This window comes from Dermacentor andersoni, chromosome 1 (genome assembly GCF_023375885.2).
Source record: "Dermacentor andersoni chromosome 1, qqDerAnde1_hic_scaffold, whole genome shotgun sequence".
NCBI lineage: Eukaryota > Metazoa > Arthropoda > Arachnida > Ixodida > Ixodidae > Dermacentor > Dermacentor andersoni.
In genome coordinates this window covers 257,511,421-257,755,213 of record NC_092814.1, presented here as the reverse complement: position 1 = coordinate 257,755,213, position 243,793 = coordinate 257,511,421, and the positions used below count along the sequence as shown (strand labels likewise).

Sequence of the window (243,793 nt, the reverse complement as noted above, 5' to 3'; positions counted from 1 at the left end):
GATGTGTTTGATGCAGATATGTTCTTGTTTAGATCAATGGGCGAACATGGCATGATATCAGCATACAATACAGATCTTGTTTTATTTGCAAAATGATTCTGACAGGCGGCATTCAATTCATTGGTCTAAGTAAAAAGCACTAATTGACCAATGAGGCTGTACTACACTATTCCCATGGTCCACATCTGAAAAAACTACTTGTGCATCACTCTATCCGACAATATAAACTTTTTTTATGTCCGTGCCTTATTTAATATAAATTGTAACTGTGGGCAAACCTCGTGTTACTGTAACAGCTGCCGCAAAAATTTGAAAGTATGTCTAAAAGAAGTCCTCAGTTCTTGTAAAGCTGTCCATTAGCCAACTTTCAGCGCAACGTTAGCAGGGCTTACTGAAGTACTTCTAGACGTCCATGGCTACAAAATGTCTTGATCAAGACAGCTACTATACATTTGAATTAGCCGTTCAAGACATCTTTTTTGACATAATTAGCTGCTTGTGTTTCGTGGGACGCGATCGTCGCAACCAACAGAATCACCACGATAACCGCTACGGTTAATGCCTCGGTATGCACAGCAGAGGCAGCAGCAATAGCGCTGGCAATACGAGACGCCGACTTCAAGGGTCAGTCGGCTCATGTGCTTGTAGACTCGCAGGCAGTGTGTCCACTCTTCATGCGGGAAATGCTACCGCGCAGTGCCCAAATACTCGGATTACGCCTGGTCCTGGACGACGGCATTGTGTGGTGCCCCGCGCACAACGGACGAGAGGAATGCAAGGGCAGTCCGTATAGCTCGACGAAGCAACGACCGAGTGGTGGAGAACCCTAGAGGAAGCTCCATCTGCAGTGCGCGACATATTAAAGAATCAGAGGAGAAAGAGACAGACCTACGGCCCTCCGCACTCCAGACTAAACAGAAGACAAGCACAGGACTGGCGTCGCATACAAACCAATTCATACGCACACCTAAACCTCTTACATAAGAAGCACCCAACATACTGCACAAACACCTGCCCGTGGTGCGGCGCAAAACCCATGCTGGCCCACATAATGTGCGAATGTATGGCTAGGCCAAGCAACGTCAACTCACTTTTTCTAAAGGTCACGGACTTCGTACGGTAGTGGGAGGGACTGCTCGCAAGCGAGGACCGGGGCAGCCAATTGGCCCTCCTGGACCAAGCTCAGCGAGCCGCAAGAGCCAGTGGAGCCCTGGACTGAGGGCCCCACCCAGACCTGCCATAACTCCAATTAACTGCTGAATAAAGCTTTTTTCCTCCACCTCCTCCCATTTCTGCCTAACTCATTGGTTCCTTTCAGCTGGTGCATTGCCGATTGCAGTGCCCCAGGAAGCAAAACAGCAAAAGTCGCCTACAAGCCTTCCAGACTCGAATTGGCCCGGCCTAAAGTTAAGCTCCATATTAGACGTCTTGTGTACAGCTTATATTAAATGTCTTCAAGACTTTTGCTGTAAGATCTGATGGAGATGTAAAGGCTCTATTACGTTTTTAAAATCGATCTCCAAGTCATGCAAGCAAAAATTGAGCGCATCTTTCTTTTACCTCCGGCTTGCAACGATTCGTTCGGCAACACCATCAATAGAATGACTACATCATCATCATATGTCATCGTCATATAATAGCGCTCCGCAAAATACAAAAATCAACCAGTGTGCTACAAGGATTATGCACGAAACGATCTCGCAAAGACCGCTGTCGATTACAGCTCGCGTATCAATATCTTCCAATTCAAATTTACCGCGGCATCGGAAACTAAAGGCCGGTGAAAGTTTCGCGTGTCCTTGATCACAATACAGCAACAGCTTTTAATATGTGTGAAGTTATTACTTAATTTGTACAAGTTTTATCCAAAATATTTGGATAAAGTTTCACAAGCTAATACAGCATGACGTGGCACAACGGTTGGTGCGCTATTGTGGCTTGACTGTTTCCAACTTGGCACTCCCGTGCATTACATCCACTTGGCTATCGTACTCCAGGCGGATTTCTGCCGTCGCCGTGAGGTTCGGTATGAGTGAAAGCGTGTGAGGGTGAGCCGGTGAACGCAGTTCAATCTCGCGTGTGCGAGCGAGGAAAGCGGCCCGGATGCGTGCCCTCTCCTGTGGCACGCAACGTAGTGGGGTGAGGGAGGAGGCGCGTTCTCCGGTGGCAGCTACGGTGCCTCGATGTCCTCCTCGCCTGCCGCTAGGTACAATGTGGACACAACCGCGGCGTCTACTACGACGTTAGCCACGCGAATCCCGCACGCCGTAGTAGACGTCTTTGGCAGACGCCGCAAGGACGCGTTACCGGCGCTCGTGTGTCTTGAAAGCGTACTGCGACGTGGCTTAAGTGCGCGCCCGCGCAGGCCTCATCTTCAAAGCGAATTGCGATGTTCGCAGAGTGCGCGTAGCGCCGGTAGCTTCGTATGCGCTGTGCTTTCAACGTTTCGTACGCGTTGAAGCGACATATGCACGGAGGTCGCTTGGCTCGCGGCTGCTGCCGCGACTCCTAACTCCAGCGTTTTCATAGACAATTTCCACTGTTAGCGAGCAATGTGTGTTCATGTTTACCTGTGTGCGCGTGATACCGTGCTGGTTAATTCAGTTAAAACACGTTGACGGGCTAGTTGGTTTGAATCCATCATAGAATGTGTAAGCGTGACTGAACAAGGACATAGAAATTTAGAAGCAGATACACAAAGACAGCGCTGTCTCCGTGTGTCTGTTTCTTTCTACGTCCTCGTTAAGTCACGCATTATATCATTGTTGATTTAGTTAGTAAGCGAATGGTTAAAAGTTTATACAGACGATAAAACTACCATCCTTACTTCGCACAGCTATCTAGTAATATGCTATCGCAATTGGCGCTTCGTCTTTCCGGCGGAACTGCGAATTTTTTAACGGGTTTGTTCTGTGCAGGCATCTCCTGCTCTGTCTTTCTACGTTGAAGGCACAGCGTTATTTGGGTAAGTGATCAAACTTAAAAAAAAAAATTATGGGGTTTTACGTGCCAAAACCACTTACTGATTATGAGGCACGCCGTAGTGGAGGACTCCGGAAATTTAGACTACCTGGGGTTCTTTTAACGAGCACCTAAATCTAAGCACACGGGTGTTTTCGCATTTCGCCCCCATCGAAATGCGGCCGCCGTGGCCGGGATTCGATACCTGGGGTTCTTTAACGAGCACCTAAATCTAAGCACACGGGTGTTTTCGCATTTCGCCCCCATCGAAATGCGGCCGCCGTGGCCGGGATTCGATCCCGCGACCTCGTGCTCAGCAGCCCAACACCATAGCCACTGAGCAACCACGGCGGGTATCAAACTTTTTACCTCTTTTGAAAGCTCTGTTGCATGATTTTAGCTGCATATGACCAACTTAATTGGTTAATTGTTTCGCATCAATTAGTTCATGTCAGTTATTGTTTCGAATTTCCTTGTGGCTTATCCAGTGTCGCGGACACAACTTTATAAACTCGTCTGGTTCAGATTACATTTTGGTTGGTGTAGGATCACTCAATTCCGTTAGTATGGATTCTCCGTGTTAAAATTGTTACATGGGGAACCGATTATAACCGAGTACTCGCGTAGTTTCCTCCTCACGTCGAAAATTGCCTACTTCTTAAGCTCTTGCTGTGATTATGTAAACGTGAGCTATACCATTTATTGACATATGGTACTTCAGTGACAGTCTAAAAATTGTATCACGATGCGTATATTTGCGTACCTCTCGACTAATTGCATCGAGATGTAAGCATGTATGTTCACAGTGTCAACTGCGTTCATCTTGTGTAGAACAAAAAGCAACGTGGTGCACGCCAACAAAATGAGACTTCGTGCGAACGCCGTTGTTGCCCGTTGCATAAAATACGCATTGATGCATTTTTTAAGTAGTACGCATGACCATGAGACAGGAAGAGTATGCCACCCTGCCCAATACAAGCGCACCTCCGGATCAATGCTGCCTGGTGGAGGCAATTAAGCGTTTCAGTGAATACGAACCACAGTGGCATAGCCTCGAGCCAGGTTGCACCAACGATGACATTAATTCTGAAGAGCTTGGCTCACTAGGATCGAACCTGCGCAGCTATATAGGAGCATAGTTAGCATGCTGAAGGTGTGTCGTGTGGCATGGAGCTGCCGTCCAAGTTGTGAAAATGTTCATGACTCCTGTCTGTCTTTTGTAAGTGCTTTCATACATTTGCGTACTAATGAAAGACATGGGAAGCTGTAAGACATCGAGATAAAAGGCTGCTAGCAGCTCTCCGTGTTCCCAAAACGAAACTGGCAGAATGGCAATGGCCGATTACAAGATGCCCTTGGAGAATTACCAAATTGTGACCATATTAAAATCCAGGTTGAGCTCCGATTCTGCTTTCTGATGTCACTTTGTAAGCAAAAGCATTATGAATTAACAATATGAGCATGTTTTTTATAACTTGTGCCAGGTGTAACTAAAAGAATTACACCTGGCACGAGTTATAAAAATGTGATATGCGGGCTAAAGTGACTTCATTGTTTTATTAAGGAGAAGAAAGGGAACCGAAAGGCCCCAATTTATATTAATAATATCATAAAAAGCCCACAAACAAAGACACCAAGAACAACATATAGGAAATTATATGCACTTACTAAATGAAGTAAAGAATTGATAAATTAATGGAAATGAAAATGTATGGAAAAACAGCTGGCCACAGGTGGGGAACGATCGCACGTCTTCAAATTACGAATGCAATACTCTTACCAAGTGAGTTACCGCGGCGCTGTTTTCCCATCCATTTCTGGGCTGTTTATGTTTTATTACTAGAAATAACCCTGAGAGTGTTATTGGCCAGTGCCACCACTCACAAACCTTGGCGGCAGATGTGGAACATCCTTTCTGCCTCAAGCGTCACAAGTACGTGATCTTTTTGGGTGAATCAAACTGGTCAGTAAACCCACAGACGCTAGCTGAAGGCATTTGAGCATAACCCTGGCTCCAGGAGACCGGTGTCTAAAACTAGCAAACCTGACGAATCCCAAGAAAGCGTTCTTAACGCCCCCGACACATCGGCCGAGCTGACAATGTCTAGTTGCGATAACCCTTCTCTTGTGAAGGTTCTTTCCAATTTAGTTGCTTGTCAGAAAGGTATGTTGCAAGACATTTCTGAAATAAAAAATGCTGTGAGTACACGTTTCGATGCCTTGGAATTGCGTGTGGCTGTTCTCGAAACCTCTTGTTCGAAGGCACTCGCTGATCAAGACACTGATTAGCTTCGTTCTGAGGCGGCTTGCCTAAAGTGCACTGTTGCCGAACTAACTGCCAAATATGACGATCTTGCAAACCATTCACGAAGAAATAACATAATCCTTCATAGCATACCAGAAGATACTAACGAGGATTGTGACACACTGCACTCCAAGGTTGCGAACGTTTTCAATAGGCTTTCCCTCGACTGTGCGTGTATTGAATGCTTCCGCAGGTTAGGCAGAATGCGCCGTGGGCGTTCTCGCCCTATGATGTTAAAATTGCTCGATTTCAGCGATAAGCTATAGTGATGCTGAAGAATGCTTATAAGCTGAAAATTTTCGGCATGAAACTTTCCAAAGATTTTTCGTCCAGAGTGTGTGCAGTAGGTAAAAATCTATGGGACGCTTCGGTTGAGCAGCGGAATAACGGCTTGGTTATTAAAATGAGGTTCGATCGTTTATTTATAGATAACGTTTGTTACAACTGGGACGGTGCCTCAAATAGTTTAGTAATATCTCCTGGTTTTGATTCTAGCGCAAGCTTTCTGAATGTTTCAGCATCCAGTTGACAATCTCATCACTCTGCCACATATCTTGCGCTTTTCAATGTTAATGCCAGAAGCATAACTAACAAATTTCCACAGTTTCTCGTGCTAGTTTCTTAATGTTCGCCTCATGTTATATGCATCACAGAAACCTGGCTTCATGAAGATATTCACGACACAGAATTCACGCCTCCTGGTTAATATTGCTGTCCACTATGACTGTCAGAATAAGAAAGGCGGTGGTGTTGCTTTGCTTTTACGTTCAGATTTTAACTTGATAGTTCTACCAGGTCCTCCCAATGTAGAATCGGTTTCGTGCAAGTTACTAGTGCATAAGCAGAATTTAACAATTTGTGTTCTTTATCGCCCCCCTGATAGCCAGTGACTTGTTCGATAATATTTCGCATTTTATACATGACCATAGCCTCGACAGTTCTAACTTAATCGTTCTTGGCGACTTTAACACACCCGGCATTCACTGGCCTTCCCTTACATATTTCGCCATTAGGGCCTCTATTTGTAGAGAATCACGTTTTCTTTGTCCCATAACCTGATTCAATTAGTTTATAAGTATACGTGGCAGAACTCCATACTTGACTTAGTGTTTATCAGTGACAGTCTTGCTCATTTAGGTTTTAACTATGATATCCTGGAAGGAATCGCGGATCATAATGCAGTTCTCGTACACATTAACTGTCCTATCCCACATGAACGCTTAGCTATTCCACATTTCACGATTTTAACAAGGCTCACGATACGTCTACCACTGACACTCTGGCAGATAACGTTGACCATTTTTTGTCACTCATTACCGAATGTCATGTTGACAGTCTCGTTGATTGTTTTGAGTTGTTACTGAAATCTTGCATCAATAACTACATTCCATTAAAAACAACAAAAAAAAAAACATAATAAACTTCCTTGGATTAACCGGTATATATTGCACCTGTCACGCCGTGTCGGTAGACTACGTAAATCAAAGCATTCTAATCCTGCGCTTCGCTTTCCTTTTGAAAAATCCAAGGAGGAACTTCGTACTCGTACTGGAAATGCTAATTATTTCTATTTTTTAGTGCAGCTCCATCTACTACTTAAATCAAATCTTCGCAGGTTCTGGACGTCTATCAATTTTACCTAGTGCAATGTGCAGTACCTCTTTCAAGATTACCGACGCTATTACTATATAACGACCCCACTGTAGTTTCGAATAGGTTTAACTCATACTTCCACTCTGTTTTCACCCTCGATCACCATGTAGTTCCAAAGTTTAGTTATGATGCACAAACTAATAAATTAGGCAATATCGTGATAAGTTCTGTTGGTGTCTAAAACCTAATCTTGAATCTCGACACTAAAAAGTGTGCCGGTTCAGATGGTATCCCAAATTCTTTCCTTGTAAGATACTCCCTATGGACAGCTCAGTACCTTATTGTAATCTTCCAGAAATCCTTAGACTCTTGTGAAGTACCAACTAAATGGAAAACAGCCAATGTCCTCCCTTTGTATAAATCGGGTGATAAACTACTTCTAACTACAGGCCGATATCTCTCACACCCCAGTCATGCAAGATGTTAGAGCACATAATTCACAAACACATAATCGAATTACTTAACTCTAATGATGTTCTAACATCTGCCCAGCATGGTTTCCGTCGTGATTATAGCACTGTAATGCAATTAGTTGATTTTGTTCATGATATCGCTTCTAACCTACACATAGGTAATCAAGTGGATGCCATCTTTATTGACTTCTTTAAAGCTTTTGACTCTGTGATTCATTCTAAACTACTGGTAAAATTAAATGCCATATTCAATAATCCCTGTCTCGTCTCTTGGACAGCCAATTTTCTTCGTTATCGCTCACAATTTGTTTCTTTTAACTCAGTGGACTTAACTCCTGTCGATGCTACGTCAGGCGTTCCTCGGGGATCCGTTTTAGGCTCTTTATTATTTCTAATATATATCAATGATTTACCTCGTAGCACTTCAACTAATATCAGACTTTATGCAGATGACTGCATATTATAGAATCTATTAACTCCATTGATGACCACTGCTGTGTTGTCCAATCCCTTATTTCTTTCTGCACTTGGTGCAAAACGTGGCAAATGAACATCAACTGTAGTAAAGCAGTCGTGATGTCATTTTCCAATAGACACAGCCCCCTCTCGTTTGAGTCATTCTAACCGAACATCTTTCATGGTCTAAACATAATGAATATGTAAATGGGAAAGCCCTAAAAGAATTAGGTTATTTGCGCCGCACCTTAGCTAAGACCCCCGCAACACTAAATTGATATAATATAAAACGCTAATTCGCCCTGTTCTAGAATATGCATCCGGCATTTGGTTCCCCTAGAAACAATGCGAAATAAGCTCGCTCAATAACGTTCAACGAAAATCTATCCGTTTCATTTGCCAAAATTATAGCCACACTTCCTCACCAATACAGCTAGGCTCAACAATCTTTGAACATTGAGCCATTACTTTCACGTCATCGCATGTACTGAAGCCTTAAAACTTTTATATGCAATTAATAACTCCACCTCTGATATTTCTGAGTTAACTATATTACATTTACTAACGCAAGTTGTACCCGCAGCTACCACGCCTTGAACATAACACCTATTTATGCCTGCACATTCAAGTGCAGTTTTTTTCCACGTACAAGAGAGTTTTGGAATTCCCTACCCGGTAACATTCGTTCACTGTCACTAAAAGATTTCATAGCTACCACTGGGAAGCACTTCGCTAACATGTAAGCGCTTCTTTTTCATCATTCATCTTTTCCTGTTTACGTGTTTTTGATGTGTAATGTTCCCACTCCTGTTGTAGCCATATATTGGGCTTCAGTATATGTAAATAAATAAATAAATAAATAAATTTGACATTTCGTGGCTTTATGTTTTTGAGTTGTGTACACAGTAGCTTCAGTTATAACTTTTTTCATACTATGGCTGTTTAAATGCAGTTTTTGTGCGTACATGTTGCTGCAATAATATTTTCTCGGGAATGCATAATCACCCAGTGTCATTTACTGTTCTGTCTTACCTTTTCTTGGGCTTCCATTCCTGTCTTAATGCAGCCATTGTAATAGCCACATTGTGTATGTTGTTCTTGTTTACTTTTTTTTTTTCTAGACATGACGGCTCTCTCTTATGGGGGGGATGGGACTTAAGATGCTTCACTGCAGGCATTCTACCCAGCATTTTCAGACAGCTCGGGTGGAAATTTTAGCACTCAGAGCCAGTGGCAGAAAAGGAGCCTCGGACCTGCATGTCTATGTTGCAATTGAAGATCACTTTATAGGGTTGTTGATTGATTAGGCCTAAGTGCAATGATTCTTACTTCCAAAATTCATGGGTTTCAGAATGGAAAAAAAAATTGTTGCAGGACACATCTCAAAGAGAAAATTGTTGTGATCCCAGTGTAGCTGCAGTTGGGTGGATGGCAGTTTTTTATATAAAACTCCCTCCCCCTTGCAGTTCCACATAACTGTTACCACAACTTTGATTTATTAATTGCAGAACTGTTCACATGTGACAATGATTCAGATATCATCCAAAACTGCTGATAGTGTGTGTTATTTGCATTGTCTGACTAGATGGTCTGGTATTCCAGTTCCGCAGAGAAGTGTTTTGGGGCCCCTTCTTGTTGTAATGAATATTCACCTAAACGCGAAATATGTCCTGTATGCTGATGACGCCAGTATATTTGTTGCAGGAACAAACTGTACAGATATAGAGTATGAACCGAACCTCATGCTAAGCTGAGGGACTAGTCAATAATGAACCAATTAGAAATAAATACAAAAAAATCCAAATCTGTGATTTTTAGGCCTAAAAATAAGCCAGTGAATTCAAATGTTATCATTATGTATGGGGACAAAATAGAAATGGTTACTAGTGTGAGAACTCTCGGCGTAAGGTTTTCGAGTAATATGCTTTGGGATGAACATATTGATGCTCTCACAATCCAGTTATCTAGTCATTGGCATGACGTGGAAATGTAAATCGCTGTTGCCGTTTAAACTTCTCATCTATAACTCTATTTTTTATTCATACCTCAATTATTTCTTATTGGTATGGGGTACAACTACTTTTGTTAATTTGCATAAATTACTTGTCTTGCAAAAGAAGTTTGTTTGGCTGCGCTTTAATGTCCCCCACAACCCCCATACTATAAACTTATTTCAGGAAGCCAACATAATTTCTCTAGAATAGCAGCTTGGGCTTGTTGGTTTTTCATCATGCTAGTAACAGCGCAAAATGTAGACAAGAGACGAGACAAGAAGACACCACAAGCGCTGACTTTCAACGTTTATTCCGAAAGAAACACTGCTTCTTATAACCATTGCCCACACGTGTCGCAGTCACGTGATCGCACATCATGTGAAACATGCACTTTTTCTTGAGTGCAAAACCACTAGTACCACTATCTTGAGTGCAAAAAAGAAAAAGTGCATGTTTCACATGATGTGCGATCACGCGACTGTGACACGTGTGGGCAGTGGTTATAAGAAGCCGTGTTTCTTTCGGAATAAACGTTGTTGAAAGTCAGCGCTTGTGGTGTCTTCTTGTCTCGTCTCTTGTCTACATTTTGCGCTGTTACTAGCATAACATAATTTCTGTGTTAAAATTATACCAGTAAAAGTTAACAACTGCATTTAGGCAGGAAGTAAAACTGAACTGCTCCTTTCTACGAGAACTTTGTAGCCTTGAACTCAATGACAAATATTATGTTACCCGTCATAAAGAACTATGGCGGGTAGTCACACCCAGAACAAGTTATTTAAGGGAAAAGCTATCATATACAATGCCAATGCTTCTAAATAAATATAATAATCTAGGCATTGATGTCACGCAAATAACGGCCCAACAACTGAGAGACTTGTATGTGCAGGATATGTAAGTTACTGGTTAAGTGTACTTCCTCTCGGTTAGTATGTTTATAAAGTGTGTATATATGTTTGTGTATATATGTGTGTATATATATGGGTATGCATATGAGTGTGCATGTATATACGAGTATATGCATGTGTATATACATACATATATATGTTCAGCGGCATCTACTTGTTTCATTTGTGTTCATCATGAGAACTACACAAGCTACCTAAGTATTTTTGATCTGGACACCAGTGGCTCTGTATGTACATGCGTATGTATGTGCATGTGTATATGCGCTTATGTGGGTACATGAGGGTATATATATGTATAATGCATATATATATGTATGTACATGTATGAATTGTTGCCGAATATTATGTGAGCTGCAGGCCTCGTCAAGCTGCCTCTACTGAAGCAGCTTTTTCTTGCAGCCTCCTCCATCAAGTAGACGGAAATGGATATATATATATATATATATATATATATATATATATATATATATATATATATATATATATATATATATATATATATATATGTATGTATATATTCGAAGCTATTCCATGTGGGAAAATGCGACGATCCATGCCATTTGCCAAGTAGCAGTCGCCTGGTTAAAGAATTGCAGTTTGCAAGTGGGTAAGAAGTTGGCATGTTACATTAAGCTTGTTGTTCAGTTAGTTTTTATTCAGAAATTTACACTAATGTTACTGAGTCACCATTGTGTAGCATGTTTACATGTCAATAAAACTGACTGTTGGTTCTACATAAGAATTAAGTGCATAGTATATGATTAATATTTTGTCTTAGCTTTCTAAACTCTACTTACACTAACCGTCACACATGACCTTCAAATACCTACTGACAATGTCAAGATAATGTCCGGGGACCACCTAAGGATGCTGTTTCGGCATCATGCTTTACTGCTGTCATACGGAAACTTGCATACAGACAGTCGGCAGAGTAACAGAAGCTTTACTCATTAATCTTGTACTTATTTATTTGTAATAGTATGTTTACCAACTTTATGGCTAACTGACTTTCATATTTATAAAGCATATCAGCCTTGTTAGTTGCGAGGCACACTGTTATTATCAGGTGCCTTTTTCTCTTTTCTATAGCATATTAGATTCCTGTTTATTCTTGGCCTCGCTAAATCAACCTTGTAGCGGTAATATGTAGCACAAAGGTACAGTCCATCACTACAGCACCTTGCCTGCATGGTGCACAAACACCCTTTTTAACTTTTATACTGCTACACCAATAATGTTGGACAAGGTAAGCTGTAAAGACACCTCAGCTTCCATGAGGCAAACATTAAAACATAAGTGGCCAGATGTTTTTTTTTAATTACGAATCTTGGAATTCTAGTAGTACTATATAATCATGCACTGCAAAGCATGTGGATCCATTTTGCTAATTGAAATATTTGTCCTGTATTTCTTAGTGTGCAGTATGATGTGCAAAATTGAAAACTGTCACTGACGGAAGCTTTGAACATTTACACTAACCGAACAAAATAAATGCTTGGAATAGCTTATTAGAACATGGCAAATAATAATTGGCCTGTGTACTTTTACAAATGTGTACCATGGTTAAGCCACAAGTACAGGCAATAGTACATGGATGAAAAGCTTCAGAAGATAGTTAACAAACCAAAATTCATTTTCTTTTCATTTTTGTTTTGGGATGAAAAAAAAAGCTGCAATGTTCCACTATAGTTCACGAAATTTATCATTTTAGTTTGGGGGTGGAGCATCTAACCCCCTTTTAAACATTTTCTAATCTTCAAACGATGGGTTTTACATTGTATGAACACTGGCAACACTTAACAGTGAAGCAACTGTGTAAGAATTATGGTATCTAACCCCATTTTAAACATTTTCTAATCTTCAAACTATGGGTTTTACATTGTATGAACACTAGCAACACTTAAGCAACTGTGTAAGAATTGTGGTGTCAACAAATGCTTGCAGCATCTAACGGGCATCTGCACCGATTTTGTTACGCCATTATGTAAACATTTTTTCTTCTTTTAATTCCTACACATCACCATGAAGGGTGCAACTGAGGCACTTGGTATACTCTAACAGGCTTTTGGATAAAATTTGCAAAGTGAACAAGTGGAGTGGACAAGAAAAAATACCAAGAAAGCTGAAACGGGTGAGAGAAAACATGTCAAGGATGTACAACATGCTGTGCCAGGATGACAATCGCCTCTTACTAATGCCTATTGCAGACATGTTTGCTTTACCACTGCTCCCGCTGAACCCAAGGGCTTCAAGGAGGCCAGTGATACCTAAATCGACTGCTGAATAGATATCTTCACATTCTAATAAAACATGCTCCATCGTTTCCCTAGCATAACCACAGCAAGCGCATGCTTCTTCTTCCTTCTTATAGCTCGCTTTATAGGTGCGTGTTCTAAGGCATGCTGACCTCGCTTCGAAAAGTAATGAGCTTCCCTTTGAGTTATCATAAGTTGTTTCTTTTTGATTTCGTTTTTTCCTCTCAAGTAGTTACTCATGGCAGGTTTCTTTTCCATTGCCGCCACTCATGAGATTATTTCAGCCTCTCTGACTTTCCGCTTGACGTTCTTTGTTGCTGTGTTGCTCACCCTACAGGCCATATACTTGCGGGTAAGCTTCTTAGTTCTTTTCCTCCACTGTGAATCAATGTTTTTCCTGAAACAAATACCTCAACAGTCTCCCAGCCCATTTACTTTCTTCCATATTCCTCAGTCGCTCTTCATAATCAATTTTACTGTGAGCTTCCCTCACTTCAAAACTTGTCCAGCCCATATCACCCTGAACAGCTTCATTGGTAGTCTTCCTGTGAGCGCCCAATGCGAGGCGACCCACTGACCTTTGGTTCCCATCGAGTCTTGATTGTACCCCTGATTTAAAGCAAACAACCGAATTTCCGAAAGTAAGTCCTGGAACCATTACACCTTTCCACATACCTCGGAGGACCTCGTACCTATTGTATCCCCATAGCGCTCTGTGCTTCATTATGGCTGCATTTCTCTTCCCCTTCACTGTTATTGTTTTTTACTGTGTTTCCATATATCAATTGCCCTCGTTTATCCATATACCAAGGTATTTATATTCTTGTACTCGAAGTATTTCCTGGCCCTGTTTTCATTGAATACCATAACACCTGATTTTCTAACGCTAAATTTCAAACCTAAATTCTCGCCTTCCTGTCCAGAGATATTAGCGAGACGTTGCAAATCACTTTGCTTGTTAGCTAGCAACACAATGTCATCCGCATAAGATAAACCTGGGGACTGCTGCTCTACTACTGTACCCTCCTGTTTGTATGAGAGATTAAACCCGATATTACTTCCTTCTAGCGCCCTCTCCATCCTCACCATGTACATCATAAACAGTAGCGGGGATAAAGGGCACACCTGCCTCAATCCCTTGTTGATATGAACTTTCTCCTCGCTCCTCATTCCGAAAATGGTGCTAAAAAGCGCCCTCTGTCCTGAACTGGATAGCAGCAAGCTCGGTCGTCTGCTTCGGAAAGCACGTTTACATTATGGACCCGCCACTTTCGGTTTTGTTGTGCCATTAATCTGGAGTCCCCCACTATGGCTTGCCTCATAATCAAATCATGGTTTTGGCGCGTAAAACCCCAGAATTCAATTCAATTAAAGCTACCCTCCTTGCAGCGGAGGCTGTCACCCTCTATGACATCCATTGCCTGCTTTCTCCCATACTTCACGAGCCTTCTGCCCACATTTTTTCCTGACTCTGTAGCACGCTTCCAGAGGCAGTTTTCCGTGCTCTGCTTTTTGTAAAAATTGTTTTGTTCACACTGCTACTTGCTATTTGTGAACTGCAGGTGCTATGGTGGGGAGTGGCTCCTGTGAGAATGCCACGCAGCTCTTCGGCAGCAGGAAATTCAGCTAGAAGTGCAGCGGCCACACTTCACAAGAAGAGAATTGCTGCCATGTGCTTCCGCTCCTTTTTTTTCCTTTCATCAGCACAAGCTCAAACTCGGACAGCATCTCAATAAGCTATTACATTAGTTGTGACAGCTGTGATGCAGCGACATGTTTCCTGTGCCTAAAACTAGTTTGCTGGATGAGCTTAGTGTTACTGGTTTGTGTGTGCAATTGAAAAAAATACCCTTACATTCAGATATACGTATATAATCAAGAGTCCAAGCTACTACTTTACATGCTCTAAACAGGCACTGTACTCGCAACATGGAGTTTATCGTAGATATCACTGAATGGAACAAGAAATTGTGGTTTTATTGCGATAGAAATTATATGGACACTCCAGGCGCATTTCTGCCATTGCCGTCGCCGTGAGGTTACGTAAAGTCCAAGGGCAACAAAATCGTCGCCATGCGCTGATGCTGTATGTGCGAGCGAAAGCATACAAGGGTGAGCCGGCGAACGCGGCTCAAATTTGCATGTGCGAGCGAGGAAGGCAGGCCAGAAGCACGCCCTTATAAAAACTAGGAACTTTAGTTGTACTGATCTCGGTATGTATTTGATGGCATTTTACGTTCTTTGAAAATTAAAACAATCATCTTGCTTGTTAAATAGGAAAAAAACATTCCTGCGCATAGTACGCTGGCATGCAGCACCTACATATAGAGTCTTGGAAACAATTCTTCACTTCTCTGGCTTTAGAACTGATGCAAGGCTATTCCTCCAGTGCAGAATTAGTGCATGGTCCTCATAATTGGTAAACTCCTGTTCAAAGATTTTACCATCCTGAATACTATTAAGAGTGATAAACGTTTGCTTCTCGAACCTGGAAAGAAGCAGTGGACATGATATAAGTATGTCACCTTCACAAGTGGCACAATTGTGCTGGATTCATAAATTTGTAACTGCCACTGATGTCGCTATAAAGGCAGTTTTTAATTTATATACCACAATGAATGCGCCACAGTTCCACTCTAAAATGGCTGTAGCAGCATACAACGTGCGCTGCTTTCAACAGGCCTGTGATCAAAGTGCAACGTTTGTCATCATGAAGCAGAACACGCCCAGTAGATGGCACATCTAACTTTTCTTAATGCTCCAGGCTCTTTACAGTTGTTTGCTTTATAAAACATTAATAAGCCCAAAATTAGAATATGCTACATCAGCAACAGTATGATACCCATAACATAAGCTTAACACATTAGAACTACAGTCGAACAGCCGGAATTTTTTAACAGCACGACAGAATATGTACCAACCAGCCTAAATGGTCTCACTGCTGATATTACAATTAGTTCAAAATAAGTCTGCTGGTTTTATTAAGGCGAAAGCCTTTCTAGGCTCATGGTGAAGTTGTATTGAACTCAGCATTTTATGTAATACATAAACAAAAAGCAGAATGAATGCACTTTTCACGCATAACAGTTTAATTAACGAGATGTCTGTCATAAAAATGATATAAATTGCCAGAATAAAGTGTGCCTCTTCTACACATAGGAAAGTATAAATTGCTCTGACGTTTACGACAATAACGGCAGATATAGCAATAAAATTTTTCACTGAACATGTATTCTACTTAACAATTTAAGAGCAAGCACTATAGTTTGGTGCGCCGGGCTGCGGCCGCCGATGTTCCAGGCTGGCTTGCGCCGTCGTCGCTCTCAGAGTCAAAGTCTGACGAAAAGACCGCACCCTCAAACTTGCTGCTGCTCGATCCATAGATAAGACCAGCTGCAAACACAGCGGAATAGCTAGATCTGCCATCTTTCGAAGTGGGCGCGCCGCTGCCAGAGGCGGCCATGTTTGCTTTCTGCTCTAACGATCACGAAAATTCAGAGTGCGTTAAGAAATTAACGCCTTGTGGGCAAAAAGCGAACTGCTTAGAAAACAAAAATATAGTTGTCCTCCTTCACGACCTATGGTGCAGTGTGTCCATGAGCAGCGTAGAAGGTCTCGAAAGCGGCGTTTCAAACCACTGATAGCGGGCGGCCATTTTTGCTTTAATCCATAATCTAAAAACTTTAGAGCGCGTTCAAAAATCACTGCCTGGGGCGAAAAAGCGAATTGCTTAGAAAACAAAAGAATAGGACTCCTATTTTACATTCGATAGCGCAGTGTCTCCGTGGGCAGCACGTAGTCTCGAAACTGGTGTTTCAAACCATTGTTAGCAGGCTAATGATGTCCAATGGGCATGGTACGTAGAGCTAAATAGCAATATTATGAACTTGTAACAGATCAGCCATTTTAGTGGTTTATTTTCTTCTTTGTTCTGCATCAACTTTTATTTTTAAAAGATTTTTTTAAACATTTCTCTAAATTTCTCTTATGTGACAATAAACCTCCAAGAAGTAGAGTGGTACTATAGTTTGTGATATATTAATGTACTCAAACACATTTCACTTTTTATTGGAAATAACTTACAGACGAAAGAGCTGACATCGGTCAACTGGTCCAAATTAAAAACACAACACAAGTCGACTTGCTGTTAAGAAAATGCACACCTTTGCAGGCACAACGTTGGAATCCACAGCATACTCTTGGCTGCTACGAAACAGTCAACTGGTCCAAACACAAGTTAAGTCATTGCACATCGAAACCAAAGGTTGTAAAGCCACTTGAGAAATCAAACGTAAATTCCCATTTGAGAGCTTTAGGGTCCAACTTGGTGCTGTTCAAAAAATGCACCCCCTGGCGGGCAAAACGGTCCCAAATGATTTGTTCACCTGGAACAATAGCTTTTGTGGGACCAGATGTGACCGTGTTCGAGTCGTCAAGCATGAATTCTGCCCACAATGCAACTCCATTGCAGTCACCTTGCCTGTACAAAGGTGACAAAAAGAAAAGGCCATCAGAACACACAATACACACCCATACAAACATTCGAAGTACCTTAGAAATAGGGAAGCTCTGATAATTAATGGACTGCATTGAAATTAATTTGAAGTAGTTTGATATGACCAAAATTACAAGTGAAATGGGAAGATAAGGGCCAGAAGCTCACACATGGCAGCACCACCATGCCAAGAAAATGAACTGCTGTTAACGGCAAGTATTAAGAGTTCGAACAGATTGGCTATCTTGCCATGTTCAGAGTGGCACTTTCGGCACCTTAGCCCATGCAGGAGTTGCAGGCACTATTTGTGCTGCTGATGTGCACAAGCTGATGCTGCGAAGTTCGATATATGCATATAAAACCAAGCTTAATGTATAAAGTTTAAAGTACATTTAATTTGTTTTGTGATACGGCACCCCTTTGATATACACAACACCTTGGTTTATCTGCGTTATATATAACAAGGTTCGACTGTATTGAAATCACATTTTAAAGACAATATCTTCCTTAGCAAGTTGCCCCCAGTTTTTCGTATTGGGTATGCATTTCTAGCCTTTTTGGCGGACTGATATTGCTCCTACTCCCCTTACGCGAGGGGCAACACAACAGAATTCCGTGCAGCGACTTTGCCTTCAGAGTTTCATACAATAAATACTAGAGGGAACACTCTGGTCCTAGTGTCTATGGGAGCTGCAAGTGGGGCGGTTTAGCCAGCATGGGAATGATGCGTTGTATATAGACTTGAAGCCAGGACAAAGTTTAGGCAAACATCTTCATTGCTTTGTAATCTCTTAATTTTCAACAATACTGCATAACAAATAATTAAATAAACTTTACTAAAATTGTCAAATGGCAGGATTCTAACACAGTAGCCCGATATTGAAACCATTACACCACGGATGCATAGATAAGCGGCATAAAATACCCTTATGAACTTCTCGTGGGTGAGTTAGTATGTCGAGATGCTTGGCGCATTTCACTTTTGCCACCTCAACAGGCTGAACTGATGCAATTAGTAGCAATTGTGCATCCTCTGCACTTACAAAAATATAAATTATTCTGAAATTTACAACAATAAAGGCAGATATAGCATAATAAACAAAGCCACAAGGACATCTGAATCCACAAGCATGAAGATCAGACAAATCCATGTACTACCATCATTCCAATGATGGCTAAAGATTGCAGCACCAGAGCTGAATGAATGAATTCTGGAGTTTTATTTGCCAAAACCACGATTTGAATATGAGGCACACCATAGTGGGGGACTCCAGATTAATTTTGATCATTAGGGGATCTTTAACGGGCACCTAAATCTAAATACACAGGTGTTTTCACATTTTGACCCCATCGAAATGCGGCCGTGGCGGCCGGGATTTGATCCCGCAACCTCGTGCTTAGCAGCACAACACCATAGCCGCTAAGCACCGTGGCAGGTCAGTGCCAGCATTCCCTCTAGTAATTATTATAGGAAACTCTGTCAACCACAAATCTATCAGGATGACATTGTCTTTGATCGATGTCAACTGTAGGCTGAATCACTTTCCAACTTTTATACAGGTACAAGACATTCGAACCTTAGAAAAAGCATCGAAACACTGCAAATAATTTATTATAATAAATTTTCTATCAACTAGTTTATGTTTTGTTTCCTAGAAGCATTTGTGTCATTTCAAACGAAAAACAATACAATATTCTGGCACTTGGTCCAGCTCGCTTGGTCGTCTGCTATACTGCTACTCACTGAGTGGCCACTTACTGGGAGATGAAACTTAAACTAGTACATAGGAACATTATTGCAGTACATTATTTAAGATTTACCAATATTTAACAAAATTTTTTTTGAGGTCGAAATCTTTAAATTAAAAAGAAATGAAAGGTGAAAATGTCATGTCAGCATACTCCTAATTTATTGCTTGTTAACACAGAGGCACACAATTTAAAATGACTCCCAAGGATTGGACAATAATGAAAATTAATTTTTAATAGAAATATTCTGACAAGTGATCCTATAATGCAAACAATATTTAAGCCTGTCACCCAGGGAGTTGGAAAGATAATTAGTCTAATTACTACCGTGAGTCATTTTACAATGTATGCCTGAGTGATAATGTGGACGCATCCTTTTTAAACGCCCTCTATATACGAGTATGATTCAAAAAAATAGCTGCTCTAGATTTGGTATTAGCGTATTAGAGCAAATGGCACATATGGAACAGCGCCTTTACTAAGGGCCTTTGTTTTGGACATCTGTTAACCCCTCTTGCTTTTCAATGCATCCAGTGCTCACAACTTCAGTATAGATACAGGTATAGCAGTGAAGACATCTACCAAACAATGCAATTTTTGCCTAGCACTATTCACAACTTCAGTATAGATACAGGTATAGCAGTGAAGACATCTACCAAACAATGCAATTTTTGCCTAGCACTATTCATAGCTTCTGTGGACATCAGAATTTGCTATAATTTCCAATACAATAACTAATTTGGACTAATTAGTTGAGGAAGCATGTAGTAATCGCAGAATTCAAGTTAGCCAATATATGAAACTAACTATTCGTTATAAACTCTGTGCCTAGCAGCAGTTTTGAGAAACACAGACTTAATTGTGCCAAATACATCCCACAACCTAAAATCTACTGCGTGTTCTTAGCAGCCACTTTAAGTAGGCTTGTTTTATTTTGTTCAAGTAAAATTTATTACATTTATGCCCAATATGTGAACACTGCATCTGTGAACACAGTTCTAAACACCGAATTTGGTTGTTTGCAGCACAATAGCTTCTGCATTGCATTTCCTTTCCCGTGCATAAACTAAAAGCTGTGTGGAGGCTATTGATTCGCCACATCAGGCAGACCCAAATGGCACCATAATTGGCAAGGCAGCAGCCGCGGCCCTCATCCTCTCTAAAGATGCCATGTCAAAGAAATTCGACATGCTCTATTTAAGAGCAGCACCACTGTGTAGTGCATGCATGAGGCCTTATTGGCAAAAATTTAATGGCTGTTTAAGTGGGGACAGGATGCAAAAAAAAAAAAAAAGCAATTTCCAGTTCAATTATTCAAGAAGACATCAGTAAACATTCAGTTACAGTAATAAAGCAGGAATTTGTTTTGAGACGGGCTGGTCTTGGATAAAAGCAGTGTTTGGAAAATGCATCCACTGTGCAAAGAAAAAGCTTGGCACAATCTGGTGTATCACTGTAAACATTGTTTACCTCTGCTCTTGTAGGTGCTCAAGTAATTGAAGGGTGTGATATAATGCTGATGAAAAAATTCGAAACTGACTGAAAAAATAATAATAAAAAAAATCACCCATTATGATACTCCCTAATGTGAAATTTGAGTTCAGCTTTATACATGTTTTCATTTTGCGATATACTGAGAAAGAATTTGAGAGTGACATGTAGCAGAGTCAGCGATCGTTGAAAATCTGATCCTTGGGTCAAGCGAATCAGCTTTTATGCATGACTCGTCGAAAGTTCCAGTGTAATCGCTAATGTCGGTTGGCTTCCACAAGTACCACACAATTCGCTTCACCCATACAATCAGATTACAAAACAATCGCAAACCATGACAATCTGAACAAGCGTGAATGAGACCAAACCAAGCAAACCAAACAAGCGGGAGCAGATGATAGTATGAAACGAGCAGTCTGGCTGAGACCAGTTACGAGTACGCATCGTGTGGTTGGGCAGGTCCATACGACACCAGTTTCCCGCGCGCACCTCACCGAAGGGGCCGCTTCCATTGGTCTCAGCTGTTCGCGGCTCGTGTATTTCATATCCCGCTCCACATTCGCTCTTTCATCCTTCGCTGTGCTTGTTCGCCCTGCTACGCTACCGCTTGCCGCAGGAACGGGCACATAAGAGCTGCGCTCTAAAAACAAACTGAGGTCACTACTGGCACAGACAGTGTCACTTGACAACAATTTGGCATCACCTCTCTTCCTGGACATGAAGTCTTGCACTTTCAAACCAGTTTTGATGGCCATTTTTACAGTGCAGCTCTTAGGCGGTCGTTCCTATGTTGAGTGTCGGCGTCCCTTGTAACCGAGCAAATGAACAATTCGAAGGATGAAAGAGTGAACACTGAGTACAGCGGGAGATGCAAGACGGCAAGAGTGAAGAGAGCGCGATGAGGAAAGTGAAGGAGAGTATGGTGAAAGGATGAGGAGGAAAGCGGAATGCTGCACAAGACATCCTCAATGGCAGCGACCAGGCATGCGGCTGTGGAAACAAAGCGCTGGTGTCAGCTTCGGACCCGCTACACATCAGCTCCATGCAAGGCACATGTTCCCGTGTTCACGATTTCTTTCTGAACAATGAGCGACGCAACAAGTGGAAATGCTTTGTCTGCTGCTACTGCTAAACAAACTGCCCGAGCAGAGGCTCAGCGCCACCACCTTCTTGACGCTGTCATTCAGAATCAAATTCCTTGTCACAATATATTGTGAATTCAAGACACCTAAATGGCTGCGCTCAAAATTCACATTATGGAGCATCGTAATCATCAGTGAATATTTTATGCATATTGTGCTCTACATAAATAGTAAAGCTTCAAATGTTCAGTAATTTTTCTCATTTTGCATTGTTTTAGCAATGTCGAGCTTACAAAACCTATTCATCATCATCATCATCCTATTATATGTCCACTGCAGGACGAAGGTCTCTTCCTGCGATCTCCAATTACCCTTGTCCTGCCCCAACTGATTCCAACTAGTGCCCGCAAATTTTTTAATTTCATCACTCCACCTACCCTTCTGCGCTACCCTTCTCTTGGCACCCATCCTGTAACCTTAATGATCCACCAGTTATCAAACCTACGCATTACATGACCTGCCCAGCTTCATTTCTTTCTCTTAATGCCAATTAGAATATCGGCTATATAGCCATTTGCTCTCTGATCCAAACCGCTCTCTTTGTGTCTCTTAATGTTAATGTTACGCCTAGCATTATTCGTTCCATCGCTGTTTGCATGGTCCTTAACTTGTTCTCCAGCTTCCTTGTCAGTCGCCAAGTTTCTGCCCCATATGTCAGCACCGGTAAAATGGTCTTCAGAAGACTATAGGCTTGGGCTGGTTGGTAATACATAGAAACACTAGAAGCACAGTGCAGGAATGATGATCGACAAAGACTAGACAGGACAAGCACTTGTCCTGTCTAGTCTTTGTCGATCGTCCTTCCCGCGCTATGCTTCTAGTGTAACCGGTAAGATGCACTGATTGCACACTTCCTTTTCAATGATAATGGTAAGCTTACAGTCAGGAGCTGACAATGTCTGCCGTATGTACTCCAACCAATTTTTAATTTTCTGTGAATTTCCTTCTTATCATCAGGGTTCCCTGTAAGTAATTGACCTAGGTAAATGCACTCCTTCAGAGACTCTAGAGCCTGAGTGGCATTTCTGAACTCTTGTTCCCTTGCCCGGCTACTCATCACTACCTTTGTCTTCTGATACTAATCTTCAAGGCCACTCTTACACTCTCTCTGTTAAAGGGCCCCTCACCAGGCCACATAGCAAATTTTGATTATACGCTGGTAGTTGTTACGAGTCCTACAGGGAGTGCTCTGCCTCAAAAAGTTTTCAAATCAGCTCAGTGTAATAGCAGAGATAAAAATATTTCAGTGTCGCAAACCCATGATTCCTGGAGGTGAGCTTCACCACAAACAGATGCTCTCTCCACTTGCCTCATCTAGCCTCTGCAAGTGAAATTCCTTCCCTGCATTCTCCCATACCGGACCTCGAGGATCGCGTGAACGCATACGTTATGGGCCCCGCCGTTATTATTTTTTTTTTCTCACTTTTTTTGCGGCGTGGCGCACTTTCGCTGACGGCATTGTGTGCAACCTGTTGCGATTGTTTAGTTTCGTGCAGCACACGATTTTGCACGCTGTGCACGAGGAAATCTGACTAGCGGTATAAGTCTGTGCTACACGAATACTGAGGCAGACACAAGTGGATCACAGAGCATGATGCTGCGCTGGAACATGGTAGAAAATGACGTAGTTTCGGTGTCTGCGTGCGCGACTGCATGACGTGGGAACAAGCAGACGGAACGGAAGTACATCTTTCTTGCTGCCGTGCGAAGTAAAACAAGAACATGCACACATCCGGTTTGTGTGTTTTATTATTTCTCTAAGCTTTAATTCGTCTATTCTAGCAACATATTGTTACAGTTAATGTTGAACCGGCTTTATTTAAAGGATGGGGTTGATGGTGAAGTAAAGATGGCGTCCCGAGGCTGCGCCAGCTAACGTCTCCTCCTCTTCTTCTCACCCGGCTCATGCCGTAGCAATATTACACAAATAACAGATGTTGGCTTGAATAATTCTCAGTCATGTGTCACCACGATTGACGTCACAGCGCGAACACATGTACGTAGGCGCACTAGCACGTGTATGTCATGCTCCGACTTGGAGCGTCACGGCCACAAGAAGGGAAAACGACGTTCGGTTTGAAATTTCCTATCTTTCCGCGGCGTGTAACGATGTAATACTTTGCAGACACGATCGTTATTGCGCATTGTGTGCTCAGCACTTGTCAGCTCAAAATGTCCAGACTTGGTAAGTGGTCCTTTAAGGTCCTCAATCATTTGTTGTGATTCGTCTCCAGTGTTGCTGAAGTTGCTGAACAGGACAATGCCATCTGCAAACAGAAGGTTGCCGAGATAGTTGCCATTGATTCTTACTGCTAAGCCTTCCCAGTTTAATAGCTTGAATACTTCTTCCAAGCACGCAGTGAATAACATCAGAGAGATTGTGTCTCCTTATCTGACCTCTTTCTTTATAGGTATCTTCCTACTTTTCTTGTTTAGAATTAAGATAGCTGTGGAATCTCTGTAGATATTTTCTAAGATATTTATGTGCGCCACTTGTACTCCTTGATTACATAATGCCTCTATTACTGCTGGTATCTCTACTGAATCAAATGCCTTTTCGTAATCTATGAAAGTCATAGAGAAGCTGCTTGTACTCTGCAGATTTCTCAGTTACCTGATAAATGAGATGGATATGATCCATTGTGGAGTATCCCTTCCTGCAGCCAGCCTGTTCCTTTGGTTGACTAAAGTCCAGTGTTGCCCTTATTCTATAGGAAATTATCTTGGTAAATATATTATATAATACTGGGAGTAAGCTAATGGGCCTATCATTTTTCAGTTCTTGAACACCTTCCCTTTTTGGGAATTATTGTAATATTTGCATTCTTCCAGTTCTCTGCGACCCTTGGAGTCGACAAACACTTCGCATAGAGAGCTGCCAGTTTTTGAAGCATTATGTCTCCTCCATCTTTGATTAAATCGACTGTTATTCCATCTTTTCCTGCCACTTTTCCTCGTTTCATGTCTTGCAAGGCCCTTCTAACTTCATTGCTGGGTATGGAGGAGTCTCTGCAACCTGTTCTTTTTCCTACAGCACAAAGGACAAGGATGAGACGAGTGCACATACACAGCACTGTGTATGTGCACTCGTCTCGTCCTTGTTAAAAAAAAAAATTAAATTACGGGGTTTGACGTGCCAAAACCAATTTCTGATTATGAGGCACGTCGTAGTGGAGGACTCCGGAAATTTTGACCGCCTGGGGTTCTTTAACGTGCACCTAAATTAAGTACACGGGTGTTTTCGCATTTCGCACCCAGTGAAATGCGGCCGCCGTGGCCGGGATTAGATTCCACGTCCTCGTGCTCAGCAGCCCAACACCATAGCCACTGAGCAACCACGGTGGGTCTCGTCCTTGTTCTTTGCGCTGTAGGAAAAAGAATGTCGCACCAACTTGCCCAAGCTTAAACAGTCTCTGCAACTGTATCGTGGCCCCTCTGGGATTTGTACAGGTCAGCATAGAATTCTTCTGCTACAGTTATTATACCTTCGAGATTGCATATATTACCCTATTTATCTTTAAGTGCATACATCTTGGTTTGTTCTATGCAAAGTTTCCGTCTCACCGATTTCATGCTGCGTCCATTTTTATGGCTTCCTCAGTTTTTCTCACATTTTCGAATATCTCTTATTTTCTCCTTGTTGATCAATTTTGACAGTTCTACGAATTCTATCTTATCTCTTGAGTTGGACACTTTCATTCTTTGTCATTTCTTTATTAGGTTCTTTGTTACTTGGGAGAGCTTGCCTACAGGTTGCCTTGGTGCCTTACCTCCCACTTCAATTGCTGCCTCTGAAGCAAGCCTAGTTATGGTTTCATTTATTACCTCTATGTCATCTTCATCGCTCTGTTCTAAGGCTGCATATTTGTTTGCAAACAGCAGCCTGAATTGGTCTGCTTTTACCCTTACTGTGTCTAAGTTGGCCTGTTTCTTGCCGACCAATTTTACTCTTTCTCTCTTCAAATTAAGGTGAATCTGAGCCCTCACCAACCTATGATCACTGCACTTTACTCTACCTAACACTTTAACATCCTTCACTTTGCTGGGATCGGCACAAAGTATGAAATCAATTTCATTTCTTGTTTCGCCATCAGGGCTTTTTCAGGTCCATTTTCTGTTGCTATGCTTCCTGAAAAAGGTGTTCATTATTCGCAAAACCTATTGTTTCTATACTATTTTAGGCATACTTAGTTTTAGATAAATTTCTTGTTAATTTTTGTGCAGAATATAACACTGATGCCAGATCGCTGAATTTTGCTTTTCTTAATACTGAAAAAAATTGAATTTTTCACTATGAAGTAGTGGTCTTACTTGCAAAAAAAATTTTTTTTTTTAGAAAGAGACAAACACCCTGAAATATAAAAATAGGCTCACAATTATGTATATGTTCTTTCCTTCTAAAACAATAACACAAAGGAAGACGCAATGTCCCTATAATTTTGCAACAATAGGTTTTGTTAGCAACCACAACCATTTAACATTGTATGAGTCATAATTGCTTTAAAAATTAAGCTAGAGCAATGATACTTAGCCCAGAGTACTGTGTGAATGCCACAAAGAATATGTCCAATTTTCACTGAAATAGGAGGCAGTGGCTCAAAAGCTGGGGATCTTGGCCTGTGTCCGCCTTTAAACATGAAAAAATAGTTGCACAAAACCTTGTGTACTGCAAACTGAAGCTGGTGTCTTTAAAAATGTATTACAACTATATATTGTCCGTAAACATATTGTAACGATGTTAATAAAACAACAATATTTATTAAGGGCGAACTTGTGCCCACAAGTAAAAGTCACTGCAGTCGTGAAGAAATCCGCGGCAGTCGCGTTCTCAAACTGGGCTCGAACCGTCTTCCTCTTTCTTCTTGCATGACACCTCGTGTGCGTGGCGCATGCGAGCTGGGTCCAACTGGCTACCTGTGCCACGAAGATCGCTGCCTGTTGCTGAACAACACAGTAGGGCGTGCACAGTGTCCAATACGAAGGGCGCGCAACTTGAATGTGACCAAGTTGTCGCGGCATTATCCCCCTCCTTACCACATAGGCCCGATGTGTGAGAGGAAGTACGGGTTGCTGTGGGCTCTCATGTCTTTTTTTTTTTTTTTTCCATGACTTTTCCTGGTAGGGTTTTATGCGGACAACATGCACGACTTTCGCAGAGTTGCGCCGTCTTGGGCTCTCGTGCCCAGCGGATTTCACTTCGTAAGTGACGTCGCTTATATGACGAAGTATTTCGTAAGGGCCGAAGTATCGGCGCAGAAGCTTTTCAGACAGTCCACGACGTTGCACTGGGGTCCATACCCACACCTTGTCACCGGGCTGATAATGAGCTTCACTACGGCGCTCGTTGTACCGGCTGGAGTCGATGCGTTGTTGGCGGCGTATTCGGTACCTTGCCATCTGTCGTGCCTCCTCGGCTCTTTGCAAGAAATCATCGAGGTCAGATGAGTTATTGTTTTCTTCATCTAACAGCAACATAGCAGCCAAAGTTGTGGTTACTGCTCGGCCAAATACAAGTTCAAAGGGAGCGACTCGTGTTGTTTCTTGAGCGGCCGTATTATATGCGAAGATGATGTACGGCAAAATTTTGTCCCACAGCCTATGTTCAACGTTGACATACATCGAAAGCATGTCAGTCAGCGTTCTGTTGAGGCGTTCAGTTAAACCGTTTGTCTGAGGGTGGTACGCCGTAGTTCTCCTGTGATCAGTATGTGTCATTTGCAACAAGCATTTCATTAGGTCCGCAGTAACGGCTGTTCCACGATTGGTAATAAGAACTGTGGGAGCGCCATGCTTGAGCACGATATTGTTGACAAAGTATTTTGCAACTTCGACAGCTGTTGCACTGTACAGGGAATCAGTTTCTGTGTAACGGGTCAGATAGTCCGTGGCCACAACTATCCACTTCTTGCGTAAAGATGATGTTGGGAAGGGTCCAAGGAGGTCCATACCGACTAGTTGGAATGGGGCTTTTGGTGGCTCTAATGGCTGGAGGAGGCCTGCCAGTTTTACGGATGGAGTCTTGCGCCTTTGACACTCGCAACAAGTCTTGACGTGGTGCTGCACTGATGCTAATAACTTAGGCCAGTAGTATTTCAGACGAATCCTGGCGAATGTACGGATCACGCCCATGTGTCCAGATGTCGGTTCATCATGACACGCATGCAAAATTTCTTCTCGCATAGCTGTGGGTACGACAAGTAAAAACCGTCCAACGTGGTGTAGTGCCAAGGACTACATGACGATGTTCAACGAACTTACACAGTTCCACCGTCTGGCTCGAAGGACATTCCCACCCCCGCACCCGGGGCTGAGCCGAGCGGAGGCGGTGCTGTTCAGACAATTGCAAACTGGCTCCTTACCCACCCGAGTGTTAACGACTCATTTATACCTGAAATTATATGTGAGTGATGTGTGCCGCGTGTGCCAGCGGGGGAGGGCCACCCTGACGCACATCCTATGGGATTGCACCAAGTTCCCCGATGAAGCTTCGACAAGTACGATTCCGCCGCGACTCACGGCTGCAGCGAAATGCTATGACCACGAAAGCCAAACCTGGGCCATCCAGCAGGTCTCGGCGGCTCTTGAAAGACAAAGGCCGAGTGAAATCGACGGAATGTTGCCCCTCAGGGCGACCGACCGCGGGAGTAACACGCGCTGGAGTTGAGTAGAGACCACCCGCTGAGAAGACGTCAGGACCCGCGTCACGGCGCCATTTAGTCATGGTGTCGTTCTGCAGGCGACTAAATGAAGTTGTTTCTCTCTCTCTCTCTCTCACTGTTCTCAAAGTTTCTCTTGTAGAGGACATTTCCTCGCATACAGAAAGAGGCTAGTCCTCTAGAGAAAATACGCGGGAGTTGAACGTCGAGTCCCTCCAGGCGCCGTATAAGTGGAAGCAAGTCTGGGTCATCTCGTTGTTGTTGAGCGATTTGTGACGCGTCAACAATGCCAAGGAAAGGGAAATCCTCTTCTCCTGACACAGCAGTCTCGACTGGTGCGCGTGACAAGCAGTCAGCATCGCTGTGTTTCCTCCCGGATCGGTATACGACAATAATATCATACTCTTGAAGCCTAAGGCTCCATCTTGCTAGTCATCCGGATGGATCCTTGAGATTCGCCAGCCAGCAAAGCGAATCACTGACTGCTCTGAATGGTCTACCATAGAGGTAGGACCGAAATTTACATATTGCCCGAATGACTGCAAGACACTTTCTCTCGGTTGCTGAGTAGTTTGCCTCTGCTTTCGAGAGCTTACGGCTGGCATAAGCTATTACTTTCTCCTCGCCGTTCTTCCACTGTACTAGTATGGCACCGAGGCCGACGTTACTCGCATCGGTATGAACTTCAGTGTTGGCTGTCTCATCAAAATGGGCAAGGATTGGAGAAGATTGCAGGCGTTTCCTTAACTCGTCAAAGGCGTCTTGTTGTTCGTTTTCCCACATGAAAGGTTGATCTTCTCTTGTTAGCATTGTAAGGGGCTCAGCAATCTTTGAAAAGTTTTCCACAAATCTTCTGTAGTATGCGCATAAACCCAAAAAACGTCGCACTGACTTTTTTTCTGTGGGGGTCGGGAACCTCGCAACAGCTGCTGTCTTTTCGGGATCTGGGCGAACGCCTTCAGGACTGATGACGTGTCCGAGAAACCAAAGTTCACCGAAGCTGAATCGACATTTTTCCGGCTTAATTGTCAAGTGTGATGCGCGGATAGCTCCTAGTACTAGTCGCAGGCGCTCTAGATGTTGGTCAAATGTGGTGGAAAATACGACCACATCATCCAAATACACTAAGCATGACTGCCATTTCAATCCTGCGAGAACAGTGTCCATCATTCGCTGGAACGTTGCAGGCGCGGAACAGAGGCCGAATGGAAGCGCTTTAAATTCGTAGAGGCCATCAGGAGTTACGAATGCTGTCTTTTCACGGTTCCACTCATCCACCTCTATTTGCCAATATCCACTCTCGAGATCCAGGGAGGAGAAAACCTTTGCACATCGGAGCCGATCTAACGTATCGTCGATACGCGAAAGGGGATATACATCCCGCTTAGAAGGACGTGCGCCGTACCTTCGAGGAAGTGGAGAAGCAGCCAGAAAAATCCTTTATCAGGGCATATACGTACGTTTCTCTTGGGCTTCCGGGAGTCTCGGGTTGACGGTAATTGATCTGTCGACACTGCAGGTTCCTGGCAGGGCAGTTGACGTTGTACTTAGGCTGCATAATTCGGTCACTACACAGAACTCGTGGAAATAGGCAATAGCTGTTCCTTGTGTGATGTGTTGGAATTCATTTCCGAAATTCGTAAGTGCAACATTTGCACGGCCATCGCTTAACTGAACAAGACCCCGAGCCACACAAATACCTTTGTTGAAAAGGAGCTCTATGTTTCCATCCGCTATGCCTTCGCGGTCAGAAAATCTTTCATTCTCCACAAGAACCATTATACTGCAGCGTGGCGGTACAGTTACGTCAATATCAGCGATGCGCAGTGCAGCAAGACGTCGCTCCTCCGATTCTTCCACAGGTATAGCTTGTTTTGTCGAGAAAGACACACTGGACCTATGTAGGTTAATTATGGCACCGTTAGCTTGCAGAAAATCCATTCTCAATATAAGTTCCCGTGAACATTCTGGCAGTACAATAAAGTCAGAAACGTAAGTAGCCTTTTAAAAAAAAATTAAATTATGGGGTTTTACGTGCCAAAACCACTTTCTGATTATGAGGCACGCCGTAGTGGAGGACTCCGGAAATTTTGGCCACCTGGGGTTCTTTAACGTGCACCTAAATCTAAGCACACAGGTGTTTTCACATTTCGCCCCCACCGAAATGCGGCCACCGTGGCCGGGATTCGATCCCGCGACCTCGTGCTCAGCAGCCCAACACCATAGCCACTGAGCAACCACGGCAGGTAAGTAAAGCCTTTTATCGTAAGTCTTGCGGTGCATCGGCCAAGGGGCGTAATAAGATGACTGCCTGCCGTGCGTATCTGCGGACCAGTCCACTGCGTCACAACTTTTTTCAGGTGCTTCGCCATCTTGAAGCTTACTTTCGAATAATCAGCGCCGGTGTCGACTAAGGCATTCAGCTCGCATCCGTCTATTATCAACCGCAAATCTGACGTAATCATTTCGTTCCTGCACCTGTATACTGGAATTATCTCGTCACCGCACTGGAACCGTGTTGGAGGATCTTCGTAACTCTGGTTATCAATCAGCAGCCTCACCTCCACAGGTTGCTTGCTTCAGTTTTCCTGGTGTGGTCTTGGTGAACGACACCTAGGCAATCTTGGAGACGTGTGTGGGCTAGGCGATCGGTAGCGCATGGGCGACGGTGACCGTTGTTGATGTTCGCGAGAAGTAATGGGGCTTTGGCACGTCGACAAGCATTCTTCAATCTCTGCTGGCCATTCACCGTTTCGGGGGCATGGTGCGCTTAAGGGAAAACCCCTTAATCCAGCTTGACGGTACGGGCAGAACCTATACAGGTGACCCGCTTCTCTGCAGTGGAAACACAGAGGCCTGTGCTCGTGGTCACGCCAGACGTCACTTTTTCGGGGCCTTTGTTCCACAAAACGAGGTGCACTACGTGCTGAAGGCGGATAGGCAGCCGGTGGTTCCAGCAGACGAGGTGCACTGCGTACTGTTGGCGGGTAGGGAACGGTTGTCGCAACTGCTCCACTACTGTGAACCGCGGCTTGCCTGAGTATGTCGGCGTACATTGGGGTGCGCCGCATCGGCTGTGGCTCGCGGTCTGGATCCCGTATGACCTGGCTCAGTTCGTCCCGGACAACGTCGATGATAGATAGTGCAGTTGGAGCCTGAGGTGTCAGCAGCTTGTTGAGCTCTTCCCTGATCACTGACCGGACCAGCTCCCACAGGGCTTCAAGGTCGTTTGGCATGCCTCCAGAGAAGACATGGGCAGGTGCACAGCTTGCCTCATGTTGTATTGCCGAGCCCGCTGTTCGAGCGTCTTTTCGATGGTCGTTGCTTCGTATTTGACTCGGCAACCGTGCGTGGTGGGCTGCGGACGAAAACTGTGAAGAGTTCCTGCTTTACTCCACGCATGAGATGGCGCAGCTTCTTATCTTCACTCATGTTTGGATCAGCACGCTTGAACAGGCGGGACATGTCCTCGATGCACATCGTCACATTCTCGTTTGCGAGTTGGTTCCTAGGTTGAAGTGCAATTTCCGCCTTTTCTTTCCGATCCATGCTGGCGTACGCTTCTAGCAGTTGTCGAAATTCCTCCCAAGAGGACAAGGAGGGTTTGTGGTTTTCATACCACGTTTTTGCGAAGTCCTCCAAAGCGAAATATACGTTATGGAGCTTCTGTCTCTCATTTCGTTCATTAAAGCTCGCCACTCTCTCGAATAGTTCCAACCAGTCTTCCACGTCTTCGAATGAGTCGCCGTGGAATGTTGGCGGCTTGCGAGGTTGGCTTACCACCCGCTGTGCCGGTGTTACCTGGCTAGTCATTGTGGCGGCGTCCGTTGTCCGAGTTTCCCTTGGCATGAAGAGAAGAGGGCCGAATTCGGGCGAGTCACCTCGAAGACGGCGGCTGGTCCGCTGGTGTACAGGTGTCAGTTCCATGGGATGGACTCGCTGGTGGTCGGGACTGTGTTGACTTCCGTTCGTGGGGCTTCGACTAATACCCCGCACCTCCACCAGAAATGTAACGATGTTAATAAAACAACAATATTTATTAAGGGCGTACTTGTGCCCACAAGTAAAAGTCACTGCGATCGTGAAGAAATCCGCGGCAGTCGCATTCTCAAACTGGGCTCGAACCGTCTTCCTCTTTCTTCTCGTGTGACACCTCGTGCATGTGGTGCATGCGAGCTGGGTCCAACCGGCTACCCGTGCCACGAAGATCGCTGCCTGTTGCTGAACAACAACACGGTAGGCGTGCACAGTGTCCAATACGAAGGGCGCGCAACTTAAATGCGACCAAGTTGTCACGGCGATATCATTACATTTTAACCCTTTGTGAGGTGCTACTTTTTCCTTGAAATTTCGTTCATAAAATCTGAAGAATAGCATTCAGCAGGGCAAAAGAAAATGTTTGACACGTTTTTCAAGAAACATGGTGCAGCAGTTCTCGAAAGAAAAGTGGTACATATATGTACCACTGTCCGCAGGCGGTTTAAAATGAAGAGACAATGTGTAACAGGAACGATATTCACAAAGTCAATGCTGCTGTTCGCTTGTGGAATGGCTAAAAACATTCGACACATAGCGGAACTTGGCATTTGCTGCACAGAAAGCTCGTTCGAACTTGCTGCTGTGTCGTGGAGCCCAACCTACACCTCTGTCGACAGGCCGACCGCTACGGGTGACGATCTCGGCTGAGAAGTCTGATGTCGTCAGGATCTCCTACCATATGCTTGCCGTCCCCTTCTTGCTTTTACGGGAGACAATCCTTTGCTATTACCTCCGCTTTCAGAAAGAAAGCAAATGCACGGCCTGTGCGATTTGACCGGTGCGATAGCCGTCCACTTAGGCCTAACAACCCCAGCCAAAAGTGAGCCCAGAACAGACAATTCAAAACGGTGAACAATTAGGGCGCCCTCAATGTATGTATATGGTTGCAGATGAATCAATAGGTTCCATTTAGTAAACGGGTAAAAGGATACACTTAGTAGGCATGTTGAAGCAGCGTTCTGAGTGAGTTTTTCCCTCGCCACAGCAGCACGTACTGAACCGCAATGAAGACATTTGCAAAAACTAAGTTACTCTTCGCACCATATGATGGAATAAAATAAAAACGCCCATAAAGCTTTCTAAATGCCTGGGTAGGTGGCAGCACTAGTAAAATTGGCTCCAATTTGAACAGTTGTTTCATTACGGGCATTTGAAACGTGCCCAAAATGTGGTACATATTTGTACCACTGTACCACAAAGGGTTAACGAGAGATGTGGGGATTGACACAAAGTTTTGTATTTTTACTCCAATTGTAAAAAAAGTTGGCACCTTTAAATGTGGAAGAACAGCTACACAAAAGATAGCATATTGCAAACTGTTCAAAATGTCTTATTTACCTATTTGCAAAACCTAATAGTATTCACACAGTGGCTGTAAATCAAATCATTACACTTTAATTAAGAAAAAAAAAACAACACTAAAAAGCAAATACTGGATGCTTCTTTAGACATCTGCCCAACATTCAGTTGTGTTATCTGTATAGAAAGCCTCACTGCTATTCAAAATGTTGTGCATGCTAAGTGGGACACCATGCATGTGTTTTTAGGTGCATGTAATATGAACATGCACTAGAGTAGTTATGCTTCAAAACTTGACTGGGTTCACCTTTTAATTGAATTCCAACCACAGTCAACCCAACGAAGTCTTCTTGAAAGTGACAACTAAAGGCCCTTCAAAAACTGTGGAGCAACATTACACTTAACCTGTCCCCAGCGGACAATGTTCACAATAGATTCTTACCTTTCAAACAGCACCTCTCCAGTACATGATATCATGCCTGTTGTTTCAGGGTCTTTTGTAATGTCAAGCGTGACAATTGTAAACTCTTGTGTCATAGCCATGCATGGGTACTCCCACAGTGGTTGGGGCTCCACACGGTCATCAGCGACGAACTGGGCGTCCTGAAAACGTTTAACTCAATAAATACTCCACAAGGATAGTGCTTGTGCTGTTAGTTTTGAAACCCAAATATTTTTGTATGAGCTGTTCTAGGCAACTGGAAAACGGTAAATGGTTCCATCTCACAAACTTGCTTTCAAGCAACTTCGCACTTGATTAGTGTCTATTTCGCTTGCAAGTATTGCATATAAGTAAGATTCTTCGTTTGTGGGTAAAGCCTGGTAATTGCCAATTTTTACACCTGACACAAGTTTTGTGAAGATTGGATTAAACCCGATTTCTCCCCAAAATTCTGCCCTTTCGTAAGGGGCAAGAAAAAATGCAGGTATCCGAAGGCTGTGCCTTGTCTCAGTGCCACTACTGCATTGGAAACGCGTGAAATGCCAAAAAGAGTGCAATTGAAATGATGAGAAAATCTCACTCAACCAAAAGAAAGAAATGGTAAGGTGCATTCCTCCCTGTTTCACTGTCTTCCTGTTTTTACTTGCACACACAAAGCGATGAACCCTGCGAACAACACGCCGCATGTTGTCTATGGACAAGCCAAAGCTGTTTGGTTTGTCATGGGTTTTACCACTGAAGCTGCTGCTGACAGACAACGAAAGCATTGGCAATGGTGTGATGAATTTTTTTTAAACTCCGGCAAAGAAGAAATGTTATGTGTTTTTTACAATCTGGGCAGATCTCGAAGATGGTACAATGTCGCACAGTGTCTCGGTAGCGTTACCTGTCATGAGGAAAGGACGGCAGAATTTGGGCCGATCCAGTAGCAATGTTGTCTAACAGATTGTTTCATAGTGCTAGCTCCCACAAGAGAAGAATGGGAGAAAATGCTCCCGCTTGTGCCATGTGTTGAGAAGCATGAGAGAAGTATGCGTGCTAATCAGACTGTTGTGCTAGGGGGCAGAGGTTCAATCCCATCATGGGACACTTGATTTTTTTTTTTATTGAGAGGCTCAAAACAATGTGATAGAGAGGGAGAGAGAGAGAAAAGCTTTGTTTCAATGACTTCTAGTTCGACTCATCAGTAGCATTCTTGTTACCATAGAGCGGCAGAGCCATGCTGGCCTCTCATGTGGTTAATGTGTGCCACAAGAAGAGGCCACACAGTGTCATCATGTTGCAGTGTTGGAGCAGTCCAGCTTTCCCAGGAGTTGGGATAAGATGGGATTGAAGAACAGTTAATGATTTTGGGGGATGAGAGGGCTCGGGGGCAGCTCACTATCGTGCTCGCTACCAAGCACGCTCTGCCCTTGTGACAATAAACTCCAATCATCATCATCATCGCAAGCGTACTAGCTACTGCGCTTGTCTGTGGGATTTTCCCGTGGAAGCTGCATTAAAACCGGCATTTCGTCCCATGCAGCTACAATGTAAGCAGTACATCACCGTATGTGTATACATAGAGTTCTATGGAAGGGTAAACAGCAGTCAGAAAACGCCGCATTATAGCCGGTTGAGCACTAAAAAGGGTTATAAGTCGTTTAAGCTGTTTTGCAACAGTCTGCCGTTGCAGCTTGATAATGCTTGAATTGAGCGATACATACTTGAAGTGACAGTACAGCGAAACTGTGTGTGTGACTTCTTGTTGCACATGCAGGCATTCTGTTTTCTCCGTTTCTAAGTTCCAGTGCTTGACTGAGTTGACAGACCTGAGTTGACTAAGCACAAAACCATAACTTTGGCAGCCGGACGAAACAGCACTGGTTAGGTCTAACAGCCAAGGGCAGTGTGAACGTGATGAAAATTACTCGCTGGCCAGTGTGGTGGGGTGTGGCTGACTGCTGTGAGAAGTTTCCCACTATGCTGATATGTTCGTAAGAGTGGCTCAACGGTGATCGAGCCAGAGGATCACATGCTGATGGCTATAGAAAAGGTGTTTGGGTCTGTGGGTGACCAGCTGAAACTACAGCGAGCAGGCCTACCAACCTTCTCTACGTGTTTGCTTGACAAAATGGGTTAAGCTAGCGTGTATGCAGAAAGCACCAAGCTGACTTTGTGCAATGCAGTCTAAACTGCCACGGTGTCATGCAGTCAAAATTGCATGTAACATCTCCATTTTGCAGCACCACGATGATGTGCGACACACATCAGGCTGTGTGACAGGCAAACACACGTCCATACAGCCTTGACTACTGACACGCTCGCTGTAGACGTACACAGTGGTGTACGTCGAAGCATGTTGGCGAGGGTCTCGTTCAGACGCTCCGTAAGACCATTCGTCTGCAGGTGATAGGCAGTTGTCCTCCTGTATTAAAGTGGAAAGTTGGGTGAGTTGGTATGGATTCATAATGGTAACAGCGTGAAAAAAACGACGCCAGAGTGAAAGGACACAGGATGACACAGGACAGCGCTCGTCCTGTGTCCTTTCGCTCTGTCGTCGTCTTGTTCGCGCTGTTACCATTATGAAAGTTGTCCTCCTGTGGCTTGTCTGGCTGTATTGTGAAATGGCTTGGGTCGACCAACACTGAGTCAAAGTTGGTCAACAAATCTGTTGTACTGCTGGCATAGTACAATTTTAACTTGCGTTTCTGCATGGAAATATTTGAATAGCAGCATTTTGAAAATAAATTGTTTGCCGAGTTGAAACTCTTTACACCTTTGTAATTTTTTAAAAAAAGATTTGTCAGCTTTTGGCTGTTGGATAGGGTCTAAGGTTAACTCAACAACTATTCAAATTATTCAATTCAAACCAAAAAATTGATATTTTTATTTTTCATGTGTACTCCAAATATAGAAGTGGTCCTGTGGAGAGAGAGCCCACTTCCACCACACAAAGAAAACTGAAAGCAGTATGTACTTATCATGCGTTCATTGCTACAGCATAAGTGAGCACCAAATAGCAAATACACTAGCTCAAATGGAAACTGAAGCAGGACTATGGCATATCTATTAAGTGCAACTGCAGCTTAATGGTTACAGTGTAATGAGGTATAAAAGAATATTGCTGACACATTCAACGTACCTGAATCAGCCGGTCAAATGAACCCAGGTTGAAACCTTGTGTGGCTTGAATAGGAGCTTTAATCTTCCAGAGGTCCCGGAAGTGAACTGCCACCCCTTTTAAACAGAAGCCTTGAGGAATGGTTACAACAGAGTCTGGAGGGCCCATTAGGTGTTGCAGTGAACGTTTTTGGTACCAGAATTTTAGGTTATGCCATGGCAGCATGCTGGTGCTGAAGTGTGGCTCACCGAGCAGCACAAATGCCTACAGAGAAAACGGAATTTCATGTACCAAGATTACAAACAAATAATAAATGAAATAGTTTTTCTAGCACTGCTCATAATACATGATGAATTTAATGCTATCTAGACATTTATACTTCTACCTTAATCCAATTTTTCTATGACAATGGATTTAAATGATTTCAAGTTGAAAATTACCTTTTTCTCCTTGTCTTGTTCAGAGAGGCAGAGTGCATCCTTTTTGATTCCAACTATATTGCAAATCTCATTTTGCTTAGTGTATTCCTCTAGCAAAGAATAAACATAGGTATCTTGCACAACAACATAAACCTGAAAAAAAAGAAGCATGGGAAATGTATGAAAATTTTCAATTTGTGCCTGGTGCTAAATCGTAAACTTAAAACCCTTACAGCACCAAAACATACCATATTCGCATATTTAACGCATACATTCTTTGGCTAAAAAGTGAATTCAAATTTGCCTGCGTGTTACAATCGCAACTAATTCTACTCAACATAAAACAAAACCAATTCTTACTTAAAAAAAGCTCAATGCAAGGTAGCTAGCCGCACTGCTATCGAACGGTCTTTTTTTTTTCCTGCCTTAATTTGTGCTCGCCATTTTCCAGTTTGCTGTACGTGTGGCATTTCTATTGCATTAGATAGAACTGAAGAATATTTTCTGTGGTCGGTAGACAGCGAAAAGGAAGTGTAACCGGACTCCGATAGTGACTAGCTGCTAAGATTCAGTCGTGTGCGCGTCTGTGTGACATCAGGCGTCGTACAAACAACTCTGCATGCCAAAATAGTGCATCAAAAGCAAAAGCACTGATGAAAATAATATTTAATATGTGTCACATTTTGAAACACTTCTGATTGGACTTGTGCTGCAAGTTGAAATAATATCTGTAAAGTAGTTTAGTAAAATGAGCGTGAAGATAGATGGCTGGGCATTCACTCTTGGTCTCACAGTATGTCAGTATGTTTGGCATCAAGCATATTCTACAAGTGGCTGAATAGCTGCTATCCAAGTATACTAGACACAAAACAGTTTATGTTCTCATATCTGACGTTCCTGCAGAGAGTTCACGCATGGAGTCCCCGGGGATTCTCTAAACTTGATAAAATTCACTGAATCGAGAATTTTTAATCTGTTCTTTGCTGGTGCGCTACACGTTCCAGGATTGTGAAGATGCAAGTAGTGCGTGAAGAGGATAACTACAACAGTACGAATATTACTGCACATGTTTGAGTTATAATGACTAGCAGAAATCAGGCACAAAGATTGCAATTTTATACAAAGAGGCACAAGAAAATGCGTAGTGACCACTACAGTTTGTCAATAATGTCCTGGAAAATGTTTTTGCCAAGGTATTTATTACCATTTATAGAGAAAGAGGTTGCCCAACTTTTTTAAAATACAAAATAACATGTGGCAGATGGCATAATTCTGCCTTTGTGGCCGGGTTACGGGGTGACACAGATGTTGAATGACAAATGTAACTAACCAATCAGCTAGATAATTAAAGCAATTGAAACTTTTTACTTAGTACTAGCTGGATTCAGATGCCATATGTCATCTTCTAAAATGTGCACAATTTAAAACGATAGTTGTTGTACAGGAAGGGCTATAAGAGTATCTACTCTAAAAAATTTCAAACTCAATATACTATTGCCATTTACCTGTAGACATGGGCACCCTTGACCATGTAGTGTTGCCATGAACAGAAGTACATAAGCTTAATTTAAATACCAATGGTGGGCAGCTGATCTTAAAGCACAGCACTTTCCAATGCAAACACCAGCATGGCTTGAAGTCTGCCGACAACACAGTGAGACAGGCAAGCTTTTGTTACACAATTCAGCAACTAACTACAATTGTTGGGATACAACTGGGTAAAGCACTAGGTGGTGTGTGCCCTCTCTTGAAAATATTTCACTGCAACTCGAGTGAAAAATTCAACCTAGATGTGAATGCATCCTGTACTTGTCATAGACTGTGTTACTATGTGCTCACAGGCCTGTAACTACAAGGAGCCAGCAATGTCATGGCACTCACAATGGGCTGTCAAGGTGTCTACTAAACTACTTAATATATATTCCCTGAACTTTCCAGGTTTACCCTAATAATGTCAATAAAGTTTCCTGAATATATATATATATATATATATATATATATATATAAAAGGTTTGACATTTAATACAGAGGCACGATTCCACACAAAATACAGTTTATTGCGGCACCAAAACTAGATTATGAGCACATTTATTCAGTGCTTTAAAGCATCCATTTCCTCCTAGAGAAGAGAATTCTGTTCTTCATTGATGAGCCTTTGCTTCTTTTGTTAGAGCTCCTTGATGTGGGTGGCCACCCTTTTCCTGTTTTGTTCAGCTTCAGATGCATTCAGTCTATCTTGCTTCTTTTTCTTAAGGTCCTCCTTCCACCGAATGCTTGTGCCAGGCACCATTTTCACTGTACTGTCTGTAATGTTAACATTGGCTACACCACCTGCTGCTGAAACTCTATCATACACTATTCTCTGCGTAATCAGATTCTTTTTTCAGGTTCTCAACAAAGCATTCTTTATTTACACAAAAACCTCCTTCGACAACAGCATTGCCATGGGACTTGGTGAAGATGATCTTGACAGGATAAACAACTCCTTATGGTTTCGTTAGCACAGCTCAAACCACATGGTGTCCAGCCTTTGTGCCGTCCTATCAAAGTTCTTCTCAGAGCTCAGCGAACAGACTTGCATGTAGGATCGGTGCACCCGCTCTGCTTCCAAGCCAGTCAGCCACCGGTGCTCTGAGTACTTCCAGTGCAACTGCTGGTCGTTTTTTTGCCAACCTCCACTGACAAGGTGCAGGCCACATCCAAGAAACTTGCTCCTGTCATTAGCCTGTAGTTTAGAGGTGACCTTTCCATAACTTTCTCTGTGAGCACACTTTCAAAAAGAAATGCATTCCTTCTTGAAAGTAAGTAGTGCAAGTTGAGATGGTTTTGCAGCTTTTTCGAAGTTCATTCTTGGCAGCAAAACCAACATCAGAAGCATTGACAGAAACAATGTTTTCAGGCTTCTCCAAATCTATTTTAAACAATTTGAAGAGCGTGTCAGTAGCGTGCAAAATTTCTTGCTTAATGATCAGTTCCAACAGCAATCGTAGGACAGCTTCCAATGCTGTGGAAAGGAAGGGGTCCATCGTATTGTCCGTTTGAAATTCGGCTTGGAATGGCTTCAATTCCTCAGCCACTGGTAGCGTGAAAGCTAGTTTTGCCAGCAGCATCGTGCCAGTGACTAGCCTTTCAACTGTGGTGTAGCTGGTGCATGTTTGCTTGCTCTTGGCTTTAGATGAACACTCCACATACTTTATCAAGTCTTGAAATCACCATGCCATTTTCAAGCCATTGTACATCACAGAATTTGAGAGGAAACATTGTGCTTGCTATGATGCAAATGTAATCAGCACAGCACGCTGGGACACACTTGAACAGGTTATAAATGCTACACAGAAAGAATACCAAATCCCAGCCAGTTGCTGCATGGCCTGTTTTGAAGGCACCATGGACCACATGCAGGCCAGAGCTTCCAATGTCCAGGATTTCTCGACTGTCTTAACAACTGAATTCTTCCTTAAAGGATCTAAGAAACTAAGAGTTCACATTTGGTCCATTTATTGACACTTGCAATATCTTGTGCTTTATGTTCCCTGTGGCTTTCTTGAACGTAAGTGCCAGGTCTTCAGAACAGGTGTGGCTGAGAAAATATGAAGTCAGGTACTGAGTTCTTACAGTAGCGTCAGTCGAATCCCAGTACCTCGCCAGCACATCCATTTGCTCTATCTGCACAACTTTGTTTAGCGATTCATTGAATGCTACAGCTATGTATGTTACCTGATAGTACCTAGAGCTGATAGTACCTTCTTTTGAAAGAATGGCGCATAGCCATCACAGATGGTATATCCAGCATGGTCTTTTCCCAACTGCACTTCGTGGCAATTTCACAAGGCTGGAACATCAACGAAATGGAGGAATGCACGAATCATTACAGCATTCATGCACCATATGATCTCAGTTTTGTAACATCTTTCTTCAATAGAAAGCCACATACCGAGATGTGTGCAGGAGTTGAAGTAGCAGGAGGCATTAAAGGGAAGCTGAAGGGTTTTCCAGAAATAATGAGAAGAGCTGTACATAATGTTTTTCAACCCTCCGAATTCGAATATCGCATCGAAATTGAGTGAAAGAAAGCACAGATTTTATTTCGACGAAAACTGCAGCAGCAGACTCAGGGCAGCTCGCGCGCCTCGTTTCCGCCTGTGATTGGTCGGGCACCTCGTGACGTCAACAATGGTGTTCGTCCCGACCGACCACTGCCGCTACCCATGAAGCATGGTGCAAGGTGGTTTGGCGCTGTTTTGCTGAGACGGTAATGGTAAATTTCGAGAGTGCGTTTCTCTGAGGAGTTCGGCGTTGCTCCCTGGTAGCAAGCAGTGCTTTTGACGGGAACGAAAGCGAAATGTTAGCGTCCCCTCGTGTTAGAAATGTTCTTTGGCGACTATGTTTCTTGCAAAGCTGCATTCAGTGATCCAGTGAGTTTGTTTACGGGCAAACAACTGTACTGTTATGTTCCTGCATGCCTCATTGTGGAAAGTAAGCGGGGGTGCGATCACCGGCATTTTTGCACTGCCCCAAAGCTGTCGGCAATTTACACAGATGGTTTACACGCGGAAAAAGTTTCCTGGCTCTTGTTGCACGTGACCATCAGCGCGCCATCCGCAATCTACTCGTAACCGGAGCCGTAAAGGCAGCGAATTCCGTCGGCTACATGAGACAGCCAGTTTTTCTCCGTGTGCGAGAAAAGGGGGAGCGCAGCGTCTTGGCCTGCGCCGGCTTTCAAACACGTGCAAACTTTACACTTGCACTGCGTTATGGTAGCTGCATGTAGGCTGTTTCACAACACACGTGCTAATAGAAAATTCACGGCGGTTTGCAACGAAACTGGCGTCAAGGCTGGGAGGATAAACATGCACTTTCCGTTCAGCGTGCTGACACGAAGGAGCTAGCAGTAGATCAAAATCCAGGTTTGGACGAGTTCGTGTATTCATAATGTCTTCCAAGACCAGTTACCACCCATCCGCCCGCACCCGTCCCGTCCTTGTGTGTTCGTTGCCCCGACCTTTTCGCGCTGCGTTTAGAAAGCCTGCTAGCAGCAAGTCGTACTTTCACTCATTCATGCATTATTGATAAACTCTGGTAGTAATTGCCGTCACGGAAGTGGTTAGAGTGTTGTTCTTGAGTGCCTGAAATTCTTTCGATTCACAGCAGCCTCCCACTTAGCTAAAAGCTTCTCGACTTGCGGGAAAATGGAACATCGAACATTGTCGCGGCCGCTGGTGTTCGTGCAACCGTAGGCTGCACAGAACGCCAGCATGATCGGCCCACCACTTCAATTGATGCTACGCACGTGAACTACCACTCTACATACACACAAACAAAGGAATGCAGGGTCGAGCGAGGCACGCACGTAGAAACAAGCACGGTCAGGCACCATCCGTATATGAGCGTCTTATTGAATTCGACAGACTCTTCAGCTTCCCTTCAATGAGGGGACTGCTCTCTTGGCTTGGCTTAAACAACCAGAGTAAACGTGTCTGGGAGCTGTTTTCCAGTGCCTTCATGGCATTCTTATGCTTTGTACTTGCAGCTTGGCTAGATACCGCGGTTTTAAAGCGCAGCTCTTAGGTGGCCCTTCCTGCGTTGAGCGTTGGCCTCAGCATTGGCGTAACTGACAGAATGAATGAGCGGAGGATGAAAGACGACGATAGTGAAAAGAGCACGAGACATGCTCCATGGCAGCGCCCCGCTACGAGATGGCACCATAGTAGCATGCACTGTCACCCAGTCGCCGATGACACCATTACTAAGGCATGCAGCGAGCGCATCCACAGATACCATACATGAAAACAAAGCGCCAACGTAGGCTTCGAACCCAATGCGCATGCGCTACTTCGCCTGCGCCATCACTGCTAGAGAATACACTTCGTGCGAGCCACACATTCCTGTGTTCACGCTTTCTTTCTCAACACTGAGCAACGCAACCAGTGGAATACAAAAGACCTAAAAAGCTGCATTCAGATTTCCCATTAGGGAGTAGCGTAATCGTCGGTAAATTTTTACCCATGTTTCTCAAGTGAAGCGAAACGTCTTGTGGCACACACTGTGCATTGTGCACTATATATATCATTGGACACAGGCTTAATCCAGCTCGCAAAGTCGGATGTGTTTGTTCAGTCAGCATTGAATGAGCACTTTGTTGACTGTGACATTGTCATTTTCAAGTCTCTTCAAAAGCAGCTCAGAGAAGTTTACCGCAAAACTAAATAATAAGAATGCCCCAGTGACGAACAGAGCCAAACATGCACAAGCGCACCCATGGGCCCATGACAGATTACCACAGTACGGAGATATAACATTGCTCATCCGATGATTATGACAGTTGCCTTTTAAACCCTTCGCAGCTGGCTGGTTATTGGCACCACTTCATCATCATCAGCCTGGTTATGCCCACTGCAGGGCAAAGACCTCTCCCTTACTTCTCCAACTACCCCGGTCATGTACTAATTGTGGCCATGTTGTCCCTGCAAACTTCTTAATCTCATCCGCCCACCTAACTTTCTGCCGTCCCCTGCTACGCTTCCCTTCCCTTGGAATCCAGTCCGTGACCCTTAATGACCGTCGGTTATCTTCCCTCCGCATTACACGCCCTGCCCATGCCCATTTCTTTTTCCTTGATTTCAACTAAGATGTCATTAACTCGCGTTTGTTTTCTCACCCAATCTGCTCTTTTCTTATCCCTTAACGTTACACCCATCATTCTTCTTTCCATAGCTCGTTGCGTCGTCCTCAATTTGAGTAGAACCCTTTTCGTAAGCCTCCAGGTTTCTGCCCCGTAGGTGAGTACTGGTAAGACACAGCTATTATACACTTTTCTCTTGAGGGATAATGGCAACCTGCTGTTCATGATGTGAGAATGCCTGCCAAACGCACCCCAGCCCATTCTTATTCTTCTGATTATTTCAGTCTCATGATCCGGATCCGCAGTCACTACCTGTCCTAAGTAGATGTATTCCCTTACCACTTCCAGTGCCTCACTACCTATTGTAAACTGCTGTTCCCTTCCGAGACTGTTAAACATTACTTTAGTTTTCTGTAGATTAATTTTTAGACCCACCCTTCGGCTTTGCCTCTCCAGGTCAGTGAGCATGCATTGCAGTTGGTCCCCTGAGTTACTAAGCAAGGCAATATCATCAGCGAATCGCAAGTTACTAAGGTATTCTCCATTAACTCTTATCCCCAATTCTTCCCAATCCAGGTCTCTGAATACCTCCTGTAAACACACTGTGAATAGCATCGGAGAGATTGTATCTCCCTGCCTGACGCCTTTCTTTATTGGGATTTTGTTGCTTTCTTTATGGAGGACTACGGTGGCTGTGGAGCCGCTATAGATATCTTTCAGTATTTTTACATACGGCTCGTCTCCACCCTGATTACGCAATGCCTCCATGACTGCTGAGGTTTCGGCTGAATCAAACGCTTTCTCGTAATCAATGAAAGCTATATATAAAGGTTGGTTATATTCCGCACATTTTTCTATCACCTGATTGATAGTGTGAATATGGTCTATTGTTGAGTAGCCTTTACGGAATCCTGCCTGGTCCTTTGGTTGACGGAAGTCTAAGGTGTTCCTGATTCTATTTGCAATTACCTTAGTAAATACTTTGTAGGCAACGGACAGTAAACTGATCGGTCTATAATTTTTCAAGTCTTTAAAAAAAAAAAATTATGGGGTTTTACGTGCCAAAACCACTTTCCGATTATGAGGCACGCCGTAGTGGGAGACTCCGGAAATTTCGACTACCTGGGGTTCTTTAACGTGCACCTAAATCTAAGTACACGGGTGTTATCGCATTTCGCCCCCATCGAAATGCGGCCGCCGTGGCCGGGATTCGATCCCGCGACCTCGTGCTCAGCAGCCTAACACCATAGCCACTGAGCAACCACGGCGGGTTTTCAAGTCTTTGGCGTCCCCTTTCTTATGGATTAGGATTATGTTAGCGTTTTTCCAAGATTCTGGTACGCTCGAAGTCATGAGGCATTGCGTATACCACTTAGTGGCAATAAAAAAAACTGCAGAAAGAGCTAGGATGCACGGAGTCGAGGATCTACTGCACAATCTCGGAGGTCACGAGCAGCAGTGCCGTTGCTGCATGTGGCCTCCTAGATTGTGCTGTAAATTGTGTTCATCATTCGAATGATCTTACTGGCCACTTTCCCCAATTTGGTTATGTTTTTTGTAATTTCCCTGGCCACTGCCCAAGTTTTCCAGACATATTGAGAATCTCTGATAATTCCCTGTCTTCCCGGTTGGTAGACACCCTGGCTATATTTTGTAAGAATGGTATCTCCCAGATTCTATTCCTTTATCATTTCTCCTGATAAGCGGCCAATCCCAGCAATGGCAAGCAATCCAGCAATGGGTCCATTGCAATCCAATGACGAAGGGCAAAAATAATGAAATGAAAATAATAATTACAATATACAGCCTGTACACCCAATTCTGTTGTAGCACGAAAGCACGAAGACAGAGATGAGATATGCAGGATGAGCGCCGACTCTCAGTTTGAGATTTTATTGAACAAGATCGTACATAAGCGACTGCAACAGACAGAAACGAAGAACCAAGAGACAGGGATTAATCCCCTCTTCCCCCGTATCACTCCGAAGGAAAACTGCCGGAGCAGTCTTCAATAAAGTTTTTTTCTCTCTCTCTTTTGGAAGGTAATTCTGCATGTCTCATTTTTTTCTGATTGCGAACGTGGGGACATGCTATATTTCTCTTTTATAAATTGGCCACATATTACATTCAGGTGCATTTATTTTCCTTAAGGGTGTGCGAATATTTGGAACGTTCGAGTAACGAATCAAATAGTGTGCTATTTGATTCGGTCTTCAAATCAAATAGTAACTACACTGAAACCTTGTTAAACCATAGTTGGCCGGAGCTGTACGTACTAAATGGTAGCCCTGCTTAATCGAAACAGCATGAGATCGCTCACTTACCTGTCAAAAACGGAACTCAGAGAGAGTAAGATGTAAGGGCAAGCACATGCAGTATTTATTCACTTCATGCGACAAAAGTCTTATTTTCGTTTCATGCTGCGGCAGCCTAGCAGCAACGAAAGTGGCCTCAATCTTACTGAAGGTGCGAGCCAGCTTTTCAGCCAGCCCCCTCTTTTTGGCAAACACTCACATGGCAGATTCCTCGTTTGCATTGATATTCTCCGTGCACGGGCGTGGTAGCACTGCAGAAGTCGCGGGGCACCTTCTTCATTGTGGGGTGTTGTCCTCGTCGCGACGATTGCATTCATGAGGCTGACGTAATGCGCAACTTCTGCCACTGTTGGGCCTGAATCACCCATGCTGTCACTTTCCGTGTTGCCTTCATCACTGTTGTTAGGCGACACTTCGGCAACAACAGAGGCAACGATGACAAAAAGTCTAACCTCGAAGCCAACATCTTTTCGCGGTCATAGCAGTGCTGCTGAGCAACTTCTTCGCATTTCAAATGCCACACACCGTAGTCAACATTAGATTGCTGTCGCGTGCCAGGGCTGATTTCTTCGTGCCACGTTCGATAGCACAAACGATGTAAAATTTTTCTTCTACGCTGAGCACCTGGTGTTCTTATCCGAGCTTCGGCATGACGTGAGCCCTAGCTTGCATGATGCCCCAACCACGGCCACAACGCTCTCTGACACGGTGTTGAAGTGATGTGGCTTCACGCGCAAACGCATAGGACGCTTGGAGGTCATTTTTACGATCTCCGAGGCTTGTTCTGCCAGGACGTCCAATGGGGACGGCGCACTGCCTTGACTGCGCGATGAAAAATGGAAACACTATGTGCTAACTGATACCGTATTTATTCGCGTATAACCCGCACCAAAATGTGAAAAAACGCGTTTAAAAAGTGGGGGTGCGGGTTATCTGCGAATTTTTTCCTTGGGAGGGGGGGGGGGGGGTCGGCTTCACCGCAATGTGCGGCGGCCTCCCCGTGTAGTCCGCCATCCCCATCGTCATCGACGCTTGTCAAGCCGATGAAGGGCCAACGAAAGGCCAGCATTGTTGAGCCTCGCGTTAGGCGCTGTTTAGTGTACTTACCCCAGTTTGCACTGTTTGCCTGCTTTGTTTTGGCATCATGAGTGCGACTCGACGGCAGTGTTTCACAGCGAAAGAGAAGCTAAAGATTATAGCCGCTGCCGAAGAAATCGGCAACAGAGCTGCTGCAAGACAGCATGACGTCGACGAGTCGTGCATTCGCGACTGGAGGAAGAAAAAAGAGAGTCTCGAAGCAACGAACCGGGACAGGCGAGCGTTTCGGGGTCCGAAGACTGGCGCGTACCCCCACCTCGAGACGCAGCTTGCGAAGTTCATTGAGGAGCAGAGAAGTCGTGGCCACGCTGTTTCGACTGAGATGGCGCAAATGGAAGCCCTGAAGTTGGCCCGGGAATTGAACATTCCACGTGAGTTTCGTGCAAGCCGTGGATGGCTTCAGCGCTTCATGCGAAGGCATGGATTTTCTATGCGGCGGCGAACAACCATGTGCCAGCGGCTTCCTGAAGCCTACGAGGAAAATGTTGTTGAACTTTCAACGATATGTGATCGCACTTCGGAAGGAGCACAGCTATTTGCTGTCTCAGGTGGGAAATGCTGACCAAACACCTGTGTACTTTGAGATGCCGATGGACACGACCATGGAAAAAAAGGGCTCCAAATCAGTCAGCGTGCTGACCGGCGGAAATGCCAAGCTGCGCTGCACAGTCATGCTATGCGCTTTGGCTGACGGCACGAAACTGCGCCCGTATGTCATTTTCAAACGCAAGACGCTACCTAGCATTCCACTGCCCCCAGGAATCGTTGTGCGTGCGGAAGAAAATTCGTGGATGAACAGTGGCCTAGTCGGTGACTGGCTTCGAGTAATCTGGGAGCGAAGACCAGGTGCCTTGCTGGCACGCCGGTCGATGCTCGTACTAGATTCCTTCAGAGGCCACTGCACTGATGCGGTGAAGGCTCGCCTTGCCGAGACCAGCACCGACCTCGTCATAATACCTGGCGGCATGACGTCCATGCTACAGCCACTCGACGTGTGCCTGAACAAGCCGTTCAAGGCACACGTGAAGCGGCTGTATGCCCAGTGGATGGCCGACGGCATTTACACCCTCACACCGACGGGACGCGTGCGAAGGCCTGATATTCCATTGCTGTGCCAGTGGATCGTGGATGCGTGGAAAGCGATACCGGCCGATTTGGTGCGCAAAAGCTTTAAAAAATGTGCGATCAGTAATAGTTTGGATGGTTCCGAGGACGACTACGTCTTTGAGAGTGGCGATGAAGCCTCGGATGGCAGTAGTGTGAGCGGCGACGATTAAGAATCGGATAACCAGTGACGTGGTGGCGGTCGTTTGAATAAATGTTCTGAAAACGAAATGATCACTGAGTGTGAGTTGCATCTTTCAGTTGCATCTTTCTAGCGCTCATTTTTTTTTTTCAGGTAAACGTGCGGGTTATACGCGAGTTTTTTTTTTTTTTTTCCGCCGAGTTCAAAGTTAGGGGTGCGGGTTATACGCAGGGGCGGGTTATACGCGGGTAAATACGGTATGTATGCAATAAGTTGGTATGGTTTATGCGGATACAAAACACTTTACGTTCAATGCCCGCTGAGTCGGAGATTTGATTTTACTACTTTTAAAACGAAACTATTGTTTAAGCGGGTACGGTTTAACGAAGTTTTACTATTCGAAATGCTATTATACTATTCGAAGTACTATTCAAAATATTCGAAAATGTGAATACCTTTAGAGTACTTTTATAGTATTTCAACATATCAACTGCGGTGAATTAAACATAAAATTGGAGCAAAAGTATGGTAAATTTTTACCCCCACGGGCATAGTATAGACATAAAACATGAGAACTTGCGTAGTGGAGCAGGCTATGTAGCCATTAAAGGCTCTAAATCGATCATTCGCATTGTCTGAGGACACCTGTACATGCAAAAAACTACTTATTTGCTCCTAATTACAAAACACGTGTCTGATTTAGGTCTATTGCAGATTAAGTCAAAAATCTTTCAATACGCTGACGATGCAGTGCTTGCACTTGAACTCACTGACTATTGTACTGACATTAAAACGTTCCAGGCAGATATAACTGAAGTAATTGACTGGTTCTCGCAAAAGTTAATTTTTTTTATACCTTCCCAATACAAAACTGACATGTTTTAAAAACGCCCACAAAACAGTTGATTTAATTCAACCACTGGACTTACACTCATCCCGTTGTTACCCATGTGATTGCGAAGCCATGCAAATAGAGCGAACAGTTCAATATCCGGGTATCTATTTCGACCAACATCTCACTTGGAACGAGCACATTGTTTACCTCTCTAGAAAGATTAGGGCCATTGTGGTCATGTTGTATCACCTTCGGGGGAAATCTCCGCTTCACCTTAGACGAGTAATCTACACAGCATTAGTGGAACCCATTTTAAAATACGGTGTTACATTATATGGAAACTGCTCGGAATACAAGAAGCAAGCATTAAATGTCATACTAAAACGAATCGTGAACAGTATATCTTACGGTACCAAATTACACTCAGTTGACATGAAAGAGAAATACGATGAGTTAGGCATCCTACAGATTCGTGAGCTGTTTTATTTTGTTGTGTAATAATGTTACATTGAGCAAAACAGAATGTTTTGTTAAACCACGGGCCTATAGTAATTATGGTAAAAATATGCGCAATTACTATGCACCAGTCATGTTTAATGAAATTCCTGATGATCTATGTCTTGCAAGCAACAAGAGAAAATGATGACTGGTTTAACTGACGATGACTGGTGCGTAAATTTATTGCCTTGTGTATAGCTTGTCTTGTATGTGTTATTTTGTGCTGTCAGATTTATCGGAAATGTCGTGTATAAAATGAAATGCATGTATATGAAGTTATTTTTTTTTAGAAGATTCTCCATCTGCTGCCTGACCAGCCAACAAGCACAACATGCTTAGGCAGGTCATGTGTATGCTGTATTGACAAATAAACTTTGAAACTTTTATGCTCCATTTGTGCTTTTAATAAACAATGTTTCATTACATGCTATGTAATGAAAGAAAGTGGGATAGTGGGATGAAAGTGGATAGTGGGACTTTAAGAATAGTTGGATGTGAACACTGATTTAAACACTGATTTATATTAATTGTGATAATGGCTTTTAATATTCTAGAACTAGTTGAGAAGTATTCGGTATTCGACGTGGTCTCAAAAATCACTATTTGCACATCCCTAATTTTCTTACTTTAACACATTCACTGTGGTATAGATCACGGGGTGGTCATGGCGGTTATTTGCCTTGTGTTGTTGTGCAGGGATTTTCTGCAAAGTGCACGCGATATCTTCCCAAGAAATCAACGAAGAGAAACATTTCTTGTTGCTTCTAGCCTGACATGTCATGATACCATCTCTCTATACCTTGAGGTACTTTCAAAGGAGCACAACTCTCTGGCAACTAACCAGTGGGCCACGATGCACTAGAGGAATATGACAAGTGACCCACCGGTGGGTCACCACATACAGGAATAGAAACTACGCAAAGTGCTGCCGCCATGAATGTGTAAATATGGTATTGAGGTTGCATAAATATTTTCACATACCTCTTTTGCTCCAAGCATGGAGGCCATCATGGGAAGCATAATGTCACTGCCGACACAGAGGCACACGCTGTCCTCATTGATGACCTGAAAAAAAAAAAAAAAAAAAAAAAAAAAAAAAAAAAAAGGGGGGGGGGATCCTCATTAATAAATATAACGACAGGGTATAAAAATCAAAAACCACTTCCGTGACAACAGTGTAAAAGCAAATCCTAATATTATAGTATAAGCTTCATATACCTTTTGGAGTACGGCAGCAAACTTTGCATGGCGAGAGTGGTCACCAAATGCACCTATTCTGGTACGGCTCACATTGGCATGAAGAGAGCAGCGGCAGAAAGGCACTTCAGGAGTCTTAGGAGTGGGACTGCAAATATGGCATTTACACCATTTTAACAAATCACTCTAACTGCATCAGGTTATCAAATATGTGCCACTGATAAAACATAGAATTGCTAATGCCTTAGTGCATAGGACAGTAACAGGGGTGTCCCAACCACTCATTTTGAAGACACTTTCTTCGTACAATATAGCAAAATCACTCTATACATTGGAATCGACCATTTATTTTCCTGCTCACACATTTATTTCAGCATCTTCCCTGAGAAAAGCTATCTTATGCTATTGCGTAACATTTTGACAATTAATGAATATAACATTTTCATGCTGCAAATAGAGAACACTAAACTGAAACAAGGTAAATGCAATTTATTGATCAAAGCCATAACAAAAGCAAAACATTACAAAATTGACTCCTGAACACAAAGCACAAAATTTTTTTTTTGTTTGGGATTTTGATTACCTTGTATGATGACTATAATGGAAAAAAAAAAAAAAAAAAAACTCAGTCTCACTTCTGTGCTGTAATTTTAGATCTTTAGTAGCAAAAACTTCAAAAACAGAAAGAAGCAAATCACAGCCACTAATTATTGTTTTCTACAAAAACATGTTCCATTTTGTTTAGCACACAAAAGAAAATGATAAACAGTGAGGTACAATCTGCAGTATTCATGCAATGTTCTGCACAAGTGTCAGGTTTAATAATGGCTGCCACTTGTTGCATAACTGAGAAAACATGCAGCACTACAGAAAGAATTCAGGTGCTCTTTATTATTTTTTTTTTCAAAGCAATGTTGCAACTAGCAGTTAATTACAGTGGCTTACTGGAAAGGCCATTCGGCAGCTGAACATCTCAGGATCCGTAGAGAATATTAGATCAAAATTCAAGGACAATTGAAGGATTTCAAGCATGTCAAAAGTCAAAATACAAGGGGGTGGGGGGAACAAACTTTATTCATACCCACACGCTCAAAAATGGCAAAATCTCCTTCTGGCTGCAATTTCTTGCAGCTAAGCTGATGCTGAGTTAGACAAGCTTCATGCTCCTCAAGTCACTTTTCCAAGTTGACCTGCCCCTTGTAATGATGTCAATCACCTTCTGGCATGATGGCTAGTAGTGTCCTGACTTCAGCCAAAGATACTTATCATATTAGTGCCAAATGGCTGAGACTTACTTTTCACCAGGCATTTCTAGAGTCTACACCCTGAAAATGGAACCATGATGACGGCGGTGTGAACTAGCAAAACAAAATGGTGGCTTGGCTTAGCCGCTTGATCTGGCTTTTTCTAGCTCTACGACAGCAATGGTGACTTAAACAATTAAACAAGCCTCAAGTTGGTGGCTGTGGACACACCAAATTGCAATTGTTTAGCCACATTCTCAGAATAAAATACTAGTACCATTCCTTGATAGATAGGTGTACTACGTATGTGCCACAGGGAATGTGCCACTCTACAATGGCGAAAACGATCCCTTAAATTTCTCTGATGTTGAGCAGAATCGAATCCATGTCACAAGGGTTCCTCAAGAACAGTAACCAGATGCATTAGCAGGCTGCATCCCCAGTTCACTGGCTATGTGCTGCTTTTCAACGAACGCCTTTCAGGCCAATGCTCTAGCGAGCTCCATCACAAATACACTGGGTATGTGCCGCACTTCAATGAACCGCTCACTAACTTGGGTCACTAAGTATGTTCCACCGAGTGTGCAGCAAGCGAGGGAACAATTATCAGGGCTCACAGGCACTGGTGCACCATGCCTCTTGTCTTATAGAGCTCGTGCGGACTTCTTGGCTGTGCCACTAGATGGTGCAGCATGTCCAGACATAAGCAAGAGAGAAGAGCCGGTTGCTGCATAACACGTTCCTCAGCGTTTGCATGCACCATGCATTTCAAAGGCCACGTGCAGGTTTGGTGGCGGTGGCACTAGATGGCACCGACTGTTCTTAGGAAAGTGCAAAAGAGGAGTCCTGCTGTAGTACAAGCCTCATACATAACTTGTTTCGATGGTGGCAATACATTGTGTCGCTACAGTAAAAGCTCATTAATTTAAACTCCGCGGGGATGCTACGAAAATTCGAATTATAAAAAATTCAAACTAATGGAAGTCAGAGAAAAAAAATTCGCTCGGTTAAGGCCTGTATATAGTTCCAAGTAGCATGAGCGCACGCGCGCACACGCTATGTCACGTTGGCAAGAACAACGTCTGTAGTTTGAAGCACTGGCACAGCCAACGTAACTGGACGCGGCCAACGCGGTCCTACGTGCCCGACATTGAGATGACTATTGCTCCATTTGCGCATTTGTCGTGCCGACCCATAATACACTGCGTGATGAAAAAAAAAGAAGGCGCCCACGTCGCTAGCCGACCGTCGCAGACACCCGTTGAAAGCGTTCGAAGCGACGCATGGGTTGGGGATCACACATGATCTAAAGAGAACAGCCGGCGGCGCGCGCGTCGAAGACTAGAGGGGGACGGCGTTTCGGCAAGCATGACTGGCTGCAAGCGAATAGCGCTGAAAACGTCTAACCATAAAAATGCCTTTGCGTCGCCAACGCTCTCCACAGGAACAAGAGCTGCGCTCTAAAATGCATCTGCGAAACGCACCACAACCTGCTGCGACACTGGTCTCCGAATCTCAAAGGCTATGCTGTTTAGTACTGCGAACTTTGATAAACATCACGGCCACCATATTTCAAACATCACCTGGTGCTGCTTCTCTGCAGAACACCTCGTGGAGAAAGAGCATAGCCTCCAAGATGCAACAGAAAGATGTAAAGAAAGAAAAAGAATGAAAAAAAAAAAAAAAAAAAACACAGCGCCGCATTTTTATCTTGAAGGTCTTGAGAGAGGGACAGAACCGACCTGCTACGGAGGCGTTGCCATGCGCGGCCTGCGCGGCAACGCCAGCGTCGCCAACGTGCTCCCGCACACTAGCACATTCCCCATCCACAATGGCACGGAGTTAAAATTATCGGTGGCGGAGCGGATTTCAGTGTGAGTTAGTGGGACGCATTACATATTGCTTTCAATACATTGTTGGATGGACCCCAGCGGCTACTTTGAATTATCCAAAATTTTGAACTAACGAGTTGTGCGCGTCATCATATTGTGTGCTATTCAAAGAACTGCACAATGTGTCTGCTTGCTGATTAAATCTAAAATATAAATTAACTATTATCTGGCAAGTTTTAAAGTATAAGCATGTGGTGCCGGGCGTTCATGCAGTGCTTTAACAGGGTGTCTACCGAGTTGACATTTCCAAATTCCCTGAGTTTTCCAGGTTTTCCCCGAGTGCCTTTGCAAAATTCCTTGAGTGACGCAGAACTACGTTTTATGTCAAGATGGGCTGAAACCACGTCGCCCAATGCTGTCATTCTCTAGCAAGCATATGAAACAAATAAAAAAGAAACGACTTAATCCAGTTTGAATACTATGGAGTAGTCTTTATGTTATTCAAAAAGAGAATAGAAAGGAGGGGTTAGTAATATGCACAGCAAATAAAATGTCTTCAAAAAAAAATTGCAAATCGAGTCGGACATTCTCAAATACGAATAAAAATGAGATGCATACAGAAGCAAATATTTTCTAATATGAGCTATTTCTATCAACTGATAGCAAGCTCTGTGGTATGAGGCCCGAACTTTGTCACAATTGAGATTCTCTCTCAAGAGCTCGTAAGTCAACCTCAGCTGCCCTGGCATACTCTCAGCCCGCGCACGACGCCTCAGTGTTGTGTTTCACTGCTTTAAAGAGTTTATTTTGGTTTGGATGATGGACACCTGCATCCCGGCATCAGCCAAAACTTTTTTTTGAGCTCAAGCTCCTTCAAAACGGCAGCAGCATGCTTCCTTTCCTGTTCATTTTTCAATGCATAGGTTCTTTCTGTTCTTGTCCTCCTTCCGCCACTCGTTCGGCCCGTGAACCATTTGAAGCATTTTCTTGGTAAGTTGCACAGTCCACGTCCGATTTTTCGTACTCCTTAGGGGCCGCGAAAACGTCCGAAAAATCGGCCAGTTGGAAAAAATAAATGCATGTCATTTACTTCCCCTAAGGGCTGAAACCGTCACAGGCACATTTGAAAACGCTCTGAAGGCCTGTCAGTACACCTATTAGGCATATCGGTGCTCGTAGTGTAACAGGAGATCCCGGATGCACGCGTGTATAATTAAGGAATAGATATTGTGACCCACGACAATACCCCTTCCGATGCTTGTAATGCTTCACCGCAATACTTTTGCGCATGCTTCACCACGTAACATTCCTGTACTGAGGCGAAGCTGACTATCAGAAACCGGCGTTATCTAACGCATTGTGCTTTTTTTAAGTAGTAAGTAAGTGTTTTTTATTTACAGTAAGTAGTATACAAAGCTCAGTGCAGGGGCAGGGGCTAAAGGCAATCAAGCCTGACAAAGGTCCTTGTCCCTCCGCAGTTCGTGACAGCTCACACGCTTCGAGTTCAACAGTCAAAAAAAAAAAAAAGGATTGCAGTAGATCAGTTTCAGGAAAATGGACAACTAGCTACTTGCAAGAGTACACATAACAAATCACATAAACAAGAGAAAAATTTACATAACATCTCTAAGTAATCATACAGAAGAGGTTGCGTGCACGCCATAATATATAGCTACACAAAATAAATTCAAGAAATTTGAAACTAAGAATGCATGAGGATACAATGAAACTACATTTTACATGGAAACACTCAAAATACTAATTCTTGAATGATTTAAGCATTGGTCGAGGCATGAAAATTCACAGGTTAATGTTTATACTGTATACATGTGGTAATTAATAAGTTCTTTGCTTGTTTTTTGAATGCAGCACTACTACCCTTAAAGTTCAATCTATCTGCAAGGATATTCAAAACATGATGTGTCTGGTACGCAGCACTTTGTTTTCCGTAATTAGTTCTTACTTTAGGTGCTCGTATCCTTTGTTCTCGTAAACAGTAGTATGGTTTTTCGATGCGGCTTTGTTCATATAATTTATTTTGTTGAATTACTTGGAGCAATTTAAAATAGTATAACTGATCAACCCTGAGCATGGAATGTTTTATGAACAGTGGAGCAGTTGGCAGGTCTTGTAATTTTCCCCTGTACTTTTCGAAACAGCGCAATATTTTCTTCTGCATAGTAACAAGTCTATGGTAATTTCTTTGCGATGTTGTTCTCCAGACTAATATCCCATAAGTTACCTTAGAATGAAAGAGTGCATAGTACATATTTAGTCTTAACCTTAATGGGATTAAGTGTACTGTTTTGTGAAAACCAACTATTCGCGCTAATGCGGTAATCAGACTTCGAAGCCAATTGCGAGGACCACAATGGCGCAGTCTGTGCCATTGCTGACAGCAGCGAATTCTTTCAATGAAAAACACGGCACGCAACGGCAAGAAGCTTAATAGCTAACGTCGAAGCAGCTAGGCCTAGTGTTGCCGCAGTGCTGGCTACGGCTGTTAGCGGAACTGCGTTCGAGAGCGCCGGTTAGAGGCGGCGAGGTAATCAGTACGGCAGCGGTGTTGGCTTTGATTAATGCTGTTTCGGACCTGCGGTCACGGCAAAAAGTCCGGAAAATCGGACGGCGAAAGGCTCTTGCGTCCGAAATTTCAGCCGTTTCAGCAGCTCTTAGCCGATGGGTTCGCTTTGAAAATGATTGACAGATGCATAATGTATTCATAATTTGCAGCGCCACCCCGCAGTCTCTGACAGCCGGTGACGCAAGTACAATTCTGAACAATCACATGAAACCAAGTGAGCCATTTGCTTTCCTAACCGTTAAAAGATTTCAACCCTAGTCCCATTCTGTTCACTTCACTTCTTTCTCCATATTCAGCTGCTTTTCATGCCGACTTTTTTTCTTTTCTGTACCTGACTTCTTCACTTCTTGCCTCTTGTTCTGCTTGTCTCTACCCAGTGGCTAGGGGTGTGTGAATATTGAAATTTTCGAATACAAATAACACAAAAATCTGTCTTTGAATATTGAATATGTGTGTAGTATTAAAAAGTTGCAAAACAAGAGGTAGCAACAGCTTTTACTACCCTTTTAAAATAATTTAATGAAATTGTATTTTGCTAGGCTCCAGCAGCTTAAGGACACACTCACTACAGGTAATGTAGAAAAATCATGCAGAAAAATTAACTACTCGACATGTTCAGAAAGTAAGCTCTCTCTATGCGCTGTGACAATGTTTCCGAGAATAGAAAAGACCCTTTTACTTGCAACTGAGGTGGCAAGGATGGCCAAGTACTTCTGGGTGAGTGTGCTTAAATGCGGGTACTTGAAGCGGCCAATGGACTGCCACTGCACGCAACAATTTTTGCCCCTGCCCAAAAGAGGCTTTTCTACATAAATCTTTTAACTTCCCTCTCAGGGGTAGATACCAACTGTATCTTTTTTTTTTCGTCACTAGATCGTCAAAAGCGCTCCATACACTGGATGCCACCAGTGGACTGGAAGGAAACGCTGGCATGGCAGACCCCCCCACTGAGTTCCACATCAGCTGCCTAGAGCTCCCTTGTCAAGTCTTTCAGCCAGATCATCTGACCAGAAGCCTGATAACTGTGGCCTTAAAGCGCAGATCAAGAAACACGGCCAGGCTGGCCATTTTGCCAAATTCGCACTCCGGTGAGTTAATAAATTTTGCGAGATTGTCAGCATACCCCGACTTGCCTTTGCGACCTTTGAGGCAATGCAGCATTCCTAAAATAATTAGAATTTCAAATGACAATGAGAGGTTGTTTTTAGCACTAAGATCACAACTGAGTGAAATAAAGGCTTCAATGCCTCTACAAACTCTACCACATCTCTCCACTTTACAGATTTAAAGGCATCTATGCTTGTGTCTGAAGTGGTTAGCTTAAGTGTGATGGAATGAGTTCAAGAAGCCTTCAGAGCATCTTGTGTCAACATTCTGCACAACATGGAGCACGTCTTTGTTCGGCTGCCTCTGCAGATCGTTCACTCTTTTCTATGCACTAGGGCTATGCTTTTAGTGTCCTACAATTGCTTTCATTTTGTTGATCGCCAGCTGCAGTGTGTACACGAAACAGGCTCGCTGGAGCCATGGCAGTCTCCTGGCAGCCGCTCGGATATTGTGGCTGTTGCCCGTCACGATGCACCTCACGCAGTCGGTTGGTATCTTCTAGGTGCAATGGCTGCTCCAATGAGCTGACAATGTTCACAGCCGTGTGAACTGGCATATGTCAAGTGTTCGAAGTGAACTTTTTCATCTCGAACTTCACCATAAGGAAATGACACGCAAGGCTAAAAAAGCCCTCATTGGCACACAACTTCCAGCTATCATTCGTAAAAGCGAGAGTATTTGCTCTGTCTTCATGCCTTTCGCAGCTCATATCCTACCACCTTTGTGTCATCGTTCAGGCATGATGCATGCATGACAATTTTGTTCGAGATCGCAGACTGTAGCCCGGTACAGCTGCTTTCGTGAGTGCTTTTAACCCTCTGTTTTCTACAAAGCTGTAAGGCTGAAGATCTAGGGTGACCATCTCTGCCACTTTCTGGGGAAAAGTGTTTTCTTTCTTCCGATACAAGGCTGCTTTGTCTGCTGAAGTATTTAATTCAGTGTCGGTTGACTCTTTGACAGCATGTTTGCGGTGGTGTCTTTTTTGTACTCTTCCGTCAACGAAGGGTGCAGTTTCATGCGAGTTTGAAGGCTTGGGGTTGTTCCCATCAGCGTTTGAAGAACATGTCTGCACGACTTGCACCAAGCTGTCAACGACGAGTCTTGTGTAGTATCGCCAAAGAAGACTTCTTCCAGCTTTCTTTTCCTGCTGCTTGCTCAGCGGATCATCATCTGCAGTTCTGCATGCACATACGTCTTTCTCTTTTTAATTTCCAAACATTTAAAAATAGTTTAGGTAACGTTCCTGAGATACTTATTTTATGTATTTATTTATAGAATGCAAAAGTACATAACATATTGTTACAAAAGAGCCACAGAATAAAGTTTGGTAAAAAAAGAAACCGAAACTGCTCCTGTCTCACAGGCGTGCGGCAGATGGAATGAAACGGAGCATAATGCATACATCATGCGAATTTCTCAGTGAATAAACATACCCTTAGTAGAATGCGTGGCAAGCATACAATTCTTTAATTGCTCAAGTATTCAGAGTATATCCGAATATTCAGGAACTTCCAAATATGCATTTCTCGAATTGAATACACTTCAAATAAGGAGAATATTTGATTCATATTCGAAATTTCGAATATTCACACACCCTCACCAGTGGCACATACATATTTTGGAGAATTAGCCATGAATGCACACATACATAGTGTCACATTCCCAGTTGCACATACCCAGTGGTGCATGCCCAGTTACACATACCCAATGGCACAAGTTGTCAATTCGGGCACATACCCAGTGACCCAAGTAATCTTGAAAGAGATTAGATAGAAATATACTGCAAAGTGAGTAAAGTTCCTAAAGAATGCTGATCGCATTAAAAATGCTTAGAGGTGCCAGGACATGGATAGACAAACACACAGATTTCATAGTGACCTTATAGCTAAACATTTCCTCTGAAACTAGACACGGCAAGACGACAATCTGCAGCCTTGTAAGACACCAAACAACTATGCATGTACAGTAAAGCATCGTTAATTTGATCCTCATTAATTCGGAAAATCAGATAATTCGGACTCGTCCTTCAGTCCTGGCAGGAGTATGCAATATCTAATGCAATGAAACTCTTGTTAATTCGGACTTATTTGGACGCTCATCGGTTCATTCAGAAAACTCTTAGAGCACAGCGAGCACTGGAGCGTCACGGATGTGCGACACAAAGAAGCTAAAATGGCATTAGCACCCCAGCAAACCACAAATATCCATTGGATGTACCACAAAAGTCCAAATATCCAAGACATTCAACGACGTCTAGTTCACATCTCTAATATGTTCCACTAGTACATTGCAGTCAAGGGTCATCCAAAGGATGTTGAATGTCTTTGTGATTTGGACATCTCTTACACATTCAAAGCTTCCGCGCATTGATCGTACACTGTGCGTTGTGGCTGGATGAATGCACCATACAAGGAAATTGTCTCTAATGCCTAACAATGAGATCCTAGGAAAGGAAGAAACATGCAGTTGTCTGTTCCAACATTGTGGCTGGGCATTTACTTTGTTTCCCCCCATCATGTGCATGTTCGAAATCCTATGAGAGGGAGAATGTGTTCCTGAATTGCGAAATATCCATCTGTTCATTTTGAAAAGATTCAAGTCGAAGTATTAAAGCCCAGCATTTCAGTTATGACCGTATTTTTTGTGAAGTGGTTATAAGTAGCAATTTCGCACAACCTCTGCATGCACTGTTGAACACCGCACGTCGAAAGCCACAACTTTCGATCTCGTTTTGTAATTTTTTTTTCTCAGACTGCTGGGGAATGCCGGCAAGCGGGTGCCGGGAGGCCTAGGATTTGTCGCCTCCCGATGTGCTCCCTACTGACGCCGAAAATGTTCTGCCGAGACGTGCGCAGTGGATGAATTAGGATTCCGGACACCGTCTCATTTGACAGTTTCACAGGTGCTGACACTGCTGTGCTGACATGGGCAGAACTCGACGACGGCGAGATCATTCGTCTAGTTTCTGCTGCACTGCCGGTCGACGACTCCGAGTCAGAAAATGACGGTCCATGTGCTATGCTGCCGTCGCATGCGGAGCATGTACAAGCAGTGACTGTACTTTCAGCCGCCTATAGCGACCTTACGACCCTCTCCGAGATTCAGGCTTATCTGATTGCGCGTAAATGGAACAGCGTGCAACGGCGCATTCACAATTTCTTTAAGCCTACTGCTGAGCCCGAATAAGTGCGTGGAAATAAAGAATTTCATTTTTTTTTGCTTAATCTGCTTTTTCGCACACTTGTTTATTTGGACATTTCCGCAGTCCCCGTGAGGTCCGAATAAACAGTCGGCGACTGTATCCCTAAAAGGAACATCTATTAGAGGTCACTTACGTCCAGCTGCGACATCCTTTCAATGTTACAGCAACATGATCTGGATGGGAGTTGGATTATCCATAGATGTATTTGTAATGTTTGGAGAAATATAGATATCTATAGGATGTGCGCCATGTTTAAAATATGATGTTCTATGGTCATTTATGGGACATAAATGGCTCACTGGGGCATCGCTAGTCCGCATCATCATTATAGTCATCAGTGGAAATCGCATGTGAGCGACAGCAACGCCAGAACGCTTCGTGCCTATTTTTGTCTTTAAAGGCTTTGTTCTTGCATTTACAACCGCGCACAGCACTGTGTCGGCCACATGCTTTCATGACTGCGTAGTTGCTATCCATGATCGTGACGACAGCGGCTGAGGTTTCGTCCACAGTGGTGGCGGCAAACTGGCTTTGTTCAGACTCGGTACGCGCGTCGGTTGTGTGCCCTCATAGCTGCATAGTTGCCATCCATGATCGTGTCGTTAACGACCAGGGTTTCATCCGCAATTGAAGCAAATAGTAGTTTCGTTTTGACTCTGTGCATGCGTTGGCCGTGCGCCTTCAGCAACACAAGGTTGCGTCGACAGCATCCGCGGCTTCGTGCGCAGCGGTTGCAGCAAGCAGTAGTTTTGTTTTGATAAGCTTTCGGGGTTGAAGAGCACCGGCTATATGGTGATGATTGGTGACCAGTTCACTGACGTAAAAATAATCGGGATGTGCGTGCGGTAGTAAAAAACCTGTCTCGGATAGTGACCATGCGCTGCGGCCATGCTGTGAAGGTAGTTGCTAGGGCTTCGCTGCCGCGAGTGCTAATCATCCCCAAGACGACAAGAAGTGCAGCTTCGGCACTGCTTTTGTGCAATAGTATACAAACATGATTGGCCCATTCATTCAGTAAATAAAAGCGTGTTGCTATAGTAAGCACTTGTTTATTGTTTTCTTGATACCCTTGATAATTCAACATTCGGTTAATTTGGTCATTCCTTTTGGTCCTGTGAAATCCAAAATAACGAGGTTTTACTGCACTGTAACGACAGGCCATTAAGGCCATTAAATGCACAGGCAGGTTTGTAGGAGTCTGCCACAAAATTTGAATGTGCTTGTTACTGCACTTAAGAGGAAACAGGAGGCACCATTTTAAGGAGGTGCCAGCAATTCAGTCACTTTACATGTGAAAAAAGGTCAACTCAAATGATGAATTGTTTTGTGTCTGGCCCTGTTGGTAACTCTTCGCCTCCGAGATTGCACAGGTGCTGATGCAATCTCGGAGGCCACACCTTGCAGCACCAGCCTGCGCACCACACCGCAGCAAGAGAAGTAAGCAGATTCACTGGTCTTTCAATCCACCAAGTGCGGTGTATCAAACCATGTGGTTAGCCATATATTTGATGTGCAAGGGCCAAGTATTATTTGGTTTAGGATACAAATATAGCTCATTACATCCATTGGCAGGAAATTTTACTCTGTACTCTGTTATGATGAGGATTTAAATACATGGATCTTCATTACCTATAAAAATTATTTCATTATATCCTGTTTCATTAAAATTCGGTCTGACTACATTTGCATTGGGCACTAACAAATATTGACGGTTTTCTGCTGGGCTGATTTTGACCAATGCACCAAAGCATCCAGCCAAGCATAGCTAAGCTCTGTGCTTTGATCAAACAAGGTGTTTTGATCCTATTCTTCATAACTATGCGCACAGAAGTGCACACCCAATATGGGTGATTGGCTAAGAATCAAATAGTATTTGGCAAAGGTTACAATGCGGAGTGCTTGCTATCCGGGCATCTCACTCCGGGCATGCTCACAGTGGTACAGTAAAACCTCGTTAATTCGGCCCCCGTTAATTCGGACGCGCCGTCTGGTCCCGTCAAACATGTACATAACCCTATGGCACGAAACTCCCATTAATTCGGACATATTTGGTCGTACTTCGGTTATTCGGACAGTTCACGGAGCTCAGAGGCACGTGAGGCATATAGGAATGGGTGGCACTAGGGGGTGTTCAAATTGCACCGCCAGCGATGGCGTCTCCGATTCATGTACGCCGATCTCAAAGGCCATGCTTGCATGTGCTGGGAGTGCCAAAAGGCTAGAAATACGTCAAGGCCGCCATGTTTATTTTAGGCAAACCTACGTCACAAAAAACATGGCAGCAATGACGTACTTCTGGCTTTGCAGTCGCTTTTGGCGCTTGGCACTACCTCTGCATCGCTATGGTTATCGGCAAGGTAGTTATTGGTCTATGCTAGCAACCCTAACCTATACATACACATTTCTTTCTTTGTATTGCTGTCCGCCATTTCCGCCATCTCTTGCTTGTGGAGTTTCGCAGTCTTTTTTCGTCGTTTTTATTGTGTTTATCGGTTTGTGTCAGATGCGTGTGTGAGGACGGAGGAACTTTTCTTTTTTCCGTTTATACTTTCCTTTTTCTTGACATCATGCGTGTACCCGTCGCTTCGTTGCCGCGCCTAGCCGCGCCATGCAAGCCGCGCCACCATGTGCTCTTATGACCCACCGAAGCGGGTGAAGTATGAGGTGAAGGATTTGGCAGCGAAAGTAGAAATATTGAAAGCCGTGAAGGCCGGGGTGCCTCGGCAGGTCATAATGAATAAATTCAACGTGAAGAGAAGCACGCTTAGCATCTGTGTGAAAAATTAAGCTGAGATTCTTCAGGCGTACGACAGTGACAAGTCCGCTGAACACAGGAAGAGACTGTGAACGGCAGCGCACCCGAAACTTGAAGAAGCAATGTTAAAATGGATTGCCGATTCGCACGATGCACAGCTGCCCTTGAGAGGCCCCTTATCTGTGCGCAGGCCGAAAAGTACGCGCTGAAGCTCAGCATTGAAGAGTTCAAGGCATCGGGAGGCTGGATCGCCCGATTCAAGAAAAGACACGGCCTCGTCTTCCAAGGTGTTTGCGGCAAGAAAGGGGCTGGTGAATGAAGGTGTGGTGGAAGATTGGAGGGCCGGATTACCCCAACGCCTAGCCGATTATGATGCCTGTAACATTTTTAACGTAGATGAGACGGCCCTCTTCTACACAGCCCTGTCGGATGAAACCATCACATTTAACGGGGACCTTCGTGCTGGCGGTAAACAAAGCATGGACAGAATAACAGTTTTGCTGGCTGCCAACATGACTGGCACAGAGTGGCTACCGCTATTGATAATCGGCAAAGCAGAAAAGCCAAGATGCTTCAAAAACATAAAGAAACTTCCCATAGACTATCGCTCAAATCGAAAGGCGTGGATGACCTCAGTGATATTTCAGGCCTGGCTGCGCAAACTGGACTGCCACTTTGGTGCAAAATCATGCAAAGCACTAATTGTTCTAGATAACTGTAGTGCGCACAATAATGTGTCGGGGCTGACAAACATACAGCTGCTTTTTTTGCCGCCTAACACAGCGGCTTCCCTGCAGCCTCTGGATCAGGGAATTATTCAGTATGTGAAAGGCTGGTACAGAAGACAAGTGCTTGAGTGCATGTTGCTCCGTATGGAGGCAAAGAATATGATACAACTCTGCTCAGTGCAGTGCACATGGTGGCGCATGTGTGGAGCAACATGCCGCCCGCAGTAATTGCAAACTGCTTCCGACACAGCGGCTTTGTCCGTGATGGTGATTCTTTGGACGCCGGAGATGCGGATGTTAACCAAAACGCCGAGGAAGATGACAGTCGCTTCGACAGACTTCTGCCTCCGAACGTACCGCTGGACGAATGCACCCACATCGATAGTGACGCTGCCGTTGTCACTCGCCTCAACGCCGACGAAATACTGGATGTACTAGGCGACGAAGAGCCCGACTCTGATAGGGAAAATGTGCCCGTCATGGATGCGTGAGGTGCCGTGCCACACTGCTAAAGAGGCCGATGACGCCCTTAAAGTTTTGGAGGACAGCTGTATCGTTTCTCCCGACAGTCTGTGTGGACTGCACCACCTACAGGAACGCCAAAAAATTTTGCTTTGCATCCCATCGAATATGCACAATGCCCTCTGGAGCTCCCTGGGTGCCACATATTACCCTCTTGACAGCTGTAATTATCCGTGACCCCCCCCCCCTCCCCTGGCAAAAGCATTGCAGAAACTGCAGCGCTTACTTTTCAATTAACCAACGTGCAAGTCCAGAGGGAAGCTAGATAGAATGTTACGGAGGAGGGGGGAGAGGAGGCAGAGAATTGGTAGAACCAACGCATTTGCAAAACGAGTGCCACTCTCGCAGTTCCAAAACAGAAGCGCAAGAGGGGAGGGGAGGTGACGCGAGAAGGCAAGGAAACGCTACTAGTATAGAATTTACAAAGAACTTGAAAATATATACAAGCATAACACTGCTTTTAGGGAAGCATAGGCAAGACTTACCTCAAAGAAATTAAAACGCACACGTTGTAGCCCTGTCTTCGTGCAACCAAAGCAATATCTTCATTGGCACTAACGATCACTTCATAGGGTGGGTAGTAAACCGCTTGCAACCAGTGGTCCCGCCACTACATATGATGAAATGACAAATTAGTCAGGGTTCACAACAGTTCAACATTTTATTGGCACATACGAATGATCACTTTTGAGCAACATTACGATGTGCTTTACATTCAGCTTCGCTGAAATCGAGCACTCGGAACACATCCACCTGGTTCATTCATGGCGCAATATTTCAGGTCAGAAAACTCCAACGCAATGTATCTTTGAGTTGCGAGTGCGACCGAGACCTGGCAGAGTTTGGGTCATACAGCTACTGTAATTTTCACTGCTGGATACTGGCCTTCTTGGTGGGCATTTTGTGTGTGCATGCATTGCGAGTGTGCCATGTTGCTTAGACCAAAAGCAACAGTTTTCGCTTCTGTCCTCTAACAGCACTGTTCAGCAGCTGAATGTCCAGCTCAGCCAGGATTTTTCTGTCCCCAATCTCTAGCAAGATTTGCATTGTCCGAAATATCAGCACAGTATGAACCAGTTGAATGTACTACAATACAGTCAACACTTCCAGTGCCTAGTTTTGCTTGAGAAAGCACCCATGCAAAATCTGAAAACTCTCTATACCTGGGGTTCTCCGCAAAAATCTGGGAGGACACCTTGCAATGAAAGGTGAGTTCACACCACTAAGACCCCCCCCCCCCCCTTTTTGTTTTGTCCAGATACGATCATTCTGCTATTTTGAATTTTACATTCACCGAACACGAGCTCGCAACACATCCTACCGCCAAACTTCGCCGAAAGAACAAAAGCACAGCTTGCCATTGCCGAAATGTGTGCGAGACATGTGCTGGCAATTTAAATAAAGTGTTGGCCAATAGGAGTGCTTTCTGTGTCAACATGGCAAAAAAAAAGAAAAAAAAAAAGAGATTATGGGGTTTTACGTGCCAAAACCACTTTCACATTATGAGGCACGCCGTAGTGGAGGACTCCGAAAATTTCGACCACCTGGGTTTCTTTAATGTGCACTTAAGTCAACATGGCAGCATTAACGAATTGCGATGCTAGTTTTTCCACTTTTCATTAGCTTCTTTTGCTTGTCTTTTTGCACCGCGAAACACAGTGCTGCGGCTATCCGAAGCTCAGATTTCTCCTCTATACAATGGCTCGAAAATAATGGCATTACATCCATGGAAAGCCTTCTCGCCCAATACAGGGTGAGAATGCACAGTTTAAGCCCCATTGTGTGCGCTTGACAGCTGCCATCCGGAGTATAGTGACACACAACCCACTGCCTACGATAAAAATAGGTGTGCCGGCGCTAAGCATTCTACAAGCTAGTCCACTTTCATGTTCCCTATACGCCATAAGTAGAGAGCAGGTGTGAAACTGCACCCAGAAATGCCTAAGCCTATACTAAAAGGGGGATAGCAAGCAGTATTGGATGCCCTGGTAAACACCCAACCAGAGAGGAAGGAAGGTTACTAAAGGGGGCCCAAAATGAGAGGATGCACCACTCATGCAATAATTACGCATGCATGAACAGCTGTACCCCATCCGCTGCCTATGACGGCATTAACGTATTGGTTATGCCACACCGGGCATTGCACAAACAAATTAAGTGGCACCTCCCAGCAGGAGAACTATCGAAGACATGCGTAGCATTACATGGTGATCGGCGTGGCGCAGAATGTATATGTTCGGCAATGTAAATATGTGCATCCCTCTGCTTGTACTGCTCACGCATATATAAATAAACAATACATACTACATCAACATAACCCCTGCACACATCATTACATAACCATCATTACATCATTACATCATTACATAACCCCTGCACCATGCATCACATTCCACACCACGCCGACTGCCATATAATGCTACGCAAATCTTGGACAGTTCCCATTCAGGGGTTCTGTCTGCTTAATTTGTTTCTACTATTTCCTCACCTGAGAAAGGAACACCTGAAAATCAATGGGGGGGGGGGAATAGGAAATTTTTATCGAGTCAGCCATTCTAATTGCTGAGTACTCGTTTAAAGGGGTTGCGGGTAAATCCGGAGTGGTAGGTAGTAAACTGGAGTGGTGAGCAGCATTTCCACCGCTGCCCACCTACGGGACAACCCTGGTGTACACAGAATCTAGCTCCAGCATGGGACAGAAAACATTATATAATGCATAACACTTCGTGATTCACTCTAAACCTGAGGCAAGCAGCACAGTAATTCTGGTTCAAATAACCTAATACAGTAGACTTTTGTCAACCTAAATCAAGATAATTTGACTTTTCCATTAATTCGATCTTAACTGAAGGTTTCCACATATTCTCATACATTTCTATGTGCCAGAACAATAGTAATTCATTTGGGGTGCGATCGGAGATTGTTGTTCAGCGCATTCGTTCGGTTACTGGTGCGCGTGCGCAATTGGCCTACTCTGCACTGATGTACCAGCCACGAGGCACGGCCATGTTTTTGGTGACGTCAAAATGACAACACGCTCCTGTCAATCATCGTGCAATCGAGCCCATCGTCTGCAAAGCGCCGAAACCGACGGGAGTTGGGAAGTTTAGAGTGATCATACGCTCGTTACGAGACCGGCTTCACATGGAGTGTCTGGTGGATTGGATTGGATCAAACCGGCGGCTACGGCTGCGGAATGGCACGTTCGGATCCAATCCATAGTAATTTAATTCAAGAAAATGGTGCTTGTTTTGGGAACTTCGGTTGTGCTGGCGTTGCTTGAGGAGGGAGGAGGAGCGGGTGGAGGTGCGAAACGCATTGGAAGAAATGGCAGAAAGTAAATTCCAGTGTCAGTTTCGTTTCTTGAAACAAATAGTGCGTTGGTTGTACAGCGAAATCGACCCCATCATCGGGTGCCAGCGAGCCACTGGAATGTTGTTGCTGTCTCTTGAAAAATGCACCACTGTTCCCGTCGTAACTTTTTTCTTTTTTCTCGCTGTGTGTGACACCACCTAGGGACGACATAGAGAAACTAATAGTTATAAATTGTGGTAGTCACACGTACTACTATTTGAAAATGTGTTTAAGCTTGAGAAGAAAAAAATATACATTTTTTTAGATAAAGATTTCATTTATTGGAAGATGAGAAATATTTTGTTTTGTATTATACTGTCTGCAAGCTGACAACAAAGGAGGGACGTGAAATTCCGTGGAGTTCCCTGCTTGCCGATTGGCTGCTCTCTCCGGCCCGTTCTCACAAATTTTGCATACTGCCACTTTGCCATGCGTATCAAACAAAGATCTCCGATCGTGCCCTTGGTGCAAAAATTGGCCCAATCAGTGAATTGAACTTGGCTATTTGGCCCTTGGCTGTTTGGCCCGAATGTGCCTGACCTGAATAGTGACCCCAATCATAACCCCAATGGCTAGAGCATCTGTCTTAGCAGTGCTAGGAGACAGTGAATACGTTAAAGGCGGGGGAAAAAAAAAATATCCTGCCAGAAGCGCCGATTTTCGGCCTACCTTAGGAAGATTACCATATTTACACTTCTAACATGCACACTTGTTTCCCAAGACGGTTGGTCCAAAAGTTGCCTATGCAGTGTAACGGGATGGCAACTACATGCCGCTTTGTCTTTGATTGCAAAAGCTAATCCAAAGAAGTTATTTTACATGCGAAACTAGCCAAACAAATTCGTATCAGGTGATTTTGGCATTCTCAAGAATTGCATGTGCTGCAGAATGGACTAGCAGAGTGGTTTGTACAGGTGTGGGCGATCACCCCATTGGTGATAGTTGCAGTCATTCGATAAATAAGGAATGTAAAATGTGCAATAGACCATACGGAGGACAAGTTTTAGTCCATAAACAGCAATTAAGTGCTGCAATGATGTAGATGTAAAGTATCAATCAATTTCCATTTCTGTGAAAATTAAGTTCACTGGGATCATCATTTTGTTATACAGTAAAACCTCGTTAAACCGTACCCGCTTTAACAGTAGTTTTGGTTTAAAAGTAGTAAAGTCAATTCCCCGACTCAGCAGCCATTGAACATAATGTATTTTGTACCCGCATAAACCGTACCAGCTTATTGCGTACGCATCGGCTAAAACGTAGAGTTTCCACTTTTCGTCGCGCAAACACGGCGGTGCGTCGTCACCATCGGGCGGCCCAGCAGAACAACGAGCCTCAGAGATCGGTACAATGGCCTCCAAGCGCCCTGGATGTTTGCACGTGAAGTCGCATTAACATCAACATCATTTCGACGCCGTGCGCATGCCGTGCCAGAGAGCATTGCGGCGTCGTGCAAGCGAGGACTCGCGTCATGCCGAAGTTTGGATAAAAAAGACGCCGGGTGCTCAGCATAGAAGAAAAATTAGACATCGTCCGTGCTATTGAACGTGACACGAAGAAGTCGGCGCTGGCCCGCGACATGGATCTGCTGTTGACTACACTGTGTGGCATTTGGAATGCGAAGTTGCTCGGCAGCGCTGCTGCGACCGCGAAGAGACGTCGGCTACGAGGTTCGACTTTTCGCCATTGTTGCCTCTGTTGTTGCCGAAGTGTCGACTAGCGACAGTGATGAGGACGGCACGGAAAGCGACAGCACGGGCTATTCAGGCCCGACAGTGGCATAAGCTGCGCGCTACGTCAGCCTCATGAATGCAATCGTCACAACGAGAACAGGGGCGCGATGACGTAACTATTCCAAACCAAAAGTTTTCCGAACTCCGGCACCCGGCAATGAAAAAGGCGCCCCGGGACTTATGCAGCGCTACTGCGCGCGTGCACGGAGAATACGTAACGCCAACGAGAAATCTGCCGTGCGAGTGTTTGCCGAGAGGAGGGGGCTGGCTGAAAAGCTGGCATGCAGCTTCAGTAAGCTTGAGGCCGCTGTCGTCGTGCTAGGCCGCCGCGGCATCAAACGAAAATAACACTTATGTCGCGTGAAGTGAATAAATACTGCATGTTTTTTCCCCTTTCATCGCACTGAGTTCCGTTTTCGACAGGTAAGTGGGCGATCTCATGCTATTTCGGTTAAACAGTACTACCGTTTAGTACGTACTTTTTCCGAGCTCCGGCCGACTACGGTTTAACGAGGTTTCACTGTAATGCCAGAATCAAGGGCATGCCAATATTTTTTTAATATAAATTAGACGCACATTAGATTTCTACTTTGAATCCAGAAAAACTGGGTGCGTGTTAGATTTCAGAGTTTGTTAGAATAGGCCAACTACACTTAAACCACAATATAACAAAGTCAGTAAAATCAGCAATTTGCTTCGTTACATCGAAATTTCGTTGCATTAAAATTAGACATTTTATGCAATATATGCCAACAAAAGTTTCTTATACGAATAGGACCGCAAGGTTATCCAAATTATCAGGAAATCGGAAAAAGCAAGTATGAATGAAAAAAAGAAAATCATTTTGTTGAATTTGAGAGTTGGCGACGAAGATAGTTTCAACCCATGTCGATATCTTCACATCTACACCACTTCCGCCCCTGCGGCTAGTAGTGTCATCCGCAGTGGGATGATGGTATCATGAAAAGTGCTAGCAGCGGTGAGCAAATGCTTCGTCTCCTTTCCACTTCAACGCAACCTACAGTACTGAACCACTTGAGAAGACAGCGCACACGATGCCATGCCATCTCGGCTTACCTACTTTTTGCATACGCGGCAAATTACCTTTAAAACATGGCGTGCAGGCTTTAAGGGCCCCTCACCAAGTCCGGCCATTTTGAGCTGACAAGCGCAGAGCATACAATGCGCGCCGCCAATGGTGTTTGCAAAGAATTACATTGCTACACGCCGCAGAAAGGTCTGAAATTTCAATCCGAACACCGTTTTCCCTTTCTCTCATGGCAACCGCGCTCCAAGCCGGACGGTGACGTACTCGTGGCAACACACGACTTCGAGAATTATTCAAGGCAACATCTGTTATTTGTGTGATCTGTTGCTTGATTTGACGAATTGAAGTTTAGAGAAATAATAAAACGCAGAAATGGAATGTCTGAGTGTTTTTTGTTTGACTTTGCACCAAAGCAACAGAGATATACTTCCGATTCATCTGCTTGTTCCCACGGTCGTGCGGTCACGTGGGCAGGTACCGAAACTATACCATTTTCTACTGTGTTCCAGTGCATGATGCCGCTCTGCGATCCGCTTGTTCTGCCTCAGTATTTGTGTAGGACTGAATTATTTCGCTAGTCATGTTTCGTTGTGCACAGCACGCAAAATTGTGCGCTGCATGAAACAAGACGATCCCAACAGCTCGCGCGCCGGACATAAAGACTCTGAGAACACTAGCCGTCCTTGTCAGGCGCTGTGTACTTACACCTAGCCAACACATTGCCATGAGTAGCATTGCCATGAGCTCATGGCAATGTGTTGGCTAGGTGTAAGTACACAGCGCCTGACAAGGACGGCTAGTGTTCTCAGAGTCATTACCATGACCTATGTAAAACGCCATAAATTCAGACAGTTAGTACATCTCAGCCACTTCGCAAGGCACATACTGCTTTTTTATGGCTAACTGAACCCCTACTGGGTTCCTGAGTGCCAATCTCTCACTTTCTCTTCCAATCAGAGTACAAGTGCCAAACGCCTTGGCCAGATCCTTCAGACCAATAAAAATACACACATAGTGCAACCGATCTATATTTTTTTTTTCTAATCAGTGCACCTGCATGCACCCCCTTGCTTGCAAGACTCCCTTCACGATCTGCTGTATGCAACCCTGATTATATGTCTAGGATATTTCTGTTTCCTTTAGCCTAGTGATATTCTCAGAAGACTAAAATCAATTTTATATGGTTTACCAATGTTTTCTGAATTGTAATTGCTATTTATTGTTTGTCAGTTCCCCGTGAGCTTATATGATGCTCATGTAGTGCAACTACTTATTTATTCACTATTGTGACGGAGCAGTTATCACGACGTTTATTCCGCGTCAAAGATTGGGCGAACCGACTACGCCCACAGCACGGAGCACACTCGAGAGCCAGCCCCACAAGCGATGATGAAGAAGAACCCCATACGAACCCCACATGATGATGATCATGTACAGATGACAAAGAATAGCTTATAAATTCCCACACTAATGTCCCCTCGCGCGAGAGCGGCCATCCTGGCCGCAATTCCAAGGGGCAGTGAACGTCTCGTGAAAGGCTTCATACGAGAAACGTGGACAATCTCAGCGGTGCGGCAGCGGCGGTCATTTGGAACAATAACTGGTTCCACGCTATAGTTAACTGGAGAAGTCTGCTCCAAGACCTTGTAGGGGCCGATGAACCCAAGCTCAAACTTGTCACACAAGTTAGGAGTACGAACTGGTGTCCGGAGTAGCACTTCCTCGCCAGGGCGGAAGCACACGACGCGATGAGAGGCGTCGTAATGCTGCTTGCGGTCCTGTTGCCATGCTTCGGTGTTGATGCGGGCGAGCTGGCGACAACGCAGAATGCGGGACACATATTCTTCGCAGGAGGAAGGACATTAATGGACAGTTGGCGCGAAGAAAGAGACGTCAAGACAGGAAGAGAGCGAACGACCATAGACAAGGTAGAATGGCGAGTAACCGGTCGTGCGTTGAACGGCGGTATTATATGCAAAAGTCACGAATGGCAAAATTGCATCCCAGTTTCTGTGATCTGGGTCGATGTACATGGCTAGCATGTCTGACAGCGTGTGATGAAATCGCTCTGTGAGGCCGTTGGTTTGCGGATGGTAACTGGAGATAGTCTTGTAGGTGGTTCCGGAGGCTCTGAGTACTTCGTCTAGTAGTTGCGAGAGGAATGCTTTTCCACGGTCGCTCAGGAGGACGCGAGGAGCACCGTGATGCAGTATTAAGGATTGAAGTATGAATGCAGCAACTTCAGAGGCTGAGGCAGAACTCACACAAGTTGTTTCGGCGTAGCGTGTCAAGTGATCAACGGCTGTCACAATCCATCATTTACTGGTGAGAGTCACAGGAAGAGGACCATACAGGTCAACGCCAACGACCTCAAATGGTTGCGACAGACAAGGAACCGGTTGCAGTTGTCCGCTTGGAGCTGATTTAGGGAGCTTTCGACGCTGACATAGGGCACAGGAAGCGACATACCTCGCTACACTGGCGGACAATCCAGGCCAGTAGAAGCGACCTTTGATGCGGTCATAGGTTTTCTGGAAACCAAGGTGACCAGCAGTCATGTTGTCGTGAGAAGTCTGCAGGACATGAGCACGTAGAGAGCGTGGCAGGACAGGAACCCAGCGTTGACTGTCAGGGTGATAGACATGACGGTATAGGACGCGGTTGTCAATCTTAAATTGCGTTAGCTGCCGACGAAGGCGGGCGTTAGGCGCGCGCGAAGCTCCTTGAAGGTGGTCTATGATGCGCCGACAGTAAGAGTCGGCAAGTTGATGAAATTGGAAGGATTTGTTGTTGTGTGGAGGCATCTCGTCGACAGTGGCCAACAAGAAAGCATCTGAGGAGGAATCGAGCGAAAGCTTGTCACGGATGGTAGTTGGAGGTCCATTGCATGGTGTCGTAGGAAGCGGACAGCGAGAAAGCGCGTCTGCATCTTGGTGTCTTTTTCCGCACTTGTAGGTAATAGCAAAGTCATATTCTTGCAGACGAAGAATCCACCGACCAAGTCGTCCAGACAAGTTCTTCAGCGTTGAAAGCCAGCATAATGCATGATGGTCTGTAACGATCGTAAAGTGGCGGCCGTGAAGATAAGGTCGAAACTTCTGCACAGACCAAACGATAGCTAGACATTCCTGCTCCGTGATGGTGTAATTCTTTTCGGCGTTGGTCAGAATGCGACTTGCGTATGCGACGACCCTCTCACCTAAAGTGTCGTCTCGCTGTAGGAGAATGCCACCAATTCCGTGACCACTAGCATCCGTATGCAGGAGGGTAGGAGCAGCTTCATCAAAATGGCGTAGTACTGGTTCATATGTGAGAGCGCGCTTCAGATGGGCGAACGCAGATTCACTTTCGGGAGACCACACAAAGGGAACATTAGAACCCAGTAATTTGTGCAGAGGTGACGCTACTGAGGCGAAGCCCCGCATGAATCGGCGAAAATAGGAAGCAAGGCCTATGAAACTACGAAAATTTTTGGTCTTTTTGGGACGAGGGAAGTGCTGAACTGCCGAAACCTTGTCAGGATCAGGACGAATGCCATCTCTGCTCACAATGTGACCTAGAACTTTGATCATCTTGCTCGCAAAATGGCATTTATTGGTGTTTAGCTGAAGTCCAGCGTTGGCAAGGCACGTGAGAACTTCATCCAGACGTTCCAGGTGCTGAGAGAAGGTTGACGAGAAAACAACAATATCGTCCAGATAGCACAGGCAAGTCTTCCACTTCAGGCCACGAAGAACGGTGTCAATCATGCGCTCGAACGTTGTGGGCGCATTGCAGAGGCCGACTGGCATGACATTAAACTCGTAGAGCCCATCTGGTGTTGAAAACGCCGTTTTCTTCTTATCGTCCTCTTGGAAGGTATCTGCCAGTAGCCGGAACGCAGATCAATGCTGGAGAAGTACTCGGCACCCTGCAGGAAATCCAAGGCATCGTCTATTCGCGGCATAGGGTATACATCCTTGCGTGTGATCTTGTTAAGTGCTCGGTAGTCAACACAAAATCGAACAGAGCAGTCTTTCTTCCGAACCAAAACAACGGGGGAAGACCAAGGGCTAGCAGAGGGGCGTATTATGTTTCGTTGGAGCATGTCGGTGACGTTCTCGTCAATGACTTTCCTCTTGGCTAGCGATACGCAATATGGTCTACGGCGCACGATGGATGTACCATCTGTCTCTATCTGATGCGTCGTAATCGAAGTCTTTCCCAACGAAGCTAATTACGCGTCAAAGGAAGCTTCATGTTTTTGGAGCAAAGCAAGCAATTGTTGTGACTGCGGAGGTGTCAGGTCGGAACTGATGGCAGCTACAAGAGCTGAAGGAGATGCGGCCCGTCCGGTACAAGGACCTTCAGAGGAAGCTGGTTTAAAGGAAACAACAGATATAGACTCCGATTCAGTGGTGCAAGCCAATGTAGTGCCTTTAGGGATGAGAATCTTTTCGGATGTCGGGTTTGTAACATAGAGAAGTGCAGAGCCATGATCAAACCTAACGAGCCTTGATACAAAGGCTATCCCTCTTGCAAGACAGCGTGCAGATGGTAATACAAGCACGTCGCCGCAGTCAATAACATCAGACGTGATAGTAACGATGCTTTGATGGCGAGGAGGTAGCGCGGTATCTTCTGCAGCAAGCAACTGAAGGGGTGCGTCATCTGCATGAAGTGAATAGGTCGTGTCGGTCATGTGGAGAACGCGTTGCCCACAGCAGATGGAGGCGGAGGCCGTAGAAAGAAAATCCCATCCCAATATGAGCTGCTGGGCACACAAACTTTGCACTGCAAATTGTACGTAATGCAGAAGTCCATCGATGGAAATACGAGCAGTGCACATGGCGATAGGTCTAATGGAGGCCCCTTGAGCAGCGAGTAGCGTAGGTCCATCATAGGGGGTTGTAACTTTCCGAAGTCGCGAACACAATTCACGGTGAATGATTGAAACACTAACACCAGTGTCTATTAAAGCTTCTACTTGTACACCTCCTACTACAACCAATATCACATTGCACGGACGGGATGGAGGAATTTCTGTCCTGTCGTTCGATGCAGCTTTTCCTCCAAAAGCTGCATAATTCAGTTTTCCGGACGACGCTCAGCGAATTGAGAAGCAAGTCTCAGTGGGGACGTAGAGTGGCGAAGGGGTGACAGCGAGCGGCGTCTCGCAGGACGGTACGCCATCTCGGATGCTACAGTAGGCGATGGAGAGCGTCCGCGCGGTGGACCATAAGGACGGCGTTGGTCATGGAAGCTCCCTAGACGTTGGAAAGTAGCTCCGGGCGAAAAGTCATGCCGTTCGTATACGCCATATCCGTGATGCTCGTCTTGCTGGCGCTTGTGGCAAAAACGTGCTATGTGGCCACGATAGCCGCATTAGTAGCAGATGGGACGAGGAGGACGCCACTGCAGATAGCTGGTTTGGGTAGGTGCGCTGGTAGTCATGGAAGCGATGTGAGCTGGTGTTGGTTTTGGAGGCATCGGTGGGACGATGACTGGAGTAGCTGCGGCTACTTGTGCGTACATTGATGGGGCCCTAGGGGTTAGAGGGTCCATGTACGCTGCACCAGCCATGGACGCCAATTCCTCCTTGGTGACGTCTCGCAGATTGGTATCAGAGGCATGAGAAGGCATAGGCCCTGCGGCTAAACCAAGATACTGGAGCGCTTCTCGAATTATTGCGCGTATCATTGCTCATAACGTAGGGTCGTCGGCGGTAGTGTTTGCAGTGGTGTCTGGCTGCAACCGTACTGATTCGAGTTTGTCAAGGCGCTGGCAAGTAGCGACGATATCAGCGACGGTAGCGGGGTTCTGGATGGCTGAAGCATTGAAAGCAATAGCTCCGATGCCTTTGAGGATGTAGCGAACCCTGTCTGATTCGGTCATGGCCGTGTTCACGTGTCGACAAAGAGCAAGCACATCCTCGATGTACGACGTATAAGATTCACCGGGTTGTTGCTTGCGAGTGTCGAGCGTCTTTTTTGCGAGGGCGGCACGAACAGCCGGTGTGCCGAAGATTTGGCGGAGCTGCTGTATGAAAGCGCCCCAGTTCGTGAAATCAACCTACTGGTTGAAAAACCAAGTCTTCGCTACTCCTGTCAGATAAAAGGCGACGTGACGTAGCTTGGACGCATCGTCCCAACGGTTAGCCGAACTCACTCGGTCATAGTTGTCCAGCCAATCCTTGACGTCTTCACCGCGAAGTCCAGCAAACAGATGGGGATCACGCTGGTGCCCACTGACAACCCAATACGGAGAGGCTGGGGTAGCCAAGGCCGAGATGGTGGAAGTAGAAGTGCCTGTTGGCTCGTCCTGCGACATGCTGGCGGACAGCGGGCACAATCGGCGACCCGATCGAAGCTCCAGGAGGTTGAGCGGGGAGTCAGAGGACGGAGGACCGAAGAGCACACTCCGCCATTTGTGACGCAGCAGTTATCACGACGTTTATTCCGCGTCAAAGATTGGGCGAACCGACCACGCCCACAGCACGGAGCACACTCGAGAGCCAGCCCCACAAGCGATGATGAAGAAGAACCCCATATGAATCCCACATGATGATGATCATGTACAGATGACAAAAAATAGCTTATAAATTTCCACACTATTTTTAATAAATTTTACTTTTGCAAGTCAGTGCCTGCATGTTTCCTCTTGCCATCATCACCTGTTGCGCAGCTAAAAAGGCGAATCACTATCGACATGCCCAGCTTTCTATTTTACTAATGCTCTTTAATTAGTAATGCAAACAGTAATGCAAACTATTCTTATTTTTGCTAGCTAGACTAACAAGAATATTTGCACATTAGCAGATTTATCTTAAACATAATAGGTTAAACAAGCACACATCTGCTTATTCATGCAGTGGACACTGTAATGTTTCAAAATTAAGTATTCTGTAGCAACCAGTTACTTGCACGTACACAGTGGCTTAGGATACTCTGTATAGACTTACCGGTTGCGCTTTGCCAGAGGGGTGAGCCCAGTAAGGTGCACAGGACAAGTGGATGCTGTCACTTGGGTTCATCTCCAACTCCCACCACATCACAACAAGATGGCAGGTGCCATCAACTTTTGTCTTTAGGTACACAACCGAAGTTTCATTAAATGTCAGTGTCTCAATTTCAGAAAAAACGAACCTGAAGAATACACATAAAGCATAAAATTATATCACTAAAATGTAAAATAGAAGTGTGCTGGAATGAGCCTCCTAACATTAGGACCAGTAAAGGAAAAAATAATTTCTGGCACATGAGAACGATGCATTAAGGCCAAACCACATGCACGCTTGCAAGTGTACTAAAGGTTGTGCCCAAGCGCCTCACAGATCAGCATATGGTGCAGGACAGATTGTACATGTTGAAGCGCAGCACAAGCCCAGATATCTTCTCTAGACAAATATTGGCGTTCTGGCTGCCTCACAAAATATGAAACATCTAGCAAGCCGAAAAAGTGAGCCAAGTGGACACACGCTGGTGCGCGTCTTGTAGGCTCAAACCACCATCACTCGCGAGGCATGGCAAATGCAAGGTGCGTGGCCGCGTGATTTCGTGCGCCGGCAGGCGTAGGTGTAGTTTGGCCTTTGGGCGACTAAATGGGAATAGTTTACAGGGTGTTCCAGCTAATGTAATGTTAGCCAGAGTTTAAAAATATGCGAATGCCATGTAGCTGGACAGAACCAAGGTAATGTTGTTTGCTGTCACCTGGAGATACATATATATATTTTCTCATTCTGCCTAATTAAATAATTAGTCTTAATTAATCAACCTCTTAAATATTACAATTAGATGAAAAGCGTCACTGAGAAAATTGTTGAGCGACATGAAAAAAACTCCTAATACAGCTTTCTGTTGCTTAATACGTGCTGCATAAAAGTGTTTTTCCAAGCATGACAGAAGCCCGCAAATACATGCAAAGTGCGTCGAGTGGCCAGTCGCGTGGCAATTTTGCGTGCATTTGCGGGTTTCTGTCATGCTTGGAAAAACACTTTTATGTAGCACATATTCAGTAACAGAAAAGCTGTATCGGGAGCTTTTCATGTCGCTCTACAATTTTCTCATTGATACTTTTGATCTAACTATAATATTTGAGAATATTAATTAATTAGGACTAATTATGCAATTAGGTTGAATAAAAATATAATCCAAGTATCTCCAAGCGGTGGCAAACAACATTACCTTGGTTCAGTCCAGCTACTCTAAAGGCTAAAGTTAGCTGGGCCACCTGTATATACATACCATTACACTTCATGGACACTGAAAAAAAAAAAGGATGGCGGCACTTAGGACTGTCTGTAAAAGCCTAACACCGATGATGCAAAGGATAAAAAAAATTAAGAAATTCTCGGGTCTTACTGCCAAATACAAGATATGATTATGAGGCACACCGTAGTGGGGGACTCCGGGTTAACTTTAACCACATGGGGTTCTTTAATGTGCACCCAATGCACAGTACAAGGGAGTTTTTGCATTTCGCTCCATCAAATGCAGCTGCCATAGCCGGGATTTCGATCCCGCTTTTGGGTTTAGCAGTGCAATGCCAAAGTCACTACACCACCATGGCAGGTGATGCAAAGGATCAATGGCGAAATGAAATAAGCAGTATATTGAGAAATGTGTGCGTAAAGAACTGTAGCTAATAGACCCCAATGCGAAGAACACATTAGAAACTACTAGTATGCAATGTGGACAGACTACATCAAAAACTTGGCAGTTTAAGAAATGTTCCACAATGATGCTAAATACTACTAGTAACAAATATAGACCTTTTCACCGTGCGAGGAGGAAAGGGCATGTGGCGAGCCTTTCCTCCTCTCTGGCTGGTGCAAGTCAGTGCAGTGCTGCTTTAATGTGTTGTTGTTGCGTGCTGCATGATGATTTGGAGATGTGTTAGCTTGTTCTCTGTTAAATTTATGTGACGGCAGTTCATACAAGGTCATCGGGGAACCACTGAGTGGCCTTTTAGTGCAGCAGTAACTACAGTATGTAAAGATTTCTCTTGGGTACTAAAACAAATTACGTGCACCATCAACCATGGTGTGTACCCATGTTGTGAACTATTTTGGCCGTATCAGTTTTCACTCAAAGAAGAGAACTGTCACCCGTGAAATGCCAGCGTGAACTGAAAAATCTCACTATCTGATCACTTGGCATGGGATGTAAAAGATAAAAGTGCTTGCTGATGTGCAACCAAGCCACTGCAACCACGAACATCAAAGCTCCATTAGCTATAAAATATTTGCATCAGCCCCTGGCATCATTCTCATGCTTTTCAGGTTTAGTAGATTTGAAATCACTATGCCACGTCTACACTAGCCTCCTGTATAGGACTGATGGCGTTACTCAACACAGTGATCACTGCAGTTGATAAACCAGCATGATACATATAAACTCAGTGTTTTGGCATTGCCTTTTTGCCCTGTAACGCAGTAATATCCGAAGGCAATCTCATAAAAAGAATCTGGCGGTGATTTTTGACGACACAATTTCCACAACATGGGCAAGTACATTATAGAGAATAAGACAAACAAGGAGACGAAGAAGAAGAAGAAGAAGAAGAAGAAGAAAAAAACAGTTCTCAGCTTTCCTGAGAGATATATCAAAAAGAAGTAGGGGAAAAAAAGAAAATGTGCCAATGCCACAATAAGACCTCCCATGGTCATACCGCATGCTTGGACAATGCGCTACACATAGAACAGATTTATAACCCAGTATCTACCACTCCTTTGGACACTCGTGGAGCTAACAGAGGGTCACTCAACAACTGTGCCATATTTACTCTAATCTAACGCGCAGTTTTTTTACGATAAAACCGGTTCAAAAGCTACATGAGCATTAGAATCGACTACAGTATAACCCTATATCTGCGTTAGTTACCATATGGTAACGGCCACCTCGTACGCGCTTTGAGCCTCGAGTATGTCCAAGCACTAGCAGGGGCAGTGGAATGGGCAGCACACTCTGCGTGGCTCTGGCGGCGCTGCGATCGACAAATCTTGAAAAGCAGCAGACTCACATCCACTGTGACGCACCTATATGCTTGGCGAGCACAGGAGATATTGTTCCGATTTTTGCTAGAAGCACTTCATTTATTTGGTCTGTATTCTCTGCTTACAAGCAGAAAATGAAATGCATATTGTTTTTTGCCACAGATGCAAAAGCGGTTCCTGAACTTACTATAGTACATCTGTCCTAGCCACTGGAACCTTGCTACACTGTCGAGAACATGGGCACTTTCAATCATAATTGAGTCCCATCCCGATGAACTTTTTCAACACAAACAGAAAATGATCACTCCCATAGATTCAGCAATTAGGATAGAGTTTGTTGAGCTTACAGAGCTTGAGGGCGCAGACGACAGTCTATATGAACTTGAGTGAGCAGATCTGGATCATAGATAATCCCAATCGAGTGACCAAATGAGAGGGGAATTATACGCAGCTAGTCCTCATAACATCAAAAGTAAGTGTAAATTAAGCTGTTCCGTAGCATGTTCATTTTCTCCTTGGCACACCCTTTAAGTTCGAACTTGTAATTTATGTAATACAAGATGAATTTGTGCTGTCTTTGACACCATATATCACATGCCACGGTTCACTCACCACCAGTCCTGTATTAAAAACCTTAAGCAAAACGAAAATGAACTGACTGCTGCCGTCAAAGTAACGAGTGTGGTACCTACATAGACTTTACGCAGATGCAGGAATTCTATCTGTCTCTAATATGCATACGAAAATTCCCTCACATCTGTGTAATTCAATCGTAATTTTCTGCCTTCTCCTGATGAAACTTGCACATGCGCTATGCGGACAAGTCAATAGCACTCTACAGCATATTGCCATGGGGCAGGATAAAATGGACTCTGGCGAACCTGTTTGCGAATCGGTTATCAATTTGTATTTCTCCAACTGGGACTAAACCAGAACGAAATCGGAGTGTGCTGAACATGAACCCGAGCCGAACCAGTATTTTTCCCAGTTTGACACTCAGTATAGTTGCTTGTATATATGTATAATAACACACACACCCAGTATTCAAAATGTTAACAGGCAGACTGGTAACTTTAGGAAGCTCCCAAAGCATATCAATGACCTAAATACACAATCAAATGCTTAAATATGACATGTACTGACATTGGCAGCACCACACATAAAGCACAAAATTAAAGGAAAGTTTGGCCTTCATTTTGTCCACTAATCAACTTCCTGCAAAAAAAAAAAGAAAGCACGAGAACACAGAGTTTGAAAAGAAAAGTCAAGCAGTCTAAACTAGCATAGCGTTAATCTTTAGTAAATCTTTAGTCATCCAGTGAACAATCACACAAATTACAATGTGAATTGTCATGTTATAATGGGCATTCATTCACCTGAAAACAGGCATCCGGTCAGTGACACACACAAAATCATCCGGCTGCAGCTGGCTCAGTTGAATGTCATGCACAGCAGTGATGCCAGGGCAAGTTCGCACTGATGCAGGCACCTGGACTATAAGCTCAGGTGTCACTTGAATGGGATTTGGTATGTGGTAGCTTCTCAAGAATGATGACTCCACCACCTGAGCATACACTGTTGCTGCATGAGGTACTGTGATGCAACCAGGCTGCAGGTAGAAGCAGAAGGTGAGGCTGACAGGCTTTATCAGCACAATGATTTTTACATCTTTGTGCCAAGTACAAAAACCACAGACGAAATAGAATACCATACTTAATTTCTGGCCAGCTAGTGCCAGGCATATAAGTGACCACTAGGTAACAAAAGGTACAGCTTAAAATTCACTTTTTTCGCACGCTTGTGTGAGCTCTTGTGATGAAAGGCCATGAACATGCCAGTGGGGGTGGCTATTAGCTCCGCTTCCTCCAGTTTCCCGACAGCCTCTTTCCCCATGCACACAGCTCCTCAAAAACTTCACCGTATTCATTACAACAAAAAACCTCTCTAAACACATCCACACTAGCCTCTGCAGAATGCCCTGAAGCCACACAACATAAAAAATAATTGTTGCAGTAGCAGTACATAGTACTTACATTTGAGAATTAAGCACATAAAATTCACCTCATAGGGCAACTGCTGCAGTAGAAATTCTTACGACGTGTGTAAGCCAACAAACAAATAGGATCCCACATAGTTAGGTGATAATGATGGCTGCCTTTCTCTAATCCACCAAAGATTTTAAGAAGACTTCAACAATTTTTTTATTATTTTGTAAGTAAACGTGTTCACATGCAAGAGTTTGGTTAAAGGGCCTCTCACCAGGTTTGGCCATTTTAAACAGATAAGCGCAGAGTACACAATGTGCATTGACAATTGTCTCTGCAAAGTTTTACTTTGCTATGAGCCGCAAGAACGGCTGAAATTTCAAACCTAATGCCGTGAGCCCTTGTTCTCAACGGAGCCCAATTGCCAGCTGAAGAGTCGAGGTCAGACATACAAGTGTGCCTACGTAATTTGCATTGCTAAAATGTCACTCACCGGGACGTGTGACCTGCAGAATTATTCTAGGCTACAGCAATTATTCATTTGATCTGTTGCTTTACTAAATGATTTTAAGTGTAGAGAAATAATAAAACCTACAAACCGAATGTTTGCGAGTCTTAGTTTCCCTCTGTGCTGTAGCAAGAGGAGCGTACTTCCATTTCGTCTACTTGTTGCCACATCATGCAGTTGCACTCGTGGGAAACCAAATTATCTGTCATTTTATAGTACTAGGTTCCAGCGCATATTGTGGTCTTCGATCCACTTACATCTGCCTAGTGCTACAATTGCAGTGCGAAACGCTACAAGCGCAACAGCTCACGCATGAGACCATCACCAGAAGTGCATCGCGCTGTAATAATGGAAGAGGGAAGAAGAGAGAGGGAGAAAAAAAAAACGAAAGGCGCGAGAGAGAAAAGCAGGAAGCCTGATCATTAAGTTTGAGGTGAATCTTCGGCTCCGGTGTAGGAGAACGCAGGGAAGGAATTCCGCTATCGGAGGCTTGGCAGAGCGAGTGGAGAGATGTTGGCAGTGAAGCTTGCCTCTCAAGATCATAGGGTCACCACACTTCAAATGTTTCTATCTCTGCAAAAGGATAGAAAGTTGGGCGAGTTGGTACAGTAACATGACCTTGGTAGCGCTCGTCCTGTCTGCTTCTAGTCTGTGTCCTTGTCCCTTCGCGCTGCAACCCAAGATCATGTTTCTATCTCTGTTGTGAACAAATGAACGAATTCTAAAAATTATTGCGGTAGAAAGCTTTCTAAAAGGCACTTATCAACTTCCAGCTACAGTAAAACCTCATTAAACCATACCTGCTTAAACAGTAGTTTAGTTTTAAAAGTAGTAAAGTGAAATCCCCGACTTAGCAGCCATTGAACATAAGGTGCTTTGTATCCACATAAACCGTACCACCTTACTGCGCGATTATCGGTTAATAGGTAGAGTTTCCACTTTTAGCTGCGTAATCACGGCAGTGCGTTGTCCCCATCGGGCGGCCCAGCAGAACAACAAGCCTTAAAGATCAGAAATCAGAACAACGGCCTCCAAGTGCCCTGCACGTTTGCGCGTGAAGCCACATCAACAACAACATCATTTAGGTACTGTCATAGAGTTTCTGACTACATTACCTAGAGGGAAATCTGATGCTGCTGCACTATGGTATACATGGGAATGCCAATATATTGTGACTTTAGATTGACACCGTTCTCGGAAAGCCAGGAGACCTTGAAGACAAGCACCGTTCGATCTGTCACAATGATTCATTTTCTACTAACAGCATGCAAAAAGCTGTTTTAGCTTTAAAATTATACAAAAACAAGTTTTTTTAGTTATTTGAACTTATTATTGCATGTACAATTATATGAAACATAAAAAGCATCAGTGGGTCGCAAAATTTGGATGACAGATGACAAGATTCGAGCATGCTTTGGAACAGTTTGTCGTCTCTTGCAAGTGCCAGATGGTATTACTGCTTCGGGCAAAGGAATGGCATTGCGTGGCAGGTTGCTTGTGGCGAAGAAAAGGCAGCAGATGGCGAGAGTGTGGTTGCTTGGTGGAACAAGCGCTTTTAAGAGATCATTGAGTGTTTAATAATATATGGATTTTTCAGTACTACGATAATTCAAATCAACGAATTAAATTCGGCGGTCCCGCGAAGTTCGTTGTAATGAGATTCAACTGTATTTGTGTAGCCATATCCACATTTTAGACGAAGCCTCTCAAAACACCAGCCAACACAAGCCTCGCAGACACATATACCATCATTCCCATGAAAGCACAGCGCCCCTTAGGAAACTTCTACAGACGGTGGCGCCAGATTTCGCACTAGGTGTTAGAGTGAAAAACTCTATGGGTGCCCTGCCAGAGCATTGTGGCGTCGTGTAAGCTAGGACTGCCGAAGGACTGTCATGCCGAAGCTCGGATAAAAAAGGCCGAGTGCTCAGCGTAGAAGAAAAATTGAACATGTTTCGTGCTATCGAACGTGGCATGAAGAAGTCGGCGCTAGCACGCGAGAAGGATCTACCATTGACTACGGTGTGTGGCATTTGGAACGTAAAGAAGTTGCTCAGCAGTGCTGCAGAGTAGCATGGCCGGCAGTTGCTTTCTGCAACAACTTGGCAGTTGCCTCTGTTGCAGAAGGGTTGCCTAACGACAGTGATGAGGTCAACACAGAAAGTGACAGCATGGGCGATTCAGGCCGAACAGTGGAGAAGCTGTGCGTTACATCAGCCTCATGAATGCAATCATCGCAACGAGAACAGCACCCTGCAAAGAAAAATGTACCCCACCACGTGTGATGTGATGATATGTGGCCATCACTGCATTTTGAGTGGCATCTACGTCTCCTTTGTGGGTCTTCAGAGCCCATCCATAGTATGAGGTAAACTTGGAGATCAAGTCTGCTGTCAAGCGGCCCTTTCCACCAAGACTCTCATGTCCAGGGCCTCTGTGTTTTTCCACCAAGTTGCGCAAAGCCGTCCCCATGCGCTTTTGCACATGATTCACGCAGTCCTCTTTTTCAATCGGGATATACCCACACACTTCATCATCTTGTAAAGCGATATAACTGCGGCTGTCCCCGTCACAAAGCACTGCTGTATACCGCAGATTGTGCCGCTCCAATGAGGCTGAAAAGGATGAGGGCAGCTTCCACCTCCATCTCCCCAGCTTTCTTATTAGTGTTCTTCTGACACTTGTGGCCATTCTTCCAGGCTCCATAGGAAGGGTCACTCTCCATAGGCCCCGACTCGCACCCAGCACAGAAATTGCTCAATACCACAAAGTCGAGCACAAGTCCGCTGAACAACTCTATCACAGTGCCGATGCCGATATGGGACGTATGACCGCAGGTCATCCATGACCCGTCGTACGACACCGCGATGTTCCCAGTATGACCTACGTTCAGTTCGGCGTAGTGACCGCGCGCAGTCGCTCGTCAGATTACACGCCGTGCGATTGGCTGGTGGCGTCAACTTCGTCTTCACGTAGCTCTGCCACGTTTTCGTGTGAAGTGCCCGACGGCTGATGCCTATCAACGAGAAAATGTCATTGAACGTAGTCTGTCAGTTCCCCGTTGCCTGCATGGCACGCGTAGCCAAAACGTTCACAGCAAAGGGTTTCATTCGTTCAGCACAGTGAACGCGTGGTGAGCTCCACACCGATCCAATCTCTCCACAGTTCGCGCACATAAAACGCAGCTTCACAGCGAGTCCGTATTCCCGCTCGTCTCGGACGATTTCTAAAGCACCATTGCAGATGTTGCAGCTCGCAAACGTTAATAAAGTGTTCACGGCACTCAAATCCACAATTGTAAACGTAGTCCCATCAGGCGGGCGAAGTGCATCGTCGGTACTGTCACCCACGAACTCGCGTTTCCTCTCCGTCGCTGGAGCGGAAGACAACTCCGATAGCTTTGCTTTGGCTTTCGCTTCCTCCTCCTCCAGCTCGAAGTGTTGCCGGTAGATCATATCTCGCCGTACGCGAGCGCTGGTCGAAGAATCCGTGGCAGACGGACTTGTCGCAGTATCCACAGCAGCGGATGCGGTCGTTAGGCCTGTCGTTGCTGCATCAACGATTTCGGCATCGGACGCTGAGGTTGTGGTGTCCTGGGCATTTTGCAGTGTTGAGCAGCGTTTTTTGAAGTTTTCGATGAGCGTCCGTCGCACGTTTTTCGCACCAAACTTGTGCCGCGTTCGAAATTTGCGCTCCGTTTCAGACATTGCGTTGGCACTGGGGCAAGATGGCACACCTCAATGCGCGGCTCCAAGCGCGGAGCAGACGATGGCCATGCAATTCCGCCAATCGGGAGGCAAGCTCAAGTCACGTGCACCAAGTGACGAATAGGATGGCATTCTAGTACTTTTTTTTGCCGCGAATTTTCTAAGTGGCCAATGGCCGAATGGGGCCCGTTCTGGCGGGAATTTGAAAGGAAAAGTCGCCTCTTTCAGATGAGACCAAGATGTCTGCGCTAGCACACGTAGAAGAGCAGGCGCGCGTTTCGGAAAATGTGCCATTTCAGCACAAGTTCCGCCTGAAATTCAGCTAGTACATGTCGTATAAGGCGTCACTGCGGCTAAAATACTGATGTTATCAGTATGAAATTAACAATGTAGATGCAATAATAGCTGTACACTCCAAAAATGCAATAAAAAAATATTGTTTTTTCGTGAATTTTGGCCGCCACAACCCGTGTCCCCCCTTAACCACTTCGAACAGAGAGGTTCACTCGTTGGCACACAGTGATAAGTAACATTGGATTCGCCGCTGCAACTGCCCTTGGCCAAGTTCCACGGACCGTTCGCGCATCCCACGACAACACATGGACGTGGCATTCTCGCTGCTTGTTCCAAATGCAAGTTTCGCGAGCCAGTAGGACCACCGCAGCACAACGTGATAAAGAAACAACTGAAACTCCAAAGTGCGCGCGGTGGAAAGTCGAGCGCGCAGAGTCGAGCGAAAACGAAACCTTTCGATCACCCATACTAGGGTGGCTAGCTAGCCACCCTACCCATACTACTCAAGGGTAACGTCAAAATGTTATTTTTTTCTTAGAACCGAATAGAAGTAGACAAGTAGCATTTTCTTCCGTCTTGTAATCTAATGAAGTGATCTTTTTAATACGAGTAGTTGAGTACTAGTGACATAAATTATGATGAGGAGTGCTTTCGTCATCGTGCTAGTACCGGAATGTCGCTGGGAGGTCTCAAATCGTGTCGTGCATTTACCTCAATTTCTCGGTTACTAAAGCTCTGTTTGCGATTATATTGACGCCTTAGATGTTCTAGAGCATTGCTTTATCATTTTAACTTGACTTTCTGGTAACCTTTAGTGTCCCTTTAAAGAGGTTTCACCTTATATCCAAAATTTGCAATGGGGCCTGGTGAGGTGCCCTTTCAGGTTCAGGGTGCTTTACAAAAGGTAACTAAGTGACAACTGTTCAAATTGTAAAGTCAAAATGTTGCTGAAATTTCATTACCACACAAGACATACGAAAAAGCTGTAAAACTGAAGACTATCACACTTGATTAAGATATGCCTGTCAAATTTAATAACCGAAAGCACAATGAATGGGTTACACATGTACAGTATTGCAAACAACTCCATGTCAATTACTGCTTTTAAAACACAATGTATGTCTATGTGTAACAACTAAGATAGCAAGAAAGCTGGAAATGCTTGCCTACCTGCGCAAGTCTACTAATTGCATCAGCAAACGTTTCAATGGCACCTTCACCGATTAGCTCCGTGTCAAACACTTCTGCGACAATGATGTTTGCTTTCTCTTCCATATCTTTGCCTGTTGAAGGGAGAGATTAAAAATGAGATAAAGAACATTGCCAGGTGTGTATTCAAGTAGTTTAGTTTTTCAACATTTCACAATTATAAAAAATTACTGATAAACTCTGCTAGACAACCTCCAACATGGTCAAACAGAAGGAAAATGAATTTTTATCTCACAATAATAATTTTAAGTACTCTTTTTCCCCCACAAGCAGTAACTGGAATACCTTACATGCCGATGCTGATGAATACTTGATAGCATCATCTTTTACGCATTCATGATGGCAAATAACAGTGAAGCGATTAAACTGCTTTGCTTTCTGTTTCAAACTGATTTAACACTACTAGGTAACTTCACTCTGTTTTTGTACTATCCACTGCTCACTGAGCAGGGGACGGTATCTATGCTTTTTTTTTTTTCACATAAGAATCTTTTTGTGTAAAGCAATTTCTTTCAATATGCATTGATTGTTTGTTGGGGCTTCCATTTTTGCACATGTCACCCACTCACAATATAAATAGGTGGTAAGATATTCCCTAAGCTTGCTTACAACTAAGAAAGTTATGTGCCAGAGACGAATTCCTTACCTTACTAACAGTCATGGTAACAGTTTATCTACAACCCTCATGCTTTTCACCCAATGTTTTCCTTTCAAGAAAGCAAACAGTGCACTGTGTGCTCACACTTCATTAAAAAAAAGAAGAAAAAAGAAAACAAAACAAGCCGTCAGAACAGAGATGCTGTGCTTGAGAAAGTACAGCCAGCTTTAAACCAGTCTCGACACTTGTCAAAAGTTGTATCAATATCAAAAGGAAAGACTGTATTTATTAATGAGAGACAGCCAACTTGTCATCTAGTCCTAGATGTCAGGAAGTCAGTAAGTACCAAAAAATATTCATGAGACTTCTCTGAAAATGAACCACCTTGCACCTCTCTACATTCATGCTGTTTTTGAGAAAGGCGCGGAACATGTGTCTGGTAATAGAGCGCGTCAGTTTATGAATCTTTCCAAGAAAATGTTTCAAATGCACCTTCTTTTAAAAGGAGCTATCAGCAAATGCTGTCCCACCATGCACAATTTCACAGCTTTCCCTTTTTTTGTTGTTGTTTCTATTCCACTAAAAGCAGTGTTGATGTGCTGCCACAGAGCAATGCCTACAACGTTTCACACATAGATATGCTATGCTGTATCAAAATGACCTCCATGACCAGTCTTCTTAACTGCTCAATGTTGGAGGCCGTGCCACCAGTGACACTGTTTCCTGTGACTAGTTGGTGCCACACATTATCAGCAAGATTCCTTGTTTTGTTTTACCTGATCTCACTATAGTTGCCACCATATTTTGACTCATTTTGGACTGAAGTCAGATTGTGGAGGTGGTATTCAATGCACCACCATTCTAATTTTTACTCATGATTATTTCAATATTAATGTAGGTGAAGACATACTTGGCAATGACAACACTGTACAGCCTATGTTGAGACAATTTTACTGTACTTGCAAAGAATTAACAGCGTCTTATAGAAGGCAGCACAGAACACAAATGCACAGGACAGACAAAAAAGTGAAACTTCAGAGATGACAAAATAGTCCACTCTGGAGGAAGTGACAACTCAGGCAGACAGCTGTTTCCCAAGATAAAAAATGGTAAATCAACATTCTTCATGGTGTTCTTTGATATGATCATCATTCATAATATTTAGTAAGTAATAATGGTAATGCTGAGGAAGCTTTTTTTTTTCTTTACTGTAGGCACTATTCGTCCACAGTACTTAAAGAAATGTAGCAGTAACCACATTTGTTTATTGGTGCATCACAATAAAAACAAAAAAAATGGCAGGGATTTCAAGCTGGTAAGGGAAAGGGTAAGTGGTACTTTGAGCGAAATTGTAGGCTACCTGCTCTGTGTACAGAAATAGCATTTTTCTCCTCAGGTGCCCACGATAGCAATGCTTAGAAACTAGACAGATTCATTTACTGTGCTCAATAAGTTTCACTGGGCTTTTTTAATGCTGCAACAATTTAGATCACAATGAGAAATCACTGATGCAACTTAAGACAGAATGAACCACAATGTTCAGTTGCTTTCCTTTTATGTGTCAACACAACACACATCGTAGGTGACAAAAAATAGCTTCACAGACCAAGCCAGAAAATTTGTAATGCCAGAATCTAAGGCACTTTATTGTGCTGCTGAACACAAAAAGGGTAGTTTCCATCACTAACAAAAGAAAGGAACAGGCTGACTGCCTCTCAGCAACAAACTTATTAACAAAAATGGGCAATTAAGTGCTGGACTTCAATGTTTGTCCCCGATGAATCATAACACAAAGAAAAGGTTGCTTCACCACAATGCTGTAATTTTTCGATAAAGGCAAAAATTAGGGGCAGCACCTATGTCTTAACATGTGGTAATCTGCTTGCTTGGCCAATAGAGCCAAAATGCATAGCAGCTGTTTGGCCACTGTGGTGTCTCACATTTGAAAGTCCTGGCCTACAGGACAAAACGTACACCGTGAAGCAAGTACTGAGATTGAATTTTCTATGGCGCCCGTTCTCATGAGCAAATCTGTTGCCTGACAAAGGGCCTGTACATGTTAGTTCATGCCATTTTTTTTACAAATTAGTTTTTGCTGTCAGAATACCATACTAATGCAGGAATAAGATACCTTTTTGTTTGCAGAAATGTGTTTTTACCAAATGCAATGGGCCATCACCAGTTTCAACTATGCACTTGCGCCAGATATGCCTTCTGCATCGGTTGCACAGTCCTGCTACATTGCATATGGAGGGCTAGCATGTTGTGCAAACATGCAGGTTGTATTGAAACAGCATTGCATTGCATAAAACATATCAAGAACCTATGAAGAAACTGTTTAACCTTAAGGCTCCTGAACTGCTCCACGAGCCTGATGAATGAAGACATTCTGTGAGTACATTGCAGAGCTGTGAATATGTTTCCAAGTTTCCAAACTTGAGCGCAGCTCTATACATATTTTCATTTCAGGATATACTGGCTGGCACAGACAATCTGTATCGTGCGGCACATTGCAAACAGCAACGCATGGTGCAACTGCCTTGCTAATAGGGAGATCGCAAGAGGCAGCACGTGGGTGACATGGCCCAGATTCACAGCAGCCGCTGCAGACAAATCTAAACTCATGCAGCGCTTCGTTTCCATATATGGTGGACGCGCTCGATGCATGTCATCGGTGAACAGACGATGGCGCACTACTCTGGCACCATCTCCTAGAGTTATTGTCGCAGAGCCCGTCTTGCGCAGCACTACGCTTTTCTTCTCACGGTTTCGCCATACCCTGCTCCTCTGCTTTCCCGCTTGAGCTCTCTTTGCTATCGCAGTCTTTCATCCCCCACTGCATTTCGGGTTCGCTTTCATCCTTCGCTGTGCTCATTCGCTCGGTTACGCCGAGGGACGGCTCCATCACTCAACGCAGGAGCGTATGCCTAAAAGCTGCACTCTAAAAACCATCAAAAGGAGCATGTGCCACTGTGCTTCACATGCGTGACAGCAGTGCTCTCTAAAGAAGCTTCAAATAAGTAATTGGTGAGCACATAGAAGTGACAAGGCAGTGGTGTAACTCCTGACTGCTGCCGAGAGCAAGCAGCTGCACGACACTGTATGTTTGAGCAGTGCATGCTAGCTTGGGACAGTGATATGAAGTAGCGTTAAGAGATGTTATGTGTCATGAGCGAGGCCATTACGATATTTTTCACTCCGCAACGTTAAGTGTAAAAAAAAAAAAAAAAAAGTTGAGGGTGAATTTACAGAGAACCTTCTCTGTTGATTCTGATCTATGCACTGTTTGTACTTGTGGTTCAGCCGTGCTATTACACAATAAGTGCATATGGGCCTGCTGTGATTTTGGAACTGTTGGCACCAATATTGTAGCTTTCAATGTGGCTCAACAGGAGGCAGGTGTATTCATCATGCACTTGTATGTGTTTGAATGGGTCATTTTCACAAGCTGCAGTGGTAAAAAGTACTTTTTCCTGACTACACAGTCGCTGTTCATCACAGTATGGTTTAAATGCGAATGAAAAAAAAAAAAAAGAAATAGTGCAATAAGAAACACCGCACCAAGTTCTTGAGTGTAATGGAGGCATAGTTTACGATATACTTTTGACATGCGACCATTTCTACATGGGACCGTCAGGTTGTCGCATAAGCGACAGGCTGCGTGAGCATGCCAATACAGTCGAACACACTTATAACAATACTTAAGTGCCACGAAAATTCCATTGTTGTAACCAAAAATTGTTGCATGCAACTAGATTGCATGAAAAAAAATCAAAATGGTGAATGGCAGAACTGTTTTGCTAAAATTATAATGGCAGGGAGGCCAGTGCCCAGTTTAACTCTGCTTCCTGCACGCACCGATAGCATGTAACAAGCTGTGGCTGTCGGCATTCAAGAATGGTACGGCTTGTAAAGTAGGGTCACAGGTGGCAAGTGACATGCGAGCTCCGCCAACACATCGCTTTGCTGGCCCCAAAAGGGGCCATTTAAAAAATGCACGATGGTTGCTGCGGCAGCCTCTCAGCTTGAGAAATCCAGAAGAAACGGGGCGAGATTGAGACAAGAATCTCGCCACGTACTTCTCACTGCCTTGCACGAGAAAGCCCCATGTCCGTCAGCTTTGCTTGCTTTACGCGAGACACCCTTCTCCAAGGCATCCAGGTGCTCCATGCAGTGCAGCAGAAGGTCCCTTGCAAAAACAAAGCACCAGGGAGACTGAATCATTCACAGAGCCTCCTGCGAGATCAACATTGAGCCAACTTGCCTTACCGCGTCATCGCTGCCGGCGTTGTCGTCACTGTAGTTGTCGCTATCCGATCTAAGCACGTTCACGATGATCGCCTCATTGCTTAAAAGCACTTCCTTTCCAAATCTATAGCAGTGTGCTTTCTTTTCACCGGCAACGTCGTGCATTGCGGATGATCAGCAGGCGGATCAGCCCTCTTCCATTTCGGCAGCGAGTCAAACAAGGCTAAGAAACCACGTGGCCAGGAACGACTTTGATGCAACCAACAAAGACTGGCACGAGCAGCTTAATGTGGTGGCAGAACAGTGCAGCATGAGGGGTTAGCGAGCAATGTGGGAGCAGTGCCTAGCACTGTCAGCGAAGTTGGTGCAGCCTATTCGTGTTTCGGAGGGTAGGGCGGTGTAGAGCGATGGGTGCAACCTATTCATATTCGGAAAGGGGGAAGGGCGACGAGAGAGAGGTGCTTGAGGTTGGCGATGCGGAGAAGGCTAGAAAATAGCGCGCGGTGGCATGCAGTGGCTTGAATTTATTTTTTTCTTTTCAAGGATTCGCATTCCATTACTTTTCAGCACAGACACCTGGTAGCCAGACTACATTGTTATAACCAATAATGTGGCATGGGGCACTGCAGTAAGCGGAAGCGGGTTATCTGTCCATTGAAAACACACAGAAGTTGACGGTGCAGCAGCTTCTCATTGTTGAAACTGATATACAGTAGACCCTCTTTCATATGTTTTGAAAAGGCCGCAAGGAGAACATACAGTAAAACCTCGTTAATTCGAAATCCCGGATAATTCGAAGGTTTTCTGCAGTCCCGTATTTTCCAAATGTAAATTTGACCGGATAATTCGAACCGGCAGCTTAGGCCAACCTGGTTAATTCGAAGATATGCGGCAATTCCCGATCCCCATTTCACCGCAAACCTGATGAAACAGCGGCCATTCGGAGCCGCGAGGCGACGCCACATAGCAATCGCGATTACTTATAGACGAAGCGCCCGACCAGTAGTACTGCTAGCACAAAAATCAGTCCACGGTACGCCCTGCACACTGCCAAAATGCGTGCCTGCAGAGGGGAAGACGTGCTTCACTGCAACGTAGCGGGCATACCGGTATTTGTCCCGTGCTCTCGGTCCCCCACTCCGCATGCTCCTCGCAGTCGCAGCGGTTGCAGCGTCAGCGTGTGTTTCGTGCCGCTGCCACTGGCTGCCGTTTGCCCATTCTCTCTCTGCGCCTGCGGCGACGTGTGTGCGCACACTGCTGGTCTGCGCCGTTTCTTTGTGTGCGGTGGTTAGGGGTGCTGCAGCTAGTGTGGTGTTTTTTTTTCTTCTGAACTGTGCAGAAGTGCCAGTGAGCGTAGATGCCAAAGTATAAGACTTTAATGCTGCAGCAGAAGTTCTGTTTGATCCAAGAAGCAGGTAAGAACACGTGTTCCAAGACCAAGTTGGCTGAAAGGCACAGCGTGCCCCTCTTGACGTTGTCCACAATATTGAAGAACAAGTCGAAGGTACTGGAGGCCTACAGCAAGACATTCTTCGAAGTGGTCGTGAGTACGGGCTCCCACGTACCAAGATGTAGAATCATCTTTACTTCGCTGGCTGCAGAAAGCAAACACAGCCCACCTTCCTGTCAATGGAACGATACTGCGGAAGAAGGCCAACGACTTGGCTCTACAACTTGAGCACAAAGAGTTTAAGTGTAGCAATGGATGGTTCAGCCGTTTTAAAGAGTGCAATAATTTGACCTTCGTAGCCGTCTGTGGCGAGAGCGGCAGCGCAAACGAGAGCGTCACCGACGACTGGAAGAAACACACGTTGGTTCCGTTGCTTAGCGAGTACGGTACAGACGATGTGTACAGCCTTGATGAGGCAGCCCTTTTTTACAAGATGCTGCCCACAAAAACGTTCGCAGCGAAAGACACCACAATCCAGGGTCGAAAGCAGGGCAAGGAAAGAATTACCGTTCTGTCTGGCACGAGCATGTGCAGTAAACACAAGCTGCCGTTACTCGTAGTTGAAAAGAGTGGGAAGCCTCACTGCTTTAAAAATGCACGGCTGCCGCCAAGGGATGAGCTTATCTACACCAGCACAACAAGAAAGCCTGGGTCATTACGTTCGGCAGCTTGACCACAAGTTCGCATCCACAGGCAGGAATGTACTCTTATTTGTTGATCATTGCGCGGTGTATGGTGGCATCCCACACCTGAAAGCTATCAGGATGGTATTTCTTCCTCCGAACACCACGTCGACCTCGCAGCCGATGCACCAAGGCGTCATGCACCATACGAGGAAGATTTACCGCCACCACTTGCTCAAGCGCATGCTCCTTTGCTACGACAATGGCAAGGAGTACTCCATCGACCTCCTCGGAGCCATATGTCTTATTGTGTATGCATGGAAGCAAGTGGAACCCACTTTGATCATGCGGTGTTTTGAACACGCTGGCTTCTCAAAGGAAAGCACCGTCGATGCTGATGCTGACTATTCATGTGCACTTGAAGAAGAAGGAGCCGAGTATTGTGACAGCATCAATGCACTCTGCGCAGAGGATAACGAATCCGGTGCAGTCGGCTTCGCTGAGTATCCGAACTTTGAAAATGATCAACAAACGTGCTACTCAGACTTGGAGAGTGAAGCTATCGCTGATGCAACCATGTGCAATGACAGTGACGACGACACTAACGAGCCCTCCCAAGCACCCGCTCTCGGGGAAGTTATCGGATCACTGAACGTTATCCGCAATTTTGTTGAGTGCCACGGTGGAAATTATCAAATGCTGCACATAGTTGGCCAACTAGAAAACATGACCCTTGGAGCCTCGGACTACAGGAGGTGGCAAACCAGCATCCCTGATTACTTTAAGTAATCCAAAGATAACCAAATAAAGGTAGCGCATTCCCGCAGCAAAATTTTTTGCCTGGGTTGAATTTCTTTTTGTGTGCTCGGCTAATTCAAAAACCTGCTTGATTCCAAGATTTTTTTGTGGTCCCGGTGACTTCGAGTTAACAAGGTTTTACTGTACTAACTGGGAAAACGTACAATATGAAGTAACTAAAAAAATTTGACAGGCTCAACTATTGTTGACATTTATGTAATGCGAAGCATCGCGGGGATTGTTGCGGCACGAGACGCGTTCTGTTGTTTTTCTACTGCATGCTGTTTTAAGAGAGCGACCGGAAATTGAAGTGAAATCAAGGTGGTGGGCGACACCGGATGTCTCCGAAGCAAACCGTCATGCCCACATTGCGCCACCTGCAGCAGGGAACAGCGGCGAGTTTGGATTATCGCCTGCTAAAAGCATGCAGTGCACTACCAAGGGTACTACGCACCATGCGCTGTAAAACAGATAGGTGAAAATGCTTATCGCAATAAGTTTGGCGGCAATAGCTGTGAATGGGGCATGCGACGACCTGGGCAGAGATTTGCTAGTACCGAAAGAAGAAAAATCACGCTGTCGTTTTCACAGGAGCCGGGTGATTGTATACCATTCTCAATCGTGTGCGCCTTTTCTTGTCCATATGGTATCTAGCAGCCAGAAAACATGTGCGACTGCAGTCTGCAGCAGGGAACGGCGGCACGTTTTGGTTATTACCTATTAAAAATGTGCGCTACGCACATTTTTACGCACTTACTGTAATAGGATTTGCGGTGATAGCTGTGAATGTCACATGCGACGATCCCGGAGAAGATTTGCTGGTACCGAAATGAGCAAACTGAGTTGGCGCCGGCGTTTTCACATGAGAAAGGAGGGCGAGTTTTGCGGTGAAGCTGCTATGGTGGGAAGCTGTATAGTGCACTCGATCGCACGCGCCTTGCGCATTTTGTTTACATGGGATCTAGCGGCAGGAAAACATGTCATACAATGGCAGTTTGGTGACGTACTGAATGTAGGTGCTTTCCGAGAACGTATGAACTGGTAAAAAATGAGCCTAACTCTATTGGGTCACTTTTTAGTATTCTCGATTGTGAACATTGGTACCGGGAAAACGCATGTAACGGGAATATATCAACAAGGTTCTACTGTATTGTTAAAACCAGTATCATTATAAGTGGGTTCGACTGTAATGGCATGCCAAACAAGACAGGTGGATGGTCAACCATTCACTGATAAAAAGGCGTGGGTGCCAATCATTGCTTGACGAGTGCACAATAATTGCAAAAAACTGAAATGAATTGACAAGTTTGATAATAGAAGCACAAAATATTTCAAATCTGGAAGACTGTGTGGAAGATCGGTGTGGCATCAACTGCATTGTCAGCAAAAGAAATAGCACTTTTGAGCGGCTGCACACGTGTGGAATGACTTTTCTCGGAGTATGTGCATTGATGTACGGCAATTGTATAAAAAGGTCACGATGGTTTCACAATTGTTGACAGTTAGCACCATGTGTGTATTTTCGTTCCTTGCTTTGGTCCGCATCTTTTACAAACAATGTTACACATTCTAATGGCATATGAATAGGCTCACGCAGCAACCTTAAGAGAACTTAAATCTCCCTCTTTTTAAACAACACTTCAGATTCATTTCAGAGCTGCCAGCTGGCTGTCACCTAGCATCAGTAGTACTGGCCAATGGACGACTGCCTCGACACAAGCTGAGAAGTGGCATGGATGACTTAAAGGGGTCCTGAACTAGTCCATGGATAACATACGCCGCTGTAAACATCTCAGCCAAGTTTCGCAGTTGTGCACGGTGTGTGGAGCTCGCAAGCAGAGCATGAAGTCACCTTTCTCTGAAACGCTCTCTTTTCAACAGACGCCTGCGCCTCTCTCTATTCTGGAGGCTTCATTTTCTAATAGAGCGGATTCTCATATGCGGCTGCTATTGGTTAATAGCTGACATCAATCAAGGATGATGTGTGCATCAGTGTGCTTCTTCCTACTATTACTGTGTATATTTATTGACTAAGTTAAATAAACAGGCTGAAGTAAGCGAAAATCTCCTTTCGAATTTCACAAATTACGTACTTCCGGAAGACGCAGACTATTTTCTGCTCATGCTCAACCATGGCAAGCTGCATAGCAATTAAACTTTGACCAACCTGCTTATCATAGCTGTCGGATCTCGCTAAGTTCGACTAGGTTTGATGCTCAACTAGCCTTGAACCATGTGAAACTTAAGGTCAGACCACACGCACGCTTGCCAGCATGTGCTTACTTGGGTTGCTCCTGATTAGACGCATTGGCAGGTTACTGATAGCACTTCAAAATGCGCAAGTTGGATGTGGCTACTATGTGTTGGTAGAGCTGGTGAAGGACAAAGCCAGTCTGCACCACGTAGTACGATCAGACTGTCGCACATGAGCACGAACATGCACTCAAGCCCTGTCATGTACGAAGCAAACACTGCGCATACACATTACAGTTGTGTGTAGCTGTGGTCTGCTATGCAGCGTAGAAAGCGTGGCCACCACAGGGTGCCGCGATGAGTCCACTGGCTGAGGGCACTGTGGCTCACTGAGGACAACTGTGTTTGGCTTACATTTGGTGTGTTGTAGGCGCCAAAACCGGAAGTAGTTGCGTCTATCTTAACATCCAAATTCAAATTTGAACTGTGCACCACGATGACGTTCAGTAGGGAGAGCGTTATCGTCATGCTCCGTTCTGCATAGCCTTTGCAGTGCAAGGCATTAAAGAAGCAGCAGAAGCACCGCATAGAACATGTTTGATTGTGAATAACTCCGCTTCTGCTGAACGCATTGAAGTACTTTTTGGTGCAAAGTATTTCTGAAATAGCTTATTTTAACTTCAAATGCATTTCTTCACATTGATAAAAAAAAGGTTCAGGGCCCCTTTAATGAGGTGTACTTCATTGTGCTATTATTGCTTATAATACCACCTTTACCCAAATCTAAGCATACACCCAAATATAAGAAGGTCCAAAAATAAATGTTTTTATGCAAAGTGACGAAGACATAAAACTAAAGTGTTCTACATTTTTACCTATACCAAACTAATCACAAATGTTTTGGTGTGATAGTGCGTGACACAAGCTCACTCACTATCAGTGTCTGCATTGGCACCAGGTAACTGCTTGCCACTTTGTTCCTCATGCAATGTGATGTCCTCAGTTTTGTCTACTGCTCTTAAAATGCACCTTCAAGATCACAAGATGAGCTTAGCAGGGCCATTTTATTTATGTTAGCCACCCATAGGCGGAAAGATTTCTGAACACAGCTTTCCAAACCTACACACACACACACACACACACACACACACACACACACACACGCACATATACACAGTTAAATCTCGATATAACAAAGCCAGAAAAATCGGCAAGTTGCTTCAATATATCGAAATTTCGCTGTATTGAAATTCAAAGTTTTATGCTAATAACTACAGTTGCTGATTGATTTTTCTCACGAAAGAAAGGGGCCGCAGAATTTTTCGGATTATCGGGCAATCAAAAAGAGCAAACTTGAATGAGAAATAGTTCATTTTGATGAATTTAGGAGTTGGCGATGAAGGATACGGTTTCAAGCCACGTCAACAATATTCTTACATTGGGGGTATGGATTAAGCAAAGCCAGCCACGCGTTCGCATCCTCCCTGCCCCCGTGGCTGATAGCGTACAAACCTGCCTCTCACTCGAACGGGTCATTGAAACTCGAGATTACACAATCTCCAATACTAAGTGCTCAGGAAGACAGCTTACATGAAGCCACAATGTCTCAGCAAGCTCTTCCGTTGCGCATGCGGCAGATTATCTCTAAAGCAGGGTGAGCGGCTGCATTGTTAGGATTGGCCTGCAGCTATTTCAGCCCGCTGCACGTGTTCCGATCCAACCGGGACGGTGGCGCACTTCAGAGAACTGCAGATAACCGGCAGCCACGCGGCGAGGGGTCAGCTCAGGGGAGTTCTCGAGGGGAGGCAATTGGCGGAACCTCCCCATGCGCTTTTCGAGACACCAGACAATGTGCCACCCGGGACGGCTCCGAGTTCGACGAAGCAGGCTTTGTGTGCAACACGACAACGCCGCCCTGTTCTGCTATGAGTTGGGGAGTTGCCGCGGGAACGCTGACGAGGGCTCCTTCCCACGCGCTGATCAAGACGCAAGACAATGTGCTACCCGGGCGCGCTACCCGGGACGGCTCAGAGTTCGACAAAGCCCCTCTGACGTTGGCTCCGGACCATTGCAACTATGTGTGTGTGTGTGTGCGTGTGTGTGAGCCCTCATCCTCCTCCAAGTCGAGAGCCCGCCTCCCCCAAAAGGGCGGGTCATCTACAATGACGTCGAGCGGAGTGCTTATAAGCAGCGATTGTTGGCTGCTAGAGCGTGCTCGTCGTGTACTCGTGAGCTGCGTGCTCGTTTGCTGTATGCGTCGTCTTGTGGGCTCCATTTGGGAGCCACGCTAAACTGTCGATGTATCTCATGTTCAACTGTAAATAAACCCTGCTCGCCTAAGTCCCGACGAAGAGTCAAGCTCCTTCCTACAGCTATGACTGCCAAATCTTACATCTGAATGGCAGCGGTGAGATCGGCCTACAGCTCGTAGATCGTCCGACAACTCTAACAAATGGTGGCAGCGGCGAGATCGTCCGACGAATCTTACAGCGTATGTGCTCAGCCGCGCTTACAGTCGCACGCAGCCAAGGCTGAAATGCGAGTCAGAAATCGAGATGTGCACCAACTTATCCCCCCCCTCCGCCCTCTCACATGCGCTTCATCGCGAGCGAGCTCCCCTCCACCTTTTTTGCTTGGCTCACACGGGAACGCTGTGTGTTCTTGTCTCACACTCGCACACTTTCACTTACACCTAAGCACACAGTGCATGGGGCGCGATAGGATCTTATCGAACTTGGACTTCATATGGAACATGATGTGGATGCACTTCCGCGCTTGCTCTTGTCGCGCGGTGGATGGTTTACGAGGTGCGTTTGGAAGCAGCCCCTTGTATTTCAATTATCTGACAATCGGTGTCTGTGGGAGTTTCAATTTATTGTCTCGGCATTTCTTTGTGGTGGCAGTGAAATTTCGTCACAGTACTGAAATCACATACAAAGACACTCCGTTATATTGATGTTCTAAATACATGGTGTTCTATGGACAAGAGGTTATGAAAAGTAATATACCTCGTTATATCAAAGTTCGTTATATCAAGGTTTAGCTCTGTGTGTGTGTGTGCATGTATATGTGTATATATATACACAGTGGGATCTCCATGATATGATCACGGCTAATACGAATTTCCGGATGATACGCATTTGCTCCTTGTTCTTCTGGCATTCGGTGTTGGGGGAATCCGGCGTCCGCTGGTGCTTCCCCGAACCGCTGGGCGCGGAATCACTGGGCCGCTTCAGAGCCATGCGTCTTACTCACCACTCGAGTGCAACGAGACGTCTGCCGAAGGAGCGGCAGTGCAGCTGCCACCGCCGACGCATGGCCAACGAGCATGCGCGCTCATTCTACCGCTGTGTGACGTCACGATTGCTATGCACAGCGGCGCCCACTACCGGAGTGCCGGTTGCTAAGGAGGGGAGGAGGTTGCGCCGCTGCGCAGAGGAGAGGCCACAGTTGGCACGATTCCAGCGCACGGACGGACGCGAGCATGAGCCAAAGCTTTCGCCGCACCACCGACTGCCGCAAAAGAGAACAGCGCGCAGTCACGCGATTTCTCCCCTTCTCTTTCGGTGCGGAGGCATGGACGCGGCGCCGGACGGTGCGGAGGCCGCGACTGGGAGCGAAGAGTTTGAATCGGTGGTGCTTTTGTTGCTTTTCCACGTGCCATCGAACGGAGTAGCTGCTGTGCTTCGGACTGCGTTCTTTGTGTTAGACGTGGACGACGACAAAGGTCTACCACCGGCGGCTGAAACGCTGCATGCGCTTGAAGTTCTGAGGCGTGCTATGTCCGCGAATGAAATTAGCGACGACACGTGCGCGCGTTTTTATGGATTTGAACAAAGTTTGTTAAGTGACCTGACAAAGAAAAAGAGGCAGAATGACATTAAAGACTTTTTCTTCAAGAAATAAATGCTTTTTACGTATGTGTGCCTGAGTGAGTTCACCTCTGACTCTTTAATTTAGCTAGTTTTAATTGGTTCGGTGATAGGAATTTCGGCTAATACAAATATTTTTCGTGACCCCGTGAGATTCGTATCATCGAGATTCCACTGTATATATATATATATAGTAACAGAGCCATCGATAGATGTATGAACGCGAGGTTTGGCAGACAATGAAGACGACGATGAGGTCGCTTGCACGTGGGCCAGGTCACACATATGTTCTCTTGCCCTAGCTTTCTTTGTAAATCTTTTGTGAATATACCCTTCGCCTACATCTCTCCTCCGTCACACTTTGGTGGAGGTGCAAGGTACGTTGCGCCTCGCAACAGAACTCCGCAGCGACCATCGTGTTGGATAACTGTCTGCAATGGCGGAAGACACAGTGGCTACATCAGCGCCCACCACTTCAACGGTTGTGTTGGTGCGACCCCAGGGTCCTGGCACGTTCTGAGGTCCCAGTGAAGCAGACGTGAAGACTCGCTGGCAGAGTACAGACGCACGAGTGCTGAAAACTGATGGGACCTTACCCTAGTGTTGGCAAATAATATTTTCTACCTCAAAGGCACTGCAAAAGTATGGTTTGATAACCACGAAGCTGAGATCGGGAGCTGGGACACCTGCAAAGAAAAACTATGAGACTTGTTTGGGAAGCCCATTGGCCAGAAGATCTCCACGAAAAAGATGCTTGCGTCACGTGCACAGACTACAGAATCTTACGTCTCGTACATTGAAGACGTGTTACCGCTATGTCGAAAGGTTGATACAGAGGTGCTGGAGGATGACAAGGTTGGGCGTATCTTAAAAGGGATCGCCAACAACGCCTTCAGCATTTTAATGTGCAATAATTTCTCTCAATCGATCGGCGCTATTACAAAGGAGTGCCAGCACTTAGAGCAAGCTAAAAGCCAGCGCATTGGCTATGCGTTTGCCCGCCTTCCCAACATGGCGGCAACGTCCTCTTGCGGAGACCACATGACAGCAAAGCTGTCAGTTCCACCATCTCAGCTGACACGAACTGTAGGCTGCGAACTTGAGACCATGACCCCTGCCCCAGTTCACACTGGTGACTCAAGCTCGATTATGACTCCACTCGTCCAAGCCATTGTCCGGCAGGAGCTTGCCAACATAGGCATTCATTCTGTGTGCACCGTGGCCAGCCCAACACAAACTTCACGGCGTTTGCCCTCATACTATCGAGAGCAGCTATTCGCTATGTGATCTCGCGACCCTGCTACGTGGAGAACCCCACGATGATTGACCGATAGGCTTTACTTGTCACCCTATTGGCCACGTTGCCCATTACTGCGCCACTCACTAGTCCTTGCCGCCTCGAACACTTTCTACCCCTTACTGCCGTTCAAACAGCAACCGCTTCCCACCTTCAGCCCGGTCTCATTTCCTAAATGCCAATGCTCCCACAAGGATAAATAGTCTCTCCCTGTCACCGCATGGTTATCAGTCATGCTCGCTGCCCATCGCCCCCCTTTAGCCCTGCATGTGCCTATCAGGAAAACTAAGCAGTGCAGCGTCCGGAGGCAACGCTGCTTGACGACTCCCACCACAAATTCTCTTCTGATGCTGCCAACGAGACGAAGCTTGTTAGACGATGTTGATGGCGCCACTATTTCTGTGCTCATCGACACTAGGGCGCACATCTCTGTGACGAGTGCAGATCGTCACCGTCGGCTTCTTAAAGTGTTCACACCTGCCACCTTTCGCATCCTCCGCATCGCTGACGGAGGGACTCCTGCCGTTCTTGGCGTGTGCACCGCCCGCATCTGCATTGCTGGTCGTCTCACTTCAGTCCAATTTGCTGTCATTGAGAAGTGCCCCCATGACCTAATCATCGGCTTAGATTTTTTGTCCAGTCATTATGCCCTAATTTACTGTGCGACCAGTGCTCTTCAGCTTGAGCGACACCATGTTCCGCATATTCCAGCTGACATGCCACCATGCTTATGCTCTCGCCATCACGTTCGCTTGCCGCCTCAAGCTGCTACATACGATACTTTAAAGTCTTCACAATATTCCCGATGGTGACTGCGTCTTGTCTCCAATTACCGACGTTCTGTTAGCCCACGATGTCGCCCTTGCTCACACCATTGTTTCCATTGCTGACAATACAGTGGTTGTAACCCTTCACAATGTCAGCCTGTCAACTAAGGTTACCCCGCAAGGCATGTTGCTGGCCACCATTTCTACGCTTGATACCTGCAAGATTGCCGCTTTGGATACAGATGTTTCACTGCTTTCTTGCTCCGCCAACTTCGCTCCTTCATCTCTTGACGATGGGAGAGAGCCTTGGCCAGCTCTGACCTTGAGGATCAGAAACTTCTGATTGCGGGGGCCCAGGATGCGGCCTGAGTTCAAGGCATTCTGGAATGAGGACGCCTCTCCCAAGTTGCATTCACCCAATAAAAATTTTTATTATCTCTTGACAACGTTAACAAAATGATCGCTCCTGATCTGACTCAGGTGCAAGACCTCTACCCCGTTCTGGCGTCCTATCGCGACTCAATGAATCAACACTGGTGATGCCAACCCTACGCGCCGGCATCCATATCGCGTATCCCGTTATGAATGTCACATCCTTGACGTGATGTTCACTTGAACTTGAAACATTGTGAACTTGAAACATCGGATGGGGCCTTGCCTTGTTTCAAGACTGGTACTATGATAGCTTCTTTCCATGAGGATGGGAGGTATCCAGCTGCCCAAACAGAATTAAAAAGTGCCAGAAGTGTCATCTGTGTATCAGTGTGTAGGTTTTTAATCATGTCATACATGATTTTGTCTCACTCCCGGTGCTGAGCTCATACACGAGCTCAACGCAGCTCTAAGCTCGGCAATATTAAAAGGACAGTTGTACGGTGGATTTGGTCTGCATTTATGGTTTTTTTACTTAAGTTCTGCTATTTGCTTATATATAAGGAATGTTTGTGAATAGTTTATGGAGCTTGATACACGCACAAAATGTAAGCCAAGGGCATCGGCCCGGTTTTCCAAGATATTTCCTCGTTCATCAATCAAAGGTAATGGGTTGATCCGCTGGACTTTTGGCCTTCTCAGCCTATACCATAGGCCTCCTGGGTATAGGAATTGATGCCTGAGAGAAACCTTTCCCAGCTTGCTCTTTTAACCTGCCGTCTCATGTGCCGTCCTTGTGACTTGATATGTTTAAATGCAATGTAATTTTCTGCCGTAGGATATTGGCGCAACCTGCGCCATGCCTTATTTTGTCTTTTTCGTGCATCTCTGCAGTCTTCATTCCACCAAGGAACACGTTTCTTAGATGACTGACTGTTTGCTTGTGGAATGAACTTTTCAGCTGCATCAATAATATAAGCGGTAAAATATGCTACAGCATTATCTATGCTAAAATTGCGTATGAAATCTTGTGATAAGTAAGTACATTCCTTAAAACGCTTCCAATCAGCCAAGTCAAGTTTCCAGCGAGGTCATCATCATTATCAGCCTCGTTATGCCCACTGCAGGGCAAAGGCCTCTCCCATACTTCGCCAACTACCCCGGTCATGTACTAATTGTGGCCATGTTGTCCCTGCAAACTTCTTAATCTCATCCGCCCACCTAACTTTCTGCCGCCCTCTGCTACACTTTCCTTCCCTTGGAATCCATTCCGTAACTCTTAATGACCTTCGGTTATCTTCCCTCCTCATTACGTGTCCTGCCCATGCCCATTTCTTTTTCTTGATTTCAACTAAGATATCATTAACTCGCGTTTGTTCCCTCACCCAATCTGCTCTTTTCTTATCCCTTAACGTTACACCTATCATTCTTCTTTCCATAGCTCGTTGCGTCGTCCTCAATTTAAGTAGAACCCTTTTCGTAAGCCTCCAGGTTTCTGCCCCGTACCCGAGTACTCGTAAGACACAGCTGTTATAAACTTTTCTCTTGAGGGATAATGGCAACCTGCTGTTCATGATGTGAGAATGCCTGCCAAACGCACGCCAGTCCATTCTTATTCTTCTGATTATTTGTCTCATGATCCGGATCCGCGGTCACTACCTGCCACAAGTAGATGTATTCCCTTACCACTTCCAGTGCCTCACTACCTATTGTAAACTGCTGTTCCCTTCCGATACTGTTAAACATTACTTTAGTTTTCTGCAGATTAATTTTTAGACCCACCGTTCGGCTTTGCCTCTCCAGGTCAGTGAGCATGCATTGCAGTTGGTCCCCTGAGTTACTAAGTAAGGCAATATCATAAGTGAATCACAAGTTACTAAGGTATTCTCCGTTAACTCTTATCCCCAATTCTTCCCAATCCAGGTCTCTGAATACCTCCTGTAAACACGCTGTGAATAGCATCGGAGAGATTGTATCTCCCTGCCTGACGCCTTTCTTTATTGGGATTTTGTTGCTTTCTTTATAGAGGACTACGGTGGCTGTGGAGCCGCTATGGATATCTTTCAGTATTTTTACATACGGCTCGTCTACACCCTGATTCCGCAATGCCTCCATGACTGCTGAGGTTTCGACTGGATCAAACGCTTTCTCGTAATTAATGAAAGCTATATATAAAGGTTGGTTATATTCCGCACATTTTTCTATCACCTGATTGATAGTGTGAATATGGTCTATTGTTGAGTAGCCTTTACGGAATCCTGCCTGGTCCTTTGGTTGACGGAAGTCTAAGGTGTTCCTGATTCTATTTGCAATTACCTTAGTAAATACTTTGTAGGCAACGGACAGTAAACTGATCGGTCTATAATTTTTCAAGCCTTTGGCGTCCCCTTTCTTATGGATTAGGATTACGTTAGTGTTTTTCCAAGATTCCGGTACGCTCGAAGTCCTGAGGCATTGCGTATACAGGGTGGCCAGTTTCTCTAGAACAATCTGCCCACCATCCTTCAACAAATCTGCTGTTACCTGATCCTCCCCAGCTGCCTTCCCCCTTTGCATAGCTCCCAAGGCTTTCTTTACTTCTTCCAGTGTTACCTGTGGGATTTCGAATTCCTCTAGACTATTCTCTCTTCCATTATCGTCGTGGGTGCCACTGGTACTGTATAAATCTCTATAGAACTCCTCAGCCACTTGAACTATCTCATCCATATTAGTAATGATATTGCCGGCTTTGTCTCTTAATGCATACAACTGATTCTTGCCAATTCCTAGTTTCTTCTTCACTGCTTTTAGGCTTCCTCCGTTCCTGAGAGCATGTTCAATTCTATCCATATTATACTTCCTTATGTCAGCTGTCTTGCGCTTGTTGATTAACTTCGAAAGTTCTGCCAGTTCTATTCTAGCTGTAGGGTTAGAGGCTTTCATACATTGGAGTTTCTTGATCAGATCTTTCGTCTCCTGCGACTTCTTATGTACCAGTTGCTTCCGTTCCCTCCTCAGGTCTAGGCTAATTCGAGTTCTTACCATCCTATGGTCACTGCAGCGCACCTTGCTGAGCACGTCCACATCTTGTATGATGCCAGGGTTAGCGCATAGTATGAGGTCTATTCCATTTCTAGTCTCGCCGTTCGGGCTCCTCCATGTCCACTTTCGGCTATCTCGCTTGCGGAAGAAGGTATTCATTATTTGCATATTATTCTGTTCCGCAAACTCTACTAATAACTCTCCCCTGATATTCCTAGAGCCTATGCCATATTCCCCCACTGCCTTGTTCCAGCCTGCTTCTTGCCTACCTTGGCATTGAAGTCGCCCATCAGTATACTGTATTTTGTTCTGACTTTACCCATCGCCGATTCCACGTCTTCATAGAAGCTTTCGACTTCCTGGTCATCATGACTGGATGTAGGGGCGTAGACATGTACAACCTTCATTTTGTACCTCTTATTAAGTTTCACAACAAGACCTGCCACCCTCTCGTTAATGCTATAGAATTCCTGTATGTTACCAGCTATGTTCTTATTAATCAGGAATCCGACTCCTAGTTCTCGTCTCTCTGCTAAGCCCCGGTAACACAGGACGTGCCCGCTTTTTAGCACTGTATATGCTTCTTTTGGCCTCCTAACTTCACTGAGCCCTATTATATCCCATTTACTGCCCTCTAATTCCTCCAATAGCACTGCTATACTCGCCTCACTAGATAACGTTCTAGCGTTAAACGTTGCCAAGTTCATATTCCAATGGCGGCCTGTCCGGAACCAGGGATTCTTAGCACCCTCTGCAGCGTTGCAGGTCTGACCGCCGCCGTGGTCAGTTGCTTCGCAGCTGCTGGGGACTGAGGGCCGGGGTTTGATTGTTGTGTTCATATAGGAGGCTGTGGCCACGTACTGCACCAGGGTGGCCAATCCTGCTCTGGTGAGGGAGTGCGGTACCGGTTCTGGTCACCGGGATCAGGCCACACTCCAGGCCTGTTTATGCAATTTTATCAACACGCGGATTTTTTTTTTAATCCGGTGGAAAATTGCGCGGCACCGGGATTCGAACCACGGACCTCTTGCACGCGAGGCGGTGTTCTACCTCTACGCCACCTTACTAGTGTCCCCAGCGAGGTACCTGTGGACTAATGTCGTGTCGTCTTAGTAAGCTTAAAGTTATCGGAAAGTGGTCACTCCCAAATGGATTTTCTATAACATTACATTCTAAGTAAGAAAAAAGTATGGAAGATCCAAGCGCTAAATCTATCGAGGAGTATGAATTATGCACAATATTATAGGAGGTGGGTTTTTTCCTATTAAATAGGCACACACCGGATGTAGCAAGAAAGGATTTGATCAGTCGACCCCTCGAAAAGTCCTGGAATCTCCCCAGAGACTGTTATGAGCATTAATGTGCCCGATAATAAGAAATGGCTCAGGAAGTTGGTTAATAAGTTCGTAGAATTCTGTTTCGCTCAGGTGATAGTTTGGAGGTATGTAGATAGAGCAGACGGCTACCAATTTATTAAAAAGAATTGCTCGAACTGCAACTGCCTCGAGGGATGTCCGAAGGGGCAAGTGTTGGCAAGCAACAGTTTTATTGACAATTATGGCTACACCGCCGGATGAGGTGTGAACCTCGTCACGTTCTTTACGAAAAATAGTGTACGACCGGAGAAAATTTGTCTGTGTAGCTTTTAAGTGCGTTTCCTGAACACACAGTACATTTGGATTAAGTTTGTGTAAGAGTTCGGTTATGTCGTCAAGATTGTGGAGGAGACCTCTCACATTCTATTGTATAATTTGTGTATCCATTTTGACACTGTGCGTTCTGGAAAGGAAAGGCTAGGTCACAGGGCCCTTTACGGGCGCAGTGATGCGAGTTTTGTCTTTTCTGGAGTGGTCGTGTGGGGCTCGCTGCTCCTTAGGCGCTGGTGGTGCCGTGTGGATGGTTGTTGTGTCCACTGCCTCTTGCGAGGCGCTGTGCTTGACGTGAAGGCCTCGGCACGTTCGACGAGACCCTTGAGGCCACCTGCCCGGAGGTAGATGGCCCCTCCTTCTGGGGTGGCGGAACAGTGCTAGCTGCAGCCGCCAGGGGCCGGATGACGTCACCGCCAGCTCAGTGCGCGTGAGCCGGACAGCCGCTGGAGGTCGTTGTGGCGCTGCCCCCTGACACGCCACATCAGAAAAGCTACTCTTAGGCAGGTATGACACCCACCTACGTGCCTCCTTGAAAGATATATTTTCTTTGATCGCGACAATTTATTTTTCTTTTTTCCATGACGGGCGCGACCGTGGGATGCAGCGTGCTCGCCATCACAGTTTACACAATGCAAAGAGTTCTCGCAAGCTTCAGACGTATGTTCATGGGCACTGTATTTCGCACATTTAGCGGACTCGGCAGCTCAGCGAACTGTGGCCGAAACGCTGGCATTTGAAACATCGGACGGGATTTGGCACATATGGCCTAACATGGAGCTTGATGTACCCTGCCTCGATTGACTCGGGCAGGACACTTGAACCAAAGGTGACTACAGTCAAACCCGGCTATATCGAACTCGCAAAAAAACGCCTATCAGTTCGATATAGAGCATAATTCGATATAAGCCTGCTAAATAATTGGATGTCATAAAAGCATATACCATTTATAAAATCACTTTATTAACGAAACTAGCTTAGTTTGGCATAAATTAGTCCTGCATTTTCTTCTGCTTGGGCAATTTCGCTGCCAGCGACGCACGCACTTCCCCACGTTGTCTAAGGAGTCGGAGCAGCTGAGGCCGCAACCTTCCGCATTCGCGCAGAAGCGCCGGACTAATGCGAGTGCACCAATCACTTCGGAGGATGTGGGCAAAGGACCGTAGTTGCTTTCCTCAATGTGCCTACTTTCATTTGTGCTCGGTACGATGTCGGCGATGTAGTCTTCGTTTCCGGGCTCTACCGTGGTCGCGACACCATCATCTGCACTCACAAACTCGTCCACCGTTGAATTGAATGTCCCGAAAATTTTGACAGCTCGCTCCAAACTTCGGCAACACCGGCAACGGCTTCGTCGCATTCATCAGAATTTACAGTCTTCACCGAACACGCGGAAACCGGCACGTATGAAGAAACCCTCGTACACGGCCGTGCGTACGCGTCGGGCGCCATGGGCACCGGGTTGCGAGTCTGGCCACTTTAGCCCTAATAGTGCCGAGAGTGCTCCTCGGAATCTTGCACGTTGCGGGGACATCCAACTTCTCATTGCGTTCGATGCGATTTATGATTTCGAGCTTCACGATGAAAGGCGAATTCTGCCGCTTCATCACGGCAACACTGCGGGAGAAGGCCCACAAGGCGCAAACACGATAAACCAGAGAAGCAGCCAGACAACTCGCACTTTCGCCATCTTGCACGAAGAGAGCACAAGAGCAACAAGAGCCTCTGATTGGCTGTCTGAGCAAGCGCTGTAGGCGGGCCAGGATCATTTTTTGCTGGGGAGTGTCGCTAGATAGTGACCTAAAGAAAGGAAGGACGTTTGATTCTGCAACCCGTGAGGGAGCACGGCGAAGCGTCGTCAGGGGAGAGGGGGTGGTAAGTGAAAGATGATAGAGAAAGAGGGAAGATGTGGCCTAATAGACTCCACTATGCGCGACAGGGGGAGTGTCGACGGCTCGCCCGAACAGCCCGATCACGGTAGGGAGAGCGGTTGGATGGAGCCGCGCCGCCGGGTTTCCCCGCTACCGCGAGGGAAAGCCAACTTCTGGGGGCACTTTTCCGCCGCTTGACGTTCGATATATCGGGAGGCACTGCAGTATTTGTTCGATGTAAGCGTAATTTTTGCTATGTATACTCGTTGTAACTATACCGTGACGAGAAATTGTTCGATATATAGAATAATTCGATGTAAACGGGTTCGATATAGTCGGGTTCGACTGTATTAGGTGCTTCGTCTGAATATCTTTGCCATTCTGCCTCCTCTTAATTCTTCTGACATAGATCCCATTTTGCTCACTGAAGCCCTCCAGGAGTTCCACTTCAGTCAGCTCAAGCAAATCATCGTCCGACACAACACCGCAGCTGGTGTTCATTGTACGGTGCGGAATTACTGTTATGTGGGTCTCCCCAAATAACACTATTTTCTGTAGTTTCTCATATTGCTTCTGATCGCGGAGTTCCAAGAGGAGGTCACCGCTTGCCATCCTCGACGCCTTGTAACCTGGACCAAAAACCATGGTGAAATGGTTTGCACTGATTTGTCTAACTTTTCAGAGTGAATAACGTGGAAGTGGGGGAAGTTCTGGATTTGGCGTCCAAAAAACTGGAAGACATCTTCAGTGCGCCATTTCTGAGGGCGATCAGGAAGTGGGGGGAAAGAAGTTTCCATGAAAATACATAAAAATTCGGCAATAGTGCCCACCACGGAGCCCAACGAGGGGACATGGCAGAGCTTGTGTACAAGTGTGCACGACGCCAGTCGTACGCCATCACTATAACCAAATATGGTGTACCCAAGATAGGATAGCCACACAAGGTTAACCCCTGCCGCCAAGGAGAAAGGAAGTAAATGGAAGAGAGAAGAAGATAGAAAAGGCCAGAAAGTGAGAGAGAAAGACGAAGATATGAGGAGAGATAGACAGGAAAAGGTGACTGCCGATTTCTTACAGGTGGGTCAATCCGGGGGTGCCGTCTACGTGAAACAGAGACCAAAGGGATGCGTTGCCTCTGCCGGGGGGGCCTTAGAGGTCCGAACACCCAGCATCAGCTCAACCCCCAGGATCCCCTTTTCCCCGGACACGGCTAAGCCACGCACGGTTAAACGCGGGAGGGTCCAACCCTCGTGTGCTCGGGTACATGGTGTCGCAACTCACCAAACACCTGCTGACGCAGACGCCCCTGCGGGGGCAGATAGGCAATATTCTAGCTGAGATTAAATAGCAAGAAATGAATCTTCGCAGGTCATGGCATACAGCAGACAAGCTGGCCATTAGAGTAACAGAATGTGTGCTATGGAAAGGAACATACAGTCAAAGGCAGCAAAAAATTAGATAGGAAGAGGGCACTAGAACATTTGCAGGTGTAGAGTGAGTTTAGTTTATGCAAGTCATGGGTAATTGGAATATACAGTAGGCTTAAGATAGGTTGATGATGCTGCTTCCCCATTTACTTCCTCTGTTCTTTTCTTTTTACATTCCACAATGAAAGCACCATAGGCCTCCTGCTTTTGGAGCTGATAAACACAATTGGTTATGTTTAAATCATTCAATGAACAGGTTAAAAATAACTGAGGGTACATAACAGAAAATGCAACTGATAAGGCAATCGCAAAGACTATAATGTGATGCACAACTCTGAAAACTGTACAGGAAGCCCTCTTTAAAAAAGAGAGAGGAGAGAACTGCATAAAGACAACGCTTTCCTACCTGGACCAACTTCCAACTCTGTAGAGGCTTTTGGAATGAGATGTATTCTTTTTCTGAGGCCGTTGTCTTCCATAACTTCCTCTGCACACTTTGCAACGGGCTGAAATGCCTTTTGTTAATGGGAGGGAGAGAGAAAGAGTCAAAAAACACAAAATTGGCAAACTTTAGGAGACGACACAGACAATGGCAAACATGAAGGAATAAGACTGAACGAGTGAGGCACAACATGTTCATCTTGTTTCTTCATGTTCATTCTTGTCAGAGCCGCTTCCTTAAGCTAGTACAATACGATGGAACTTCACCAACTAGCCTAACTTCAAGCACAGATGACAAACTCCTTTCTTTAAAAAAGTTTAGATGTTAATGCAAATGTTATGTTAAATAGTAGAAATGGTTTGCCGAGAGGCAAGAACTCTTGGCCAGAACCTAGGTGGGTGCCACAGCCCACTAACTCGCCGGACGCGAATCATTCTGATTCGAAATAAAGTTTTCTCACTCACTCATCAAGAAACCTGCACTTATGACTTTTGCCTGTCTATTTATGGTCATTGAATAGTTTTACTCAGATGAAGTAACCACTTTGGCAAACCTACACATACAAACTCATTAAAGAGCAAGAACTACTATATTTAAGGCCCCGTTGCCACTTTAGTTGTGAGTTCACTTGTGGAACTATGAAAATATGTAAGGTCTTACAACAATGCAATACTGTCAAGACAAGGAAGCTTACACGGTACTCATAAAATGCCCATAGCTCACAATATCACTAAAGTGTGCAATACAAAAACGAAGCACAGTAACAGAAATACTAGCAAGACAGATTTGCTAAAAAGACTGGTGCCCATTTAAATGACCAAAAATGTTGCAAGCTTATTGCAAATTTCAGCATCAATTAAAAATTTTCTTCCACAAAATGTACAATTTTATTCTAAACAAAGGTAATTACTGTCTTGGGGTTAAGAGCAATGCACAAAATTACTGAAGTTCCTTTTCTGTCTTGTCCATAAAACATTTAACATAACAGGAATGGTGTTGCGTTGAGCGACTCTGATCCTGGGCCAGTGGAGCTACGAGAAATGTGACAACTTGTCTGGTTAGAAGTAGCTAGGTCGTTGAAGGGACCGTGAAACTATTTTGACAATTTTCTACAAACATACCAAGTTGTTAGGGTAAGTCCTTCCGGTCATTAAGTGACACATTTAAGCACTCCCCGCATAATGTGTGTAATTTATTATAAGGTTTTAGAAATGTACATCGCTACTGATCGCAGCAGCGCCACTCCTGAGTTTTCAGCCGTCCCATCACCATCTGCATAGTGGGTGCGCATGATTATCAGTCGAGAGAGCTATCTGATTGGCTACATACATTGCGTCATTGATAATTTTTCTAACTTTATGGTGTTCAAATGTTCATAAGAGCTGGAATGTTGGTGAATTTGTTTCTATAAAAGTAAGTGACAGTAAGAGAATACACAACAATTTCTCACTACACTCAACCACTCTCGGCACACAGCAACAGCCATATGCTGGTGTTACATTGTGCTCCGTGTTGATGCGAGCTGTGCGGTCAGTGTGGGTCTCTAGGCTTCTTTTCGCGAGAACCGTGAATGACCATGATTGCGGGCTGCAAATCTAGCAATTGGCAAGCGGAGTGGCTGCAGCGCATCGGGCTAGCGGTATCCAATCAGTGCCAGGATCTACACGTTTGCAGTCGTCACTTCGCACTGGAGGATTACTAGAACAATAAAGAGTTCTAAAGTGCCAGATGTTAAATGTTTAAAATGTTTTGCACTTGGTTTCAGCAATATTAGCTCTGTATTTTGCTGGTTGAGCTACGCACCACCAGGTGGCTGCACCGTGCAGGATGCTTACGTTTATGCCTCCGCTCAGGCGTCAAAATGCCCAGCTCACTTGTGTTTACCTGAACGCCAGACATGCTTGGTGCTGCGACAGAATGCTTGCAACGCACGCTGCTTGGATAGCTCTCACTGGGGAAACAGAGAGAGAGATTGTGAAGAGGAAGAGGTGCTATTATCTGCAACCCTCTAGGGAGCACGGTTCAGTGCATAGGGAAGGGGGAGTGGGGACAAAAAGTAGTGACAGCAAGGCGGCTGGTGGAGTGGTTGGAGAGGCTTTGCATGCTGGCTCCACAACACCAAAAGTAGATGACACGACGTCACATAGTGACGTGGAGCGCCGATTGCACCCACCGTGGTGGCTTAGTGGCTATGGTGTTGTGCTGATAAGCACGAGGTTGCAGGATCAAATCCCGCGGCAGCAGCTACATTTCCATGGGGGCGAAATGCAAAAACGCCCAAGTCCTGTGCATTGATATTAAAGATCCCCCTGGTGGTCAAAATTAATCCGGAGTCCCTCGCTACGACGTGCCTCACAATAATATCATTGTACTGGCATGTAAAACCCTAGAATTCAATTGAATTCAGCCCCGGTCGCTCGGCAAACGATTTGGAGAGGTAAATCATTGCTAGGGAGGAGGGTAACTTGTAATCATCCGTAGCTCTTTTAATGCAAGATGCTTCACTTAAATTGCAGAGGGAATGTTTTAGTACTTGTACCCTACGTTTAATGTTGCCACTCACCCATTTGGCAATATTAATGTATAAACCCCATGCAAGCATCCTTGTGTGCAAGGATGCTTGCATACGCCTTGAAGGTAAATTCATCGCTGAAAGGTGCAGGGCAATCATAGACGATGTACTGATTCCATACGTTCTTGACAGCCCATTCCCGGAAGGGGACTATATATTCCAACACGATAGGGCGCCGACCCACACTGCTCGTGTTGTGCAAGAACTGCTCGAAGAGCGCGCTGTCACTCTCCTGGAGTGGCCGTCCCAATCCCCGGGCGTCAACATTATTTAAAATGGCTAGGGCTCATTGAAAGTATCACTGGCGCACCATCCTCTCTATCAGTGTCCCGAGGATAGGCTTTGGGCCACCATCGTCAGCGAGTGAGACGTGCTGCGAATGAACACATCGCTGGCCAAGTCACTCTACACTTCACTGCATTCCAGGATGAGCGCTGTCATCGCTGCCGCTGGGGACATGGCGAGATACTAAGTGAAGTTTGGAGCTTGACACGTCCAATTCCCCGCTGGCGGGCAGGGTCTGTCTGGTGTAGTGAACGATTGCTGAGAAAAATCTCTTTCAGCTCATTGTCTTAACCTAAAACATTCCTTTATTCGTATCAATTTGTTTCGTGTTTGGCCACCATAGTTATCATTGTTGAGTGCTTCGTTTTCCTTTCGAGTCAAATAAAGACTTAGCACGTTGCGCGCACATCTTGGTGTGTCTTGTCGCTGCGTGTTACAGTAGCACACACAGTGAAGAAATATATGTGCACGCACTTAGTACCCCGGCTTTTTGAAAGAACAAACAAACTATGCTGCCAAAAGAAGTTTGTGGAACTCCATTATCGCCAATGAAGGCTCAGAGTTTGGCATCGATGTTTAGTAAAAGATATTGGCTCAGTTCCCGCAGTAACAATGAAATTGGTGCACTGCCCCTGACTTTAGCACGCTTCCCGACAATGCGGCCAGCGCGCGCCGCCGTAGCAGAGGACGCAAATCTCGACTCCGCTCCTCGAGTGTCTGCACCTGCGCTAGCTGCTGCTGCCGCCAGACTCCAGCGCTCGCCACATCGCAATGCAATGCATATCGAGTTTTCCCCTAAGTGTGAAACAGACTGTCCATCCAGTTCCAGCTTTGCGCTATTGGCTAGTCGCGCATAGCACTTCTGGGCGACGAATCTAGACTCTGTTCCATACATAGCAGTCAACACTGTGGAGGCTAGAGACTTCTTGCAGTGGCTCCGTTCGCACTTGGATATAGTTCAATGTTTTTTTACCGCAATTCTGCACAACTGTTTTTTAGATAGGCTCAGTATTAAATGAAAAAAGTTTCAATCCTTAAAAACCAACATACTGTGGCATACTAATGCGTTGTTTTAGATCATTTTAATTTTTTTTTATTCTTTCGGGTTTTTGTATTTGCAATCCGTCGAGTAGCCTCAGGTGCATGCTCGCGCGAGCGAACGCTGTTGGCGCACAGCGAAGCATGGACGGAACGCGCGGAGTGATAACTTTTCTTGACCGATCTTCTTGCGTAACTTCCACAACGTTGACTGCTATGCGTGGAAGGAATTATAGATTTCCAGAACCGAGCGACAATAACAAGCGATCTGTTCGCGTGACGGCCTGTTTCGTCGCTCAAAGCCGTCGCGCACAATATGCGACGTGTGAAGGAACGCTACTGTGGTTAGGCCACTAAACATCCACACACGTGGACCAAACGTCACTGAACACAACACTTTTATATAAGCTAGTTCTCGAAGAAGTTGAAATTTATTGTAATTGAAAGTTTTGAAATTTACTGAAAGTTGAAATTAATCACCAAGTGTCGTTCTGGCAATTACATCTACATGCTCAGAGTGGACCAGAGGTACATGCTCCCGTCACGTTTCACTCCTGTAAGATCCTCATTGGGCTGGCTCTTAACGAATAACTTGAAGTTATGGATTGCAAGAGCATACCTCGCACGCGTACACAACTTCAGCTCCGTGCTTTGCTGCCATCATTGCCAAAAGACCAGAACCGGTGCCGATGTCCAGAACTATCGCCCTTGCTCCATGCGCATGGGCCGCATCAATAGCTTCGCATAACGCGAGATGGTACTTTTGGTTCTGAAAAACAATGCATGACAATAAGCTTCAAGTAATCACGAAGTGCAAAATCACGCGCAGAAATTATGAAAACTGCGTGTTACTCGTTCTTCGTCGTGGAGCATGTCGCCAAACGCAATCCTGAAAGACAATCGAAACGCAGCATTAATCACATCACATAGTGCAGCCCAAATGATAACAGCCCACCAATATAACATGTCAAAACGAGTACAAATAAGGAGGGTACGTGCCTTCCTCCTTTTTGCCCTCGTCTTAACGTGCTGTCAAGTTCAATTCATACCAAAACATTAGCCCAGCAAGAAGCTCTGGCATCATACCTCGCGACATCTTGGTAGTGTTCATAATCCTGGCGAAAATAGGCGAATTCGCGTTTACCCGTTATGGGGTCATCTTCAAATACCGCATCCTCCATTTCACCTGGAATCAATTGCCTCTCTTAAAACAATACTGCGCCTTCTGAGCGTCTCTGCACCATGCGTCCCACACAACACCATTCGTCGATCGTGGATCGTTGGAACGCCGCGAACGCTGTGCAGATTCAGATTCCCACGTGCGCCTGTAAACGCGACTGACGCGACGCTTAGCAGCAAAAGATAGACAAAAAAGTGAAAGTGCTATGACATTTTTTTGGTTTTTACAACCACTTCCGGCGCATACTGTTTGCACAAGCATAGCCTTCAAGATTAGTTTTGCTTACTCAGGAAGAGTTGTTTCTGGGACGTAAATTCGGACATCACTTACAACTCCAACTGTTGCTCATTAAACCAACGCAGTTAAAGTTATTAATTGTGTTAATTTTAACTACTAGGTACGGCTATTACCGTGGAGTAAATGTCTTTCTGATAAGGGGCTATGCTAAAACCGCTAAAACTTACATAAATAAAATTGCAGCAACAGTAGTAAATAAAAAAAAACAAGTCTGCTAAGCTTGAATAATATGCAGTAAGCTTTATAAGCGATATTCTAATAAGTAATCCTAACCCTCGAATATAATCTTTATTTCAATTTTAAATAACAGCTGGCGCCATCTACGACGCCAATGTAGTGGTTGTAATGTGCGCGTTCCCGCGAATTATCTGTCGCGCCAATATGTGGCTGTGTTGGGGGGGTTTAGTTTGACGGTTTGACCAGTTTGACGAACGCCTTAGTTTGACTTCGACATGGACCCACGGAACATCAATGGAGCGTTGATTTGAACATCAGTGTTCGATGTCACACGATTTCCCTGAGAATGGTACGCTGTGCATTGTGTCTTTACGTTTTTGCGTTTTCCCATTGGTGGCGTTAAGTTTTTACTGCGTGACCGTTGACATTGTCATTACGTTGATCTCTATTTTGGTATTATAGCGGCGTAAAATACGTAATGTAAGCGAAGTTGTAAATGACGCAGAACGTTGAGCGATAATTTGCGGCCACATTTCTTTCTCTGTGCTCTTGCAAGAGTTCAAGCGTAATATTCAAAAGTACTTATGGTTCCAGAATTCTGTGTAGAAGGTCGCGAGTAAAGTTCTAAGTGATTTTTAAGACTTTCACAAATGTTGCCAATTAGGCCATGAGGTAACTGTGCTGCTGTGGTTGAATTTTGGATGCGAAGTGTTCGACATTCTGTTCAGACGATTGCAGCCAAGGGATTACATACGCAATAATTTCTTTGCTGCATCACGTCACGACTCTACCGGTGTGTCAGCTCCTCGTTTTGTGCCTTTGTTTTACTAAGAGTATTATGGGAACTATCGCAACTTTTTTTTAGTCATGCATTTGGTTCTGAACAGGCATGAGCTCGATACCCGAATTACTTATTATGATAAGTGTTATCCAATTCCTAGTCGTAAGTTTTTTTTTTGTTTCTTTTTTTTTAACGCTTGTAAACACATAATGATTCAAACATGTCAACGGCACAATGCGTCCTTTGTGATGTTCCGTCTAGCCTCATTGCTTCATATTGTACTGTACATGCCTAGCTCAAAAAATACGAAAAAAAAAAATCTTGCGGAGTGTGGTCTTGCTTCAGTTTGCCTAGCAATCCCCCATGTCCACTACTCTCATTTTCGTTCGTTTGGCACTAGATGGAACGCTTCGCGCAAGTTGTCCACATCAACAAGACCAACTTTATTCTTTAGCAACATTCTAGCAACTCTACTGATAGAAAGCGTTGTTGTACAAAATTACGGTGCCAGTTTTAGCTGTCTAGCCTAAGCTAACCGAGTTGAGTTTCAGATGTACAACCATGAACTTTCTTTAGTTTGTAATACACATAGAATAAAGCGCAAGCGCCTGTAAAGTAATGCGATCTTAAACAATCTTTATGGTACACTTCAAAACAGCAAATGTATGTACAGTAATCTTAGGTCGCAATGTAAGAATTCAGCCCTAAACCAAAGTTTCACTGCAAAACATCGCGACATACTGTTTTTTCACAACTTTCTGTGCCAATTAAAAGTTTTAATTCCTACTTAAAATGTGAACAGCATCCAAGTCATGGTCTCCTTGTTTCCACCAAAACCTCGTAAAACGTTCTGAGCAGTTGTCGATCCCTTTAAAGCAGTGCTTCATTTTCAGGTAACTGTCGCACTGCTGAAAAGTAAATATATTGCCGCAGAGAGCTCTCCACATGCCAGTTACGAGCACTCTCGTGAGGTACCCTTGCAAGCGTCTCATCACTAAAGCCCCTAGGCATTACTCATAGCATCGCCATTAGAAGAACACCTGCAACGCCTCGCGCATGGCGATCCAGCGCGTGTCTCGCGTGCACGCACACACGGCAGCGCCCGAGTCTCCCGTCCAATGAGAAGTAACGCGTGGCTCCTGGCCATCGTGGGCGCATGCAAGTGTGTTCGGCATGGAGACGCGGTTGACTGTTAAATAGGCTCCTGTTAACTCTTCTTGTAAATTGTGTGAATGCTTAGTATTGAGCTCCCGGGCACAAGTTCGCCCATAATAAACCAGTTTGTTTAGTGTGCTTCATTGAAGAGTGCTACATTTCTGGTGGAGGTGCGGGATATGATCGGAAGTCCCCAGTCTGTAAGAGAACGGAGCTACGACCCTCAGCGATTGGAACCCAGAGACCCGGCTGCAGTACACCAGCGCACAAGCTGCCGCATCCGAAGAGACCCGCCCGAGTTTGGACCGCTTCCTGTTGCTGCAGCAGTGCAAGCAACAGTTACCAGTGACGGTGCAACCATGACCAGCCCAGTGGCATCGTCCCAGCTCATCGTGTACTCACCACGCACGCCCGAGTCCTTCCACGGCGATACATTCGAAGATGTGGAAGGCTGGTTAGAGCACTTCGAGCGAGTAGCAGATTTCAATGGCTGGGACGAGGCACGGAAGCTTTGCAACATGTACTTCGCGTTGGAAGAGTCAGCGAGGACATGGTACGTCAATCATGAAGCGGCGTTATCTTCATGGGAAGAATTTTGGCGACAGTTGCTTGCCACTTATGCTAGCACTGATCGGCAAGAGAAGACAGAGCGCGCTCTACAAGCCAGAAACCAGCGCCCTAACGAGAGTGTCGGCATGTATATCGAGGACATGTCCAGTCTCTTCAAGTGTGCTGATCCAAACATGACCGAAGAGAAGAAATTACGCCATCTGATGCGTGGCGTTAAGCAGGAGCTGTTTGCAGGACTCGTCCGCAACCCACCACACAGTGTTGCCGAGTTTCGTACCGAAGCGACGACTATAGAGAAGGCACTGCAGCAGCGTGCCCATCACTACAATTGTGATGTCACCAGCGCACCAGCCGATCTACTGTTGGCAGGCCCAGGCAGTAACACCAAAGCGCTAAGAGAACTGGTGCGATCAATCGTAAAGGAGGAACTTCGAGAGCTGCAGCTACCGGAAGCCACGGCGCCAGTTTCAACTCTCGCCCCCGTCATTCGGGATGAAGGTTGCCATGCCATTCTGCAGGCAGGACGTGAGGAACTGCCCGTGCATCATGCACAACCACCACCGGTGCGTCGCGTGCCGACGTACGCTCATGTGTTATGCCAACCGACCGGGCATAGTGCTCCATTCGTGACCCCCAGCAGCCGCCAGCCGACTCTGCGCAGTGGACCCCTTCTAGCAGAGTTGAGGCCACGAAAAAGCGATGTGTAGCGTGCACCCGACCGAACGCCACTCTGTTTCCACTGCGGAGAAGCTGGACATCTTTACAGAATGTGCCCATATCGCAGAGCAGGTTTTCGCGGCTTTACAATAAGTGCACCTTGTCCCCGTAATGGTGAAAGACCCATCGAAATTCAAGACCACTTGACCAGACACCAGGACCCGGCTGCTAGATACCAACACTAGTCACGCTCACCAGCATCTACACGCTACCGATCACAGAGTCCACGGCCATCCTCGATTTCACCAAGGCGTCGTTCACTGAGCCCACGTCAGGAAAACTGAAGCGAGCGACCTGTGGAGGCGAGGCCGCTGACGTTCGGAGAAGCCAAGATCCTCCGTCAAGTTTGCCAAGCAACCGTGACGAACAGAAACGGATGAATAAGATAAGTGAACGGAGAATTTCTGCAGACTTGCGCATTACCATAGGCGGTCATGAATTGAGTGCATTAGATGACACAGGTGCTGATTATCCCGTTGTAAGATATGCACTCGCCAAGGAATTAAAAAAAGTTTTGATGCCGTGAAGTGGACCCCAGGTACCTATGGCTGGTAGGCACCTCATTAAACCCCTGGGTAGATGTACAGCGAGAACCGGAATTCGAGTTTTTTTTTTACATCGCTGGTTTTTTCGTACTACCAGAATGTTCGAAGGATGTAATACTCGGAATGGACTTTCTTCTAGCAAATGGTTGCATAATCAACCTGCAGAATTCTAGTGTGTCATTTTCTACGAAGCAGGCTATAGACATGCAAGTGTCCGAGGAGCCAAAACATGTTGCCTTACGGGTTACCGACGATCACATAACCGTGCCACCACGATGTAGCATGCTGGTTCGCCCAAGAAACGAAACATTCGATGACTCGGAAGGTATAGCGGATGCCAACGTCGAGCTACTCTTGAAGAAAGGTATTTGTGTAGCACGAGGAATTGTTCAACTGCGCGATGGGTGTGCTGATGTATTGCTGACAAACTTTGGAAGCGAATGTCAGCATGTCGCAAAGAACACAGCCATCGCCTTTCTGCACAGCGTTACTGAAGTCACAGATGTACGTAGCTTAGCGTCAAGGCCCCCTGCTGAGCAAACTACGCATGATGCCGTGACATCAGTTGCGATCAACCTAAGTCTGTCATCAGCCCAGAAAAAAGTGATGGAGGACCTTATAAATGACTTCGCAGAATGTTTCTCCACCTCGTCAAAGGTACGGCGCACACTGATCGTTAAGCACCGTATAATAACAGACGAAGCGACCAGGCCAGTATACCAACATCCGTACCGAGTGTCACCGGTTGAACGAGAGGTCATAAAGAGTCAGGTACAAGGTATGCTTGAGGATGATGCCATTCAGATATCAAACAGCCCATTGGCGTCGCCCGTAGTCCTTGTGAGAAAAAAGGACAATGCATTGAGATTCTGTGTTGATTACCGGAAATTGAACAGTGTGACCAAGCATGATGTGTGCCCCCTGCCACGCATTGATGACACGTTGGATCAACTACAACACGCAGAATTTTTCTCTTCATTATATCTCAAGAGCGGGTATTGGCAAATTGAAGCAGATGAAAGAGACTGTGAAAAAACTGCTGTCATAACCCCAGACAACCTGCATGAGTTCAAAGCGCTTCCATTCGGCCTCTGTTGTGTGCCAGCGACATTCCAGCGCATGGACAGTGTCCTCTCGGGTCTCAAATGGCAGTTGCTTAGTTTAGCCTAGACGATGTAGTGGTATTTTTTGCAACATTCGACTAACATTTACAGAGGCTGCGTTTAGTTCTCCAAGCCATCCGCTCGGCAGGCCTAACCATTAAACCGGAAAAGTGCCAGTTTGGATTCCAAGAACTTCGTTTACTGGGTCATGTAATTAGCGCGCAAGGTATCGGTCCGGATCCCGACAAGACTGCTGATGTTGCGCGATTTCCAAAGCCGACAAGCAAGAAGACAATACTATGATTTTTGGGACTGTGCGCTTATTACAGGCAATTTGTAGAAAACTTCTTAAAAATTGCCGAACCTCTAACGAAACTTACTAAAGAAGGCGTACCCTTCATGTGGCATACTGAACAAGAGGTTGCATTTAATGAATTAAAGGAATGATTGCAAGCCCCACCAATCCTTGCCCACTTTGACGACACAGCGGGCACAGAAGTCCACACAGATGCAAGCAATCTTGGTCTAGGCGCGGTTCTAGTTCATTGGCAAAATGGAGAAGAGAAAGTCATTACGTATGCTAGCCCCACTCTCTCGAAAGCTGAAACAAATTACTCTGTGACAGAAAAGGAGTGTTTGGCTGTCAGATGGGCCATCTGAAAGTTCTGACCATACCTCTATGGCAGCCCGTTCCGTGCAGTCAGCGATCACCATTCTCTTTGCTGGCTGGCAAACCTAAAGGACCCATCTGGACGACTTGCGAGGTGGAGCCTCAGGCTCCAAGTATACGACATTGCTGTCGTATACAGGTCTGGAAGAAATCTTAATGCTGACTGCTTGTCCCGCTCACCAGTGGAGTCTACTCCTTCAGAAGACTTCCCGTTTCTCATAGCGATGACAGCTTCGGAAATCGCCAAGCGTCAACAGGGCTGACACAGAATTGCTCCCACTGATCAAGCACCTCGAAGGATACGACGTCTAAGTCCCACGTATGTTTGTGAGAGGTTTATTGTCATTTTACCTCTGAGATAATGAGCTCTACAAGAGAAACTTTGAACACAACCAGAAAAAAATTTCTCGTCGTGCCGTCAGCCATGTGACCGTAAATTTTGGAAGCTTGCAGTGATGAACGATCGTCAGGTCACTTAGGTGTCAGCTGACGTTTGCCAGAATTCGTCTCAGATACTTCTGGCCTAAATTGTTAGCATCGGTGCAGCATTACGTGAAGACATGTCACGAATGTCAAAGGCGCAAAACACCACCCGTGAAACCGGCCGGCCTTCTCCAACCCATAGACCCACCGAAGACTCTATTTCAACAAGTTGGAATGAATCTTCTTGGACCGTTCCCAACATCATCGTCAGGGAAGAGATGGATTGTAGTAGCGACGGACTATTTAACACGATATGCTGAAACTGGTTGCCTTGAGCGAGGAACGGCAGTTGAAGTTGCTTGTTTCTTCGTTTGTAACATAGCACTGCGACATGGTGCACCAATGGTCGTGATTACTGATCGAGGAGCGGCCTTCACAGCTAATTTGATACAGTGTTTGATGAAGATGACTCGCACCAGTCACAGGAAAAGCACTGCATACCATCCTCAAACAAATGGCCTGACGGAACGTCTAAACCGAACCCTGGCCGATATGCTGTCCATGTATGTCACCTCGAACATAAGATGTGGGACGCAATCTTGCCTTGCACCACTTTTCCCTATAATACGGCTGTACAGGAGACAACTCAAGTCACCTCATTTCAGCTGGTCTATGGCTGCACAGTAACAACCACACTGGATGCTATGTTGCCAGCAGATGACAACAACTCGTATGACGTCGACGACGTCCTACATCGAGCTGAAGAAGCCCGGCAGTTGGCACGGTTCTGCATATGCCAGCAACAGTGTAGGGACACAAGCTACTACAACCTGCGCCGCAGAGAAGTTCAATACCACCCAGGCGCCAAAGTGTGGGTATGGACACTGGGGCGTCGTCGCAGACTATGTGAAAAACTCCTTCGCCGATACTTTTAACCTTACGAAGTTATTCGCCGAGCAGGTGACCTGAATTATGAAGTCATCCCTCATGAACAAGAGTGATCAAAGCGGCACAACCATGCAGAGGTCATACTCGTAGTCCGCATGAAGCCTTACTACGACAGGCAACGAAAACATCGTCTATAGATCAATTTATTTCACACGCATCGGGACGATGCGTTTTCGGAAGGGGACTAATGCCGCAGAGAACTCTCCACATGCCAGTTACGAGCACTCTCGTGAAGTACCCTTCCAAGCGCCTCATCGCTAAAGCCCCTAGGCATTACTCATAGCATCATCATTAGAAGAGCACCAGCAACGCCTCGCGCATAGCGATCCAGCGCGTGTCTCCCGTGCACGCGCACATGGCAGGGCCTGAGTCTCCCGTCCAATGAGAAGTCATGGTGTGGCTCCTGGCCTTCGCGGGCATGTGCAGTGTGTTCGGCGTGGAGACGTGGTTGACTGTTAAATAGGCTCCTGTTAACTCTTCTTGTAAATTGTGTGAATGCTTAGTATTGAGCTTCCGGGCACAAGTTCGCCCATAATAAACCAGTTTTTTTAGTGTGCTTCATTGAAGAGTGCTACAATATTGTCTTATTGTTCTTGAGTTTCCTCTAGAATAAGTGAGGTGCATTCATTTTTAAGTGCATTTATTTTTAAATAAATGGTATTTTGGCCTTGTTTTGAAAGAATGAAAGGCCAGTCACAGTACAACTGCATGGTCACAGAGCAGTGTGTTCTGGAGGCACTGGGCAATTGATGTCATTCATAGCAACAGCATATCAACCACTTAGTAGCCATTAGCAATCGTTAAGATGACTACATTTGAAGCTAGATAAAGGAAACTATATTGAAAATGTGAAATGTATTGAATGATACTTGTAAAATAACTTGCTTGTGCGGTGTTCAAAAGATCATGAACACAAGACACATTTTCGTCGCTTGCTGGTCGATGGCCGTCCAGAGCGGGATTCATCGTCCATCTCTTCTTAGCGCTTCTTAGATTACTTCAACGACCTTGAAACTTGACAACAAAGCAGTCTTCATAGACTTGCTGAATCATTTGGTACGTGTTGGCAAGACTTTTGTTGAGTTTAGCACCGAACTTATCACATACCATTGTTCTACTGTTGACTGCATTGTGCGTTGTAGCACAGCACTGTCGGGACATTCATGGAAACAGCGATCGTAACGCTCTCAGAGCTCGGAGCGGAGTGAGCTAGGCAGTGCTGAAAAGCTAAGAGTCCTCCCCCACCTAACCAGACTTGTCTGAATGCGCTGGGACCAAAAGGAGTGCCCTAAAAAAACAATTGCATGACTTTCTCGACACGCCCTGTATATAACTCTGGGCGTCTTCTGCCATCACCTTAAAGTCACTCACACGCCGTAATATGCAGTGTTTATGGGAGGTCTTTTATTACTTTCGTGACAAGTTTTTTTTTTTTTTTTCCGAGAATGCTCAGAAGGATTCCAGAAGCGTATTGAAGCAAGATGCTGTCGAGCTGCCATTCTTAGTGACACTCGGAAATGATTGAAGGCGCAGGCAAAAATTACTGCCTTGTTTTGTTTTCAATAAATGAATTTCTTGCTATTCTTCACTTGAGATAAACTAATCGCAAAAGTTTGTTTGTTATAAGCATGTTTGGGTATATCGAATTACCTGATATATTGAACTGTATTTAGTGTACAAGCTTGTTCAACTGTATATGATCTGATATAGTTTGTGCTATGTTACTGTGAGTGTACACATCTCTGCTTTCTGCTAAGCAAGTTGAATTGAAGTGCTGCACCTGCTGTGCTTGTTTGCCAGTTTGACAAGCTTCCGTAATCAGTAATACCATAAATATAATCTGAGCACTAGTGCACTCCGAGTAATTTTGAACATGTAGCAAATGCAAATGATTAGGCCCAGGTACCGAATTACTGGAAAAAAAAAAACTGGTCTTTTCATTTTCAGCCTTGGAAACGGAACCAGATTAGCACATTTGAAATGTTTGACATGAATGTATTAGCTTATTCAAAACAGCTAATAGAGAGTTTTAGATTAGGGGATGCAAGCAACTTCCGTATGCAAGAAGTAGCGGGTACAGTACTGCGCAGACCCAGACGTAGGGGTCTGCGCATGCGCAGTACTGTCGCCCCTAGTTCTTGCATACGCAAGTTGCTTGCGTCCCCCTAATCTAAAACTCTCTAATATTAACACTACAGGATGTTTTCACATTGATAACAAGGCCCGCATGCAACAAGCACTCTTTGACATTAAGCAAAAATACATATAATTTTAACTGCCTCAGATACTGCATAATCTGGAAGACGTGCGTTTGGCTCCCACTGATGGCACATTTTTTTCGTCTACTTTCATTTTCATTTACCTTATCATTTCTACATTTCAATTAAAACAGATGATTTCCCTATGCTTTTCTTGGCTTCATTATCTGTTAGAAGCTTCATACTTTAAGTGTAGGCAGGGCAGTGTGCAAAACTATATAACGAACTAGCACGTAAAACAGGATGGGTGCAGATTTCCAGCTAATGTTTCAGAAGCCCAAGACAGGCACAATATACATATACATCTGTCTGACACTTACCATGCAATGTTGATAAAGATGGAAGGAAGACGTGATCACAGCTATGGATACATAATATTTGAAGCTCTGTCACCAGTACTTAGTGTCATGCCAAGTACAAATCTCAAATTGGCAGAACACACAACTCGTGCACATGGTTATGCACAACAGCTACAATATGCACTGGGGCATATTTAGAGAACTAAAACCACTGGTATATGACAAGAAAACCTGTCATTGTTGTTTAGTGGCTTTGGTGTTGCGCTGCTAAGCACATGGTCGCTGGATCAAATCCTAGCCGCCGTGCCTGCATTTCGATGGGGCGAAATGCAAAAACGCCCATGGACCGTGCATTAGGTGCACAGGAAGGAACTCCCAGGTGGTCAAAGTTAATCCAGAGTCCCCCGCTACAACGTGCCTCATAATGAGATTGTAGTGACAAGAAAGTGCACCACAGCTCAAAGAAACATGTCGCAGAACTGCCTGTTGGTGTGAATGAACATCTGAAACTTGCCAGTAACAAAAAAAAAAAAATTGTGTAGATCGAATGCACATTTTGGAATTTCACATGTGAAGCAAAGCTTGTTGATGCGGTTAATCAAATGCTATAAATTTGCCCAGTTCATTCCTGCATTTTTCGTGTAAAGGAAACTGTGCTCTCGTACCCTCGTGCTATGCAATAAGACACGCGGCACTCATCTCAGAGTTAGTTGACATTGGCACTATAGTACATGTGCGATTTTAGAATAATGGTTAGTGCATTGGCATTGCAGTTCGATCCCACTGTCAGGCACATATTAAGGCGAAAGCCTTAAGTGGCTTGTGGCAATGGCTTATACCTAAAAAACTTGGCATCTAGTAGAGTGGTAAAAAAAAAATCAGCAATGGCTTATACCCTCGTAAGCAAGCACTACCGAAAGCCAGCAATAAGTAAGCAAGCCACTGCCAAAATTCAGTGGGTCATAGCCCCTTGAGGCAGAGGCTACAAGCGTTCAGCAAAGTGAAGTGAACAATGCATACATTCATTGGAATCATTCACACAACACAAAGAAGAGCATCTCAACCATCAATAAAGCATTGCATACCCCCCTCAGAAGTAGGCTATGGCTGAGGAAGCTCGCCAAGCGAGAAACGGCACTGCGGCTCGTTATGTCTTGGAAGAAGTCTGACCCCTCCGTTCGTATAATTTCAAAGGGCCCTGAACCACCTCTTGGGCTTGGGTGTGTGGAGCTTGCAAGCAGATTGCGAAGTCACCTTTCTCTCAAATGCTCTTTTCAACAGAAAGCCCTCTCCTCACTCTCTTCTAGACGCACTATTTCATCATCGGACGCACTATTTCGTCATTCCCTTAGACGGCTGCTATTGGCCGATAGCTGACATCAAGCTGTGGTCGGCTAGATGGCGTAGATAACGCGGCCGCCACGGGGGCCACCACGAGTCCATTGGCTAAGTGCACTGCAGCTTGCTGAAGACAACCACGCTCGGTTTATGTTTAGCGCATTGTAGGCACGAAAGGCGGATGTCGTGGCATCTATGTTAACATCCAAAATTAAATTTGAGCTCCACGGCACGGTGACATTTAGAAGGCGGAGCGTTGTGGGCACACCCCACTGTGCCGTAGCCTTCGCAGTGCAAGGCATTGAAGAAGGAAAGTGTGGCACAGCGAAGGCCATGTTTGATTGGCAATAACTCCGCGTCTGCTGAACACATTGAAGTACTTTTTGCAGCAAAGTATTTCTGAAGTAGCCTATTTTCACTTCAAAAGTTTTTCTCCACGTTGATAAAAAGTGGTTCAGGGACCTTTTAATGCATTACCAAGTGTGCAGCAGGCTTTCACCTTCACGTGTCACAGGAACATGTAACATGCTGCTGAATTAACGTCAATTTTCTTTAAGTATGAGCTATCCGGCAGGTCAGCTGCAGCTCCCAACAGCCATGGTCTGGAAAGTTGGGGAAGGTTTGCGAAGAAAGCTTTGCTTTAAAAGCGAAAATGGGGACTGTGCACTGAGCACCATTTGAAAACCCCAGAGCTGAATAATGAACCAGCAGACATTAACGAATTGTCATATGTACAGTACAATGAAACCAACAAACGTATGAAATTAAAGCATATAGAACAGACTAGGATAGCAGAAATATAGAAAGACAAAGAACCAATAAAGGTCAGGAAAGCAAAGACCACCAAGAATAAGAAGGGAATAATGACTCTTAGCGGGAGAGGCAACGTGTAGAAACATCATGAAAGGTAAAATCAGACAACCTTTCATGAAGGAACATAGTTTAACAGTGCATAATAAACCTGTAGGACACCTGGATTTTCGTTGTAGAACTGTGGGTTCACACCAAACCTTGACAAGGCCTTCTTGTTCTAAGCAGCTTATAAGCCACAAAGGCAAGTGATCAAAGCTTATTTCGTTCCCTGGAGTTCTAACAATGCATGAGCATGCCATCAGTATCCTTGTTACCAAAGGAACTCAATTTTTTTAATGGTTTCGTATAATCACGCATAGCGGTTTCTAAAGCAAGGTATTCAATAATGCTTTTCCACTACTCTAAGGTACTTCTTGAAATGTTAAGTATAGTTTTACCTTTCCTGATGCTTCATTTTGGTGGTGTTTGTTTCCTGGCCTTTATTAGTTTGCCTTTCATATAATATTGTTATCCTAGTCTGTTCTGTATACTTAAATTCATATGTGAAAATTCTTTGGTTATGGTACTGTACAGATGACAATTCGTGAATGACATCTGGTTCATTAATCAGCACTGAATTTTTGAAATGGTGCTTACAGGACGGTGCCATTTTTTTTATTTAATGGGAATAGCTTTCTTGGCATTGTCAGACCACTTTTATTTCTGACCATCTAGCTATCCATCTATCCCACCAAAAGTAGTGGGCCATTCCCAAAGATTGCAGTATAAAAATGACAGTCACGGGACTGAAGTAAATGCATGGTTGGTTTCCAGAGTGAGCACTGCAGAGGCAGAGGAACTAGCGATAGGATTAGCCATCATAGTTATGGCGGACTCTCAGATGGCATGCAGAAACTTTTCCAGGGCGAAGATTTCCAGAACCACACATCGCATTCTGATTGGAACGCACCAGCTCCTGCCATACGTACAAACCATGTGGACTCCGGGCTATGAGTTTTTATGCGACAGTGAGCAGGTACACGGCTACGCCCGAGCGCGCGCACACCGAGAGCCGTGAGAGGGTCATGCTGAGCAGTTCCACCCTGCGCCCATACCATTAACCTACACGCACATCCTACAACACTATCGCCTTTCACAAAGAACACTACTGCCGCTTCATAATGCTCCGATGCAAGAGGAAGCCGTAATGTTGGGAAAACTCCAAACAAACATCCATATTTCAGTCTTTACCACGCCATACACCCTGCGCTGTATTTCTATAAAGGCCCACACTGCAATCAATGCAAAACACTTCAACACATAGTATGGGCTTGCGCAAGCACACCACAGCTCACACCCATAATACATGCAGGCGGAGCTGGACGCAGCGCTGTCCAGCTCAACTGGTCAACCGAGCGAGAAGGGCAGCTATGGCTGCTGGACTCCTGGACTTAGGGGACCACCCACTGCACAGCGGAAGAGCTACCTACGCTCGTGTGCTTTTTTTCTATAAAGTTTACTCTCTCGAAAAAATGTGAGCCTATCCCAAAGGTTGTACAGTCTAAAATGTGGGTAGTTCACGGTGGTAAGTGCCATTCCTCAATGAATGTCACTGACGTCAACTTGGGGTATGTGTGACTATTCAATTAACCTCTATGACGCCAGCTTGGTCACTGGGTACGCGTGGACTTCACGGTGACACCAGCAGTATGCGTAGTTTGTCCAGAGGGAAGTGCGAGAGAGGAGCCCCGCAGTACATGCCTCATACATGATACATTTCAGCTATTCACATACTTGGATACTCATCATACATGAGTTCTTCCCGATTTAATACTGCCCGATACAATAAGGGTATAGGATTGCAGTGCAAATTGAATGCAGCTAATCTGCATCAATACTGAAGTTTTTTTTAGCAACTGTGGCTGACCCTAACTGCCTAGCCTCTGCCGTATGCATTGTTGACCCTCAGACTTGAGAGCAATCATACCCATAGAGAAACAGATAGTGATAGTGTTTCACAGAAATTGAAAACTGCTTCTGCTGAGAACAGATAGTGATTTCATTAAGTTTCTTCAGCAGTCATGGCTGATTGCAACTGTCTAGTCACTAACACTGCAAAGCATGAAGTGCATACACCATACATTTGCTGCAGATTTGTATCTAGCTGCAGTGAAGTCAGCCTGGGCATGCATTGGCATCCCCAAATTTAAAAAGTAGCCAAAACACCTTTTGAACATGGCAAGAAAGGATTTCCAATCTGTAGACAGTGCTGCCATAAATGTGCGAGCAACATACTATTTTAAAATAATGTTCTACTGCATGCAGTGGAATCTCTTGCCTATAATCTCTCGCAATGGATTGCTTACAGTCTCCTGCGGCTTTTAAGGGCCAGCTCTTTCCACCATACAGTGCAACACCAACGACATAACAGCCAATAGATGATGCCAGCCGTTGTATCATTATGACCATGAATTACTAGCATGCAGAAGTTTGCGCATGCCCACCCTTCCAAATCTAGGAAATGGGGAAGTGGCAGTTAATAATGCCTCCCACCTGTCCTCTCTCTCTTTGTCAGGCACCAACCTCAAAATGATACCATAAGTGTAGTGCAGAAAGAAGAAAGGAGTGGTACGCAGGGAACTGCTAGTATCAGCTTTACCCAGCTGACAGGAACCATTGTGTTGAGGGGGGATGAAGAAAGTAAGCCATTGCGCTAATAATTCACCATCAGGGTGTCTACCAACCTGGAAAACCGGGAATTCTCAGGGAATTTGAAGTGTCTGGAAATACTCAGGGAAAACTCGGGGAATTTGTGCTTCCTTCAGGAAAAATTAGCTGTAACTTTATTGAAAGGGGACGAAAGTCCTGTTAATGCTGGCTCCAGTAACAGAGGAATCGCAACGAATCGTCACTGACGCCATGTCATAGGCACGAGGTATTGCCAGAGTAGTTAACAACTGATTTTCCAGACGCCCGATTTTTTGGAAATGCCCGATAATTCTCACGGCTTTGCGGCACCACCACATACTCCATAGATTCAATGTATATTGCCCTGACTGCAGGTCTGGCATTAATCAAAGCCACCATCGCCGCCATTTTGATTATGTCGCCACCTCTAACCAGCACTATAGAGGCTAGAAGGTTTGACTAGTGTCGTGAACGTGCCAGAGGAGAGGAAATGATTTGCAATGACGGCTCACAGATGGCACTACAGCTAGCAGGTGTGTTATGTGCTCGCTCGGTAGCAATGCGAGAAAATGCGTTTCGCTGCGCGCATCTTGCTGTAACGGCTGTGATATTCGTCTGGCCAAAGCACAAAATATAATACGAGTGTCTATATGTTCTGCTTCGCATGCGACGTAGGTCAGCAGCAGCATTCTCAGCAAACCACTTTTGAAGCTAATGCTTCAGGTGGACACAGACTGTTGAAGCCGCGAGCAGTTATATTTTTGCTTGTTTATGCTTTGGTTGACCCATTTTCGTGGAAAAAGGAACAAGGAAAAACTGCCCAACAAGACAGCGACGAAGAGGAATGAATGAGTACAACACGGCATGCGCAAAAACAAGAAAGGCTCGTCATCCAAGAGATTGAGCATATCTCGTATGATGACCGAGCGAAATTACGGCCTCACGTGTGGTAGGCACCATTTGCGCATGGTTGTTACAGCCCCGAATACATTAATGTAATAACATAAATAAGGGAACAGAACACATTAACGCAATGTTTATTTACAGGAACATTTCACTGGCATCGCCTCAGTTTGAGCAGCTTTTGCTTCTCGCGATTAGACGCCTTATCTTGGTTCATAGCCTTAGTTAAATAATGCAACCTCGTCAATACATAAAACTTAATCACATCCCTTGTAAGAGCGTGGGAGTGCTCGCTGCAGCCGACTTCTTGGAGTTCATGCCCTTGTAGAAAATGTAAAAACGACATCATGCTCCCAGCATGCAGCTCGTTTCTGCTGAAAAAGGCAGTGAATGCATTTTCTAGTTTAGTTATTAGCACTTCAATGTGCTTTGAAGCATACACCAAACCCCCATGGTCAGCCTGCCTCGGCAGTGAGGCATTCTCATTTTTATCAGCCTGTAGGGGCAAAATGGCCAAGGCAGATGCACATGCGGGGCATGGGAATCTTTTCAGTGATTTCCTGACAATGTAGCCGGCGACATAAAAAATGAGTCGGCTATTGCTTTTCTACACAGCTGTTGTGGTCAGACATGCTGTCCTGCTCTTGCAGCACTGCTGAAGCATGTGCGAGATTTCTCTCGTCCAAGAGATCATCAATTAGGCTTGCTATCTGTGCTGCCTTTTCTTTATCACAGGGCTGCAAAAGAGAACTCGCAACCTCAGCTGGTGAATTTCCATTCCTTAATGGCTTTGCCAAATTGTAGAAGGCAAGGTTATTTACAATAAGCAAAAACTGCTCTGGAGAGGGGTGTTCATTGCAGCCGAATGATTGTCTTACAATTCCAAATGAATTCTCCAATTTGTCTTGGCTCAAATTGGCTGTCAGGAGATATTTGTATTTTAGTGATGACGTCATATAATTCACAAGTGACAGTGTGCTTTTCAGCGTCACACGTAGTCTGAGGGCAGTCCCTGCACTGAGAAATCCACCACCGTGCTGAGCAGCATACCGTTCCCATTCATTCAAGAAGGTTAGAAATTCTTCTAGAAAGCTCGTACTTGCTGACTCTGGGTGAAGCCCTTTGGAGGGCACCCTTGATATCATGACAAATATCAAGCATTCCATGAGCTTCACAAATCGTTCTGTTGGCTCAAATGTACGGAAAATTTTGTCTAACTTATCCTTGTAAAAAAAAAAAGTCCTTTCAGAACCTCATCACTGAACAGTTGGAAGGCTAGGTAGACACGCATTTTGTCAAATGCATTTGGCTGCGAATGGGATAAACTTAAGTGTGGCATGACTTTCAACGTAAGCGCGTCATTGTCAAACTTCCAAGCTTCTTTGATAACGCCGACGTGTGCATTACCACCTGGGATCTAGACTTCCTTAGAAGTAAATGCGTTCCGTATACATTTTACGATGTGAGGAAAATCAGAAATGAAATGAAGGTTCCTTGTTTTGTCCACGGGATGTTGAACCTTGCACTTGATTTCCTGGGCTGATGCTGGAAAGATGGATATGCACTTTAACACAATAAACAATATTGTGGGTACAGTGCAGACTCAGATTAGCAACTTGTTAATAGCTAAAGACATCTAGCGACCGAAAATCCTGTCAGATAAAAAGTATGTACCTTCGATGCCAAATAGCCTCCACAGGCAACGATTCCACGAAGCACCATCGCTAGTCCAGAAGTCGACAAACAGGCCTGCTTTTTCAGGGAGGATTGTGGCCTCCAGCAAAACCTTTGAAAGCACCAGTGCCTTAACATTCCCGCGGTCGGCGAACACGCCAAGTATTTGTGTCCATGTTCCTGCAAAGATAAAGCACTATATGATAAGCCGTACAGAAAACAGTACATAGGTAGCTGTATCAATTTCAAGGTGAAGCACTTTCACAACATAAGCCACTTTTATTATAAAAGCAATGACAAACATCACTAACAAAATAACAGGATAAAACTGCATGTTGAAATCTTTGCAGCCATTTTAGCATTGCAACCGTTCAATTTGAATAACTTACCTAGGAATGGCTGGAACATGACAAGGCCATGGTCACTTGTTGCCGTTTTTGTTGTGTCGTCAGTAAATGGTCCAAGGTCTACAAAACCAGTAAGCTCGCCAGATGGTCTTACACTGATGTTTTCCGAAAGCTTAATTTCATCGAAGACAAGTCCACCATGGCGACTGAACTCATCCATGTCCTGGGTCTTCTTCTGCACACCTGAGAGAATGCTGGTATAAACCCAAATGCACTTTTGAAACTTTGCATATGTTTATCCAGGCACGATTTGCTAGGCAGAGCCATTATTTCATGCCGCCTGGTGTGCTCACAGAGCTTGGGGCTTCTCATGCGCGCATAAGGATGCATTCCAATATCCATAATTTGTCGTACCGCATGCCGCGGCTGGACTTTCTGCGGGCTGCATCAAAACACGTTTTAACAGCAAGGCGCTGCTTTGGTGGAACCCCGTTTATCTTTGTTTCCAAGACAGAGCTGGAAATAGATTCGTTGATCACCCGAAGCTCTGCAACACTTATCTCGGCGTTCGCCAGCTTTCTCCGTGCGCGCAGCATTTGGAGGGCCTTCCTGGCACTTCGTTGTTTGTATGATATATTTGGCTTTTTCTTAAGCCGATGTGTTCTGCTTAGTGCCAGCTTCTTCGTGTACTTGCATCGCCAACAGAGTTTGCCGTCAGTTTATCTCCCGAGGCAGTTTTTTGCAAAGTGCTTGCCTCCAAACTCAACGCACTGTCCTGGCTGGATTGGGTGGATTTCAAAGTCTGCACAAGGTATTAAGATATCGACCTTTGTCAATGCCGCCGCGTCGTCGTCAGGCGTCTTGACACAAAATTCTTCAACCTTTACGTTCCGACAGAACACACAGCAACGGTACGCACTCATCTCAGCACAAGTGACCTCTGAACATGGCATGAAAGCAACATGCTTACTGACATACAAATATTTTCTACCCCAGAGCTGCAGTGCCCCCCAAGGCATAACGTTGCAGGCTCATTTTCCAGCACAATTCGGCTGCAGCGGACAGAAGGCAGTGAAATGTCACTGAATGGGTGTGGTCTTGCCCCTGAGAAGCTTGCATTGCCGTGTTCCTGAGCGTTGCCGTCTTCCAGGAGGTGGTTTCCCGCTCTCTGGTTCAGTGTTGGGGCGTAACTATCTGCGAGATTCCTCTCTTTTCTTTTTTTTTTTTTTTTTTTTCGGGACACTCCTAGACATATAGGCGGGCATGTCAGGGAATATTGTGGGAACGGCGTCGTCAGTGAGCACTGGCCGTTCACGCTCTATTTTGACGACCTCACCGTTAATGATATGCTTGAAAGTTCTTTGGACATAGCGATTGTAAAAATGACGGGAACACACCACACTTGTCTCATCCAGCACTTTGTCCTCTCGTTTTATGTTCCTTGCCCATTCTTCTCGACGAAGAGCGTCTGCATGCTCTAGATGCACAAATCACATTCACGGCACTGTTGAATCGCTGCGCGCAAACATGCCAGACCATCAGGAGCGAAGCGAGCACACACACCAGAAAGACTGCGCTTTCACTCGACAAGCGACACGAGGAGCTGCGGCGGCGGCATCATTCTTCTCTGCTCGCCTAACCCGGATGGATGGGTGGGTGTTATGAGCGTCCCCTTTGGAACGGGGCGGTGGGTTGCGCCACCAAGCTCTTGCTATTGTCCTGCCTAATGTCCTACCTAGGTTAAACCTAGGTAGGACCTAGGAGGTAGGTTAAACTACGAACTACCACGGCCAAATTTTCTGATCCCCTATTGCGAACTGTGCTTTTGTACGTCTCCGTCTTTTGTCGTTTCCCTACTTTTCTTCCACCAATCCTCCAATCGCCTCTTACTAGTGCTTATTGCGGACATGTTTGCTTTACCACTGCTCCCGCTGAACCCAAGGGCTTCAAGGAGGCCAGTGGTGCCTAAATCGATCGCTGGGTAGACGTCTTCACATTCTAATAAAACTTGCTCCATAGTTTCCCTAGCTTTACCGCAGCAAGCACATGCTTCTTCCGGTGCGTGTTCTAAGGCATCCCGATCTCGCTTCAAAAAGTAATGAGCTTCCCTTTGAGTTATCATAAATGGTTTCTTTCCTGATTTCGTTTTTTTCCTCTTAAGTAATTACTCATGGCAGGTTTCTTTTCCATTGAAAGTATTCGCCGCTGTGAGCAACGGCACCGATTCCGCCTTTGTAATCCTCGCGATTGGCTTCGAAGCTCGCAGAGAACAGCGCGTTGCGTAATGCCACTCTCCAAAAGTTAGCTTCGCCTCAGTACACAGCAGTGTTAGGCGGTGAAGCTTAACAAGCTTGGGAAGGGGCAATTGTCACGGGACACAGTACCTATTCCTTAATTATACACGCGTGCACCCCCGTCTTCTGTCACAGTACGAGCACCGATATGCCTAATAAGTGTACTGGCAGGCCTTAAGAGCTGCCTGTGGCAATTTTAGCCTTTAAGGGCAGTTAAATGCATGCATTAATTTTTTTTCGGACTGCCCGATTTTTCGGATGTTATCGCTGCCCCTAGGGAGTCCGAAAAATCTGACGTTGACTGTACAACTGACCAAGAGAATGCTTCAAATGATCCATAGGGTGAACGCATGGCAGAAGGAAGATGAGAACAGAAAGGACCAATGCACTGAGGAATTAACGGGAAAGGGAGCGTGCCGCCACCTCTTTGAAGGAGCTTGAGCTCAAAAAACAAAGTGTCGGCTGACGCCGAGATGCAGGTGTCCCTCATCCAGACCAAAATAAACTCTTTGAAGCAGTGAAACCCAACACTGAGATGTTGTGTATGGGCTGAGAGTATGTCAGGACAGTTGAGGTTGACTTCCCAGCTGCTGAGAGAGAATCTTAGTTGTGACAAAGTTCAGGCCTCATACTGATGAGCTTGCTATCAATTGATAGAAATAGCTCATATTCAAGAATATCTGCTTATGTATGCATCTCATTTTCAATCTTATTTGAAAATGTTCAACTCAATTTGGAATGGGCTTTACCATTTTTTTCGCTGTGCATTTTACTAACACCTTCCTTCTGTTTTCTTTTTAAATGAAATAAATATTGCTCCTTCATTTTTTTTTGTTTCTACTTGCTTACTAGAGAATGACAGCATCGGGCAACATGGTGTCAGCCTGTCTTGACATAAAACGAAGTTCTGGCTCATTCAGGGAACTTTGCAAAGGTGCTCAGGGAAAACATGGAAAACTCGGGGAATTTGGAAATGTCAACTTTAGACACCCTGACCATTTGTGTTAGGTCCTTTTCAAAATTTATTCTGGATTAAATTGTTATGCCACCACCACACTAATGAAATAAACACTATATTTATCTCTGAACCGTGACATCGAACCCCCAGTTCTGGCTTCACAATGTCCTCTTCACCCTCGCTTCGCCTTTACTCTGTGACATTACACCCTTTCTCCGAAGGTTGGCTGTAATGGTCAGCAGGACTGGCATCGCTTACGTGTGTCACAACACAAAGTGGGCCTGACCATAGCAGCATTACTCTTGTGATGATGAAACGGCTGGTTGTGTAAAACACAGGTTATTGAAATGTTCATCAGAGGAAAGTTGTTGATGCTGTTGCCTACTTTCTTGGTGTTGTGCTTAATTTTACAATTGACGTCGTCCAGCTTGGCCACCCTGTTTTTGTGCTGTGTGGTGACGCACTTCTCATATGCTCTCACCACAAGGATGTGCTTTTGTCTGCCTCTTACTAGTCTGTATTCTTTTGCACGAGCCCACTGGTGATGGTGCTTGTATCTTGGAAGGTCTTTAGCACTCAGTTCTCTTGCAGCTTGTGCCCATCAGCGTCCTCAAACATGTGTTGGGACATAATATTGCTGTACATGCTCCCTGCAGGGGCATCTGCGTAAGCAGGCGTTTGGTGCATTGCGACACCACGTACCCGAGCACACGAGGGTTGGACCCTCCCACGTGTAGCCGTGTTCGGGGAAAGGGGGATCCTGGGGGTTGTGCCGATGCCGGCTGTTCGGACCTTTAAGGCCCCCCGGCAGATGCAACACACCTCCTTGGCCTCTGCTTCACGTAGACGGCACCCCCGGACTGACCCACCCAGGGGAAATTGGAAGTTGCCTTTTCCTCTCTCTCCCTACAACCTTCGTCTCTCCCTTACTTTCCACCTTTCCTGTCTTCTTCTGGCTTCCCTTTACTTCCAATTTTTCCAGGCAGCAAGGGTTAATTAACCTTGTGTGAATAGCCAACCTAGGTTATTTCATATTTGGTTATAGTGGTAATGTACAGCTGGCGTTTGCAGGCCGTGTTTCACAGGTCCTGCAGTGTCCCCTTGTAGGACTGCATGGTGGGTGGCTGGCGTTACTGCCAAAATCTCACATATCTTTATGGCTAGCTCCTCCCGCCCACTTCCTGATCGCCCTCAGAAAAGAGGGCGCACCGATGAAGTATTCCAATTTTTTGGTCGGCAAAAAGAATCTTTCCCTCGTTTCCACCTGATCCATTCTGAAAAACCAGCTCAACCAGTGCGAACAATCTCACCATTCCAATCTCACCATTCCTTGAGAGACCCAAGTAGTAGTAACCCCGCACCGCACGATGAATACCACCCGCGGCGTTGTCTCGGACGATGATTTGCTGGAGCTCGCTGAGGCTGAACTCTTGGAGGGCTTCAGTGAACAGAATGTTATAAATGTCAAAAGAATTAAGATGAGGCAAGACGTCAAAGAAATCCAAACCAAACACTTGATAATCACCTTCGGTTCGAGTGTCCTGCCTGAGTCAATCGAGGCAGGGTACATCAAGCTTTGTGTTAGGCCATATGTGCCCAACCTCCTCAGATGTTTCAAATGCCAACGTTTCGGCCACAGTTCTCAGAGCCGCCGAGGCCACCAAACCTGTGCGAAATGCAGTGCCCATGAACATACCTCTGAAGCTTGCGAGAACACTCTCCATTGTGTAAACTGTGATGGGGAGCACGCCACATACTCACGGTCGTGCCCATCCTGGAAAAAAGAAAAGGAAATTGTTACAATCAAAGTCAAGGAAAAATAAGTTTCAAGGAGGCACGCAGGCAGGTTTCATACCCGCCCAAGAACACCTTTGCCAATGTGACGCGCCAAAGGGCAGTGACACAATGGCTTCTGGCGGCTGTCCGACCCACAAGCAGTGAGTAGGCAGTTACGCCACCTGCCCCCGTGGCGGTTGCAGCTAGCGCTGCTCTGCCAACCCAGAAGGGGGAATCCACCTCCTGGCAGGTGGCCTTGAAGGTCTCGTCTAACGTGCCGAGGCCTTCACGTCAAACAAAGTGCTCAGAAGAGCGCGTGTCCAGCGCCTCGCAAGAGGCAATGGACACGACGACCAGCTAGACGGCGCCACCAGCGCCTAAGGAGCGGCGAGCCTCTCTCGACCGCTCTAAAAAAGACAAAACTCCCGTCACGGCACCTGCAAAGGGCCCATGAACAAACATCACTCTCTTTAACACACAGCACCAAACTTTTATTATTGCCACCTGGTGTTTCGAGCCAGCGAACAAGTAGCATTGCGTGCCCAGCAAAACGGCGAAGAAGACGAAGTCAAAGATCCCGCGCCAGCTGGAGAACGGTTGCTTAGTGCCTGTCATTTTTCGTGCCTGGCTCCTCGTACTGTTACTTATGCTTGCCTTAGCGCGTGAAAAACTGGTGGAGGTGCTGGGTAATCTAATCTATGCACCAAACCCCTCCAAGAAGCAGGAGCTCCAGCCCCGTACCAGTGGTTACGCCTGTACACTGCGCCAGCAGAAGGATCCGTGGACAATCCCCTGAGTTTGGACTCCTCCTAGAGGAAATGGCAGCTCCGACCACTCCAACTGCTATGGAAGGCACAACGCCGATTCATTGTACGCTACTCAATGCGCGAACGCCGAATCCCTTCCACGGCGCCATACATGAGGATATTGAAGATTGGCTGGTGCACTATGAATGTGTTGCCGTGTACAACAAGTGGGATGACACAGAGCAACTGAAAAACGTATATTTCAGCCTTAACGATGGTGCACGTGTTTGGTATGAGAACCGTGCAGATGCCCTAACTTCATGAGCAGAATTCAAACGCTGGATTTTTGAGCCCTGATCTCCGAGAGCAAGCTGAGCGTGATCTCCAGTCCTGTATACAAATGCCGAACGAAGGTGTCACAATGTATGTCGATGACATGACGCGTCTCTTTCGACGAGCCGACCCCAGCATGTCGGAAGAAAAGAAGGTGCGGTACCTGATGCGCGGAGTGAAAGAGCAGCTGTTCAGCGGTTCCGTGCGCAGTCCTCCCAAGACTGTCAGAATTTCTTTCCGAGGCCGTCGCCATGGAACAGACGCTTCGGTAGCAGGCACCATCATACAAATGCCAAGTGAACGCTGCCTCACCTACGGACTTCTCTCGGGGGCCACGTCGATTTCTTTCGAGAGCTCATTCGTTCCGTAATCCGTGAAGAACTCCAGAAACTGTCGGTACCCTCACAGCTGACGCTCAACTCCTTGTCCAGCGTTCTCCATGACGAAGTCCAGCAAGCGCTTGGAGAACCACCCTTCAACACAGAGCTTGACCGCTAAGAACTGACAGCTCCCATATGTCGCATTCCCAAGCTTTGAAGCAACCTGCCCCACCTCCCTCCCGCTTCGCACCGCGTGCCCAGCCATGCTACAGCCCGTCCAAGCGGCCTTGTATTACCAGGACCACTGACAGGCCCCAAGGAAATCAGACGTGTGGCGGGCACCTGATCGCCATCCCCTTTGCTTTCACTGTAGCGAAGCTAGACACGTCTACTGACAGTGCTCCTATCGAGAGCTCGGACTATGCGGATTTTCAGCAAACTCGCCGCGACCTAGGTTCAGCCAGCGTCCTCCTGAAATTGAACAATACCTTGCCCAGCAGTGCGGATCCCCATCAGCTCGACACCAGTCACGCTCCCCTTCGCAGCGGCGGTTTTTTCCGACTCGCCGTGTGTATTCGAGCGTGGTGCGGGGTCGGTCGCCCAGCCTGCGCCGGGAAAACTAACCACAGCGGCCTTCAGGGGCGAGGCCGCTCAGTCTAGACGTGCTCAAGGACCCCTACTGACGCGTACGCTGACCGACGATACATCAACGACGACAGTACCTGCTGATTACAGAATTTTTTTGGAAATTCCTGTACTGCTCGACGGTTGTGAATTGACTGCTTTAGTGGACACTGAAGCGAATTATTCTATAATCAGCGAAAAACTGGCCACCCTTATGAAGAAAGTGACGACGCCTTGGAATCAAACGCCAGTTCGTACAGCTGGCGGGCACATCATCGCACCACTTGGCATGTGCATGGCACGAATACAGATTCGCTGCTCTACGTTTGTTGCCAGCTTGAGCATTCTCCCTCAGTGTTCTCGAGACCTAATCATCGCCATGGACTTTCTCAGGGAGCACGGAGCTATCATTGACATTCGACAATGCCTCGTCACTTTCTCGACAAAGAGTGCCGCAGCGTCGACCAACACCATCCACCCTCGAGCATCTCTTCGTGTCATCGACGACGCTGTCACGTTACCACCTCGTGCAAGTGTCGTGGTTCAGGTGGCATGTGACAGACTCTTACACGGTGAAGCGGTCGCAGAAAGCAATCGCTCTCTCCTGCTTTCTCAAGGTGTTTGCGTAGCCAGAAGCCTTATTGATCTCCATGATAGCCACTGTGAGGTTCTTGTCACGAACTTCAACTACGAACACTGGCACCTTTTCCCTGGTACTGTCATCGCCTACGCCGACCCGATCACCGATGTCACTGAGTATTTTGTTCAACACTGCTGAAGCACTTATACGTAACATCGACATTAGTCCAACACTTCCTGAAGAGAACAAACAACCCCTACGCGAGCTGTTGCTCGAGTTCCACTCTTGCTTTGCACAGTCGTCGAAGATACGTCAAACGTCGATTACAAAACACTGTATCATCACCTATGACGACGTGCCCCCCATACGGCAACAGCCTTATCGTGTTTCCCCGACCGAACGAAATGCGATTCAAACGCAGGTGAAGGAGATGCTTCAAAACGGCATAATACAGCCTTCATGCAGTCCCTGGTCGTTGCCAGTCGTTCTTGTTAAAAAGATGGCACGCTTCGGTTTTGTGTTGACTACCGGAAGCTAAACAACGTCACAAAGAAAGACGTGTACCCGTTGCCTCGTGTTGACGATTCTCTGGATAGGCTGAGGTGCGCCAAGTATTTCCCCTCTATCGATATGAAAAGTGGCTACTGGCAAATTGAAGTAGATGAGCGGGACCGCGAGAAAACTGCGTTTGTGACTCCGGACGGCCTTTACGAATTTAGAGTACTCCCTTTCGGCCTCTGTTTCACGCCACTCACATTCCAGCAAATGATGGATACAGTTCTCGCTGACCTCAAATGGAAAAGCTGCCTCGTCTATCTCGATGATGTCATTATCTTTTTGGAAACTTTTGTCGAGCACCTTCGACGCCTTCGGAATGTACTCGAAGCCATTCGATCAGCTGACCTTACACTCAAGCCAGAAAAAGGCCATTTCGGTTACGAGGAACTGAAGTTCCTTGGTCATGTCGTGAGCGCGGCAGGTGTTCGGCCCGATCCCGAGAAGACTGCTGCCGTAGCTGCTTTTCCCACTCCAACCGACAAGAAAAGTGTCGGACGGTTTTTGGGCTTGTGTGCATATTATCGATGCTTCATTGAAAATTTTTCTAAGATTGCAGAGCCGCTATTTCGCCTTACACGTGACAACGTGCCATTCCTCTGGACGGATGAAGAACAGACTGCCTTTGCGGAGCTACAACGTCGATTCTCTTCTCCTCCCGTGCTCGGTCATTTTGCTGAGGATGCTGACACAGAAGTACGCACTGACGCCAGCAATATCGGTCTCGCAGCTATCCTGGTGCAACGGCAAGACGGTACTGAACGAATTATTGCCTATGCGAGCCGCACTCTGTCACGTGCAGAGTCCAATTATTCCACCACAGAGAAGGAGTGCCTCGCGGTTATTTGGGCTACTACAAAGTTTAGGCCGTATCTCTACGGGCGGCCATTTAAAGTTGTGACCGATCATCACTCTTTGTGCTGGTTGACCAACCTCCGAGACCCTTCTGGATGATTGGCACGTCGGAGTCTACGACTCCAGGAATTTAACATCACCATCGTATACAAGTCAGGCAGGAAACATGAAGATGCTGACACGCTATCAGGAGCACCTGTTGAATCTCAGAATCCAGACGAGGAAGATGACGGTGCCTTCCTGGCAGCCCTCAGCAGGCCGGACCTGCTCGCTAAACAACGATGGGACGCTGCGTTAAGGCCCATCATCGATCACTTAGAAGACGGCATGGCGTCTATTCCCCGCCCACTTTCGCGACGGTTGTCGTCATTTTGCCTACGAGAGGGCACCTTATACAAAAGAAAGACAGGTGCCGGCGACAAACCACATCTTTTAGTAGTGCCTCAAGCCCGACATCCTATTAGCCTGCCACGACGAGCCGACATCTGGTCACTTAGGCTACTCAAGGACTCTGGACAGGGTAGGGTAACTTTACTACTGGCCTAGACTGACTGCTTGCGTCAAACGCTACGTGAAAGGATGCCGTGAATGCCAGCGCCGAAAGTCACCACCCTTCAAGCCTGCAGGCCTTCTACAACCCATCGACCCTCCGCGTGCGCCGTTTGATCAAGTTGGAATGGACCTTCTTGGACCATTTCCCTTGTCTTCCTCCGGCAATAAGTGGATCATTGTCGCAACTGACTACTTGACGCATTACGCTGAGACGAAGGCACTACCACGCGGGACAGCATCTGAAGTTGCCCAGTTTTTTATGCATAACATTGTGCTTCGGCATGGCGCACCATCATTCATCATCACTGACTGAGGGACGGCATTTACGGCGAAGCTTCTGGACGACATCTTCAAGCTGAGTTACACGAGTCATAGAAAGACCGCTGCATACCACCCTCGGACTAATGGCTTGACAGAAAGACTAAATGAAACACTGGCAGATATGCTCTTTATGTACGTGGATGTGCAGCACAAAACATGGGACGAAATCCTGCCGTACGTAACGTTTGCGTACAACACTGCTACGCAGGAAACTACACGATTCATGCCGTTTCGCCTCGTTTATGGTCGAGATGTTCAAGCTATGCTAGATGCCATGATTCCGTATGGAGACATCGATCAGCTCAACCAGTTAGCTCCTGACATCGAGGAGTACATTCAGTGTGCCGAGGAAGCACGTCAACTGGCCCGTGTCCACATAAGATAGCAGCAGTGTACAGATGCAATAAGGTACAATCTTCCCCATCGACAAGTTACCTATGAGCCTGGTGACCAAGTTTGGGTTTGGACCCCCATTAGACGGTGAGGCCTCAGCGAGAAACTCTGAGCAAGTACTTTGGAGCATACACAGTACTAAGTGTAAGCGACGTGAACTATGAAGTGATTCCAGGCGGAGATCTACCATCGCCCAAGCGCCGTTTACAATGCGCAGAGACTGTACATGTCGTCTGCCTCAAGCCGTATTTTACTCGGTGATTTTAAGTGTACTGGTGAAACAAACTTTTGTTTTTTGCTGTCGTGGCGTCATCCTCCAACGAACTGTGAAGCGTTTTTTCTTTTTTGTTCCCGACGACGGAACCCATGTTTTGCCTCGTGTGCATGCCCGTATGTGTGCCAGCGCGTTTCCCTTTCTTTTCTTTTTTTTTTTTGTCTTACCTAATTTGCGTACTTTCCGTGTACGTCTTGTGTTTGAGCGAGTCGATGCTTCATTGGGAGTGGGAATAATGCCACCTGGTGTTTCAAGCCAGCGAACAGTCAGCATTACGTTCCCAGCAAAACGGCGAAGAAGACGACGGAAGTCAAAGATCCCGCGCCAGCTGGAGAACCGTCGCTTAGTGTCTGGCATTTTTCGTGCCTGGCTGCTCGTACTGTTACTTACTCTTGCCTTGGCGCGTGACATTATATTGGAGGCACAAATACTACAGTGGAATGTACGAAGACTTATACATAACCTCGACGACATTAAAGAACTACTACACAAACACAATCCCAAGTTGCTGTGTGTTCAAGAGACACATCTAAAACGCACACAAACAAATTTTCTTCACCAGTACACCATCTTCTGCAAGGACCGTGATGAGGCTAATACCTCGTCCGGCGGTGTAGCAATCCTTGCACACAAGTCCATAGCTTGCCGCCAAGTAGCACTACAGACACCCCTCGAGGCAGTGTCAATCAGAGGGATTATTTTCAATAAGTTGGTAACTGTCTGTTCCATATATATATATATACCTCCAAGCTATCACCTCCAAAAAACCAATTTCTATAACCTCGTAAATCAGCTGCCGGAACCCTACAAGCTTGTGGGTGATTTTAACGCCCACAACACGTGGGGAGACGTGTGTTGCGATGCAAGAGGGCGACTCATTGAAAATTTCATCCTTACATCTGGTGCCTGCCTGTTTAATGAGAGGGAGCCAACATACTACTGCATCCAACATAATTTTTACTCATCCATAGACCTAGTCATAGGCTCTGCTTCTCTTCTGCCTCATCTGGAATGGAATGTGATCAATAATCCTTTTGGAAGTGACAACTTCTCTATAACAATAAACTTAATAACACAGCATGACGACCCTCCCCGGCTTCCCATTTGGAAATTAGCATCAGCTGACTGGGAGCATTTTAAAGAATCAACTCATTTATCACCCGATTTTATAAACAATTTTAGTATAGATGATGCTGTCGCATATTTTACCGCTTTTATTATTGATGCTGCTGAAACGTTTATTCTGCAAACAAATGGTGGCTCACATAAAAGACGTGTTCCCTGGTGGAATGAAAACTGTAGAGATGCGCAAAAGAGGCAGAATAAGGCATGGGGCATATTGCGCAGATTGCCGAATACAGAAAATCTTATTGAATTTAATCACAAAATCACAGGGAAGGCGGATATGACGTCAGGCAAAGAGAGAAAGCTGGGCAAGGTTCCTTTCAGGTATAACTTCGTACACACAGGAGGCGAAAGCTTGGAATGGCGTAAGGAAGGTAAAAGGACAGCAAATAAATGCGTTGCCTCTGGTGAACGATCAAGGGAATACCTTAGAAGAACAGGCAGGCACCCTAGGGGAGCACTTTGAGCATGTGTCAAGCTCAATCCACTACTCAAAATCCTTCATCAAGTACAGACAAATAGAAGAATGCAAGGCATTTGAGCGGAAATCCCCACAAGACGCACCATACAACCGTCCTTTCTGCATTGCCGAGCTGAGAGCTGCCTTGATCGTATGCAACACCTCTGCGCCGGGACCTGACAGAATAATCTACGACATGATAAGAACGCACACACTGACACACAACTGTCACTACGTGTACTTTTTAACACTATTTGGGCTGCTGGATATCTTCCACCTGCATGGAAAGAAGCGATCGTGGTCCCCGTATTGAAGCAAGGTAAAGATCCTTCGTCAGCGGCAAGCTACCGCCCGATAGCTCTCACGAGTTGCCTTTGTAAGCTGTTTGAGAAAATGATTAACTGGCGACTCGTACATATCCTTGAAATTAACAAAGTACTTGATCCCTACCAGTGTGGCTTCAGAGAGGGTCGGTCCACAACCGACCATCTCGTGCGCATTGAAGGGAATATTCGTGACGCGTTTGTACACAAACAGTTTTTCTTATCGATATTCCTCGTTATGGAGAAGGCGTACGACACAATATGGCGGTACGGGATCTTGCGAGACTTGTCGGGAATGGACATCCGTGGCAGTATGCTAAACATGATAGAAAGTTATCTGTCCAATCGTACCTTCCGCGTGAAAGTCGGGAATGTACTTTCACATCCATTTATACAGGAAACTGGCGTACCCCAGGGAGGTGTGCTCAGCTGCACACTCTTTATAGTTAAGATGAACACACTCTGCGCTTCATTACCACCAGCTATATTTTATTCCGTCTACGTAGATGCCATACAAATAGGTTTTAAGTCCTGTAATCTTGCAGTGTGTGAAAGACAAGTACAGGAGGGATTGAACAAGATATGTAAGTGGGCAGACGAAAATGGGTTTAAAATCAATCCCCACAAAAGTTTGTGTGTTCTCATTACAAGAAAGAGAGGCCTGGTTCCAGACCCGTGCATGGAACTGTGTGCACAAGAAATACCTGTCGACAAAGAACACAAAATTCTAGGTATAATATTTGACTCTAAGCGTACTTTTATCCCACACATAAAATATCTCAAAGCTAAATGTCTAAAAACAATGAACTTACTCAAAATATATCACACACAACATGGGGTAGCGACAGGAAGTGCATAATGAATATTTATAAGAGCCTCATTCAATCACAGTGAGACTATGGCGCCATAGTATACAACTCTGCTGCCCCGAGTGCACTAAAGCTTCTGGATCCCGTCCACCACCTGTGTATCGGTCTGGCCACAGGCGCATTCAGAACTAGCCCCATTGAAAGCGTATATGTAGAATCGAATGAGTGGTCACTCAATCTGCAGAGATCTTACACCAGCTTTACATAGTTCCTTAAACTGCAGTCTAGTCCTGAACATCTGTGTTGTGAAACTATTAACGATTCGACATGTACTGCACTTTTCCGTAATCGACCCTCTGTGAGACAGCCATTCTCACTCCGTGTGAGGGAGGTTAGCGTGGAAATGGATGTCCCACTCTTCGAACACCGCTTAATGCCTCCAGCGAAGCAGCTACCGCCTTGGGAGTGGCAGGTCATTGAATGCGATATATCTTTTGTAAGACTTACAAAATACGCCCCAGAGCTCGAAATACGAATGCATTTCCATGAACTCCAACTTAAGTACTGTTGTTCGGAATGCTACACCGTTGCGTCAAAATAGCATGTTGGTGTGTCTTATGCGGCTGTTGGGCCCTCTTTCTCTGAAGCAGGTCACTGAACCCCCTTACAAGCATCTTTACTGCTAAAGCCTATGCAGTACTGTCTGTGGTAAAACACATAAAGAAATTAAAACTAGAGAAAGCAATAGTATTCACGGACTCGTTAAGTGTTGTAAAAGCACTAATGTCCGTAAGAAAACACACAAATATTTTCCTTGAGCTTTACTCTCTCGTGTGCAATATTTATTCGTCTCGTAGACATGTGACAACATGCTGGGTCCCTGGTCATAGATGCATCAAAGGTAATGTGCTGGCCGACCAAATGGCCACATCAATTACACTTCAAGCTGGTAATTCCACCACTGCTATTCCTGCCACAGACCTCAAGCCTTATTTGTGAACGAAACTGCGAAGCTACTGGCAACGCATGCGGGACAATGAAACAAATAATAAGCTGCATTTGATTATGCCATGGATAGGTTTCTGGCCCCCTGTTACAAAAACAAGACGGACTGATGTCCTATTCTGTAGACTCAGAATAGGACACACATATGGTACTCACAATTTTCTGCTTACTGGCAATGAACCTCCTACCTGTGGTAGATGTGGTGAAAGGCTCACCGTCCTTTATGTCCTCGTGGAGTGTCGGGAAGCCAAAAGAGAAAGAAGGAAACATTTTCCTCTAGCATACCTGTATTGTCTCCCTCTCCATCCCGGTATGTTTCTTGCTAAGGAACCCCTTTTTACCACCAAAACTGTCCTAGGTTTCTTGAATGATGTGATTTTACATGTTAATAGCCCAATAGTATCGTTGTGCATCCTCTCTCTAGAGGATACTGCTGTGATAGTAGTCCTTGTACAGCACACGCCTTCAGGTCCTTGTGCTTCAAGGACTCTGTTAGGGCAGTAGTGCTTTTTCGAATTTTCATCCAAATGACCAATTTTAGCACATTGTAATTCTTTTACAGTGCATCTTTCGCATCCTTGGCACGCTTCATAGTCATTGTCATAGATTTATTACGTGTAGCTCTTACAAACTTTACAGGGACTGTCATTTAGGCCCCTTTACAGCCCTGTTGCATTCATTGCTCATAATTTATCGCTTCACTTTGATTTAATTACCATTGGCTTGGCACTCTTTGGCCAAACCTGGCCCTTGCGCCATAAAACACCTCACATCATCAGCTGTACATGTTCTCGTCTAGAATTTCATGTCCATCCATTGACACAGAGGTGGACATGCTTGAACTGATACTCTGTGTGGAGGCCTGGAAGGACCTGGTCTTTGTAGCATCTCTTTGCTAATGGCTGGTTCACTATGGTCTCGCTATGCTAGTGTTGGTAGCGACAAGTGCTGCAGCTTGAAAGTCTTGCTGTCGTTGCAGATATGTTGCATGCATCGTGTCACCGAGCCCTGGTACTCATCCACTAGCTTTGTCTACGGCTTATTGGTCACTGTTGGTCACCAGAGTCACTGTCAACGACATGCTCATGCAACCAGTGACCTAAAGGGTAACCTGTTCACTGGAAGGTTCCAGGTTCTTAGTCAACAGCTGCTGCATAGGACATGCCCAGTTAATTTCCAGCTCATTCGTCATCTGTGCTGACATCTTCATTTTTTAACAGCGGTTCAGCTGTCATCGTATTGGCTCACAGTCCTCAGCTTCCTTACATTCCTCAACATGTTTCATCTTTCTGTCTAGGCGCTTTTTTTTTCTTTGACCACCTCCATTTCATTCTTTGCTGAAGGGTCTGGTGTGCAGAGCAGGCTCTACATGTGCTTAAGAAGCCCATGTTCTGCTCGCTGTGTTTTATGGTTGTAGCTTGCAAATATATGTCCCTAAATGTGCTCACCAGGGATCTGCCTTCACACTCCATGTCATTCAACATCCTGCTGCTACTACCAAAATGTTATATGAACATTCACACCAATAAAATAAACACATCAGATTTCTCACTGAACTGTGATGACGAGGCCCCAGTTTTTGGCTTCACATCGTCTTCCTCTTTCACCCTCACTTCTTCACCTTTAGACCTTGAAAATATTCATTGAAAGCCATTTCACTCATTCAAGCGCATTTCTCAGGTTCTTAAAAAAGTGTTTCCGTGCCCTTCTAACAGTGTGGTGATGAAGCACAATGGGGTGCATGCCCAACGTGCTTCAAGAGCGCAGTCTAGATGTCATACGCTTGAGTGACAGAAGAACCTTCTTATCGTACCAGCTTGTCTAAAAGCACATCATGTGATCTATCATAAACTGACATACGCAGCTATCACCGCATCTCGCTAGTGGCATTGCACATGACAGCTGAGTGAGTGATTCAATATAATTTGTCCACTACTAACCCTATGGTTTTTTGTCACAACTCTTACATACACAGTTAATGTTTGGCTAGTGCTGCACTCAGTTGCCGTCTGTTAAGAGGCCCTGAAGTCTCTGCATCAATGTTAAAGGAACCAGGACACCAAATTTTTGAGCTTCTATTATGCATTGTGTGTCAAACCCCTTGTGTCCCACAGCAAGCTGAAGAAATTTAAGTGCATTTGATGCAGTAAAACATTTGTATTTGAATTTTTTGTATTCAGGATGAACCGTACAGCAGTCTGGCAACATTAAGTTGGGGCAAAATGAATTGTACGCTTCGGAAACGTCTCCTCCAGAGTAACAGATGCCAATCTGCTAGGCCATGCTTTTGTGTACTACAAGCACAAGAAGCAATTGCAGAAGCTGGAAATATGTTACAGCCACCACGCGTCGTTTCATCTTTGTGTGTCTCGGCAGTCTGCTGCTGCTTTTTATTGTGTCGGTGAAGGATTTGCAGGCACAATTCAATGGTGATGCACTTGCTGTACTGTTGGGTGCCAGAAAGTGCAGAGCAAAATATCTGATATGGTCTCTAACTTTTTTGGAGCAGGCAACACCATGGTGGCCCCGCATTTCCTGACGTCATAAAGTGCATGCCAAAATGGCAGTATAGGGGGGCTTAGAGGCAGCTATTTCAAGTTAAAATTTCAATTAAAATGCACACTTGAGAGCCCAGCTTTTTTAGTGTGTATAACCATATTGGGCCCTCTAGTCTGTTAGAATGATAAATTGAAAATAGTTGGGCGATTGTGGTCACAGCCTCTTTATTTGTGCTGGAAACCAATTCAGCTGTACTTGGCAGTTCCTCAAATGCAAATTCATATGCACCTTTACATCCCCCTTCTCTCAAGAGACTGTGGAGCATCCTCCTGTCCCTCCCAAGTTCGATGTCATCCAGTGTAATCACCACATGTGACCGTTGCTTTAGTGCTCTTGCAAAGGCAGTCACCCAGACAAGGTCACCCTCTTCCAATTCTAGAAGGCTTTTGGCTTGTTGACCACAGTTTGAGGGCAATATGGCCTCGAATTTTGGTGTTGTGGCACCATTGGTATTCTTGTTTTGAATTGCCTACCCGACAGTATTTCAGCTGGACTGGCTCCTAAAACACCAGGTGTTGCCCTGTAGGCTAAGAGCACCAGATAAGGGTCTTTTTGATTTCATAACTAGATGTTTAATCGTCTGTACGATCCTCTTTACTTCTTCATCACCTTGCAGTCGCCTTGGACTGAAAGTGGCATGACTGAAACCACACAGCAAAGTGCTCGAACCCTGAGCTAACAAACAAGGGACCGTTATTGTAGCCACTCACTTGGAGATACCATGTCAGGATAAAATGCTTTTTTGCCTCTCGATCACTGCACTAGTCTTTGTGAACGCTAAAGTGGCAAAAAGGGATGTTCCACATCCTCCCACCATGGCTCTGAGTGATGCTGGCTAACATTTGATAGCCATCGAATTGATAGCCATCACCGTAGCACAATTGGTAGTGCAACACGCATGTAATGCAGGAGTTGTGGGTTCAGCTCCCACCAGCAACAAGTTATCTTTTCGTCCACTTTCATTTCCCTTTGCTTCATTATTCTCTACATTCCGATTTTAACCACAGTTAATTTTCCCAATGCTTTCTCCTTGGCTTCATGGTCTGTTGGCTTTATGTGGTCATGATTAACAAAATTGAGCCATTCGGTTCCCCTTTATCTCTCGTAATTCCTGGATTAGTGGGACAATTAACCACAATAAGGTATGTATAATTGTTGATCACACACAGATCTGCCCCAATCAATCTCTCCCATGGGAAAGAGGCTGTTGTCGACACTATCATGGGCTTTTTTTTCACAAGTGTGCTGTGCACAAACTCTGCACTGTTTGATGAAGTGTGCTTTTTCAGCACTCGGGCCTAGCCACCAACCAAACAGAGCTATTGGCAATGCTCCTACAATGCGAGATGCCTTGGCGACTCTCATGCAGTTTGTACATACTTCTTTTCTTAAGACTGTGGAATAACCAGCCTCATTTCTTTCTACAGCAGATTATCAACCACTGTAAGACAGGCTCAAGCTTTCCAATATGGTCTGAAATAACAAGGAACGTTTTGCTTCCTTGACTAACCCATCTTGTAGAGGCTGCGCAAAGATTTGCAGAACTTGTCACTGGCTTTGACTCGCTTTCAATCTCGTCTGGAAGTTGTCTCCCATTCCTAATCCAGACAGACAAGCTTTAGAATAAGCAGCTACCTCTGGAACAGTCACAGTATTTGACTTGTGTGCCTTTTTTTCGGGGGGTGGGAGGGGGAGTGTAAAAATATGTCGCCAGTAATAAGGAATCTACCAAGCACATATGTGACATATAAGTGATAGCATTTTTTTAAGCATTGCATCAATGGCCATCTGACCTAACAGAAATACCAATGGTCTATGGTCAATTTCAAGAACAACTTCTGAGCCACGTGGCTTATATATGTTCAGCTGCTGTACCCGCTGTGGTGACTTTGTAGTTATGGCGTTGAGCTGCTAAGCAAAGATCGTGCATTCAATTTTTGACTGCATGGACTGCTTTTAAACAAGGGTCAAATGCAAAGACGCTTGCGTAACGTTCATTGGGTGCACATTAGAGGACTCCAGGTGGTCAAAATTAATTTGGAGTTTTTCGCTATGGCGTGCCTCATAATCAGGTCATGGTTGTTGCACATACAACCTCAGCATTTAAGTTCAACTGCCCAAGTCAGCGTGAGTGCTTCTTTTTCGATCTGGGAGTACCTATGCTCTGTCTTCCTTAGTGAACAAAATGTAAAAGCAGCTGGCCTGCATTGCCAATCTTTTTTTATCTAACGAAACAGCTCCGAGACCAAATGAGGATTCACTGAAAGAATTGTTGGTCGTGTAGTGTAACTCATAGCCATACACTGCACTGAAAAAAATCAGTTTTAATTTTATTAATTGCTCTTCTTGGACACAGCACCAGAGCCACGCAGTTTCTTTATGCAAAAGAGCATGCATCTGTGCTGTGACTTGCGCTAGATGCGGCAAAAAGCAGCCTAAGTGATTGGTCATGGCAAGTAAACTTCTCAGCTATGTTGCACTCTTGGGTGGCTCTAGATCATTGATTGCTCTTAGCTGGATCAGGCCAAATACCATTTACATCCATGATATGGCCCAAAAAGCATACTTGATACCAAACAAGCACTTCTCTAGTCAAGGTGACATTTGCGCTATTAAAGCACAAGATCGCATTACCTAGTCGCTCATCGTGCCGAGTTACTCTTGCTAAACACCAAGGTATTGTCCATGACATTGACAACACTCAGATTTTCAGATAAAATCTGTGACATTCTTTTCTAAAAGTATCACAGTGCTAATGTGTCTACCAGCGCCACAGTATGTACTAGAAGTAGTAGTTGTGCGAGCGCTTCCAACTCTTTACTCAGTCTAGCTTTGTAGAAGCCCAAGGCAGCCTTTAGTTTCGGAAATCAAACCACACCTTAGAAAGAACCCAGAGCTTGATCCACTGTAAGCAAAGTAAAACTCTTGGTCAACACATTTATTCAAGTTGGTTAGTTCTACACATACCCTCACATCGCCTGATGGTTTCATAACTGGAGCTATTGCCATCTACTTTTCTGATGACACCATACGTTCTATCTCTTTTAGTTTCCTGTTTCAACAGTTCTCTTAGCAGAATTGGTATCCTACATATAACATTAGTGGCACGCAGAACCACCCCTGGCTAGAGTCTGATTGTGCACTGACCCGGCAAAGTTCTTAGGCTTTAAAATATTTGCAGAAAGAGAGCCTTCTATACTTGTTTTTGTGCCAAGTGTATCAGCAAACTTGACACCGAGTGCTTCTACACTCTTAAACAAAATTGCACCCTTTGGGTTGTATCTTGCCACAAAACAATAATCGTCTGTCTTGTCCGCATTTCCATTCTTCAACGCTGCAAGCCCGGTACTTCCAAGTCACAAACGGCATGCGCATTATCAGCATGACAGAGCATTCTCGACAGGAAAGTAGCGGGCCCAGCGTTTTCAAGAAAGGAAACACAAGCAAGGTAGATGACGATTATTGTTGTGTGGTAAATATACACCCCAGAGGGTGAACGTTTGTGTAAGAGTGTAGTGCTAGCAGGGAAAACACGGGGAAGGCGGGAGATATAAATTCAAGACGATGAGCAAGACGATAAGGTGAAAGCCGGAGCCAACGTTTCGACAAGTGGACTTGCCTTTTTCAAGGCGACATGTGCTTTCCTTGGCATGGTGTACATATAGGTACAGGTCTTCTAAAGGGAGAGGGGGATAAGCTAGGTGGGCGAGGCAGCGACCAAGGGTGTTAGTGGCAAGTGTGTAGATTTGAAAAGAAAGGTGTGCTATTCAACGTTGGTCAAGGAATATGAGGGTAGCGTCATGTCAGCCAGTTCACGTGTCAACGTAGGTTCCTTTTTTCATGAAAGGGGCCTGGACAATAAAAGGAGGGATATCTGCTCTGTTAGAAGTCAGTGAGCTATCGTCTCTCTGAAAGAGAATAAAAGTAGTGGCAGAAAATGGTGCTCATGGGAAAAAAGGAGCAAATACATAAATAAAAATAATGAAAGAAAGGAAGATAAAAAAAACTAAGTAACCAAATTAGAAATTAATATAACTAGGTGCTGTTGTCTGTAGTTTGAAATTTTGAGCGCTAGCAATCGCTGAAGTGCATTGTGTAGTGGACTAATGACATAGCAAGTTTGACTGGCAGCCTTTCCTTTTCGCACTATCTTGGCAACAAATTTGACTAGTACATCAAGCATTTTGCCACCCATGCTCCACATTACCTCATCTGGCTTCTGTAGTCAAGTCTGCAATCTTGGGCAACTCGACGGCACAACAGAGACTTCTGCGTCGAAGTCCACTTTAGCGAAAATGGCCATGGCATTTATCAGTACTTGCACTTTCCCTTTCGTGTCAGTCACGGCAGTGAAGGTTTCTCTGGTATTTTGTTTGATGATATGTGTACCTTTCCTTGCACCGAAATGGATCACTTTTTCAGGCACCTGTGTCAATGATAGTTCTTTAGCAGTTGTGGCCAATCCCAAATGCCTAGCATCTGCTAGGCAGTTACATGCTGTTCACTCAGTCACCTTCCATTTACTGGGGCTTCAGAAACTACCATATTGCAGCTTGCTACAGGTCTTTCCAAACGTAAGGCCACTGATGGCAATGTGATAAAAATGGCCAAGCTAATGGATTAACCTAATTATCATACGTGGGTGTGTCATTTTTGCCTGCTGCTTCAGTAGTCCTTTACTCGCTGTTCTGCTGGTCGCATTGTATGGTTTACATCAGTCAGTTGGTGATGGAAGCTGTTTATATGTGTCATCAGAGGAAATACTGAGGCGCATGTGTCAATCACTACTGTACAGCTGCCAGGAGGTTTGAGCGAAGATGCAGCCCATGCTACTGAGGGTCAAGCAACACCATGCTGCACTAAGAACACGGTGGTGACGTGAGCTCAACGAACCAAGCGTGATGAGGAATACTATTCTTTCTGAGATTGTAACTTGAAGGCGACACGATCTTGACACTTCGTGCATAGCTAAGGCTATGTCCAGGCCCTCCCTGTCACCTGTGCCTGCTTTGCAAACTTACTATGCAAGAAAGAGAAGCAAAAAAGAGGCAGGGCTTATGATGTAAACGTGGGAAAACGCAGAGAAGGAATACCTATTACAGACGCTAGTCGGGGCAAAGTGGGTGAGATTAGATACATAGGCAGTGAAGATTGCCTTTTGAAAGCACGGCTTCATGACATATATAATCAACATTTTCAATAGAGCCAAGTGAGGGGCCGTTTAACCCCTTGTAGAGGTAACCTTGACTGTCACCTGTGCCCTCCAGTCATTGCAAACTTTGCAGAGCATAGTCTCACCCTTTTCAAATAATTATCTTGTGCTGCAATGTGACACCACTGTGAATGTTCACATGGCATCCTTCATGTGGCTCTCCAGCAATTCCTAATCTTGTGTGCAGGAGGCCCGGACTGGGGCTTTAGTTCATATGGGACCAGTAACTATTATCTCTCTCTCTCTCTCTCTCTGTGCTGGAGCATTTCCATCCACCTTGCAGAGTTTCGACAAGCTCTGCATGATATTTGATGTTCGTAGCCAGGGTACTGTTATTAACACATAGGAAAACTGCTTTGGCTGATTAGCTACTTCTGGTTTACAAGTGCATTGATAGTTGTGCTCTTTTGTGGATTGGTAGCTGGCACTATAGACCTTTTTGCTGTTCACAAACATACATCCTGGACGGCTTCCAGTTGTGCCCACTGACGTAACCCGCTAAGTGTGACGAGCAAAAAAGGCATTGGCGGTGATATCTAGTAGCAGGAGTGCTCTAAAATCTAAGCACACAGATTTTCAACACTTTTCCTCTGTACATAACTATTTTACAAGTCGCCGTAAGTTATATGAAAAATTTTATCTATTACTCTTGAGGCATAATGTGCATGTCTTTTATCTCAACACTTAAATATAAACTTTATGCACAGTGAAACAATTTAAAAACGCGATTTGTGTTCTGGTGCAGTAGACTGATAAGGCCCGTGACTGGAAGTTTCTTGGGGCCGCACTCTCGCTGCTGTTATCGCATGAGTGAAACTGTATAGTTTGGTGCACATGGAAAGTTGAGAGTTAGTTGAGAGCTCACTCTGTATGTACCATAACTTTGAATATCTGCAAGGCTGTTGAATTGTTCAAAGCAAACTATTTCCACACTTTTTTATGACAGTGTTAAGCGATCATTGTTTGTTTTTCTTTAGTCAATGCAAACACAGGATACCATGCTTTCCTCAGCATCTCCTTAAAATCGCACTTTCTGATTTTCATGTGCAAAAAGAGCCATCGATTTGCCACGCGTACAAGAAAAAAGTGTAACTGAACCATTGTCATTACAGAACTCTAATGCCACTGTAATGCTGTCATTTCAGCCACAGCAAGTAGAATTTTAGTATGCCATGCTGCTTCGTGCCTAATTGTGCCCTTAAGCCTTTATTCTTGCATTTATTGCCACTCATAAATCCGCTTTTGCACCTGGCTGCGTGCCTTCAGCCTTCATAACTGCATAGTCGCCATCCATGATTACATCAATAACCACCACGGTTTCATCCACAGAGGTTGCAGCAAACAGTAGTTTTGCTTTGACTCACTGCAAAGCTCTTGAATATAAAGAGCACCTGCTATATCGTGATCGACAGAGGATTTGTTGGCCACTAGCTCACTGGTGAAAATTGGGATGTGTGCTCGGTATTGAAAAGCACGTTTCAGGTGAAGATGCACGCCGCAATTGCGCTGCGAAGGAAGTCGCGACGCCTTCGCCACTGCGAGCGCTAATCAGTCACAAGGTGATGAGAATTGCAGATTCCGCACTGCTCTTGTGCAAAATAGAAACAGAATTTGCCGATTCATTCAGTAAATGAAAGTGTGTTGATGTAGTAAGCATTGTTTATTGGTTTCTTGATACCCTCGATAATTTGATGTTCGTTTAATTCGGAAATTTTTTTCAGTCCCGTAAAATCTGAATTTACACTATTTCATCATGTTCAAAGTAGAGTCCGCACAAATTCTAAGACCTCTTGTGATGAGATGTAATAAGTGACCCCGTGTGATAAGCACTGAAAACTGTCATTCTTTCTTGGCATGCCTTGGTTGCGATGCTGTCTTGTCTTGGCTTGTAACGATTGCACCCAGTTTCGACCACGTGGGTTGCATGTCACTGTCAAAGTAGCCTGCCCAACACCGCCATTGGCCCCAAACGTGTTGCGTGCTGCGCCTAGCCTCTCTATTAGAGGTTGCAGGGTGCCTACTGACCGGGAAAACCGGGAATTCTCAGGGATTTTGAGTAGTCTGCAAAAACTCGGGGAAAACTCAGGGAATTTGTGCCTCTGCCAGGGAAAATTAGCTGTAATTTTATAGAAAGGGTCGAAAGTTGCGGTAATGCTGGCTCGAGTAACAGACAGGAATCGTAATGAATCGTCTTTGACGCCCTGTCGTCGGCTGAAGGAGTTGCCCTTGTACAGTCAACGACCGACTTTCCGGATGCCCGATAATTTGGACGGCTTTGCAGCACCACCAACGTACCCCATAGAGTCATTGTATCAGGAAGTCGGAAATTTCGGACAAAACAACCCTTTGCTGTCCGATTTTCCGGACTTTTTACTGTGACCAAAAGTCCGAAACAGCATTAATCAAAGCCACCACCGCTGCTGTTTTGATTACCTTGCTGCCTCAAACCGGCGCTCTCGCACGCAGATCTGCTGGCAGCCGTAGCCACCACTGTGGCAACGGTAGACGTATCCGCTTCGACGTTCGTTATTAAGCTTCTTGCCGTTGGGTGCCGTATTTTTCATTGAAAAAATTCACTGCAGTCAGCAATGGCACTGACTCTGCCGTTGTGGTCCTCGCGATTGGCTTAGAAGCTTGGAAAGCACGGTGCGTTGCATAATGCCGGTTCCCGAAAGTCAGCTTTGCCTCTGTATAGAAATGTTACTTGGTGAAGCATACGCAAAAGTATTGCAGTGAAGCATAACAAGCATGGGAAGGGGCTATACCACGGGACACAGTATGTATTCCTTAATTATACACACGTGCACCCGGTATCTCCTGTCACAGTACGAGCACCAATATGCCTAATATGTGTACCGACAGGCCTTCAGAGCGTTTTCTAATGTGCCTGTGGCGGTTTGAGCACTTCAGGGCAGTAAATGACATGCACTTATTTTTTTCAACTGGCCGATTTTTCGGGACGTTTTCGCCGCCCCTAGGGAATTTGAAAAATCGGACGTGGACTGTGCAACTGACCAAAACGATGCTTCAAATTGTCCGTGGGGTGAACGAGTGGCGGAAGGAGGACAAGAACAGAAAGGACCTACGCATTGAGGAATGAATGGGAAGGAAGTGTGCTGCCGCATTTTTGAAGGAGCTTGAGTTCAAAAAACAAAGTGTTGGCTGATGCTGAGATGCAGGTGTCCCTCATCCAAACCAAAATAAACTCTTTAAAGCAGTGAAACACAACACCGAGGCATCGTGCGCAGGCTGAGAGTACATCCACTTTTGAGGTTGACTTACGAGAGACTGTTGAGGTTGACTTACGAGCTGCTGAGAGAGAATCTCAATTGTGACTAAGTTTGGGCCTCATACCACTGAGCTTGCTATCAGTTGATAGAAATAGCTCATATTCGAAAATATTTGCTTTTGTATGCATCTCCTTTTTTATTCGTATTTGAGAATGTCCGACTCGATTTGCAATTTTTTTCGAAGACATTTTATTTGCTGTGCATTTTACTAACACCTCCCTTACATTTCATTCTCTTTTTGAATAACATAAACATTACTCCTTAGTATTCAAATTGGATTAAGTCGTTTAAAAAAAAACATTTTAATATGCTTACTAGAGTGACAGTATCGGGCGATATGGTTTCAGCCCGTCTTGACATAAAACATAGTTCTGCATCACTCAGGGAATATTGCAAAGGCACTCAGGGGAAACCTGGAAAACTCAGGGAATTTGGAAATGTCAACTTGGTAGACACCCTGCGTTGGCGCTTCAAGGAGCTTAGCAGGGTTCCTCGGGACCAACATGCTTGAGAACCCCTGCTGTAGATAGATAGCTTAATACATGGGCTCCAGGATGCTCAGCATCACCAGCCGCACACACCAGCATACGCTGGTGTGTATGTTGCTGACAATGTTGGGCCTTATATACAGTAAATTTCCAATAACCCAAACTTGTAAAAACTGGGAAAATTTTCTAGATAAGCAGTTTCTACATAAGCAAATTCACAAAAATGTAAGCCCTTGGCCGCGCATAGACCACATGGAGCCTTTCAAAATAGTCGACACTAGCCGCTGAATTCCTTGCAAAAGATCAATATCCCTGGAGCGGTATTTTCGCTTGATCACTTTAACGAGATATTGTGCGACTTGGCTCCTGAGACATCGGACATCTATGGGCAACAGCAATCCTTACTAAGAGCCAAGCTACGCTGTTGTAAGTAGGCACCAACCTGCCCAAAGCCTAGTTATGCGAAATATTGCGAAAGTGCTCGTATCCAAAATAATCAAGATTACTGCCCCAGGGCCGTGATTTTGTAGTCATGCCTTCTGCTCGATTATATGCCACTTTTTCATTCACCATTCTCGGCTGGCTTATCCAATTAATAACACGGGTAGAGCATCAGTATGACCACTGATTAAGCATGATAAAAAACGGCATCAAAAAAGGCATTGCTACAAAATCGTGGCCTCGAATTTGTTAAGAAAATGGCAAAAACATACCAAACATTTGGCGCAGCAGGCATAGCGCGCGGCATGGCCTAGCGTATGGTTTCACAAGCATAGAAACACAGAGCATGGTGAATAAGCACACTACACTATGCTCCGTGCACAGCTGAGCGTGCATGTTGCGGAGGTCACATGTACCCTATCGTAACGGCAAAAGCGGCACTCCGCCTGCATTATCAGTGAGATCGCAGCTGGCCGTGAATGGTGGATAAGAGTGGCGTACATTGAAGCAGAATTCACTATAAACTCGTGGTCCTCTCACTTTTTGGTGACATCGCAGCTGTGCACAAGTATGGACTGCTTTGGGTAAAGACTTTTTCTCAGTCATGACTTCGAGATATCCGGAGAATGGCACAAAAGCAACTTGAGATAATAGGTGAAAAATACAGAGTTGACATCAAGCCAGAAAAAAAATATTTCGAGACTAGAGTTCAAGTTGAACGACGGTTTACTGTATCATATTTCTTTGTAGAATCTTTCCATAAACAGGAACACTGGCATTCAGGCATGTTATTTATCAGTGTCTTCGTGCCTTTCATGCTATTGTGTTCACTGGTGCACTGAGGGTGCTATTCTGAACACTGTCGAATTCCACCATGTTAGCGTTTTAAGCCAATTAAAACATAGCTGCCGTGTGAGCCTATCAGAATTGACAAAAAGACAAATTTGACTCTGTTGTATTACGGTGGTGTGCAGAAAATAGCACCCAGAGTCTAGTGGCCGTGCGGTTTGATAATGACCATCACAATGTCTATTACAATGGTCTTCTTTGTGATTGTAGTACACAGGAAGCATTCAGTAAAAAATTAAAAAGTAACTGGGTTGATTGAATGAACTGTCATCCCTCCCATTCAAGGCTCCCTAATCCTCAGGTCTGGAACTTGACAGGTATGTCAAAGGGGGCTTTGAAGAACAAATGAACAAACATTCCCAATGGCAAGGAATGTGTAACTTTTAACCCTTACTGTGCACTGGCCATGGCAACCGTTGGATTGTTATTGCTGTAGATCATTTGCCACAGTATGCAGAGATACCATTGTTTTACCTGCCACAACAGCATGTGATGTTACCTCGTTCATACTGCTTAACTTTGTCCTCTGCCTTGATGCACCTCACCAACTACTCAGGGATCAAGGCTACATTTCTCTTGAATATTACGCAGTCTCTTTGAATGATGAAATACTCACCGTCCCACTGCAGCTTATCATCCATGGACTGACTAGCTAAATATAACCATTTAACAGAACTCTTGGCAACATGCTTTCAGCATATGTTGCCTTGGACCATTCCAACTGGGAGCTTGTTGTTCCATTTGTAACATATGCCTTGTAACATATGCTCGACTTTCATGTGTCCAATGATGTTTTCCCCGCATGGCTCTCGCATCTCCTGTAATCTGCCTTCTCCGGGTAGCTAAGCACCAGCACTGGTCAGTGTGTTGCAGATAGTACGAGAGATGGCACTAATGCCACGTAATGGTGGGGTTACTCAGGCGAAAAAGGAAGTAGCCTGTTCTCTTTGGCTTGGGGCCGGCGAGTGGCACAGATGTGTTGCGCATGCGCCGACATGCTTCGCGGGACCATCTCGAGAGCTTTGGAGCTGGGCACTGGGATAAACAAACTCGATAGTTCGAATGCGACACTGTTCGCATGACTACACGTGAACGATTAGGAGGCATGGGAACGGACATCGAACGTCCTTAATCCGTCAGTGCCCATTGGCATGAAATGTTGGTAGTGATTTGGCTAGCTGGAATTTATGTAGGAAAGGTGCATTAAATGCCCTTGTGTTTGTTTGCACTACTGTGTTGTCATTCTTTTGTCCCAGTAGCACATTTGGGACCCAACAGCCTACAGCACTGCCTCGCAATCCACTACCAGATTCTTGCCTCTCTCATTTATGGCCGTGAGCCCTTCAGCACTATCACCACGATCTTCCTGTACCATTCTGACCCTGTTGAGTGCTCACCTATGTCTGTGGCCACTCAACACGCCGAGGAATGCCATCTCGGCCATTGACTGACTGCTGACCAGTGCTATGAAAATTGGCGTCACAACAAGAGTCCATGTGCTTTGATTCCCTCATTTGGCTGTGAGTTTCACCACTGAATCCAAGCTCAACACAGCCAAAAATATAGCTTTGTTTTTTGGCACTTTTTCTGCACATTATGCTGTAGCCTTGATAGGTTTCTTATCGATAGTTCTCACATGACGTCATGGACACAGCACCTGACCAGGCTACTACGCAAAAATGGCGGCTACGATGACGTCATTGCACCATATTGTCACGTGTACCTCTTTTTCTTTCTTTTTTTTTTTTTTGACAGGGTCTTGTTTTTTGCCGTATTGTCACTGTTATCGATTTGTCACTGGGCAGAAGACGCGACTTTCGTGCTGTCGTGCTGTCATGTTTTTGTGTTTACTCAACTTCTCGACTTTCTAGTACTACACGATGGTGTGGCGCCTCTTCTGTGCATGGAACATTGCGGCCCCACTCATGGAGCGCGTCTGCCTCATTTTGGATTCTGTTGTGTTAAACTTAACTGCTGAGGGGGAATCAGCGCTAAATATTCCACACTCGGATAAAGATCAGACGAGCGAGTGCATAAAACTTGAAGGCATTGTTGCTCTCCACCATGCTTTCGTGTTGTCGAAGAGCTTCTCATTCCTGGTGCTAAACCGAATCTTCGACCACATAGCACAGAAGAAAAACATTGCAAAAATATTGCGACTTGCCTGTCTAGGAAACACATAATAAGCACACATCCCCCCCCCCCCTTTCCTTTTTCCTTCCCTTGTCTCTGACTTTCATTATGTTAGTAAACTTGCGAGAAGCTTGCTGTTAGACTAGATTGTACGTGCTGTTAAGAATGAAAATGAGACAAAGACCTACAGAACGCTGATTTGCGCTCGGCAAAATATATCAAGGACGAGGATGCTGGGCCTGGGAAGCTAAGAAATTTCCACAACAAACAGGTGGGAGGGCAGGTGGGGGAATGGCCTCAAAGTCCACGCAGAAACGCAAAGGAATGTTAGGGACCACCGTGCCGTTCAACAACACGGTGAATATTGAATAGTGCAACAATTATTAACAGAAAATAATTTTAAGGGGAGTGGGGTGGTGAATACAAGGAGGGGGGACACGCATAAAAGGCGTCAACGACAAAGTTGGCAAAATGCGGATAATTATGGACATAGGGAGAGCGTCTCGTCACTGTCTGATCGCTCAACAACAGACTGCCATAGCTAGTTGCCTAGCTGAGGCTCACCTACCCCATCGTAACACGTGCTGCTTGCTGCAGAGAGCCCGCCCTAACTAAATGTCTCGGCAATTTTCAGAATAGACTGGTGTCGGGAGACGCAACACTTTCGAATACCTTGGAGCTACTGGCCCTTATTTTACTGTTTACTATGGATGCTGTAATTTTCGCAATGGCTTCTAAACGGGAAGCAGCCCTGCTTTGGACTGTCTGCCTCATTAATTCCCGAATGTGATCAATAACAACATGTGTCGCGTGATGACTATAATACTAAGATCACAAGTTACTTCCAAGCATCTCTTCAAACAAGTCGGACAGCAGGTCACCGGAAGTGAGTGAAACTTGCATCATAAGGTACTATTGAAGTTCCAGCGTAAACCTTCCTTACTGTATTTTTAAACCTAAAGTAATAGCGTGCCCACAACGCTGAAAGTGCGAATAAGTGGTAGGCAACTTGCAAAATAGTGCCCGCCGTCTCGCTAGAGGTGTGTACCACTCACTAGAAGATCTGGCTGGAAAACAGTGGTTATCTCCACTGTTACCTGGGCTGCAACAAGTCAGGTCTGCAAGCAAGAAGACGCACGATAGTGCACCGTCTTGTTTTTGTTTGGTCTTGTTTTTGGTGCTCATTTTTCTAAGTCATGTACCAGCTAGGTCATTGACACACATTATATAAATGCATTAATTTGTTAACAAAATTTGTTATCTATGCTATCATCCTTTGTTAACAAAATTGTTAACAAAGGATGATAGCATAATTTGATGTGAAGTGGCTTCACGTCTTAGCAATGAAAAACTTTTGTCAGAAGTTCAGCAAAGTGTTATTTCGGCAGCGCAAGAACGTGCATCCTTGTTAAAGCATTTTTGTCCAGGGAGTGCTAGGAGTTGGTATTTGTGTGGTGTACAACTTCCAGATATATATGCGCGCGCATGTGCACACACACACATACACACACACGCACAGACAGGGTTGAAACTCAATTTAACTCACTCAATTTAAGTGACGACCATACTCAAATTATTTTATTAAATCAGGAAGTTTGTGAAATTGAGAAAGGAAATTTTTCGGTCCCTTGAAATCTAAAATTGTAACGTAGCGACATGCACAAGCTACTGCGGCATCGTATTTGCTGCTAATCCAGCCATCTGTTGCATAAACCATGAAATAACGAAAGCAACCACCACCACCCCTACCGAGGAGGTGTTGAGTCCGCTGTTCCGTGCATGGGCGCGGTGTGCAGCCTCGTCAAGATAAAGCTAGGGTCGTGACTAGGGAGAGAGAGAGAGAGAGAGAGAGAGAGAGAGAGAGAGAGGAGGTGAAGGAGGGTAAGGAGGGTAAGGAGTGGTAGTTGTCGGTGAAGAACCCCCTTCCCTCTCCAACAAACTTCTGGCTATGCCACTGACTGGCAGTATGTACATGACGGTGCTTAGATCAGTTGAAAAAGAGAAGCGGACTGCAAACAATATAGTGGTGCAAGACATGCAGCTCCCTTAGTGCTAGAAAATTCTTGAAGTTTTGCACTAATAAAGAGCCCACAAACATGGAACAGCTTCAGAAATAAACATTCTATGAAGCATTTGTTTCACAGGATTAACTTTCCATTGCACCATCAAAGTGTTTCTTGTGTAAACAACTTGAACTTGAGGACTGGCTTGTTTTGAGGACTGGCTTGTGAAAGTGAAGGGTTAAAATTTCAAATTAAATGTGTAAGACTCAATGTTTCTTTGGTGTCAGTGTGTGAACAAGCTTGATTTTCAAAAAGGGAGATTGGATGCTCTTCATTAATATATGAAGAGCAGATGCATATGCTCACTTTGCAATTCTTTGCTGTAACATAATCTATGGCAGAAAACTTTTGAAAAGTCTGCAAAATGTTCATCTCTATTCTTGACAGAACTCGTGCTACTTGAGTTTATTGTAATTATGCCTACTACCATTTCCACGCATTTTGTTCAATGAGGACAGCTGTTTCTCTCCTGCATCAAAGCTGTTTGCAGTACCTTTGCATCTTCATGCCATTGTTTTCTGATTTTTGTCCTTATTACTAATTAGTAATTTTGTGATGTGTATCTGCAGGCTGTCTGACTTTTCTGGGAAGGAAGCAAACAAGTGGTGCGTCTGCTGCTGGCCTAGACTTTTGACAGCAATGGATAGCACACCAGATGGAAAGCTGCTGTTTGTCTTGCCTGAAGGCACAGCAGCAGTGGATGCAACCCCTGCAATGCAGGCAGCTTTCAAGGCTGCTGGCATAGATTCTATGGAACCGAGTTGGATCACAACTTGCTCATGTCTTACAAAGAAGCAACGAGACCCAACAGAAGTGTATGTTTGTGATCCATTTGAAGGCCCTGCATTTGAGCATCTGCGGCAAATTCAAGCTCGAGTTGTGGGCCCACTCTGCGTGTCTATGGCTATTCAGGTGCAGGAACCTCTGCCCCGTCGGCCAGAGCCTGTATTCAGCCTTTCCTTTCGAGGTCTGGTTATCACATGCTCTGTGCTGGCCAGTCAAGAGAGGGCACGCATCAAAGACCAAGTGGAGCTAATGGGTGGCTCTATTGTGGCTCCACTGACATCTAGTGTCACGCATGTTGTGGCTGGTAAGCTATCCATCATTTGGGTGCGTGCTGCCTGTAAGGCTTAGATGTCCTGCTGGGTCTTAATTGTGCTTTAAGATCTAAGTTCAAATGACGAAAGAGGCATAAATTATGGGAGTTCATAGTTGATACACCACCTTGAAAAATTGGGTTCGATAGATGTCTTTATAGCAAAACATTCAAAGCTAGCAGGAATGGGACTTCTGTGCCAACTGTGCCAATTTGATACAAACACCAATTCCTGCTCCAAACTGCGCCAAACACAGGAAATTGACCGAAATTGCACCACACTGTGCCAGAACGGCTTCAGCATGTCGTTCGGCAGTGGCCGCGAACAGCGAATGGATTAGTTTTACGAAAAAGAGTGCGGTCGTTCACATTTTACGCACCGCACGATGGCACCTCCCGCAGTTTCTCGTAATTTTCGCGCTTATGATACTGGACTTTTCAGTGCTTCTGGCAAGTGGCCGGCGTGCGCGTGGCCACTCTCGGCTTTCGTTGCTGCTGTCGGAACAGCCAGGGCGACTGTATTTAGCGGCGCGGCACTCCCTGGCTGGCATGAATAGAATAGGCATGAATTTAGCATGAATAGAAATTCGTACCGTCATGAACGCCTTTTATAATTACAGTCAATGAACGATTTTTCGGACATGCCCGATGATTCCAGACGCCTTCTCGTAACTGCCACGTACCCCATAGAGTTAATGTATAAGAACGTCTGGAATTTCGGACGCAAAACTTTTGCCATCTGATTTTCCCGACTTTTTCGCTGTGACTGCAAGTCGGAAACAGCGTTAATCGAGGCCACTGCCATTTTGTTTATATTGTTACGTGGCAAGACTCAGACGAAAAGCTATATACAAGTATATTTACAAGGAAATACGCCGCACTTGGCCAAGAGGCAACGAGCCTCCAATCATTGTCGTCGTCTTCACACTGCTGGCCTCTTCGTCATCACAAATACTGTTCCGTAGCAATATCACAGCCTCGAACCGGTGCTCTCGCACGCCGATTCGCTGGCAGCCACCACCGCAGGAATGCTAGGCCAGACGTTTTCTGCCAAGCTTCTCGCTGTTTGGTGCCATTATTTTCATTGAAGGAATTTGCTGCTGTCAGCAATGGCACCGAATCCACCTTTGTAATCTTGACCGATGGCTTCGAAGCACAGAAAGCATGCCACGTTGCATAATGCCGAATCTTGAAAGTCAGTTTTGCCGCAATACAGAAGTGTTATGCGGTCAAGCATACACTATATATATTGCGGTGTGTTAGGGGCAGCTGTCATGGGATATATGTATTCCTTAATTATACATGCAGGCACCCGGAATCTCCTGTTGAAGTACGATCTACGATACGACTAATAAGTGTATTGGCAGGCAATCAGAGCTATTTTGGGCGCGCCTGTGACGGTTTGAGCTTTTTGTGCAGTAAAGTGCATGCATGCATTTTTTTTTTTTTCGTATGTTTTCACAGCCCCTAGGGAGTCCGAAAAATTAGACGTTGACTGGTAGCTAGTTTCTAAGCATGGAGTAGTGCCATGTGTACGTTTCAAAGTCTGAATTAAGCCACTGTTACAAATGTTCTCAGCTTCACCTAAACTGGAAATGAAATAACACATTGGAGTAGTCTCAGAACGGTTATCGTTTGAATTTATGCTGATAGTGCCTTCATGTGTTTATTTCCTGCATAGAGTGAAACTATCTCATAAACCCATACCTAGAAAAAGAATAATAAAGTATGTGGCCATATGATAGTTAAACAAGTAGGGCTAACTAGAACATATTCTTTCCTATCTGTTTTTGCCAATATGTAATGTCGGCATGATTTTGGCTTCAAGCTTAATGTGAACCCTATGCCACCTTTGTCAACTTGATAACTAGCAGTGCGAGATCATGCTAGCGAGTTATTACATAAGAGGTGTTCTACTTTGTGATTTCTTATTCATTTCATTTGTTCATGATGGTACAGCTGCTTGCATACAAAGGTGTAGCAGTAATTACATTATGGAAATGAAGTGCCGGCCAAAGCTTTGATTTCGTGGAATCTGAAAGAATGCTGCATTAGGGAGGCGCGCGCTGCAGTGGGTTCAGTGAGCGGGAGTCTCTGTCCCCAAGGCCGGTGTACCGTAAAACTATTCCTGTCTGTTTTTGTGCCCATATGGGTGAGGCCTGGACCATCTTGACCTATCACGGAGGGCTAATCGTTGATTTGGAATAAAAACAGATTGGAATAGTTCTACATTATACTAGCCCAGAGTTGACTGCGGCTCTCTGGGTCTGCGGCGACATATGGTGACCCAGAAGTTGTTACTGTGTCGATCCTACTGTGTAATTTTTAAAAAATTTCCGCTAGCATCATGAGTGCTGGCGCAAGAATATATAGTTTCATCGTAGTGCCACCAATGTTTTCGGCTTTACAAGAAAGCATGTGCTGTGCCGCTGCTCGACCCACTCTTCCACATTCCAGTACGCTGTATCTACAAAGCGCTCTTCTACCGCCCCGCATTCTGATTGGCTTGCGGCAAGGTGAAACTATTTCTATTGTTTAGAAATGGCTTTCAGTAAACCACAGCAGTTCATAACTCTGGCTTATCCATACAGTCTGTTGGTGAAGCGCACTCCCACGTACTTCATCCACCCTCACGAGACATTACAGAAAAATGTATTTATAAAAAATGTCCTGAGTCACTTTTGGAAATTTTGGACTTGCTATTGCAGAATGCATGTTTTTGTGATTGCTACCACTAATTAAAAATCTACAGGCACCATTACGAAAATTTGCATGCACTAGACAATTTCAGTATCAGGCTAATCTGCTTCAAAATTCAGCTTAAGTCGTTGCTTAAGGCAGTTGCAGTACAGTGCTCGTGTTGGTTTATTCTGTGTTCCATCGTGGTGTTGAAGTGTGCTGCCATATTCCATTATTCTACCAAAATTCAGATTGGCCTGCTCCAATATACAATTTTGTCTGCTCCAAACTGCTCCAAAATGCAACTTTACTTGCTCCAGAAATTGCTCCAAAATGACTTTCGGCAGTCGCGCCCCTGAGCTAGCAAACTCTGCATCTGCACTACGCAGCAAACATTTTTTTTTTTTAGTATCAGGCATACGATGTGAATGTTGAATCAATGGTTTTCTGGCGCATGTGTGCACATGACTGGCCTCTGCTTTTATGTCGTGTACTGTATCTCCTAGCCTTCCATTGTCTAGTGCGAACATCAAAAAGGCGTTCTCTATGTTCTGTGTCGTGGAGACTTGCGGATGCAAACACTGGAAAGTATGCTTGTATATATTACAATGAGTTGGAGTTGGCGACAATAGTTCTGGTACCAGTTGCTCAAGAAAGCTTTTTTAGTATTGACAGTGTGTTCTTGTTTCAGAGATTAGCTGCCTCAATTTTGGAAGAATTAAATCGAACCCGAAAAACTGCGATTTTGGGGCATGTAATCGCGTGTTAAAGGGATACTAAAGAGAAAAATGATTTGAGCTGTCCTGTAAATTACCTTTCTAGAACACAAAACACACTTACCACGAGAAGATGCTTGGTGGTAAGCCAGAAAAGAAGCAAGGAGAAAAGACGAGTGGCAGTGCTGCTTTGAATTTCCCGCACCAGGTAGCCATGATGTGGGTTTTGACGGCAACTCTGTAGGCCTAGTTAAACTTTTAGTGGTGAAAGTGATGTGCATTCTATTAGAAGATAGCTAAAGACTGAACTTAGGAAGTTTCAAAAACTTTGACTGAACCACAACGACCAAAATGTGAAAGAATACTTTGCCATCCGTGATGTCACACTGATGCACCAGCCCTGGTGGTTTGGCGATAGATTCAAAATGAAACTTTGACCATCGTTTTTTCGTCTGATAATCAACCCATGGCCGCGAAATTAACGAAACTAAAGTGCTTCAAGAATACTTACTCAGTCTAAACGGATTCTGTGTTACCCAGTAGTGTCCCTTTAAATAGAAATGCACCAAAAAACTAAAAATTTCTTTGAAGGAAATAAACTCTGAAAAACGCCCTCCGAATTTGCCCAAAAGTTAACTCCAAGAATAAATACAGAACCTTAGTTATAAGCCTGCAAGTCCAAATCAAGTGAAAGCGATTTCCAGAATCTGAATAAGTTCATGGTTTCATTAGTATGAGTGTATCCATAATTTCACAAATCTGAGTTAGTATGAGTGAAGCCCTAAGCAAATATATAGTATTTTGTGAGCGAGTCTGAGCAAATTCTGTTTACAGTGGTGGTCCAACTGCGCCATTTGCGCCATTTTGCTACAATTCGACTTTCCTGCTCCTGGCTGCGCCCACTCAAGGTCATTTGCGCCAACTGCGCAAAAGTGCGGCATTTTCGTGTTTTTACGGCAATGCAGTGTTTTCAGTAGGGTTATGCAGCTATACGTACCCTACCACAAGAATCGATTTGTGAACATTCAAATACAGTCAACGATTAACTTTTCGCACACAACCTAAAATTCGGACGCATTCGTGGCACTGCCACCTACCCAGAGTAAATGTATATGAACGTCTAAATTTCGGACGCAGAAAACCTTAGCCGTCTGATATTCTGGACTTTTTGACATGACCGCAAGTCTGAAACGGCATTAAAGGGACCCTGAAACGATTTTGACGATTTTCCACAAACGTACTGAGTCGTTAGAGTAGGTCCTTCTGATCATTAATTGACACATCTAAGTGCTCCGCGTAAAGCGTGTAATTTATTATAAGGTTTTAAAAATGCACATCGCTGCCGATCGGAGCACGCTGCTCGGCGGAATTTTAAGCCGCCCCTACCCATATGACGAAAATCACCCATATGACGTCAGTGGGGCGAGCTATCCGATTGGCTGACCAGGGCGCGCGATCAATAATTTTTCCAACTTTATGGTAAACAAATGATCTTCGTAACAGTTGGAATGTTAGTTCATTTGTTTTTATAAACAGAAAGTAACATAAAGAGAATGCAAAAGAATGATTTTTCAATACAATAAGCACTTCCGGCACACAGCAAGTGTCGTCTGCTTGTGTTACAACGTACTCCATTTTGACGAGAGCTCCGCGGTCAGAGTCGGTCTCAGTCTTTTCGCGAGCACTATGATTCGACTTTGTTGCTTTGTGGACTGCAAACGTAGCGACTGGCAAAATGTCAAGCTGCGACATCGTGTCCCTCTGCAAGGCAGCATACGAGCGAGCTGGCTGCTGCGCATCGGACTGCCGCTATCCGATCGGCGCCAGGGTTTGCGCGTTTTTGGCCGTCACTTTACACCGGAAGATTACTAACGCAATAGCGTTTCGCGAGTCCGGTATTAGGGCAAATGCAAGCGCAAGGGGACAGGGTATGGCCGCTTGACTGTGCCGTAACGGGATGAGCCATGGGATGAGCACAATCGCAAATGCGAATGGTCTGCACGGTGCAGCCACCTGGTGGCACAGAGCTCAACCATACACAGTAGGAGTAACGAAGTGTATTCTTCTTTGGCTGCTGGTGTGTATTTTTCGCAGGAGTGTAATCATCAACACTTCGTTTTTATAAATGTTTAAAATGTTTTACACTTGGTTAGAGCAATATTAGCGCTTTGTTTGGCTGGTTAAGCGCTGCGCTAACAAGTGGCTGGACCGTGCAGACCGATCAGGCCGCACGTACGTCTACGCTAAAGTTCCTTCATCAACTTGAGTTTATGCCTCCAGTCATTTGCCGAAATGACCAGCTTGCCTGTGGTTACCGGAATACCAGACACGTTCGGCGCCACGACAGAATGCTCGCAACGCACGCTGCTTCGATAGCTCTCGCTTGGGTTCGACTAGGGTCCCTAGTATTTCTAGGGACCCTAGTTCGACGGCCAAGCGGGCGGGGGCGGGCTCCAAAACAACCGGAAGTGGACGATGTGACGTCGCATCGTGACGTGAAACCAGTGAAGGTGGAGCTTAGCCCCGATCGCTCGGCGAACGAGTTGAGGAGGAAAAGCATGACTAGGGAGGAGGGTAACTTCTAATCGCTTGTAGCTCCATTAATACGTAACGCTTCACTTAAATTGTGCTGTGAATGTTCTACTTAAGCTGTACCCTACGCATCTACAAAATTTGTCCGAACCGTTTCAGGGGCCCTTTAATCGAAGCCTCGAACCGGCATTCTCGCATGCAGATCCGCTTGCAGCCGTAGCCACAAGCGCGGCAACGCTAGGCCTAGCTACTTCGACGTTAGTTACCAAGCTTGATGTGCGGCGCCGTATTTTTCATTGAAGCGATTCGCCGTTGTTAGTAATGGCACTGGCTCTGCCTTTGTAATCCTCCAGAAGTACATGTTGCTGGGCTAGTCGGTTCATATTGCTGAGTAGACCATAAATATGATCGCTTGGCGCAAACAAGGAAGGACGGAAAGGAAGGTGGCGCTCCCTCTGTTCCCTTCCGTCCTTCCTTGTTTTCTTCAAGTGATTATATTTATGGTCTCGTCAATTTGTAATCCTCGCCAATGGCATCGAAGCTCGGAAAGTACTGCGCGGTGCATAATGCCAGTTCTCGAAAGTCAGCTTCGCCTCAATACAGAATTGTTACGCGGCGAAGCACACCAAAGTGGTAAGGGGCACCGATACGAGCACCGATACACCTAATAAGTGTACTGGCAGGTCTTTAGAGTTATTTAGAGCTTTAGGTGCATATTTCTGTTCTCGTCAGCCTACAAAATTTCATTGTTTGCAAAATTAAGTTCCTTGCCTACCCAAATAAAGATGTTTGCAACATAGCGTGCATGGTATACTGCCCGTGGGAACCTTAATTGGTTGCTGTTGGCTTTGTGCCTTGCTTCACTGTTGAACAGCGCTTACTGATTGCACAGTAATAACAAGCTTCGCCAAATTCCTACAGATTACTGCTGTGCTACTCTAAGTGTTCCAAAAAGACAATTTTTTTTTCTGCTCCGAAACTGCCCCAACATGCTGGTGTGGCTGCTTCTAAACTGCTCCAAAACGTCATTTTTTTTTCTGCTCCAAAACTTGCTCCAAATCCTAAACTGGCTGGACCACCACTGTGTTTATTTTGCCGACCTATGCATCACCCATCCTTGCTGATGCTTGTGCAGGAGACGTTGGATCAAAAAAATATCATGTAGCTGCCAATCGGAAGATTCCAGTGATGCAGCCAAGCTGGGTGCGGCTCTTTTGGGAGCAGGAGCAGCACAAGTTAGCTCATGCTGCCAGCCCTGCATATTCCCACCTGCGGTTGCCAGCCTTCAAGGGCCTTGTGATAACAGTTTCACAGGCAAGTGACTTCCCTCAAGCAATTGATAGTGTACATTTGGGTTACTTGCTCTGTGCCTTTTAGCTATATCAGTGCAGGAGTTTCTTGAAAAGTTGATTAGGAATGCAGCTGTCTTTCCTACTACTCCGATGATAGGCTTTCCATCACGTTAGAGTTACGGACGTGTCGAGGACACATACCGGGTGTGCGAGGTATTTGAGAACACAATGTTGGACACAATATGCATATTTCACACAACACAATATACATATTTTCACCATACTTTGGGAAATACTTGCGGTTTATTTCCACAATTGCTCAATGAATCCGCCATCCGCAGCAATAACCGATTCAATTCGGCTTCGGAAACGGCTGCACGCATGGATCAGATGGTCCTTAGAGATGTTGGCCATTGAGTCAGCAGTGGCGGCCTTCACTGAGTATTTTCTATTATTTGGCTGTTTGCTGGCCTCTCTCTCGACGATGCCCAGACATAGTAGACAAGCGGATTTAAATCTGGAGAACTAGGAGGCCACAAATTTGGAGTAGTGACGCGGTCGTAGAAGTTGTCAGCCAGCCACTCCTGGGTGATGCAGGCAGTGTGGACGGGAGCCGAATCTTGCTGAAAGTCATACGGTCTTCCTTTCGAAACAGTCTATGTCCAGTGCTTTACAACGGTGGCAAGCACCTCCATGTACGCGGCAGCATTAACGTGTAGTCCTGCAAAAAAAAATGCGGCGGCATGATGTCACCCTCATTGTTGACAACAGCTAACACCATCACAGACAACGTAAATATTGTGCGCATCACTGTAGGCACCTCATCAGCGCTTGTGCAAAGCCACCTGTCGTTACGGTGTTTAACATTTTGGTCTTGGTCAAAGTTCTTTTCATCTGAAGAAATCCAGAGCGTTCCAGGCTCCTCAGGTGTCTTCAGCTTGCTTAGCAAGCACTTGGACCAGAGCAGTCAATTCTCCCGAGTTATATCGGATATGAATTGCCCCCTCCTCATGACATAGGAATGGTATCTCAAGTCCTCGTGCACAGCGAGCCTGACAGTCGACTCTGCGACTTGGAACTCCTTTGTAATAGCCCGCATTGGCTTCCCTGGGTCGTCACTCACAATGACTTGCAGCCGTCGGAGAAAATCGGGGGTTCTGACGACGTCTGGCCGCTGACTGTGTTTTGTACTTTTCGCCACAGTTGCCACGTCACCACCAGAATGCATCAGTTCTGTCCGCACTTTGTAAACGAAAGACTTCGCTGTGGTGTGCGGCCAGGGCGACTAGGATTGCATGGCGTTTCATTTACTGCATCAGCCTCTATGCCTCCTTCTTTTAACAAACTGCGCACTATGAATGATAAGGGGTCAACCAACAAGAAGCCGCACGCCTAGATAGATATGATGAGCCTGCTGGTGTCTATTAGCGACGAGAAGTTGAAGTGGCGCACTCTCACAAGTGACGTCACGGCCAGAATGGCGCTCACTCCAGATCGCTCGGCTGCCGCGCACGCTTGTTCCCTTCGTGCATACTTGGGGTATTGGTGGATCGAGCGGTACTTATTGAAGGATATGTCTGCTTCTTTCTGCTGTCATGCTTGAACCGCAGTTTCATATTCAAAACCGCAGAAGTTCCGAAAATTTGCAGTTTGCATATCGCAAGCTACCGTAAAAACCGGAATATAGGTCGAACTTTTTTTCAAAATACCAGTGCAAAAAGTCGACCCTCGTCTTATACAGTAGAACCCCGCTGTTACGTTCCTCACTGCTGCGTTTTCCCGGCTGCTACGTCGTTTTCATCCGGTCCCGGCACAGCTTCCATAGGATCCAATGTATAAGAAACCCCGCTGTTACGTTGTAGCTGTGAAAACGTTCCCGCATGATGCGTCGCAAGCCGAGCCCGCCTGGGCTAAAGTAGGCAACGCGCTCCAACCGCCATTTTGGCTTTTGATGAATTTTGACCGGGCTTGGCCGGGCTTGGCTATGGAACTGGCTGCAAGAAGCCGCACGCCAGTTCGAGAGGCCGCCACTAGATGGCCATTTGCGAAAAATGCTCTCACTATCATCACTGTGATTACGGTCATCGGATGGTTTGTTGGACTTCTCCATTGTAGGCAGGAAAGTGCCACATACGTCGCATTTCATCAATTTCTTGACATCCACGGCCATTTTGTGAACGTTCCTGATGTGTTGCAGCATGTTCTTCCTCTGTATGAATAGTTTGCTGCAAAATTCGCAGCGACGATCGTCATCGCCGATGGCAGCTCGATCACAGACGTGCGCCATTCCGAAGCGGAGTAGGCGGCGTTTGGAAGCACGTGGTTTGTTTCTGTGTCATTGCACGCACTAGGGTTGTTGTATAATCCGGCAGCAATACAGGGAAGAAACCTCCCCAATCACGTGACACACTAGGTATTCAGTGGCCCCATAGGGACAGTTGGAAACCAACTTAGGGAACCAACATCCGGGAACGCAGGGTCACGTGGATGCTGCCTTCTATTGTTCACTGGCCTCAGCCGGCCTGCGGGGAGACGCATGTTGTTGGACGGGTCGACTCAAGGAGGAAGGAAACTCGGGAGAGGCCCCCACATCACGCTTTGTGAAGCTATAGCTAAAGGGAAGCCGGATGTTGGCGTTGCTCATGCCGTTGCTCCGCCTATTGGGCCAGCTCTCCTCTCTTGTTTACATTTCTCGCGAAACCACGCCGCGCTGCGCGCAGCCAGGCTGCTCGGACGCGCGCTCTGCGCAGCAATACTAAACAATCGTTATCACGTTAGCATGATTACGCCCAAGAGGGCAAAATTTCCCGCGGATATTCCTTCGTCCGTTGCCATTGCCATGGTGCGGTGACGACGAGGAGCACGAGCCGCATGATGCCGGGGAGTTACCAAATCCTAGCTTTGGAAAAGCCGTCGCGGCTCTGGACCTCCGCAGGTACGTCGCACCTCACAGCGACGCTGACAGCAATGCGGCCTTCCAGGCTATTGAGAAACGTGTGCTGATTTCTAGCGAGCGAAAGAAACGGCAAGCCACAATTCTAGACCTCTTAAAGTTCTAAGCGCACTCTGTGGAAATAAATTGTCTATAGTTGAAGCTGCACTTTTTTCATTCATTTTCGGAGCTTTCCTCACTGTTGCGTTTTCCCGGCTGTTACGTTTCTTTTCCTCGGTCCGCTGAAAAACGTATGAACGGGGTTCCACTGTATACCGGACATTGGCAGAAAAGCTACGGAAGTCTTGCAACAATGGGCGGACGAAGTAAACAGCCACCATCAGCAGCAGCGCGGCGTGACGACATTGTGGCACCACTATTTTGCGATTCCATTGTCACAAACTTATATTGGCTAAAGGCTGCTTTTTCACATCTTGTTTCAATATGAGCAGAAGCCGACGGCAATTTGGCGGAACAGCATGAATTTGAAGTATCCGAAAAGAGCATTCGGTACTGGTGGAGGCAGAAGCAGCGTATTACAACTTGCAGTAACCAAAAGAAAACGTCATTTCGTGGGCGTTCCGCAGCGGACCGCAGATCTGGAAGATAAGGTTGCGGACTTCGTCCAGGAGCTGCGTGTGAGATCCCTGCCTGTGACTGCCGAATGCATCCGTGTGAAAGCAGTAGAGATCGTGCGCGCCTCTGGACTGGGCAGCGAGAAGCACTTGTCATCCGACTCTAGTTTGCACGACTCTGATCAAAGGCGTTGCTGTGATTTGAAGTAGCGTTTGTGCACTGAGTGCCCTTCTGTGTACTGTACACCCGGCCAATTTTTAACAGTATTGCGCGACCGTAGACCCGCGTATTTGTCAGCACCTTATCATCACGCCACGGAGCGGCAAAATAGCGAAAGTAAGCGCATGTGTGCACATGCGCGTATCTCGTTTGTTTCGCCACTCAGCGCCATTAATAAGGTGCTGACAAGCACGCGGGTCGATGATCGCGCGATACTGTTAAAAGCTTGGCCAGGTGCACTTGCGAGCAGCATTTAAATAAATACTGTCACCATTGTGCAACCGGCTGAGTCGCATTTGTTTCAAGGTAAGGGTGTCTTTCGGTACTTTTGCCATTCAAAAAGATTTTTTTCATTTTAGAATTCGTTAGTTGGGGGATCGACTTATATTCCGGTCTGACCTATAGTCCGGTTTTTACGGTGTGTAGCGTTGAAGGGGTCTAGTGGTTTTTGCAATGCATTTATGCGCCATGTCTGTCCATAAATTTTGTGTTAAAAGAATTTTTGCAAATTCAACAGGCGAAGTTGTGTATGATGCTCTGCTAAACACTTAACATTTCCTTAGTACTTAGTTTGAGAGACATAGTGTATTATGTGAAAAAAAAACTTGGTATTTAGTGTCAACATTATAAATGCATGTTAGTAAAACTTTCATCGTGATTCTTATTACTCTGGTGAGTTGTTCTAGTCAAATACGGCTGCTTTAGTAATGCATAAAAGGAAGAGTTACGTGCGTATTATGTCATGTGTAGTCGGTATATACTTCACGAATACCATAACAGCAATCACATGAAAGAGAAGTTTCGTGGTTAAGATTGAGAACTAATGAATTGGAAGCAATGAAATATTGCATAGTGACCCTCAGCAGCCTTTATCAACAATATGGCACATCCCTCACGCAACGGAAGCAACCAACTGTCGTTACGGTGAGACATGTATCGTTGCAAAACCCATTACTGAAGTTCACTACAACTTCGAATTGAAAACATGAAGCAGTTCCTTACAGTGCCAATTGCAGTGCATAAAGTATATTCAAGGCACTACAGCGCAGCTTAGGCTGCCTTGAAAAGGGTCATTCAAACACCTTCTGCCTCACCATGTCGCCATCTTACGTTGTTTAATTGTACAAACTGAGAACTATTTGCTTCATTAGTACATTAAAGAGAACCTTGCATACCCTCCTCATAAGGAAGACAGCACAAGAATAATAAGACAGCACAAGAATCACATGAATTCACTTAATTTTTTACTTCCACCGGGGAATGATATCTCCATATATCCCATACTACTAATACATGAGGCTTCGGCGTCTTTCTGGCTGCAGCCACAGTCCAAAAGGCGTATTTCACTCAAATATTTTGGCCAAGCAGCCTGTGTCAGTTCGCCTAACAGATTCGTCATGTCTGTTCCTCAAACAACACATGCCAGTAAACTGCTCAAGTGTAGCACAGATAGGTGTAAACGTGTAGCACAGGAAAGGGAATAAGTATTCGTACATTTATTTCCATATGCTACCAACAGCTGTAGGCCTCTATTAGCTATACTTCAAATTACCGCCACTTAAATTTAACCAGTGATGAACGGCGTAATTTTGAGAAGCAGTTAAAGAAGCAAGTAGTGCTGGTGGAATCCAAGCTGCAGTGTTAAGTCCTTGTGTCACTGCTAAGAGTTTCTCTGAAGAAATGCAAAAATTCGATATTATACCTTGAACTGCTCATCATGAGCAAACATGTTTTAGCTTGTTAAATGTTGTAAAAGTCATACTATATATAGCCAGCGGTTCTGAGATGCTTGTTTCACCATGGTAGGTATGGTATCCTAAGTGGATTCTGATGTGCTGTGTTATTGCATTTAAGCTTTCATTATTCACATGAGGTACCACTGTGAGGTGTAGATCAGCACATGAAAAACCCACAATGGGCTTGTCAGAGCTTCTTTCACTGGCACTGTAACGTTACCTTTGAGAAATATAGTGCCATCAAGAAAATAACCTCTTTGAATAAATTTTCGCTAATGAAGGAGGCGTAAAAATATATTTAGATGGCCATCATAGGCATACAGGCATAGGGAATGAGAGCGAACAAACTGAAACACTGCAGAAGGCACCTGCACACCGCCTGAACTGTTGCAGATGACAGGCGTGAGCCCGTGCCCTGACGTCACGCGAGCGATGTTCGCAGTGCCCCTGTAGTTCGTTCTCAGGGCTAATGGTGATAAGGAATAGTGTTTTCAAATTGCGCATCCGGTAGATTTTGATAGTGAGAGAAAACCAGGAGAAGCTGGGTGTAAACATGGTAGACACATTGGTTTTAACACCCTATGGATCTCACTAGAAAGTGATTTATTTATTTATTTATTTATTTATTTATTTGGTTTGGCTTAACCCCACAAAGCCCAAACACCATTCCATATCAAAGAAAACAGTGAAATAAGTGAGTAAACATGGAAATAATTGAATCAAACTGAAAACTCCCTCCAGCATGTACGAAAAGCTAGTGTGGGCTCTATGTTGGGTTTTCAAAGCTTCATCATCATCATCATCAGCCTGATTACGCCCACTGCAGGGCAAAGGCCTCTCCCATACTCCTCCAACTACCCCGGTCATGTACTAATTGTGGCCATGTTGACCCTCCAAACTTCCTAATCTCATCTGCCCACCTAACTTTCTGTCGCCCCCTGCTACGCTTCCCTTCCCTCGGAATCCAGTCGGTAACCCTTAATGACCATCGGTTATCTTCCCTCCTCATTACATGTCCTGCCCATGCCCATTTCTTTTTCTTGATTTCAACTAAGATGTCATTAACGCGCGTTTGTTCCCTCACCCAATCTGCTCTTTTCTTATCCCTTAACGTTACACCTATCATTCTTCTTTCCATAGCTCGTTGCGTCGTCCTCAATTTAAGTAGAACCCTTTTCGTAAGCCTCCAGGTTTCTGCCCCGTACGTGAGTACTGGTAAGACACAGCTGTTATACACTTTTCTCTTGAGGGATAATGGCAACCTGCTGTTCATGATCTGCGAATGCCTGCCAAACGCACCCCAGCCCATTCTTATTCTTCTGATTATTTCACTCTCATGATCTGGATCAGCAGTCACTAACTGTCCTAAGTAGATGTATTCTCTTACCACTTCCAGTGCCTCGCTACCTATCGTAAACTGCTGTTCCCTTCCAAGACTGTTAAACATTACTTTAGTTTTCTGCAGATTCATTTTTAGTCCCACCCTTCTGCTCTGCCTCTCCAGATCAGTGAGCATGCATTGCAGTTGGTCCCCTGAGTTACTAAGCAAAGCAATATCATCAGCGAAGCGCAAGTTACTAAGGTATTCTCCATTTACTCTTATCCCCAATTCTTCCCAATCCAGGTCTCTGAATACCTCCTGTAAACACGCTGTGAATAGCATTGGAGAGATCGTATCTCCCTGCCTGACGCCTTTCTTTATTGGGATTTTGTTGCTTTCTTTATGGAGGAGTACAGTGGCTGTGGAACCGCTATAGATATCTTTCAGTATTTTTACATACGGCTCGTCTACACCCTGATTCCGCAATGCCTCCATGACTGCTGAGGTTTCGACTGAATCAAACGCTTTCTCGTAATCAATGAAAGCTATATATAATGGTTGGTTATATTCCGCACATTTCTCTATCACCTGATTGATAGTGTGAATATGATCTATTGTTGAGAAGCCTTTACGGAATCCTGCCTGGTCCTTTGGTTGACGGAAGTCTAAGGTGTTCCGGATTCTATTTGCAATTACCTTAGTAAATACTTTGTAGGCAACAGACAGTAAGCTGATCGGTCTATAATTTTTCAAGTCTTTGGCGTCGCCTTTCTTATGGATTAGGATTATGTTAGCGTTCTTCCAAGATTCCGGTACGCTCGAGGTCTTGAGGCATTGTGTATACAGGGTGGCCAGTTTTTCTAGGACAATCTGCCCACCATCCTTCAGCAAATCTGCTGTTACCTGATCCTCCCCAGCTGCCTTCCCCCTTTGCATAGCTCCCAAGGCTTTCTTTACTTCTTCCGGCGTTACTTCTGGGATATCGAATTCCTCTAGATTATTCTCTCTTCCATTATCATCGTGGGTGCCACTCGTACTGTATAAATCTCTATAGAACTCCTCAGCCACTTGAACTATCTCATCCATATTAGTAATGATATTGCCGGCTTTGTCTCTTAACGCATACATCTGATTCTTGCCAATTCCTAGTTTCTTCTTCACTGCTTTTAGGCTTCCTCCGTTCCTGAGAGCTTGTTCAATTCTATCCATGTTATGCTTCCTTATGTCAGCTGTCTTACGCTTGTTGATTAACTTCGAAAGTTCTGCCAGTTCTATTCTAGCTGGTTCTATTCTAGCTAGTTCTATTCTATTCTATTCAGCTAGAAAGCTTACGTTAGAGTTTTTTAGGCATCAAAGTCAGCGTATCAAAAATTATGCTGGGCATTGTAGGGTGAATGTCTTGCAACAAAGGGATTGTGCGAAACAGTATAGTAGAGGGGCTCCAGGACAATTCTGACAATCTGAGCTTTTTTAACATGCACACAATGCTCAATACACAAACATTTTTGCATTCTGGTCATGTCGGAATGTGGCCACTACAGCTGGGAACTGAACCAATAACCTCATGCTGAGCTGCAGAAGCAGTGGGTCTGAAAGGTGCGAGTGTACAGTTCCTTGCATGCATGCATGGTTTGAAGTTATTGCATTGACGTTTTTCTGAAGTGCATCTTTGAAGTGTAAAGGCCCATGAATTATGCAGTAAACTCCTGTTAAGATGAACTCGAGGGGTCCATGAAAATATGTATATATATATGTAATAATATACCTTAAGAAGTTTGACTTAACAGAAGTATTCCATAGAGCTCAAAATCTGCTATTCCTGGCACACGAACTACACAATACAATAAAAGGAACAGCATCAAAACCAAAAATCAAATGTAAGAGAGACATTTACTGGATTCGCAAGATGGAAAGAAGTGTTTCTTTATGCACTCAGTTACTTAAGCATTTGAATAATGGTTGCTTGCCAGCTTTGTGCAAGATTGTGGGCTGTCACAAAAGCTGACATTTCACCTAGCTTGCTGAAAAATTCTTAAGTGCCATCACGTTGAAAAAAAAAAGCACCAAAGTATTTGGGTCATTATCAGCTGTGTCATTGTGGCTGGCTCTTGGGCAGCATCCTCGCCTAATTACTAGCCTGCAGAGGAACATTGAGGAGCTCTTCAATTATTCTGTGCTGCAGGCTTCTATGTCATGATGGATACTGGCATATAGTATGTTCCACCAGAAATAGCGCTTGCTTCTCATGTAGATAGCAGATTCATCTCCTACAAAGGCCGCCGATGTGGGCCTCTCGCTGAGCCAAGTAGCAGGTGTCTGTGGCAGCTGCGGATGTTCAGCTTAACGGATTAAACTGATTTTCATTAGGTGTATGGGAAAGCATCTAAATGTTCACACTACATAGTTCCTTATATCCAAAAATTCACCTTAACCAGGTTTGTCTTAAAGGGACACTACCAAAGTCTACTGTTTGACATTGTTAGTGCACTGAACACTGTTCAACATTTACCTGCTGTTGAACTAGTAGTAGCTATCTTTTCCTTTTTTTCTTTCTTTCATATAAAGGCAAGTACCTAGACCTGTTGAAAGCAGTAGTTTTTTTTTCCTCCCTTGAAATTTTCAGGTGCCTACTGCTGAACGTAAGCAGCTACAAGCCCTCGTAGAGTCCAATGGAGGCTCTTACTCTGGCCAGCTGCATTGCAAGAAGACAACCCATGTGGCTCTCTTGGAAGCTTCTGGGGACAAGTATAGTTATGCCCGCCTGTGGAAGCTGCATTGTGTCCATGTCCGCTGGCTATATGAAAGCGCACAAGCAGGCTATGCCCTTGATGAATCACTTTATGCTTTGGAACCAGCTGATGTCTGCAAAAAATCAACACCCAATCGGTCTTGTGCAGATGATGCTTTGCCTTCATGGGATTGTAGTGTCATCAAAACCGAAGAGGCCACTCACATAAATGATACTGCACGCTCAAATGAGAGCATTCTGACCCTGCGTGAGGTCAAGCTGAAAGATCCAGTTGATGATATTGATATTGATAAATTGTCGTCATGCTGTGGTCAGTTTCTGGATGGGTGCTGTGTACTTCTGTGGGGCTTTGCCCAAGAAAAACTTGAGAAAATGAGAAAAGTTATCAATGCATGTGGTGGAGTGAGGCTCGATGAATACAAGGAAGAAGTTACCCATGTAGTAGCTGCTGAAGGTCCTCACTTCATTTCAGAAATTATGAAAATGATCAAGAGGCATGGTGGCTCACCTTATGTTGTGTCTGCACGGTGGTTTGCTGAAAGCTGTGCTTCAGGCAAATTGCAGAAGATCGACACATACCTGCTGGCAGAGTTGCACTCTGATGTTGGAGGTGGCGAGCTGCCTGCAAATTGTATGCCCAACACCATTGAGACTCGCAGGAAATCAGTGATACTAGAATGTGAAAATCCATTTCCAACTGATCTTAGTGATATTGTAGAGCAGTACAGGGTCTCGAATAATGGTAGTATGAATGTCGGAGACGGTGCATCCACTTTACATCACGAGAAAAATGATGCTACAATTTCTGCATGCAATATAGAGAAGACAAGTGAAGCATTGGATTCTCTTGAAGCCAGCATGAAAAACAGCACCATGAATGAAAAACTGCTGGAGAGGTACGAGTCTGCTGATGCACTCTTTACAGGTATGCTTTTCAGGATACACGATTTCAAAAAAGAGGATGAGCTAATTTTGGAAGAGTACATCACTCACAATGGCGGAAAAATATATGAAGATGATAGTGCCAGCAAGGGCAGGCAGCAGTTGATAGAGATTGTGCCACTTGTTATAGAGCCCAAGAACTACAGCTCTCTTGATGGCATATTGGTAACATACTGCTGGCTTGAGGCCTGTGTTCACAAGGAATCTTTGCTTCCTTTTGAAGAGGACCCATTGTTCCGGCCATTCACAAAACCAGCGACAAAGGACTTTCTGCATGGTTGTGTCATTTCGTTCAGCCAGTATAGCAAGCCAGAGCGAGATTTTCTAGTTCACTTGGCTGAATCATTGGGGGCTACTTGCCAGGAATTTCTCGTGCGGTCAGTACGTCGCAACAACCAGCGGAACCTTTTGCCAAACACTCATTTGATTGCACGAGAACCTGAAGGCACTAAATTTGAGGCTGCTGTGAATTGGGGCCTGCCTGTGGTCACCAAAGACTGGCTGGTGGCTAGTGCAAAGTATGGTAAAAAGATGAATGAGGACATGTTCTTGCTAAGTGATGCTGCTCACCAACCCCTCAATGCCAAGCCTTCATCTTCAGTTAGAAGCTTAAATGCTTTGAACCAAAATGGTTCTTATGCAGGAAAGCATGGAGTGCAACTTGATAATCAGAACAGCATAACACTCCTACCTGACAAAGAATCTGAACCTTTCAACATGCTGCCACATAAGGAAAGCACAAGGCAAGCTTCGGAAGCACGTGGCGCTCAAATGTCAGCCTCGCACACCCCTTCGATGTGTAAGGAGCCTGGAAGCTTTATAGTTCATGACCCATCTTTTGCTAATGAGCATACTGATAATGCTGTTGATGAGAGAAGCAAGATTGCAGCTGCTGAACCAGCAAGGTTGTTGTGCACGCCTGATGAAAGACGGACAGTTTCTGCTGGTGCTTTGTCAACTCCAGGAAGCTTTCTAAAAAGTCAGCGTATTCGAGAACTTCTATCAGAAAGCCACAACAGCATGAGCAGTAGTTTGGCCAGTGCAGAGGCTAGCAGTGAAGACGAAAGCTTCCAGCAAAGCATAGATGCCACTTATAGGCCAAAGCTGAACATCACAGGGATTGAAGGGAACTGGGCTTCCAAAGAAAACATGAACACACCGAGAAGGTCACGTCCCTTGTCTCTTGGAAAACAAATTGCTCGAAATTTTGACCAGATCCTGGAACAGTTTGGTGTCAATGAAGACCTTAATGGACTGCTGGACAGCCCAAGTCCTGGACTTCAGACTGGACAGGTACAAGGAGCACCACCAGCATCATTCCCACTTGCAGGAGCAATTGTATGTGTGTCAAAGAGGCTCTCACATGTGCAGAAGGAGTTGGGAGACATAGTCCGTGAACTAGGTGGGGAATTTATTTCTGCTTACTCAGATCATTGCACGCACATTGTGCACCAAAGCAAGCCCGGAGAGGCAGTGCCACGGGAAGTGCTTCGAGCCAGAGAACAAGGCAAAAGTCTAGTGAGCTCAGGCTGGGTGTATGCTTGCAAGGGCTCTGGTTCTTGGCTTGATGAAGCTGACTTCCCTAGTGCACATGATGAACGACTTTCTCTTGTAGGCCATGTTTCAACCGTCCGTGTCCCTAAGCAGCGGTCTCAGCAGAGTGCTTCCTCGCAGCTTGGATCACCCAAGCCCCTAAAGTCACCTCCTCGCGGAGAAATTGGGTTGCCAAAAGCACCTCAAAGCGCAGAACTGCAACCTCGGAGGCTCACAGAGAGCCAGCAAAAGATAAATGATCAGCTGGATGAACTCATGATGGCTGCAAAAGCAGCTGGGCGACGACAGAGTTTGAGACCAGCTCCAGCACCTATAGTTGCATCGCCAATTCACCCTGTGCTCACAGGAACAGACTCTACAAAGCCATCAGTCATTACTAGCCTTCCTTTGCCCGACTCAGAATCCCAGTTTGTTGCCATCACTTGGGATGACCCAACACGAAGGATGGAAATGGCTAGGCTTGCTGGAAAGCTGGCTGAAATGGAACCTGCTTCACAGCCAGCAACGGAGCAGTCCCCTGACAGAGCAGATGACAATGTATTTGAAGAAGCAGAGCCAATAGTGGAGCTGCCTCCTAAGGTGTTTGTGATTTCTGGCTTCTCAGATGAGCAGAAGATCCGCTATGCATCAATCATATCTAAACTAAATGGTGTGCTGCTTACTTCCAAAGCCTATAATCCAGAAATGACACATCTGGTATTGCTACAGGCCCTTAAGAATGAACGCTATCTTGCTGCTCTTGCTGCTGGAAAGTTTGTCTTGCATGCAGCTTACCTGGACGAGAGTGCAAAGGCTGGAAAATTTTTGGATGAAGAGGAATATGAATGGGGTGGTCCCTTGACTGAAAGCTGCCTTATGAACCTCTCAACTGCATCAACGAAAAGCCACAAAGGCAAGGTGAGCTTGATAAATGTGCTGCTGTTTGCTAAATTTTTTTTTTTTCATGGTTTAGTTAACAATAAATTTTAATAGTGCAGAAAACAAAAATGTTGCATATTTTTCGCAATACGGCATCAGTATATGCACAGAGAGCAGGTAAAGCTATTGTAGTTGGTTATTTGTGACTCGAAGGGCTTGGTGTTAAAATAATAACAAAAAAAGAATAAGTCCACTCGACAGTACAGGTACAAATCCTGTCTTTTGTACTCCTTTTGCACAATGCCCATCAGTGACAAAGGCAGGACTGAATTCCAAGCGGTGTTTTCAGCCTGTTGTTATTTTGGGTATTTTCTGTCTGCTTGTCAGCTGTTTTTTTTTGTTCTTACAGGGATTAATAAAATTATGTGGGGTGCTCTAAAACATGCACCCATAGCTATCTACAGGCAAACATTGAACTAATCTAGATTTAAGTTATCCTTTTAGATACCTTGCAGCACTTGCTCTATGTCAAGAAATTCCTTACAGTTGCCAAGAAGGTTGTTACTAAAAGGGTCACACAATTCTTCTGCAATTAAGATTGCCAATGATGGACAGAATGATATATACTACATAGAAATTGTGCACTGTGCTTTCAGTATCTGAGGTTATACCCTGCTTGGTGCTGGCCCCTGCTTTGAGTTAGGGCTGCACAGAGACTGTGCTTCACTGCCACAAATTGTATAGATAGAATGGTGTGAACAGTTAGCACGAACAAGCTTTAATGCGATTAGCACTCTTTGGGAACTTCACTCAGTTTGCGGTATGTTTTTCTGTCTCTGTCTTTATCCGACTTATTTCACGCCAACTTGGGTTGCTGGGTGGTCCATGGTCTAATGAGTAGAGCACCAGGCTGCTGTGCTTTTCCCTTCCCTTTCATGCCAACTTGGGTCCCTGGATATGTGCCACTGGGTATGTGCTGCTCGTCAATGAACTCCTTTGACGTTAACTTCGGCTGCCGGGTATGTTCCGTTATTCAATGACAAAAGAAAATCCCTTAAAATTTATCTAGTTCTGTGTGAAAACAAACCCATGTCATTTATAATCAGACGGTCTTGTCTGAATGTGTTCACACAACTGACACGCACAAACTTCGCTGTGACGTTGCTAGATGGAGCAGCGGGTCCAGAGGAAAGTGCAAGAGAGAAGCCTGGCTGCAATACATACTTGATGCCTCATACATGATTAGAACCTCTGAGAGTATTGGAAAAACGATTGCTAGCAGTTCATTTTAAGCAATTTTCCATCAGGTGGGTGTCTTTCCCAAGCATAGAGTTACCACATTTACTGAGCACCAGGCCACTAGCACACTTTTGCCTATTTTACCTGTAGACACCCGGCGATAGCACTTGTCTGCCTCCCAAAGCAGTGGCTGATGTTCAACCATTTCACTATTGCTATAGCAGAGTATCACACACATAATGTGGAAGATGGTGCAGCTCCCACGGGCAGCAAGTGGCCTTTTTGTCCACTTTCATTTTCCTTTTCTCTATTTTTTCTTCATTTCAATTAAAATGAACAGCTGATTTCTCCTATGCTTTATTTGGTTTCATGTGGTTGTTACCAATAATGTTTTAACGTAAGCTTGAATAATAAAAAAACAAAAACTGAAAAAATCCGAAAGACCATTTTTTGATCGTCTCCATTTTATGCACCATGTTCGCTTTAATGGTTGCATTTGGAGTGCAACAACAAACAGTTGTTGTTGTAAGCCTAGACAGAGGGTACCTCTCAAGGAATGCTTTCCGACAAGAGTTTTGTATCACCACATTTTAACAAAACATGTACAAGTGGTTAAACATTATCCTCCTCTCAAGCTATAGTCCTCCCTCAAATTTTACACCGTGTAGCCATCGTTATGTCTCACCTCCTTGGCCATGACATCATGTGGTGACACAAGCTGTTGATTTGGGTAGATTGTGTTCTGGCATCTCTTTCCTACACAGTTTTTCTCATTAAACCTGGACTAGAAGGAGCAAACTTTTACAACTTTGCGTGACTGATGGAGACACGGTGGCACGATACGCAATGTTTGCTGGCTTCTGCTACATATAAAGCAAAAAAGAGGCAGACCACATCGGGCATTCACTATGTTTCTGTGAGCGTATATCCAATGTGCAAATTACAACATACATTTGAGGCTCAATAAGGTGGAAGCTTGGGCGAGTTGGTGATTCAATATCGACATGTTTGCACAGTGCAAAAGATGAGGACTGAAGGAAGAACACAACACAGGCGCTGTGTTGTGTTCTTCCTTCAGTCCTCGTCTTTTTCGCTGTGCGAACATGTCCAGTGCCAGTGTTGTGCTCTTCCTTCAGTCCTCGTTTTTTGCGCTGTGCAAACATGTCGATTTGAACCTCATTATAATGAAAATATCGTAAGAAGCCAACAAACACTGACACCAAGGACAACATAGGGGAAATTACTTGTGCTAAAGAAATGCTAAATTAATGGAAATGAAAGTGGATGAAAAAACAACTTGCCGCAGGTGGGGAACGATCCCACAAAGCAACGATAAATTGATGGAAATGAAAGTGGATGAAAACACAACTTGCCGTAGGTGGGGAACGATCCCACAACCTTCGCATGTGGGATCGTTCCCCACCTGCGACAAGTTTTTTCATCCACTTTCATTTCCCTTTATTTATTGTTACCTTGTCTCATTTATTAAACACAATTTCTCCTATGTTGTCCTTGGTGTCAGTTTTGTTGGCTTCTTATGATATGACTAATAAAAATCTGGCCCCTCAGTTAACCCCCTTTCTTCTTGGTTATAATGAAAAGGGATATAATCAATGCAATTCCTCTTGAAATCCCCATAGAGATCCATGTATTTTAAACATTGTTTTAATTCAGTAAAATTGTTCTGCCAATGGATATAACAAACTAGATTCATCTCCGAAACCAAAAGTACTGACCGTTGTGCACCGAACATGTCACTTTCCGCCGGGTTCCGCACTCGTCTTGCACGGCAGGTCATAATTCCCATGTTGGATACGCCGTCGAGCATCACTGGTTTTTCTCATCACTGTGTGTGGCCCAGCACAAGTAGCACTTATCGCACCTCTCTCTCGCTGCAGCACGTAGCTGGCGAAGCTAGGTGCGCCTTCTGAGATTGCAATCTTGGAAGACACGCTTAGCTGTGCCATGCCGCATATAGATGATGATGCTTACGCATGGCATGCTAAAAACCAGTGTCTCTCTCTCTCTCTCTCTCTCTCTCTCTCACTGCAGTGCACCACGTTGTGCTGACGCAGTTAGGCATGACCTCTGAGATTGTGCGAAACTAGCACGAAGCAGCCAAGCAAAGTTGGCATGCTCACACAGCAGAGCTGCAGGGCCATGAGGGAGCGGCGGATCAGATAGTTTCGCTTTCAAGGGCCGAATGCATCCGTGTCCACGGTTCTGGTGCTGTGCCAAGCTGTGTTGGCCATATACTTCGACGGTTTCACAACAATATGAGCGAACAGAGTGGAAAGCGGAAGCAAAAGACCATCGCATTTCAACTTAAGAATGCTGTCTTAATGGCTGTCACGTCAGGTGTTATAAAATTGTGTGTTGCATGCGCTGGAGAGTTTTTTGCTGTTGTTTTATTGCATTTTCACCGCTTGCGTGGCTGCATAGCGGTTCAGCGGGCTGCAGAGCTGTAGTCATTGCATGTTTAAAGTGGTGCATACCATCGGGCATATACTGCAGTAAATGGCAATACAGTCGAACCCGTTTACATCGAACTATTCTATATGTCGAACAATTTCTGGACACGGTATAGTTACAATGAGTATATATATCGAAAAAATTACGCTTACATCGAAAAAAAATAGTAGCAACTCCCGATATATCGAACGTCAGGCGGCGGAAAGTGCCCCCGGAAGTTGGCTTTTCCTTGCGGTGGCAGGAAGACCTGGCGGCGCGGCTCCATCCAGCCGCTCTCCCTATCGTGACCGCACTGCCTCGGACGAGCCGCCGACACCCCCCTGCAAAAATGATCCTGGCCTGCCCGCAGCGCTTGCTCAGACAGCCAATTAGAGGCTCTTGTGCCCTCATTGTGAAAGATGACGAAAGTGCGAGTTGTCTCGCTGCTTTTCTGGTTCATTGTGAGTGTGCCTTGTGGGCCTTCTCCCGCAGTGTTGCCGTGATGAAGCGGCAGAATTCGCCTTTCGTCGTGAAGCTCGAAATCATAAATAGGGTCGAACGCGGTGAGAAGTCGGATGTCCCCTCAGTGTACAAGATTCTGAGGAGCACTCTCATCACGATCTTGAAGAATAAGGGGGAGATTAGGGCTAAAGCGGCCAAACTCGTGACTCGGTGCCCGTGGCGTCCGATGGGTACGCATGGCCGTGTAAGAGTGGTTCATCCGAAATTGCTTCAGCCGTGCTGACTTCCACATGCTCGGTTATGACTGTAAATTCTGATGAATGCAACGAAGCTGTTGCTGGTGTTGCTGAATTTTGCAGCGAGCTGTCAGAATTTCTGGAAGCTGTTGACGAATCAACGGTGTACGAGCTTGTGAGCGCAAATGATGGTGTCGCGACCACGGGAGAGCCTGAAAACAAAGACTACATTGCCGACATCGTACCGAGCACAAGTGAAAGTAGGCACAATGAGGAAAGCAATGACGGTCCTCTGCCCACATCCTCCGAAGTGATTGGTGCGCTCGCACTAGTCCAGTGCTTCTACGCGAATGTGGAAAGTTGCGGCCTCAGCTGCTCCAACTCCTTAGACAATGTGGAAAAGTGCGAGCATCGCAGGCAGCAAAATTGCCCAAGCAGAAAGAAATGCAGGACTATTTCATGCGAAACTAAGCTAGTTTCATCATAAAGTAATTTTACAAATGGTATGTGCCTTTATGACATCCAATTATTTAGCAGGCTTATATCGAATTACACTCTATATCGAACTGATAGGCGTTTTGTTGCGAGTTCGATATAGCCAGGCTCGACTGTAGTCAGTATAACGAAGTAATGGTTATAACTAATTTTGGCTTCCCCTTCAACTTCGTTATAGTGAGGTTTGAGTGTAACTGTTTATGCTGATTATTTTTTGGCTTGATAATAGCCTGATAACACGTGAATATCTTGCACGTACGTTTACCATTCTCTATATTGCGCTTGTAAGATTTCTTTGTACCTGTCAGCAGTTAAAGCAAGCACTGCCGTAGTAGGCTAGAGCTGCTGCTAACTTCGAAATGTGGTAAAATGGGCTGTTTATAAACAGCCTATTTCACCACATTCCAATGTTTCCTCTACTCTAAAATAAAAAAAAAAAAGTAAATTGGGGGGGAAAATGTACACGGACATCAAACCCACATTTTTTAAATGGTAGGCAGAAATGGTAGCTTTTGCCAGACATTTTGACACATTGTATGGCATATTTAATTTTCTTTGCAGTGCTTTTATTCTAGATCTCGTCTTGCGAGGAAATTTTTCTGCTACCATTCTCAGCAAATCATACACAAAACATGGCTTTTTGACAAATGTAGAATCTGCGGTTTCCATTAAAGGCACCTTTCTTTCCGAAACTGCGCATGATCGCTGTGCTGATCATAGAGGTTGTTGCTGACATTGACATGCAGCACTCGCATCTTTTACAGCTTGCAATCACTGCAGTTTAATTCCTGCACGCACCTGCAGTGCAAGACAAGCATAGTACAGCACTGGTTTACCATTCGTGATCCTGCCGCCAAGGAAAAAAGACATTGCTGCACCTATTTTTATTGAAAAACCCTACACGCCTCATTGGGTGCCGTCGCCACAGCTGTAGCAAACGATTTGCCTTCTCAGGCAGAAGTAGTTCATTAGTGTGAAGAAACATACACATTTATTGAATTTGTATGCATGCAGATTTTTGTGCATATATATGCTATTAAAAATAAGCTCCATGAAGCGACATGTTTCTAGCATTCCCGATGACATTGTGCGGGTAACCAGTTGAATCACTCACCTGGGGAACATCCCTCACCCATGCTACGTAACGTGAGAAGAGGCAGCTGAAAACTCAAAGGAGTGGAACCTCTGTGATAGACAGTGATGCACATTTTTAAGACTTTGTAATTATGAGCGTTATGCGGAGGGCTTAGATTATATCTTAATCAGAAGGACCTACTGGACCGATTTTGTGCACTTGTACACAATCGTCAAAATCATTTCAGAGTTCCTTTAAATTTTATTAAAAGCAGCGGCACAACACCACCTTTTCTTAGCTCTTTGTTCAGAGCTACAGCATGTCTTCTCTCTCTCTCTTTCTTTTGTAATCTTCTGTTTGTTACAAAGCTGAGCAGGTTTGGGATGGAGGTTGCAAGACTACCACTGCAGTGAGTGTTTTTGGCCTGGGAAAGAACAAGATAATCAGGTCACCACGTGCCACCACATGTGTACTACAGTGCAGTCCACTTATAGCGATATCAAGAAGAACGAAATATTCAATCGTTATAACCAATCATCACTATATCTGGACTGCCGTAAAAAAAGAAAAAAGAAAAACTGCCGAACATACCCTTATAGCTCAGACATCAAATTTGCCACTTGCGATAAAAAATTTCCGTTGTAGAAAGTAGGCTGTGAAAAACGAAATGTTAATTTATACTTCTAAGCAACATGTCAAGCCTTAGGCGCGCTGAAATAGAAATCTGCACTTGCTTTCGTGGAAGTTTCAGGTTCACAACCGCGGTGTGCATAGCGTCCAGCGGCTGCGTGAACACTGGCGGCTATAATTTAGCGTGCATGAAATCGGTGAGCGACTCTACCGGCGACAGTACACTTTGCATAAATGTTGGGGGTCGGTGTCAAAGGCAGGCAACTGTCAATCTCGTCACTGCTGCTGCTGTCGTCACCTCCGTCGCATCACGCCGCCGTCTGTGCCGTGATGATTGCCCCTTCAGAGATTCTTCGCAGAACGAGGCAGCACTATCTGCACCCAGAAACTCCTCCATCGAAGCATCACCAATGTTATCGCCAGTGGCGACGTGCTGCCAGAGTTCGCTAATGTCAGCGGCTGCTACCGTGTTGGTTTCACACATAGGGGGTTTTGTCCTGGCGCACAAAGTCCGCCGTTTCCGTTGATCGTCAGGATCAGGATCACTGCTTCTAGCCTTCATGATCGTGGTGGCACTCGCGGTTGTCAGAATCGTCGATATCGTCGACTGTGCGAGCTGGTACTTTGAGTCTTGCGAAATGTGCAGCTTCGCCCCAAGCGACACAGCTTTGCGCTTTGGCGGCACACCGACCGCGGCGCATTTCCGCGCTCGCTGAGGGGATTGTAGAAAGGGAGCATAGGTGCGGTTTGAGTCGCGGTTCTCTCTCTCTTTATCTGTGGATGCTCGCCGGCGACGCGGGTGCGAAGTAGCTGGCGCCATCTTGTAGGATGCTGTGTTAACTTGAAATGCTCTTTGTGGCTTTCGTAATCTGCACACTGGCGGGACGCGCTGCGCGGTAATGGCGGCAGATACGAACTTGCGTTGGCTAACTTTCGCCCTGTCTTGGTTAAGAGCAACTTAGCAATGCAAATTTCATGATTATTCTGCATGGAAAACGTCATCCAAAAGGCAGAATTTCGATCGTGATATCCGATATGCGGTGAATAACATATCGTTGTATACGTTTTTTTTTTTTCTCATAGCCCTAATGCATAAGTTGATTCTCTGAAGTCGACACATCGTTATAACCGATATATTATTATATGTGGTATCATTATAAGTGGACTGCACTGTTTACCCCTCTCAGTCACGGTGTCTCCATATGGAGATGCGGCTTTCTTCATTGCCCTTTTTATCAAAAAGAGGAGTCACGGTGCACACTGGTGTGGTTAATATTCGAGACATAAATGAACATAATGAACACAATGCGAGTTTAAGTGGCGAAACACTACTGAAGAAAAATATGTTTGAAGAGAACAGTTCCATGTCTTATAAAAGCTCTGGTTTGTACTGTTCAAATTTCTTTTTTTATAGCAGCCTCAATCATTCGTAACAGTTGAAAAATTGTGTTTTATGTAAAGAAAGGGCTTTTTATAAAGAACAGTTTCTCAATACTCGGGGTTCTGTTACTGAATAGTTAGGACCCTGTTTTTATCCGCATCTCCATACGGAGACACTGTGACTTACTCTTTCTTTACCATGCCAGTGGCCCATAGGCAGCACGCAAAAATTTAAAACTGCAGTGGACTCTTTAAACGGAACCTCAAGGGACCGGGAAAATTGGTTTCGTTTATTAGGAGTTCCATTTACTGAGGGACAAAGCTGAATAAAATTGCATGAATATAAAACCAACAAACCATGAGAATGGTGTTCAGTTTAAGAGGCAGTTCTGTTTAAGCGATTTCCATTTATCGAGATTCCACTGTTCTTGCATTTTTTGGACTTATTGCGCCATCTAGTTCACTGTCGAGAAATAAAATTTAGTTTTTTAGTATTCCTTTTAATTACAAGTGGCAGCAATTTTTAAATGTGGCACAAGGATCACCGTATGCACTGTTTGATTATGAAGATGGCAGACGCTTGCGTTTCCAGACCATCAAGTGGAGGACGTCGGTCTGGCAATTATGTTGCATCCTCAAGTCGTCCGGATATCAATGACTCCTAGTTTGATGCCAGATCAATAGAATTTCGTTCAGATGAAGCTGAATCACAGTAGCACCACGGATTGTTTTTGTATCTGAGAATTTTGTCTGCGCTGCAATTTAGCATTGTTTCTTTTAATACCATTCCTCAAAAGCTCATTTTAAGTAACCGTCCTTGCTCTAAACGTGCTGCAATTGTGTGAGGTACGATGCAGAGGATCACTAGCATCAGCAAGTCCAGTCGCCGTTTCCATAGCAGTGAAAGGGGAAAATTGGCATCCATCCAAATTGCAGCACAAAGCCACACGGGAAACCCATACGGGTTTCTTAAGAAGAAAGCCTTACAGTTAAAGAAAAATTCGCCCTGGTCCGAGACTCGAACCCTAGACCAATGCCTTTCTGGGGCGGTTGGTCTACCATCTCAGCCTACCATGAGGCTAGCCATTCACAGAGCGAGGGCGAATTACTCGACAACTCGAGGCACTGGAACAATGAATATGGCAAATCAGTTCTGTGGAAGCCCACAAGGTGGAGGAAAGTAGATCAAAGGGAAAGATTGACATCCACCTAAATTGTAGCCGTTAGTTCGGGGTTTGAGTCCTGGACCAGGACAAATTTTTCTTAAACTGTAAGGCTTTGATTCTGAGAAACCCGTATGGGTTTCTTTAGTGGCTTCGTGCTACAGTTTAGGTGGATGCCAATTTTTCCCTTCAATGTACTTTCCTCTACCTTGCGGGCTTCTGCAGAACTAATTTTTCATAGCAGTGCAAGTACGATAAGTGTGTGGCAAAAACCAAGGCCACAGCCAGAAATGCAATGTTTTCCTCTGCATCACAGCTGAGGACTGTTCCTTCCACTCTCACAACCTGTGAACCCGTTGATGCACCACTTGCACAACCTTGAATAATAAGGTCCCTCCTTTTTCGTAAAGTGCCAAACTGTACTTGCGGAATTAAAAGTTTGTATTGAGTCACAATGTCTCCATGTGAGGACGCAACCGAATTTGCACAATAATATTCCTAGAGAGGCGAATTTTTTTTCTTTGCACTCTGGACGCCTGAAACATCAATACCTGCAACTTTTAAAGTTTTCCCTGCTGAAAATAATTCGTCACTGAAGGGGATACAGATCCAATAATTCAATCTCTGTGGGATGTGTAAAATCAGTTTAGATTACTTCAAGTTAAGTTTTAAAGATGCTTAAAAGGCATGAATACCATGTTTAAGGGCAAAGCTGTGTGAAGTTTGCATGGGTTACATGTGCCCGTGTAGATGCATTGCAAATGTGTTTACCATAAATGACAAGAGTAGTGGAGGAAGCAAATGGATAATTTCATACATGGGAAGCAGGCAGGAATTGCCCATATTTGTATGGTAAATACAGAAATGTTAAGTCAGTCATTCACAGCATGATGTGCACAGTAAAGTCTGCATGTGCTTGTAAATATGTGTTGACTGCAGAGTTCATATAGAGGCAAAAAGGAAGGAAGGACTGAAAGCAGGAGGTTAACCAGAGGAAATTCTGCAGCTGGAAGAGGATATGTGTACTAAAACCTGAAATTAAAAATATGGGTGCAATCTGAAATGAAGCATGCTACACAGTAGTTCTTTCAGTAAACCCATACCCAGTAACATGCAAATTTACTTTAGCAAATTCCAAAAAGTGGCGTGTCATTGCTCTGTCTTGCAATTCTCATGGCATCCTCTTGTTTTATCACGCAATGAGTAGCAAATCATACCTTACTATGCCTCTTTAACTGAGCAGAAAGCACAGAAGCACAAGAAACATAATCCCTGCCTTCAATGGGTAATGCAGTTGAGTTTATTTTGAATGGCATAATGCTGGGAAAGGTGATAAGGTGAAGTGTGTGCAGTCTGATTAAGTGGCACAGTATGTATGACTAATTTTGTGCCTTGAACCCCATTTGTTTTTATATGTATGTGCAATGCAGGGACAGCAGGCGTTCGCTCCACGTCGGTGGCGACAGCGCATTGCCCAGGATATTGATCACAAAGGTGCATTCTCGAATTGGCGTGTAGCCGTCTATGCAAGTGCCTCTAAGGAAGCAGCCTATGTGAACATTCTCACGGCTGGTGGAGCCACCATTGTGCCGACAACAACAGTGTGTGCTGGCCTTGAGGCTGGGGAGATTACACATGCTCTCTTTGATAGTGGAATGGCAAAAGGCGTGCAGCTGGACCTGCTTGTCACTGCTGGTGCTTTGTGTCTTAAAGCTGAGTACATGGCAACATTCCTGGTTGATGATCCTGTTCCACCACCTGAGAAGTTCTATATCCCTGAAGTGGTCAAACTTCTGGACATTTCTGTTAGCACCAATTCAAGCACATCTGCAAGCAAGAGGGCAGCAGCCAGCACCTCAAACCGTAGTAACCTCGGCTTAGGAGCAAAAAGGAAGAAGCCGTGACTGGACCTGCAGTCCTGAAGTAGAACAGAAGTAATGTAATTACAGGATGTTGTATCTGTGAATAATACTGTGGCGACTAGGGCACAAGTTACTGTGCATACCACTGCACTAGCAACAGTGCAGTCGCAGTGAACTGTTGAGCAGATTAAACCAGTTTGGTGCTCCAGTTTCCTGCCAGCATTTACAGTGTATTGTGTTGCGCGGACTTGATGTGCAAGTTTTTATCTTATGTACGCGATGTTGCTTAACATATTCAAATGTGTAAAAGACTATCCTATGTGGCTCAGAAGAACCAGTGGGAGCATTCCAACCCCCACCCCCCAAAACAATTCTTTAATGCTAAGCAGCATCTTATATTACAGAATTTTATGTTGTATTTATTTTTATTCTCGTGCCAGATATCCTGCTTGTTTTCATTTTCATGTTTAAATAAACACTTATTCATCTCTTCGCGCATTGTGCATTGTCAAACCTAGCAAAGCTGCACAGAAAGCTAGACAGATTCAGTTGGCATGCCATCCCGGGACTTCATAGATGTTATATCTGCACGGGTACTGTCTTGCTTGTATTGTGCATAAACATCTTTCATTGTGGGGATTGGCACAGATTTTTTAAAGGTGCCCTTAAGAGGAAGCTTTAGCTCGAGTGCTCCTATCTAAATACATGTAAAAGGAGAATTTGTTTTTCTCGGCAACCAATGCACCAAATTTGACGAGGTTTGTTGCATTTAAAAGAAAAACTTAAAATCTAGTGACTGTTGGTTTCGAATTTTTGAGTTAGGTTGTGAATTTTTTATTAAAAATTGCGAAAAATCGAAAATTTTCAAAAGACGAAACTATCAAGTTTACAACTCTGCAACTCAACTACTAAAAATGATAATACAATTTTGTGAATTGCATCTAATAGTACATCTAAAGCGGACAAAATTGATATGTTACACATGAATATAAAAAAAATTTAATCGTAGGGAAATACAACTTTTGCAAAACCGTTGTAACCAACGTAACAAATTCACGTAAGATGTAAAATGACATATTGAATCTAATGGATGCCGTTTACAGAACCGCGATATCAGTTCTTGATGCAGAGCTATGAATTTGTGAACTTCGTGCTTCCATTTTTTTCAAACGGTCAAATATTTGAAAATCGATTTAAGAAAAATTCAAGTCCTAAATCGAAATTCCGCTTCCAACAGTCACTAGAATTTAACTTTCTCTTTCAAATGCAACAAATTTCATCAAAATCGGTCCAGGGGTTATCTCATAAAAACGTTTTTGCATTTTACATGTATTTGAATAGGCCGCGTCGGAGTTGGGCCCGAGCTAAAGCTTCCTCTGAACTACTTTTTATGAAGTGGAGAAAGGCATTTGAAATGAAAACAAGGTATTTCAGAAATACTTTGCCACAAAAAGTACTTCAGTGCATTCAGCAGAAGACGAGTTATTGGCAGCCAAACACGGTCTCCACTGTGATCCCGTTCCTTCTTTAATGACTTGCACCACGAAGGCTACGGCACAGTGGGACGTGCCCACAATGCTCCGCCTTCTACATGTTGCTGTGGCATGCAGTTAAAATTTTATTTTCGATGTTAACGTAGATGCCACGACTTAAACCTTTGGTGCCTACAACCCGCTAAACAAGTCAAACGCGGTTGTCCTCAGTGAACCGCAGTGCGCTTAGACAATGGACTTTTGGCGGCACCCCACGACAGCCGCGGTATCTACGCCATGTAGCTGACCGCAGTTGGATGTTGGCTATTGGCCAATAGCAGCCATTGAAGGGAATGTAGAAATAAAACGTCATGAAGAGAGCGAGGATAGGGTCTTCTGTTGAAGAGACAGCATTTGAGAGAACGGCGATTTCGTGATCCACTTGCAGGCCCAACGCACTGCATACGACAGCAAAACTTGGCCGAGATGTACACAGCAGTGTATGCTACCCGTGGACTATGTTATTTCGCCAAGCCTGAGGGGTGGTTCAGGGCACCTTTAAAGCAAGACCTCCTGTGCCTCTTCCACCTACTTAGTGGGAGCTGCCATTTTGCTGAATATACACAAGCCCATTACCCACTACTATAGGCAAAAGTAAACTTTGCAACTGAAGCAGCCGAGAATGCGAGCAGAGCATGCATTTGGTGTAGAATAGACCAAGGCCCGAAAGAAGCACCGAGCGGAATAGGATTTTCATTATTGCTCTGCAAAGCAAGGTGCAGAATGCTAGCGTTTGTTGGCTCGTAAACGAGAAGCGGAATGAAACTTGGCAGTCCTGATAATTGAGAAGTGTTGCAAGCACTTTGTACAGAAACTTGAGGCAAAGAGGCAAGTGGGCGTGACGTTAAGAGAGCGGAGAGTTTCATTTGTGGATGCAAAGAAGTACTTTGTCTGGGATGAGTTTGGGTCGGTGTGCAGAATCTGATAAACTATGGTTCAAATTGGAGGTATTTTGATGTTGAAGAACCACAAGTGTATACTGAGTGAAGTTTTAACCCGATGATGTGTTGAGCTTTCTTGTCTGTACCACATGTAAAGGATCTTTGAACAGGAACATGCCTCAATTCTTACATAGCAGTGGTTTCTTGTACCTGGACTGCACTGCACATCTACCTCTGCTGAACAAGATCAGTGCAATGAACATTTGTTCGTATTAAAAAAGAAGCCACACCTGCATTCAAGCATTTGCAACATTAGCATACCTGCGAATCCACCTGAATAATGTTTGTGAAGTCTTACAAAAAACAAGCGTGATAATGTTTTGCCGTCAGTCTCCCTCATGCCCTTTGAAATTTTCCAATTGTAGAAGGGCACAAGCAGGGAATTTGTGTCAATCAAGTTCATGTAGCTGTTTGTTCTCCCACCCCTGCTAGTTTTTCCCTTTGTTTTTCGTGTGGTAAACGAATGTTTCATGCTATATTAGTTGGTTCTTCATTGTCGCTGACTCCTTGTTGAAAAGTTATAACTACTTCGTATGCTTTGTCTGTGAAAGTGTGGATGAACCTGCCACACTATTGCTGCTTCCCTGTCAATCCTTGGCCTCTGCTGGGTTTCTTTTGTGTGTTTGTTAAATGGTTATTTCATGCTACGTAGAAGCTACCATATATACTCGTATAATGGCCGCAGGTTCTTTTCTGAGAAGACATTTTTTAATAAATATTTTCGGTGGTATTTGCGTTTTTTAACTATAGTGCTGGCTTATACTGGCTCTGGCTCTTAGCTATCCCCGTGTGCATAACCTATCGGCTGGAATAAACGGCAACATCCCACATGCCAGTGACGGCAGTGTCTCAAAGGCAGCTGCTAAATTTCGGAGGCTGTGCTTTTGCTACCTGGAGGGGGGGAGGGGAACAGCCAAGAATTCCGTAATTCTTGTGCCACACAACAGATAACGCTGCCAACCTAAAAAAATCAAGGGTGCGGCTTATCATTTTACACGGTTGCGGCCATTAGACGAGTATATACGGTAGTTCGTCTCATGCAGATGGACTTTCCACACTACGCATCATGGATGCCCCCCTGCCAAGACGGCAACATTGCCATAGAGAACCTGCGACAGCATCTAGAGTTACTGTACATGGCTCACTTTTAACTCAAGTGAGTTTTAGAATAGGGGCTCCAAAGAGCTTTGCGGGTGTTAACTTTGGGGCACACAAGAGTGAAAAGAGTTTTAAAATAAGGCTTTGGGTTTGCGGATAGCATGGATGGATGGATGGTTGCTATGAGCGTCCCCTTTGGAATAGGGTGGTGGATTGCACCACCAAGCTCTTGTTATTATATTACCTAATGTCCTACCTATGTTAAAGAAGGAACAAAAGAAAAGGAAAAAAAAGCCTACGATGAATTCCCATAACCAAACTTTCTGAGCCACTATTGTGAACTTTGTTTTTGTACACATCCGTTGTTTGTTGTTTCCCTACTTCCACCAATCTTCCAGTCCCCTTTTACTGTTCTCTATTGCAGACATGTTTACTTTCCCCCTGCTCTTGCTGAACCTAAGGGTTTCAAGGAGGCCAGAGGTGCCTAAATCAACCACCATCTTCACATTCTAATAAAACATGCTCCATTGTTTCCCTAGTTTTGCCACAGCAAGCACATGCTTATTCCTTGTTCTATCTCACTTTATAAGTGCGTGTTCTAAGGCAACGTGATCTCGCTTCGAAAAGTAAAGAGTTTCCCTTTGAGTTGTAAATTGTTTCTTCGCTGATTTCGTTTTTTCCTCTTAAGTTGTTAGTCAGAGCAGGCTCCTTTTCCATTGCCTCCATCCGTGAGATTATCTCAGCCTCTGATTTTCCCCTTGACATTCTTTGTTGCCATCTTGCTTACATACAGGTTGTATACTTACTTGCTGGCAAAGTTTTCACTTTTTAGATTAGGTCAGTTCGATAATAGTGGGATAAGTCCGCTTCGGAGGCGGCTCCAACTAGTAAGTAAGTGGTCCTGATCCCGCTTGACTCGGGGCAGGTGTTGACAAACGGCACGCAAACTCTTATCCCTTCGGAGAGATGGCGCTTGCGTTGCGTTGGGATTGAGCCGCTGGCTGTCGGCGGGCGCATTCACTGCTTTTTTTGGTGTTTGTCTGCGCTGTCTGTTGCCGGTGTGCGCTCAGAAAAGTTCGTTTGGTGTTATCGCTGATCTATAAATTGGTTTATAGGTATGTGACGTGAAGCTCACGCATACTGCATTGTAAGCCAAGTAAAATGCTGCTTCGCTCGAGTCCTCGAGGGCAAGGTTAATTCAGGAAAAGTTAACGCAGAGTGGACCAAGGTGAAGGTGTTTAAAGCACAGGTAATTAAGTCTGAGCTTTTGAAGGCACTCGACCCAATGATCATTAGTGGAAGTTGAACCCAGGACCGTTCGTGTTATTCAGGTCGAAGTTAATTAAGGCCCAGTATTTACAATATCGTTAATTGAGGCACTCGAACCCACAACCTTTGTGGGAAGTCGAACCCAGGGCCTAGGGTGTGAATGAAGTGAACTTAATTAAGGTACAATTAATTGAAGTAGAGTAAATTAAGGAACAGTTTTAATTACGATAGAGTTTATTATGGCACTCGAACCCTCCACCATTGGTAGGAGTGGAACCCATTACCTTTGGTGTTAATGAAGTCGGAAATTAATAAAGTCCCAGTTGGCCTTAGCTATCGCCTAAGTGACGCGAAGGCGGAAAGCCTACTGTAATTCATCTTAATCATTCTTAATCCACCTTAATGCACATTAGCCCACCATAATCTCAATCCACTGTAATCAACCTTAATCACTCAAATACACCTTAATCAACCTCAATCCTGTCACTAATCAATAATTAACTTTGAAAATCAATAATCACCTCTTATACACAGCTGGACTTATTTGGGTTTGCTTCTGGCCTTCCTTGGGTCACGTGATAATACCTGTACTTATCAATGCGACCTTGAGCTATATCTTTAGCTTTCGCCGTAATATAGCATAATTAATGCACTCGAACCGACAATTCTTGGTGGGAGTCGAACCCTCGACTTTTGGTGGTGGCAATGCTTTTGCGTTATTCACGTAGGGATAAGCAAGTGACTATTGAAAGTTAAGTAATTCATGTAATTAAATAATGCATTAATTAGTACAAATAGTTGCTACTTAGCAGTTGTAGCTGTCAGCAGGCCAATCTGTAAATTAAATATTTAAGTACTAATAGGTGCTGCTCATCGGCAGTTGTAAAACAGTAGGAATAAATTCAAGGCACCTTCTCTCGATGTATACACACTCTCAACACTTCATTTTGGGATGAAAATAAAATGCAGCTAGTACCATTTTCTTTCATCAGAGCTCCACATTGTTAAGTGCGACGTTACACTACGTGAGCTTTGCTCGCTTGCGAGCAGAATTGCCCAGTCGAGGCAGGTTCTCGCTGCAGGAACTGCTTGTAAAATGCATTCATGTCATCAAATAAAATTTGATAATAGGGGCCGTAAACTCAATATGCACACGGCATTCAACGCGTACAAGAGTGTCGCAAGAAGCACTGAGACTGCAGCAAAACACGCATGCATACACACCCCCAAAACACGTGAACAGCCGCAGACAGTGCTTCGCCGCTCTGTCCGAGCTATGCTGACCGAGCAAAGTTAAAGCCCCTCAATCTTTCAAAAGTAGCGCCATTCTTAGATCTTTCCGCCACCCCGCTCACCCTGGCGCGTCCTCCTCCACGCTTCCTGTCGCCCCAGCCTCCTCCGCTCCCCCATTGGCCAATCTGTGTCACGTGGAAGCGGGCGCCGCGCTTTTGTATATTTTTTTCTTTCCAGCGTGGAGCAGGCGCCGCGCTTTTGTATATTTTTTCTTTCCAGCGCGCGCCGACCTCCATTGTTGGGCCTGCGCGACGAAAGTACGGCAGGCGGACTGACGGAGTGCGTTAGCGTAATAGAATGTGCAGGGCCGAGAACTTAATTGCGATGCCATGCTGCTGCACCTTCGGTTGCCACAACAGACACAGCGAGGGCAAAAAGCTTTTTGCTTTGCCGTCCGGCGGGCGCAACGCAAAAAGAAGTGTGGATTCGCAGGATCGGGCGGGCTGACTTCGAGGAAGTGGCAAAGAGCGCACGGCTTAGTGAAGTAAGGGCCACGGCTACTCACAACCTCTTATTTTGAGCCTAGTTCACGCCTTCCGCTTCGAAAAAGTGGGTGTTCATGCTCTGCGTGGTTTTTAGCGCGTTGTTTGACTTTCTTTTTTCGAATGTGCTCTCTTTGTTTCATGTAGTATCGTCTTGCGGTGAAATGCACGCATCTGCAGCTGGCCTGTGACATAAAAGCGACTTTATTCAGGGTGTGTTTTGAGCTCCACCAAAAGTTAGCACATTCTCAACGCTATTGCAAGGCTCACTATTACTTACGATGCAGTCTTTTAGCTTCGAATGTACGCCCGCATGTATTGATTTGGTTTGTGGTGATTAATGTTTTTAACGTTCCGAAGCGACTAAAGCTAGGATGGAGGTCGTAGTGGATGGCTCCGGATAACTATCTAGCTCGCCTGGGGATGTTTAACGTGCACTTTGATCGTAGAGTCGTACGTGGGCCGTAAATTCCTCGTTGGCGTTTCATAATACTCGTGCGCTAGTGCTGCTTTAGAAGTTGGCGCCTCGGCGCGATTGTATTTCTTCAATAAATTTTATTTACTAGTGTAACAACTAGTAGTGTAGAACCAGCGCTAGATGGGGCTCGCCGAAGCCTGTGCATGCCACGGGGGTATGAGATCGCGGACAGCCAATTTTGTATGCGAACACTCCCTGCGACGTCTGCATTAGTGTAATGTTACGTGCTCTTCAGAGGCTTCCGTTAGCCATTACATGTGCCCTCCTGGAGCAGTACTTGTAAAAAAAAAAAAAAAACAAGATATCGTCACGATTACCAAAGCACCCCGCAATGAAAAAACGGCCCTGTTGCCAGGCATTGCTGATCGCACACAGCCGGAATCTCTCACGCGCCGACCGAACAAAAGTGTCCTGCAGGTACGTGAATGAACCTACGAAACCACGTACGCATACTTTCACGCTGTCAACACCTGAAACATTGGTAATTACGCCCGTGTTTGAGTACACCGCGTGCTTGCGTCGTGTTTCAGCAACACGAACTCTCAACGTCGCGCGCTTTACGCCTTAAATACGCCTTGAATAATGGTCATTTTCTCTATTTCCTCCGCAATTCTAACACGAAATTCTAAAGGCCAGTTATCGACTGACGAAGAAAGATCTCGATTGAAAAAACTGCTCCGCAGGGCTCGAACGAACTTTTCTGAGGATTTCCTCCCGTAGCGTGTTAGCCGTCGTCTGCTACGGCAGGCCCACCACCGGCGGCGCCACCGTCGAGGCCGCGCCGAGCGGAGGAGGAGGGAAGCGAATGGCGCTACTTTGGGAGATTGAGGGGCTTTAAGCAAAGTGCGACAGCAGCGCCACGAGATGCGAGGATCGGTAGTGGGTCCACGCAGTCGCAGACGTTTGAAAACAACCTAGTCTGGTAACGTTGCCTTCACCAGCCAAGTTTAAGGGACACTAAGGAAACTCCCATAGGCGGTGGCGCCAGATTTCCCTCTAGGTAAACTCTATGGTGGCTACGGCTGCCAGCGGATCTGCGTGCGAGAACGCCGGTTCGAGGCGGAGAGGCCTTGATTAATGCCGTTTCTGACCTGCGGTCACGGCGAAGGGTTAATTGCGTACGAAATTTCAGATCTTGTACACTGACTCAATAGAGTACATGGTGGCGCCGCGAAGCCGTGCAAATTATCGTTCGTCCGGAAAGTCGGTCGTTAACTGTACACTGGAAACTCCTCCCGACGACGACACGGCGAGACCGTTACGATTCCTCCCTGTTACTCGAGCCAGCATTACCGCGACTTTCGTTCCCTTTCAATAAAATTACAGCTAATTTTCCCTGGTGGAAGAACAAATTACTTGAGTTTTCCCTGAGTAGTTCCAAATTACTCAAAATCCCTGGAAATTCCCGGTTTTCCCTGGCTTACGTCTCGGCTGTCTGTAACGATCAAAACCTTTACACTACTTATTAGGCTGCTCGTTCGCACGCTGTCATATTTTTATTAATGGGGAACGTTTGTCTCTGTTGACTGTTAGCTAAATTTCTGTCACGCGCCTTCGCTGGTTAAGCGTGTCGCTTAAACTTCGTCTGCTGTTTGATTTTACTTTGCATAACCGCACGATTGCGAGAGCAATCGTAAAACAACGTAAGATTGGTATAACTAAACTTCTGTAGATATAGTGGTATCAGGATGCGAGCGCTTTCTGCATGTGACGGTTGGCCGGCCAAGGTGCTGAATTCTCACGTTACTTTTAGGCCGGTATACTGCTCATGCCGAAGAATGCCGTACACTTGCCTTTCTGGAAATAACGAAACTTTCGAGCGACTTGTGAAACTGCTGCTTGTTTACATCTTCTCGGGTGCATGCTAGCTATATGATGGTGAGGTCAAGCTTACGTACGTCTCAGCTGTATGTAACGATCGGAACGTTTGCACTTCTTATTAGACTATCGCACCTTCGCACGTTGTATTTTTAGTAATGGAGTCCCGGCCACGGCGCCCGCATTTCGATGGGGGCGAAATGCGAAAACACCCGCGGTACTTATATTTAGATGAACTTTAAGAATTCCCCAGGTGGTCCAAATCATTCCGAAGTCCCCCACTAAAGCGTGCCTCATAATCAGATCGTGGTTTTGGCACGTAAAATTCAATAATGTAATTTTGTGGTAACGGAGAACGTTTGTCTCTTTTGACTGTTAATTACATTTCTGTCAGGTGATTTACCGTGTCGCTTATAAGCTTTGTGTACTGTTAGAGTTTTCTCTGCGTAACCGTGATTGCAAGAGCAGTCGTACAACCGCGGAAGTTCCGAATAAGTTAACTATTGTAGGTATTTGCATTTGAATACAGTACCCCTCACACAGGACGGTTGACTAACCGTGCTGCTTCAGTTTTCGTCTCGAATTTGCTATCATTCGCGCCAGCGTATGTACTGACATGTCTGCGCGGCTGGACAAGATTACGAGATTGTTGCAACCCCATATTGTCATTGTATTCTTAGCAAAGCTATATAGTCGACATTCGCCATTTTTTAGTATTATTGCGATAGAAATTGTAGGAGCACTCCCTCCTGTCGAAATTCCACTGACGCGGACGTGCGCTGCGGTGGGTTGTGGTTTCGTCAGCGCTGTGCCCACGCAGCTGTAGTGTCGAAGATGGCGTAAACTTGACTCTGGGAACGCATTGTGGCTGGAAGCAGCAAGAAGCAATCGCTTGTCGCTGCTGCCACGCCAGCGTTCCTACAGCGTGTTTACTGTCAATGAGATGTGTTCATGTTCGGCTTTGCGCACGGCACCAAGTTTGTTAATTCAACAAGGAAGCGAAGGTTTACTGTAACTTACACTGGGACAGGCCGCCATTGGAATATGAACCTGGCAACGTTTAACGCTAGAACGTTATCTAGTGAGGCGAGTCTAGCAGTGCTATTGGAGGAATTAGAGGGCAGTAAATGGGATATAATAGGGCTCAGTGAAGTTAGGAGGCCAAAAGAAGCATATGCAGTGCTAAAAAGCGGGCACGTCCTGTGCTACCGGGGCTTAGCAGAGAGACGAGAACTAGTAGTCGGATTCCTGATTAATAAGAACATAGCTGGTAACATACAGGAATTCTATAGCATTAACGAGAGGGTGGCATGTCTTGTTGTGAAACTTAATAAGAGGTACAAAATGAAGGTTGTACAGGTCTACGCCCCTACATCTAGTCATGATGACCAGGAAGTCGAAAGCTTCTATGAAGACGTGGAATCGGCGATGGGTAAAGTCAAAACAAAATACAGTATACTAATGGGCGATTTCAATGCCAGGGTAGGCAAGAAGCAGGCCGGAGACAAGTCAGTGGTGGAATATGGCATATGCTATTAGTAGAGTTTGCAGAACAGAATAATATGCGGATAATGAATACCTTTTTCCGCAAGCGGGTTAGCCGAAAGTGGACGTGGAGGAGCCCGAATGGTGAGACTAGAAATGAAATCGACTTCTTCTGCGGAGAAGAAGAAGAAGCGGAGCAGTGCGGACGTTCGTCGCATGGGCTCCGTAGATTCCGACCCTCACGGACTATCTCGACCCACCGGGCCGCCAACTTTTGGGTTGGAGCCGAGAGAGCTCACAAGCTGGATCACCCGGACACCGATTTCAAGACGGTAGGACCATTTTTTGGCAAATTACCGGACTTTGACGGGAAACGCTCGCCGCTAAGCCTACCGAGGTTTAGCACGACTACGGGCGTTTGCGGGCAGCCAGGCCCGCTCAGCGATAGCGATGCAGCCTGAACCCGACTCCCGTTCCACGAAATATCCGAATTTCGAGCCGTCGACGAGTAGACTAGCCCAGAATTTGCTAGAAGCACAAGAGATGGACGACGACCACCTCGGCGCCTCCGACTCCGAGAATTCGGCGGACGGGGAGATCGAGGACTCCGCCATGCAGGAGCAGCAAGACACTCACAAAGAAGACGAAGCAAATTGGGAATTGGTTATGTCCAAACGCCAAAAGAATCGACAGAGGAAGAACGGACGGAACGCCGCCAGCGCCGGGAATTCCCCGGCCCCACCGCCGACAGCTGGCGCGCCAGCTTCTGGCGCGCTGAAAAAAGACGGGAAAGGAGCGCAGCGGCAGCCTAGACAGAAGCTGCCCCCACTCCCCAGAGACGATTTCAAGATTATTTTCCGACCGAAGGGACTCGTAGTCAAGTCGCTCCAGCAATTTCAAGTGGCCCGGGCCGTAGCCGCGGCATGCAGCAACAAGTTCGAGGGAAGAGACCTGATCACAAGGCTCCGCACAGGGTCCAACATAATAATCGTGAGCACGCCGAACGAGGAGGCCGCCCAGCTCGCGAGGCGCATCACTAGCCTCACGATCGAGGGACGCTCATATGACGTGAACGCTTACGTGGCCGCACCGGAAAACGCACGGCGTGGCGTGATACACGGAGTGGACCCCGGAGCGACACCGGAGGAACTGAAAACCGACTTGTGGACTCGCACACAGGGTGTCACCATCCACAGCGCCCGAAGACTAGGCAAGACCAAGACGGCCGTCATCACCTTTGACGGACCCATCACACCGAAACACGTCATCTACTGCGGAGCCGAGTACAAGTGCTACCCGTACCGGCCCACAAGACAAATCTGCTACGTTTGCTGCCAACAAGGTCACCGCTCCGACGTGTGCCCCACACCGGACGCCAAGGCTTGCAAACAGTGCGGGATGCAGAACCCGCCAAAGGATCACCAGTGTACCCCGAGATGCCTGATCTGCGGAGGCAACCACGCTACCGGATCGCGGGAGTGCCAAGACCGACTAAAGAAAGCCAGGGACCTGCGAGGCAAGGCCAACGGCGGCAACAACGGCGGCGGACGCGAGAGCAGACGTCGCAGCCGGGACGACCGCGGTAAGAAGCCGAGATGGTTCAGCTCGGAGGGGGAGACTTCGCGGAGCCGTTCGAGATCCCGGGCGTCACGGAGCCGGTCACGGTCCTTCCCGCCCCTGCCGCCCCTGGCCATTAAGGGAGGGAGTCAGCTGCAGCAGTAGCAGCAGCAGAGGAAGAAGACGAAGAAGGAGCCTACCGGAAAGAGCGGTGGCGTCAAGGTGAGCTGGGGAGCCGAAAACCCTTGGTTTGCTCCGCACTCGGGTGGGGTAGCTAACGAAAAGAACAACACAAACAGCAACCGCGAACAGCCTAGACAGGAGGACGCGGAGAAAATAGCGCAGAGACGCGAATTAGAGCTATCACGCGCTAGGCAGAAAGAGCTAGAACGCCAAATAGCAGAGCTAACGAAGGCAGTGCGAGACCTTAGGTCGAACAGCCCTCCGCAGCCACAGACCGTACAAACCCAAGCCCCATGGCAAGCAGGCAACGAGGATTTCGCCAAGTTTAAAGCAGAGATTCAGAAAATGATGCAGCAGATGATGCAGCAACAGCAGCAACAAATGCAGCAAGTGCAATTACAAGTCACAGAGCTCCGAAGCAGCATCCGCAAGCAGAAGTTTACCGAGAACATTAGAGAGAAGGCCTACCACCGCCCCGCGCTGGCATCCCTCGCCGACACATCCGCAAACAACACCGAGGCTTAAACATGGCCAGTACAACTTTAAGCAAGCAAGAAACCTTAGATATATGGCAATGGAACTGCAGAGGCTACCGTAAGAAGCAGGGCCTCCTCCAACAATACATTCACACACAACAAACAGCGCCCGACATCATATCGCTTCAAGAGACAGGCACGACACCAACACTCGCAGGATACACGTGTTACGAGACTCAAGAGAAAGGAAGAACGGCAACCCTAGTCAGCAAGGCACTCATCGCCATAAGCTACGACAGGATAGCCGACACCGACGTAGAGCACGTGATTGTAGAAATTATACCAAAGAAGAAAAGAAAGAGGGGCGGTATATTTATTGTAAATGCATACAGCCCCCCGAAACAGAGGAAGGCAAAATTCTACGAGCTTTTCCATGGCGCACGCAAACTAGCGAAAGACAGCACGCTAATCATCCTAGGAGACTTTAACGCCATGGACAAAAGCTGGGGATACCAAACAGCAAACCCAAAAGGCAGAACGCTAGCGGAGGCAGCAGAGAACACCGACTGCAATCTCCTCACAGACCCAGACACTCCAAACAGAATCGGAAACAGCGTTAGTACCGACACCTGCCCCGACCTCACGTTCATACGAGGAGCGGAACAAGCAGTGTGGGAGAACCTGTTAGAGAACCTGGGTAGTGACCACTACATACTCAAGACGCAAGTAACTTCGGACAAGCTAAGGCGTCAGCTGGGATCAGCAAAAATTACGGACTGGAGCGCTTTTCGAGAGGCATGCGATAGGAATCTCGCCGAGAACGGGATCCAATCGATAGAAGAGTGGGGGAAAATGCTCATTGAAAAACAGCGCAAGTACACCAAAGAAATCGCGCGAACGACGCAGACGCCCGAGGTAGACGCCAGACTGCTCAAGCTGTGGGAAGCTAGACGCGGGCTCACCAAGAGGTGGAAGAAACAAAAATACAACAGGAAGCTAAAGGTAAAGATCGCAGAAGTCACAGCGAAAGCAGAGGAGTACGCGGCGCAATTGGCAAGGCAAAATTGGCAGCAATTCAGCGACTCCCTCAACGGAACTTTGAACACAGCGAGGACGTGGCATATCCTCAAGGCTCTCATAGATCCGACCAAGACCAAGACAGAAAACAACAAAACCATCTACCGGTTCATCCACCAGTTCGAGGGACCAGACTCGGAACTCCTGGAGAAGGTACGCGTTAAATGCTTCGGGGACACAAACCCAGCAGCTTACGCAGAGCGCTACCGAGGAAGAGAAAACGATAACCTGGACAGACCCATCACGCGAGAAGAGGTCTACGCAGCGATTCGAAGCACAACCAGGAACACGGCCATAGGTGCAGACAAAATAAATAACGCACTCATTCGCAACCTCAGTGAAGAGTTAGTCGCAGAATTAACCGAGTTTCTCAACAAACACTGGGAAGCTGAGACCGTCCCCGAGGAGTGGAAGCATGCGGAGGTAGTGATAATTCCTAAACCGGGCAAGAAATTGCAAATTGAGAACCTCAGACCGATCTCGCTCACATCGTACCTGGGAAAACTGTACGAACGAGTGGTGACGCTGAGACTACAACAGTACATGGAGGACAACGAACTGTATCCCCACAACATGTTTGGATTCAGAGCAAAATTATCGACCCAAGACGTACTGCTTCAAATCAAAGAAGAAGTACTCGGGAACGTCCCCAGGAGCGGGGAGAATATAATAATGGCATTGGATATCAAGGGGGCTTTTGACAATGTAAGCCACGAAGCTATCCTCACGGGCATGAACGACCTGAACTGCGGGAGGAGAGTCTACGGCTACGTCAAAGCCTTCCTTTCAAGCAGAACGGCAACGATTGGCCTCGGAGGGCTCCGATCAGAGAAGTTCCTTACTCCAAACAAAGGGACACCTCAAGGGTCGGTCATCTCCCCCACGCTTTTCAACATAGCAATGATTGGCTTGGCAAAACAGTTAAAAGAAATCGACGGCATACACCATGCCATGTATGCCGACGACATCACCATCTGGGTTAACACAGGCTCGCTCAGACAGAAAGAAGCGAAGTTACAAGAGGCAGCCACCTGCGTAGAGGACTACGTCAGAGCAAGAGGGCTAGCCTGCTCCACTGAGAAGTCCGAGCTCCTGAGAGTTTGGAGAGGAAAGCAAAACCGCACAGTCCCCACCAGCGACGAGTTAAAGCTCAACGTCTACCTCGAGGGGAAGCCGATACCGGAAAAGACGCTCATCAGAATCCTGGGGATGTGGATACAGTCAAACCAACGCTGCACCCACACCCTCGCCCTACTCAAGGCATCCACCCTACAAGTGGCCCGCATGATCACGCGCATCTCACTCAGACGCCACGGCATGCGAGAGGAGGACACACTCAAGCTGGTCAGAAGCTTGGTCGTCAGCCGAGTGGCATACAGCCTCCCATACTACAATCCCACCAAGAGTGAGGTACAACAGGCGGACGCGATTCTACGCAAAGCCTACAAAACCGCACTCCACCTTCCCCACAACACCTCAACCGAAAAGCTCCTAGCCTTAGGACTACACAACACCTTCGACGAATTGAAAGAGGCGCAACTAGTCTCCCAACAACGCAGACTACAGCAGACCCCATCTGGCAGGGAGCTCCTGAAGAAACTAGGCTGCGCTGATCAACTTCAAGAGATACAGAGGACCGAAACAATTCCGGACGAGTATCGCAACACACTAAAAGTAGCACCCATACCCCGGAACATGGATACCAACCTACACAAAGCACGCAGAGAAGCGAGGACTGAATACCTACAAAAGACACTAGCACCCCAAGAAACGACGGTATATGTGGACGCAGCCACATACGCCAGAACAGCGGGGCAGAGCAACGCGGTAGCAACGGTGATTGATTCGAACCTACGCGAGATCACCAGCGCATCACTACAAGGCTGTACGATAGTCGAGGCTGAAGAAGCGGCCGTCGCTCTAGCGGCAGCGGAGGGATATCGGTCTAAACGGTCTCTAAGAATCCTTACAGACTCGCTAACAGCGTGCCGCAACTATCTACGCGGCAGAATAGGGCACGGAGCGCTCCGCATACTCCGCTCCGGAGACCACATAACACAACGACAAACAAAAGAAGAACCAATTAGGCATACGATAGTATGGACGCCGGGACACACGGGAGTGGCAGGGAACCAAGAGGCGGACAGGATAGCTCGAGGGTACACTTATTACCGAGCATCCAACGTAGGCGACCTCGAGGAGACCGAACCTGTACCCCAAGACTATTCGGCGATACTAAATTACTACAAGGGCTGCAGAAAGCGGTATCCACCACCGCAGAACTCCCTTAGCAGAGAGGACTCTGTCGCGTGGAGGCAGCTACAAACGGGCTCGTACCCGAACCTAAACGTACTCAGCAAAATTTATCCCGCACAATACAATGACAAATGCCCCTGGTGCCACGAAACACCCACGCTGTATCACATAACGTGGGCATGCTAGAAGATAGACGTGGTACCCGTTATACCAAACCCGAGTGCGGAGCAATGGGAGGGAGTGCTCTCCAGCGATCGCCAGGTCGACCAAGAAGGTTTGATTCGGCGAGCACAACTGGCAGCAGCATCCAGCGGAGCCCTGGACTAAGGGCAACCGACCGTTGTGCTAGAAGATGGACGATTCCATCTGAAGACCGCAGAAGACCAGCGAATCTAGAGCTGATAAAGTTTTTCACTCACTCACACTCATACTCTGCGCGAACCCTGGCATCATACAAGATGTAGACGTGCTCGGCAAGGTGCGCTGCAGTGACCATAGGATGGTAAGAACTCGAATTAGCCTTGACTTGAGGAGGGAACGGAAGAAACTGGTACATAAGAAGCCAATCAATGAGTTAGCGGTAAGAGGGAAACTAGAGAAATTCCGGATCAAGCTACAGAACAGGTATTCGGCTTTAACCCAGGAAGAGGACCATAGTGTTGAAGCAATGAACGACAATCTTATGGGCGTCATTAAGGAGTGCGCAATAGAAGTCGGTGGTAACGCCGTTAAACAGGAAACCAGTAAGCTATCGCAGGAGATGAAAAATCTGATCAAGAAACGCCAATGTATGAAAGCCTCTAACCCTACAGCTAGAATAGAACTGGCAGAACTTTCTAGGTTAATCAACAAGCGTAAGACAGCGGACATAAGGAACTATAATATGGATAGAATTGAACAGGCTCTCAGGAACGGAGGAAGCCTAAAAGCAGTGAAGAAACTAGGAATAGGCAAGAATCAGATGTGTGCGTTAAGAGACAAAGCCGGCAATATCGTTACTAATATGGATGAGTTAGTTCAAGTGGCTGAAGATTATAGAGATTTATACAGTACCAGTAACACCCACGTCGATAAGGTGAGAGAGAATAGGCTAGAGGAACTTGAAATCCCACAAGTAACACCGGAAGAGGTAAAGAACGCCTTGGGAGCTATGCTAAGGCGGAAGGCAGCTGGGGAGGATCAGGTAACAGCAGATTTGTTGAAGGATGGTGGGAACACTGTCCTAGAAAGATTGGCCGCCCTATATACACAATGCCTCATGACCTCGAACGTACCGGAATCTTGGAAGAACGCTAACATAATCCTAATCCATAAGAAAGGGGACGCCAAAGACTTGAAAAATTATAGACCGATCCGTTGCCTACAGTGGCGTAGCAACAGGGGTGGCCGGGGGACCGTAGGCCCCGGGTGCAAGAGGCCAGTGGGGGGGGGTGTGTCATATACATCTGAACACACCCCTCTTTCCGCCGGCTACACCCGGGGCGGGGGGGGGGGGGGGTGACAGAAGACCTATGGGTCCCGGGTACCAGACGACCTAGCTACGCCACTGGTTGCCTACAAAGTATTTACTAAGGTAATCGCAAATAGAATCAGGAATACCTTAGACTTCTGTCAACCAAAGGACCAGGCAGGATTCCTAAAGGCTACTCAACAATAGACCATATTCACACTATCAATCAGGTGATAGAGAAATGTGCGGAATATAACCAACCCTTATATATAGCCTTCATTGATTACGAAAAAGCATTTGATTCAGTCGAAACCTCAGCATTCGTGAAGGCACTACGGAATCAGGGTGTAGATGAGCCATATGTAAAGATACTGGAAGATATCTATAGCGGTTCCACAGCCACCGTAATCCTCCACAAAGAAAGCAACAAAATCCCAATAAAGAAAGGCGTCAGACAGGGAGATACGATATCTCAAATGCTATTCATAGCATGTTTACAGGAGGTATTCAGAGACCTGGAGTGGGAAGAATTGGGGATAAAAGTTGATGGAGAATACCTTAGCAACTTGCGATTCATTGATGATATTGCCTTGCTTAGTAACTCAGGAGACCAATTGCAATGCATGCTCACTGGCCTGGAGAGGCAAAGCAGAAGGATGGGTCTAAAAATTAATCTGCAAAAAACTAAAGTGATGTTTAACAGTCTCGGAAGAGCACAACAGTTTACGATAGGTAGCCAGGCACTGGAAGTGGGAAGTGAATACATCTACTTAGGACAGGTAGTGACCGCGGATCCGGTTCATGAGACTGAAATAATCGGAAGAATAAGTATGGGCTGGGGTGCGTTTGGCAGGCATTCTCAGATCATGAACAGCAGGTTGCCATTATCCCTCAAGAGAAAAGTCTATAACAGCGGTGTCTTACCAGTACTCACGTACGGGGCAGAAACCTGGAGGCTTACGAAAAGGGTTCTACTTAAATTGAGGACGACGCAACGAGCTATGAAAGAAGAATGATGGGTGTAACGTTATGGGATAAGAAAAGAGCAGACTGGGTGAGGGAACAAACGCGAGTTAATGACCCCTTAGTTGAAATCAAGAAAAAGAAATGGGCATGGGCAGGACATGTAATGAGGAGGGAAGATAACCGATGGTCATTAAAGGTTACGGACTGGATTACAAGGGAAGGGAAGCGTAGCAGGGGGCGGCAGAAAGTTAGGTGGGCGGATGAGATTAAGAAGTTTGCAGGGACAACATGGCCACAATTAGCTGGAGAAGTATGGGAGAGGCCTTTGCCCTGCAGTGGGCGTAACCAGGCTGATGATAATGATGATGATGGATAGCAGAATAGAACTTAAAAAAACAGCAATTGGCAACCAAGGCACACGGACTGCGCGGGGTTGTGTTACTCCGCCAGCCAATCATAGAAGCAAACAAAATCGTCGTCATGCATGCCAACGCATTTATAGGTCTGTTCGATTCAGAAAAAAGTGCACGGCACCACAAACGAAAAGGTGCAGGGGGTGCCAGTTATGGTGTGCCGGGCTGCACCCACTTGCCGCAAGGTTCAAGGGTGCACTGCACCGCGGCGGCACCTTGCCTTGCACCCCGTTCAATTGAGCACGGGGGTGCAGGGTGCACCGCTGCACCTCGGGGAATCGAGGGTCTAAGTGCTGTGCACCGTAAATAGGTGCAGAAGGTGCAGAGAAACTTGACTGAATCGAATAGGCCTTGTAGGTGGCGTTGCATGTGGCCTTTTCAAAATGGCGTCGTACTTGATACCTCCGGAGCGTCTGCTGTTCTTGAAGAGCCTTTTTATCGGCGTGAAGCAATGAGGTGGGCAACAGACATAGATAAAGTGTATGGAGTCTGAACATTTCACTCTTCAAAAATGTGCGGTACAGTTCAATTCACTGCTGAACCCGTTTTACTCATTAAACTTCACTGCCAACTGAAGGAAACTCGACAATAAATAGTTGCAGCGAAGTAAGCATTTTAGCATTGCCATTTGTTGGGCGTGTTGGTAAACTGAAAGCATATCAAGTTGTTGAAAAATCAAGTTGTTGAAGTTAGCGCATTGTGGTGTCGTCTCCCTTCCATCCTTGTTTGCTGGCACTAAATATGCTTTAAGCATTTTATTTCAGTTCAATAAAGAATTAGGCCTTCGCCATTCCCCTATAATAGGCGAGGGAAAACGTATAAAATTACGCGCTAATAATTTTATTTTATGTTTATCGCCTTATGTCGGTAACAGGAAAAGTTTGAAGTATTGTTAAGAACGGCCAGCTGAAGTGCAAGTTTTGCCAGTCACTTGCGACAGGGGCGGCAACTTTCCTTGGCGTTACGCTCTAGCCTCGTCGCCGTTGTGACTGAATGAGTTCGGCGAAGTAGGCTTTGTGCCGGAACACGACACCGCCAACCGGGTCGGCCGCGAGCGAGGGAGATGCCGCGGGAACATCGACTGCGGCTCCTTCCCACGCGCCGTCCGAGACGCAAGACAAAAGGGCACCCGGCCGCGCTGCGGGGGTCAGCCCCGAGTTCTACGAAGTCCGTGTGACGTCGGTTCCGGGCCGTGAACCTGTGTGTGTGGTGTGTGTGTGTGTGTGTGTGTGTGTGTGTGTGTGTGTGTTTATAAACCGCTGTTGTGCAGATGCTCGACACTCTCTCAAGCAGTCGTGTTAGACTGACGTACTTTCTCTCGCAGTCATGCTAGACTGATGAACTGCATGTAAATACTGTAAATCCATATTCCTCGTTCTCGATGAGAAGCAGTCCTTCCCTTCATCAACGTCCTCAGCGTGGATAAGTTGGACGACGGCATGGGCCAGCTACCTTCTAATTCCTGCCGGACTCCAATCTTGACAATGGGTTACGAGCGATGGGATTGAGCCCCCAATCCTGACAGTATGAATTATTTGCAGACTCGTGGAGGAACAGTGGCTGATGGTTATGAGGGCGTGGGCGGGGCTTCACTCCGGCGATTTTTCGATGTCAGCGGATGCCGATGAAATTCGCTGGGTAAGTTCCTCTGCACACTCCCGTCATGTCCTCAAAAAATCAGGTCTGAGAGTTGCCCAGATTTTTTACTAATGAATTTATTAAATTGCCTCGAACAACCTATCTTAGTTGCTCCTCAGTTACAGGCAACATTGTGTATGACGTCAGGGTGGTCCCATTTAGAGCATGCCAGGATGCGTTTTTACAATCGCTAGTACACTCTTAAGCAAAATTACACCCTTTTGCCAAACAACGATAATCGTCATCTGTCTTATCCGCATTTCCTTTCTTTAACGCATCAAGCCCGGTACTTCCCAGTAACGAACGGCATGCGCGTTATCAGCATGACATAGCATTCCCGACAGGAAAGTAGTGGGCGCTGTGTTTTCAAGAAAGGAAATGCAAGCAAAGCAGATGACGATTATCGTTGTGTGGCAGAGATATACCCCAAAGGGTGTAACTTTGTCTAAGAGTGTAGGTACAAAGGTGCGTGGCGTTTCTCACTGCGCTCGGCGTTTCTGCGCAGGCGCGAGTAAGAGCGGGTGCCAGAGAGAAAATCTGGGGGCCTTTGCTCCTTGAATATGTGAGTCTGCCTAGGCATTATACGGAGGAGGTTTCTCATGCGCTTGTCCCCTAGGCATGCCGGCATTGCGGAGTGCGGTCCAGTTTGTTACGCTCCGCCGCTGGCTGCCCGCGCGGTGAGGCAGTGGGCACGGACTCCCCATTTGGTGATCGCTGTGTCTGGAGGGGCAAGGTTCTGACTGGTGCTGTATTATTCGCGGGTCGCTTTTTTAGTTGCGACGATAGATTGAATTTTTTACAAGCACTGCTCCAGGAGGGCACATGTAACCGGCAAACGGAGGCCCCAGGAGAGTACCTGAGCTTATAATAAAGGCAGGCGGTGCAGGATCTTCAGGCCACCCAAGGGGTAGCAGAGGGCTAAAAGCCGGAAGCAGGGCGGCCCATGGGTTGGGGCCGCGGAGGCCGAAGCGTGCCAGGGGGTGTTCGCATAAAGAATTGGCTGTCCGCTGTCACGAACAGCCGATCTTATACACCCCTGCCACGCGCAGGCCTTGGCGAGCCCCAAGCCACAGACCGGCCCGGGTTCTAGCTTTGGTGTCCGCATTACCGCTTTGGTGTCCTGGAGGCGACGCCAGTAATGCGCAATAATGACACGTACGTTGTTAAAATTAGTAAACAATAACATGGTTGAATAAATGTTACGTTCAGCCGCGAACTTGCGACGCTAAACCGCACCCCGCGACTTCTGGCGGCACGCCTAGGGACAAACGCGTACAACACGCGCTAAGAAACTCCTCCGTAGTGCCTAGGCAGAGTCCTATATTCTAGGAGCAAAAGTCCCCACATTTCCTCTCTCGCACCCGCTCTTACACGCGCATGCGCGCTAACGTCCGTCGTCTCCACAAGTGCCACGCCCCGCTGTACCTACTAGCCATAGAGTTACTATACTTACTCTAGAGGACAAGCTACCTATAGGGCCCATGCATTGAAATCGGGAACCGCAAGAGCGCCGCCATGTTACTACGCGCTGAGGTTGCCAGATCCTGAGACGCTTGCTAGACTTGGTGACAGTAGTCAGTTTTAATCTGACAACCGAAGCAGCGTAGCAGCATGGCGTCTCGCTTGTAGTGTGGTGTGCGTGCAGCCTTGTGTTTGGGCATTATAAGTTGATTCTTTATTCTATGTTGCGCGATGGTGTGGGCGTGGTCGATGTTGACCGTGCAGGTGGCAGTTATGCAACCGAAGGGTGATCCTGTTGAAGTTTCTGGCGATATGCGGTTTTCAATGGTCACGCCTGTTGCAGGAGTGTCACTCGACGAGGTTACGAGTTAGGAGCTCGAAGCTGTGGTCAGATTCCTCGTCGGCGTTCCGTAATTCTCTTCGCACAGGCACGGTATGTTGCATAAGCCGTTCGGCGCTTTTTTGTTGCGGGGTGCCTTTCTCGTCGCGACGATAGAGCGAGTTTTTTTTTTTTTTTTTGCAAGTACTGATTCAGCTGTAGAGAACATGTAACCGACAAACGGAAGTCTCGTGATAGCACCTGATATTACAATAAATTAGGCGGCGCAGGTACTCCAGGGCACCCAAGGGACAGTGGGGGGGATCAAAGCTGGAAACGGAACGGTACGTATAAGTTGGGGCCGCCGAGGCAGGTGTGTGCCAGGAAGTGTTCGCACGGACAGCTCCCCTGGCACAAGTAGCGGTGCCTCACAAGGTAGTTTAAAGGCACCTGCGCCCTTATCTTGCTTTTGCTTCAGTGCAGCGAGCACGATTAAGCAGAATAATATGGAGGGTATCGGTGCTGTCGCGAATGCGAGTCATGGCATATGTAGCTCGCGTCGCCGGGCGTATGTAGTAATATGAGAGTTGTATGAATTTTATGCATAATACGCTTTGTTACGATACCTTAAAGGAATGGGTCTAGCGGACGGTGTTGGTACGTTTTTCGTACCGCCCTAATCCTATATTCCCTCTTTCCCTACAAACACACACACACACACACACACACACATATCCCCTTTTTTTCTATATGTATACATAGAATTCCTTCCCATGACGGATTGACCACTTCAAGTTGTCAACTTGTCAATAACTGTCATAGGAATTGCTGTAAAAAAAACACAATTCCACGAAGGGATTGTTTACTTTTATTTTTTATTGTAACACTGAAAACTACACAGAACCTTATATTGTATATGTGAGAGAAGTATAGGCCTTTTGCACATGTGGATATCACAAGCTTAATCCAGTGTGCAATACACAGACAAAGCAGCTGCTACAAGATCAACTGCATTGAGGGCCACACAACACATGCGTAAACAAAGGTGAAAAAATAAAGAGCGAAGCTTCAAAATACATTCTGTAGCACTGCAAAGTATAACATATATTGTATCTGTACACTAAATGTTCAAAAAAGCAATGCATCAATGTCCCATTTGCCTTCTAGTTTATTATCAAATTCGAGTTTACTCTTATGAGCATATGTACAACATGAATCTGCTGACACACCCACATTCATGGTGGCTGTTCGAGGTGTGCTGGCTGCCTCAGCATAAGAAAAAGGAAGAAATTGGGTGAATGTCAACCCAAGTGCCACTGCTTCTTGCCTCTGACCTGCACGTGCCTCCGCGGCATCTTTGTTGGTGGAGTCTGCACAGGTGAGCTGGTGTGGCGAGGCGTAGGAGTCATCCGAGCGAAAGAGTATAGTTTACATGGAGAAGTAGCTTTCACATTGCCTGTCACTCAAATGTTTCCTTGGCAACTAGTGGGACACACCCGCAGTCAAGGTGGCTGTTCGAGGTGTGCTGGCTGCCTAAACGTAAGAAAACTCTCACTCACGGAAACCAAGCTTCCACTAGCGCCTGTGCTGCTGCGACGACGTTGATGGGCATGGACCACGACGCTGGCGTGCATTCATCGACACGTGGTGAATGCGGCATCATGGATCAACAAAGTTTTCAATGCGTCACAAGTTCGGGTATCGCCTCAACAACAGTGACGTCAAGTCACATGTCCCATCGGACAGCTATAAAGGCAACCGAAGAGCTGTGCTTCACCATTGGGCGAGGTTACGGCAATCCCGGCAACATGCTGAACGGTCCCTTTTGCTTTATGCTACAGGTTGCGGTTCTTACTCTCGGAAACCAAGCTTCAACTAGCGCCCGTGCTGCTGCGAGAAGACGCTGACGTGCATTCATCGACACGTGGTGAATGCGGCATCATGGATCGACAAAGCTTTCCATGAGTCACAAGTCAGGGTATCGCCTCAACAACAGTGACGTCAAGTCACATGCCCCATCGGACAGTAATAAATCCACCCGACGAGCTGTGCTTCATTATTGGGCGAGGCGACAGCAATCCCGGCAACATGCTGAACGGTCCCTTTTGCTTTATGCTACAGGTTGTGGTTCTTACTCTCGGAAACCAAGCTTCCACTAGCGCCCGTGCTGCTGCGAGAAGACGCTGACGTGCATTCATCGACACATGGTGAATGCGGCATCATGGATCGACAAAGCTTTCCATCAGTCACAAGTCAGGGTATCGCCTCAACAACAGTGACGTCAAGTCACATGCCCCATCGGACAGTAATAAATCCACCCGACGAGCTGTGCTTCATTATTGGGCGAGGCGACAGCAATCCCGGCAAGATGCTGAATGGTCCCTTTTGCTTTATGCTACAGGTTGTGGTTCTTACTCTCGGAAACCAAGCTTCAACTAGCGCCCGTGCTGCTGCGAGAAGACGCTGACGTGCATTCATCGACACGTGGTGAATGCGGCATCATGGATCGACAAAGCTTTCCATGAGTCACAAGTCAGGGTATCGCCTCAACAACAGTGACGTCAAGTCACATGCCCCATCGGACAGTAATAAATCCACCCGACGAGCTGTGCTTCATTATTGGGCGAGGCGACAGCAATCCCGGCAACATGCTGAACGGTCCCTTTTGCTTTATGCTACAGGTTGCGGTTCTTACTCTCGGAAACCAAGCTTCAACTAGCGCCCGTGCTGCTGCGAGAAGACGCTGACGTACATTCATCGACACGTGGTGAATGCGGCATCATGGATCGACAAAGCTTTCCATGAGTCACAAGTCAGGGTATCGCCTCAACAACAGTGACGTCAAGTCACATGCCCCATCGGACAGTAATAAATCCACCCGACGAGCTGTGCTTCATTATTGGGCGAGGCGACAGCAATCCCGGCAACATGCTGAACGGTCCCTTTTGCTTTATGCTACAGGTTGTGGTTCTTACTCTCGGAAACCAAGCTTCAACTAGCGCCCGTGCTGCTGCGAGAAGACGCCGACGTGCATTCATCGACACGTGGGGAATGCGGCGTCATGGATCGACAAAGCTTTCCATCAGTCACAAGTCAGGGTATCGCCTCAACAACAGTGACGTCAAGTCACATGCCCCATCGGACAGTAATAAATCCACCCGACGAGCTGTGCTTCACCATTGGGCGAGGTTACGGCAATCCCGGCAACATGCTGAACAGTCCCTTTTGCTTTATGCTACAGGTTGCGGTTCTTACTCTCGGAAACCAAGCTTCAACTAGCGCCCGTGCTGCTGCGAGAAGACGCTGACGTACATTCATCGACACGTGGTGAATGCGGCATCATGGATCGACAAAGCTTTCCATCAGTCACAAGTCAGGGTATCGCCTCAACAACAGTGACGTCAAGTCACATGCCCCATCGGACAGTAATAAATCCACCCGACGAGCTGTGCTTCATTATTGGGCGAGGCGACAGCAATCCCGGCAAGATGCTGAATGGTCCCTTTTGCTTTATGCTACAGGTTGTGGTTCTTACTCTCGGAAACCAAGCTTCAACTAGCGCCCGTGCTGCTGCGAGAAGACGCTGACGTGCATTCATCGACACGTGGTGAATGCGGCATCATGGATCGACAAAGCTTTCCATGAGTCACAAGTCAGGGTATCGCCTCAACAACAGTGACGTCAAGTCACATGCCCCATCGGACAGTAATAAATCCACCCGACGAGCTGTGCTTCATTATTGGGCGAGGCGACAGCAATCCCGGCAACATGCTGAACGGTCCCTTTTGCTTTATGCTACAGGTTGTGGTTCTTACTCTCGGAAACCAAGCTTCAACTAGCGCCCGTGCTGCTGCGAGAAGACGCCGACGTGCATTCATCGACACGTGGGGAATGCGGCATCATGGATCGACAAAGCTTTCCATGAGTCACAAGTTAGGGTATCGCCTCAACAACAGTGACGTCAAGTCACATGTCCCATCGGACAGCTATAAAGGCAACCGACGAGCTGTGCTTCACCATTGGGCGAGGTTACGGCAATCCCGGCAACATGCTGAACAGTCCCTTTTGCTTTATGCTACAGGTTGCGGTTCTTACTCTCGGAAACCAAGCTTCAACTAGCGCCCGTGCTGCTGCGAGAAGACGCTGACGTGCATTCATCGACACGTGGTGAATGCGGCATCATGGATCGACAAAGCTTTCCATGAGTCACAAGTCAGGGTATCGCCTCAACAACAGTGACGTCAAGTCACATGCCCCATCGGACAGTAATAAATCCACCCTACGAGCTGTGCTTCATTATTGGGCGAGGCGACAGCAATCCCGGCAACATGCTGAACGGTCCCTTTTGCTTTATGCTACAGGTTGTGGTTCTTACTCTCGGAAACCAAGCTTCCACTAGCGCCCGTGCTGCAGCGAGAAGACGCTGACGTGCATTCATCGACACATGGTGAATGCGGCATCATGGATCGACAAAGCTTTCCATCAGTCACAAGTCAGGGTATCGCCTCAACAACAGTGACGTCAAGTCACATGCCCCATCGGACAGCTATAAAGGCAACCGACGAGCTGTGCTTCACCATTGGGCGAGGTTACGGCAATCCCGGCAACATGCTGAACAGTCCCTTTTGCTTTATGCTACAGGTTGCGGTTCTTACTCTCGGAAACCAAGCTTCAACTAGCGCCCGTGCTGCTGCGAGAAGACGCTGACGTACATTCATCGACACGTGGTGAATGCGGCATCATGGATCGACAAAGCTTTCCATGAGTCACAAGTCAGGGTATCGCCTCAACAACAGTGACGTCAAGTCACATGCCCCATCGGACAGTAATAAATCCAGCCGACGAGCTGTGCTTCATTATTGAGCGAGGCGACAGCAATCCCGGCAACATGCTGAACGGTCCCTTTTGCTTTATGCTACAGGTTGTGGTTCTTACTCTCGGAAACCAAGCTTCAACTAGCGCCCGTGCTGCTGCGAGAAGACGCCGACGTGCATTCATCGACACGTGGGGAATGCGGCATCATAGATCGACAAAGCTTTCCATCAGTCACAAGTCAGGGTATCGCCTCAACAACAGTGACGTCAAGTCACATGCCCCATCGGACAGTAATAAATCCACCCGACGAGCTGTGCTTCACCATTGGGCGAGGTTACGGCAATCCCGGCAACATGCTGAACAGTCCCTTTTGCTTTATGCTACAGGTTGCGGTTCTTACTCTCGGAAACCAAGCTTCAACTAGCGCCCGTGCTGCTGCGAGAAGACGCTGACGTACATTCATCGACACGTGGTGAATGCGGCATCATGGATCGACAAAGCTTTCCATCAGTCACAAGTCAGGGTATCGCCTCAACAACAGTGACGTCAAGTCACATGCCCCATCGGACAGTAATAAATCCACCCGACGAGCTGTGCTTCATTATTGGGCGAGGCGACAGCAATCCCGGCAAGATGCTGAATGGTCCCTTTTGCTTTATGCTACAGGTTGTGGTTCTTACTCTCGGAAACCAAGCTTCAACTAGCGCCCGTGCTGCTGCGAGAAGACGCTGACGTGCATTCATCGACACGTGGTGAATGCGGCATCATGGATCGACAAAGCTTTCCATGAGTCACAAGTCAGGGTATCGCCTCAACAACAGTGACGTCAAGTCACATGCCCCATCGGACAGTAATAAATCCACCCGACGAGCTGTGCTTCATTATTGGGCGAGGCGACAGCAATCCCGGCAACATGCTGAACGGTCCCTTTTGCTTTATGCTACAGGTTGTGGTTCTTACTCTCGGAAACCAAGCTTCAACTAGCGCCCGTGCTGCTGCGAGAAGACGCTGACGTGCATTCATCGACACGTGGTGAATGCGGCATCATGGATCGACAAAGCTTTCCATGAGTCACAAGTCAGGGTATCGCCTCAACAACAGTGACGTCAAGTCACATGCCCCATCGGACAGTAATAAATCCACCCGACGAGCTGTGCTTCATTATTGGGCGAGGCGACAGCAATCCCGGCAAGATGCTGAATGGTCCCTTTTGCTTTATGCTACAGGTTGTGGTTCTTACTCTCGGAAACCAAGCTTCAACTAGCGCCCGTGCTGCTGCGAGAAGACGCTGACGTGCATTCATCGACACGTGGTGAATGCGGCATCATGGATCGACAAAGCTTTCCATGAGTCACAAGTCAGGGTATTGCCTCAACAACAGTGACGTCAAGTCACATGCCCCATCGGACAGTAATAAATCCACCCGACGAGCTGTGCTTCATTATTGGGCGAGGCGACAGCAATCCCGGCAACATGCTGAACGGTCCCTTTTGCTTTATGCTACAGGTTGTGGTTCTTACTCTCAGAAACCAAGCTTCCACTAGCGCCCGTGCTGCAGCGAGAAGACGCTGACGTGCATTCATCGACACATGGTGAATGCGGCATCATGGATCGACAAAGCTTTCCATGAGTCACAAGTCAGGGTATCGCCTCAACAACAGTGACGTCAAGTCACATGCCCCATCGGACAGTAATAAATCCACCCGACGAGCTGTGCTTCATTATTGGGCGAGGCGACAGCAATCCCGGCAACATGCTGAACGGTCCCTTTTGCTTTATGCTACAGGTTGTGGTTCTTACTCTCGGAAACCAAGCTTCAACTAGCGCCCGTGCTGCTGCGAGAAGACGCCGACGTGCATTCATCGACACGTGGGGAATGCGGCATCATGGATCGACAAAGCTTTCCATGAGTCACAAGTTAGGGTATCGCCTCAACAACAGTGACGTCAAGTCACATGTCCCATCGGACAGCTATAAAGGCAACCGACGAGCTGTGCTTCACCATTGGGCGAGGTTACGGCAATCCCGGCAACATGCTGAACAGTCCCTTTTGCTTTATGCTACAGGTTGCGGTTCTTACTCTCGGAAACCAAGCTTCAACTAGCGCCCGTGCTGCTGCGAGAAGACGCTGACGTGCATTCATCGACACGTGGTGAATGCGGCATCATGAATCGACAAAGCTTTCCATGAGTCACAAGTCAGGGTATCGCCTCAACAACAGTGACGTCAAGTCACATGCCCCATCGTACAGTAATAAATCCACCCTACGAGCTGTGCTTCACCATTGGGCGAGGTTACGGCAATCCCGGCAACATGCTGAACAGTCCCTTTTGCTTTATGCTACAGGTTGCGGTTCTTACTCTCGGAAACCAAGCTTCAACTAGCGCCCGTGCTGCTGCGAGAAGACGCTGACGTACATTCATCGACACGTGGTGAATGCGGCATCATGGATCGACAAAGCTTTCCATCAGTCACAAGTCAGGGTATCGCCTCAACAACAGTGACGTCAAGTCACATGCCCCATCGGACAGTAATAAATCCACCCGACGAGCTGTGCTTCATTATTGGGCGAGGCGACAGCAATCCCGGCAAGATGCTGAATGGTCCCTTTTGCTTTATGCTACAGGTTGTGGTTCTTACTCTCGGAAACCAAGCTTCAACTAGCGCCCGTGCTGCTGCGAGAAGACGCTGACGTGCATTCATCGACACGTGGTGAATGCGGCATCATGGATCGACAAAGCTTTCCATGAGTCACAAGTCAGGGTATCGCCTCAACAACAGTGACGTCAAGTCACATGCCCCATCGGACAGTAATAAATCCACCCGACGAGCTGTGCTTCATTATTGGGCGAGGCGACAGCAATCCCGGCAACATGCTGAACGGTCCCTTTTGCTTTATGCTACAGGTTGTGGTTCTTACTCTCGGAAACCAAGCTTCAACTAGCGCCCGTGCTGCTGCGAGAAGACGCTGACGTGCATTCATCGACACGTGGTGAATGCGGCATCATGGATCGACAAAGCTTTCCATGAGTCACAAGTCAGGGTATCGCCTCAACAACAGTGACGTCAAGTCACATGCCCCATCGGACAGTAATAAATCCACCCTACGAGCTGTGCTTCATTATTGGGCGAGGCGACAGCAATCCCGGCAACATGCTGAACGGTCCCTTTTGCTTTATGCTACAGGTTGTGGTTCTTACTCTCGGAAACCAAGCTTCCACTAGCGCCCGTGCTGCAGCGAGAAGACGCTGACGTGCATTCATCGACACGTGGTGAATGCGGCATCATGGATCGACAAAGCTTTCCATGAGTCACAAGTCAGGGTATCGCCTCAACAAGAGTGACGTCAAGTCACATGCCCCACCGGACAGTAATAAATCCACCCGACGAGCTGTGCTTCATTATTGAGCGAGGCGACAGCAATCCCGGCAACATGCTGAACGGTCCCTTTTGCTTTATGCTACAGGTTGTGGTTCTTACTCTCGGAAACCAAGCTTCAACTAGCGCCCGTGCTGCTGCGAGAAGACGCCGACGTGCATTCATCGACACGTGGGGAATGCGGCATCATGGATCGACAAAGCTTTCCATCAGTCACAAGTCAGGGTATCGCCTCAACAACAGTGACGTCAAGTCACATGCCCCATCGCACAGTAATAAATCCACCCGACGAGCTGTGCTTCACCATTGGGCGAGGTTACGGCAATCCCGGCAACATGCTGAACAGTCCCTTTTGCTTTATGCTACAGGTTGCGGTTCTTACTCTCGGAAACCAAGCTTCAACTAGCGCCCGTGCTGCTGCGAGAAGACGCTGACGTGCATTCATCGACACGTGGTGAATGCGGCATCATGGATCGACAAAGCTTTCCATCAGTCACAAGTCAGGGTATCGCCTCAACAACAGTGACGTCAAGTCACATGCCCCATCGGACAGTAATAAATCCACCCGACGAGCTGTGCTTCATTATTGGGCGAGGCGACAGCAATCCCGGCAAGATGCTGAATGGTCCCTTTTGCTTTATGCTACAGGTTGTGGTTCTTACTCTCGGAAACCAAGCTTCAACTAGCGCCCGTGCTGCTGCGAGAAGACGCTGACGTGCATTCATCGACACGTGGTGAATGCGGCATCATGGATCGACAAAGCTTTCCATGAGTCACAAGTCAGGGTATCGCCTCAACAACAGTGACGTCAAGTCACATGCCCCATCGGACAGTAATAAATCCACCCGACGAGCTGTGCTTCATTATTGGGCGAGGCGACAGCAATCCCGGCAACATGCTGAACGGTCCCTTTTGCTTTATGCTACAGGTTGTGGTTCTTACTCTCGGAAACCAAGCTTCCACTAGCGCCCGTGCTGCAGCGAGAAGACGCTGACGTGCATTCATCGACACATGGTGAATGCGGCATCATGGATCGACAAAGCTTTCCATCAGTCACAAGTCAGGGTATCGCCTCAACAACAGTGACGTCAAGTCACATGCCCCATCGGACAGTAATAAATCCACCCGACGAGCTGTGCTTCATTATTGGGCGAGGCGACAGCAATCCCGGCAAGATGCTGAATGGTCCCTTTTGCTTTATGCTACAGGTTGTGGTTCTTACTCTCGGAAACCAAGCTTCAACTAGCGCCCGTGCTGCTGCGAGAAGACGCTGACGTGCATTCATCGACACATGGGGAATGCGGCATCAGGATCGACAAAGCTTTCCATGAGTCACAAGTCAGGGTATCGCCTCAACAACTGTGACGTCAAGTCACATGCCCCATCGGACAGTAATAAATCCACCCGACGAGCTGTGCTTCATTATTGGGCGAGGCGACAGCAATCCCGGCAACATGCTGAACGGTCCCTTTTGCTTTATGCTACAGGTTGTGGTTCTTACTCTCGGAAACCAAGCTTCAACTAGCGCCCGTGCTGCTGCGAGAAGACGCCGACGTGCATTCATCGACACGTGGTGAATGCGGCATCATGGATCGACAAAGCTTTCCATGAGTCACAAGTCAGGGTATCGCCTCAACAACAGTGACGTCAAGTCACATGCCCCATCGGACAGTAATAAATCCACCCGACGAGCTGTGCTTCATTATTGGGCGAGGCGACAGCAATCCCGGCAAGATGCTGAATGGTCCCTTTTGCTTTATGCTACAGGTTGTGGTTCTTACTCTCGGAAACCAAGCTTCAACTAGCGCCCGTGCTGCTGCGAGAAGACGCTGACGTGCATTCATCGACACGTGGTGAATGCGGCATCATGGATCGACAAAGCTTTCCATGAGTCACAAGTCAGGGTATTGCCTCAACAACAGTGACGTCAAGTCACATGCCCCATCGGACAGTAATAAATCCACCCGACGAGCTGTGCTTCATTATTGGGCGAGGCGACAGCAATCCCGGCAACATGCTGAACGGTCCCTTTTGCTTTATGCTACAGGTTGTGGTTCTTACTCTCAGAAACCAAGCTTCCACTAGCGCCCGTGCTGCAGCGAGAAGACGCTGACGTGCATTCATCGACACATGGTGAATGCGGCATCATGGATCGACAAAGCTTTCCATGAGTCACAAGTCAGGGTATCGCCTCAACAACAGTGACGTCAAGTCACATGCCCCATCGGACAGTAATAAATCCACCCGACGAGCTGTGCTTCATTATTGGGCGAGGCGACAGCAATCCCGGCAACATGCTGAACGGTCCCTTTTGCTTTATGCTACAGGTTGTGGTTCTTACTCTCGGAAACCAAGCTTCAACTAGCGCCCGTGCTGCTGCGAGAAGACGCCGACGTGCATTCATCGACACGTGGGGAATGCGGCATCATGGATCGACAAAGCTTTCCATGAGTCACAAGTTAGGGTATCGCCTCAACAACAGTGACGTCAAGTCACATGTCCCATCGGACAGCTATAAAGGCAACCGACGAGCTGTGCTTCACCATTGGGCGAGGTTACGGCAATCCCGGCAACATGCTGAACAGTCCCTTTTGCTTTATGCTACAGGTTGCGGTTCTTACTCTCGGAAACCAAGCTTCAACTAGCGCCCGTGCTGCTGCGAGAAGACGCTGACGTGCATTCATCGACACGTGGTGAATGCGGCATCATGAATCGACAAAGCTTTCCATGAGTCACAAGTCAGGGTATCGCCTCAACAACAGTGACGTCAAGTCACATGCCCCATCGTACAGTAATAAATCCACCCTACGAGCTGTGCTTCACCATTGGGCGAGGTTACGGCAATCCCGGCAACATGCTGAACAGTCCCTTTTGCTTTATGCTACAGGTTGCGGTTCTTACTCTCGGAAACCAAGCTTCAACTAGCGCCCGTGCTGCTGCGAGAAGACGCTGACGTACATTCATCGACACGTGGTGAATGCGGCATCATGGATCGACAAAGCTTTCCATCAGTCACAAGTCAGGGTATCGCCTCAACAACAGTGACGTCAAGTCACATGCCCCATCGGACAGTAATAAATCCACCCGACGAGCTGTGCTTCATTATTGGGCGAGGCGACAGCAATCCCGGCAAGATGCTGAATGGTCCCTTTTGCTTTATGCTACAGGTTGTGGTTCTTACTCTCGGAAACCAAGCTTCAACTAGCGCCCGTGCTGCTGCGAGAAGACGCTGACGTGCATTCATCGACACGTGGTGAATGCGGCATCATGGATCGACAAAGCTTTCCATGAGTCACAAGTCAGGGTATCGCCTCAACAACAGTGACGTCAAGTCACATGCCCCATCGGACAGTAATAAATCCACCCGACGAGCTGTGCTTCATTATTGGGCGAGGCGACAGCAATCCCGGCAACATGCTGAACGGTCCCTTTTGCTTTATGCTACAGGTTGTGGTTCTTACTCTCGGAAACCAAGCTTCAACTAGCGCCCGTGCTGCTGCGAGAAGACGCTGACGTGCATTCATCGACACGTGGTGAATGCGGCATCATGGATCGACAAAGCTTTCCATGAGTCACAAGTCAGGGTATCGCCTCAACAACAGTGACGTCAAGTCACATGCCCCATCGGACAGTAATAAATCCACCCGACGAGCTGTGCTTCATTATTGGGCGAGGCGACAGCAATCCCGGCAAGATGCTGAATGGTCCCTTTTGCTTTATGCTACAGGTTGTGGTTCTTACTCTCGGAAACCAAGCTTCAACTAGCGCCCGTGCTGCTGCGAGAAGACGCTGACGTGCATTCATCGACACGTGGTGAATGCGGCATCATGGATCGACAAAGCTTTCCATGAGTCACAAGTCAGGGTATCGCCTCAACAAGAGTGACGTCAAGTCACATGCCCCACCGGACAGTAATAAATCCACCCGACGAGCTGTGCTTCATTATTGAGCGAGGCGACAGCAATCCCGGCAACATGCTGAACGGTCCCTTTTGCTTTATGCTACAGGTTGTGGTTCTTACTCTCGGAAACCAAGCTTCAACTAGCGCCCGTGCTGCTGCGAGAAGACGCCGACGTGCATTCATCGACACGTGGGGAATGCGGCATCATGGATCGACAAAGCTTTCCATCAGTCACAAGTCAGGGTATCGCCTCAACAACAGTGACGTCAAGTCACATGCCCCATCGCACAGTAATAAATCCACCCGACGAGCTGTGCTTCACCATTGGGCGAGGTTACGGCAATCCCGGCAACATGCTGAACAGTCCCTTTTGCTTTATGCTACAGGTTGCGGTTCTTACTCTCGGAAACCAAGCTTCAACTAGCGCCCGTGCTGCTGCGAGAAGACGCTGACGTGCATTCATCGACACGTGGTGAATGCGGCATCATGGATCGACAAAGCTTTCCATCAGTCACAAGTCAGGGTATCGCCTCAACAACAGTGACGTCAAGTCACATGCCCCATCGGACAGTAATAAATCCACCCGACGAGCTGTGCTTCATTATTGGGCGAGGCGACAGCAATCCCGGCAAGATGCTGAATGGTCCCTTTTGCTTTATGCTACAGGTTGTGGTTCTTACTCTCGGAAACCAAGCTTCAACTAGCGCCCGTGCTGCTGCGAGAAGACGCTGACGTGCATTCATCGACACGTGGTGAATGCGGCATCATGGATCGACAAAGCTTTCCATGAGTCACAAGTCAGGGTATCGCCTCAACAACAGTGACGTCAAGTCACATGCCCCATCGGACAGTAATAAATCCACCCGACGAGCTGTGCTTCATTATTGGGCGAGGCGACAGCAATCCCGGCAACATGCTGAACGGTCCCTTTTGCTTTATGCTACAGGTTGTGGTTCTTACTCTCGGAAACCAAGCTTCCACTAGCGCCCGTGCTGCAGCGAGAAGACGCTGACGTGCATTCATCGACACATGGTGAATGCGGCATCATGGATCGACAAAGCTTTCCATCAGTCACAAGTCAGGGTATCGCCTCAACAACAGTGACGTCAAGTCACATGCCCCATCGGACAGTAATAAATCCACCCGACGAGCTGTGCTTCATTATTGGGCGAGGCGACAGCAATCCCGGCAAGATGCTGAATGGTCCCTTTTGCTTTATGCTACAGGTTGTGGTTCTTACTCTCGGAAACCAAGCTTCAACTAGCGCCCGTGCTGCTGCGAGAAGACGCTGACGTGCATTCATCGACACATGGGGAATGCGGCATCAGGATCGACAAAGCTTTCCATGAGTCACAAGTCAGGGTATCGCCTCAACAACTGTGACGTCAAGTCACATGCCCCATCGGACAGTAATAAATCCACCCGACGAGCTGTGCTTCATTATTGGGCGAGGCGACAGCAATCCCGGCAACATGCTGAACGGTCCCTTTTGCTTTATGCTACAGGTTGTGGTTCTTACTCTCGGAAACCAAGCTTCAACTAGCGCCCGTGCTGCTGCGAGAAGACGCCGACGTGCATTCATCGACACGTGGGGAATGCGGCATCATGGATCGACAAAGCTTTCCATGAGTCACAAGTCAGGGTATCGCCTCAACAACAGTGACGTCAAGTCACATGCCCCATCGGACAGTAATAAATCCACCCGACGGGCTGTGCTTCATTATTAGGCGAGGCGACAGCAATCCCGGCAACATGCTGAACGGTCCCTTTTGCTTTATGCTACAGGTTGTGATTCTTACTCTCGGAAACCAAGCTTCCACTAGCGCCTGTAATGCTGCGACAACGTTGGTGGGCGTGGACCACGACGCTGGCGTGCATTTATCGTGCGGCATCATGGATACAACAATCAAACCGCGGCCCTCAGTCCCCAGCAGCTGCGAAGCAACTGACCACGGCGGCGGTCAGACATGTGACGCAGCAGAGGGTGCTCAGAATCCCTGGCTCCGGACAGGCCGCCATTGGAATCTGAACCTGGCAACGTTTACCGTTAGAAAGTTGTCTAGTGAGGCGAGTCTAGCAGCGTTATTGGAGGAATTAGAGGGTAGTAAATGGGATATAATAGGGCTCAATGAGGTTAGGAGGACAAAAGAAGTATATGCAGTGCTAAAAAGCGGGCACGTCCTGTGCTACCGGGGCTTAGCGGAGAGACGAAAACTAGGAGTCGGATTCCTGATTAATAAAGATATAGCTGGTAACATCCAGGAATTCTATAGCATTAACGAGAGAGTGACAAGTCTTGTAGTGAAACTTAATAAGAGGTACAAAATGAAGGTTGTACAGGTCTACGCCCCTACATCCAGTCATGACCAGGAAGTCGAAAGCTTCTATGAGGACGTGGAATCGGCGATGGGTAAAGTCAAAACAAAATACACTATACTGAAGGGCGACTTCAATGCCAAGGTACGCCCCTACATCCAGTCATGATGACCAGGAAGTCGAAAGCTTCTATGAGGACGTGGAATCGGCGATGGGTAAAGTCAAAACAAAATACACTATACTGATGGGCGACTTCAATGCCAAGTTAGGCAAGAAGCAAGCTGGAGACAAGTCAGTGGGGGAATATGGCATAGGCTCTAGGAATAGCAGGGGGGAATTATTAGTAGAGTTTGCAGAACAGAATTATATGTGGATAATGAATACCTTCTTCCACAAGCGGCATAGCCGAAAGTGGACGTGGAGGAGCCCGAATGGTGAGACTAGAAATGAAATCGACTTCATACTCTGTGCGAACCCTGGCATCATACAAGATGTAGACGTGCTCGGCAAGGTGCGCTGCAGTGACCATAGGATGGTAAGAACTCGAATTAGCCTTGACTTGAGGAGGGAACGGAAGAAACTGGTACACAAGAAGCCAATCAATGAGTAAGTGGTAAGAGGGAAACTAGAGGAATTCCGGATCAAGCTACAGAACAGGTATTCGGCTTAAACTCAGGAAGAGGACCTTACCATTGAAGGAATGAACGACAATCTTATAGGCGTCATTAAGGAGTGTGCAATAGAAGTCGGTGGTAACTCCGTTAGACAGGATACCAGTAAGCTATCGCAGGAGACGAAAGACCTGATCAAGAAACGCCATTGTATGAAAGCCTCTAACCCTACAGCTAGAATAGAACTGGCAGAGCTTTCGAAGTTAATCAACAAGCGTAAGACAGCTGACATAAGGAACTATAATATAGACAGAATTGAACATGCTCTCACGGACGGAGGAAGCCTAAAGGCAGTGAAGAAGATAGGAATAGGCAAGAATCAGATGTGTGCGTTAAGAGACAAAGCCGGCAATATCGTTACTAATATGGATGAGATAGCTCAAGTGGCTGAAGAGTTTTATAGAGATTTATACAGTACCAGTAACACCCACGACGATAAGGTGAGAGAGAATAGTCTAGAGGAACTTGAAATCCCACAAGTAACACCGGAAGAAGTAAAGAACGCCTTGGGAGCTATGCAAAGGGGGAAGGCAGCTGGGGAGGATCAGGTAACAGCAGATTTGTTGAAGGATGGTGGGAACACTGTCCTAGAAAGGTTGGCCGCCCTATATACACAATGCCTCATGACCTCGAACGTACCGGAATCTTGGAAGAACGCTAACATAATCCTAATCCATAAGAAAGGGGACGCCAAAGACTTGAAAAATTATAGACCTATCAGCTTACTGTCCGTTGCCTACAAAGTATTTACTAAGGTAATCGCAAATAGAATCAGGAATACCTTAGACTTCTGTCAACCAAAGGACCAGGCAGGATTCCGTAAAGGCTAATCAACAATAGACCATATTCACACTATCAATCAGGGGATAGAGAAATGTGCGGAATATAACCAACCCTTATATATAGCTTTCATTGATTACGAGAAAGCGTTTGATTCAGTCGAAACCTCAGCAGTCATGGAGGCATTACGGAATCAGGGTGCAGACGAGACGTATGGAAAAATACTGAAAGATATCTATAGCGGTTCCACAGCCACCGTAGTCCTCCATAAAGAAAGCAACAAAATCCCAATAAAGAAAGGCGTCAGGCAGGGAGATACCATCTCTCCAATGCTATTCACAGCGTGTTTACAGGATGTCTTCAGAGACCTGGATTGGGAAGAATTGGAGATAAGAGTTAATGGAGAATACCTTAGTAACTTGCGATTCGCTGATAATATTGCCTTGCTTAGTAACTCAGTGAACCAATTGCAATGCATGCCCACTGACCTGGAGAGGCAAAGCAGAAGGGTGGGTCTAAAAATTAATCTGCAGAAAACTAAAGTAATGTTTAACAGTCTCGGAAGAGAACAGCAGTTTACGATAGGTAGCGATGCACTGGAAGTGGTAAGGGAATACATCTACTTAGGACAGGTAGTGACTGCGGATCCGGATGATGAGACTGAAATAATCCGAAGAATAAGAATGAACTGGGGTGCGTTTGGCAGGCATTCTCAGATCATGAACAGCAGGCTGCCATTATCCCTCAAGAGAAAAGTGTATAACAGCTGTGTCTCACCAGTACTCACGTACGGGGCAAAAACCTGGAGGCTTACGAAAAGGGTTCTACTTAAATTGAGGACGACGCAACGGGCTATGGAAAGCAGAATGATGGGTGTAACGTTAAGGGATAAGAAAAGAGCAGATTGGGTGAGGGAACAAACGCGAGTGAATGACATCATAGTTGAAATCAAGAAAAAGAAATGGGCATGGGCAGGACATCTAATGAGGAGGGAAGATAACTGATGGTCATTAAGGGTTACGGACTGGATTTGAAGGGAAGGGAAGCGTAGCAGGAGGCGGCAGAAACTTAGGTGGGCGGATGAGATTAAGAAGTTTGCAGGGACAACATGGCCACAATTAGTTCATGACAGGGGTTGTTGGAGAAGTATGGGAGAGGCCTTTGCCCTGCAGTGGATGTAACCAGGCTGATGATGATGATGATCATGTATCGACAAAGATTTCATGCTTCACAAGTCCGGCTATCGCCTCAACAACAGTGACGTCAAGTCACATGCCCAATCGGACAGCTATAAAGGCAACCGACGAGCTGTGCTTCACCAGTGGGCGAGGCGACAGCAATCCCGGCAACATGCGGAACAGTCCCTTTTGCTTCATGCTACAGGTTGCGGTTCTTACTCTCGGAAACCAAGCTTCAACTAGCGCCTGTGCTGCTGCGACATGGCGCTGGCGTGCATTCACCGACACGTGGTGAATGCGGCATCATGGATCGACAAAGCTTTCCATGCGTCACAAGTCCGTGTATCGCCTCAACAACAGTGACGTCAGGTCACATGCCCCATCGGACACCTATAAAGGCACCCGACGAGCTGTGCTTCACCATTGGGCTAGGATACGGTAATCCCGGCAACATGCTGAACAGTCGGTTTTGCTTTATTTTATGCTACAGGTTGCGGTTCTTACTCACGGAAACCTAACTTCGACTAGCACCTGTGCTGCTGCAACGACGTTGGTGGGCGTGGACCACGGCGCTGGCGTGCATTCATCGACACGTGGTGAATGCGGCATCATGGATCGACAGAGCTTTCCATGTGTCACAAGTCCGGGTATCACCTCAACAACAGTGACGTCACGTCACATGCCCCATCGCATAGCTATATGGGCACCCGACGAGCTGTGCTTCATCAGTGGGCGAGGCGGCAGCAATCCCGGCAATATGCTGAACAGTCCCTTTTGCTTCATGCTACAGGTTAGTAGATATATGCCAACTCGTGGTTTTCGATCAGATAACCGGTTTTGCTGCTGCTTCCCTGCCCACTGTGTGTGAATTATTTTTGTCTAGTATAATTAGCCCATTAATCAGATATCTTATGGTTTGCGGAGACGTAGAAGGAAATTCGGTTCCAACAGAAAAAGATCTGTTGCTAGAACTGTTAAATGGGCAAAGTAAAATTCTTTCAACTATACAGGACATACTGGTAACAGAAAATGAAATGCGAAGGAACCTATCAAAAGAAAGAACTGATGACATCGAGCGGCGATTGGGTGGTTTATGTGCGCTGAACTCTAAAGTAGTCGTCATCGAAACAACAATAACGAACTTCAAGGAACAACTCGCCAACATTAGTGAACCTGTTGATGACCTAGAAAAGAGAAGCAGGAGGAAAAACCTAATAATTTATGGTTTACATGAACCTAGAGTTGAAACTTGAGAAAACTTAGAACGAAAAGTAAAAGAGGAAATCTTTAATTAAAAACTAGGCATTAACGTAACCGGCATAAAAAGGTGTCACGGACTTGGAAGAAAAAACGAAAATAAAACCCGTCCAGTGATTCTAAAATTTCTTGCCTACCGAGAAAAGAATGCCCTGTTTAAAGCATCGCATAAACTAAAGGGTAGTGAACTGTCACTATCTGAAAACTTCTCTAGGCGAGTACGCAACACATGGAGGCTTTTATGGGAGAGTTTTAAGGAAAGGCAGAAAAACATGAAAGTATAGCTGCTTTACGATAAGTTGAGCATCAATGGGACTTTGTTTAGTTGGAATGCTGAAAAAAAGATACCGTTATAAGCTGAAGAAATCAGGTCCTCAAAACTGACAGACTAAGCGCAAGCATGGCCCGTTAGGAATACTTAATGTAAATTGTAGGAGCATTATAAACAAGCGTACAGAGTTAGAGGGAATTCTTTTGTCGTGTAACCCAGATATCGTTGTCTTGATGGAGACATGGTTAAATGAAGAAATATATTATAGCGAGTTCATTCCACTTGGGTATAGCGCATTCAGAAAGGATAGGAGTAGCAGGGGTGGAGGTGTAGCCATCCTTTTCAAGGATAATATTAAGCTCTTAAAAATGCCTGATTTATTAGATGTTGAGTGCATTTTTTGCATGCCCTACCATGAAAATATTCGATATGTCATAGCTGCTCTGTAGAGACCTCCTAATACTGGTGTTGGAGTTTTGGATTCTTTGAAGATATACATGAGCGAACATGTGAAACCCGCGGTGACCGCATTATTCTCTCGGGAGATTTTAACTTGCCAAGCATTGATTGGGAAACGATGTCAGTCAAAAGTGATAACGACAGCTTAGGAGAGGCCATGCTGGACATTGCCTTTTCTTTTAATTTATTACAGTTAGTGGATACCTGTACTTCAATAAAGGGTAATTCTGAAACAATCCTGGACCTCTCCTTTGTAAGTCGGCCACTAAGTAGTCAAACTAAGTGCTTTGTTTTTCCCGGTATATCGGATCACGAGGCTGTGTTACTGACAATAAGTAATATGAATTGGAAAGACCGCTGTAACACTGTCCGATTCCGCAATTTCTTCCGAGCTGATGATGTCTCGATTATAGATACGCTTTCGTTTGACTTTGATTCATATTCAGAAAATATTGTGGACGTGCACGAACTATGGAAACGCTTTAAGAGTATTAATGACTACATTAAAAAATATGTACCAACTATTGCTAAGAAAAAAAATAATCCCTGGATTTCTAGGGAGACGCTGAGATTGAAGAGGCAGCTCAAGAGGTTAAAAAATAAAATGACAAAATCAAGCAGTGCTTCAACATATCACCGACAGAAATTTCTCTCTTTCATCTGAATTTCTGATCGAACTGCCTACTGAGAAACAACGTTACTATAAAGAATCATTGCCTAAATTCATCACAACGTCTCCAAATGGATTTTGGCGGGATAGGTGTCACCGAAACATTACCAATGCGATGTACTTGAAGTTGATGGTATTCACTTGACTGAGGAAGAAAAAATTGCTAACTTATTTAATGAGCACTTCCACTCCGTTTTTTCTTGTGATGATGGTGTCTTACCTGTGTTTGAGAATTTTTTGCCCCCTATTTCTGATGTGTCAATAAGCGAACAGGGTATGTTCCACATGCTTTTAAAACTTGATGAAAAGTTCAGACCCAGACGATATACCCAATGCTTTCCTAAAAAGGTATGCCGAATGGGTCTCGAAATACTTGTACAGTGTCGTCCTGTTTGAAAGGTAACACGCGAGCGCGTGGCCTGTGCTCTGCGGCGGCTGCCTAGAGCGCCGGTCAGTGGCAGCAAGAGGAAGCACGTCCGCTTTTGGCGTCATCTATTGGCGGTCAGAATGGCTAGGCATGGCCGATCGGCAAGCGCCTACTGGACTCCCTCCCCCGTATTACTGATGCGCAAGGAGCGGGGCCTGCAGCTCAGCGCCTGCTGCTAGCAAGCCGCGCTCGGTACGCGGGCGCACTGGAAACATCGAAGTGGCAAGATACGCGCGGTAGTTGCACCAGCGTATTTTAATGCGTAAGCTTCTTTCGCGAATACCTCAGCTGCGTCACACGAAAAGGCATGCGAAAAGTGTAGTGCTTTGTAACTGGACAAAAACGCGTTATTTGCCAAGACACTTAATCGTTATAATAGTGTAAATGTACATGACTCGTAGATTCATAAACAATCAGGAACAACTTCAAAAAAAAAAAATTATCAGAGGGAATACACATATGGAAACACAGGGCTCCATAGAAAATGCATGATGAAGCTTATAGTAGGAGTGGACCAACTGAAATTTGGAGGTGGGACAACTTGAAATTGGGAGGTGGTTTAACTGAAATGCGGGGGTGGGCTAACTTGAAATTTGGAAGTGGGCAAACTTAAATTTGGGGGCGGGCCATCTTGAACTTTGGAGGTGGGTCAACTTATAATTTGGAGGTGAGCCAACGGAAATTTGCGTGTGGGCCAGCTGGAAATTTTGAGGCAGGTCAACTTAAATTTGGAGGTGGCCCAACTTAAATTTAGGGGTGGGCCAACTGAAATTAGAGGGTATTCATATGCACATTTAAACAAATCCAGTGGAGTTTCTCCATTCTTTTTTGTAGGACGCATCTCTGGCTCCCCACTTCACCGCTCATAGCGTGAATAAACCTCACCTGATTCGGAGTGATTTAAAGGAGAGCGACGCACTCAGGTCCAACTTTGGCGCTGGTTTGCAGAATGACTGCCAACAAACTGCGGATAGTTTCCTTCTGCCCCAACGTTTCCTGCTAGATGCAGCCCCAATTAGCAACAACGCATCGGTCCGCCAACAGAGAAAATACTTCAACGCCTAATCCACGCTGGTTGCTTCTAAAGTCATGCACAATTACTGGACTTTGGCCGTAATGAGAATGACCTAGATGCTGCTGCATAACAAATTGAAGGCTAAACGATTTTATGTTTGTAAAATCTTC

General features: G+C 45.8%; 2 protein-coding genes, 2 long non-coding RNA genes and 1 pseudogene across 5 annotated transcripts; 3 read left to right on the top strand and 2 right to left on the bottom strand.

Moving 5' to 3' along the window:
* The first annotated feature begins 1,948 nt into the window (after window positions 1-1,948).
* On the top strand, window positions 1,949-16,960 carry LOC129381114 (uncharacterized). The gene is made up of 3 exons (XR_008609348.2): window positions 1,949-2,048; window positions 2,919-2,965; window positions 14,508-16,960. It is a non-coding gene; the product is annotated as an uncharacterized lncRNA (long non-coding RNA).
* A 37-nt stretch (window positions 16,961-16,997) lies between these two features.
* LOC126547841 (protein arginine N-methyltransferase 7-like) lies at window positions 16,998-119,224 on the bottom strand. The gene is made up of 14 exons (XM_050195855.3): window positions 118,982-119,224; window positions 118,748-118,784; window positions 118,515-118,664; window positions 113,965-114,073; window positions 89,337-89,449; window positions 83,049-83,281; window positions 78,640-78,823; window positions 66,050-66,174; window positions 51,612-51,738; window positions 51,375-51,458; window positions 37,801-37,932; window positions 37,382-37,624; window positions 34,258-34,418; window positions 16,998-17,425 (listed from the first exon to the last, which is right to left on the bottom strand). Exons 1-14 carry the CDS (start codon window positions 119,074-119,076, stop codon window positions 17,188-17,190), a joined length of 2,031 nt encoding a protein of 676 aa, XP_050051812.1. The 5' UTR covers window positions 119,077-119,224; the 3' UTR covers window positions 16,998-17,187.
* Window positions 51,745-58,499, top strand: LOC129381115 (uncharacterized). The gene is made up of 3 exons (XR_008609349.1): window positions 51,745-56,593; window positions 57,400-57,464; window positions 58,124-58,499. It is a non-coding gene; the product is annotated as an uncharacterized lncRNA (long non-coding RNA).
* A 505-nt stretch (window positions 119,225-119,729) lies between the features above and the next one.
* mus101 (mutagen-sensitive 101) lies at window positions 119,730-200,787 on the top strand. Of its 2 annotated transcripts, XM_050195544.3 has the most exons (5): window positions 119,730-119,898; window positions 168,668-169,188; window positions 176,257-176,435; window positions 185,821-189,339; window positions 199,862-200,787. In XM_050195544.3, exons 2-5 carry the CDS (start codon window positions 168,738-168,740, stop codon window positions 200,333-200,335), a joined length of 4,623 nt encoding a protein of 1,540 aa, XP_050051501.1. In that variant the 5' UTR covers window positions 119,730-119,898; window positions 168,668-168,737; the 3' UTR covers window positions 200,336-200,787. The 2 variants fall into 2 exon arrangements, with proteins under 2 accessions (XP_050051501.1, XP_054919631.1); XM_055063656.1 differs by lacking the exons at window positions 119,730-119,898; window positions 168,668-169,188 and adding an exon at window positions 172,713-172,797.
* Window positions 134,889-138,244, bottom strand: LOC126548285 (uncharacterized; annotated as a pseudogene).
* Window positions 200,788-243,793: the final 43,006 nt, after the last annotated feature.

Bases quoted from the DNA above. Each gene is read 5' to 3' on its own strand.
- LOC126547841 (XM_050195855.3), bottom strand. From the start codon at position 119,076: ATGGAGGATGCGGTATTTGAAGATGACCCCATAACGGGTAAACGCGAA. The intron at 118,785-118,981 runs GTATGATGCCAG...ATTGTCTTTCAG, and splicing joins CACTACCAAGATGTCGCGAG to GATTGCGTTTGGCGACATGC. The intron at 17,426-34,257 runs GTAAGAATCTAT...ACCTTTGTACAG, and splicing joins GGAGAGGTGCTGTTTGAAAG to GCAAGGTGACTGCAATGGAG.
- mus101 (XM_050195544.3), top strand. From the start codon at position 168,738: ATGGATAGCACACCAGATGGAAAGCTGCTGTTTGTCTTGCCTGAAGGC. The intron at 176,436-185,820 runs GCAAGTGACTTC...TGAAATTTTCAG, and splicing joins TTGTGATAACAGTTTCACAG to GTGCCTACTGCTGAACGTAA. The intron at 189,340-199,861 runs GTGAGCTTGATA...TGTGCAATGCAG, and splicing joins CGAAAAGCCACAAAGGCAAG to GGACAGCAGGCGTTCGCTCC.